Raw genomic sequence first — 288,358 nt, 5'->3', positions numbered from 1 at the left:
AGACTACTAAGGACACCCACGGACTAGTTGATAGTTGTATTCTTCTTCTTTTTGCTATGCCTATCCGTGACGAATATTCACGATTATCATGGCAATTTTTAGTCTGTCAGCAGGGTAGGTTTTGTTGAGTAAGGTTATAAGGTTCTTAAGACAGGATATTCGTCTTTTTCCTGGAGACTTCTTCGTTTTTTACCCGGGTGGTCTAGAGGATCTATAAAACCACATTTCAAATGCTTTTCATACTGAATCAGGCGTTGTAAATCTTCTATATTGTCAGCAAATACAATTGTGTCACAAGTGACAAGTGTAGTTGTCACATGCTCAATTATAGATATATTGTTATAAAATAACAATAAGTATATCTATACACAATAATTATAGATATAATTATTCTGTACAGACCTGCAGAAATGTCAAAATTGATTGAGGAAAATCACATTAATTCACGTGTATTCAGGTCAATTGGCATCTACTTTTGTCAGATCTTGTCGATCAACAATCTATTGAGTCCGATTGAGATCGATTGTCACTGATTGATTGATGTCTCCTGATTTCTATTAACGTCGAATCATATCAATTCATGTAAATTCAGCTGAATTGGCGTCTACTTTTGTCAGATCTTGTCGATTAACAGTCCACTGATTGACGTTTGGTGTCCATCGATGTCTTCTGAAGTCTATTGACGTCGACGTCATTTCTTAAACGACCTCACTGTACAAATAGATCCTTAAACGCAACCGGAGCAGGTGTTTGGTTTTTCGATAATCTTTCTAAAGAGAACGAAGCCAACTGATCAATCACATGCAACGTATTAGTTCAACGACATCATAACGAACCGTTTTTTGATCGATTGAGGTGAAAAATGGGTTCCGATATTTCAAAACTAAAAAGGCAGTGTCTTTTTCCAAAGGGATCATGCCTATTTTACATTCTAAAAAGGTTTTTGTATGTGTTGAACGAAGTATATGCGGAATTGTCAATGTGAAGTTCTGAAATTTAGACAAAATGTTTATGAAGATCTTTATTGTGGACGAATACATCGAATGAACCAAAATCATAAAGTATCTGAGGTTATTCTGAAGCCCAACAAATCAAAACTATTCTTGAAAAAAATTGCCCGATATCCCACTATTTATTTTGATTTGATATTTATTCATATGAATTTAATTTAAGGTGGCGATATTATTTCTCGGTCCCTCAGTTATTAGAAAAATTATTATTTGAATAAAAATTACACAAATTTACAAAGTTATTATGTAAAGTAAAATTCAAGAAAAAAAATGAAGGGGATAAAACATACTGTAGATATTTATTTTGGTAGATAAAAAAACATCTCGTTTACTATCGTCTCAAAAAACAGAAATTTTGGATAAATTTTGTTTCAAATAATTTTTATATTTTCATCCCTTTTCCAGATGAAAAACGAGGAACGCGATTTAATCCTGAATGATATTAAGGTCAACCATAAGTTCCGGAAAACAATACGCCATATAAATATAGATAATTGAAAATATATAATTATGAGTAATTTACATTGTAAATTAATTCATACTTCATATTATTTTGTATTATTTATCGAATATATATTAGATTCATAAACAGATATGACAAATCAATTCTTAGAACTGTTTTTTACACGTCCTAGTATATTTTCGCTAGTACAGTTTTTGAAAAAAATATTGTTTTTCAAAAAGATTATGAATTTTAAGAAATATTCCCTACTCAAGAATCACAAGTACGCGAACAAAAATTTTAACTTCAACTTTTAGTTTCTTGTCCAGTCTTCTAAAACGCTTCCTTTAATAATCCCTTAAAATATTAATTACCCCCTGTATCTTTTAGTGATTCACCTGGACCTCTTTATGAACCACTGATCTAAATGTATACCTGTTAAACCTCCCTTGGACCCATTGGAGATTCACCTGGACCACTTTGGAAACCACTGTTTCAGAAAAATTGATTGTTTTGATATTTTCCATATCATTTTGACAGAAAATATTTCTAAAACTTTTCTTTTTCTCATTCATTTATTGTTTTTACTTTTCCTCTTGTCGTTTGAAGCCAGACGTTCTCAAACTTTCAAAATATTACTAGTTTTGATGGAAATGTATATTTGTACCTGTTAAACCACCCTTGGACCCACTGGGAATTCACTTTGATCACTTTGGAAACCACTGTTTTAAGTTCTATCAAATAATTGACGTTTTTTTGATATTTTCATGCCATTTTGTCAAAAAATCTGAGGATATTTCAATTACTGACTTAGAAGTTCTGCAGGACTAAATTATTTCCTTCTTTCCTTATATTTTTTTGTTATTTCTTATCACTTTTTTTCTAATTTAATTGTTCTTTTCACTTTTCCCACCATTGAAAAATCCCTGTTAAACCTCTTCAGGCTCCTGGTGATTCATTTCGGGTATTTTGAGAATCACCGTTTCAAGTTTTATCGAAAAACATTGATCGTTATTTGATATTTTTATGCCATTTTCCCAAAAAAATCTAAAAAATACTTCAATTACTGTTTTAAAATAAAGAAAATACGAACTGATAAATGATAAATAAATTAGTAGTTTATAATGCAGCTAATCAATTTCAATTTTAGTTTGTTACAGTTTAGATGATTTGCGTCATTATTTAGTATCTACTACTTTGAAATGAATCAATAAACTTTCAGCAACTGCCTTTCTTTTTGTTTTTATTTTGATACACCTTGTAGATGAGACGCACCTATAAACTATGATGATGTAAATAATTTATTATCTCGGGAAAAACGTGGTTTATAAAAACAGTGAGAAATATCAAACCGTAACATTAGCAATTATCAAAAAAAAACCAACAACGATCATGGAAAAGAACCACATAAATAAAACACATTTTTTTTATTAAATTTATATTCAATACGAGGGTTGCAACTTAAGTTTTGAGATAGACAAAAACAAATATTTATAATTGGATATGACTTTATTGTTTTTCGAAATATTATCTATTAAGATCAATACACTTTTGTATGCATTTGAACCAATTATCGAAGCATGTTTACTATTCCGAAATTTCTGATTGAGTTACCTTCAAACCATGTGATTTGAACGCGTCAATCGCTTCTTCTTTATTACCAAAAATTGAAGCGAGGTAATCGGCACACTGCTGATGGTTTAATCCACGTTGAAAGTCATCGCACGAAAATGTTCGGAATCCATTTTTTAACCAAGAAGAATGTTTCAAGAATCTATAAACAATTTAAATAACACTCGTATACCAACACGTTCTGAATACGTTCACCATAAAAAATGTCAAACTTCATAATGACAATGTCAGTTTGACATATTCACATCAGTGTTATGTTTCAAAACTTAAACAGCAACCCTCGTAGAACGTACAGCTTCTACTTCGTATTGAGTAGCTATTAAGTAGACACAAATGTTTTCATATTTTATAAACCAAATTTGTTTCGTTTTCATTCTCGTTTAAAAAGAGAATTAGGAGAAACAAATAAATGTAGATCTACAAGAAATGAGGTTAATAACGTCAGTCAACATTTAACTCAAGTGTGTTCATTCGGTGCTTAAAATTTTCGAATTTTTAGGATTCCTACGTAGTTATGCATAGAAAAAAGGGGTTTTATAATATAGGTATTTATAGCTCATTCTTTTGTGATGAATTTAGTCAATAAAATATAAGTATAAATAGATTTAATTGTCAATAACACAACGATTACCTGGTGTTATGAATTCAAAATTTAATTACAAATTTTATATTGAATGAACTTAATAATATACATACAGAAGGTGAAATTTTTAATTTGTCATTGAAATTGTTATCCAAAAATACAATATTTATTTAGAATGTAGCACATTTAAGTAATTAATGTCAATATTACTGAGATACACAATTATATTTATGGTATATTTAAAACACCAGGACGTCATAATCTATGGGCGAGATGGGGTGAGTACTTTAACAGAATAACGTGTCAGGTGTAAAAGACTAGAGGGTATTTTGTACAATTAGAAAGTTACCGATTGATAATTAGCTATACAGTTATTAAAGTTCTGAGCTTTTCTGTTATCAATGTCATATTGGTTTTCAAATACCTAACGAACTATAGATAAATACCAGAGCAAAAGGAAGATTACATTGTTGATAAACTAGCAAAAAAAGGAACCAAAACTATTTGGTGGAGTCAGTAATAGAATATTAGTAGGAATAAGACATGATACTGGGAACTACAACTCTTTGATGGAATTGGTAAAAAAATTTAGACTCCTGCTACTGGAAACTAAGAGAATATTGGACTCTTGAGACAGCATTATAGAGCTAAGACAAGTTATTGATCTTTAGAATCCTTTGGTTGAATAACTGAAAAATTTTAGACTTTGAGAACTACACAGTAGGGCTGAGACATGCTACTGGGAACCAGATCTTTTTGGTGGAATCAGGAAAAGAATTTTGGACTCGTGAGACAACATTGTAGGGCTAAGACAAGTTATTGACCTCTAGAATCCTTTGGTGGAATAATTAAGAGAATTTTAGCCTCTTAAGTCAACATAGTAGGGCTTAGACTAGCTACTGGAAACTAGAATCCTTTGGTGGAATCGATAAGAAAAATTTGAGACTTTTGGGGTAACATTGTAGTGGTGAAACAAGATTCTAGAAGCCAGAACTCTTGATGAAATCGGTAAGAGAATATTGGACTCGCGAGACAGCATTGTAAGTCTAAGACTAGTTTTAGAATTCTTTGGTGGAATAAGTAAGAGAATTTTACACCTTTAAGACAACCCAGTAGGGCTAAGACAAGCAAATTGGAACATTCGATTAACTAAAGTAATTCTGTACTTAGAGTGCCAGCAGGTCCAATAGGACATTGTTACCTGAAGGAATCTCAGGACACTCATTTTCACATTGATTGTTAATTACTACAGAATCTAAGGGACCAACACTAGATGAATCAGACTCAAACCGGCTTATATTCTACAATTTTTAAATATTCAAATAGGTAAAGAGCGTGTTTTAGGTCTCTGAAACATCACCTCATCAAACATACACACATGTAGAGACTCGAAGTTAGAATTTTAGGTGGTTAGGTTATGTCGTTAAATTTTTTTATAGAATTTGTTTTTCTTAAAATCCAAAATCAGTATTTGTTTTATTAATACACTGATTATTATGAGCAATATGTTTATAAAAAGTTATTTTTGTTGTTAATACTTCGGCAGATTTATATTAGGTAGAATGGGACTCTATATAAAACGTGTCCGGCGAGTGAACATCTGTAAGGGTATAAATAGCTGCCAGTTTTGTGCGATGTAATCTAATGGAATGACCAATTTTTTGTGTATCAATTATAGAAATATTCACTTCAAATCGTCCTAAAGAACTAAAAATTTGATAATTTTGAAAAAATAGTGTTTTGTGTTTTATATCGACGGAGAGAAATTTTAATACCAAGTAGCATTACTTTTTGAGTTGCTGAATAATTTTCGTGCATAACAATAAGGGAGCAGAGTAGCTAACTTTAATCATCATTTAAAAACATTATTACTGCGAAAAATTTATTTATTTACAGATTTCTTGATAAAAATATTTAAAAAAGATAATAGCAATATTTAAAAAAAATGAATATACAATATTAATATATATCAGTACTTAAAAACTAGTAAAACTATTTTGTAATTAATATAAAAAAATGTGGGACCCAATATACTACACGAAATGGCTACCTACAACTTTATATTAATGTAATACAAAAAAAATTGAAAGAACTTGTTGATATTCATACCAGTACACCAACAATCAAATTTTTTTTTCTAATAAGAACTGAAAAATTTCATACTGACAGTTGAAAATATTTAAATATTTAAACAGTTAGTAGGCGATGACGGACCTGTAAATTTAATAAAACCACAATTTCAACTATTTTTTGTGTAAATTAAGAAAATATTTGATTTTTCAAGATAAAATTTCTAAATGTTTACAAAATTAAAAAATAAATTTACGATGGGGGGTAAATTAGTTGTAGGGGGCCATTTAAATATCACAATAAAGAATATTAAAATGCTAGGCACGTTTTATAAAACAAAAAATTCAAACTTGGAATGATTTTATTCGATTATATATTTACATAAATACTAATTTTATCACAGCATGATTAGAGTTAATAAGAACAATTAGAAGAGAGCTAATTTATACAGCGCAATGTAATTTATTTTTATAAACACGCTGTACTGTTTTTAAAACTTTTTAAACAAATAATTAAATTACCAACCAAATAAAATTTTAGAAAAACAATATAAATAAAATGATTTTGTTATATCACTGTTAATATATATATTAAATGATTAAAAAGACTCCAGAAACAATATTTTTAGATAGATAAAAGTATCGACTGCTTTTCGTAAAAACACGAAATTAGCGCAGTCAATAGGATAAACTCCTTATAAAAACATACATAAAAGAGTCTTGTTTTTATTTAAAAACTAAAGAACCATTACAATCATCATAACCATCATTATAATACGAAGTGTCTCCAAAAGTATAAAAAAAATTATCAGGTTTTCGCAAAGAACCATTAAAATATCAAAACCATCATTATAATACTCCAAAACTATAAGAAAATTATCTTCTATTTTTGTAAAAAATACGAAATTGGCGCAGTTAATAGGATGATTTCCTTAAAAAGTACAATGCGGGATTATAAAACACAAATGAAGATTCCAATTCGTATTTATATGCAAAGGAACACAAAAATTTATTATAATACAGAATGTTCCCAATATGAGCAATGAATTTCATCTGATTGCAGAGTTTTTATGTCATTGAACTGTAACAATACAGGAATATGTTTTTCGGTAGCTTCTTTTAAAAGGATAAGAAGATTCAATCGATAATGCGAGAAAATTCAATTTACCAAGAAAAATATACGAAAATTATCTTCAGTTTTCGCAAAAATCTAAAATTGGCGCAGTTAATAGGATAAACTCTTGATAAAAACATACATTTATGTAAGACATACCATCTTTATATTACAGAATGTCTCCGAAACTACAAAAATTATCAGGTTATCGCAAAAATTCAAAATTGGCGCAATCAATAGGATAAAATCCTTAGAAAAAAGACAATGGAGGATTATAGAGCACAAATGAACAGTCTGGTAAATATTTAAGAAAAAAGGAGGATTACTTATCATAATACAGAATGTTCCCAATATGAGTTTATTGGCGCAGTTAATACGATAAAATGTAAAAACACAAATTTATGTAAAACAAACGAAGATTTCGTTATTATTTGAGAACAAAAGAACCATTGTAATCATCATTTTCATATCATAGCAATGCAAAGGAAGATTCTGCTTCTTATCAAAGAACGAAGAAAACAGGATTTTTGTGTAGGTTGTGTCAAAAAGATGAGGAAATTCGGTCGAAATTCATATACGTTATATACGGGAAAACTGTAAAACAGTAACAAAAACTGGCGCAGTAAATAGGATAACACAATTGATGATTATGGTTCGTATTAAAGAATATAAGAAACAGGTTTATTATAATACAGGGTGTCTTCAAAGAGATCAATGAGTTTGGTAGAAGTACGTCTTATTACAGAATTTTTATCATTAAATCGAATCAATATAGTTTTCATGTTTATATATAAATTTTACCAAAAGTTGATCAAACTAACAATGTAATAAAATGTACAGGGAGCAATCGAAAAGATTTTTTCTTCGAAATATTTCAAGTTATATAGTTTTTCTTAAATAAATAGCCCGGAACGTATCCAGTGGGATATAATGGAAATAAGGAGAATAGATGAGTAAAAGCAACTGCTGAAAAGAACCAATAAAGACACTGTAAGTATATGTAAATTAGATCAATAAATATAAATAAATTCACGGGGACAAACTAAATAATTTTTCCTTTGGAATATTTCAGATTTTAGATATTTGGAGGTTATGTAACGAATTATAGTTATTCTAACTGCGTGTATCATCCTATTTCTGTAGTGTTAATTAAAATGCCCCGTATTATTGATACAATCGTGGTGAATTGACTTATGAAATGGATATTTTCGACTTATTTTCATCACAAAACTGTGTATTCGTCCGGACTGGGACTTCTACCGACTTTTTTAAGATTAACTTTATTGGAACCTGTCAAATTCAAAGAACATCTACCGAAGCTGCTCCTGTTTCCGAAACTCAACGGACTTTTTTTATTCAAACTATCCACCATGTTCCTTACGATACTTCCGGAGGCGGCTGCTACTAAAAACGGTTTTTTGTTAACGTTACCCGACGTATCTTCGATATTTAAAAAACCCGTTCGCCTCTGTAGATTAGGAGTTAATTTAGACAGCAGAGAAGGTTTTTCCATCAACTTTTCCTTAGAATCCGAATCAGGAGATTGTTTTTCTAAAATTTCTTCCGGATTTTCGGTTTTAGTAGGCGATCTTCTCTTCAAAATAGGGGTTCGTTTTAAAAATCTCACGTTATCCGAATCCTTGGTGTATCTTCTCCTAGTTAAAATGGATTTTCTTTCGGAATTTTCGTTGGTTTCGCTCATCGATCGATGGTATTTTGGATTTCCATTTAGATTAACATTTTTCAAATTGCTCACGAATTTTTCCGTCACTTGTGACGGTTGTGAGGTACTCACGCCGATACTGTTCAAATTTAAATTGGACACTTTAGCAACGTGATCCGCATCGAAGCTTTTTAACTTAATTTTCTCTTCTCGCGCTTGGTTTTCTTTCATTTCCTTCACCAAACGGTTCCTCGTGAAATTTTTCGGAATCTTTCTTAAATGGGGTGAAATATTTTCTCTGAGGTTGTTGTCGGTGTGCGGGGTAGTAGTCGATTCGGTTCTAGGGGGGTCGCATTCTAATTTTTCGATGGCGATAGGTTTTTCTTGATGTCCTATATATACCATATCGTTTTTCAGGAAATCTATATTTTCGTAGTTCGGGAAACCTTTTTCTACATCGGACATTATGAGACTGTTTGGAGATTTGGGGACGTATGTAGTTTCTCCTAAAAAATAAACGTATCTTATTAATTAAAATCCGATTTAAATCATTATTTTGGGGTAAATTGTACAGTTTGGTGGCTCAACTATCCTCGTAGAAGTTATTATCACTCCGTGTGCTTTTATCATAGTAATTAACTTAGTCAGCACTGAATATACAAAATTAGCCTCTTTCTACTTCTTTTTTTTATCATTATAACCTCACATTTATCATACGTTTCTTGAAATTTCAACTTGGAACCCTCTAAACTATAAGTAGATCTCTTAAAACTTTTCCCACGTCAGAAAAATTCGTTTTTCCATCCACTTACCTTGTTTATCATTTCCATCTCCGAAATCACAAATCGTAATAACAGGTTTATCAACATTTTCCGCAGACGAGACTTTCATAATTGATCTGATATTCTCGTTGCTTTTACTTTTCCCGTTTTCATCGTCGGAATAAATTTTTTCGTTGCTCCGATTCCTGCTACCGTCGTAGATCCTATCGGAACTTCTACTCTTATTACAATCCGAGAATATCTTCTCGGAGCTCCTCTTCGTATCGGCCATTTTGCCTTCGCGGATCGGTTCCAAAGCCGGACTGCGATGCCCTGAAGGTATCCCATCGGGAGTGGTACTCCCCGAAGAACTGGGACTCAGTCCGCGAAAATGTTGGATGTCGAAAAGGAGATCTGGAGGTAGAGGCATACCGACGCTGAGATGCATTGAAAGCGATTCCAACCACACTTCCATCACTTCGAACGGAGGGCTAAAATATAAATAAACGTGTCGATATAATTTAATTTAACATAAATAATTTCCTTACCGTTTATCGGGGTTGAGATCTGTACAAAGAAAAGCGATTTTATAGAAGGGTTCCGGACAAGAACAGCAAAATTTTTCTTTGAAAGCCATTTGGTTCAATCCGAAATCGTTGGATCTCGGCATAAAATCCGGATCTGCTTGGATTCTACCTATTATCTATGAAGTAAAAAAATCTTAGTTCGATGATTTTTTGTTGGCGTGAACATAAAATTTTGATTATTAATCAATTTTAAAAATGTATGATCCAGATCTAATAACAAGTAACTTTTCCTCTCGTCGTGGTCATAATTTACAAATTTCACTAGAATTTATCTGACTTGTGTCCCTCAGACTGGGCAGCGAGTGACTTGTTTCATCATCTGCTAGTTACAACCACAGCTATAATTCATGAAATGTACTTTGAATTGCTTCTTCAAGTACCAAATCATAAAGTTTGAACACTAAATGACTTTTTTTACACATTGTCAACTATGTCTGTAGTTAAAATTCAACAATTGTGACTTGATTTGGTTGACCATGCACCGTATTCTCAAGATCTGGGCCCCAGTTACTTTTTCCTGCTTTCTAATTCAAAAATGTTTTAAAACAACTTAGAATTGAATTGAATTACCGGGTTCATTGGAAAATGTCACTTACCTCACACAATATTATACCGAAACTGAAAATATCAACTTTTTCATCGTATTTATTTCCTTTCATCATTTCCGGAGCCATCCAATAAGGATTACCGACTACAGTGTATCGTTTTTTTCTTTCTTGACGTTTGGTATTAGTCTGGTTTTTGGGCGATACTTTTCTTGTACTGTTAGTAGCGTGAGAAATGATTCTGGCAAGACCGAAATCGGCTACTATCACAGTTTTATCGTCTCTAACGAGACAATTATGAGAATTGAGATCTGGAAAAGATAAAAAAAAGTTGATTTTTATGAAAATCAGAAAAAAAAATTAATACCTCTATGGATAATATTCATCGAATGTAGATACGCCATTCCGGCAGCTATATCTTTAGCAAAGGACACCCTTTGTTCCCATGGTAGGGGTTGACAGGAATCGTGTAATAAATCAGTTAAAGTACCACCGGAAATATATTCCGTCACTAAATGGAGTCGCCTTTCCTTATACAAAACTCCAATGAACCGTAGAACGTTATTATGATTTAAACTTCGTAAAACTGCAACCTAAAATATTAAAAAAAATGTATATATATCCAGAAAATTCTATATAAATATTTACCTCTTTTAAAAAATTCTTCTGAGCTTCTTCGTCTACTCTATACAGTTCTTTCAATACCATAACTTCTTCCGTATCTCTAGTAGTTACTTTGTAAACTTGCCCGAAGAATCCTTGTCCCAATAACTCTCCTTTTACTAAATCGGAAGCCCTGAAAACCCTCTGTTGTGGTCTAGGTTCCAGAAACGAATAAGCTCGCGATAATTCCAAGCATCTCTTTGAATTCGGAGACCTTAAAAATATTACAAAACCATTATTAAATTTTCCTATTGACTGCGCCATTTAGTATTACTCGGACAACGTTGCCAGTTGTCGACAGCATATCGTACCGCTTATAAATTCTAATTTTACAGGTATTCTCAATAGTGATGTAAAATCAACTGACAGCTTTAAAATTATTATTGTTTTAGTGATATGGTACTGCTGTTGATGTTAATTTTATTTAGATTTATTGAGTTAGGACTTAGGGCTAGTATAAATCAGTGCCATATGACCATATAACATATAACAAGACATAATAATTTCCTATTTAAAATTAGGCAACAATGCACGAATGTCACTCGGACACAGATACAAACTCTTTTGTTGGGAACCATCAGGATCTGCTAATCATCTAGTTGAATGATACGAAGTGTCCCTTATTTTACCCTTTTATATTAATGTGACAGTGATGAATCATACATTTACCTACCTACCTTCAATTTATTATTGTATTCGTTGAGATTTATTGTACACTGACCGCTCCTAATGGGAACCAACGTCATAGTTAAGCGATCCAAGTATCCCTTAGACACTTGAAGTTCCATTAATCTTTATTTTATATTGATGTGACTCTAACGACCATAAATATAATTATTTGAAGTTTTTATGTACGATAGGATTTTGGTATTTAAAACTGTTTGTGAACAAATACGACGTTCTTAATAGTTTGGTATTCGTCGAGTACGGTAGTCGGATTATTCAAGCAAAGTTTATATAATTATTTTTTTGTATAATAAATAGTTTTACATGGGAACCAACGTCATAATTAAGCAATTTCAAGTGTCCCTTAAACACGGAAAGTTCCATTAACTTATCAAATTACTCTTATTTATTTTGATGTAATTCTAACTACCATAAATATATTTATTTATAGCTTTTGAGTTTGATAGGATTTTGATATTAAAAACGGTTTGTAAACAAATACGACGTTCTTAATAGTTTGGTATTCGTCGAGTACGGTAGTCGGGTTATTGAAAGAAAATTAAAATAATTATTTTTTTGCATATTAGTTTTTTACATGGGAACCAACGTCATAATTAAGCGATTCCAAGTGACCTTTGAACATTATTATTTTTACGGTTTTGAGTTGACTGACCAATGTTTTGTTTTAACACCATCAATTCTATTAGATTCACTCATTTTATCCACAACTCTTTAATCATTCTTGGAGTGATTTTATCTATGCCTGGAGCTTTTTTGTGGATTCAATGAATTTATGTCTCTACATTTTTTATTGTGCTACATTTGTCCTGGTTCTTTTCGTATAGATAGTTCTTTATTGCATTTTTGATCAGTTTCTATATTGTGTTTCTTTTGCTTCTTTGATCTTTGATTTTCACTTGTTGGTTATTAAAAAATCTGCAGTAGGCTGTTGTTCTAGTACACCTTTTCAATCATACAGGGCGTTGAACTTGTTGCAGTCTCTATCTACAATACTGCTTACAACTAAAACACCATGTATAACAAAAAACTTTACATTGTTACAATGATAAAGTAGAAGAGATTCCATATTTGAAATGAAAAAAAAGGTATAGATCAAGAGTAAGACAATTTAGAACGTTTATAAGAAAAAACTCACTCATCTAATAGTCTGCTCATAGAAGAACTTCTCTCTTTATCCAAACATTGATTATCAGACAGATTATTCTTTCTTCTCAATTGTCTCGATCTAGTTCCGCTCATATAACCCTCGTCTTTTCTCTTGAATAATCTTTCTTTGTTTATCGCAGTGATATTAGGTTTTTCCGGACTATCAGGAGGTTTAAAAACATCTCTAGGATATCCTGTGAGAGAATCTGAAGAGCCGCAACATTTAATATTATCTTGTAATGTTTTTATATTTGGAATGTTGGTATCGCTAGCAGTGGTAGTTAAAGGTACATTCGAATGTCTTAAAGCTGTAAATTTGGCAAGATTATGAGATATCGTTTGTGGATCGTGTTCAATAGTCAACTGAAAAAAAAAAAAAAAAGAAAAACGTTTAAAAAATGTAAAATTTTCAATTGAATTAGTTTGTATGATTTGTAAGGAAATTTTAACATACCTGTAACACCGTATCGGAATACCTTAATAGATTTTCTACGTTTTCCAAAGAGGTATCTTTGACGGGCATACCATTTATTTCTAAAATTTTGTCGCCAATATGCAACGACATAAGATCGTTATTCACATCTAACCTGAAATATTAAAAAAAAATAGGAATAAAAATTAAGTTTTAATATTTTTTTTTTTACTTATTAATACGATATTAATAGGACATACCTATAGGGGGGTAAAAAATAGCAGCAAATGTTAAAAGCAGATGTTAGAAACGCAAAAGCCACTCGTAGTAATTTCCCTTGTATTTTCCATAAAAACCTGGATCAACAAAGAAAAAATTTCTAAATTTCTGGATACGTCTATGATAATCAACACTAAAACAACGTTCTACTACCACTATACCAACAATTACGGTCTAGAACTAAGTGGTAGCAAGCTGATTAGATTGTAGCCCAAGGTGACATATTTTGATGAAAACTTTTTTATTTCATTAAGGGGGTAGTCTGGTCTGGAAATTAGAAAAAATCGATTGTTTTAGTGCATATTTTCAAAGCTTAGACCCTTAAGAATATGTCCTTAAATGGATTTTTAAAAATTCCCATTATTCCTGGAGATACAGTAGATTTTGTGACATAGTGTCTAAGCCAAGTGTTTGAAATGATATCTCAATATCTACCTGATCGATTCCTTTGAAATTTGGTGGAAATCTTTTCTTATACATCTCTCTATCGCGTCTGCCTTGGGTTTTAAAAAATTTTAATTTGGAGAATTTTTTAAAAATTCGAAAAGGTCAAAAAACGTAAGTGTTAGTGTTAGTACAGTACAAGTACAAAGGATTCAAATAACCAATAACCAAAATAAATAACCGAAACACGAAAACATATATTAGTTAGAAATTTGAAAACAAATTAGTAAAGCAGCAAATTTCAAATATATATATATATATATATATATATATATATATTAATTAGAAATCTACAACTAAACAAGCAATTATATATTTAAACAATACTTACTCTGATATAGTGAAACATTGTGTATTACAACCAGGCTGTAGAGCATTTTTAGACAATTTAATGCCTTTTTGTCCCCCCGGTATCTCCACCAAACGTATAGAATGTGGTTTACGAGCAAAAGGAAACCCCGCAGTTTTCTGCAAAGGTTGCATTTGCCTTTTATAGCATTGTCCACTAAAAAAAGTTTTTTTATCATATAGTTTTATTAGAAAATATTTTACTTACCAGTATAGTTTGGAACGTTCCACAAGGGCGTAAGAATCACCATCTCCTATAAATGCGCTACAAGATCCACAACAAAAACATTCAGGGTGAAATTTATGTTCTCCGGCTACCATTACAGGTCCTGTTATTATCTGAAATAATACATTTTATTAGTGTCATAATTTATGGTTAATAAAGTTATTTACCTGGCTACATTGTTGACAAGATTCTCCATAACGTGCCCAATAATCGTCTTTACAAAAAAGAAGACCGTCTTTTTCGAAATACCAGTTGGATAAAGAAGCATCACATGCGGAACATCTATATAAAGCGATTAAAAACAGTTTTACATACAAATTTAGCATTTATCATATAATAAACTTGAAAATTAATATTATCAAACCTGAAGCATTCCATATGCCATTCTTGTCCAAGCGCAGATACAAACTCTTCATCATCAATTGCATTGAGACACCCCGCGCATATTATTTCAGAATGAGGGGCACTGCTATCTTCTCCCTCTAAACAAATATATTAATCACAAGCGATAAACCCAAAATATTCTATTTAAATTAAAAAAATTTTATACAAAAATATGTACGATTCACTAAAGTAGACTTAAAATACGTAAATGTAGTAAATAGTTTTATTATTATGGAAATAAAATTGTACAAAGCCTTTGTCATTTAACAAATAATATGGAAAATTAGAGGACACGAAACCAAAATATTTTGATAAAACAATAAATTGACAGGAAAGAAAGAAGGACAACAAAAAATTTATTATTGTTAAAATCCAATCGAGTTATTTGAAATGGGGTAGGTTGTACATGTAGGGTTTGTTTTGAAATATTAGAAACATATTTTAATGTTTTCTTTGACGTTTCTATTGTCACCCACGCATTTTAGAACATTATCAAATATTGGATAATGGATATAGAAAAAAAAAATGGAAAATATGTAGATTTTTAACAAAATATTAATTGAATGATCTAATATTTAAATTATAAAATTTAGCCTGCATATACTTACCATTTTCACAATGGTCTTGCATATTTTCATGCAAGTTTTTATCAAATTTAATACAAAAACAACATGTTTGCAATGCACCAAACACTGGTACTTTTCCTTTTTTAACACTAGATTTCATTTAGCACACATATTATACCAACCAAAAAAGGTTAAAAGATATGTAAATCCCCATAAATAATTTGAAATATGAAGATACATTTATACATAATTTTTTAGCAAATGTATTCATTTTAATAAATTTACAAATGAAATATTTCCTATTATTATTAATCTTAAAATGGTCTTCTATAATTTAATTGGCTCATATTTTCGTGAGTGGCAGTTATATTAATACTCGAAAAAGCTTGTCAATTCAACTGTCAAACGTCAAGTCAAAGGGCTCAAAAGATAAACACACTTGAAGAATTTTAATTTTTAATGTTTTTATTTGTGAAAGAGGGTTTTTTTCAAACTTCATAAACCATTTTTTTTATTTAATTTATGATAATGTCGTATCAACTGTATAGAAATACCACTTTGGGGCATACTTTACAAGAAAGTTTAGACGAATTAATTCAGGTAGATGTTGTAATTTTCATATAATAAAATATGCGCGTTTGTAATCTTTCATGTGGAACTGTGATATTTTTGCAACAAATAAATACTTGTACGTTTTATAGAAACAACTACAAAGTCTTATATTTTTGATTATTCCAGTATGGACAAATAACACCCCAATTAGCTTGCAAAGTATTATTACAATTCGACAAATCGATAAATCAAACTTTGGCCACAAGAGTAAAAGCTAGATTAACTTTTAAAGCTGGTAAACTCAATACTTACAGATTTTGTGATAATGTATGGACATTTATGTTGAACGATGTGGAATTTAGGGAAGTACAAGAAATTACTAAAATCGACAAGGTTAAAATAGTAGCTTGTGATGGAAAGAGTAAGTACTAAACAGTAAATTTATTAATTACAAATATAAAGTTCCAATCTGAGTATGTTGATGATGACTTATTGTTTCAATCACTTGATTGAATTTCACAAAAATATATGAAAGAACTCAAAAAGTTACCATTTCAAACATATCTTTTAGTTTATTTTCTAACTACTTGAATTAATTTTTTTATTAATACTTTTTGCACAATATAAACCAACCCCAGACTATAATCAAGCCACCACAATGCTTGATTGTTGCGACTATACAGTCTGGCATCATCTTTTCTTAGACACTAGTCCAATCTCAATGGGCATGGGCCCACTAATTTTGTGGTAATTTCAATGCAAGTGATTTGATTGTGTCTTTTTAGACAGTTTCTTTTATCAATTGATATAAGATAGGAAGGTCATGTGTATATTTTTACATTGCTTTGGTTAATACAGTATAACATCATAAATCCGGAATCACTGGGAAAGGATTCTGCACTGCAAAAAATACAAACCACAGATCACTTAAAGTTATAGAATGAAGCTACAGATACTGAGAAAGGGGTTGGTGAAATTTGGTAGGATAAGGAGGATTTTTATAAGGAGTGTTTGTTGGAGTGGGCCCTGATATAGGAATTGATCCTCTGCAGGGCTGGGGTTGTGGTGGTTGCATGGGGTAGTGTTTGCTAACTTTTCAGGAGTGGAAAAGGAGAGATTTTGGCTAGAAGAAAGCGAAAGAGAGCTTGCAAGCAAAACGTTTCTTCTCGCATTGGGTTTTTGAAAAAATTTTGTGTTTCTGTGAACTCGTTGAACCAAGTCATATGAAATGACAGATTTGCGTCTTTGGCCCCCTTCATCATGCACATAATTACGGCCATCTTTAAACTTTCGACAATAATCACTCACAACACCATCGCGTTTGGAAGTCCGGATTTATGATGTTCAACTGTATAAGTAAAGGGGAGATTTAAAAAAATGGATGTTCTCATAAAAAATTGTCAATTTTTTTTGTACGAAATGTTAATTTTCTTTTACAGACGTTAATGAAGAAGGAAGTTCTAAAAAGTAAGGTATATAGTAGATTTCAATTAATTATTTTGTACATAGACTGCTATCTGTATAATTTAGTTTATTTTGTATACAACATCTTTTTAGAATTGGAATAAGCAATTATTTTATATATATATACAAAAATACAGCTTAGTTAGTTGCGTTGAAATTATTCTTATTCATGAATTTTATTTATGATTAAAAGTTTTATACAATTTTTTTTCCTTAGATCGTTGCTGATTTCAATTTCTATCATGACCTTTATGTATGAATTTTTATTAAGAAATAGAATTATCAATTTTCAACTTTATATTTATAGAAATTAATAAAAAAATTAGTTGAAAAAATCTGATACATGATTGTGGACAATGTTTTTTTCTACATTTTTAATTATGAAATTCAGCATGATGCTACTCAAAATTTAAATATATATAGTTCAGGAAATAAAGCTCAAAAAAGGCAAAACAACGCAATTTTTTCGTCCAGCATCGATTTGTACAAAACTAATTTCACCCTCTAGTTCATTTTTTATATTAAATCGTTCTACGTTTTTTGTTTTTTAAAGATGAAAACTTCCCCTAATTGTAAAAAATTATGAAATAACATTTTAAACCTTAACATGGGTAAAATTTGGCTTGGATTAATTAAAGTTGAAAAATTATTCCCCTCTACCGATCAATTAAGTCCTCAAACATCGTCAAAACATCACTGAACACGTTAAAGATGTTATTGACGTATCCCCTCCACGCTCAATATTATTGACAATATCCCCTCCACTTTTGGTTGTCAATACCACACCATATTGTTAATATTATTGACCGTGTAAGGTCCGTTTTAGTTTTTTTATGGCGTATCGTACATTTTCATTGTGAATTCTTTGTTGTTTCTAAATACAGTAGGACAAGTCACTGGCAGTACTTTTAAGTGTTGATTTGAATTTTATATTTCCTTTTTATTTTTTTTTTAAATTGTGTGTTAATTTCGTATTATCCTGTACAAGACAGTTTTCGAAATAAAAATAAAAAAACCATAATTGGGTATTAATTTCGTATTTTCCTGTACACGACAGATTTGGAAATAAAGATAAAAAACTATAATTGTGTGTTAATTTCATATTACCCTGTACATTTCTCGAAATAAAGATTAGAGAAAACTTTAATTGTGTGTTAATTTCGTAGCACCCTGTACATGACATTTCTCGAAATAAAAATAAAAAAAAACTTGAATTGTGTGTTCATTTCGTATTACTATGTACTTGACATTTCTTGAAATAAAGATAAAAAGAAACTATAATTGTGTATTACCCTGTACATAACAGTTTTCGAAATAAAAAGAAAAAAAACTATAATTGGGTAGTAATTTTGTATTACCCTGTACATGACAGATTTCCAAATAAAGATAAAAAACTATAATTGTGTATTACTCTGTACATGAAAATTTTCGAAATAATCTATCGGAAAGTATGCGAGCGTTTCGGTAAGCGGCTAGACTTTATTTCAGACCTCGCCAGATCAACGAAAAGTTGAGCATACGCTCCAGTTTAAATTTAGACGTCTGGTAAGCTTAAAAAAAACTTCCGCACAGAATTCACTTCTTGACAGTTACGAGGTGTGGACCAATCATATAGTGTTCGATAGTCCAGGAAACTAAAGAAGGTAAAAGTGGAAATATATAATAAAATATTAATATACAAAATAAGGTTATTACGTTGAAAATAATTTTATTAGAATTATCAGTGAAGTTTTACGTAATACTTTCTAAACTAACATTATCAGGTTAAACATTTTATTATGCAACCAGTAATACACCTTGGTCACGTTCAGTGATTATTACGATGACTTTTTAATGTAGTTGTTTGTTATAAAAACAGCTTCTTTATTCGTGAATGAAAAAAATAATTGGATATATGTTTACATAGAAAGTTTTATGGAATTACATTGAATAATTGTTTTAAATAAATCTTCGTACGAGGGTTGCTACTTAAGTTTTGAGATAGACAAGTAAAAACAAATATTTATAATTGGATATAGATTTAATGTTTTTTGACGTTGACCTCGTAATTTATTTTTAATCTACGGGAATAAGAAGAAATCATTGGGTGCCAAAGTACGGTTTTTGCTTGAACTGACGTATGAGAGTCTTGCATTGTCGTGGTGGAAAATGATTAGTCTTCTGTTATTGGTTTCCCTGATTTTTTCGAACACTTCTGGCAAAAAAACACTCGGACTTGACCGTCCAAGTTGCTCTAACGTAACGTCCAGTTATTTCGGAAAAACAGGTGATCATTTGATTCGAAGGGCTTGACATTGAAATCATTGTTGGTATATGACAAAATTTAAGTAGCAACCCTCGTATTAATAAAGGTGTCCAAACATTCAAACATGATATTTTCAATAGAATTATCCCTGGACTATAAAGATAAGTTACAATTTGTTTGGTCCACTTTTTTATACCGTTTTTCTTTACGTTAAAAGTGGTAAATACTTTTAAAATCTAGTAGTCCGTGGTCAGCCATTCCGAAAATGCATCAACGCTCCAGATTTCAACATTTTTAAAATTTCAGCATCTAATCGAGTAGATTCAACGAAGGAAAATTTTAGTACGTAAAAAAATGGATCCCGAAGCGTTTTTAGATATCGCCAATCAAGTGGTGAAACTGAAAATGTTTCCCTATTTTGATATAGCGCACTGCACGTTGTGTGCTTTGGGTGTACGAGAGGATCTTGGCAGTGGTAATAACTTTTATATATCTATATGTTTTTAAAACTATAATAATATATATGTATCGAATTACTTAATTCCTCTAACAAAATTTATGGTATTATCAGTTTATTTCAGATAAGAAATACAAAAATTATGAAACAATAACACTGAGATAACCTTAAATCGTTTTATAAGTTATACAGGGTGAATCAACTAACGTTTATTTCATTTTATTACGTTCAATATTTTAAATATCAATTTTTTTTGTATTAAAAAGACTTAACATAAGTAATAAATAAATATATTAGTTTTTTAATTATTGGTATGAATAATTATGAGGTAATAGGTTTCTTAGATTCACTTTTCTAAATATCTAGGAGCTCAAGCGTTTTCTCGAAAGCATCCTCTTGCATGTTGGTTATCGTACATGCTGGTGGTGTTTGCTGGTGGTATGGTTGCCAACGGACTCCTCGCTGAACCGATTTTAGCTCCACTGAAAAACACTCCACAACTTTTAGTAGCTACAGCAGTATGGTAAGAATTATTTATTTTTAATCTTGAAGAAATAATGGTCGAGAATGATTATTCTCAATATGATTCGTTCAAAATTTATCAGCTGGTATACGAATACAATAAAATACAAGGACAAGACATTTAGTTAAAAAAATTACAAAGGCCCAAATTGTGGAGGAGTATAAAAAATTGTATAAAAATTCGTACGGACTAAAATACCGGGGGTATTGAGCTCATATTGTGAAGAAGTACTTCAAAAGGATGAATCTATCAGAAAAAAAATCAGAATCGTACTATGAAGAGTTGTAACACAAATACAGGGTGACATAAAATTAAAAACTTTTAAAAAATATTCGGTTCAGTTATAAAATCGTACAGACCGAAATAGTTTAGATATTGTACTAATATTCTGAATAAGAAATCTCAAAGGGTGTATAAATATAGAAAAAAATCAGGAGTTTTGTTGGTGAAGTAATAACCCAGATACAGGGCGGCAAAAAAATTGTGTAAATATTTTCGAAAAAAAAAACATTGGTTTAGTTATGAAAATCATACAGGCTAAAATAATTTAGATATCGAGGTGAAATTCTTAGAAAGCATTCTCAGAAGATGTTTCCATCGATAAAAAAATCGAGAGCGATAATAGAAACATGGTAACCTCTATACCGGGCGGCAAAAAAATTGTGTAAAAATTTTCGAAAAAAACGTTGGTTTAGTTATGAAAATCATACAGACTAAAATAATTTAGATATCCAGCTGAAATTCTCAGAAGATGTTTCCATGGATAAAAAAATCGAGAGCGATAATGGTAACCTCGATACCGGGCGACAAAAAAATTGTAATAAATGTTTAGTAAAAACATTAGTTCAGTTTTAAAATAATACAGACTAAAAAAATACAAATATTAAGTTCAAATTTTGGTAAAGTTTTCTCCAGGGTTGTATCCAGAAAGAAATAAATTAAGAATGAGATTGGAAATGTAAGGACCGAGATAGCGGGCATCAAAAAAATTTAGTAGAATTTTCGAATTTAAATTCAAATCATTGGTTGAGTTATAAAATTGTACAGATCAAAATAATTTATATATTGAGCTCATATTTCAAGTAAATATTCTCAAAAGATTTATCTCTTATATCATAAATCGAGAATGAGATCGGAAAAGTAGTAAGCGAGATACAGAGTATCAAAAAATCGTAGTCAAAATTTCGTAAAAAAAATTAATTCACTTATTAAATTATATAAATTATTACAAAATTATTCGGATATCAGAATGAAATTATAAAAAAATATTATGAAAACATATTTCCATGATTAAAAAAAATAAGAAATGTAGTAAATATACCGGGCGACACAAAATATAGAATTTTCGAAAAATCAATCAATTTTTCATAAAATTATTCAAATCAAAAGAATTGAGCTCATGTTTAAGGAAAGTATTTTAAAAAAAATATATCCATAAAGACAAAAATCAAGAATAAAGTCGGAGATATAGTAACCGAAATAACGGGTGCCAAAAAATTGTAGTGGATATTTCAAAAAAACATTGGTTTAGTTATACAATCATACAGACGAAAGCACGAGAGATTTTGAGCTTATATTCCAGGAGACTATCATCAAAGAATGTATTTCTAATAAAAAAAATCAAAATTGAAATCGCCGTAGTATTAACCGAGATACCGGGTGCTAAAGAAATGTAATAGAATTTATGATAAAACATTAGTTTAATCAGAGAGTCATACAGGTCAATACACGTGAGATATTGAGCTCATATTATAGAAGAATATTAATAAAGAATGTATCCATAACGAAAAAAATCAGCAACTATATCGGAGGATTGGTAACCGAAATACCGGGTGCCAAAAAATTGTAGTGGATATTTCAAAAAACATTGGTTCAGTTATAAAATCGTACAGACCAAAGCACGAGAGATTTTGAGCTTATATTCCAGGAGACTATCATCAAAGAATGTATTTCTAATAAAAAAAATCAAAATTGAAATCGCCGTAGTATTAACCGAGATACCGGGTGCTAAAGAAATGTAATAGAATTTATGATAAAACATTAGTTTAATCAGAAAGTCATACAGGTCAATACACGTGAGATATTGAGCTCATATTATAGAAGAGTATTAATAAAGAATGTATCCATAACGAAAAAAATTAGCAACTATATCGGAGGATTGGTAACCAAGATACCGGGTGTCAAAAAATGTAGTAGAATTATACATAAAAAAAAGTTGGTAAAGCATTCCGCAACAACCGTATTTGGGTTTAGATTTTCTTTCAGCTTGTGAAAAACATTATTAATTTCATATTTTATAAATTTTCAAACCCGGACTATAAATGAAGTATTTCCGGATGTCCTCTAAACTAGAACAAATTCGGGGAAACCCGGACGGTTGGCCATCCTTTTAACACGAATTTTCAGTAAAAGTATATAATAATTGTTTCGATGCTTTGCAGGTATGTGGTATTTTACACACCTCTTGACTTGGGATATAAATTAGCCAAATTTTTACCTGTGAAAATAATATTTTCAGCCATGAAAGAAATCTATAGATGTAAAAAAGTGTACGACGGTGTCACCCACGCCGCTAAATTATATCCCAACGCCTATTTGGTGATGATAATAATCGGAACTATCAAAGGAAACGGTGCCGGATTCACTAGATTATTGGAAAGGTTGATCAGAGGTGTTTGGACGCCTACCGCGATGGAATTCATGCAACCCAGTTTGTAAGTTCCATTTACCGACAAACGATTCACTTTTAAATCGATTTTTCTTCTCCAGTTACACCAAAGCTTGTATGGTGGGCTCTATAATATTCATCTTGGACAAAAAGACAGAATTGATTTCAGCGCCACACGCTTTGGTTTATTTCGGCATCGTAATTTTCTTCGTTTACTTCAAATTGTCCTCCATCATCTTGGGTATCCACGATCCTTTCGTTCCCTTCGAAAATCTCATGTGCGCCTTGTTCTTCGGAGGAGTCTTCGATACTTTGGCTAAAATCTTCGGCAGAGGGCAACTCAAAGAAGGCGAAAGTAAAGATATAAAGAAGACCAATTGATTCAAAGTATGTAAAGCGTTGCGTTTTTACCCATTTTTGATTATTTATTTTGAAAAAAAAAACATCTAGAAACATTGAAATCTAAAAAAATCAAATTACCACTCGAGATATTTGAAATCAACGATTAACTTTCTTTTCGGATAAGACATAGACAAAGTGCATAAAGTTTAGATGATTCCTCCCTTTTTATCTGTTGAATTTTTGTCCTCCAAGGGTTTATTTCAGTGATCCAAACGTGTGGTGATAAATTCGGACTGTATTGGGGGATGTTCTACTATCTTCCGCCCAGTTCTGATATTATTTCAAACGTGAGACGTTGGATATGAAAACGCGCGTTATCCTCGAGAAGAATCGCCCTCAATGAAATGCTTTCCAGTTTCGAGCGATAATCGGTTTTTTAGTGTGGTTTCAAAAGGTTAGAGTAGAATGCAGCATTTATGGAACATCTAACCTAACCCGCGGACCTGGTTGTCTTCGCTTAGTCTGACGCCTCTTCCTCAAGTATTTACAGACGACATTTTGTTTTCTATCCCTCTCCTCAGCAAGCAAACTTCTAACTGCATGAATTTTTGCTCGAGTACAATAGTTGCGATATTGAAGGCGACGAATGTTGTGATCCTAGTTCGGCTCATTTTCGACGATTTCGCGGCCATATGTACCATTTCCCATCTTCTTTTCATGGAGCTATACGCAGCAAATGTATGTCAAATGTAACACATTAATGATCCTCTGATATACGTATCAAATTTGGATTGTCTAAGCACAAGATCCTACACATCGAGAAAGAAAACGGATATGAAGGGTCCAGGCATATTAACGTACTCTTTTGGACTTCTGAAATTTACGAAAACAGAGCTAGAAGTTATTCTAAGGATAACACGATCAATGCTGAACAAGAACAAACCAACCACTCGAAGTTATCCAATGTTTAAGGTGGAAGAGGCTGGATTAACCCCGTTAACCTACAACGCCATCCAAAGTCTTAGACATCGAGAAACTGGATCAATGGTCACATCATCACGACCTCAAACAGCTGCATATTGACAAAGAAGCTTTAAAAATCTGGCCTACTAGGTTTTTATCCAGAGATCGAAGGTTTCGTGATGGCTATTCGGGATCAAATGATCAACACTCAATCAGACGAATTCAGTGTCAACAAACAGCCGCAGAAGGTGCTCGAAAATGACAAGACAGGTGCCTAGACCCTGGACGATAACATCGGCAAACATCTTCGACGACATTCAGAAGGTTGTGGTATTGAATACTTGGTATTGAATACATAGTAACACCAAATCATAGCCAAAAACCAAGTATTTGTTGAAGATGTTTAGTTGTTTGAAATCTTTTATTGGACGACTAATTTCCTACGCATAGTGATTTAGACATAATTCCGGATCGAATGAGACTTTTAGATTATACTACCAGTCCCGAAGAATACGCTTCCATAGACTTGTAGAGTAAACATCGAGCCAGCGATGTCGTGGTGGATAATGATTCTGCGCTGATGTACCATTCGAAATTGATCGTTCTGGAGACAGATTCGCCAGAAACGATAGTTGCTACTCAAGTTTTGATAGACAAGAACAAATATTTGTAGTTGGATTTGCACGAGCATCGACCGCTTCTTCAGATGTAGGAAAACGTTGAATTCGCTATTCATTTTTGATCTGCGCGAATAAGAAGAAATCTTTGGGTGTCAAATGAAGATTGTACGCCGAATGACCTATCGATTCGATGGTTTGACTGTTCCAAAACGTTTTTGTTCGAACTGATGTACCAGAGCTCGCATTGTCGTGGTGGATAGTGATGCGTCTTTTGCGATTAGTTTTTCCTGATCTTTTCGAAAACTTGCTGATGTATCATGCAAAATTGATCGTTGTACGTTGGTTCGAAGTGTTTAGATCTACAATTCGTTGCCTGTCACAATCTTTGGAAGCACCGCGTTGGAATTTTTTCTGCATTTCTTCGTATAAATCGACACGAGCTTTGTTTCCAACAGCTAAATATCATGCAATATTAAAAGTCTGCTCTGCTGGGACTAATGCTCGAGTATGACTCAATCTTACGCAGTTTACGCATAGAATCGATGCTTTTTAGCACAACAGCCGATTTTGGAAGACATTTATCCTGTAGCGAAGTGATTGATTTAGGAAAGGCAGCGGTGCTTCATCACCTAAATTCGAAGCGAGTTGATCGGATGCTGTTGATTTAATCCACGTCGAAATTGAATGTTTCAAGTAGTAAACATCTCAAATAGCGCTAATTCTGAGTAGATCCATTATTAAAAATGTCATATTTGACATATTTACCTTTATGTTCAGCGATATGTTACATGCGTTACAAGGAAGAAGTTATAAAATTAACCTTGATTTTCATAATTTTTTATCACGTTTAAATTACGCTAAATAATATTGATTACTTATATTTCAACGTATTGACGTGTTTTTTTTTTCAAAACTTGTCGTAAAAATAATTACGTACGTTAAATTACATCAACAAATAACCAATTTTGCTATAAATGTCTATCTTCTAAACTCACTCGAATAAATTAATTCCGCATGCCCTAAAAAAAACACGAGCGCATTTTATTTATTTTATTTTTTTTTCTTTCAGCATTTCAACGAACATGGAAGAGATAAATTTGTCAAAAGTGCGGATCGTCAAATTTATCTCTCAAATATATATCACCATGTTTTTATGATTCTCAAAACAATTGTACCGAATTATTTATATAAATAAAAAAAATGTTATGGAACACGAAATTTTTATTTCAAATCAAAACATTTACCCGCAATTTGAAGTCAAAATGAACGTGTTAAGCCGGTTATACCCTTGTTTGCACCACGCTCAATAATACAACATAATATTATTTTATACGTGTGAACCCATCTTAATAATCGATGAAAATGTATCTAACTTAAAGTCTAGTTTCCTATACTTTGTTCCTAGTAACCTAGTTATCGTCTTCAGAGACTAATCAACACTCACGATTACACTGTCTGACGCGCGCTTCGATAACAAAGTTATCTTCAGAGACTGAGGGTAAACAGTTTAGTCTCTGAAGATGAAACGCTCATACCAGACAATGTAATCGTGAGTGTTGGTGTAGTGCTAGAAATAAATAGTGTGTTCAGTATGAATATCAGCAATGGTTCCAGAAACTCCAACTTAATTACAAGTTGGAAAATGTAAATTCTATGTTGGTATTGCATTGGATTTCCTAGGTCGGAGTTGTCTGTTTTTCCTGGGTTTTTTTTTGTGTTTTTCGGCTATTGAGAGTTGACCTAACTATTATTATTGTACTTTCTATTATGAGATCATAAAGCCGCAAAAACAATAATCGAAATACCAAAGAAACAGGTTTTGGTTTCCAAAAAAAAAACGATTTGGCGAAGCAGTTTATAGGACCCTGGGGTCGAGAGTCAAAATATCGTAATTGAATGTCGTAAATCACAAAAAAACACACACACTTCTTATTTTTTCCAATAATTATACTTATTTTTTGTTGTTGAAAATTCACTTGTAGAATTTATTAACAAAAACGGTTTTAGTCTGGTTGACAATATTTAGATACGATACCTTTTCTTATGCGCTATTTATTTTAGAGCTTGTTTGCTTCATTCATTTCGATAGTTCCATATAATGCAACGTGACTAGGTTTAAAACATTGTTTATTTACAACCATATATGCAATGCTGTCATTACTAACTAAATTGAAGGTTAGAAGGTGTTCTGAGTACGTTCACCATTAAAAATGTCAAACTTTATGATAGAAAACACGTTTTGAATACGTTAACTGTTAAAATATCAAACTTTATGACAGACAACACGTTTTGAGTACGTTAATTGTTAAAAATGTCAAACTTTATGACAGACAACACGTTTTTAGTACGTTAACTGTTAAAAATGTCTAACTTTATGATAGAAAACACGTTTTGAATACGTTAACTGTTAAAATATCAAACTTTATGATAGATAACACGTTTTAAGGACGTTAACTGTTAAAAATGTTAAACTTTATGACAGACAACACGTTTTGAGTACGTTCACTGTTAAAAATGTCAAACTTTATGATGTACAACACGTTTTGAGTACGTTCACTGTTAAAAATGTCAAACTTTGTGATAGACAACACGTTTTGACTACGTTAACTGTTAAAAATATCAAATTTTATGATAGAAAACACGTTTTGTGTACGTTCACTGTTAAAATGTCAAAATTTATGATAAACAACACGTTTTAAGGACGTTAACTGTTAAAAATGTTAAACTTTATGACAGACAACACGTTTTGAGTACGTTCACTGTTAAAAATGTCAAACTTTGTGATAGACAACACGTTTTGACTACGTTAACTGTTAAAAATATCAAATTTTATGATAGAAAACACGTTTTTAGTACGTTAACTGTTAAAAATGTCAAACTTTATGATAAATAACACGTTTTGACTAAGTTAACTGTTAAAAATGTCAAATTTTGTGATAGCTTTGTCAGATTTGACATATTCACATCAGTGTTGCCATATCTCAAAACTTAACTAGCAACTCTCGTTCTGAGTCATTCAGGGCACAACACAGAGATTATGAATTAGTAACTAGATCATAGTAGACTAACGAAACATAATTATCTGTGTACTAAAAATTATTTATATTTGCCAACCGTATGTTAGCGGTCTCAAATAGGGCTTAAAACGGATTATAAAACTTTAACCTCGAGTCATCTACGTGATCCGTCTATAAAATGGATGCTTCGTGGGATACACAGTTGATCAAATAGGTTATCATCTCATCTTCTCGATATAGCTGATATAAACAATAAATATTTATATTTTTTTTATACACAACAAACAATGTAATTATATAATACACTGGTGCCCATGAAATATGATCTATCGGGCCTGATCTATATAATTGTATATCTTAACAATACCCTAATTAAAAAAAACATTGTTTTCAATGATTTTATGAATATTTTTGTGCTGATTCTTTTTTTTTTCAAAATATTCGTTAATTTAATGAAAATATTACGTTTTTAGACTGTAATATTTGGTTCAAGTTGGGTAACGTTTACTTTAATATGGCATGACGTTGGTTGAGTTTTTTTAAAGTAGAAAATGTTTGTTCACAAATATGTTGACATGCAAACGTGTCGTCGTCATTTTCATTCCAAATTTCCTCAAATTAAGATAAGAATCTAGCGCTGCATAATAATCTGGTGCCAGGGCCGGATTAAGATTTATAAGGCCCGGGGCTAAAATAATGACGGGGCCCCCTTAAGGAATTCAACACATCAAAAAATACAGAATGATTTCCAAATGATGGGGCCCTCTTGGACCTGGGGCCCGGGGCTATAGCCCCCCCAAGCCCCTAGCTCAATCCGGCCCTGTCTGGTGCTGATTTCTCCCGGAAAAGATCTTGTAATGGCGTTTGACATTTGTAATTTGATTAATTCAAGTTGTAAATTTTCTGGTGTCGTAGACACGTCCACTGACGAAGGATTTTCAAATGTGAAATTCCGCAAATCTACAAATTGCAGAGTCTTAGACATTTTTTTTTGGAAAATGATCATTTTTCCTTTGTTTTATTATGAATTTATTTCACAAAAAAACATATTTAGTGTCAACATGCTCGCGGGCACCGCTGGTATAGTACAATCTGGAATAAATTGAAGTGAACTCTCTAATTTTTTAATTTTTATCGTTTTTATCTTTAGTTATAAGTACAACTTGATTTCTATCTTTATTTTATGTTTATTATAGTTATATTTGTGCGACTATGGAAAGTTATAAATAATCTGAACGTGTCTGTATTATCATTATCCTAGACTAGGCACGTAGTTTATTTACTGCAATCTGTATCCACGTTGAGGTCATTTTAATAAATATAATTTAGTTGTCTCAAAATGAACGATTGCTTTACAAAACTTTTATTTCTATTAGTACCTTTATTTTGTGTTAACGAAGTGATAGGTTATAAATATTTAGGGATATTCCCTTTTCAAGCTAAAAGCCATTATTTTTTGGGAAATGAGCTGATGAAAGGATTGGCCAGGGCTGGCCACGAAGCCACCATTTTAACTAGCCACGAAGAAAAAAATCCACCTAACGATAATTATAAACAGATTATTTTGGAGGGGTTTTTAGAACAACAGAAAGGTATGTGGAATTATTATAAACTGAAAAATATTAGAGTAGGTTGTATTCTCTTGGAGTTGATACCGGTGGCCGCAGAAATCGGTTTAACTAAGGCCCAAATAAATAAATAAGACTGAATTATATATTTCGTTTTATCTTTGTTATCGCTTTAGTAGTAAAAGATAATTTATCTTCACATGAATTTTCAATTAGATCTTTCGGAATCAATCTACCGGGTGGACCAGAAAAACCGTCGACCATATCTCAGGAACGGATTATATTATTAAATTATTTCCAGATTGTTAAGGGCGTATTTGGAAATATAAAATTTTCAAAATTGATATTTTTTAAAACGGTTTTTGTCTGATAATACAAAATATATATATTCTAAGCCATTTAATCAGTATCTCATACACTTGTCTCGCTCCCTTTCCATTTTTAACGATCTTTTGTGACAAAATTAGATTTAAAATTATCATTTTGGTTTGTTGAAAGTTCAAATTAGACTTGGAAAAGGCCTTTCTAACAAAATTGGAGTTGGAAAAGCCTTTTTGCCCAAATAAGGCCTGAAAAATCCATTTTTGAAAAATGTACCCTTGAACAAAGCTAGGAAATTCGACACAGAAAAATAGTTTTTCGCTAAAAATATATTTGGGTTCGCTATTTTTTGAAAATTTTAGATTTGGAAAGGCTATTTGGGTTTCAAATTAGACTTGAAAAGCCGTTTTTAACGGTCTTTTGTGACAAAATTAGACCTAAAATCATCATTTTGGGTTGTTCAAAGTACAAATTATACTTTGAAAATGCCTTTCTAACAAAATTGGACTTGGAACAGCCTTTTTGCCCAAATAAGGCCTGAAAAATCCATTTTTGAAAAATATACCCTTGATCGAAGCTAGGAAATTCGACACAGAAAAATAGTTTTTCGCTAAAAATATATTTGGGTTCGCTATTTTTTGAAAATTTTAGATTTGGAAAGGCTATTTGGGTTTCAAATTAGACTTGAAAAGCCGTTTTTAACGGTCTTTTGTGACAAAATAAGACCTAAAATCATCATTTTGGGTTGTTCAAAGTACAAATTATACTTTGAAAATGCCTTTCTAACAAAATTGGACTTGGAACAGCCTTTTTGCCCAAATAAGGCCTGAAAAATCCATTTTTGAAAAATGTACCCTTGAACAAAGCTAGGAAATTCGACACAGAAAAATAGTTTTTCGCTAAAAATATATTTGGGTTCGCTATTTTTTGAAAATTTTAGATTTGGAAAGGCTATTTGGGTTTCAAATTAGACTTGAAAAGCCGTTTTTAACGGTCTTTTGTGACAAAATTAGACCTAAAATCATCATTTTGGGTTGTTCAAAGTACAAATTATACTTTGAAAATGCCTTTCTAACAAAATTGGACTTGGAACAGCCTTTTTGCCCAAATAAGGCCTGAAAAATCCATTTTTGAAAAATATACCCTTGATCGAAGCTAGGAAATTCGACATAGAAAAATTGTTTTTCGAGAAAAATATATTTGGAAGAAGCCATTTTTTCAAAATAATATTTGGAAAAGCCAACCGATCCACAAGAAACTATTTTTTCATATTTATATTATTTTATATTGATTTCGACGTTTAGCACACTGGAATATCAAACTTTTAATAACACAGGGTGGTCTGTTGAGTTTGATAGAAACCCTTTATTACCGAGTACACGATTTTGGGGGTGTTTTTTCCTTTCTGTCACAATGACATCCCTATGACTTGTGACACCCGTGCAAAGATTAGCCTCTATAATCAATTTATTGAAGTAACTTCGAATGTTCTCACTTTTTTTTTAATTCTTGGTATTACTCTTGATATTACGCAACAATATTAAATTGTTTATATTTGATTTTATAATCTGTTTTATAGTAATACTGTGTAAAGTATTATAAAATTAAATTATGTCTGTAGAACGAGCTACTGAGAAATAATTTCTTTTCTTTTAGTACTTCTAGACAAATTAAAACACCTCCACACCAACAGCAGTATTTTCACGAATCCCGCTAAAGGCTTCTTCACTTTCATGGAAACCCTCGACTTGATCACCGAAATGACATTGAATCATTCGACTACTCAAAAAATGATCAAAGAAAAACCCAAATACGATGTCGTCATTATCACGCATTTTAATTTCGAAGCATTAAAAGCACTAGCTCCACATTTTGGTGCACATCAGGTGGTTTTCTTCAATCTCGGTGCTAGCAATTGGATAAATCATTTAGTTGGTACTCCTAGTCTTCCTTCTATAGATCCGACGTTGATGTTACAATATACAGGACAAATGGATTTCAAACAAAGATTGTTCAACACGATTTTTTGTACAGTTCAATATTTATATAATAACTTTGTTATATATCCTCGTCATAAAGAGCTGGTGCATAAATATATATCTGAAGATCTAGATTTGGACAAAATATTGTACAATGTTTCTTTGGCTTTATACAATTCGCATGTCAGTTTGGATAGACCGACCGCCGAAGTACCTTGCACTAAGAATATAGGAGGTTTTCATATCAGACCCCCGAAGAAACTACCGGAAGATCTACGGAAGTATTTAGACGATGCTAAAGATGGAGTAATTTATTTCAGTATGGGTTCAACTGTACAAAGTGCAGATTTTCCTCCGAAGACTAAGGAAGCCATACTGAAGGCTTTTTCTAAAAGAAAAGAGAAAGTTTTGTGGAAATTCGAGGAAGATCTACCAGGGAAGCCTCCAAACGTTAAAATCGACAAATGGTTACCTCAAATGGATATATTAGGTAAATTTTTTTCTAAGTGATTCATCTGGAATTTTTTTATACGACGTGTGATCAAATAGTAGGTCGAATTAATTTATTTAGAATTTGAGTCAAATTCGTTACCATTGGGTATGGTATTCGCAGATATTTTTCAGTTTTTGGGGGAATCAAATGTCACAATGTAATAAATCTGACGAGGAAAGTTTATTTGAACAAACTTGAAAACTTTTAGTGACTTAAAACTGGGATGGAGCGTTGTTATGATGGATAATTGCCTTTGGATCCTTTTTCGATTCAATCAATTTTATTATTCAAGACGTCACTATAAAATAGAAAGATTTCATTGATTGAAAATTTTAATTAAAGTCCTTCAAAGTACTACCCTTAATTAGCATTACACTTCTTATAACCTTTTGTGACAAAATTAGACCAAAAAAATTTTTTTGATTCAAATTAAACTTGGAAAAATAATTTTGCCCTGAAAAGGCTTGGAAAATCCATTTTTAAATAGTGGAGATCTATTTTCAGAGGAAGTTGGACCCAGAAAAAAAATTTTTTCATTGAAATTAACTTTGGGAAAGCGATTTTTTCATAATAGGATTGGGAAAAGTCAATTTTTGGATAAATAAAAGATTTTTTTGGAAAAGGTAGACTTGTAAAGGCTATTTTTATTCGAAATTATACTTGAAAAACTTTTTAAATTCAAAATTATACTTTTGAAAATCTTTTGTAAGAAAAATAGATTGAAAAAATAATTTTTTGGGTCATATTCGACTTTTATTACAAGATTGGGACAATTAAATACTTAAAAAGCCGTTTTCAACGATCTTTTGTGACAAAATAAGACTTAAAATTATCATTTTGGATTGTTCAAAGTTTAAATTAGACTTAGAAAATGCCTTTTCAACAAAGTTAGACTTGGGAAAGCCTTTTTGCTCGTATAAGGCCTAAAAAATCAATATTTGGGAAATGTGGACTTGAAAAATATATTCGACACAGAAAAATAGTTTTTCGGTTGAATTATATTTGGGTTCGCTACTTTTTGAAAATTGTAGATTTGGAAAAGCTATTTTGGTTCAAATTAGACTTGGAAAAGGCCTTATTAACAAAATTGGACCTGGAAAAGCCTATTTACCCGAATAAGGCCTAAAACAACCATTTTTGAAAAATGTAGACTTGAACAAAACTATAATCAGAGAAAATTCGACACAGAAAAATAGTTTTTCCGTTAAATCATATTTGGGTTCGCTATTTTTTGAAAATTTGAGATTTGGAAAAGGTATTTTGGTTCAAATTAGACTTGAAAAAGACCTTTCTAACAATATTGGACCTGGAAAAGTCTTTTTGCCCAAATAAAGACTAAAACAACCATTTTTTCAAAATGTATACTTGAACAAAACTATATTCAGGGAAAATTCGACACAGAAAAATTGTTTTTTGCTTAAAATTATTTGGGTTGGTTATTTTTTGAAAATTGTAGATTTGGAAAAGCTATTTTGATTTCAAATTATACTTAAAAAGCCGTTTTCAACGATCTTTTGTGACAAAATAAGACTTAAAATTATTATTTTGGATTGTTCAAAGTTTAAATTAGACTTAGAAAATGCCTTTCCAACAAAATTAGACCTGGAAAAGCCTTTTTGCTCGTATAAGGCTTAAAAAAACAATATTTGGGAAATGTGGACTTGAAAAATATATTCGACACAGAAAAATAGTTTTTCGATTGAATTATATTTGGGTTCGCTACTTTTTGAAAATTGTAGATTTGGAAAAGCTATTTTGGTTCAAATTAGACTAGAAAAAGACCTTTCTAACAATATTGGACCTGGAAAAGTCTTTTTGCCCAAATAAAGCCTAAAACAACCATTTTTTCAAAATGTAGACTTGAACAAAACTATATTCAGGGAAAATTCGACACAGAAAAATTGTTTTTTGCTTAAAATTTTTTGGATTGGTTTTTTTTTGAAAATTGTAGATTTGGAAAAGCTATTTTGGTTTCAAATTATACTTAAAAAGCCGTTTTCAACGATCTTTTGTGGCAAAATAAGACTTAAAATTATTATTTTGGATTGTTCAAAGTTTAAATTAGACTTAGAAAATGCCTTTCCAACAAAGTTAGACTTGGAAAAGCTATTTTGGTTTCAAATTACACTCAAAAAGTCGTTTTCAACGATCTTTTGTGACAAAATTAGACTTAAAATTATCATTTTGGTTTGTTCAAAGCTCAAATTAGACTTGGAAAAGGCCTTTCTAACAAAATTGGAGCTGGAAAAGCCTTTTTGCCCAAATAAGACCTGAAAAATCCAGTATTGAAAAAGTTTAGACTTGAACAAAGCTATTTTTATAGGAAATTCGACATAGAAAAATAGTTTTTCGCTAAAAATAGATTTGGAAAAAGACATTTTTTCAAAATAATATTTGGAAAAGCCAACTGTTCCACAAGTAACTATTTTTTCATATTTATATTATTTTATATTGATTTTGACGTTTAGCACACCCGAATATCAAACTTTTCATAACACAGGGTGGTCTGTTGAGTTTGATAGAAACCCTTTATAACGGAGTACCGACGATATCGATACCAGTACTCGGAGATCAATTGAAAAACGCCAAAGTGGCTGAAAGTAACGGATACTCGAAAGTTATTCAATTGGGCACGCTGACTGAAGAAGATTTTAGCGCTGCTATCGAAGAAGTTATTTCCAACGATAAGTAAGTTCACATCGGTCAGACTATACATAGGGGAGATGAATTGGATTATATTGTGTTCGTAGATATCGAAAAAACGCTCAAGCGCAGTCTAAACTTTTCTTCGACAGACCTGTGAAACCCATGGAAGAAGCAGTTTATTGGTTGGAATACGTCGTGAGACATAACGGAGCTCTGCACCTAAGAATGAAACATTTAGATTTAGCTTGGTATCAATACTATATGCTAGACATAATCGGTGCTATAATTTTTATTATATTTTTAATAATTTTCATTTTTATAAAGTTATTAAGCTGTATTTTAGGAACATGTATTAAACCTAAAAATAAATCAAAGAAGGTTAAAAAACAATAAAGAATATTTTGAGAATATTGAGTTTATTTTTAAAACCGTTATTTTCTAGCTGACAGTAAATATTCCCACCTCTAACTATTTTACAGTTTTCTATAATGATACAAAATAATTCACGTATTAGGTTTACAATTCTATTAGTAGATGGCGTCGGTGATATTTCTATTATTAAATTAACCTTGAAATAGAATAAATTAAATATTTCTATTAGTATTTAGGTATTTAGATGATTATTTCATATAATGTCGGCGTCTTTAGGTATTCAAGGTTAAATTTCGCAGTAAATACGTTTCCTTGGCCTTAGATCTTATTTACATTTGTTATATAAGATATGAATGATAAAATTTCGTCCTAAGCCCTTGTACAAATAAACTTGTCTGATGATATTTTTAGAGAATATTGTCCTGTATCACTTTTTCTCAGAATGGTAACCCTTTTTATGACCTCTACCCTTGATTATCTAAAGATGCTTACGATAAAAGTTTTTTGAAATATGTAGACCTTTAATAGTCCTTCTAGAACAAAATTGTACATTTAAAGATCTTTCCTGACGTAAACAAACAAAGAAAAGTCAATTTTCTGACCAGTAAAAGCATTTTATTTTGAAAACTGTAGACTTGTAAAAACTGTTTCCCACAAATTACACCTGGAAAAGCACTTTTACATTTATGGATCTTTCCTGACGAAAATAAACAAAGAAAAGTCAATTTTTTTACCAGTAAAAGCATTTTTTCAAAAAAAGTAGACTTATAAAAACTATTTTCCCACAAATTACACCTGGAAAAGCACTTTTATAGTTATAGATCTTTCCTGATGAAAATAAATAAAGAAAAGTCAATTTTCTGACCAGTAAAAGCATTTTATTTTGAAAAATGTAGACTTGTAAAAACTGTTTCCCACAAATTACACTTGGAAAAGCACTTTTACATTTAAAGATCTTTTCTGACGAAAATAAATAAAGAAAAGTCAATTTTCTGACCAGTAAAAGAATTGAAAAATGTAGACTTGTAAAAACTATTTTTCCACAAATTACACCTGGAAAAGCACTTTTATAGTTATAGATCTTTCCTGATGAAAATAAATAAAGAAAAGTCAATTTTCTGACCAGTAAAAGCATTTTATTTTGAAAAATGTAGACTTGTAAAAACTGTTTCCCACAAATTACACTTGGAAAAGCACTTTTACATTTAAAGATCTTTTCTGACGAAAATAAACAAAGAAAAGTCAATTTTTTTACCAGTAAAAGCATTTTTTCAAAAAATGTAGACTTATAAAAACTATTTTCCCACAAATTACACCTGGAAAAGCACTTTTATAGTTATAGATCTTTCCTGATGAAAATAAATAAAGAAAAGTCAATTTTCTGACCAGTAAAAGCATTTTATTTTGAAAAATGTAGACTTGTAAAAACTATTTTTCCACAAATTACACCTGGAAAAGCAATTTTACATTAAAAGAGCTTTTCTGACAAAATTAGATCGATGAAATTATATTTTCTGACAAGAAGGAGTTTTTGTGGAAAATGTTGATTTGTAAAAACTACTTTTAACCAAATAACATTATATTTTGATTGAGACCAGACGTGGAAAAGTTATTTTTATGAAAAAATTGAGAAAATCATAATTTTTAATTTAACTAAACTTGGAAAAGCCGTTTTTGCCAAAATTGGACTTGGAAAAGTTATTTGTGTATGAATTTAGATACAGAAATTTTTTTTTGTTTAAAATACGATACTTTTCTACAAATTAGATTTCAAAAAATACTTTTATAACAAAATTAGAGCAAGAAAATCATTTCTTGCCTCAAACTAGACTTCGAAAAGTAATTTTTATGAAAAAATTGAGAAAATCATAATTTTTAACTTAACCAAACTTGGAAAAGCCGTTTTTACTAAACTTTTCAAACTAACAATTAGAAATTCCCAACTGTATTTATATTTAAAGTTCAAAATGTAGATGGCGCGGCCTACAGTAATTAAGAATATTCATAGAAAATTGTTACTTTGTCAAAACTCTTCCATGAGAGATTAGGCAACACAAATCACAATTTGTTGTTTTCATACAAAGACGTCAATCCAGTTTCGCCTTGGCAATGAAAAGATTAATTTTTTAGAAACAATGACTTTAAGAAAAAACATAGAAAAAGTTATAAGAATACGAAATTACTCAAATAATCATTTATAATCGGTTTTCTGCTTTTTAAAGTGGCCCAATTAACATTGTGTGAAACTGATGAAAATATTCAAATAAGTGTAGAAAACTTGGTATATAACGGAATAATTATATTTTTATTGGCAAAAAATAAAATTTAACATTGTAACATTGTTAATTATGATATTATACTCATTAATCAAATCTCTAATTTTATTTTGTTGTAATGATAAGGCAACAGGAATTATTTAATCAGGCGATTAACCAAAATATATAGCACAGGAATCTTAGTATGATATTCTGTCGAATACTGTTAAGCACCTTTTGGCCTCACTAGGCAAATTATGAGGGGGATGCCCACAAGGGGGAGTCACGTCCCCACTTATGTGGAGTTTAGTAGTAGATGAAATCTTATGCGAGTTGACGGAGCTCGGAATACCCTGTCAAGGATATGGAGACGCAAAAGGATGCTTCAAGAATATTCTCTGTTACATAGTTCAAAGAGGATTGAACTATACAAAAAGGTGGTGTCGATCTGGACAATTCCTACCTAATTTTCTTTACTAGGAAGAAAAAACCTAACCTCAAGACCATCAAGCTAGACGAGAAAATATCTAGGACTCACACTAGACAATAAACTTCTCTGGAACAAACATGAAAAAGAGATAATCACCGAAGCCACAAAAACCCTGATGTTATGCAGAAACTTTGCAGGAAGTAATTGGGGTTGTAACCCAAAGATGTTACGGTGGAAATACACGGAAAATTGTGAGACCAATCATCACATAGGGTACAGTGGTTTGGGGTACTAGAACTAGTCTGAATACCACGAGGAACAATATCTCAAAGGTACAAAGACAGGCTTGCTTATGTGCAACTTTGTCCATGAAATCTTGCCCAACAGTTGCACTAGAAGTGATTCTAAATCTACCATCTCTCTACACAGCTCTGGAAAGCGTGGCAGAGAAAACATAAACAAAGAAAACCCGTTCCTAGATAATGACCAACCCTGGGACATGCCCCAGGACGTAACAGCGAAAAAATTTAGCTTTGAAGAAACTTCACCTCAATAGGAAACTGTAAAAGCAAATGGAACATTGAACCAGTAGATGGAACTGGAATAGTAGTGTACGGGCCCAGAACCAAACACTTTGAAAGCCTGGGCAGCATTTTTAAAGCAAAAATGTATGCAATTGGAAAGTGTTTTCGATTCAATCTAGAAAAGAACCATCGCAAACTAGAAATCATCATTTTGTCCGATAGTCAAGCAGCCATTACAGCTCTAAGCTCCAATAACATAAAATCCAAACTCGTTTGGGATTGCCTAGAGAAATTAACCGAGCTAGGCAAGAAAAATAAAATTACCCTTGATTCCAGGACACATCGAAGCGAAGGGAAATAGCTGATAAGCTCGCTAAAGCGGAGGTATGGGGCCTGAACCCTTCTGTAGTATCAGCTACAGATAAATGGAAAAAGCACTGGAAAAGTTGGTAGATAGGAGCAAAATTAATTATTGGGACAAGCTACAAGAACTGAAATAGGCAAAGACTTTTCTGGGAAACTATAACCAGAGTAGTATCTGCAGGACAAAACCCCTTTCCACATTCTCTCGAAATGTGAAACATTAAGGAATTCCAGAGCACTACGAGCGTATGAAGTAGAAGACGAAAATCTCTGGTAATTAAAGCCATCTCACATTCTAGACTTTTTAAAAGTGGGATTGATGGGTCAGTTGTAAACACTGGGTTCTCCAGTATCGCATCAAGAAAGGGGGACACAATAAGTACTTTGGATCGTGTATAAGTGTTCAAACCGGTCATTGATCAATCACAGATGAAGTCTTAGATGACCGTCATCTATCACGGAAGAGTCTACCTTGTAAGTAAAGTTAAGAGACTCTATAGCAATAATTTTGGCTACATTGATGGATTTGCTTCTTTCTTACACTCCAACTCAAACCTAGAGTACACCGTTTCAGCTGTTATGGCTTGTATGGTATCTGAGATTACGCATATCTTCAATATTCAACTCTATATTGGGAACTACTGCCTTGCCATAATTCTAGAGCATTGTAGAACCTCAAGTTTCTTACAATGTCCAACTTCTGTCCAGTTACAGTTAATGTTTTATAGAAATATCTAGAAAAATAGTTCAAGAATCGTTTACACGATAATACATAAACCCACTTATCATCTTGCACTGTATCAAACTATGAACAACGCCATTTAATGGTGTTAAGCTGTGTACCCGTCCGAATATAGTTTCCAGTACATCCTGTTATGGACGGGCCGTAAGATGGCGTGCGTATTTATGCAAATAATTCTATTTATATTCAAAATTCATATTAATAAGATTTTACAAAAGGCATTACCAGTTCTGCTAGCTCTTATTTCGTTTTTTTTAGAATACCAAATTCAACTGCTTTCGAATTTTTAATAATTTAATACAAATTTTAAACAATTTGCCAAATTTTTTTCTATATTTACCGGACTACGTACAAATTTATCGGTTTTATCGAAATCGAATGTCGAAGAAAACAAAATTCTCAATCGACAGTAATTTACAATGTGTTAATATCATGGTGAAAATTAAAAACATATTTTTTTTGTTTTCATTCATCTTGTATTGTGATAATGTAGTGGCTTACAAATATTTAGGGGTATTTCCCTTTTTCGCTAAGAGTCACTACTTCCTCGGCAACGAACTTATGAAAGGATTGGCAAAAGCAGGTCATGAAGTTACCATTTTGACAGTGTACGAAGAAAAAGATCCACCGAACGAAAATTATAAACAAATAGTTTTGAAAGAACTATTAAGAGATCAAATAGGTGAGTTACTTTAATTAGAGACAGAGTGTGAAATGCTTTATTGTGAAAAAATTACAATTTGTAGACAAAAGCTTGTAAAAACTGAAAAACAAACATAAAAATAACTAAATAAAGTTACAAATAAAACAAAATTTCAATATTCAGAAGAAAACCATTAGAATAAAAGATGATATCGATTTGAATTCACTTGGCAAGTGATTGTGCATTTTTTTGCATTGTAACATATTGAGCCCTTAACTAATTCTGAACGTGGAGTAGGTAGATCGTGCAACGATCTTTCTGAAATAGGAGAAGCGTGCTTACGAATTAGGCAAACGAATTCAAAGATGAAAAAGGAAGGAAGAGTCAGAGTTTTTAATATTTTAGTCTCTGCTGTTTAGTCCGACTAAATTTCTAACAGTTCTCTTTTGTAGCTTGAAGATTCGCTCAAATTGAGTCGCACCACACGCATCCCAGAAATCTTTTCGAGTTTTTTTTTGGCTAGTATCTTGTTTGTGTATCCATTCAATCAAGAAAGGCTTCTTCAGGGGACAAGATTTCCAATGAAATGCTCAAATTGAATGTTGATTACACCCAGATCCTTTTATATCGGCCTTGAATTGGTAATTTGGGTCTTCTTCAATGCTTTCCTGTACAGCTTCTTCATAGCTCAATTCACCAGGTCTCAAGGAATGCTTATTATCAGTAAGAGGAAACACGTACCCCAGAAAGATTTTGAGATTTTGTTTTGGCTAGTACTTTTTTTATGTATTCATTCAATCAAAAAAGGCTTCTTCGGGGGATAAAAAATCGAATGAAATGCTCAAATTGAATGTTGATTACACCCAGATCCTTTTATATCGGCCTTGAATTGGTAATTTGGGTCTTCTTCAATGCTTTCCTGTACAGCTTCTTCATAGCTCAATTCACCAGGTCTCAAGGAATGCTTATTATCAGTAAGAGGAAACACGTACCCCAGAAAGATTTTGAGATTTTGTTTTGGCTAGTACTTTTTTTATGTATTCATTCAATCAAAAAAGGCTTCTTCGGGGGATAAAAAATCGAATGAAATGCTCAAATTGAATGTTGATTACACCCAGATCCTTTTATATCGGCCTTGAATTGGTAATTTGGGTCTTCTTCAATGCTTTCCTGTACAGCTTCTTCATAGCTCAATTCACCAGGTCTCAAGGAATGCTTATTATCAGTAAGAGGGAACACGTACCCCAGAAAGATTTTGAGATTTTGTTTTGGCTAGTACTTTTTTTATGTATTCATTCAATCAAAAAAGGCTTCTTCGGGGGATAAAAAATCGAATGAAATGCTCAAATTGATTGTTGATTACACCCAGATCCTTTTATATCGGCCTTGAATTGGTAATTTGTGTCTTCTTCAATGCTTTCCTGAACAGCTTCTTCATAGCTCAATTCACCAGGTCTCAAGGAATGCTTATTATCAGTAAGAGGAAACGTGGTCCATTGTTATTCGATAAGCTGATCTGAACGACGATATTTACATCGATAAGTTTGAAGAACACATTATTTTGATATCAATATCAATAATAGCTGGCAATAAGCAACTGACAGATGTTAAACGAGTTGTCAAATAAATCAGTATTGCCAACTCAAAGTTGTGAATCTCGGCTTCTGCGAGGTTACTTTCTAAGTGAAACAGAAAATCTTTTTGAAGTCTTGAAAATCGTCGTTCGTGCATCTTTTGTTTGACAGTGGGGAAGACTTTACGGGAGCTGGTATTCAGAATCCATCTGGAACATATCTTTGTCACACCTTAATGTTTACGCAACATCGGTCGTATTTCTTCATATTTTTAGAAACGACAACCGGCCAACTTTCTCGACATTCGTTACCATTGCACGAAGCGATCCTATGAAATGCTGTTGAATAAGGAATTGTCAATGTCAATGTCCATGCTCGCAAATACAAAATGGTGCTTCAACTCATTAACCCCGCCTATTGTTCGATTGTGAAAACTTGAAAGGCAAGCCTCGAATCACGTAACTTACATATACAAGGGTCGTTTAAAAGTGTTTCATATCTGGAGAAATGAATCGTTGGCATAGTCCAATATATGTACGGTTTTTGGGCTGATCGTCAGTGATCAGTCATGTCATTCTTTTGAAGTTTTGCCAATATGAGAGGCTAGCATCTTTAGAAGCTGTGATCGGTTCAACTGCTAGCGAACTACTAGATTTTAACGTCAAAGGGTTATTTTGGATGGGTTGAGGAAATTATTCTTGTTGGGGAAGGGATTCATTGGATTTGGCTCTGATGTAGGAAAAACTCCACAAGAGACAAAAGCAAGAAACAACTTAGAATGCGGGTAGATAGGTGGGCAGGTGCAGCTGAAGCTATCATCTATCAGGTTACATGAAAACCTCAGAAAACTTGAGAAATCAATTTAATTTCGATGTTGACGGATGACTCGGGTAGGCGGAATCAACTGTTCGATCGTGAGTTTCTTTCTTCGGTGGTGACGATCTTCGACCAGAGTTTATCTTTGTTGGAATCCATATTTTATGTACCTCTGTTTTGTTGAAGTTTGATGCATTTTTATGAATTTCTATAACTTTCTAGTAGAGTTTGACCTGATACGACGAGTCAATACGCAACGACGGATTTTTCGGTGTGTTTCAAGCGTCAGATGCTAGTTGATTCTTGTGTTTATAGACCTATTTGTTGTTCCTATGTATACGATTTCAAATTTGCATCATATGCGATATATTTTTTTCGAACTAATAAGCCAGTTTCTCTTGTCTTTAGCAGATCTTAGACTTTCTTTTATTTTCTTTATTAGTTTATATATTGTTTTTATGTATGAACTTTGAAGTAAATTGTAAATTCAGTCTGTTACTTTGGGAATATATGGTAGAATTGTTTTGACTGTTGGTCGACTTTATTTATATATTTCGTCTAAATAAATCTTCTTGAACATGTTTTATTTCTGGAAAATATTGATTATATCATGCCTCAAACTCTGGGGGTATGAAATTTAACTGTTGTCCTTCCAAAAAGATGTTTTGAATAATCTGGATAATTAATTTCAAATGTTGTTGATGTAGGAATGTTTCTTTAAGTGAGTTTCGCAATCCTACTGACTGCGCCAATTATGTTTGATTTATAAAATCGATTAAACATTGTATATGCATGAAGTTACATAGGAAACTATTTATTTTTAGCTCTAATAACAAGAAATACAAAAGCTAATGCGGACACATTCAAAGATTACTTCTCGTATCCAACGAAACATTATTTAAATTTAATAGAAATATTAGATGCGATAACAGAAATGGTACTGAATCAAACAGAAGTACAAAAAATGATTAAAGAAAAACCAAAATTCGACGCAGTTATCATAACTCATTTCAACTTGGAAGCTTTAAAAGCTCTAGCTCCGCATTTCGGAGCTCATCAAGTGATTTTTTACAATCACGGCGCGAGTAATTGGATAAATCATTTAGTCGGTACTCCGAATAATCCTTCATTCGATCCCGTGTTAATTCTGGGTTATACTGGACATATGAACTTTAAAGAAAGATTGATTAATACTTGGTTTACCCTGATGCAATATCTAGTTAATAAAATCATTCATTATCCACACCAAAATGGATTAGTTCGTAAATATATTTCCGAAAATTTAGATTTGAATGAAATATTGTACAACGTCTCTTTAGCTTTATACAATTCCCATGTCAGTTTCGATCGACCGGTTGCGGCCGTACCCTGCGTCAAGGACATCGCCGGGTTTCATATAAAACCTCCCAAAACTTTACCGGGTGATTTACAAAAGTATTTAGACGAAGTGAATGAAGGCGTAATATATTTCAGTTTAGGTTCGCAAGTCAAAAGTATTGATTTACCTTTACCAATAAGGGATGGTATAATGGAAGCTTTTTCTAAACGTAAAGAACGAATTATATGGAAATTTGAAGATGACAGTTTACCTGGTAAACCGGAAAACGTCAAAATAGAAAAATGGGTACCTCAAATGGAATTATTAGGTAAGTTAAACTGTTTATAAAATTTTATTGTTCAGTAAGAGCTGTTAAGTTGGGCGTTTTAGTTAGGTGAAGTTTCCTATGATCTTTGTATAGTTGGTTAAGATCCTGTTTATGATTTCATGACCTAACATCCGAAATTCGAAAAAAAAAACTGAACTATTTTCACAATTTATCACAAATTTAGATGAAAAACTTTTTGATTCAAATGAGAAGTAAAATGAGCATGTCCTCAATCAGCCATATTTATTTCCAAGTGACAAACCAAAAGAGATCATGCTCACGTACAATTATAAACGTTTCAACAACAAATCGAATTTGTTTTCATTACAGATTGGAACATATTGATAAACACTTTTTAGATAGTGTATCGTCGTTTATCACATTGTTCTGTTTTAGATCTAAAAAAACATCATTATTCCGTTCTATATCGTACAAAAACTTATTAATTTGTTCTAGAACTTAAACAAACTCATTATTCTGTTCTATATAGTACAAAAACTTATTAATTTGTTCTAGAACTTAAACAAACTCATTATTCTGTTCTATATCGTACAAAAACATATTAATCTGTTCTATATCGTACAAAAATTTATTAATTTGTTCTAGAACTTAAACAAACTCATTATTCTGTTCTATATCGTACAAAAACTTATTAATTTGTTCTAGATCTTAAACAAACTCATTATTCTGTTCTATATCGTACAAAAACATATTAATCTGTTCTATATCGTACAAAAATTTATTAATTTGTTCTAGAACTTAAACAAACTCATTATTCTGTTCTATATCGTACAAAAACTTATTAATTTGTTCTAGAACTTAAACAAACTCATTATTCTGTTCTATATCGTACAAAAACATATTAATCTGTTCTATATCGTACAAAAATTTATTAATTTGTTCTAGAACTTAAACAAACTCATTATTCTGTTCTATATAGTACAAAAACTTATTAATTTGTTCTAGAACTTAAACAAACTCATTATTCTGTTCTATATAGTACAAAAACTTATTAATTTGTTCTAGAACTTAAACAAACTCATTATTCTGTTCTATATCGTACAAAAAATTATTATTCAAAAACGTGTCAACTTGTTCTATATTGTCAAAAAAGACATTGATTTGGTCTAGATCGTCAAAAACTCATTAATTTATTCTATATGGTTGAAAAACTTATTAATTTGTTCTAGATCTTAAAAACACATTATTCTGTTCTATAAATTCAAAAAACGTATTAATACATTCTGTCTATATAGTCAAAAAAGTCATTGATTTGGTCTACATCGTCAAAAAACTCATTAATTTGTTCTATATGATCAAAAAACTTATTAACTTGTTCTATATAGTTAAAAAACTTATTAATTTGTTTTAGATCTTAAAAAACTCATTATTCTGTTATATATCGTTAAAAAACGTATTAATACGTTCTGTCTATGTAGTCAAAAAAGTGATTGATTTGGTCTAGATCGTTAATAAACTCATTAATTTGTTCTATATGGTCAAAAAACTTATTAATTTGTTCTATATTGTCAAAAAACTTATTAGTTTGTTCTAGATCTTAAAAAACTCATTATTCTGTTCTATATCGTCAAAAAACGTATTAATACGTTTAGTCTATATAGTCAAAAAAGTCATTGATTTGGTCTAGATCTTAAAAAACTAATTTTTCTGTTCTAGATCTTAAAAAACTCATTATTCTGTTTTAGATCTAAAAAAAACATCATTATTCTGTTCTATATCGTACAAAAACTTATTAATTTGTTCTAGATCTTGAAAAAACTCATTATTCTGTTCTAGATCTTAAAAAACTCATTATTCTGTTTTAGATCTAAAAAAACATCATTATTCTGTTCTATATCGTACAAAAACTTATTAATTTGTTCTAGATCTTAAAAAAACTCATTATTCTGTTATAGATCTTAAAAAAAACTCATTATTCTGTTTTAGATCTAAAAAAACATCATTATTCTGTTCTATATCGTACAAAAACTTATTAATTTGTTCTAGATCTTGAAAAAACTCATTATTCTGTTCTAGATCTTAAAAAAACTCATTATTCTGTTTTAGATCTAAAAAAACATCATTATTCTGTTCTATATCGTACAAAAACTTATTAATTTGTTCTAGATCTTAAAAAAAACTCATTATTCTGTTATAGATCTTAAAAAAAACTCATTATTCTGTTTTAGATCTAAAAAAACATCATTATTCTGTTCTATATCGTACAAAAACTTATTAATTTGTTCTAGATCTTGAAAAAACTCATTATTCTGTTCTAGATCTTAAAAAAACTCATTATTCTGTTTTAGATCTAAAAAAACATCATTATTCTGTTCTATATCGTACAAAAACTTATTAATTTGTTCTAGATCTTAAAAAAACTCATTATTCTGTTATAGATCTTAAAAAAAACTCATTATTCTGTTTTAGATCTAAAAAAACATCATTATTCTGTTCTATATCGTACAAAAACTTATTAATTTGTTCTAGATCTTGAAAAAACTCATTATTCTGTTCTAGATCTTAAAAAAACTCATTATTCTGTTTTAGATCTAAAAAAACATCATTATTCTGTTCTATATCGTACAAAAACTTATTAATTTGTTCTAGATCTTAAAAAAACTCATTATTCTGTTCTAGATCTTAAAAAAAACTCATTATTCTGTTTTAGATCTAAAAAAACATCATTATTCTGTTATAGATCTTAAAAAAACTTATTATTCTGTTTTAGATCTAAAAAAACATCATTATTCTGTTCTATATCGTACAAAAACTTATTAATTTGTTCTAGATCTTAAACAAACTCATTATTCTGTTCTATATCGTACAAAAAGTTATTAAACAAAAATGTGTCAACTTATTCTATATAGTCAAAAAAATCATTGATTCGTTCTAGATCGTCAAAAAACTTACTGTGGCTCAATAATAGCTAATAATTTACGTTCGCTCTAGAATATACTAATTTTAATATTAATTTAGCGCATCCAAATGTAAAACTGTTCATAACCCATGGGGGAATATTAAGCAGCATAGAAGCCGTATACCATGGAATACCTCTTATAACTATACCTATTTTGGGAGATCAATTGAAAAATGCCATTCTAGCTGAGAGCTTAGGGTATTCTAAAACCATTTATATGAATGATTTGAACGATAAGCATCTATCGGCAGCCATCGAAGAAGTCCTATCTGATAAAAAGTAAGAAATTTTGTTCCTGGAATGAAAAAACTTCGGGAGCTAGTAGATAACGCGAAAATAATAAAATGATATGAAAGAAATTCTGTTATACGACCCCTCGTTTCTGAGTTATAGGCCGAAGAAACCGTTCGCCATAAAAAGACATTCTTAAAAAAATCATCATAAATTATTTTTTGAAAATACTCATTGAAACACAATCAAAGACTTCTAATTGAACTTTATACTGTCAAATATCGTGTTCTTATATAAAAAAAATATTCGACGTGAGTACCTTGCACTTCTACACATTTTCGGAGTCTACAGAGGCGATTTATTTGAACTTGGAAGAGCTTTCCAAGTTCAAAGCGTCCCAATGGAAGTTTATTCTATCGATCATTCCGTTCCTTGTGTTTATAGGTGTTGCATATACCAAACTTTTAAGATATTCCCAAAAAATAAATCCATTGTATTTAATTCAGGGGAACGTAGTGGCCGTGCAAATGGACCTCGTTGACCAATATTGGGAAAAATGTTATTAAGATGATTTTTTACATCATTTAGGTAGTTCATGAACCACATATCTCTGAGAATGTTTAGAGACATTCTTAGTTACGCTGACCAGGACTTTAATCTGCCCAAAAATGTAAATGTAAAACCAGTTGTTTATCTAGAAACCAACGAATAAGTCTTGCTGGATAATCCCTACATCTAATGCATTTTGATTAACAAATCCTCCCCCAATTCTCAACTTCCATGGTGTGCACAGTCTGGATGTGAAAGGGATGAAGAATCCCATGGGTAGTTGTCGTTGGTGTTTAAAATGTAGTGACATTTTGGGTACGCTAGTTGTGGGATTAGCATCAACTATATTTAACGCATTTTGCTCTAACTAAATAGTTCGTTCTTGACCTTCGACACTTTTTTTTGGTAGTACACTTTTATGAAAAATAATGGAAACTAGTTCACGTAATTTATGTAAAAAAACCTGTTTTCCGTAAACTGCGATCAACCCTAATCAAAGTTGTACAGTCTGGTATAATTCTGCACGGAAAGCGTACAATTTACAACCTACTGGTTTTTACCAGAAGCCAAATCATACATTAAATGCATGTCGGCATATTCATAGAAGGTAAATTTTACCTTAATGAAACTTTAAATACGATATGATCATTATTGATGATAGGTTTTGAAAAAATTGACAAACAATTGTGTATAACCTATCCAATGAAAAATAATTATTAATCTCTTTCAAGTTTTTCCTTATACAAGTAATATGATCTTAGATATTATGTAATACAAATGTTTGTTTATTTATTTATTAGTTCTTCAAGATGTTTTGGATTTTTTTTCCAATTCCTGAAGAAAACTTTAAAAAAATCAAGACAGATATAATTCTTTATATCTGGAATTTAAGTAGTTTTCCAAACTCTATAAATTTCTATCAATCTTGAGAAAACTTTAGAAATTTTTGAAAATCTTGACATTCATCTTGGAAGTTTGGATTTTCCCTCCAAAATTAAGTGATTTTCCAAGAAAATTTTGGAAATTTCGAACGATTCTTATACATTTTACGAAAATTTTGCATTTTTTCAGGAAAATTATGAAAAAATTATGTTTTGATACCCCAAATGAATAATTAAAATTTATAATAATTTTCTTGGCATGTACGACGATCTAAAAATCCAAATACTTCCTAAACCACAAATTTTATCGAGTTGAATAAATAGTAACTTTTTGTTAAAAAATCAATTGAAAAATTGATTTTTGCTATTTTTTGTTTGTCCAGGCTGGCCCCCCTAGCCTAATCATCCATTAAAAATTCATAATGTTTGAATGTAGAAAATATACTTAAATATAAATTCTGATTTTGCAACTTTAAACGCATATACTTCAGAAACAAAAAGTCATATGAGAAATTTTTTAGTGTCACAGCATTATTTTTATGCCATCTACTCACTCCCGAACTTTTTGCATCAACCCTGTAAGTTATAGTCAAATGAAACGATTAGTGAAAATCTTATAGATGTATTGACGGTTCCTTTGGTTAAATAAAATTTTTAGGTTTGCAGAAAAGGCGAAGGCTCGTTCAAAGGCTTACCACGATCGACCTATGGATCCAATGAACGAAACTATTTATTGGTTAGAGTACATTGTGAGGCATAACGGGGCCCCACATCTTAGAGTACCACAACTAGATTTAGCTTGGTATCAATATTATTTATTAGACGTTTTCGCTTTTATATTTTTAATCACATTTTTAATGATTTATTTGATTAGAATGGTTGCGAAAACTATTTATCGTGTTTTGTGTTTTTGTTGTCGTTTAAAAAAAGTTAAAAAACAATAAAAATATACAACGAATTCTATAATTATCATTATTGTTTTATTTACTGAACTTTATAAGTGAAAGTGTGGAAAAAATTCATCCAGTAAACAGTGATAATTTAAAGGGCGGCAAATTTTTTGAAATACCAGTCAAACGCATACAAAAGCGTATTGATCTTAATGGAGAATATTTTGAAAAACCATCAATCCATATCCAATTAAAAAAATTAAGTAGGTGCCTTCGTATTAGTTATAAATGAATTGCTGTACGGCAGGACAGATTTGGCTAATTTTGGTCTTGAATTATTTGTGGAAGCCCAGAGAAGGTTTGACAGGTGAATAAATATGAAAATGCTCGGAATTAAATAAAAAAAAACTTGTTTTTCCTTGATGTTTTGTCACGAATTAAATTTCTGAACGCAACCATAATATTTGACATTTGACAACCAACTATTTGTAGATTGACGTATCTTAAGTTTAGTCACAAATTAAAGTTCTGAACGTAACCATAATATTTGACATTTGACAACCAACTACCTCAGAATTTGCAGTTATCATTATGCTGCGTCACATTAATCATCCTCGACTGTGCAATGAAACAAGACTGGGTGTGAAAAAGATTATGAAACAATTATAAAGGGAAAATACAAAGGAGATGATGTCTTGATCCTGCGTATACCGAATTCACCATTAAACGTTTACAATTTCCGGTACGTCTGGATATTGCGATGACTGTAAATAAATCGCAAAGCATGTCGTTGGAAGTTTGCGGAATGGACTTGGAGTTTCCCTGTATCGCGCATGGAAAGTTTTAAATTTATTAACAGACTGTATCATAACTGTATGTGAATCCTTATAAATATTAAGTATATATAGAAAAACTATGTTTTGTGTAAATAAGCAACATAATTAATCGTAAATAATAATTAAAACTTGAGGTAGTACGAAGTATACAGAGAAAGCTAGTTTTGCAATAAAAAAATTAAATGATTAAATTTATTTTATTAAAAAGGGCGACGGATCGAACGGGGCCTAGGGTGGCAGCGATGTGAGTTGATTGATCGCTTGGAAGTGATACTTTTTTCATCCCTTAACCTCAACTCTACTCCTCTTTATTGATACGTCGGGTCTAGTGTCTTTTACAAGTTTATTAGGAAGGAATCTAGCTCTATTATTTTTTTTATTATTGTGATTTTTGAGACAAGCTTTTAAAACAGATTGCAAATCGATGGTTAAATTGCAAAATCTCGTAAGTCAATTTTTATCATTCATGGGTTTTTGATGTGAAAGTTTTTTAAATAAATTATTCCTTTAAACTGCAAAATCTCGTGAATTCATGAACAGAAACCTCTTTGGTAGATTCAAGAGGTTTTGACATTTAAGTATATTTTTAATGAAAAATTAAAGTGAGGTTATGTCTTGAGACGCGCCAAAAATCATTTCGCGGTAAGCCAACTTAAGGTTTGTTTTTGTGCCTTAAACGTTCATAAAATCAAATAGTCAGATAACCGGTAAAGTCGTGGTATATATATATTGTAAGTTTAACATTCAACAAAAATATTTTTGGCCCGCGGGACGTATCTTTGACACTACTTCGAATGTGACAAATAACATATTTCGGTTCTCCTAAGACAAATAATCCTTAATGTTGACGTTTTTATTGTTTTTTCGATTTGGTGGAATAACCAATTTTGAAAATATATTCGATTAAACGATACATAAGATTTTTTATAACCAAAATTAAAACGAAAATGATACAACCGAAGAATCCGTATACGTCCAGCAAATAAAACTGGAACCAATTCAGTTCTAAATAATTTACTCTCAGATGTTTCGCTCCATTGTGTCTTGCCACATATTCTATCCAATAAATCGCTGTATCCAATGGCTTCATAGGTCTGTCGTGGAATATTTTCGATCTCATTTTGGCATTCTCCGCGTATCTACAAAATAATACAATTCTGTTTGTCGTAGAACGTGATTCGACCATAATTATCTCAATTTTATTTTGTTATGATCGAAAGTTCTAAAACAATTATGTATGAAACAAAATATTACAGTAGTAGTCCGAAGTCTTAAAGATCCGTACTGATCTAAGCATTCGCGCAAACGAATGCTGCTTGGAGTGGCTTGTCGCTTTTTCTCGAAACATCTAATGGCTTTCGCGCTCAGTCTGAACATGTTTGTTGAAGCATACACTCTACGAGAAAAGCCGATAAACCACGAAGTGCGTTAGTGGAAACGCATACCCACAGGAAAATTTGTCATCGGCCCTCAAATTGTTAAAAAATACAGTAATACATTTTTATACGATAAAACTTTGTTTTTAGAAACGTCGAGAAATCGAAAATTAGAATCGCATCATGATTTAAGGATGATTAGGTTACTAGTTATGGAGTGCCGTGAATTCAGGGTCTAGTACTGAATCTTGGGGCACTCAACGTTCTATTGGATTGCAAGAAGACATCGTTGTATGTGTTCCCGAAAAACTGTAGTTATGCAAAATTATATATTAGAGGTTAGGTGATGAATGACACGTAAAACAAATGCGCACGCGCCGTATACAATGAACGTATTCAGAATACGTTCGGAATTAGTTCACGAACACATAATTTTAAATGAATCTGATGACGGAACACTTTTTAGCATCTCTAGCGCGTACAAAGATATTGTGCTCAGTTTGAGCAAGTTAACGATATCAACGTTCCTACAAGTACAAGTGCTCAGATCAGTACGCAGCTTCACAACGCAAAAGATACTAAATATTCGAAACCACTCAAGTTGTTAAACTGAAATGGAAAATCCAATGTAATTAAAAAATTGCTGTCAAATCGTAAATATGTGAATCAATGAATTTAGTAAATACAAAACATCGTATTAAAATCAACCATTACCAAAATTGATTTCAGTACTTTTGGAAATTGGACATGCGTCATTCCATATCTTTTGGTGCTTTTTGGTATGGTCGTACTTACGTTTGGTTTCCAAGTACCTCTTCTAGCGCTTCCGTAATTTTATCTTCAGTGATTGTTGGAAATTCGATAATTTTTGTGAATCCCATATCTGCAGTAAATCTAGTATTCAAAATTTGATCTCCAGATATTGGTATGGCTACAGTTGGTAATCCGTAATGAATTGTTTCAATAGTACTCAAAAATCCACCGTGAGTTATGAATAATTTTGTATTTGGATGGGCTGAAAATAAGTATATAGATTGTTTTTTATAATAATCCGGTCATCAAGCTGAAAATCAGTAAAATTGTTTAAAATACAATTGAACATAAAATTTGAATGTTCTCATCATTTCCGTGTACGGAAAAAATTTTATTCAAGGAAAAAGGTCAAAAAAATGAGTTTTTCGCGATTATCAGCACAACGGTGAGTTTTATCATAAAAATACTTCAGACAAAAATTGTAGATCATTAAATTATCTACAAAAAATGTATTGATACTTTTTTGCCTACGAGCCACCGTTTCTGAGATATAATGATTCAAAAAGTTGTAAAAGTTGACGTATTTAATAGTTTCACCATTTTCAGCAGTAAATTTTTCTTACAAAATTGAAATGAGCCGAGACTTGTTATGGGTATTTGTAAGAAATTATCAATTGACGAAGATGCTGCTAAATTTTGACGGTGTTGTTCTGCAGCTTTGGTATTTCTCGTACAATCATTATAGCCATTAAATACGACACTAAATCTGAAATAAAATTTTTACAACTTTTTGAATCGTTATATCTCAGAAACGGTGGCTCGTAGAAAAAAAGTATTACAACGTTTTTTGTAGATAATTTAATGATCTACAATTTTTGTCTGAGGTATTTTTATGATAAAATCTGCCGTTTCGCTGATAATAGCGAAAAACTCATTTTTTTACCTTTGACCTTGAATAAAATTTTTTCCATACACGGAAATGATGGGAAACATTCAAATTTTATTTTCAATTGTATTCTAAACAATTTTACTGATTTTCAGCTGGATGGGAATTAATGTAATTTCGAATGTCTAAATTGACCGGATTATAACTTTTACAACTTTTTGGAACGTTATATCTCAGAAACGGTGGCTCGTAGAAAAAAAAGTATTGATACATTTTTTGTAGATAATTTAATGATCTACAATTTTTGTCTAAGGTATTTTTATGATAAAACTCACCATTTTGCTGAAAATTGCGAAAAACTCATTTGTTTGACCTTTGATCTTGAATAAAATTTTTTCCATACGCGGGAAAGATTCAAATTTTATTTTCAATTTTATTTTAAACGATTTTACTGATTTTCAGCTTGATGGGAGCTTTATATAGGTTCACTCTTATTTTTTGGTCTAATTTGACCGGACTATAATACAAATTCCCATGATAAGAGTACAGAATATTATTAGTTAGTAAGCCCCGGAAGAATTCTAAAGGTAGCCAATGAATAAAGAAAAAAATATCATTTCTAAATGAATCACTGTATTTTGAAATATATATTTTTTTTAATTCTTACCTAAAATATCCGTCTGCGGGAACCATTTCGCGACTTTGACATTATCAGATAAACCAGATAAATTCGTAGCGTGAAATTTCCATAATACTAGCTCTTTCCTCTTGGAAAATGTTTTAACAAAATATTTTACTACATCCCAATCAGAAATATGTACATTGGAACCTAAACTAAAATAAATAACACCGTATTGAGCTTCGTCCATAAACTTTTGCAAATCCTCCGGTAATTTTTTCGAAGGTTTCACGTGATATCCGGCGATATCTATCATGCAAGGCACCGAACTAGACGCTGAATTAACAGAAGGATGAGCGTTTATCAACACCAGGGAAACGTTGTAAGAAATTTTTTCCAAATCTATATCTCTCGATATATATTTATGAACCAATTCAGCTTGAGAAGGATACAAATATAATTTTCTGGTTAGATATATTCCCAAAGTGAGAGCAGTATTCAGGCACCTTTGGAAAAAATCCATTTGTTTTGTGTATCCTAAAAACATCTCCGGATTTATCGAAGGTAGAGTCGGATTTCCGACAAAATGATTCATCCAAAAAATCGGCGGACCTATGTTTAGAAGTACCAGATGGGCGTCGAAATACGGAGCGAACGCTTTCAAAGCTTCGAAAATAAAATGAGGTACTACAACAACGTCGAACGTTTCGTTGGATCTTAATAAATTCTGAACTTCGCTATCGCTAAGGGTTGCTTCCATCACAGTATCGGCAAACAAGATAAAATTCCAAAATGACGTAATTGGGGTTTTCTTATCGGCCTTACGCACTTTGATAATCGCTTGGTATGTATCTAAAAACACGTTTAATCATGTATATTGAATCATTGAAGCTCTAATTTAGCTAGTTTATAAACCAGCTGGATGGTATACAAACTATCCAATAGTCTAAAACAACTGCTATTATTGGATGGTCTGTAGACTGTCTAAGAAGTTTATAACTCTGCATATAACATTCGAGCAGTACTCCAGATTCTCCAAGCAAGAAATTACCTCCCTTGGAACTAACTAATGCTTATGGTGAAGAGGTTCTGTCCATTTAATGATTCATGGCTTTTGGTATTAGTCACACGGAAATTTAAGATGAAGTACGAAGTGGAAAATCGCCGATTTCGTTTTCGATTATCCAGAAGATCCAAAATGAGATGCGTAAGAACCGGAAGATCACTACATACTCCTGAAACCCCTCATGGTACAATTGGACCAAATAGGTTGTGTTGTAGCAAGGTTTGTACTCGCTGTATCCCCTTGATGTTGATAGTCGGACACAAATAGCAACACCTCGACTGTGCTTGCAAGTTTTATTTAAAATTTGAAGGGGTAGTAAGCAACAAGAAGATGAAACGAAAGAATATTCTTGTCAGTAGCGAAACTCTGGTTTACCACGATAAATTGTGAAACATTGACCAAAATCCGGTGGGCTATCCAGACTCGATGAAGTACGAAGTGGAAAATCGCCGATTTCGTTTTTGAATATTCGAAATGAGCTGCGTAGAAATCGGAAGGTCACTGACCAAGTCTCTAGTCGCCCTTCCACCAAAACATCGAAGTTTACTACTTAAATTTCGTACCTAATTGGTTTTCAACAGCGTCTTTCATCAAGATTTGTTTACAATTCTTATAGTTAGATGGAAACGTATCTTCCTTAACTGTTAATACTGTTACATCGTGTCCAGCTTGGCACAAACCTTTCATCAGTTCATTACTCAGGAACGTCAAACTAGGTGAAACAAACGGAATGATACTCAGTATCTGTAATGAATAAACATCAGTATTTCTATAAAAATTGCGATAATTATTCAAGGAAATCACTCAAATTTCATTATAATTTGAATACACACACATTTGAAAGTGTAGATTAATCCCACCAACACTCAATGACTGCTCCTGGGATTTGTATATAGTCTCAGCGAAGACAAACCGAAAATCCAAACAAAAAAAACGATATTCCCAAATTGAGAAGAGATTTTCTCTTCTGGACAATGGTCGTTCGCTTTTCCTTCTATCAGCTCCAGCACAATCTCACGCAACCTGAGTAACCCCAGCCCTGCAATGGAGCAGCTCCTCTATCAGTGCCAACACCAACAAACACTTTTTTAATTTATAGAAACGTGTAATATCTTTAATAATTCATATCCTAACCGAAATCTCATAAAACGAGAACTACTGTCAGTAAATTAGTGGAAAAGTTTAACAAAACTGCATCAACTGTAAACAAATCTTTAGATGTTAAAAGACGATCCTTACCTGAGACTAGACGAATATCCATGGAACTCGATAATTAATTCTATCCATACAAGGTAACGTTGGTACAGGAGTTGTCAGATGAAGATTTTGATAAAAGTGAAGAATTTGTAATAATGGAAAAATGTTACAATCGAAACGATCCAACGATCGAAACGTTTTAAAGTAATGTTGTGTTTTGCAACGAGCGAAGTTTTGTATTAATGGAAAGGTAAATCAGCATAATTGTAGATACTGATCACGTAACGATCCTCGTTAGATACGTTAATCCCACACTCAATATTTCGCAAAACTGAATGTATGGGCTGGAATAACGACAAAATAATTGCCTCAAAAGGCCCGGCGTATTTACATTTATTGGAAAATAGTATTTTACCTGAGTTGGTTTGGATATTTCCAAATCCAGTAAATATTTTCAAAAAAAAAACTTCAATATTAGAATTTTTCAGACAATAACAAAATCTCAAACGACAATATTTGGCTACAATAAGGTGGTGACGCAATACCTAAATAATATGTTTCCCAGAAGATGGATTGGAAGACGTGGTTTTATCGAATAGCCCCCGCGATCACCCGACGTGAATCCTTTAAACTATTTCCTGTAGGGTCACTTAAAAAACATCGTTTATAAATCAAAACCTTCCGATATCCAGGAATTAAAAGATAAGAAAAATGGATCAGTCAGAAATGTCACAAAACGTATTGCAAAGTTTTAAAAATCCCATGAATTGTTGTATTCAAAGTAAATGGACAACATTTTGAGCCTTTACTGCAAATTCATAATTTTTCTATTTCGTTTTCGTTAAACTTTTTACTACTTTACTGACACTAAACCTTGTTACGAAATTTGTATCAGCACACAAATTATTAAAAAATATTCAAATTAAACGAGTTTATTCAATCGTAGCCGTCTAAATATGAAATATTTGTTGTAACTTTATGTAACTCCGACGACATTTAGGTATAGAGAATATATAGGGTGAACCATTTGAAATAACAAAGCTCATTATATTTCCGGAAAAACGAAAGATCTGACAACAATGTAGATACCACCATAATATCGGCCGTATTACAAGATGGTTGTACACAAAAATTTAGAAAAATCGTACAAGCCGTTTCCGAGATAATTGAGCATAAAACTCACTCTGTATTATAGAAGATAGAAAATTGTTGTTTTCAGACTTTTCCAGGAAATTTTTTCAATTTTTTTCTCCGTGAGAACCATCGTCGCACTTCAAATAATATTATAAAAAAAAATTAGCGAAATCAGTTAGCAAATTCTAATAAATATTTTCAAATAAAACGATTCAGTTTCAAATACAGGGTGATTTAGAATTATCCTTTTAAATAGGTGACGATTTGAAACTTGTCTATGTTAGTTATAAACTTTGAAAGAAAAATTATCATACACAAAAAACTATTCAATGGAAATCGGTTTCTACATTTTATGAATTTTTTGTTATTGTTTAGGTATGAACTTGCCTTGTAGGTAGATACTTGATCAAAGCACACAATCAAGAGAAAAATAAGAAAAATTAATATTCCGCTACGGAACATTGTGAAAATATGACTAATCAATTTCCTCGACAACCCATTTTATTAAGTCTTATTGATAATAATTGTTGATTTAGACAGTTGTTTCTTATCGCTTCAATCAAGGTTAACGATATTTAAAAAAATAAATAAAAAGCGCACTTTGATTGCAGTTCGAACTAGAAATTAGGAAATAATATACCCCAAATAAGGGTAAAGTGATTGATAAAATATACATTTTTAATATAAAAAAACGTGAGGTTTTTTCTAAGATAATTTGATGACTATACTTTAAAAGCAACTATTAACATAAAATATTGAAACACCCCACGTTTCTTTACATTAAAATGATATGTTCCATTAATCATTCAACCCTTATTTTAAATATAATTACACTTGTGAGCTAAAAACTCGACTTTAATCGCATCCTCGCAATCAAAAGTCTCAAATCTGTAGCTTCAATTTTTTTTTCTGATTCTGAATCCATTGGTGGATTTACCTCGAGCGATGTCTTCTTAGTCGTTGCCAGAGTGATCAATATCCAAACGAACCGGATCTTGAAGTCATCAACCACAAGTATTTGTATGACTATCTCCACCACAAGCCTTAAGCACACCGTTATGGCTTGTAAGGCAGCACGGCTTTGTAGATAGATGTTTCTATGGCATGTCCATATTCCATTACAGCGAATATCTTGTCTTAGAAGACGGTAGAATGTTCCCCAAGCGAAAAAATTTCGTTTATTTCGTGTATTTTTCCGTAGAAGCCTTTTCCTCTCCATCTTGAAGGAATTTGTGTACTACAAGTCAGTAGTTTACTAATAATTATCTATCCAAACCCTTATTATCATGGATTCTCACCCCATTGGTGGATTTACCTCGAGTGAATCCGCTTAGTCGTTGCTCCAGTGACCAATATCCAAACGAACCGGATCTTGAAGTCATCAATCACCAGTATTTGTATGACTATCTCCACCACAAGCCTTCAGCACACCGTTATGGCTTATATGACAGCACGGCTTTGTAGATAGATGTTTCTATGGCATGTCCATATTCCGTTACAGAGAATATCTTGTCTAAGAAGACGGTAGAATGTTCCCCAGGCGAAAAAACTTGGTTTATTTCGTGTATTTCTCCGCAGAAGCCTTCTCCTCCTCATCTTGGAGGAATATGTGTACAAAGGCGCTCGTTCAGTAGTATGGGGAGCTAAGATTCAGCAGTCCACTATCCCTCCAAGCCCAGTTTGATCAATGCTCATCAAAATGATTGAACATTCACCAGCGACCTGCGTTTCTACATGGACAGTTGGTCCAGCCGATAGTTCTTCGGGATTATTTATCTCATAAACTATACTAGTGGCTTCAATTGTTGGATCTAGAGGTGGAAGACCTAATAGGATTTCAAGGTCTGAACGCATGGACCCTGTGATACTACGAAGCGCTGAACTCTTTCTAGTCGCGGGAAGAAGAGGTTATTTCATTGAGGTGTCGACGTGTTTTTACCAGATTAATTTTGTATCCAGAGTTACTACGTGGAGAAAAGAAGGGATTTGGTTTTTCTTTGATTAATCTTAAGCCTTTCGGACTGACGGCAAATTTCCTCTCAGGGACTTTGTTATAGACCTCGAGAGGCGGCGGCTCTCTGTCTCGGGATGTTTTGTATAAATGTTTATTATAAATAACTTATCTCAATAACTTTGTGTCTTATTCGCAATATAAAGGACAATTATTCTAAACAATTAAGATTATATAAGAGTCGTTTCAGCTATCAAAATTTCTAACGGCTTTGGACGATCTTTCAGATTTCATAGCCTAAGCTCGAGGTTTCTAGGTCAAACTATTTATCAATTTAGAGTTTATTGTCTCAAAAATCAGCAATTTCAATACTGTAAATAATAATAACAATAATCTATAAATATTTTTTTATCTAAGAGTCAATGAATTTCCCAATCTCTTATTGTTAAAAATACAATTGATAACTGAGGACAAGAAACGATTACAAACACGACAATGAAATACTTTAAGGTCAAAGTAAAAGACAGATAACATTGCAATTAATAATTATTTTAGTAGCCAGATCAAAAATTGATACAAGAGAAATGTGTTTTTCTGTCAAATTTCCATGGAATTTATTAGGTGAAAGAATGGATTGTTGAACGGTCACCGGACAAGAAAAGTATGAATCATAAAGCACGATTTTATCTCTTTCTTGTGATTGATGATGATCCTGTCCATCTTTTGAGAATTACTCGCATATTTGGAGCTCGGTTCCCAAGCATACCCTGAGGATGTTCGACTCAATACAGAAGAGAGCCATTCGACTATAGGCGATCAAGAGTTGACCGGAAACTTGAATAACTTTGAGCATAGAAAACCAACCAAATCTCAGCCATATTTGCAAAACTTAGGAGTTCACCTGTAGATGCCCCAAATGTCAATTTCTCCTTTCTTTTGAAAAGGACAAACTTGTATAATCAGCTACCAAGTATTACAAACTACAGAAGTTCAAAATCCATATCCACACCACTCGAACTACTTGAGTGTAATAGGGTTTACCTTCTGGTACTTGCTTTTCACATTTCTGAGAGTGCAAACTCAAAAATTTGAAATTATTTACTTTCCATTTCCATAAAAAAAATATTTATGCACTTATAAGCTTCACTATACCTTAACTATATTTAGTATATCGTTCTTATTGACACTCGGTTGTCACATGACTAAGTGTGACGTAGAAAGTAAGTAAACAGACTTAAGTTAGGTTAGAAGTAAATACAGTTTAAACAGAGTGGTTGGGATCCTTTTAAAAACATATGACGTACCAGAATGTACGAACGCTAGTATAAAAACACCAAATAAAGTTTTCGTTCAAGTTCCTCGAGAGAAAAAACGACGAAAACAAGTTATAAGAAGGGTTTATGCTAGCGTCAAACCTGGCAGTCTAGTATATGTTTGTGAATGTAAGTTTTATCTATTTGGAAAATTATATAATGTGGTAACTAACACAATGTAAAAAAAACTCACAGATTGCCAGAAAGATCGGGAAAAGGGCATTTCGTGAAACACCTCGTCCGTTGGCATTAAAATGACATTATCGAAGAACTTCTTAGTGCTTCAACTTCAGCTGGCTGTTCAAAAGATGTAGAAACATCAATGGATATCAATATTACGGTTGTATGTTGCAAAAAGTGATTCCCCATCAAACATTTTAGAAGTTTCTTAATAAGAAATCCATCCTGAGAAATTACAGTTACGGTAAAACCACATTTTCGGAGTAAATATCGACCAAAATGATTTGTAAAAGTTGTTCACCGTATAAGTTGAGTCAGCTACATCTAAAGAAGGATCAAAACATAACCTCAAAGCTATCATCTTTATGATTTTACTCCACGTATTTTAGTTGAAGTAAATAATTGATTATTAGCAACTAACCATAAATGAATCTGTCTTATGTAGATTGTCCAATCTTACTTCGATAAATCCTATTTCGGTCATAATTTCAATTAGACTAGTCTTTGAAAACCTTTGAAACACAAATCGCACTAAACAACTAATTACCTTCTTTCACAACAACAGAAAGGCGACACGTTCCAGAATTTACTTACTTTCTACGTCACAACCGCAGTAACCAATAGAAACAGATTTTTTGACACGTGTTTATATTCAAATTATCATCAATTTATATTTGCGATTTATAATAATAATTTTTTAATGACATTAATTGTTTTTCACTCAAATATATCGAACTTTGTTTCTGAAAAATTGTTTTTGCGGGAAGTTCTTCTTCATTACTTTAATATGAAGAAAAATGCTGCCGAAAGTCATTGCATTTCGGTGGAAGTTTATGGTGAACATACACTAGCTGAGCGAACGTGCCAAAAGTGGTTTGCACGATTTAAAAGTGGTGATTTCGGCTTGGAAGTCGATGAACGTCCTGGGAAGCCACAAAAAGTTTGTAGATGAACAACCGGAAGCATTACTCGATGAAGATTGTTGCCAAACGCAAGAAGAGCTCGTAGAATCTTTGGGTGTCACTCAAGCAGCCATTTCAAAACGTTTAAAAGCAGCTGGATTTATTCAAAAGCAAGGAAATTGGGTTCAACATGAACTCAAGCCGAGAGACGTCGAAAGGCGGTTTTGCATGTCCGAAATGCTGCTGGAACGTCATTTTTGCATCGGATTGTTACTGGTGATGAAAAATGGATACATTACGACAACCACGAGCGCAAAAAATATGTGAAATCCGGCCAATTCAACGGCAAAACTGAATATCCAAGGCGCCAAGATAATGCTCCCTATTTGGTGGGATCAGAAGAGTGTGCAGAATTATGAGCTGCTAAATCCTGGTGAAATCATCAATGGAGACGCTACCGAACACAATTAATCCGTTTGAAGAGAGCAATAGCCGAAAAACGCCCGGTATATGCGACCAGACACGAAGCAATAATTTTCCATCATGTCAACGCTCGGCCCCACGCTGCTATTCCGGAAAACAGTGTATAGAAGCTTTACCTCATCCGCCTTATAGCCCAGACCTTGCACCTTCTGACTACCATTTATTCCGGTCGATGCAGAACGGTTCACATCAGAGCAAGATATCAAAAATTGGCTTGATTCATTCTTGGCTGCCAAGCCGGCGCATTTCTTTTGACATGGGATCCACAAATTGCCATAAAAATGGGAAAAGGTCGTAGCTTCAGACGGGCAATACTTTGAATAATATTATTGTACGTGGTTTTCTTAAATAGACGTTCAAATTTTGAAAAAAAAAACGCTAAATATGGACCCTATTGTCGTCTTCGTAGAGTTACGACATGTTCAAATTGAGGCGTAGGACTTTTCACAAAATGGAAACCGACGTTACTTATAAGACACACTCTGTATAAAATTCTGTCTATTTAGAATAGGAAAAATAAAAAGGAAAGACATTAAAATAAATCAAATCGACCTTTAAGCAAAGCAATTACATGACGAAGATATCTGATTGATATTTTTGAATGTATCAATTTATAATGGCATAATAATCATTGGCAATATATAAACAAGTAACACTTGACCTTGATGTAATACGATATTACGTAATAGTATCGAAAAATTGAGGAAATATTTTTAATAACCACATTAAAAAGTAAACAGTACTGCACCTATTTATTTTTTATTTATTATTCCTACTATTTCCGCTACGTTTCTTTCCCTGTTATTTTCCTACGAGTTTTGATCAAAAATGGAATTGATCCATACTTAATTATCCGACAGATTTGCAATTACACCATCAGCGTATCCAAAAAAGTTTACACAGGGATGTTCAAAGCGTTTTTCCACGGGCGTAGCCAAGGAGAGGGTTTTAGAAGTTCAAACCCAAACGAAATAAGCAAAATATTACCTAATATACCGATAATATAAGAATTAAATTTGAATATATATATCGTAACGCCTAGCGCCATCTTTTCACGAGAGGTAGACGCAGTTACTGTCGAACTAGTGGACGTTGTAACGCCATCTCTTGCCGAGTAGCCGAACTATTGTGTATTGTATGAAAACTGCGTTGTTTCTCGATTATTTGCCAGGCCTCGGTAGAAATGGTTTGGAAGTTTCTGGACGGCTGCTGGGCCCCTAATTTTTCCGATGAATTTTAATTTCCATGTAAGTTGTTGTTTAATTTACTTCAAACACACCCCCCCCCCAAACTAATTCCTGGCTGCGCCCGTGCGCTCTCGTATTAAACTTATTTCTTTCCAATATCAATAAAAAAATGTTATAAATTTAAAAAAAAGTCGAAAATAAGAGATATCCAAACAATATTATGAGATTTGTTATGACTTAAGATTTCTTTTTAATTAATGAATTGAACCATAAAATCGGATTTATAATATCTCCAGTCAAAATTTCAATAATCATATATTTATATTGTCCATGACGACCTCAAGAATATCTCGATAATCAATTTAATTTAATTTTCGTGTAAAAGTTGAAACAGAAGAAAAGTTAAGGAAATATTAACTAAAAAGTGCTGTATCCCTGAAACGATTAATGGTTCTGTGATCACGGATGATGTTTATTATTTATTGTTACTGCAAAATAATTTTTTTCATCATACAGGGTCTATTCTAAAAGTAACAGCGAACGTGCGGACTTGATACGTTCTGCGTGCGCACGTTTGGAGGAGAGGGATATTAAGAACGCCGGAAAAATCGGCAATCAACGATACGTTTTCAAATTTAGCTTTCCGAGAAGGTAGGAAAAAAGTGGAAGACGATGACCCCTCGGGGACGCTTTTCGACCATTCAAACCAACGAAATTGTGTCGTGGGCGGTGTTGCTTTAAAGAATTCTAATTATTTGTACTATTTTCATCAATAAATATTTTTAATAGCACTGTATATACGACGTTAAACGATAAGTACAGACTTATTCGATTTTTATTTAAGATCAATTATGTCAAAATTGTTCAATTAATTCTATAATTAATCTCTGGTCGAAATGTACTATTCAAACATCTATTTTATCTATGTATCTAAAAAGTAGAATAAATTGAAAAATCCGGCTAGTGCGCTGATGTTTTCGCGTTATTAAAAATGGCGAAAGAGCCGTAGACGAGAAACGGTCGTGCATGGACGTAACCATCCATCAGATCCGATACAGCTTTTGTTAGCAGATGAATACCTTTCAGGTGTAGCAAATATCATTTTATTTTTAAAACTGTTATAATTAACATTTGTGTGCTATGTTTATGAGAAGTTTCATTGTTTTAAACGTACTTTTAATTGGATTTTGTGTCAAAGATGTCGGAAGTTACAAGGTGAGTCTTTCAGTATTATATAAAAGGTCATTTGTAATAAAACTTTTCTACTTGTGAAAATCAGTTTAAAATTATATACAAACTGACTAGAAATATTAGAATTTGTATAGATCGTAGAAATTATCGACATTTTAATGTTTTAATGAAATATCAGTTAATATAGTTTTGAGAGAGCTTCTCTTATTACATACGACATGTCCCATGGATGGAGGACGTTCTTTAAAGAAAAATTAGATGAAAAATCAGATAAATTTAAAGTTTTTCTTGTTTAGTCAATAATAAAGTAAGCATAGTTGTATCTTTTTACATTAATTTACATGCTTTGAACCTATAAATCATACAATTTTTTGTTTTTCTATGTTTTTATTAAACTTTTCCCATTATTTTATTTGTTAGATCATTCTAATCGTTCAAGAAAAAATTTTTCGTTGATATTCATTAAAAAACTCAGTTTCATTGCTAAAATATCTTTTTTTGTCCTTAAAATTCGATCTACTAATTTTTCAGTAACTTATATTCACTTATTCAGGCGATGTGAATATAGTTATGTTCAATATAGCCATGGATTTATTTCAGTTTTGATCAATTTAGAATTTTTGAAAGACTTCTCATCAATAATTCCAAAAATCGCTAGAAAATTCCAATTATATCATTAATATTCATTCAAAAACAGACATTCTTTGTTGCCCAATATTCGATCTAGTGATTTATCGGTGCTTTAAATCGATTGTAGAATTAATCGATTATATTCACTGTTGCGAATAAGGTTAGTTTTAGTATCAGAATTGATTAATTTCACTATTAAATAGTTTAGATCAATATAGAATATTAATAACATTTCTGTAACGTCAATAATTCCAAAAATCGCTAGAAAATTCCAAGACTTCTCTCACGTCAACATTCCAATTAAATTTCTTTTACTCAAATTTTGAACTACTAATTTATCGATTATATTTCGAGAAAACAGTGCTACTTTTAATCGAGCAGTGGCTGTAATGATACGCATAATTGATTTAAACTAGTAACTTTTTGTAAAAATTTAATTTCTTCTATTTTTGTATAAAGTTACGAGGTACGATAAAAAAGTAGATTGAAGTAATTTCAATAGCCAATTCAGTCTGTTGAGCACTACTACTACTATTCGATGAGCCCTATTGTGTCGATGTTGAATGGCACTGATATAGGATTTGTTTCCTCTGCAGAGCATTGGAACGGGATGTTTTTGAATGCCGTTTTTTGACCAGTTAAGGACAAGGAAGGTCATGGATTCATCGTTGGTTAATTACATCAAGTTTTTAAGTTCATTTTTAATAAAATGATTAATTCCTTTTTCTAAAACCCTCCAATTGTTAATTTTAAGCAGGTTTAAGGGAATTTATTAATAAAAATAAATAATTATTACTGGAAAAATTTTTGAAGATTTCTTTCATATCAATAAAGATAAAAACAAAAAAAATAAAGTAATAAAGATGAAAAACATTTAAAATTATTGGGAGTTTTCCGTTGATCCAGTTATTGAAATTGCGTTTTAATGATCGATTTTTGAAATTTAAAATTTGTAACGTCCGTCATCTAAAAAAAATTCTTTCATTCAGTAAGTTTTCAAAAACAATTTTGTCAAACATACTGATTTTCTATTGTCAATATTTTTTGCGTCTCTCTAAAGAATTAGATATATACTATATACGTGCGTTGTTTTATTTACAATGGGTTGTAAAGAAAAGACGGGTGAATGTACAAAAAAGAGTTTATTATCAAAAGTAAGGTACAATATTTTTTCTCTACATAATCACCTTGACGATTAAGGCATGCAATACAAAATGTCGCCAATGATTGGAAGTGAGTTTGTCAGTTTGGCAACGCCGTCTTGTTTATGGGACTGCAACTAAACGGAAAATGAAGTCCTTCCTCTTCCCTGACTTCTATGGTAGATTCGGATTTCTTCGTGGTCGATTTTTATGTTCCGCTTGGGTCGGTATTGAAATCGCTAGTTACTGAGTTTTAGGGCGAGAAATTACAAATGAAAATATTAATAACAAAACACTTAGTATTTGAACTACTAATTTTTTTTTAAATTACTGACTCTCCCTGTAATATAAAAGAGTTGTTTTCGTTAATTATGATTCAAAGTAGGTGATTATATCTATAAATAACTACATAATGCAATACATATATAATTAACGCGCTTATTGGGTTCTTAATGTTCTAAACTGGCACAAACAACAAAAGATAAATAAACCGGCATTAATTTGAGTGTCAATAAGGTCATTTAGATTAGGAACGGTAGTGAGAATTGTTATTTGAAATGTGATACTGTATGTTGTTCAGCAAAGTATCATAAATATCTTGAATAAATAATAATCTTATGAAAAACGAAGATAAAAATACGAGGTTATGTAACGCGTCCTTCGAATTAATTTTACAAAACTCAAATTATAACATGGAAACTTCCATTATTACTATAAAAAAACATCCAAACATTGATCTGATAACATATTAGTATACGAGGAAAGTGAAAAATGTTGTAAAACTTTCGAAAGTATTTAAAAGTGAGGTTAAAGTCAATTATAAACAATAGAGGAATAAATTACGAAATTAAAATCAATAATACAATTAAAATGATGGATGATATTAAGCATCAAACTTATGCTTTATATTGTATAAATAAGAAAGTATCTAAATATTCCAATCGTTAAGTTATATACCAGGTTAAGTTTTAAAGAACCACATATACCTATTCCCATGGAAATTTCCATTATTACTACAGAAAATAATCCGAACATTGACCTGAATAACATATTAGTATACGAGGAAAGTGAAAAGTGTTGTAAAACTTTCGTTTTTAATGATTATCGAACGTATTTAAAAGTGAGGTTAAAATTAATTATAAACAATGGACGAATAAATTAAGAAATTAAAATCAATAATACAACGATGGATGATATTAAGCATCAAACTTATGCTTTATATTGTATAAATAAGAAAGTATCTAAATATTCTGATTGTTTAAATGATATACCAGGGCGAGTTTTAAAGAACCTCATATAATACCTATTCTCATGGAAATTTCCGTTATTACTACAAAAAATAATCCAAACATTGATCTGATAACATTTTAGTATACGAGGAAAGTGAAAAATGTTGTAAAACTTTCGTTTTTAATGATTATCGAAAGTATTTAAAAGTGAGGTTAAAATTAATTATTAACAATGGACGAATAAATTAAGAAATTAAAATCAATAATACAACGATGGATGATATTAAGCATCAAACTTATGCTTTATATTGTATAAATAAGAAAGTATCTAAATATTCTGATTGTTTAAATGATATACCAGGGCGAGTTTTAAAGAACCTCATATAATACCTATTCTCATGGAAATTTCCGTTATTACTACAAAAAATAATCCAAACATTGATCTGATAACATTTTAGTATACGAGGAAAGTGAAAAATGTTGTATAATTCTTGTTTTAACGATTATCAAAAGCGTTTAAAAGTGAGGTTAAAGTTTATTATAAACAAAAGAAAAATAATTTACGATCGTTAAAGTGATATACCAGGGCGAATTGTAAAGAAGCCCATATAAGACCCATTCCAATGACAAAAATAGAGAATATTAGACAATAATACGCGCGTTCAGAAAAATCCAGCTAATTATTGACATTAGATCAAATATTTAGTTTGATTTCGACTATTGCCAGTGACAATTCGCAATGTTTTTTTTTCAAATTTGCAATTTTGAAAATCAATAAATTTATCATTATTCCATTTCAACCTGAACATTATTGTCTATTATAATACTATAGATGGTGATTAACCTCCATGGGGCAAACTTAAACTAGCACAAAATATCTGAAAACGTCGTACTGTAATGGTCAACAAATCCCCCCAGTCGAATATATCTATAGAGGGTGTCTCATTAATGACGTCGATTAATAGTAGTCTTAGAATCGACTACTTAAACTTACTATGTATAAATACCAAACAAAACTAAATATTGTCGCGCGTGCGAGCTAGATAGCTCCGCGGAGATCTGGTCGCTTCGTTGTCCCGAGACAAAATCAACTTCTCTTGAATACAAATCGTCTCGCTTGGGCTCGTTTAAGTGTATTGGTTTTTCTAAAACGTGTCCCAAGAATATCGGACTGAATTAACTGTTAGGAGATTATAAAAGAAAGGTGACTAGGATTTCTCCAAAAAAAAGGTAATTTGCAAATCAGAAGTGGAAGGATTTATGTTTTATTGAGAAAGAAGTTCGGGAAAATGCGTAACTATATTATGTATAGTCTCAGTATTAACTCAACTTTGAGCAAGGGCTTTGAAATCTCGATAAAACAATTCTTTGGACTCAGATGCAAAAAAGCAACAATTTCGCCATGGATCTGAATAATTAATAATCTGACGGTACGAGGTCTAGTCTAAGTGCTTTTATTCAGCGTAATTTTCGCAGTATGTGGTTTAGCATTGTCCTGTTACAACTGGTTAACTAAACATGAATATTTATCTGATAAAACCTCATACATATCCACTATATAACTCGGCATTGATAGGTCGACCGTATGGGATAATTTCGAAGTACACTAAACCTTCATAATATCACATTTTAGTTCAAAACGACTTCTGATAATTGTCCTTTGTCCAACAACTGATTTTCTATATACAAATTGTTCAGATAAAATCTTCTACTGGTTTCCTTATAACCTCAATATCCCATCCAGGTGGACGACCATCTTCAAGCGTCATCATTAAATTTAGGTGAGGAATTTTCTAGTTTTTATCACATTCGCAGTAAAAATTTGTTTCGTAACTTCTCAAGAAAAAGTATGTCGGTGCTTTGGCATCTTTCCCAAAAAAAAAATGTATGCCTACTCAAAGATATTGCTATTTATAAGAAATTTTGGCACAACGTTTCATCAGATATATAATCATCCACGATGCGAAACGTTCATTGTTAATACAGGGTGATTGATTAAGATAAAGTTCAGTGCTTTTGACATTCCCACTACGATAATATAGGGTCGTGATATGATTTACGGGGTATTTTAAAAGTTGTAACCAATTTTTCCATAAAAATCGTAACAAGTTCAAAACCCAGTAGCCTAACCTAACCTAACCTACAATGTGAAAGAAATTCAAGTATGAGGATCCGACGAGGCGAAAAAGTTGATTCAGAAGTGTATTTCAAAAGTAAAAAAAATCAACTGGAAAGTTTTGGTATCGTTATTCAGCATACATTTGTCCTTTTGGAAATTCTGTAACCGCCAAAAGAGTGTGTTAGTGTAGTTCTAGAGGAAAAAATATCCTGAAGGAAATTATGTGTTTTGGCCAGATATGCCAGGAACGTAGTGTAAAGTGCAAGGAATTTAATTGAATCTTTTTCTTATTTACTGTTACAGGTTTTGGGAATATTTCCGTTCATTTCTCCGAGCCATTTTTATATGGGAACGGAGTTGATGAAAGGTATAGCTGAACACGGTCATGACGTTACCATGTTGACTGTATTTGAAGATAAAAACTTACCAAAAAACGGTTCTTATAGACAAATTATCCTCGATAAAGCTTTAGCAGATCAACAAAGTAAGTCATGATACTATTTTGAGATTTATACAAAGATTTTTAAACATACAGTTTATGGCCGACAATTCCTTCCTTGTTTTTTTTCTCGAACTTTTTAATGTTGCGGAATCGGTGCCCTTTTACGCCTTTTTTCGTGAATAGAAGTCCCCAGTCAAGCCATGCCATCTTTACCCAAACAATTTTTAACCTAGATGGCTGCTTATCGTGTTGGAAAAACCTGTTTTCTGTCTGCCACATAAACCTTTCTTGATGTTAACTGTTCCACAATTTGTTTTAATACTTCCAAATCAAAGGTTTGATTGACGTTGTCTTCAATTCTGGGTTATAACCATAGCACCATGACTTATCACCAGTAATGACATTTGACAGAAAATCTGAATCAGTTTGAGTACTTTTGAAACTCAATCTTCTTTCGGATTGTCATTCGCACCACGAATAACAAGCTTCGCAGCAACCATTTGCATTTCCAAATATTCTAAACAGAGCTTCAAGATAACTAGGCGTCAACAAGGTCATTCGTTCATTCTAGTTTTTCCCATGGCATCATTTTTGATGGCTGTTTTCAAAATTTTAAAACAGTTTCAGCAGCATCTTAACCAAGTAGAAAACAAAATTCAACAGCTGTATGTTACAGCGCTGGCAAATAAAAACATACAGAAGAGACCACGGCGTTATCCCAGACAGTACTGATCTGCTGAGCCGGGAAAAGAACGGAAAGAAATTTCTAGACAGACAGCTTTTCCTGCACTTATTCAACCCCTGCTTGACTTTCTCACTTTCCTCGATGTTGGAAATCAGCCAACACCATCACGTTCTCATTCCCAAACTCGGCAAAGACTCTACAAGACTGAAACTTACCTCCCCGTCCTGGATAAAGTCTTTGAACGCTTGATCAAAAACAGAATATGGGAATTTCGTACTGATCACAATAAAACTACAAAATTTCCAATTCCGATTCAGACTCAAACACTTAAAACACAACCCCATCACCAATTTTCTCGTCGTAACCAAAAACATTTCTCAGCCGCCATTTTTATGTCCGGTAACTTTTCTATCGAGTCTAACACGCTATGTTAGGAAGCTTCTGAATATCCAACTGCCATTTCTGATGATAAAATTGATATATTCATATCCCACTGCTATCAAAATTGATTCTCAAACATCCACTTCTCTGACGGTCCATTTATGAAGGGACGACATCGCATTAATTGCATCAACGTTCAATTCTAAAAGCTCTTGACCCAATTCTCAGATTGGTGCTGAAAATGAAGACTGACTTTAAATTCTCAGAAAACATAAGCTATCGTCTTAAACATACCAATAACTATGAGCTAAAGACTTTTACCACGAAATCGTGATTATCCTCTGCTTCAGCTTCTAGCAAAAGCCTACGAAGTACTCTCAGAAAATAACATCGGTAATTCCCGTCATCAGTTGCTAACCGTTCCCAAACCCCACGTCTCCAATCGTCGGTATTGCAGATTTTCTGCTGTTTTTTTGTAACCTGGTGAACCAGATCATCAGCCAAATGGCCGACGTACGTCTAATAAGCTCACCCAAAACTTTTTTTGCTACCATTATATCAGTTTTTTTTCTTTTTACCTCTCGCCTCTATCTCTTTTAATTGTTTCAGCGATGCTCCAAGAAGTAACACAAATTGACGACAAAAAGATGAAGACTCCTCTAACCGCTTTGAAGATGTTCAATCGCTTCGGTTCAGTTGTATCCGAAGCGGCATTCAACGATCCAAAACTACAAAAAATTCTCAAATCGAAAGATAAATTCGATTGTGTCATCGTTCCTCAATTTACTTTCGAAGCGATCAAAGCTATAGCCGCGCATTTTAACACGCACCTCGTCGTATTTTCAATTTTTCCGGCGAATACTTTCCTTAATCATTTCATCGGGAATCCGAGTTTACCTTCCATTAACACGGAGATGGTGTTGGGTTACGTGCACGAAATGAGCTTTTTACAAAGGTGTCTCAATACTTTATTCAGCGTGGCTTTTTATTTGAACCGACAATTCATTCTTTATCCCGAACAAGCGGAGCTGGTCCGCAAATACATCTCCAAAGATTTGGATTTATACAAGATACAGTACAACACGTCTTTGTTTTTGATGAACGCCCATCCTACGATTAACACCGCGACCAGCTCAGTACCTAGTATGGTGGATATAGGTGGTTTCCACATCAGACCTCCGAAGGAATTGCCGGACGATTTAAAAGAAATCTTCGATAAATCTAAACACGGCGTTATACTTTTCAGTATGGGAACAAATATGAAAAGCGCTAATTTCCCCAAACAATTGAAAGATGATTTGTTCAAGGCATTTTCTAAAAGAAAAGAGACGATCTTGTGGAAATTAGAGGAAGATATAACAGTTGGAAAACCTCCAAATGTGATTATTCGGAAACGTTTTCCTCAATCTGATATATTAGGTAAAAACGACACAAATCGATAAAATAATAGCTTTGTTCACACTCCCCCCTCTATTTCAACGATGATAATTAGACAGATGAAATTTGGAGCGTGAAAATCGGTGACGTCCCCAAGTAATTTAAGCGCTAACTCGTGATTTTCATATCCATAACTAACTGTTACAATGTACCAGCTCGTGATCGTGGTTGTCATGAATTTTAGACTACTCCTCGGTAACTTGGAAAAAACGTTCCAACAAGATGGTGATCCCCGTAGATGGATTGGACTACACGGTCTAATAGAATGGCCAGTTCGGTCACTATCTAACACCTTGAGATTTTTTTCTGTAGGGTTACCTTAAATCTAAAGTTAATCTATAACTCCTGACAGTATGGACGTTTTAAAACAGAGAATTGTTGAAGAATTTTGGTTATTTTTCCTAACAAATTTTATCGAGACAAGATTTTAAGAATTGGTTGTTTTTTTACCAGAAAGTAACATCGTAAATCCAAAAAAAATGTATGATCTATGATCAAGGTCCCATACAATATTATTGGTTTCATTTACATGGGAAAGTCACCGATGCCTTGAGTGCTTTTTACGCTCCAAATTTCTCTCCCTAGATTTTCATGGAGAATGGAGAGATAAAAAGTAGAATTAGGTAGTTGAGGTTGGAGAGGTCAACCGGAAAGGTAAACCAAGACCAAGATGGTATGATCAAGTGGGTGAAGATGTAAGGATACTTGTTGGAGAAGTAGACATGGCTGAGGATTGAAAATTATGGTGGCAACTTGGATTTGAGTGGCCACAGTAGTAGGTGTTCATACAAGAGAACACCCCGCACTTCCTAAGCAAGTGCCGAGTTATACAACAGGGAACAGCTATGAAGAAGGCGAAGGAACACTCGAATTAGAAGACGAGAGTGTATAGCCATCAGCCTAACTCTTAACAGAAAGATAAGACCTCCCAGAATCTCCCAAAAAACTCAGGAGAGAAAACGCGAAACTGTGGCGTGAACGAGGATGATGATCTGTCTAAATGACAGGGGATGGTGTGTCCAAATTTCATCAGTTTAATTATCACCGTTGAAATGAAAATTGAGGAAAAAGGGGCTTTCTTCGATTCAGATAAGGGACAGATGATTTCTGTTTTAGCACATCCGAAAACTAAGCTTTTCATTACGCACGGAGGTTTTTTAAGTACCATCGAAACTATTTATCATGGAGTACCGGCCGTAGCTATACCAGTCGTCGGTGATCAGATTTTGAATAGTAGATTAATAGAATCCATGGGCATGTCGACTACTGTAAATTTCGCTAAACTTGACGAAGAAAGTATAAGTGCTGCTATCGAGGAAGTATTGAGTAATAAAAAGTGAGTACTTGTACGTACTATGCCGTTAACTCGTGGACTCGCGGGTGCTAAAATCTTGCTTTATATATTAAAAACACTTTCTGGATATTTCGGAATCTCGAAATTTCTAGAATGCCGTGAACAAACCAAAATTTTCTCTATATAAAAAAAAAGATATACAGATCTTTAAAAAGACGTACTTAGCGCGTACGCCAAGTTTTAGCTTAGATAACATATTAGAACAGGACCGGCTTCACGAGTATTTTCTCGTTCTCATCGATAAACGCGGTTTTTATTTTAATAATTGTTCCGCCACATTAATTTTAAGGAATTTTCTTTGTAAAAAATTGGTATTTTTACCATATTATTTCTAAATAATAGCTAAATGTCAAATTTTCTATACTAAAATTAATCACGAGTATTCTAACCTTAATGCTTCAAATTGTCATTTGTCATTTTAAACAAGTTGATTTTAGCATAAATTCAAAATATTTATGGTTAACAAATGTCGAATTTCATTTTGGGGTGGAGGAAATACAATAATAACACTTTATAATGTACAGGGTATAGTCGAGAAGACATGTCAAAAAATTGATAATCACTTGACGACACCATACCAATAAAATATTGTAAAAAACGGTACGGAGCTTAAGTCACGTGACGAATCGATGGCAAATAGACATAATCGTTAATTATACTGTGACAATAACTGAAACATCTAAAACCTAATTCATTGGTTAGTTAATAGATGTAGCCACCCGCTATAAATGGCGTTTGCCTGTGTACCCGTCTAATTACCAGAGATTCAAGTATTTCATGTACATTTTTTTGTTAATCCATTCATCCAATCGGCGCTACTGTCCTTGAAGAATCTTGACCTTCCAGATAACTGTCTTCCATTCTTCTCGATTATTCTAAACACGCATTCTGGTGACCAGTGATAAATGATAAAATTTGACACTGTTTATAACAACTAAAATTCGCGGATAATAATGAAAACACGTTATTTCAACGTTTTCAAAATTATAGCATCCATTTATCGATGTTCCGGATAGCGAAAATTATTACTTCCGGTTTTATTCGATTGATTTTTGAACTGGATATTTGAAATAAATGAAAGATTCCAATCCGTGAACGCATATTTTTAGGAGATGGAGGTTTGGTTGAATGAAGAGTCCACGTTTTTATTTATTTAACTTTTATTTACATTCGAATTTGGAGCTGTCGTTTCGGATCCATTTTCTGTGTTTCGGTTCACTCTAGCTTCGATTAGGTTAGGTTTACTTTGATTTGGTTAGGTTTATTTTAGCTTCAATTATGTTAGGTTTACATTAGTTTCGAATTGGTTGGGTTTACTTTAGCTTGGTTTTAGGACGGTTTACTTTAGCTTAGTTTAGGTTCGGTTTAATTTGAAATCGATTAGGTTAGGTATACTTTAACTTCGATTGTTAGATTTACTTTAGCTTCGAATTGGTTGGGTTTACTTTAGCTTGGTTTAGGACAGTTTACTTTAGCTTAGTTTAGATTTAATTTGAAATCGATTAGGTTACGTTTACTTTGGATTCGATTAGGTTAGGTTTACTTTAGCTTCGATTAGGTTATGTTTTCTTTGGCTTCGATGAGTAAAGTTATTTGTTTATTTACAAATCTAATTATTGGTAAAATCGGAAGAACTAATTTTCGACAAATGGATTCGGCGACTCCAAAAATTCCAAATTATAGTTGTGTTTTTTTTATGATTTTGCACCGGGAAGCTACGAAGTTTATTTAAGTATAATTTATATTTTTCACTTTTCACATAGTTGAATTTCATATGTCAAAAATATTCAACTTTACCCTCGGTAATCAAAACGTATAACCTCCCATTAGTTCTACTTCTTCCGTATCTTTTTTACGTTTAATTAGGGAAAGAGGCTAAATTGGAATTTTTGGAAACGTTGTTAATATTCATACTAAACACACTGTTTACTTTTACACCACATCAATATTCATAATTACTCTATTACAAAATAAAGCGTTTATTCAGTCTCTGAAGATGATAATTTGGTTATCGAAACGTGCGTCAGACAGTGTAATATGAGTAGTGGTGTAGACAGTGTGTTCATTAAGGTAACAGGTTAATATCGTTCCATTTTTTATTTATTTTTGTAACAGATATGCAGAAAACGCGAAGTTTCGTCGAGAATTGTACCACGATAGACCGAGGACACCTTTAGAAGAAGCTGTTTATTGGATAGAATACGTTATTCGACACAAAGGAGCCCATCATCTTAGAGTTAATTATTTGAATCTCTATTGGTTCCAGTTTTATATGTTGGATGTATATGCTTTCTATTTTACCGTTATTTTCTCTATTTATTATATTATAAAGTTGTTGATAAAAAAATTGTTTTCGAAAAAAAAGACGGTCGGTAGCAAAAAGGAGGATTAAGACTGTATTCGATTTATGTGAATAATTACAGTTATTTTTTTTTACCAATTCGTTTTATTTACCTAAATAAAGCTATGGATGTCAAAATATTGCTAACTCACCGAGAGGTTGTTGATATGTTCTTCTTTTTGATATTACCGATATCAAAATGTTGTCAGTTGTTCACGGTAGAAATCCTGAACGTGTTCTGTCATCAAATTCACGCGCAGTTTGAAATTGGGCGTTCGCGGTGTAAAATTGCTAATCGCACACGCATCCGCCTTCGCTTTTCCCCACCACTTAGCAGCCGTTTGTCTCTTGGGAGTTTCTAGGGAATACCCACAGAGTTTAACGCTTTTGGTATCGTTGTTTTCGGTTTCTGGTTGAATTATTTATGTTAATGTGTCTTGACGTATAGTTTTTAATAAAGAAAATAATATTCACTGATACCATAACTTCGACGAAAGGACGTTACAAGGTATAATAAACAATTTTGCGTATAATCCTCGTAACATAGGTCCAGGATAATGATAAGATATTGTAGTCTTTAACCATATATTATTATTACATTGAGAAATACATTTTTTTTAAACAACAACTGTTCGAAGTGAAATTTTCGTGGATTTGTTACATTCACAAAATTTTTTAGGAAGATAGATTTCGTTCGAACGGTATAAAGTAAAAAAAATAATTTCTAAAATTTAGAAAATAAAAATAAAAAAAAAATTCCAAACTAAATAAAATCTACATACATGCCACTATTTGTAAGAATCCGAGTAGTTAAGAATAAAAAATAATAAGTATAGTTCGATACTCATTGGGATAAATATTTTTTTTTAATACTTTTTATGGACGTTGTATACTGTCAACGAAAATTATATAAATAGCTGTCTCAATTATTAATAAGCGTAAAATGTTTGAACGTTGAAACAATCGAGTTCATAGTAGTAGCGAATTGATTTAGGATAAAATAAAGTTTTGGATTTTTTTTTTCAATATAGTCAAGGTGATCGTATAGGAGAATCTAATAAGAAAATATGTTGAAAAATTGAAAATGATTCCATAGAGAACCAAAACTAGTTATTCAATAAAAAAATTTCAACGTGGATTGAACTGTTTGATCGGTTTTTTTCTATTTTCGTAGTTTTTCAAAAATTCAAAATAAAAATTGGACTTTTCATAGCACTTTATGATCTACACATTTTATTTGATAACTTTTCTCAGTGTAATCTGTATTTCATGATGAAAATTTGCTTTTTCTCGGCTCCTTATAGTTTTGCACATTCTGTTGTGCCCATAATTAAAACCAAACATAATATACACACTAAAAAAACAAACCTAAAAATAAATCCTCAATTCAAATTTCAAGCCCTTTTATAATAAAAAAAAGAATAATTTGACGAAAAAATCCCATTTGAACGAAATGTTTTACGTTTTTCGTAGATTTACAAAATTTCAAAATAAAAATTGGACTTTTCATAGCACCTTATCATTTTGCACATTTTTTATTGGATAACTTTTCTAAGTGTATCTTTTTTTACCAACTAATTAAAGGAAAACGCAGCATACACACTGAGAAAACAAACCTAATTTATTTTAATTTCAATTGCAAAGCCTTTTATTATAAAAAAATCTCATTTAGTCCAAATTTTTTCTTACATTTTCAAAATTTCATAATAAAAATTAAACTTTTCACACCACCTTAAAATTTTGTACATTTTATTGGATAACTTTTTTCAGTGTAATCTGTATTTAAAATTTAAAATTGGATATTTCATAGATCCTTATAATTTTGAACAATTCATTGAAAAAGTTACTCAGTGTATTCTGTTGTACTAATAATTAAAACTAAACGTAACATATACACTGAAAAAACAAACCTAAAAATTGATTTATTCAAATTTACAGTCCTTTGATTATAAAAAAATTATAGATGAAAAAATCTCATTTGATCCAAATGTTTTCGTAGATTTTCAAAATTTCAAAATAAAATTTGGATATTTTAAGCTCCTTATAATTTTGTACATTTTATTGGATAACTTTTCTCAGTATAATCTGAAGTTCAAAATTAACATTGGATTTTTCATAGATTCTTATAATTTTGAACAGTTTATTGAAAAACGTTTCTCAGTATATTCTGTTGTACTAATAATTAAAACCAAACTAACATACATACTGAGAGAACAAACCTAAGAATTTCAAATCCAAAGTCTTTCTAAAAAAAAATAATTTGATATAAAAATGTTTTTTATCAAAGTATTTTCGTCAATTTATCAAAATTTCAAGATAAAAATTAGATTTCTTAGGTTCTTACACATCTCATTCGAAACAGTTTCTCAGTGAATTTTGTACTTCAAACTGAAAATTTGATATTTCATAGCTCCTTATAATTGCATCATATTTTATTATTGGAAAACGTTTCTCAGTGTATCTCTACCAACTAATTAAAGGAAAACGCCACATACACACTGAGAAAACAAACCTAAGTCCTATTTTTAAAAAAAAAATTGATTCGATCAAAGGGTTTTTGTAGATTTTCAAAATGAAAATTGAATATTTAACAAGTGTCTTATAATTTTGTACACAATTTTTCTCAGTGTATTCTATTGTGTACAGCTCAATTAAAAATTATGCGTCTCAGTTAATTTTCGGGCCTATTTTTCCATTCAAAGTTAATTTTATTTTTGTTGATAGTTCGGATTTAAATTTTGTAAAGCACAGGGGTGAATTTAAACAAAGAAATGTAATTTAAGCCAAAAATTTTGATCAGATTGAATATCTTTAAAATAAAATATTCATCTAGAAAAAAAATGGTCCCTTGTCGGCTTGATAACTGAGGTTAAATAAAATAAAAACGTTGCTTGTCATTCTACAAACTGTAATATTATCAAGTTGGTAGTAATAGTCATGTTAGGTTATGTTTTTAAATGTTTGAGGTTATAAAAACATCGCTAATTGCCTGTTCAAAAAATATTGAAGTTTTTACTAATCAATTTTCATTTTTCATGTTAGAGATTAGATAAACTTCAGTGTTAATTTAAACAACTTGTCCAACATATGAAAATTAAAATTTATAACCAACTTACTGAGATATCAAGTTGGTAATGATAGTTCAATTAAGTTATATTTGAGGTTATGAAAACGTCTATCAAAAGAAATCATTTCAGTTAATTGTAATGGTTGATAAATTAAGTTGTTTCTATAATTTTGAGATTAACAAGAGTTTTTTCTTAAAAAGTGTATCAAATACAAAAAAATCAAAATTATGATCAAACCATAGGTAAAAATTTGAAAATCAAGTCAATTCTAATAAAATCTTTTTGACAAAAATATTAAAGTTTTTAATAATAAATTTGCGTTTTTTTACATTAGAGGTTAGATAAACGTCAATGTCAATAGTCAATTGAAAAAACGTGACAACATAAAAAATCTAAAAGTTATTACTAACTTACAGCTATATCATTGAGTTGGTAGATAGGTTATAAAGACCAAGTCACCTGTCAACTTAGAGAATGTGCCAAATTTAAACACAAAAATTGACCATTTGATGTACCAAACTTTTAGAAATAATTTAATTTTAACCAAATCTACCAAAATCACCAAATTTATCGTTATAAATATTTTGAAAAACTGTTTCATACGTTCAAACATTATATTTCATTGAAAAATTTTCATCGAAGCTACTGCCAACATAGTTTTAAAGTAAAAAAAACAACGTTCATAATCTCGGTCTAATTTCGGTAACGTATACTTACCAAAAGACAAATAAGACCGAATAACAACATTTAGATGTTAATCTTTTTTTGTTAAATATACTTTTCTTTTAAATAACAACTTAAGACATAGTTTAGCTAACTATATATGTACAGGTCGAATTATTTCGGAACCAATTTTTTTTTCATTTCTAAAACATTTTCCTAAGCAAAATTCAAAAACTAAGTACATCTACCCGGCGTTCTTCAACTTGCGATAAAATATTTAGTGTGTGCAAATTTTCAAGTAAATTACATACACATTTCCCCCCTTTTTTATTCATTTATAGTTGAATCCAACAAGGAATGTTTACATTAAGATATGAGATTGATTCGCAAACACTAAATGTCACAGCCAGATTATAATTCGATTCAAAAATAATTCGAGCTCAAACAAACACAAATTTTCGATCGTGCGTGCACCAAAATTATAAATTTCCAAAAGAAAATTTGTGCGTAGCAAATATCCCTCGATTCCAAATTGAAAAATGTCATTATCAACAAAATAATTTTATTCCAGAAATATATAAAACCATCATTAAAAAATAATAGAAACTCGAAAATTTTTTATCAGAGCGCAAAATTTCCACGTTTAAGAAGAAAAATATGCGCCAAAATGTCCAAAAATAATCAATATTTGAACAAAAAAAAGTAAGTCTAAAATTGGAATACTGAAACTGGAGGGGGATTTGTGATTTTTTTTTATTAGAAGGGGGGCAAAGATCTGGTATGTGAGAGAAAGAGGGTCGAGGGGGTTTAACCACTCTTAAACAACAGTATCGCCACCTGGCCTAGATAAAAGTAGATAAAGTGGCGGGTCTCGTGGGTCACGTATGATCCGAAATTTCTACCGACGATACAATGCCATGTTGGATTGTACTTTTTGTCGAATTCCTTCTTAATGTATGCCGCAATATCCTGAAATAAAAAATATATATTATAAATATATATTTATGTTACAAAAATAGTTGTTTTTTTTATAATTTTTAAAAGACATATAAAAATTATAAAAAAACTAATTTTAAAACAAAACAGACCTAAAATCAAAACGATTCAGAAACATAAACATATATAAAAAGTTTAAGATATCAAAGAAATTTACTTAAAACTGTACTCTATAAAAGAACTACAATGATAAACAATTTTGTGTAGTTTCAAGATATTTTTTTGTAAAAAAGCTCATTTAAATTAATAAATTAATCATCATCTAAATTCGACAACCCTTTAAGCCACCTCATTCACAAGCTCTTCCCTTACTGGCATTTATGAAGCTGAAACTAACGGCCACAGGAATCAGTGAAACAGAACCTGGTGCCAAAACAAGGCACTAGTCAACATTTTCGATGTTTCATGTAAAACAATATCAATTGATAAAACTCAAAGACAGATCTTCGGCTCTATTTTTGTGATTACTTTAGCACTTAAAGAAACTTTTTTCAATGTAAAAACTGAAAGGTATGCTCAAAGCTAATTGACTCTTCCTCCGAAACATCCTCAGATGTCAACCTATTAGTAAAAAAATCAAAATCAATCTGTATATTTTACAATTACTATCACCTCAAGACATTCACAAACACCTTTTTGAAAAAAAAAATAGAAAACATTCTCTAAGCTAATTAATTCTTCTCCTGAATCACCCCAAACGTTTATTTACAGATCTGCAAACTGTAAGGGGTTGTTTCAGGATAACTATTACTTCAAGACATTCTCAAACACCTTTTTAAATAAAAAAAAATAGAAAACATTCTCTAAGCTAATTAATTCTTCTCCTGAATCACCCCCAGACCTTTATTTACAGAAAAAAAGAAAATGTAAGCATCACACTGTAAGGGGTTGTTTCAGGATAACTATTACCTCAAGACATTCACAAACACCTTGTTGAATAAAAAAAAATAGAAAACATTTTCTGAGCTAATTAATGCTTCTCCTGATTCACCCCCAGACCTTTATTTACAGAAAAAAAATGGATCTGTATCAACCTGTAAGGGGTTGTTTTAAAATAACTTATTGCTTTGAGCATTTAGTAGTACTTAATCCCATTGAAAAATATAAGATATATGGGAAGCTCATTCGATTTTTTTCACTGAATCATTCTCGAAAAAAATAAATTAAAATTATCAGAATCAACGTGTACAGAGGTTGCCCAGAATAATCATAAACTGCCAGGTATAGAACAGAATATGATATCTATTAAATAACCCCATTGAAGGCAGATAATAACACCTTATTTGAATAAATTGAGATATTTTCTACAAAACAGGTCTGGTTAAAGTAGATGAAAAAATATCAAAATTGATTATGCACTTGATTTTTTATTTAATAAAATAAGTAGGAATCCATAACTACTGATAGCTGTTGCACAACTTTTGCTGTAAATAAATGTCTAAAGATGATTAAGGGAAACTATCAATAAGCTTCGAGCATGCCTTCTAATTTTTTATGGAAAAAAGTATTTCCCGAATGCCCTCAATAAATAATACTTATCCCAAAACAGCCCCTGTTCATGTTGATTCTTCTAAGTTTTTAGATAAATAAATGTCCAAAGATAATTCGGTGAAAAAAATCAATGAGCATCCAGCATGCCTTCTAATTTTTTTAGGGAATACCGTGTTCCTGAATGCCTTAAGCATGTAAAACTGATTTTAAAACAACCCCTGTATAATTTTCTTCTCAGAAAGGTATTTTTTCATGAATAAATGTATAAAGATGATTCAGTGTAAGTATAAATAAGTTTCGAGCATGCCTTCTAATTTTTTTATGGAATAAAGTGTTCCTGAATGCCTTAAGCAAGATATCCTGAAACAGCCCCTGTATATATTACTTCAGGGTTCCTCGAATTTCTTGGGAGCGTCTGAAGCAACAAAATCAAATATCAAGCAACAAATTATGAGCCAGGTCCGAAACGTTTACTCCAAAATGTCCCCCACAGCTTAATATAAATATTGCACCACTACTACCAAAGACAATCGTAATAATTCAAGTTGTTCCAAATCCTAGAATTGATGAGATAGTCATAATTTTCCCACACCTTCAAATGTTATTTAGACTACATTGTCTTTCCACAATAATTAAACGAATCAGAGAACTATTTGCACTAGATTTCTTTGAAGGCACCGAAAAAAAATTACTAATTGATGAATAAGATAGTTTCATTATTTCTAAGGTTATTTCAAATAACTGATGTATCCTCAAATAACAGCAAGAGAAACAAGACCAATATTTCATGTTACATGAAGAAAATTCTCCAAACATCAAATGAATTGTTCAATTAAAGACATTTACACCCAATCTAGCTGTCATGATAAAATTATTTATAACACCATAAATGACAAACAAAACATTTTAATTTCAAGTTATAATTGTTGAAAGTTTAGCTGTAGAAATGCATGTTTACAATTACGAGTATCTTATCATATAAGCCAGTTACAAATAATTTAAATTTATAATGAATCAATGCCGAATATCAAGGATATTACATCTACCTACATAAAAATATAACCAATTGAATAATCAAGATGTTAAATGAATATTAAACGAAAAAAATTCACATACCTTTTCAATATTGTATTTCTCAATCGCCTGAGTTGCACAGTCTACAGCATCCTGCTGCATATCTTCACTCATGTCGGCATTTTTAATCACTGCTTTACGGTCAGTCATTTTCGATTCCCTTTCGTTTGGAGTGCTTGACCTGCAATAATAAAAAAAAATTATAAATTATTGACATTAAGGTATTTATAACCTTTTTGTGTAAGATCGAATATTTCTTATTCTTACTATAGCATGGGCTCTAAGCTCGCCCATAACTGGTACAACTAAGAACCATGCTGTTTTATCAATAGATCATGACATATTTTCGAAATCTATCGTGCGATATTATAGGCAAAAATTGATTTTAACGTCCCACAATCCCCGATAAATCACATGCATTCGGTTATCGTTTTTATCATTAAAATTGAATTTATACTTACGTGAATTTTACGTTAGTTCACAAACTGAGAATTAAAAAAATGTGTGAATTGTCACTTGTAACGCTCTCAATTTTTTATTTTGTTGAATAATGCGATATTCAATTTTTTTGATATCTATCTACCCAGCTCGTGTGACCAACTGCCAAAAAATATACAAAATAACACAGCCCATTGGCTCGCGCTAGAGGGATCTGGCAGAGGTTTCTGCCAGAGGTCTCTGACAAAACGATTTTCATTGGATCACGATAAATACGATGCCAGTGCGGTAGATGGGGAAATAATTATTTGTTATAATATCTACAGCAGCGCCACATTTTGAATAAATATTAAATTATCAATTAAATATGAAAATTACGTATTTTTCCAAATATTATTAGCCTAGTAGTTAGTAAGAAGAATTCATTAAATATGTGTCTCCTAAAAAAATGTTTTAAAACATTTTTGTGACACTATTTGTTAGTATATTCGGACAAGAGGTGTCGGAATATCAAACAGAAATAATAAATTTCTTCAATTTCTTATTTCTTAGATCTTTTTATATGTTTCTGCTTCTAAATGTTCTTGATTTTAGATCTCTTCTGTTTTAAAATTAGTTTTATAAAGTCTCAAAAAGTCGAAATGTCAATTTATATCTGTCTTTCAAAAATTATTGAAAAAAACTAATAATAAAATAGAAGAGACCTAAAATCAAGAACATTTAGAAGCATAAACAGAAATAATATCAACCTTTTAGTACATTAAAGGTATATGAATAGTTTTCAAATAACATGTTTCATTTCAATGTTATTAATTTTTTTTATGTTTCTCAGTTTATTTTTGAGATTTGAACTGAAAGTATAAAAGTACAATATGGCAGTATCAACAAAAATATATTTTCCCCGACCACAAAGGAATACATGATAAATAATATGGATTAACATAAATTTTGTAATAAACTCTATAGAAAAGAATACGTAAATATATTTTGTTAATGATAGATGGCGCAGCTAGCGAAAATAGTGTAGAAGGTATGGTATCCACAATACAACCGGTCAAGGAATAGAAAGGTCTACTACATTTTCTGCACAAAATCCAATTTTGTGACGTCACAACTACGTCAAAAGAGTAGTGATATTATAAAAGCTTTCTTCTTAGTGACATTGATCAGAGTAATGGTCATTTTAATTTTGAGTTAATTTAATTTTTTGGGCCTGTTTTTCACTTTCATGTTTATTCACCTAACGAAGTTATTCTTATAGTATTTGTTTAAATTTAAATTTGTGACTTCAGAAGACAATGTGACAGATTTGGTTAGATAGACCGTCCTTGACAATCGATCACCAAATTTGATAAATCAAATTAAAACGTCAAAGATTATTTGAATATTAGTAAAAAGTATAAAGTTCTTAACGAAAATGAAGATGTTATTAGTTTAAACTATAAAATTTTAAAGGTTTATTATTAACAAATTAATTTATAGTTTTGTAATTGTGCAACAATTTATTCTGCCATATAAAGGTGCAATTCCATGTTGACGCTCGACGCTGACTTACAGTGTCAAATAAGGTGACGTGACTTAATTTTTATTGGAGCGCTACCTTAAATTATTGCGGTGTCAAAAATGAAAATCATAAGCTTCAAAACGCAGAAAAAACACTAAAATATAAATTCTGTTATTAAAAAATAAGTGATTGTGTTTTATTGAATATTCTATTTTAACGGTTAAACGATTTTTAGTTTTGACGCTGCATTAATTTAAGATGTCGCTCCAGTCAAAATTTGACGCCTTGTCCCAGCGTTGAGCGTCAACACGAAATTATACCTTAATAAATAAAAATAGGTTTTTAATTTATAACTTCTTTTTGTTCGTTTTACTCGTTTGGATACGCAGTTGATGCGAATTTTATAATTTTTTTTAATAAATTTATTTGTCGCTGAAACTTCTTTTATTCACCTCTTCAAAGTTCCAGTTATTTATATACTTTTACATCAATTTTGAAGAATCGCGTCTAATTTTCGAAATCAAATGTTAAAAATTATTCGAATATGAATGAATAGTAAAGAATTATAAACGAAAATGAAGATGTTATTAGTTTACTTCATAAAATTTCAACGGTTTATTTAATTTTAATATTGTAACTGCGCTGACATATAATAAATGAAAATAGGTTATCTTCCACCTCTATTCTACGCAAAAGGTATTGAAATATCGATTCTTTATATTTCTATTTTAATACCACTACCACCTCAACAAACGTTTGCTTTATATAATTTTTTTCTTAAAAACAATCATACACATGCATATAGTATATATATATATATATATATATATATATATATATATATATATATATATATATATATATATGGAAAAAAGCCACAACTAACATGCATCATAATTTGATAATTATCGTACCAAGTTATATTCAACTTTATGTCCTCAGAAAAGGATGCTTTTAAAACAGTACTCATTAACCATTTATATTCAAGGTATTGAGAGTTTTTGTGTATCTAAAAAGCAATAAAAACATTCACATTGTATTTGGTACATTTTAAATAGAATCTACAACGGGTAATGTGAAAAAACTGAATCTACTTAACTAAAAAAACTTCATGTAATAAAACACGTGACAAAATCATGCATATTATTGGTTTCGTTTTAAAAAGAAAGTGAAAGCGTGGAAATAATATAAAATGTACCTATAAACTAATAAACTCTGTCTTCTGCGCTATAAAATTCGTATTCAAAAAATGACACGCATGTGAGAGTGCCGAAAACGACGAGTTTTCACTTTTTATGCGGCTAGAGAGGAAAAATCGATGTTGGCAAGACACGGCGCAGTCGTCGAATTTGTTGTTTATTCTTCCACATGCAATAACACAACTTTTTATCACAATAAAGATAATTAATGAGTAAAATGTCTTTATTTCGTGTCTATGCAACGTTAAGATAGTTAGTAGCGTTTTCTTTATAGATTTTTACCCAATGATATATTTTGTGAAGCAGACAAAATAGGTAACAATGAATAATTTTGAAAGAAATGCATATTAGTGTTTAAATCTGGTAAATTATACATTAAAATGATAATTTCTGGAAAAAAAAATGTTAAAAATCGTCCTTAGTCTCTATTTGAAACAATCTCGTTATCAACAAAAATTTAATTATGAATAATTAGAGGTTATGTCGAGCTAGTTAGCAAAATGGTAGTGGACGTAGGGGGCTGAAAAGTAAAGAATTAAATACCCGTTAACAGGAGGCAAACCTCGCAAATTTTAAGTCGACTTATTATCATTTTATAGTTTTTGATAAAGCATAGCTTAGACTATATGGCTTCTTTGATCATATATTATAGGCACCTTACATACTCTTAGAAAGCTGAAATGCCTAGTCAAATCGCCGGCCTTCATGTTTTGTTCTTTGAATGCCTTTATTGCTTAGCTTTCAATAAAGGTCTTCAAAAGGGACAATAAAATAATAAGGCGTTTCTGCTTGAAAGACCTTATTATTCTGTTGCAAAAGTGTTAATTATATGTATTATAATTACTATTAGGGTCCATACATAAATAACGTCACACGAATTTTAGGACTTTAGCCCCTCCCTTCGTCCTTGTCACATTTTTATAATCCCCCTTCTCAAATGACGTCACACATTTTTTGAATTTATGCGTATATTTGAAAACAAACGAGAGAAAACAGCTATTTTCATTTTTTATATCAAATAATCTAATAAAATAATCATCAAATAATTAAACTAAGAAAATTATGTCACTGAGCAAAAGAAGTCACTGCGCCTGCGCATGCGATAGCACTTATCTAAGGTCTCGCTTACAGCCGACGCGCGAACAGTAAAAAAGCAAGCGAGGACTCGTAGACAATTATCTAAACCCTCCCCATTTAAAATTCTCGTGAATTTGAGTATCTCACACGCATCACAACGCCGCTCTAGAAGTTAAATTAGAGACATAATCTCATAGCGAGAATTATCAATAAATATAAATGAAGTTCGTAGATAAATTTCACGTCTTAGTATTTTGAATTTTAATATGTGACGTCACAAAACTTTTGATCCCCTGTCACTTGTCACACATTGTCATATTTCGGTGATACCCTCCCTCCCAATTAACATGTGACTTAACCCCTTATTAAGCCAAGTTGTCATTTTATGTTATCTCTGACTGACTGACTCTAGATCCAGTGCAAGCAGTACAGTGAAAACTAGATCTCTTGCACTGCTACTAATAACAGCAACACTAGTGCTGGTTCTGCTACAAAACGTTTTAATGTACACTTCCTGAATTAGTTCTCCCAATGCAGTTATTAAAAACAAACCTTTTTTACTGATGATGATAAAAAAGAAGTTAGAAGTTTTATAATGTGTGGCAGATGTAAATTTTTAATTAATGTAATGAAATGTTTTTCTTAATATTTAATAAAGAAACAGTAATGAGAGTTTAGGACATGTTATTTGTATTTAATTTGATTTTTTTTATGTTGAGATATTTTTGTATCTAATTTCAGTGCGTTGTTACACTATAAAAATTCTAAATAGTTTAATCTATGACCAAAGTGAGTTATGGCAAAAAATGATTTTTTTGCATAGAAATGTTCAAAAAACTTGATATTCTACATATAATTCCATTTCTATTATAACATTATTGTGTATTATAATAAAACTTAGTAGTTTGAATAATGGGATGCCACTGAGAGCGGCAGAATCGTTTGTTATTTCTTTCTTTCTTTCACTGTATATTTTGCTTTTTTGAATAAGAATAGTATTACAATATACAGTTTGTAATAAAATAAAAATTTATTGTTATTTACTGCTTAGATGTTAAATATTTCATTGTGATAATTCAAATGCTGTTTTGGTCTATTGGCTCACGGAGGGAATTTTAGGGAAACAGGATCTGAGGACAAGTTTTAAAATAAATATTAAAATTATTAGTAATTTTTAATTGGTAAATAAAATTATACTAAAAAAAAACAAATATTCATAAAAAGTTTTATTTTAATTTAATAAGGATGATACACAAAAAAGCTTTATAATTAATTATAAAAAACTGAAATTTGTATGTAAACAATTAAATTTACAACATTATATTTGTATGTATGTATATTTCGTCTATATATACAATACTGGATTTTATTGAAAAAATCATTTTACCAATTTTTTTTGATGATTTGAAATGAGTATAACTATAAAAATCTTATCAAAAAAATGATTTCAGAATTTAAAAGTTGTTTGTTGGAATTTACACTTTTATGGGGTTGATACAGTCCTGATGTATGTGAAATAGTAAAGTTACAATAATAGGAAGTTAACAAAAAATTTATACAAAAAAAGAAAATTTTGCAAGAAAATTATAAAACAAACATATAGAAACAAATAAATATACTCTCTTCAAAAAATTAACCTAATTTAAGAGTATCGCTAAAATCAATAAAATATTTTATTGTCATATTGATTTTCAACAATTATAACGATCAACCCAGTATGTGGATGTATTTGCTACCAAACCTTCACACTAGAAACAACCTACAAAGTATATAATTCAATGAAACACAACGGATTCAAACAAACTTTGATATTTATGTACTATTTCACAATGATAACATGCATAAGTTGAGGAAAATAAGACTGTAAACAAAATAACACTTTGTTCCTGAAATAGACTTGACCTTTGAAGACAAAATATACTCAATTATTACAATAGAATCAAATTATGTTTGTTTTTTATTAAAATATCAATATTTCGGAAAAATATAAACCAGTTTCAGAAAAATTACAAATTACCCTATGAACAGGTAAATATAAAACAAAAAGGGACTCAAACTTAGCAGAAAGTATTACAAAGAATAGAAAAATTATATGAAATGAAAAAAACCACAGAAATCTTCAATTTATACAAATTTAGCAATATCTATCACTTTGATACAATTAATTCCAAGTTTCAGATAAAAAGGAGAAATATTCAAATAAATAAATAAATAGAAGTAAATGAGGTGATGAAATTATGTAAAAAAAACTTTAAAAATGTTAAAGTTTAATATTTTGTACCATCAAAGTGCTAACCAAGGATGATGTTCCAATGATTCCTTTGATCTATCACCATAATCATATAAAAGTTCCTCACCAGGTCTTATATAAGTCTTAGCTGTTAGTATTAACCTCGGTATACTGTCGACCAAAATCGTTTTAGTTTGTAAGTTACCATTTCGAGAATGATTCACTAACCTACCTAATCTACCGGTTTCTTCTGTTGCATCAATACTAAAATTGAATAAACTGCAATCCTTTAACTCTATATATATATATATATATATATATATATATATATATATATATATATATATATATATATAAACTTACCAATAATGCTGTTCTTTAAATTTGAAATAATACATATAACATCCCATGTTTTCATCTTTTTCGTATCTTTGTTCACGTATGTAAGCTTCGTGTATATCAATCAATTCTCCACTATATTCTACTACAAACTCTCCCTTAACAAACTCTCTAGTCGCAAATACACCCCTACCTTTATTTTCGCTATATTTGACCTTAAATAATGTAATTTCAGAATAGATTAAAAAAATAATTATACTAGTTACCTCTAGTCCATCCTCAACACCTTTACGTAAAGCAAATTCTATAAGTCGTCTTTTTTCTTCTAAAACCTCTCGTTTAGTCCTCCTATCCGATTTTCTAATATTAAAATATTCCGTTAATTTGTGATTTTGCTCGGAAACTAGTTGTTTCTTTTTTATATATTTAGGTTTGATAATTGCTAAAAGAATTGCTTCATAACCTATACAAACTAAATATGTAATTTGTATTTACCTCTAACCATCCTTATTTTATGTAATAGTTTAAATCAAACAAATAAACATATTATTTCTTTAATACTTATATGTTAATATGCATTACCGAATATTAAATGCATAAATTTAAAGTATTTTCTCTTTAAATTCATAATATACGTAAGTATTTAAAAATATGGAAGACTCTATATTATTATTGTTTTTAGTTTCTCTTATCTTGTGTACACAATTGACAGTATAATGGCAGATAACGCGCCTTGTGATTTCGGAAATGCATATCCAATTTCCGTTTAATCTTGTCTTACTTCAATCTAATGTTTAAGAAAAGGATAAAGATAGAATATAAATAATGCAATATATAATTCAAGATTGGTTAGATGATTGATTTGTCATCAAAATTAACCAATCATAAACTATTCTTCGTAATTAAGCAATATTTAGATTTCAAATTTCATACAACTTTGTTGTTCAAATGAAATACATATTGAATATTATTATTAATTATTCATTCATAGTTAAAAATATATAATAACTGATCAGTGATCTGATCCCTACGTGTCGAAATACAGAAATATCTGGATAGGGGTTGTGACAATATATGTATGCGTCATAAGTTGAGGCTGGTCAAGAATTTGGATGCCAGCAATTCGTCGAGATTATTGTATTTGCAGAATAAATTGTGGCCTGTTGTATTATTAATACATAAGTGGAAAAAATATATATTTGGTATCTCAAATGTCAATCTCCAGAATATTTGAAATGAAAACTTCCACTAATGCTGTGTTTAATTAATACAGAAACATCTTACTTGTAACCAATCATTAACAAAATGGCGTCAGTTTCGTTTACGTTAAATGCGCCTATTTAATTGGAGAGAAAATATTATATAAATTGTTCCTTATTGAATTTTGGTTACCTTTAGAACTATTTCAATTTTGGGAACATATACGTTGTAAGAAAACCATAGATAAAGATAGAAAAAATGGAAATCTATTATTGGAAGAGAGAAAGAAAGTCCATCGGTTTACCACTTTCTATCGCTTTTAAAATAGGGACTTGCTATTTTCTTCCTTTCAACGTTATGGCAAATTGTATGTAGTAGAGAGATATATACAGTGGTTTTCCGATGCTCTTTTTTTCTCTACCAGTTTCCTTAAACAAGTTCTCTATCTTTTATATTAACTCTATGAATCAAACACGATCCTTAGTTTAAATTTGGCGCCGATATATACGTCAATGCACTGAAATAAGTTAACAAATGCTAATCGTGACGTCATTTTCATTGGCCAGGGTACTGATGAGTATATAAATCTTAGTACTGATGTGTATTTCGGAGTATATATCTGGAGTATGCTTTTCAACAGAATAAGGGCTCCGGGTCAGGGGTTTACTGTGATAACGGGAAATAAACAATAAACTATTTACTTTTTTATACATTTTGTTATGAATACTGTTTTTAGAAAGTGTCTAAATTATTAGAATGGATCAAGTAGTAGAAGAACTTGAAAATAAGGTGCTTTTCATGGTCCAACTCATACACAAATCGTTTAAATGTTATTCTTTTAGATGAAAAAGACTGATGAACGTATGGACACTTTAGTAGTTCAAGTAAGTAATATCGAGAACGAATTTTTCGTCGAAAATGTAGAACAACTCGAAGTAAATGATTTATTAAAATCGGTAGGAGAAGTGAAATCAAACTATCAAAATCTTCGTAAAGAAATATTGGAAGTTCAAGACCTCCAAAGGCAATTAAGTAGCTCTTTACACATACAACTTAAAGTTATGCAAGCACAATTCAACACTTTGAAGGAAAAAATCTCACAAACTCCTGCTAAATCAGGTCATTCTTCTAAGAGCGAAACTGGTAAAGGTCAATAAGGAAGAAAGGTATTTTCACAGCAGTTTAGCAAAATAAACCAATTGGGTACAAAACTGTAGAGGACCAGAATTCAAACAGCTTTTTGCTTATTTTTGTTCAAGTAGTTTCAAACTGAAAAAAAACCCATATATGATGGGTCTCGAAACGGATGTAGTTTATGCTTTTGACGTTCTTTTCCATTGTTAAAAATACTTTTTACATATGTAAATATTTCGTTCCTTAGTGAAAATATTCATTTAAATTCCACTTTTCTATTTAATAATGTCGTAATTTAATTGTTGGCTTTGGAAAATACATTAAATAAGATAAATTTCAGTTTTTATAAATATATTTTCTTCGGCGCATTTACATTTTAAATGTATTGAATTTATCTTGATACTTGATAAAAAATGGATTTTTTTGCACAATTCAAATTTAATGAATAAAAAACTAATTTAATAATATATGTGTTGCTAAACCTCAATTTGAAATATACTGGGTGGACCAAAATATTGATCTTTCTGCTATAGGTCTTTTTAATGACTTAAATAACTAAAATATAGTGATAATTAGAGCCTACCACAAATTGGTCTTAAAAAACGAAAAATTAATATTTTCAATATTTTTTCCCATTCTGTTAATTTTTCCGGCACATTTGAAATAATGGAATCCAAGTTCCTAACCTAACCTAAGATTTCAAAACTTTTTGTCGTTTAAAAAAAAATCCCGAAACCATTAATTCCCCGATTTGTCTTCAAAAACTGTACTTAAAAATTGTTTTCAAATAATATCTTTTTTTTTTCAGAAAGTAATACATACAAAAATGAGCAATTTGAAAAAAAATTTTTACAAATTAAAAAAATTATTTGATAAAAAATCGAAGAATTAATATTTTTTTACTGCCTCGAGAAAAAAATGAAATAAAAACCAAAATCTGATTGTTTTGTATCATCAATCAAATTGTAGGGATTTATATTTCTAGTTTCGATTCTTTCTTTCTTAGTTATTCGATAGAATTTGATAATAACAAGTCTACTGGAACCCAAGCGGTTTCGCTCATCATTTGCGATGATAAGATCAAAATTTAAGTGCACATTTGCATGCGATAATGTTAACATTCTTCATTTGAGCCCTTTCCATTAAAAGTCTATTACATGTAGAGATTTGTTCGGAAACACCAGCCATCTCACAAGTTTTTGAGTAATCATATTTTTACCAAAACAGAAAAAATCGAATGTCGAATTAGTACAACATATCGATCCTAGAAATCGATTATTCGATTTCAGATAATAAAACGTTATTATTTATAAATTAAAGATTGTTCATAGTGAGTGAAAATTTTTTTCAGCTCAATTACGTGTTATAATTACAAGTTTTCATATTGTCTGCAAACATTATTATCAGTTCAATAAACTAATTTCCACTCACTGTCACTATCTAGTTTTTTAATAAAAAATAAATATAAGGGGGTGTACTTCATCAATTCCTTTTTATTACATATTTATTTCCCCCCTAGACAGCACACAACCTCAAAAACTTTCATCCTGTAAACTTTAACGACATTAAGAATTATTTAAATAATCACAAAAGACATAAATCTTACTAAGAAATATTATGGAATAGTCAAAATGGTGAATTCAAATTATTGTTTTTCTTGTTCCAATTAGAGATTTATTCCTCACGATTTTTACGAATCTATCGTCTGTCGTTCCATTTTTCTTACGCTTACCTATTCACTGTTGTTATCTACGTCTGATGTTTGTAAATTTGTTTCCCCATACTACGTTCTGAAAACATCCATCGACCTTATTTGCTTTGACTACTTGTCATTTTACCTCGATTCTCCGTGTATATAACTGGTTATATCAATTCCAAGGTAACAAATATTTATCCTAACCTAACCAAGCAGGTTTCTTCTAATCACTAAGATATTTATTTCATATTCAATATATAGTTTCTCGAATCAAATATTCATTCAGGTTTGATACGGTACGAATAATTGTTAATTAAATTGTTATTAAATCATTACATATTGTTATCAACTTTCTTTTGTTGAAAAATGGTTTATAAGATCTGAAATTAGTACCACGACTTTTAGGTTAGATTCTAATCAATGCGAGTTAACAGCATCTAAATATCTCATTTAACTTCAAATATTTATTTACATTTGAAATAATTTTTTTATAAAATGAATTGAAAATATTTATTTTAATATTATCATTTAATTAAATGTTTTGGCTTTACCGCATGTTTTATTTTCTATCGTTTGATATTGTTGTATGTAGTGTTTGCATGTTGTATAGTGTGTTTTCAAAAATATCTGGCACAAATATCATCAAAAACATTCCCGTTAAAATTTTTTTGTTTCATTTTATACAAAACAGAAAAAAAAACAATTTCAAGTAATATTTAATATCTATGTTAAATGTTGAAAGTTTGTCAAGTATAAAAGTCAATTGAAGCCCTAGTTTACGTTCAGCATTATTTAACCCCTAGCCAACGTAAAGTTGAATCTAAAGTCAATGAAATCGTCAGCGCGGGCGCAAACATAGGGATTAATAGTTTTGTTCCAACCCATCAAAACACCGTACTTGGTACAGTAACGATTCTGCGCAATAGAGATTACGTGTTCCAACCCTTATACGAACGATTCTGTTTTGCGTTCCAAGCGACTTAGGTCTGTTGTGAACCGTTTCCATACTTGGTTGATACAAAAACCATGCATAGCCGGAGATTGCGCAGAAAATATCTATAAACGCTTCCAAGAACGGTCCAGACTAGCAGGTTGGAATAAACCTAATAAATAAAACTCATTCTGCTATATATTTTATTCCAATGTGTCATAAATTGACATTTGTCGTTTAGTATGCATGAAATGACTTTCACCATAGAGCATCGAACTCTATAAAGATTTATCAATTCGATGCCATAGAGTTAATTTTAACTCCGTGTTTTTACGTAGAATAAATATGATTGGTTGTGATCGGTTTTTTTCGTTCGTCTGTCATATTCATTTGGTCGTCGGCTTAGTACGTATAATGTGTTACATAATATTAACTGTATACTTTTACGTGAGTAAATACGATTGGTCGTGATGGGTACTTTTCGTTCGTGCGTCAAATTCTCTCCTCAGACTTTCGCAGAAACGACATCAACTCACTAAATCGCGGACAATGTTCGATTTGCTTCGTAGTTACATTAGGTTGACAATTTTTTTAAGCTGTTGTTATTTGTGGATATTCTAATAAACAAACTGTATAATTTGTTTACAAGAAACAAGAAAAAATTGTTATTAAACTTGAGAAAGGACGTAGTTAATAATTTCAAGGCTGAATGTGCCCAAAGTATGTATGTATTTTTATCGTTTTGTCAATACATTAATATTTTTGAATAGTTGGACGACGATGTATTATATTTGCATATAGATAATTCTATTTTTCTAAATGTTGTTTGATTAAGAGACGTAAATCGCTGTATCTTACAACTTACAAACTAATCATACAAGAAAAAATTGTACAAGTTGTGTAAGAGAATCTGATCAATTTCAACATCAACAAACAAAACTATACAGTATCTTTGTTATAAAGAAATTGTCTCCCAATTTGTACAATCAATGGTTTCCAAAATACAACAGGTTACCTCTTTCTGGGAGCAAGGTATCCACGCCAAGTCGAGAAAAAAAGCGACAGGGCCGTACCACACTTTTCTCGATTCTTTTTGGCCCCTTATAACTTTGTTGTTGATTAAACTAGAAGCCTGCATTTGTAGCAACTAAGTAAGCATTGTATCAACACGGTATATTTCAAATTTCATTCAATTGGAACCAGTACCTTAAGAATTATAACTAGTCAAAGTTCCTCACTGACCGATCGATCATTAAAACTTCTAGTAAAGATAGAAGCTTCAAATTTTGATTACAATTAGTTTTTAGTGTATTAATTACGGAAAAACTGAAATATTTAGCAATTTCAATCTAGTTTTCTAGATACATCAACTGTATAAATTACTTTGTAATCACATATGATCCACACGTTGGTTATTGATCACGAACATTGCTTGTGATAAACAAAGTCCTAAACACCAACCACAATCGCCCATCCATAGAATTTTTGGAACCGTTGGCGATATTCATATTGAATACACTGTTCACACCACCACTACACCGACACTCACAATTACACTGTTTAACGAGCGCTTCGATAAACTTCAGTCTCTGCAGACGATATCTGGTTATCTAAACGCGTGTAATTGTGAGTGTTGATGTAGTGGTGGTGTAAACAGTGTATTTAGAATCCACGTACTTGGCGAACGTTCCGGATCGGCAAACATGGCGGATGACGAGCTTGTGGTAGCTTTGGGTTGATTTATTTTTATTACAAATTCATGAAATAAAAATTACTGATCGTTGCTAAACGTGTGGATATATCGCAAATTGTTTACCGAATATTCTTTGATCTGACAAGAAAAACCGACACCGATGCCGAACACAAGCTTGTGGATGGGGCTTAAGGTTGAAATAAATAACCGTAGAGCGCACAGAGGTGAATGCGAGTGGGGCGCGCGCACCTGTGAATGCCGCCAAGCAAGCAGCAACCTCGCTCATACGCGCGACAGTCTTCGTGATGTTGAGATGTATCTAGAAATATTATTTTCGTTTAATATTTCGATTGCTATATTAATTTGACGACTTATCGATTTACTGATATTATTTGTTAACGGTTTGGACGCATTTTAAAATATATTGATAAGTATCAAGTACTTTGAAGTCCCGTTTATCTATTAATCGTATTCCTACACAGAAAAACTCAACCTCAACCACAATGGGTTGTTCCTAGATATACCTGGTGATGATTCGTATTTACTACTTTGATACCTGATGGATAAATTGTATTGTTTCGAATGAAAAATTATTTATTTAAGTACTTTTAACAAATTGGCAACCGCGTAAAGAGGTTTCTAAACGTTTGAAAGTTTCAATTTTTTGTTCCATCAATAGTCCAAATAATAAAAATGAGATCATATCAATTTTTTAAAAAACTATATCTATTTGTATTCTTTAACATAAATATTTATATTTTTTTATTATTATATACCATAAATTGCGGTTATAACTTGTGTAGATACAATAAAAATATACTAGATATTAAAAAAAATTAAGTTTGCAATCTAATATTTTGTTAAATACGTATTGGAATGAACTATTTAATAACTGATTGGATATTCCATTACCAGAAATAAATTTCCTTTCTCTAATTATTGTTTTTATAATTTTAAAAAATATTTTCTTCATGTGTCAATTACAAAATGGATATTTTTGTAGATAACACAATAGTTAAATATGAATTTAGATGGAACATCTATTTGCTCAATCTTAGGCACAATATACACCTTTCATATATATATATATGTAACTTCCTATACAATTTTTAGCACAATAATTAAATATAATAACTACCTATCTGCATAATGTAATTAAAACCACCCTATTGTTTTTATAAATATACTTTTGTTGAAAATTAAACACGATTTAAAATTTTAGTGTTTTTTAATCCACCCTATATACATCTAGTAGAAATTGATCCAAAAATCATCTATATTTTAATAATAATATATAATATGCTATTTATTAATAAAAAAAAATTTTTATTTCTAAATAATACTGCATGCTAACATGTTTTATAATTATTGCATAACGAATATTAAAAATTTTACTTTAATAATGTGGAAATGTATTACATTATATTACATTATTAAACTCGTAATAAAATATAATATTTATTATCACAATTTCGCTAAACTAATCATCAATTAGTAGAATAATAACGCAATGCATAACTTTTATAAGTAAAATAACTTGACATCTATTAAATTTTTCGTAAAGTCCCTGTATATGAAAGTGTGGACACGAGCTATAACACCCCTGAGTAAGAAAGAGAACTCTGTATCCTTTTCTATTTCCTCCGCGCAGCGTCGATCTCCCCTGCCAAATTGTCTCGCGAATGTAAACATCTTCACACATGAATTCGAAATACAACAATATATTGAATAAATACTTAATCCTTTAATTCGTTTCTTTTTGTAATTTCATTATTTTGAATTGGCCACTGTTTCGAGCGATTCTCTTATTGGAGCTGTCATTAATTTCTTATCTGGAGGCCAACCAATCACGTGAACGATCACTTGTGTCCAGACTTCTTTACTTTTTCATTATTTTACCTGCCACCTAGGGGTCTAAACTAAAAATTTAACCTTATGTCATCTGTCATAAAACAGGTTAAATTTTTGAACTGATCATAGTAGGCTAAATCTACTAATTATATGTTCGAAACATTTGACGGTCGTGATTGTTGACATTTCTATTGCTAAATAGAATTGCGGTTACTGGTTTACGTGTTTGAAAAGTGATTGCTAGCAATGGAAAATAATTTTGAAAAAGAATTACAACTTATCGAATTACAAAAAAATTGCACCGATACGATTTACGCAGATATGATACAAAAAATACAAACTTACAGTCAGAAAATAATGGAAATGCACAATAACATAGTATTTATGAGATTCGAAGTACATAAAACGAAATTACAGTTTTTGAAAGTTCAAGAAATGTTAGAGAAATTGAGTGAATCTACAACAGAAAAAAATTTGAATTATCAGAATATTTCTGAAGACGTAACATTCTAAAACATCGAGATGACTTAAAAGTTTATTATTATTAAGTGTTGTGAAAATTTGTTCTTGTATACTATAGAATCTTAAATAAAGTAAGTAGTTATTATTTGACTATTAGTTATTTTTATCGGAATTAATATATTTTGAAATTAAAAAATGCGATATTTAATTGAACTCAAATTAAAAAAAAAACATTTCTTAATATGTAATTTGCTTATTCTACTGAATTTCATATATAACAGCTAATATCTAAGAAAATCTGGCAACACCGCTTTTCAGTATAATCGAAATATGCTGATTAGTTGAAATAGTATGTTTGTTCTTTGTAGCTGCACTGGCAGACTTAGTCGAGGAAGTGTACACTAAAACGTTCTTTATAGCAGAATCAGAGCTAGTGTGCTGTTCTTAGTAGCAGTGCAAGAGAACTAGTTCTCACTGTACTGCTTGCACTTGTTCGGCCAGCCAATTTTTTTGTCAAAAATTCGCCAAATAAAAAAATTTTACTAAAATCGTTTTTCTGAAAACAAAAAATCGAAATGACAATAAAAAATTACCCTTTTAATTAATACGCAGGTGAATTAGTAAATAGGATTAATAAATCAATATTAAGTAATAAATATTTATTATTAAATTTTAAATGTTTAAAAAAAATATTTCTTTAGATTAAGTGATGAAATTTACGATTGCAACATGTGTAAAAGTCGTTTGCAACAATTTTCTTCTTCCTAAAAAAATGCAATTCTCATTTCATCCTAACGATTCAACAAATTTCGCACTTACATAATATTCTTCCTTATTATTAACTGTGGCCAGATACCTCTGTAAAAATTCTTTAATGTTCGGTGAATAATTCTTGAATTGGACCACAGCTTCTGGTTTATCTTCAAGAATTGTGACCAATAATAAGATAACATGTTCATGACTAGGAGAATGATCCATTAAAATTAAGGAAATCAGTTGTGGTATACAACCTAATGCAATCAAATCATCTGAAAATTGTAATTTTTTTCAATTACTTTAGCAGAAATGATTTCAATAAATCGTATGATTTTCATTAATATTTGAACCAAGTTTGAAGCCCCATATTTCCAAATCCATAACTCTAAGCAACATCACAATTTTTTTCATTATACAAAGATCCTTCACAAATATCCTTTCAAAATTTGAGCTCAATATTTTAATCATTACAGTCCCAATGATTTTTTAAACCTGCTTATGTTTTTCATTTAATGATTGAGCAACTTCGAAGCCTCATATTTCCAATACTGTGGAATCTAGCAATTTCATAATTTTTTTTTAAACATACAAAGATTCTTTAAGAACAAAAAAAAGATTAAAATCTACCTTTTAATTTAGGGGATGATCTACACAAAGCTCCCATGAGGAAAGCAGATTTTATAATGACGTTTTCATGATTACTCTTCAAACATTGTATCAATATGGACAAACCATTGTAATTAATTAGTTGAGAAACACCTTCTGGATTATCTCTAATGATACCTAAAATAATATTATGATAAACACATTTTAATATTAGATATAAAGTTCTTGTTTTACCACTTAGTGCATATACTGCTTTTGTTACTACTTGCCCGTCGTCGTCAGTGTTGATCATGGTTAATAGTTTTGGTACGAACTCATTATCTAGTACTACTTGTTGACAATATGGGTTGTTTTGACATAAAACTGCTAATAATTCACATCCTCCCGCCCTAATTTTCCAATCGGAAGATTTGAGACATGGATAGAGTATTGTAAAACCACCGATTTTGTGAAAATCTTTAAAATGAAAATTAAATTATTTAGTAAATATTTTGTATAGAATACTTACCGTTTGCAATATCTATGTTATCAACATATTCTAAAATAGTTTCTATAGCTTCTAAATATTTCGTATTATCCTCATGTGCTTCCAAAGATTCTACACCCCTCAGTAACTGTATTTGTCTTTGAAGAACTTCCACTATATCCACTGTCATCGATTTCAAGGCATTTTCGAGAAACTGTTTTCTCTAGAAATTAATATATTTCATTTAAAATCAACAGTTGAATTAAATTTCTTACTTCTTCGTCCATTGGTAATAATTCTCCATTAAATGGGGCATCCTCTGCTCTTGTTGCTTCCATAGAAAAACGTAAAAGACCTTGCAGACTTAAAGGTTGTCTTGGTTGAGATCGAGTAGATTCTTGATTTTGTACATTCGAAGACTCATCTGTTGGTAATAAGGCCATACTTGTATTAACACCAGGCATTACAATCAATTTAAAATTTTGTCTCTACGTGTCACGATAATTTGCCCTTTTTACACAAATTTCACAAACTATTGCGGATTTAAAAATTCTAGATTATTCCAGGTTATGATAATTAACAATCGAATGTATAGAAATGTCAAATCAATTTGATCTGGTTAACTAGAGATGAGACTTCACAATTGAAAGATTGGTTAATAACCGCACTAAAAATACCTAGGCGTGTGCACTTCAAAGTAAAATAAAAGTGAATAAATAATTTTCTATTTACTAAACGCTATAATACAAATTTAATAATACAATAAAACATATGGGGTTTTCAGGTATTTTGATTGGGTTAGCCCGATCATGATCTTAATGTTCGGAAAGTAATCCGGATCCCGTACACTTATTTATTTTTTTTAACTTTAAACGTTATTAATTCCACGTATACGGGTTTTTTAAATAATTTTTATTAATTTAAACGAGTTACTGAGACTTGCCACTTTTGTACTTTTTGTGCTCTTCAATATAAAAATGAGTTTTCTGGTATAGAAATTTGTTGCAAAATAGGTTTGATGGTAAATCGCTGATAACTACAAAACAATAATTATTTAAGCTTTCAAAATCTATCACACAACTGAATTAAAGTCTAGAAAAAAAATTAAATTAACGTATGAAATTACTGTAAAACAAATAAAATTGAATTTAAATTTTCTCAATGTTTGAACTCTAATAAAACAAATCTCGTTCTGAATTAGGATCCGCAATCAGCTGATAGGTGATAGGCTTGATCTAAAATCACCATCGACTGTAGATTTATTTTAAATTTGGTTTAATTAATGAGCTCCAGAAATGTTTTACAATCAAATAACTTTTAAATTTAATTGGTTTCTTATGAATAATTCTCATTTATTCAATAAAAAATAATCTATCAAGAAATTATTTCCTCAAATATCTTTTTTCAGTAGTTCAAATGAACTATACCAGTTTTGCTTTTCGCGGTAGTTCATTTGAATCATATATTCGCCAAATAAACAAAACATCACGTGTTAGGTGAATTTGAAGTCATTTTCAAATTTTATACAAATTAATTAATTACGTAATTTATTTAATTAATAAAATGTCAAAAATACCAAAAGTTCTGAAACTTAATAACGGATTTTCTATACCTACTATAGGACTGGGAACTTATAAGGTAACTATTATAATAAATTCAATTAAAAACATCATTTTAAGTCATTTTCGTAAAGTCCTCTCCAAATGAAGTTAAAGATGCCGTTGAATATGCAATTAGTATAGGATATAGACATATAGATACTGCTAAACTGTACGGAAACGAAAAAGAAATAGGAGATGCTCTAGTGAATATACTAAAAAGTGGTAAAGTAAAACGAGACGATTTGTTTATTACCACTAAAGTAAGTATATAATAAAAATATTTTCGAATATACGCACTTTTATTAATTTTTTTAGTTGTGGAATAATTTTCATCAAAAAAATCTTGTGGTACCTCAAATTAAAGAGTCGCTAAAGTTATTAAAATTAGATTATGTCGATTTGTATCTTATACATTGGCCCTTTGCATTTAAAGTGAGTTTTCAGTATATCCTAGCATATTTTTAATATTTTATATAAATGTTTTTGAAGGAAGATGCTGAGCTGCTACCAACTGATAGTTCAGCTTATAGTGATGTTGATTATTTAGAAACTTGGGAGGGAATGGAAGAATGTGTCACTCAAGGTTTAGCAAAAAGTATTGGACTTTCAAACTTTAACAAACAACAAATTGACAGAGTTTTGCAGAATTGTAAAATAAAACCTGTAACTTGTGACTCTAAAATGAAGTAACCTATAAATAATTAGAATTATATTTTAGGTTGTAAACCAAATTGAAGTTAATCCTAATTTAAGTCAACCTGAACTTATTAAATTTTGTCAAGATAAATGTATAGTAGTGACAGGGTTTTGTCCATTGGAAAGATTTGGGAATAGCCGGGATCCTAATTATCCTGGACCTACTGCTCAAGATCCTAAGGTTATTGAAATTGCCAAAAAGTATAATAAAACCGCACCGCAAATCATATTAAGATATTTGGTAAGAAAATAACACCATTATATTTCAATTTAAGACAATAATTGTTATTTTTAGCTTGAATTAGGAATTAGTGTTATACCAAAGTCTGTGAATCCCACAAGAATAAAAGAAAATTTCGAGATTACTGATTTCGATCTTGATTGTGAGGAAATAGAGTATTTAAAGTCTCGTAATAAGGGTGCTAGAGTTTCTGCCATGCTGCAGTATAAAGACCACAAATATTATCCTTTTTAATAATCTTCTGATTTATTTTGTGTGATAAATTATTTTAGATTGGAAACAGGTTGTTTTTTTGTATTAATATCTTGACAGGATATTTCAAACTTCTTTGGCTTTGACACATTTTTGATCATAATATATCTAAACATCAATGTTTTTTCGGTATCTCACCTCTTTCTGTTTATGAATCTTCTTGATTTTAGTTTTTTTTTTAATTACAAGAGTTTTTTTAATAGAAATTACTCCCTGATTTTTCCATATAAATTCATTTTTCATTAAAATATAATGAATGAAATTGAAAACTTGCATCATCATTCAGCAAAGCATTTTAATTTTGATGAAGATCATATTCAAGTTGAAGCGTCGAGATTTTTGTTAAAATACCAGTTTCAATTAAATTGAAACCTAAAATCAAAACGTTTTATCAACAAAATAGTTAATAAAGAAAGTTAATAGATTTTCTTTCGTTATGAATTTGTTATCAACTATTAGAAGAAATGTCTTAATTACAAATTTATAATTTTTCGGTGGGAGATAATTTTGTAAACTATAGCTACTGTAACTTTTTGAAAATCAGTAACCTGAAAAATGTTAGTGTAACAATTATGTGAAAAATTAAAAGATATACAATTTTTATTTGAAGATTTTCTTTCTAACTTTTACCATTTTTACGAAATTTATTTCTAATCTCAACGCCCTAGCTCTGTAAATATCAGTTAGAGCAAAAAACTTCAAATTACCATTTTTGTGTGGAACTGAAAGATCTACAATTTTTATTTAAACTTTTTCTTCCTTGTTTATATCGATTTTCCAAAATTTTGGAAAAAGACCTATTGCTACTACCCTAACCACCCTAACTTTGTAAATATCAGTAATAGAAAAAAACTTAGGGGACCAAAACATCTTTGTTTGAAATTGAAAGATCTATAACTTTTATTTGAGGTTTTTTTTCTAATCTTCACCGTTTTTCCAAAATTCTGAAAAAACTTTAATTTTTTCCAATCTTACCATAACGCCCGCCCTAACTCTGTAACTATCAGTAAAAGCGAAAAACTTCAAAATTTCTAAAATCAAGATTTTGGTCAGTTAAAAACCAATTTTAATGAAAGAGACCCAAAATCAAGACGATTCAGCCCAAAATCAAGGTTTCAAATTTGAAATTTTGACTTTTTAAATTACAACTATTTCAATAAAAATTTTTTAGCCACTGCAATTTTTTTGGATAATTTTGAACAAAGTAAGAATACGTCTATCTTATAACCATATACTTAAATATCCAAAGAAAAAGTTACAGGAGGAAATAGAATTATCTTAGATTTTCAAGTTTTGATAAGTCTTCATGAAGCAAAGTGATTTTTGGGTTGAAGAAAGCAATTTTAAACAAAAAACAAAACCTATTGCCGTTTATTTAAAATAAATAATCCAACAAATTGACACAAATATATATATATATATAGAACTTTTTTTAAAATATCTTACAATATATTCACCCACACTTCATCCTCAACAAAATACACAAAATAAACAAACAAAACACAATTTTTGTTAAACGTTGTCGAAAAATTTTTAATTCATCGCATATTTATCATTAATTATTGTACATCAATTTTTTCTTCTTCTCCTATGCCGCTTGTGAGGTCTGACTTCCGCTTTTTCTTTCTCTTCTTTTTCCGTATCCTCCGAAAGGTTATCTACATAATTATTTGGCATCTGAGATACAAAAAAGGAATTAACTAAATCAAAAATTATTATAAAAATGTCAAATAAATAGATAGAAACATCAAATACAAGGTGAGTCAAAATAAACAAAGAAAATCATAAAATTCATTCATTCATAAAAAATAAAATTCATATTTCTTATGCTCAAAATGACATACGATAAAGTCTAAACAGGCTTCAAGTCATTTTTAGATTGATAGATTCAACCAATAATATTTTGAGGTTAACGTAATAGGAACGTTTTAATATAGCCCCCAGACGAAAAATATTCTTTATTTCAGTCGTTAACTGGCCAATTAATTGTTATTTCTCACTGGTCTGTTAGGAAACTGGTCGTTGGATTCATTCTGGATAGGAAATTGGTTGTTGGATTCATTACGAATAGAAAATTGATCGTGGTTCCCTATGGGTAGTAAATTGGTCATCGGGTTCACTATGGATAGGAAATAAGTCGTTGGGTTCACTACGTTGCTGAGAAAAAAATTTTATCAATAGTTTTAATGCTTTGAAAAGATTCTAAATATTACATCAAACAAAAAAAAATTTACTTCTTAAATTTTTCCATACAATTTGAAATATCGTCAAAACTTCCTAGTTTGATTAAAAAAAATATTAAATACAGGGTTGTCCAATTTAAAATATTCATAAAAAAACTGAATTTGCATTTTGACTCGCCCTTTATTAAATATAACGAACATTAGCAAAATTAATTGTTTTATCGAATTTTGATGATCACTGTAAAACTATGGATCAAATGCATCGTTGCTTTTGTAAATATTTGCCTTTATACAGGGCGTTTAACTTGTAATATGTTTTGCCGACAATATTGGTTACAACTTTTTAAATACCCTGTATAACATATAATTTTACATTGTTAAAAGAATATTTTTAATTCGAATTAAACTATAGGGTGCTTATAATAAGAAAACTAACATATTTGTTATTGTACAGGGACTTGTTACGATTTATATCGACATTTTAGCTTTCAACTTTGTTTTGAATACCCTGTATACAACTTTTAATGGTATTTTAAATGAACTACAGGGTGTTTTATTAAAAAACATAATTATAACGTACTAGCAAATACACAAATATCTTATTAGGGAAAAATTCAGGGGATTTTTAATTTAAATTAAAATACAGGGCGATTCATAAAAAATACCAACATATTTGTTATTATAAAGGGACTTCTAATGATTTATGTCTACGTTATCACCTTTTAATATTTATAACACCCTGTATATAACTTATAATAATATTTAGAATAAACTACAGGGTGTTTCATTTAAAAAAAGTAATTATAACGTAGTATCAAATATTTAGATATTTTTTTGAGGGGAAATGCACCCTCTATACAACTTGTAATGATATTTTATATAAACTACAGGGTGTTTCAATAAAAAACGTAATTAAAATGTAGTAACAAATATTTCTGTATCTTATTAAGGAGAAATGAAGGGGATTTTCAATTTAAAATAACATACAGGGTGTTTTAGAAAAAAATATTGGTATATTTGTTATTATACAGGGGATTCTAATTATTTATATCTACATTATGACTTTTAATTTTTTACATTATCCTGTATATAAGTTGTAATAATATTTTAAATAATACAGGGTGATTCATAAAAAATTCTGACATATTTGACTGACCATTTGTTTAGGTTAGGTTAGGTTAGGTATTATTAGAAAAAAACAAAAATTTAAAACTGAAAAAAAATGAAATTTTTCTTACTTACTTTAACAGAATCGCTGCTGACTACTCCGTCATCTTCTACACTCATTTCAACGTTATTTTCTACATTATTACCCAATTCTTTTGCATCTTCATTTATACTGTCTTCGTGTTTGGCATCATCTCTGATTTCTATCGGTTCGCCTTGTCCGTAAACGCTTTTATCTTCCTTTATCCAATTCTCCCGTCCTTTCACCGCGTACGATCGTTTATCGACCACATCCGGTATACTTTCTTCGCTATCCACATTTTCAGGATACTTCGTTCGAAAGTTAGGACTTTCAGTTAGATCCGTCGGCGTTATTCTAATTTCAGGTCCGCCACCATAGATGTTATGGAAGAATTTCCATAAACTTTCCGGTACTTCCGCAGCTTCTTCGAGATCCAGTTGTTCCGGATCGATTTTCGAATTGTCGATCGGTCCTGGAGGTTCTCGAGTTCGTTTTTGCACAAAATTGTGCCACTGGGTGTACCAAGAAGTTGACATATAATGCGTTTGAGGGGTGGTTAACGCTTGAGCCTCTCGGCTAACTTGTAAAAACGTTTCCATTTCGTATAATAGTCGATTTTGCATCGCCAAACAGGCGGGACATACTGTTAAGTCGGTAAAGGGAGGACATCCGCCGAATCTACTGTGTAAATATTGGTAAACGTCGTAAGGCACCACCATGGCGATTTTGTGGATATCGATGTCGTGTTCGGGGTCGACTGCACCGTGTTGGCACAAAAAATCCGAGTTGTCTATTGCTCCCGGTTCGGCGCAGTAATAAAACCTAAAAATATTCGAATAGACTAAAGATTTATTGACGAAATAATCAAGTTTTTTCACCGATTCGTCCATTGTCTTGATATATAAGTCCTTTTAACGCTCTCTCCAATTCTAGTTTCCGGTGTAGACTCTAATATCCTTTCGGCTGCGTCTCTAACTACATCAGCGGTGGTACTGACTTTTTGATAAAAAAGTACGTAAGCTTCGCAGCTTTGTACTTTATCCGGTGAAACTTTGGTAACGTATTGATCATCGAACTCGTACCATTGACCGGAATTTAAAGCGAAACAAGTATAATGGCCACCGCCGGCTGTACCATGGTGACATATAACGGAAAATAATTCGTAAGATGATACCTGAAATTTATTTTTAAAACTGTAATTAATTTGAAAAAGACGAAATTGTTGTTTTGGTAAAAGTATTTACCTTAGATACACAATCGGTGTGTAAGTAGGGCCTCATTTCCAAACCTTTCAATGGGAAGCTGACTACGGATGAAATTTTGCTGCTGAACATCAATTCGTGCCTAAATCGTTTCAAATGTATACAAAGCACTTCAGGCAATTGTAAAACCTGCGATAACGATACATTTAAAGGTAGTTCTAGACAATGGAGCTCCAACTGCAAATTCTGGGTAAGTTTTCTTCATTTTCAAAATAAGTGCAGGGAAAATAATTTGTGAAAAGATTTTTTTTCTAAATTTTAAAGGTTAGAGTAAAAGGGAAAAGAATCAATAAAGTGTTTTTTTAAAATTGTGCAAAATCGGTGGAAACTAGAAGAAAAAAACTTGAAATAAAAGTTGTAGATCTTTCAATTTTACACAAAAATGGTCCTCTGAAGTTTTTTGCTATTATTGATATTTACAAAGTTAAGGAGGTTAGCGCTAAGGTATGATAATCATAGCTTTAAAATATCATAACTTGCTGAAAATTGCAATTGAATATGTTCAAGTAGTTATGAATTTTAATTAAAAAATATTTTTTTATTATTCACATCAAAGTTATAACCGTTTAATGGGATTTTTTTTTGGTTTTTGACTTATGCAACAAAATACTTGAAAATAAAAATTTGATATTTCCATTTGATATAGATTTGTTATAAACAATTGAAGATAATTATCTGAATTAAAAATTTATAATTGTTCAAAAGTGTACGAATATTTTTTTTGTCAAAATCGCACTTCTCTAGCGAATTACAAATTTTAAATGTAATTATCAATCCTTAACTCCAATCACCCTAACTCTGTTAATATTACTGGTAGAAAAAAATTAAAACGACCATTTTTGTGGAAAATTAAAAGATCTAAAACTTTAATTTGAAGTTTTCCTTTCTACATTCCATCGTTTTTGCATAATTTTGGAAAACACTTTATTAATTTTTTTCCGTTTTACCCTAACCACCCCAACTTTTTAAATATCAGTAATAGCAAAAAAATTCAAAGGACCATTTTTGTGGAAAATTAAAAGATCTAAAACTTTAATTTGAAGTTTTCCTTTCTACATTCCATCGTTTTTGCATAATTTTGGAAAACACTTTATTAATTTTTTTCCGTTTTACCCTAACCACCCCAACTTTTTAAATATCAGTAATAGCAAAAAAATTCAAAGGACCATTTTTGTGGAAAATTAAAAGATCTACAACTTTAATTTGAACTTTTTTTTCCAACTTTAATAGTTTTTCCAAAATTTTGGGTAAACACTTTTCATTAGTCATTTCCAACCACTTTGTCATTTTTATTACTTTAAAGTAATTTATGTTGAAACCTCCAGAATTCGCATTAGATGACCCATTTTCTTGGACAAATTTATTAAGGTGATTTAGTTAAAAAAAAAGACTCACTTTACTGAATTTAATTCCGTTTCGTAATTTATTACACTTTTCGCAACTGTACATATTATCCCCTTTTAATTCATCTGTGCTAAAAAATGCGGCTAAACAGTCGTGTAAGGTTACCGTTGGTCCATAGAACCAACTCCTGAACCACGACCATATCCAAGACACCCAACCGTCTTGTACGGGCATTAAAGCTTCTGAACATGTAGCACCTATGAGAAAATAAATCAAAAAACATACAAATATTTGATGTACTTTCAGTATTATGTAGGCATGTATAATAAGAAGAGACAATAATTGAAATTTAGATAATTATTAAAAAATTATTAGTATTTCCAAATTGGTTGAATATACAAATTTTTTTAATGCTGTATCTACTGAAAAAAAATTGCTTCTTAAACTGTAAAATTCTAAAATCTTGATAAAAGAAATGACATGGTCCTATATTTTTGCTAATATATCTGAAACCCTCAAATATGTAGATTCATTCGAATGTTCAGTCTTTTTAGGAACTTTTGCTTCATAAACTGTCAAATTTTCGAATTCTTACGACCATTAGTTTTCGAGGTACAAGACCTTAAAGTTGACATCTATTTTTATTAACTCATTAGAAATTTAACCAAATAACATGGTCCTATAAATTTTCTAATATCTCTGAAACCCTCAAATATGTAGATTCATTCGAATGTTCAGTCTATTTAGGAACTTTTGCTTCATAAACTGTCAAATTTTCGAATCCTTACGAGCATTAGTTTTCGAGATACAAGACCTTAAAGTTGGTATGTATTTTTATTAACTCATTAGAAATTTAACCAAATAACATGGTCCTATAAATTTTCTAATATCTCTGAAACCCTCAAATATGTAGATTCATTCGAATGCTCAGTCTATTTAGGAACTTTTGCTTCATAAACTGTCAAATTTTCGAATTCTTTCTACTACTAGTTTTCGAGATACAAGACCTTAAAGATACCTCTATTTTTTTTTTCTTCGTCTGAAACTAAAGTTGAGAAATATATCAAATACTTCATATTTGCTCCATTTTCTCCACCTAGGTAGTACTTTATAAATCTCTACTTAGTTTCTAACTGTTCTACTGTAACTGTGTTATATATTTATTAGAAAATAATCAATTTCTATACTTACCTACACCTGTAGATTGCACTGAAGTCCGCCCATGTAAAACTACCAGATGATCCTTAGAAGGAATGGGAAGCGAAAGATCCTGGAACGTTTCTATCCTACTAGATATCCTGTCGCAAGTCAAACATTGCACAGATGACAACAACTTCCCATCGAATATATCAGATATTATTGAACGATACTTTGGTTGTTTCTTATTATTTGATACTTTTGAAGTTGTCGGTTGACTATCGATGACAGAATTACTATGCAACCTCTGCCTTTGTCTCCTGTTCGGACTTCCGCATCTACTCAATCTTCGTTTCGCATTATTCGGCGGTCTTTCGGTGTCGTCGCTCAAACTAGAACGTTCGCTCACTCCAGAATCGCACGTTTCATATTCCCCTTCGCTGGAATCGTAACCCGAACTGACAAATGGTGCAGAAATCGGTTCTTCCATAGCTAAACTGAAAGTATCTGCATCGGGGTTACCGGAATTCCAATTCGGCGATGATAACATCGGTGGTTCGAACGGAGCGACTTGTTTAAGCTCTTCGTGCAATTGATCCATGAAATTCCTCAAAAATTCCTGCGTATCGTGTTGTTGATACCCTCTAAACATCGCGTGTACGTTTCTTATACCATACAATATCCCAGATGGTGAAACGTAACCTTGAGTAATATTTTTTATCCAAATATCTCTCATCAAAGCTTGATAGGTGCGACTCAATCCAGGTTTCTTTCCATCGCTCAATAAATGTACCATGTAACTGCATTCCAGGAAAAATTTCGTTAGAGGTTTGGTGTTGCTTAAAGCTTGCAAGGCGGCATTCATATAACAAGTGTTGCCTATGTTTTGAAGTCCTACCAGACCGCAAGGACGTTCTTGTGCATAGTCTGGGTAATCCTCTTCAACGTCTCCTTCACTAGAATCTGAACCGTCACCACTCATGCCTACTGTTAAGCTTGCCGCCCTATCCAGCACAGGACCCGAAACTAGATAAGAATAGATCACAATAATCAGTAATTGAAACACATTTTATAAGAAATTTAGAAGAAACTTGCAGTTCATTTAATTTATTTGAAACTGTACCTCTTTCTGGTGTGTTGGTACGTAAAGTACTGTAACTACCGTGTCCTGAATCTTTGGATCTTGCTGTGTATGTTTCAACTTCTTGATCACTGTCATAACTTTGGGTATACATGAAAACCTCTCTTTTACATTCATAACACCATATTCTATTCGTCGATAAGTTCATATGAACACAATGTGAGGGGTTATTCTAAAATTAACCATTATGATTTTATTTCTGTTTAAAAAAAATGAATTTTGTTCTAAATTTCATGCCAATAGATTCAGAAAAACGACCTGAGTCGAACTGCACTAATTTCAGATTGATAAACTATATTTAATTAAATTAAGATTTATGATTTACACTCATAGACTAGCTTAATAGCTACACAAAAGTTCCAAGTCATCACTGATGTTCCCCAGACATCTTGTCAACTATTCATTTCCTCCTACGCATCAATGATCCACTCATTAAAACTAAAAACTGATCTATCTACTTTATCTACAATAGCAAACTGGTATTGTTGTTTAAATCTGCCCCAATAAGCTCAGCTAACACCAAATCCCTTTGACAACAACAGATCACTACCACCGATACCAATTTTGAGAATGAAGCAAAGGCATTATGTTCTTTCATTGGGAGCAATATGTCCTGGCATAGCCATGTGGCTGAAATAGCTAAGGCAGCTTCACAAAAACTTGTACCCTTTTCAAAAACCCTCTGAAACAGCATCTAATCCTCAATGACCTAATTCGTTCAACTTTGAGTATTGCTTGCACCACTGCAGATGCTAATCTAAGATGTCCAGCATATTCCTTTTAGAGCAGTATTTACAATATCAATTTGATGGGCAGACGTAGCTCAAGAACAATAAGTTCACCTAGAAATGTCAATTTTATTGAGTCCACTTCTTTTGAAGAAGTGCAAGCCTGTGGATCTACTAAAACAAGTCTTTTCAGAGCGCCACAACTTACAAAAATTCAAGACCAGTATCAACATGCATCTCCACACTGCAGGTTCCACTGGAGCTATTCAAATTCAAAAACAAGAGTTTGATCTCTTGTGCTTGCTTTTTAAAAACAAAAAGTTCTACACTATACAATAGCTTCTAATCCTCTACCAGTTCCAGATTAGTCCATTTTTTTGAGAATTTCTCACAAATCTGGAATCTGCTTTCCAAGCATACCCCGAGGATGATTAGCTCAATACAGTAAAGAGCAATTCCACTTATAGATGAAGAAAGGTCACTGAGCTGGCTCTGTTTTACTTATTTTACCAATGCAAATGCTCTTTTGAGCTGTCCAATTCTGCAAGATCTACTTGACAGGCATTCATGACTCAAGAACACCAAGTTCACCTAGAAACGTCTATTTCTTGGGATTACTTCTTTTGGAGGAATGAAAGCCTGTGGAATCAGCTTCCAAAGCATATATTTCCCGACCATCCGACTGCAGACTCCACTGGAGATACTCATGTGTGATGGGGTTCAATTTCTTGTGCTTTTTTCAAATAACAAAAAGAATTGTTGCCAAAAGCAGTAGACCTTCAGTTAGGTCAGCAGATCCAACTGTGTTGATTTAAATTGATAGAAGTCAAATATTAAGTCAAAAATGTTCATGTTCCTTCCATGAGACTGTGTGCGTTACATATACAAAATATTAACTTACCACATTGTGTAAAGTACTATGATCATTGGATTTTTCAGCACACCCTATCCTTAGACAATTTTTATGTAAACAAATCCACAAATTTGGGCCACGACAATCACAATCTGAACAAATCAACTGGAATGAAAGATACTGTTTAAATTTAAAAATAACATGACATCTGTGATTTTTACCTCCTTAATATTTAATAATGTAGAAATTGGAATGTTTTCTGCAACAGCCACATGACTACAAGTCATAGTCATTTTCCTAGAAATAACAGTCATTATAAGATACCTTTGAACTACTTAGAAAATAGCGACTAATTACCTTACTTATAATATAATTATACTGAAATTTCATCAAGTTATGTCCACCATAATTTAAAATAAATTTATATATTTTTGATATGTCATATTAACATGACAAGATTTATAACATATTAAGGTTAGGAATTATGTCAGCATTATAAATCACGCAAATATAACTAACTGTTAAATATACATAAATAAATATATTGTAAGACTTTTAAATAATAAGAATTTATTACTAAGTAAAACATTTTTATTTTTATATATTTATCTACTTACTTTGGTATGAGGAACTTACATTAGAATTAATTACTAATACAATTCAACAGACATAAATTGTTATAGATTATTTTATTATAATTTCAAGTTGTTTTAATTATTAATTTGACGTTCCATGTTAAAAGTGACATGTCACTTGCATTATTGTTTTTTTTTAAGAGTTGTGTGACCTACGGAATTTTGTAAATAATCACACATTAACATACAACGTTCTTTAAATTCTTTTTTTGTCCAGCTAATCACGTCTTACGATTCGGTGAAGTGTCATCTAATGAATAAAATATCAAACGAAGCTTTAAATAACAATGTCAATTTAATGTCATCAGTCATCAGTTTACAACGAACGCATACATCGTAATATAACAAACACTTTTGTTAACCATTATTAATTTCATCAACGGAGAATGAAATGTATAAAACCTGTAGTACGTTTTCCATATAAAATGATCAATTTCTGTCTTCTTTACAGATATCTAAATGGTTACTGTGTAATAATCATACAAATTTGAATCTGAAAAACAACTAAAAAATTTCATACAGTGTTCGAATTAGTAAAGTGACAGTGTACATTACTAACAGTTCTAGTCTTTGAGATATATATGAAAATTGAGCATTTTGATTCATATTTCTGGTTTTACGCAAGTGAAATAATAGTCTTATTCACAGAACTGATTTCGAATCACTTTATTAGAGACCTGTAGTATGCACACTGTCAAAATTGGCACTCGCGATTGGCTCAGTTCTGAATTTTCAGTAATAAAAACTGAGCTAACCGAATTACTCGGAATTAAGCCCGTGAACAAAGCGTATTAAACATTTTTATTTTTTATATATTCATTAGGTTATTTGTCGTGCGCCATCTATTAACTTATTTGATACTTAGAATCTTCGTATAATTCACAATAGATAGCAGTAACATAAATATTTTAAAGGTTTGATTTGATTAAATAAAAAACAGTTCTGAATAAAATAAAGATCTATTAATAGATTTAGTGAAGATAATGATTATAATTCAAGTAGTTTTAAAAAATAAAACCCATACTTCTGTTTAATGCTTTTGAGGTTCTTTTTTATCAATAGAAACAGTTCCTTTTACCACATGCTCTTCATGAGGGCTGAAAATAATTAAAAAGATGATTATATTGTAGGTTATATATAGATTTCACTTACTTAAAACCAGTAGGATGCGGTTTAGATAGTTTCAAGGTAGGTGCTTCTCTAACTGGTCTTTCAGCCTTTGGTTTCGGATTTAAACCAGTGGCGTACTGTTGTTGTTCTCTATTGGGGCTAAATATATACACATAAAAAATTGGAATATATATTTTTTTAAATTTAACTCACTTTAATCCAGTGGCATGTCTTTGTGCTTCTCGTGGAGGAATGAGTCCAGTAGCATGTTGGCCAGAGCTAACTTCAAGACAGAAGTAGATGGTTAAACTGGCTAACTAAAATCGTAATAATTTTTCATAAAATTGTGAAAATTTTTTAATGAAGTTTGTTTTTTAATGTCGTTAAATATCTTAACCATAGATAAACACTTAAGCATAGAGGGTTAATCATAAAGCATGGATATAATTGGTAGACGACCTTATTTATGAAAGAAGAAATTATTGTTTATAAAATATTTAATGCAAAAATACTTCATATTAAAGTTGATTGCATGATGATCTGTTATAATTTTGGAATTTTATTAACTGTTTATTATAAGAATTTAGAAACTGTTACAAAAATTTATTTTTTTCTGGAGATTGATCATCGTAAACTAAGAGAAATATAATTTTCTACAAGATATGCGGCAACATCTTAAGATTCTTATAGATGCCGAAATAATTTCGATTTTAGTGAAAACACACGATTCTACTTCCAGCGAAAATATAATAAAGATATGGAGGGGGAAATAAGCGTTATTATGCGCGAACGTACTAATACTGCTAGCTGCCATTTTGATCTTACCTTCGGCGGAAAATTTGAAAATACCGTAATCTATAGGTTTTAGAAACTTCGAAAACACAAGCCCCAGAAAATAATCAGCTCAATTAGATGTAATAACAAACACAACAGCGCTGCCAGCTGGTGCACAATCATCATTAATATAAAATTATAAATTTTAAATATTGGTATTATTTATTTTAGCACTGTTTATGACAATGGGACGAAATACCTATTTTAACATAATTTTTGTGAAAATTATGCCTGCGCTATGATTATAACGGACACTTGGTAACGCTGTAACTCATGCGAAGATCAAAATGGAGACTTATTCTTCTCTTGCATAGAGCAATCCAACAAATTTTCAAAATCAGCTGATGCCCATTTAAAAATGGCCGCCGTGGGGTGAACAAATGCAATTTGGAAAAAGATGGAAAATAAGCAGAATTTTAACTAAAGCTCTTTTTTGATTTAATGAAAAGTAGTTAGCGTCACCTTTTTATCACTTTGCAACCTACTCATGTTGATAAACTTGAACAGTGAATATTAATTTCCAAAAAAAAATTTAAAGTATTCTAAATTGTGTGTAAAATTTGGTGTTTTTGCTGTATAAAATTCGCTGAAAAAGATTTAAAAAGTATATATGGAGTCCTCTTAACACCACAAAATACTGAACAGTACAAAACAATCAAATTACCGGAAAAAAACAAGAAAAGCTAGCGTATGAGAGAAAGTCGACCCCACGGCCGTCATTTTGACGTAGATCAGCTGTTTTCTTAAATTGCCTAATATCTCTGGAATAGAATGACAGTAATACGAGGCATTTTTTGGTGATAATCGTTCAACCATAGTATTCACAGTAGACACACGTATATAGATGTCAAATTTGATTGGATTTTAATTTTAACGATGAGATACTGTTAAAACGGATAGAAAAGTTTCCAGAATTATGTTCTTTGTGCTGTTTGTTGTGATGTAAATTCTGTAATTTTGCATTTACAAACAAAACTCGAAAAATAAAAACACAGTTCAACAAATTGAAATTTAGGCAACCAATACTACACGTATTTTAAAAGTAATAGTTCAATTACGAGATCAGACAAAACATGAAATTTTGGAAATGATATTAATTGGAGGCTAATGTTAACTTTACGAATAATTTAAATAGGGAAATAAATACATTTTCTACTTAGTTTTGCAAATTTTCATGAAAATTTAATTTGAAATGAAATATTCCAGTAAATTTTGATAAAATTTTATTTAGTAATACATAGAATGATACAAAAAGGTACAAAAGTGACTATAAGAAGATATTTTTTATTTTCCGTATCCTCCTCCTCCTCCAAAACCAAATCCGAAGCCTCCTCCATATCCGCCACCACCTCCGCCACCTCCACCACCACCACCTCCGCCGCCACCACCACCACCTCCGTATCCTCCTCCATATCCTCCTCCGTAACCTCCCCCATACCCTAAACTATGGCCACCTCCATAACTTTGATGACCATATCCTCCTGAATATCCCACTTTTTTTATTATTATAATTTTCGACACCCCTCCACCACCACCATATCTTTTCCAATGAGGATCGGGTGCAGGAGCAGTTGAACCATCATGAATTACCAGCAATAGAATGAACAAGGAAAAAACCTGCAAATTGAAAAAAGTTTTATTTGTAGAACACAACTTCATAGTGAATATTGCAAATAGAGAGAGACTGAGAGAGCGGCATGTGGAATTTTACTACTGAAAGAGAGAGACCACTCTGTATCTCTCTCTCTACTCGCTTCTGATTCCTTTGCCGTTTCCACCACTGGAAACTTCAACATCATGGCGATCCAATCAGAATAGAGTAGAGAAAGAAAGAGAGAGAGAGAGTGGTATAACGATGTTCTTTCTGATGTACGTATCTCTTAGACCTTGTAGTTAATGGACTGTTATTCCTTTTATTTTCGCCAGCAAAACTAAAATGACAAAACATCTATTAGGACTAGAAATATTTCCATTATTTAGGTGTCATTAACAGCAGCAAAGGCACTAATAGAATATTCCGAATATTTTCTCAAAGTAACAGTAGATGTAACTGGTCTGTTCAAGCATCCGTATGTTTGAATTAACGTTAATACCTTTAATATTTAATTGATTTAATTTATTTAAATAGTTATTACGTCAAAATTCACTATTTCAATATTTTTGGTTAATAATGAGTAAACTAAATGTTTAAGCACGCGGTTTTACCAAATTTTTTCCGTTTCTACCTAATTATATAACTAGTTAGAAGAGTGATTAATTGCATTGATAATTCTATTTTCTAAATATTATTAATTGCCTCCATTGAGATTACTTAAATATTATAATTAAATACAAGAATTTGTTGAGTGAAAATATTGAAATTGTATAACCTCAAAAATCGTTGAAAGTTTGACTCACCAGCATCATCAATTTAAATCCTATCTTCATAATTATGAAATTAAAAACAACTCCAACACTATAATTGATCTTCTCATCTACTTAACAGTGCGTATCGAAGATTAAGTTTTAATTCAAGATATTAATCTTTATATAGTGTTGTGTGAGATGCTTCTGAATATATCAAGGATATTTTTTATTTGAATCCGGGATTTTACGCTAGAAGGCGATGAACACATTTGAAAAGCTTATAATTAACAATAAGTGTAAACTAGAGTTAATTTTTGATATACGACTTTATGGTATAATAAAATTTAATTTTTTGAACGAGTTCAATGGTATAGGCAACTTTTTATACAATCCTACAAATCCCATATTACATATGATTATATTTATATATTATGATTTTTATGGAATCTTCCTATATTACTAATAAATGCAAAATAATTGATACTGTATTTTGAATTGAGTATTAAACGTTAAATAAATATGTAATTTAAAGAAATCTAACATAAAATACATCAGCTAATAATTTGGCAGCAAGCTAGAGACTTTTATTTATACAGGCAAATCATATTTTTTACACGTTTGCCTGCCGCGTCTTTCTCTATCACTGAGATCACTACTTCATTTGGGAAATTTAAGAAAAAATGCTTTTTCCAAATACCCCCTCTAGTGGTGGACTCAAAGTTCTCGTGGTCACTGTTTTCATAATTTTTTTTTCTGAAGAATATAATTCGTTCCTGAAATATGGCCGAGGCCATTCTTAGTTGCCTTCCGGAATATAGATGGTAGTAACCTTCCTTCACTTTAAGTTCAATGAGTCACACGCGTCTTCGATTTATTAAATGTAAAATAATGTCAATAAATTTGTACGTATCTTTTTATTTATGCTCTCACAACCACCAAAAATTTTTTAGTAACAAACTGACTAGGTGATGGTTTAATATACGTACTTCTTTTAAGTTAAAAACTGGGAAATATTTTGTAGCTTCCAGCGCCACGACGGTTATATTTAGAACTTCAACAAGTTCAAAAGTTGTCTAAAGGACTTATAGAAGTCATGTTTTTATTAATGAGATGTGAAATATTTGGAAAAATGTTGATGGAAAATAGAAACTTGGAATTAGGGCTTCATTAAGAACCAGTATATCTGTACTTTATTCTCGTAGCTAACCCTTTTGGTTGCCTAACTTTAGGAGACATGTTTTCTTTTCACTCAAGAATTTTTATAAATATCCGCGAGATGGCAGTAGGAAAATCAATCGACATCATTTATAACTATGTTTAAAAATTGATAAATTTGTTCTATAAACGAATAAACATCGAATTGTTACAATCACCATACCGTATTTTACACAGTGCAAGTCTTAAATCGAACTAACAATGATTAATATAGAATATCCATTCAAAAAAGTGAAAAACAAAATGTATCACCATTTGTTTCTTGGTTTTCCATACTATACCGATTGTCCCAATAGTTCTTGGCCAAACATCAGATATCATTTGTATTGCAACTTGAGGGATAACGATTATGATAAAAGTGGCTTCGAAAAATACTTGTAAATAGTTTTTATATTTGTATATCTAGCTAGAATGCGTATTTGAATAAAAAAATTACTAAAACATTTTAATTATGGGGTCGAGATCTATTGTTATTGGGACAGTCGGTATATATAAAATAAATTATCATTAACCATGTTTTTGGGTGATTACGACCAAATTATTTACAACAAACAAATTAAAAGTAATCTAAAAAATACTGGAGAATTTCACAAAAAAAATCGCAGGTATCCATTAAGGATTCTATTTATTTTATTTATTGAATATAATTTGTCATAATTAATAGTTATATCACTGAACATTATGGAAACAAACTAATAAGAATGTTTTTGTACGTGTTGACCTTGACTTTTAATATTTTCAACCAGCTTAAGACATAATATGAAATGTATTGGGTGATTATGAAAGATGTATTAGAGAATAAAACATTTTATAACTAAGTAACCAAAAGAGAATTCCACATTTTCAAGATGGTTTTCAAAACAGATGAATTGATACATTTACTTCTCCCTTATCGTTTGACGAGTGAATTTTAGATTAGAAAATTAGTTGAAAAAATGATTAGTTCAAGAAAAAAATATAGTAATCTTGTTATTAATTTTTCATGTTCCAACCCACAAACTAAGCAACACGCTACACTGCCATTACATCAAAATGTGTTTCACCTCTAACATTTAATAACAACATGTACATAATGAGATCTTATAGACTTGAATTTCCTTATTTATTCAAATAGTAAACAAATTTTCATCTTCCTATGATTTTTTTTGAACTATTTAAATTAATCTAGTTATTTAAAAAACATAAAAACTTCCACTATTAAGTACTTATTGGATTAAAACAGTGACACCTCTCATATCGGCAACACATTATACAATATCTCATAAAATACTCCACGTTTTTTAGGATGTTGAATATCATGTCATTACGTTGGCAATTTTTGTAGCAATATATTATTTTATTCAAGTATTATCTGTACTTTATCTATGTAATTGTAAGTCCATTACATAATGTATTAGGAGATTGTGTGTAAGGTCTGCTATTCTAATGAAATATGGCCGACAGGCGGAAACAGAAACAGTTGCTTATCAAAAATATGATGTCATATTATATATATCCGCCGTTTAAGCGGTGATGTCACATTCCAAAGAGAACAAACTTCGTTCATTCTTATTTCCCAGAGAATATTGGAAATTACATTTAAAAGAGTATTTGAGTTCAAAAAAATTGTGTTAATTAGATTATAACTTGCCGATAAGATCATAAATGTAAATAGAACCAAAATAATTATTTCTAACAATATCTTCATCTTAATAAATTTATATGAAGTAATATAATTAGTGTATAATTCAAATTGAAAAGATATCAATCTTAATTAGTAAAATTTATTTGTTTAGAATTGGAACCCAGATACTGACCTAAACTAACGTTAAAGCCACAATAACACCCCGTATTTTTATTTGTAATAAACATAATTAGTATATGCAGTCACTTGAATTTATGATGAATATCAACAACAAATACTAAATTTGTAATTATAGAGACGTGTAATTTGTGTTCAAAAATTTACAGAAATACCGAAAGGAGTAGAGGAACTGTCTCCTTTCTAAAAAATACGATATAATTTGATAAAAAAATACTTGAATTAATTTCTTAAAAACAAGGCTAGGGTGTTAAGTTTTTTTTTCGACCAAAGGCTTTTGGATAACAATACTTTTGTCTCATTACTGGAAAGCTTTTCCAAAAATTACTGCTTTCAGCTTCGCATGGTCATTTTAAAGTCAGTAATGTTGGATATTTTAAGTTTCAAGACATCTCTTGGCGGTTATTCACCTCATTAATTAATTTTCAGTACGAAATTATATACACCTCAATGTATTATTAAATATTGTGGAAAAACCTTTTTTATATACAGACACATACTTCAAAAAAATTAGTAAAAAGCTTCTCATAAAAACTACAAACTATATAAGATTTATCTCTCTATTTTTTTTCTCTCATATGTTAAACTAGGAAGATGATATTTAACACTCACTTGAAGACTGAAAAAGAGAGAGATAGATAGATAGAACAGAGAAATATATTTGATTTAGAAACGTATTGTTGACAAACTATGTTGTCGGATCAGAAAATGTAACACTTAAACAATAACTGATAAAGTTTAGTTTACTTTGATTTTAAATAGTTATTGATTAAAACCTTTATCTAATATATATTTTTTTAATCAGATTAGAGATTTTAATGTTTCTTATATTTTTAACTGTTTACTTGACAACATCTTTACGTCATACTTTCTCGAAACATTGAGTTTATTATGTTTCAATTTTCGATTGTGTTATTTATTTGCGAGTATTTAATATTTGGTTGTTAATTACTAATTTGTGTAGAATGAAAAGGAATTAATGCCGTTTTATACGTACCCAGCTGTAAGGACTTAAAAACTACTGATATGTTTCACCGGTAAGTTAATTCTATTTATAAATGGTCTCTTGGTTAATCCCATAATATAATATGGTTTTTCTGTCATCGATTAAAAATATATAATTTGAAATTTGAGGTAACTACACACGATTTATAACATGATTATTTTGAACTATTTCTAGTAATATCAGATTGAACAAATAACTATAGGCAACTAAGCATACACTTGTGTATGGATAATAGAATAATGTTTTATTCGGGCAATATTGTCAAGTTTTGCATTGCCAAATAGTAGACGCTAAAATAAATAGTAGTGAAATATATTTAAATTATATAAATACTACATTTTCTTTCCTCCATTATTCAGGCTACGATTTAACTGTCAATCGTATATTTTATAGAAAAATACCATCTAACGGCAAGAATAAAAATCACTATTCCATAGTTGTTACTATTTTTAAAGAACTTTTTTAAGAAATAAAATTTTTAAATAACAAATAATTTTCAACACACAGAACTTTTTTTATTCAACCACCCTGTATTTATATGAATAAGAGATGATGTCATATTATTTTAAACGATGGATTCCAGTAAATATAAAATATAATTCTAAGTGAAATACCTATTACGTATTTATATAATTTCTTATTGTAATTAAGTAAAATTCTAATTAACGATATAAATTGATTAAAACTTTAATTTTATTGTTTTTATCTACTGTGTATGTTTTCTAATGTATGGAAATGTTATTGGAATAAATCAACAGTAACAAAAAAAACTTTTATTTTTCCATGAAAGGAAGCAAAAATAACAAACTTTCAATACATATCACGTAGGTGTTTCCTAACATCGCGATCGCAAAACAGATGGCGCAATCCAGAACACACTGTTAGAGGATTTGCACACATCTGCATAAAAGGGTTTGAGTACGAGTATTTCCACAATGACCAAGAAACCTGCACTGGAAACATATTCTAAAAAAAAGTTGATCGTTGCACCCAAGCCAGAGACCTTCAATTAAGGGGGGTCCAGGGCTCATCACCCGGAAACTTTTTGCAGGTTTTCTATGGGAAATGTTCCAAGTCTCAAGATAAAGTTGAACTTTTTTTTCTTTTTTCTTTTTATCCTTAACTTGTTAAAGCAGAATTTGTGCTAAGTTTAGAGCTGAAGTATAGTCACCGATTCTACTTGGCAAGTACTCAGAAGTAGAGGTAGGGACCAAAAATAAATCTCTTAATACAAAAGACAATTAACAATTTTCAAATTTGGACTATGGATCTATCACGTTTCTATCTGTGAATCGAGATTTGCTGTCAAAACTTCCATTAGAGGTTTCTATAAACACAGCAAAACAATTTAAGACTGTCTTTTGTGATTAAGATTTCTTCGGGGAACTTCGTCAGTCCGGCACTGGTAGATATAATTAAATTATTTTGAAATTCATTATTGACGCTATGGTAATATAAGGTGTTGAAATAACGATTTATCGAAAAATTTACAGCAATTACATTCAAACAATTATGACCTCTTGATGGAATCTGTAATTAGATAAGATGTTATTTATTGAGATGTTCTGTTTTTATTCTTTTATATTTGTACGTATTCATGTAACATATCATGAAACAGTTTTCTTTTATTGACATTAGGTGTATTGTAATAATTTACAGTTGATTCGACAAGAACTTTCATACTAAAAAGAAATATATACTATTGTTTTTTTGCTACTGTAAAATAGATGGCGTTTTGGTACGGTGGTAGCATATAATCAGTTTCATTCTATAATTATTATTATTTTATAGATGGCATTACTTGATATATAAATAAAACTTTGAGTTCGTGAAATTGTTCATTATCGATCAAACTACATACTAAATAACAATTATTTTAGTTAACATCCTATTCTCGCTACCGTAAAATAGATGGCGTTAATGTTTTCGGTATGGTAGCATAAAATTAGATGTATTCTAAAACGTGATATTATTTAAAATATGACGTCATGTAAGTAAAACTTTGGGTTGATTCAGTTTATGTGATTGTTTATTATCGATCAAACTAGATACTAAACAATTATTTTAGTTAACATTCTATTGTCGTTACCGTAAAATAGATGGCGTTAATGGTTTTTGTATGGTAGCATATAATTAGATGCATTCTAAAAAGTGATATTATTTAATAGATGGCGTTACGTGATATTTAAATGAAACTTAGGTTAATTTCGGTTTATGTGATTGTTTATTATCGATCAAACTAGATCTAAGCAATTATTTTAGTTAACATTCTATTGTCGTTACCGTAAAATAGATGGCGTTAATGGTTTTTGTATGGTAGCATATAATTAGATGCATTCTAAAAAGTGATATTATTTTATAGATGGCGTTACGTGATATTTAAATGAAACTTAAGGTTAATTTCGGTTTATGTGATTGTTTATTATCGATCAAACACGATACTAAGCGAAAGTTATTGTATGATTGTGTAATGAGAAAATAGTAGAATGATTATTTGCTTGGGTCCGGTGGGTTCAGGTAAAACTCTACTTTTAAAAAGTTTAAAAAACAGCTCTAATGTCGATAGTACAACAACAGCAGTTCCTACTAACGGAACCGATATTATAAATATAAAAATAGAAGATACGTCGTACCAAATACGAGAATTGGGTGGTTCCATGGCACCGATTTGGCCTAAATATTTTACAAACGTAAATAAAATCATTTATTTAGTTGATGCTTCTAATTTGTGTCAGATTTCAGCTGCTGGAGTCCTTCTATATACAGTTCTAGTGCATCCTTTATTAAAGAATACACCGGTAAGTAGAACTGGTGCAAAAAAATTGTACTAGTTCAAGTACGTGTATTGAATGATATTTTTTGATAAATCGTATCGATTTAAGGTCTCTTTTCAAAAAAAAAAAAAATTGAATAACATGTAAAAATATTCATTCAAAAATGATCCGTTGTTTCCCAATAATAAAACAAGGTTGAATTATTTGAGTGTTAAAGGCCAATTCATAAATTTGACATTTCGTTTGTCGTTGCCGTTCTCGTGTGACATTTGCCGTTGCCATTCGCGAGTGACGTTTACCATTGACGTTCGAGAGTGACGTTTGACGTCTTTTAACTCTTCATAAACTTTACGTTGCTGCGGATAACCTAAAAATTTTTTTATTCTTTTTGATGTGTGTACTGCATTTTTTCACTTTGCTTTTGTGTTTTTGTTTGTAATTCGATACTTATGGACAATATTATAGAAAATAACGAAGAGCTTTTTTTGGGAGTATTAGACAAGATCACGTTACAAACGCAAACGAATGTCTTCTATTGCTACGAAAGGCCGAGGGGAAAAGGTAAAATTAGTTTATTTTGTCGAAAGTTACAAATGGCAGACGGCGACTTCAAACGGCAACTATGAATGGACTTATGCATATCGATGTTTTCAATTTTGAAACAGCAAGCGGAAAGTCAAGTTTATGAATAAGGTTAATGGACGGCAAACGTAATCCGCGAACGGCAACGACAAACGTCACTTGCGAATGACAACGGCAAATGTAATCAGCGAACATCACTAGCGAACGGCAAACGGAAAGTCAAGTTTTTGAATCGGCCTTTGTTTGTAGATTTTGTTGGTATTGAGTAAAATGGATGCCAGTTATAGACAGATGAGGAACGAGGCCTTGCTGATGTTACAAATGAGAAGATTACAAAAAGAAGCAACGCAAAAAATCACTATTACCGAATATAGTGCTATTACAGGAGAAGGAAAAAAGGATATAATCAATTGGATAACTCAAAAAATTTAAACATTATGCTGTAGAGTGGTTTTTATTAGCACTTATAGAAATCTACGTTCTTTTCTATATAATCTATGATATTCAATAAATTTATAGAATTATTCAGTTGAAAAACTTTATTTTGAAGTTATGTCACGGCCCAAAAGACTATAATGAACGTTGTACACAGCTCGCCGGGGCGGGATCTGGGAGAAAGGGAGTCAATTTGTACGTTAGTTCCACCAAATCCCGCATAACGGCGTTCCTAGTGTCCTGTTTTGATGGACAACCCTCATTGTGTACCGTATGTTTCTTCAATGGTATATAGAACGCCGAAATATAGGACAATAGTGTACAGAAACCAGGTTGTTGTAGATTATCTATCATCTGATTGCGTATTTTAACCAGAACAAGATCAAGGTCACAGTTACCAAACGTCGCAAAGTTCAAAAATCTATAGAGAAAGGGAACAACCCATCAGCTGATCGCATTTACCAGCTCTATCAAGATAGCAGCGCCATATTAGCAAAAATCAATGAATAAATATGCAAATTTTGTAGCTATTTAGTTGCTGATCCTGCGATTTTGTTGCTTAAGCTGTAATGAATGCTAAATTCATACGAAGCTAGCATAAAATTTCGATAAATCAATAAATATCGAGTCAACTACTGAACCAAAATTTGTTGCTGAAGTAAGTACCATCGAAAATTAGGAAAAAAAAGACCGGACCAATTTTTTGCACTAGCAGTAATTTTCTTGACACACGTTACCTTGAACTTGACTTGTTGAACAACAAATGCTAAAGAAATGTATTCGCTACATTGAACAATGTTCAAATGAGCCTAAAGAATAAGCAACAAAATGGAAACTAAAAGTCGGCCAAACCTTCGATCATCAACAATTTTTCTAGTACAAGCTAGCTTGAACTGGACTTGTTGAGCAAAAAATGCTGAAGAAATTTATTTGCTACATTGAACAATATTCAGATGAGCCTAAAGATTAAGCAACAAAATGAAAACTGAAAGTCGGCCGATCCTTTCGACCAGCAAAACACGTTTTTCGGTTTTTTTCGACAACTCACAAACAAATCAACTAATTTCGACCAGACTGGCGGCAATCGACGTGGTTTTTTGATGTTAAGAGCTGATTAGTTTTTGAAATCGATCGATAAAGCCGTTGAGAAGTTATTTCAAAAAAACCACATTTGAGAAAAAAACTTCGTAGTTTTTTTTAGATTTCTTAAAATCTATTGGCCCGAATCGGTTCAAGTTGTACTCAAACCTTTTCGAATGACTCTAACCTGGATGGAATCGGTCGAGCCATTCAAAATTTATACGAGGGTCACATACATACATACGTCATATGTCTGTATGTATGTGTGTGTATGTATGTATGTGACCCTCGTATAAATTTTGATAGACATATGGACATTATCGCGGAAATATTAAGGGAAGCTTCCTAGGGCACCAAAACGTAGAGATCTGAGGTAAATTCGATTTTCGAAAAAGGGGGTAAAATCAATAACTTCCCGATTTTTGAAAATTTCCAATTTTCTTAGCGGAAAAAAACCTTATTTTCTGTTTTCTTTCTCTAACGATAACTCACAAACAAATCAACTAATTTCGACCAGACTGGCGGCAATCGACGTGGTTTTTTGAGGTTAAGAGCTGACAAGTTTTTGAAATCGATCAGTAGAGCCGTTTAAAAATTATTTCAAAAGAACCACATTTAAAAATCGATTTTGTTGCTTATTCTTTTGGCTCATTTGAACATTGTTCAATGTAGCAACTAAATCTTCTCTCCATTTTTCGTGTAACAAGTCGAGTTTCAAGCTAGCGTGTGTCAAGAAAATTACTGCTAGAATAAAAAATTCGTTCGGTCTTTATTTTTTCTAATTTTGGTAGTACTTACTTGCAGCAACAAATTTTGGTTGATTATTGACTTGATATTTATTGATTTATCCAAATTTATGCTAGCTTTATATGAATTTAGCAAATGTCATATGTCTAACAATGACCGTTATCTAGGTTAGTTTCCGAACATTCAGATCATGATCAAGTGAACCCGATCATAGTTTCCGAAAAGTTTTTATATTATTCTACGGTTGGCGACCCTAGATTGTTAATACTTTCAATTTTGAAACGTTGCCATATACACAAAAGAGATTTTGGTTAGTGGTAGTCATGATGCAATGTATAATGTCAAACGGCGTGCAATATTGTGTACTTATTGACATACTTTCGTATGCTTTTTGTACCACATTACAAACAAACTTAATCTCGACTTAGTATTTAGTTTTTGTTGATTTAATTGATGAAACTACATTTATTCGAAAGTTTTGTGTAAATAATTAAAAATTATCGATAGAAAACGTAATGACGTGAGGTTATATTTGAATATTTATTAAAAATTATTACCTCGACTCAGTAATTTGAGTCGAAATATAAAAGAAAACGTTTAAATCACGAACTTTATAATAAATGAGCTATTAACTCGATGATATACTGACTGATAACCTAATACTGCGAAGGTTTTATGAAAAATGGAGCACGTTATTTTTATTTTATCGAAATGACAATACAAATGTCGAGAATATTCGTTTTGGAAATCTTAAATGTTGATTAATTACCAAGGAGCTTATCGGTAGAAGTCGAAGTGCAAATCTTTTAGAAAGGCGAACGGATTTATTTGTATCAACTCAAATAATATCATAATTGGATAATTTTTTATTTCAATACATAACCGTAGACAATAATTGTGTAACGAAATGTTTTTTTTATTTATTTAAACAGGTTTTAATCACAAAATGTTGGGGTCAATTCATACAATTCATTTTATTTAAATTATTCGAAAAATAATACTAAATCCGCTCAATCATTCACTATTCCCTAAACTATACACCAAGAATTATCACTAAACACTTATCTAATTCTTAATATACTAATTTATTTAAATATTATATAGTTTACTTTATATCGAATTATTCATTATTTACTAGGACTGTTCGAAATTCGTTTCTATACACAAGGATCACATCCAGAACGTTTATACACAAATAAAAATACCTTCTTAGAAATTATTTATTGTTTATTTAACCACAAAACGGTGGGGTGAATTTATACATACGGTGTATCATCCTTATTTTATTTAAATTATTCGAACGCTAACACTAAATACTATCAATTATTCACTAAACTATACACCAAGACTTATTACTAAACACTTATCTAATTTTTAATATACTAATTTATTTCAATATATAGTTTACTCTATATCGAATTATTTATTATTTACTAGGACTGTTCGAAATTCGTTTCTATACACTATAATCATATCCAGAATGTTCATAAACAAATAAAAATGACTTCTTGGAAATTATCTCTATAAAAAGTCACAACACGTTTAGGAATTATATCCGGCGCGTCCAACAAACTCTGTATTCTTTAATACAATCGAACAGGACCGATTTCACGGTCTATGTCAATGTTCAGGAGTTCGTTTGAGGTTTATTGAATTATATAAACTCAAAAACTTTTTTCAAGCAAATTGATCATTCGAGATTATTACATTGGCACTGAGGGGGACAATTTTTATTATAAAAGTGCGTAATCGTAAATTGTTTTGCTTCCATTATAGTTTTTTGGTGTTGCTTTTCGTTATTTACATGGAAATATGAATTATAGCGAATATTATTAGTCATGGTAAGATTGCGTGATATGGAATGGCTCTAAAAAAAGCAAATACCATCTCTGTGAATTTTACTGCAACCATTAATGTCAAATAAATCGCATTCATACGATGAAAAACTTGCTCGGAATCTCTGAAGGCAATACAATCATTCCAACTCTTCTCTAACTTCGTTGCCGTGCTTAGAGAAAGATTTATCTTTTGTTTTAAAATAAGCTCAAATTTCAGCTACTGCTTCTTCATTTGAGCTGAATTTCTTATTGACGAATATATTTTTTGATATCAGCTAATAACCAGTCACTGGGGGGCAAATCTGGTTTATACGGTGGCCAAATACTGCTTTGAATCATCAACACGTTGTTGTATTTTGATCGACTTTGAGTAAACGCTGGTTCTACTCCCAAAAAGCTTCGTCATGGTTAAATGTTCATGCATTATTGTTTATGGCCTCAGCATTTGTTGACTTTTTTAATGTTTTTTGAAGTAACTACCTCAAATGAACGACCAGAACGTTCTGTGTCTGTACGACAACGTTTAAGTTCAGCAAATTGTTCTTGATCTCGCGTATACCGGATTCACTATTGAATTGTTACAATTTCCGGTGCGTCTGGTCTTTGCGTTGCCCATAAATAAATGGCAAGGCCAATCGTTGGAAGTTTGCGGAATCGACTTGGAGTTTCATCAAATATAAGAATCTATGGTTTCGTGTTGTGGTCCACTCTGTATATATAATTACAAATCGATAGATTAACAAATGAAATTCTCAAAAGAGCAAAGTATCAAAAAAAACACTAGATTTCTTAACATAGTAATATGAATTGATTGACTGTTACTATTTAAATATATTTTAATGACTCGCAGTTATGCAATTCGAAGCACGAATTATTTCCAGATGAGTTATAGAATCTTAAAAATCAAGACAAATCTAATACGTTGCGCAAAATACGGTGAATAATTATTATAAACGAAGCGTTCACTTCTGTGTACCGCTACACACTTTTCTAAAAATTGAAATGATTATGTGTAATAAACCAAGTGGACGGGTCTAATTTAGCAAGTTTCAAAATATCGTATCGAATAATCCATTTGGAACGCAGATTCCAATCTCATTAATGGAGTTTTAATTCATTCCCTAATCGAATTAGAATTCTATAATATGAATAGGTAATATGGAAATTGACTCATTGTACTGTTTTGTTGAAACTTGCAGAAAAATCTACGAGAATCGTAAGGTCTGTCAAAAACAAAAGTGATCATGTGGGAAAGTATATGTGGGCACTACAAAACGATCCTTAAATACCAGTATTAAAGAACACAAAAGCCAATTGCGTCTGGAGGTAAAAGTTGATAAGTCAGCAGTAGCAGAGCGTGTATTAAATCAAATTTAAGGGAGTAGTAAATTCTACAGAGCATTCGATTTGTATCTGTGTCAGCAGGGTACAATTAACATTGTCTTCACAATGGATCTTGTTTCCATTCCTTGCTTTGAGATTTGAGCTCCACATCGAATTCGTAAAACCAGGAAGTTTCCTGTTTTTTCTGCTACCAACAACCATCTGCTTTCTGTTGTGGTGTCTAGAGTTTCTCACACAATTGTTTTGGGGATTGACAGTTCGTCGACTATCATTCTGATTGTCAATCTACATCCAAGCCCAAATTTGTTTAATAAACTCGATGTCGATGGGCGTCCTAGGCTTTTCACTTCTTCTCGCTCTTCCAGGAACTTTTTTTAACCACTTTTTCACGAGCTACCACCTCGTACTTGATCAATCACAAGACAACAATTGACTTAAAAGTTTGAATATTTATTATTATTAATAGTTTTTTCGATATTTGACGTTTATTATATGTATGATTAGTCGTTTTTAAATTGAATTTAACCAAAGAGGTTATCGACTGAAGCAGTTAACCCGCTGCTGGAATGAAAGGTTTGTACAGTTTATGGTATATCAAAAGATAGTGTCTTTTCTTCGAAATCAAATGATCCTGACGTGATCGTGATCACACAGCCACTCACGAGTTCACAAAACAAACTTGATTAAGGCACTTCTACAGTTGGGATAAATCTGGGCCCCAACCTTCTTCGAACAATCAATAATCTCACGACCATTCTAGCCTAGTTTTGCAAGAAATTTGATGTCGATGCTCACTCAGAGAAAGAGCTACATGTCGACGGTAGATCAAAAACTCTTAACAGTCAGGTATTAACACTTGAAGCGCTATTAATCGAAATGAGCGCTGATGGGATTGACTACATTCAAATTTTAAACGTATTTACCGGACAAATCTCGTATACGAGGAAGTACCCAAAGTAACCGGAATAGCATTGCCATGGGTGGAGTTTTTGTAGTACTGATTTCCGCCGCTAGGGCCTGCCTAGCACAACTCGTCACAATTTCAGTGCCGCGCGGGCCGTCGTTGACCTGCCACGTTCTGTTCATCAGTTTTTGCTAGTGCTGTTTCACTGCTGCTGTGAAATTTTGTTTTCTACTCGGTAAAAACGCTACAGAAACTGTTTTAATGTTGAAAACTGCTTACAAAGATGATGCTATGGGAAAAACTCAAGTGTATGAGTGGTTTTCACGATTTAAAAATGGCGAAATGTCGATTGATGACAAACCTCGCTCTGGACGTTCATCAGACCGTCGACAGACAATTGATCAACTGTCTGAAATCAGTGGGATATCTTGGGGCTCGGTTCAGCAAACAGGTAACTGGTTCTTCCACCCGCACACTCAGTGTTAGACACTTTTTGGTTAAAAATAACTGCCCCACGCACCTTACTCGCCTGACCTGTCTCCGTGTGACTTTTTCTTGTTTCCGCGCATGAAAAGGGGCATGAAAGGACGGCGATTTGAAAACATTAAAGCCATCAAGAAAAGAACGAGACAGGAGCTTACAGGTATCTCTAAATATGAGTTCAAACAATGTTTCGAACAGTGGACAAATGTATTACTTGTAATGGAGAGTTTTTTGAAATGGAAAATGTCGTTTTGTAAATATATAGCATTTTAAAAATAATTCCGGTTATTTTTGGGTACCCCCTCGTATGATTTGAATCGATTCAACTTTGCTTTTTAGGCGACTATTGGTTTCGTAGCCACTACCGATAGTAAAAATTTAATATCTCTCATTAATATTTAATTCATCTCCATCCGAGTGTCTAAGTGTTCGATGCAGTTTTTATAATACAATAGAGATTGGATTTTATTATAAAATATGACGCTCCCGTCTATCTCGAAACGAACTTGTTCGTAATACTTACAGGGTGTTCTTTTATTATATCGATAGATAAAATTTATTTACAAACAGAACGTAACTGTCAATGACAATCGTTCGAATGGAAAATTATAAAATATTAATTACCGTAATCTCCGAGTAATCATAGTCAACGAACAGAAATTGAATCAACAATAGACGTTGAATTTGGCCTTGCTCTACATAAATATGAAAGAAACGTGGGTGTGTTGATTGTCTGGATTTGTTGCAAATATTCTAATACGACTATTACTAAACGTGGTACTTAGTCATACGTACTTCCGGTTCGAATTATTTCGTTACGGTAATTAATCGATTGAAAGTAATAGGAATCAACTGATACAACTGATTGCTGTCGTCAAATCCGACATTTCAATCAAAATGTTTCAGGTTTATGGTGAACGTACTCAAAACGAGTTTTCTATGATCTTCAACTTCGAGTTTTGGTGATGAAGCACCACCTAGACCCACCGTGTTTGGATGGTTCTACGAATTAAATCATAGTCGAACTTCGCTACAGGATGAGTTTTGGAAAAGTCGTTCAAAATCGATTGTTGTTGTGCCAGAAACATCGATGTTGTGCGTTAACAAAGATCGTGACAGGCGACGAATCATAGATCTATGCACAAAAACCCGAAACTAATCAACAATCGACTTTCTTGGTCTTTCAAAACGAGGTAATTTCAACGAAATTTTCATTAGAGTAACGTCAATTCTGGATGGTACACCAGCATTTGTATGCAAGAAGTTTTCGTAAAAATTTTCGCAGATGACATGCTCAGTTGAAATAAAAACGTTTTTGAATCTCGATCTTAATGGAGAATATTATGGAGAACAGTTATTAAACTCCATCCACCAACCATCCATTCGGTTCACTGTCGATTGGACTCTATTTTTACATATCTGCGTGAAATTTATAGTTTATTACGATTGAAAAGCCTCAAAAGCTGCTTGCCAGGCACCCATTTGGAATAGAGCTTCTGCATACTCAAATATTCATTCATCACCATCTTAGATATCTCAATTAATTTCACTTTTGAGGAAGTTTTTGGGGCATTTACTGCATGAGTCGCTCGGTGTTCAATTCGCCTAGTATTTAGTCTATTTTTGTGTACGATATGTAATGCAAAACGACAATTTTCATAAATGTACCTGAGCTACCAAGTTTTCTTGCACTTATTGGTTTTTTATAACGATAACTTGTCCAGAAAAACGGTTTGGACAGACCGAAAGCCCTATGTATTAAATAATACATAGCCACATCATTGCCAATTAAGTTTTTTTTCCAAAAATCCTCAATAATGGAACATTTCCGAATGAGCTTCCATCTCCGATGGAGTTGTAAGTCTTCTTTGCTGCTCGCTTTCCATCTCGCTTCCTTAGGTTTGTGATAGTGTCCTTCTATTCTTTTCTTCAGGATAATGATTCGCATTACTAAAAATGTACTCGACGACAACGATGACGGATTCGACCCTATTTTTTCATTGTTATTTTTCTCTATCTACAGCTGGTTATTGTCAGTTTCCTCGGCATCTTAAACCTGTCGTAATCAGATTTTACAATTTTCTTCTAGCAGTTTTCTCCTCAAATCTTTCCAAATCCTGATGAACCATTGCTGAAAGCTACTTCAGATGATTCGTCTTTCCCTAATCTGTAGATAATTATAACATGCTGGGGATACGGTTGACCTTGATGAGGTGAAGCGAGGTTTTCTTTTCTTTTTCGTCCTCTTATCGATTAGGTAAACCTTTAACGTCAATTCCTGGTCTAGTTCTTAACCTAACAATGTCCACGTTGACTTCTAACATCTCTCTTTTTTATGGTTACCAGTTTAATCTGCTCCACGTTGTACATCTGATTGGATTCATGGCTTACTGAATATCTTTGCTTATGGTACTTCATTGGAATGTCCAACTCGTTTTATAGATATCAGACGCTGTCGAAAGTCTTGTTGAAATATAAGAATGCCGCTAATGTAGTTTTATTCGGTTTGAATCCTTGGATGACGTATTCCACTATCTTTTCAGCTTGTTCTTCGACGTTTTCTAAGTTTTTTGGTAGGATAATTTCTATCTCTTCTAGGACTGTCTTTTTGACTTGTTTTACTCATCATAGTGAGAAGGTTTGAAAGGTTTTGAAAAAATTTCTGGTATTTTTTCTCAAAATGATCGTCTCCAATTCTTACCATTGGTCTGGATAGAGTTCCATCCTCAGTATTTTTTCGCTGACGAGTGTTTTTATTCCTGCGATTTCTACTGGGAATATTAGAAGATAAAACTTCATAAATATATGTTAATAATAATGAAAATTGTTTTTGTATTGAATAGAAATCTTAAAAATCCGATAGAAATCGACCGTGTGTATTGTCTAGTTTCGTTACAGCATGTTTATAACCTTTCAAATAAGAACCGAATGTCATTTCACCGACTCTCACTTTCAAGATTACTCACATAGTAATAATTCCGTTTATTATTACGCTGATTTTTTCAGTTTGCTACCGAAATTATTAGGTTTTTAAGTCTACTTTTAGTCACATGTGTTAGATTAATAAATAAAAAAAATGTTTTCTAATAAAAATAATATTCACCGTTCGAATTAGACTTAAATTACACAAATTATCTATATAACCTTGATAATATAATGAAGAAAAACGAAAATAAACGAGATAGATTCTTGGATGTATCTCTAATATAAGTGGCAATTATGTAAAATGTTAAAACCGTTAGATTCGTCCAAAGTACCGTTTTAAATTGAATAAATACGAGTGGAAATCGATATTATTTATAGTATCAGCTACTTGACTCAATACAACTTTCAACAGTCTTTTAAATTATTTTTTGTGAGCAAAAAAATCGATTCAGGCGACACCTCTACAATCGCTAGCGAAAAAATTGAACACGAAATTGTCTTTTTCAAGAATTCTACCTAAAAATTGCTTAAGTAGTCAACTTATTGCAACAAGTCCAGATCAGCGAGAAGTGGCCAGTGCGCTGAAAATGATTCAGTCTGTTATTTCCAGAGTCTACCGTCTTTACCAAGAGATGATAATCAATCGAAGACGCGGTTCCGAAAGAAAAAGCTACACATCCGAGAAAGGTGGTGTTCAAGTCTAATAAGACCTCAGAGAAACGCGAGAAGTGGCTAGAAAGAACACTCAGGTCCCAAATTAACCCCAGCCCACGATTTCCCAGAGAATATATTAATTGTACTGGGGTTCCGTTCTTTCTCAGACGAAAGCAGAGTTTACCTATCTATAGAGTCTTTAGAAGAATCTTCTCCTCCTCCAAAAACGTGGCTCCAGAACGGTTAGGTTAGCGGCAAAAAGTCTTGGTCCTCATTGTGGTCAACTTTCAAAAACCAGAAGAGAAATGCCGACTGGATAGCAGCCGAAAAGATGCTATTAAATATTGTTCCAATGCAGTTTGATGATTTGTCATTAAAAGAAACGAAAAATCATCTGACATAATCCGAAATACTAACAACCAGGAAGCAACGGGTATTGATAATATCCAAAACATTTGGAATAAGAAATTCCCGAAGAACAAGATATTCCAACGTTTTAAGCACTCGGTTCCACTTATTTGCTTTCAAAGAGCTCCCAGACTGATGACTCCACTCAGTACAGATCAATCACGTGCTTTTTCATTCAATATAAGATATTTACAGCTTGTATCACTAACAGGTTTTATAGGCACGTCAAGGAAAATAACAAAGGGTTGCAGAAGAGATCACCAAGGGTGCAAAGAACAACTTGTGGAGGTCTTGCAGATTTATAAAGTCCACCCAATTATTGTAAGCTTCATTTCAATAACGATGAAAGCGGAAAAACTGACATTAGCAAACCAGTCCAAGCTCTGTACTAACGAAAACTCATTCGTGCGACATCTTGAGTCATTTGTGGTTCTACCTTGCAATGAATCCTCTATTAGGGATTCAACATTGAAGCTAATAGAGACACCAACTGTATCATCTTTCATCTTCATACATTTTAATAAGCTAAGTTATTGGAGCACAAGCAGGCAAAAGCTAGAATCCAGGATCAATATACCAAAAGAGTGAAATTACTTATGTCCAAGTCCTAATTAAATTTGGACATCTCAGTCCAGATAATCACAACCAATGGCACGACAGTTTGGGCGAAAACAGAGCTAGAGGAGGTTAACACGAACAATGATTACCAAGAACAACAACCACTATCCGAAGTCATCCACTATTAAAACAAAATTACCCCGAAAAGAGGGTGGAAGAGGCTTGATCGACCTTCTCAACCTGCAGTACGTAAATTCTTTCATAGGAAATCAAAAACCTCAACCCTACATCGGATTATATCCAAGGCGGGTAATGATTATTCACCCCTCAACCTTGCTTCGTCAGAATCTGATTTGAAGATTTTAAAAAACTGGAATAATGGCCACGAAAGGTACTACACGGTACACCTCAACCAGCCGCATGTTGACAAAGAAGCTTACTAGCGGAAATCTCTTTCCAGAGACCGAAGTTATTAACTCGAATAACTACGAAAAAAATGTCATTAATGATCCGAAACTCAATTCGACCAACGCAAGAGTCAACAAACACCATCTTCGTCAACATATATCTGCTTGTAGTGTACATCTTTCGCATGCGAGTAAGGAAGATAAAGTTAGTGGGCGGACTACGTAAGCGTGCACTTCCAGACTCACAAAATCCACATGCAACTATCAACACATACACATATTAATATAATACGTATCAAAGACGCGATTAATTATTGCTGTATCTCGATTTTGTAAGTATGGTACTGCGCGCTTACGTAGTCCGCCCACTAACTCTTTCTTACTATGATGTTTTTCTTATTTATTTATACTATTTCTATTCGTGGGGTGAATTTATGAACAATACCTCTTATTTACTTAATTTATTAAAATTCGTTTTAATGGCTATGACTATTTATTATAAACTGACTAATTCCGTTGAACATGCTCGATATATATAGCAGAAACGATATTTCTAGAAATCTAGAAAGTAAACAATCAAAAACAGAGAAATAACAAGACCTTCCTAGAAATTAGTTAAAAAGAAATAATATAAACAAACCGCCTGCTATGATAAAAACATATATAGAAACAAACCTCAAACGAATTCCACTGTTTATAAAAAGTATATCAACGTGCCGCGACTTCGCTAAATTTTATAATTCCATTATAACTGGACAGGACCGGCTTCATGTCGGTAAAGAATTCGTAACATTACTCTCATGCGAAGGATACAAAAAGGAATTTATGAACATTCAGGTGAAATTAATAAGCGTGTTGAAGAAGATGTGTAGCTAATCGTATTTTAAATATGAAAGTGAACGATATGTCACTGTTTCCTTATTATTTTTGAATGAACAAATAACAAGACCTTCCTAGAAATTAGTTAAAAAGAAACAATGTAAACAAACCGCCTGCTATGATAAAAACATATATAGAAACAAACCTCAAACAAATTCCGCTGTTTATAAAAAGTATATCAACGTGCCGCGACTTCGCTAAATTTTATAATTCCATTATAACTGGACAGGACCGGCTTCATGTCGGTGACGAATTCGTAACATTACTCTCATGCGAAGGATACAAAAAGGAATTTATGAACATTCAGGTGAAATTAATAAAGGCGTGTTGAAAAGGATGTATAGCTAATCGTATTTTAACTATGAAAGTGAACGATTTGATACTGTTTCCTTATTATTTTTGAATGAACAAATAACAAGACCTTCCTAGAAATTAGTTAAAAAGAAACAATGCTAAATTTTATAATTCCATTATAACCGGACAGGACAGGCTTCATGTCGTAGACGAGTTCGTAATATTCCTTTCATAAAAATGAAAGTGAAAGATATGACACTGTTTCCTTATTATTATTTTTTCAATCTTCGGTTTATAATCGGGAAATGAACTTTGACATAAAAGCAGAAAGCGGCGGCGTGACAAATCGAACATATAAATCTCGGAGACCCGAGACAAAGATGATACTAGTCGCGAAGACGTGATTATACGGTGCTACTTTCTAAAATAACTCCGAGAAAAATACAAAGAGATTAGGTAACGAATATCTCGTTTAATTTTTATAAAAACAACGACTTGAGATGGCGAAAATTTTTACAGGGCTTTGATTACGGGTAAATGTCTACTGGATGAATGAAATAGTTGAAAATTACACAAAAAACAATCGGGGCGTATAGGTGGGATGATTCCGAGGGTACTGCTCATTCGATTGAACATGTCTCAGGCCTTAGTGTCGCGGTTTGAGCAAAATGGGTTTGATTTTTGGCGTCGTTACATAATTGTAAATAAAACATAGAAACAATGCTGTAAACAAGACAGTGGATTGCAAAAGGCAAACTTGGAAAAACGACGATGACCATTTTTTGGGATAGTCATGATATTATATTCATCAACTACAACAACAAATTGGTAGAACAATAAAAAGAAAGAGATTTCTATAAAGCGACCGCATTTGAACATAGAGTAGAGAAAATCTACCGAAAATTGTATCAGAAGAAGATTCAAGATTCGAAAAACTTAGAAGAATATCCAGATATTGTAAAACCAGCTGGACTACTACCAGCAGTGAAGATATCAAGAAGAATATAAAGAAACATGTTCCATTAATGTGGAGAGGCTTAGCAAGATTTCTGGAATAGCTTTTTAGCAATAAGTGAAGCGTGGTATGAGTTAGCTAGTGTTCTATGAGCTGCCATAATCAAACGGAACGTCAAAATAGAAAAAAGAGTGAAGGAAAAAGAAGATACTTCTATCAAACCCATGAAAAATGAAATTTGCGAAATGTGGGAGTAGAATCAGCTTGTTGAAACCAGAACATAAACTTGCTTGTTAATAGTCAAAAGTTTTGTCTAAAAATATTAATCCTTCAACTTGATTTCCTACAGTTTCTGCCCAAATATCCAATTAAGGATTGAAGTTACACATTGGATTAGGAAATGAAAGAAAAAAATAGATCGATATTTTAATAAAACTAGTTTAAAAATTTTAACTCATATCAGATAAATCCACCAATTCTCCTTCTTCGGCTACTGTTTCAATCAAATGTCTTCGCGTTTGTTCTTCAAACACCTGCGGTTCCGTTAAATCATTAGGTTTCTTCAATAAACCAGTTTCTTTTGTTAAATCCTGCAAATTTTATTAATTAGACATTGGAAGAGCTTCAATACACTCATTACTACCACTACACCAACACTCATACTATAGAAGCGCGTTTCTGTAACCAAGTTATCGCCTTCAGAGATCAAAGCAAAGAGGCTTGTAAAAATCGCATGGAGTCAGGATGATCTGCAGTATCAACATTCCATTTTGTGGTCGGATGAAGCTAAACATTATCAATCGACTGTACTGGAACGACCAGAATCTTAACGTCTTCATTGAAGAAGAATTAAACCTGCATGGGGTGTGTGTGTATGTGCTGGAGGTCTCGTGGGTCTATGAGGATCACGTGACTGGACAAAGTTATCGAAGATTTACGCGGGAAAATGGACAAGGATGCAACACTACGCGTTATTTTGGAGAAAGGATAGTCAGCCGAGGATTCTTTGAGTGGGCCTTACGGAAATGTGTCCTGACAACCTGTGATTTATTCCTGTGGGTCTTTCTCAAGGAACTCGTTTTTGCAACCTCCGAATTACAATTGAAGAAGAATTGGGCAGAAAGCTTGACGTGATTCTCCGTTGAGAAACGTTGCCCGAAGGTGGGCTTCGATTTGATCACTTACAGTAACCCTTTTTCGATTCAATCAATTTCTTTCCTTTTCATGGTGGATGAACTAATAGACAAACCATCCGAAATGGTTGAGTTTACCTCATGCGACGTTATTTGAATAATTTTGTTATTAATTAAAGTAATTGGTGCTTACTTCAGCTGAACTGGCATTAGAACTCGATGTGGAAGACGATTTTTTTGTAAATTCCGAAAAACTAGGATTTTCGAACGTTTTCGGTATATTTGGCATTGAACTACCAACCAAATGTCCTTCTCCTATCAATCCAGTACCTTCACTGATACTACTGTTTCTCGAAAAGAATACTGATTTATAAGTAAGAGGCCTGGAACCGAGACCAACACTAAAATTGAAAAAAAAAAAGATATAATAGCTGAAAATATATAACAGCAGGGCCTTACCGTTCTCGAAACCGTTTAGTTTTATCGTTGTCTCCGAATAAATACAGAACCATTGCAAATATAACGCATGCACTAAATAGCGAACCGAAAATTATTGATATAGCGTTTGTTGCATTTTTTCCATTCTGGTTCGGGTACGAAGACGTCAAAAATTCCGATTTTTCATATTCGATCGTTTTATCTAAAAGAAATACAAATAGGGAAACACAGAAATACGACAAATAGAGGGAAAAATAGATATAGAAATCGAGACTAAGATAGGAACAAACACAGACACTGAAATAAGTAAAGACAGAGATAATAATAGAGATAAAAACAAACCCAGTGACAGAAACAGAAGAAAATATAGAAAAAAAAGACAAATACAAAGACAGGAGTTGACCAAAGTGAAATCAGAGACGATAATAGAGATAAAAACAGCGAGGAAGACAGAAACAGTAACAAAAAACAAAGACGAAAGCAAAAAAGAGAGAGACAGTGACAGAAACAAAGATAAACACTTGGACAGAAATTGAAGCTAAAACAAGAAGAAAGATAGAGTTATAGACAGAGACAAACCTAGGGGATGACAAAATCGTAGAGACAATAATAAGTTTAGAGACAAAGACGAAACAGAGAAAGAGAGAGAGAGAGTGACGGAAACAGAGACAAACGCAGGGACAGAGATTGAGATTGATACAAGAAAAAATATAGTTATAGACAGAGACAAACAGTGGTGTTGTCTAAAGCAAAAATAAAGACAATAATAGATATAAATACAAAAGCAAAAACGGAGACGGAGACAAACACAGTGACAGATACAAAGATAGAGGCTGATGAAAACAGAAACAAAGATGGAAATAAAGATAAAAACAAAGAAAATGACAGAAATAGTGATAAAACAAAGAAAAACACAGAGACAAATAGAAATAGGATCAAAGATAAAGACCGAGACAAACACGTAGGCGGACAAAAGCAAAAAAAGAGACAATAATAGATATAAATACAAAGGCAAAAACAGAGACGAAGACAAACACAGTGACAGAAACAATGTTAGAGGCTGATGAAAACAGTAACAAAGATAGAAATAAAGACCAAGACAAAGAAAATGGCAGAAATAGTGACAAAACAAAGACAAACACGGCGACAAATAGAAATAAGATCAAAGATAAAGACCGAGACAAACACGTAAGCGGACAAAAGCAAAAAATGACAGTGATAAAATTAGAGGGCTGACGAAAACTGCAGTAACAAACAATGACAACAGCAAAGATAGACGCTGACAAAAATAGCAACGTAACAGAGATAAATATGACAAGGATTAATACAAAAGCAGGTGCAGAGTCAAAGATATGAATGGAAACAAAAACAGTAAGAGAAATGATGATATAAAAAACAAGAGAGATGGCTTGGGATGGGCTGAAGAAATATTAGTGTGAGTGTGTGGTCTAACGTCAATGAAAATTTAAAATTGATTGAAAAATGACTCACCGGAACAAAGCATATTCAATTGAAAAAACAAAACAATGATGCAGAATCAAAGATGTAGATAGAGGTAGAGACCAAGACAAAGGTGGATTATTATGGAATGAAAACCTTACCATCTTTAAGTATTTGATGGAAACGTTGAGCTTCTTCGATACTATTTCCGGTGAATTGTTTCTCGGTGAAAATAATTTGTATGACTTCGTCGCCGTTTTCGTTTTTCACTTTACTGATATGCGTATCCGACGTGTAACTTTTCAATCTGGTTTCCATCCGAGCTATTTCGAAATCTTGCTTTGGTTCGAAAATAATAGTTGACCCTTGAATATATGAAAAATAATGAAGATAATGTGACGAGAAGTCTTAGAAAAAAAATGTTCGGATTAGAAAATATACCAGATAATGTGGGAGCTTAATTTGGAATTAAAATATTAAAAAGTTGTTATCAGGAAAAGTAAGAAAATGATCGAGAAGGACTAGGAGTTTCTAGAAAATGGATGAGGTTTGAAAATTTGATGGAAATTTGGAAAAGAAGATAAAGAAAGTGATATATTGCATGTTATAGAAATAAATGTGTGAGGAAAATCAAAAGACGATTGATTTTGGAAATTTGAGAAAAAAATTAATGTAATTGGAAAATTTTTTGGAAAAATTAAGTAAACTCGGAGAGAGAGAGACTAGATAAAGAAATGATGAATGAAAAATGATTAACATAATTCAAGGGTTCCTATAAAAGTGATTGGTATAGCAAATAAATTCGAAAAAGGACGCAATGAATGATCAAAATTGGAATTGGAAAAAGAAAATTATATAAAAAAAAACGAAAAAATGAATATGATTTGGGATTAGTCTAAAAAATTTCGGGGCATGCATAAAGATGTGTCGAAGAACCTTGCTGGGAAAGGGATAAAATAAATGATGAAAGGATTAAGGACTTTCTAAAAATGTGAATAGACTAGAGAATTCAAGTAAACTGGAACGCATAGGAGAAAGTTATCACAAAAAAAAAAACAAAAAAAAATGATGAATAGGGTCACGAAAATCCTAAAATATTGATTGGTTTACGAAATTCAGGACTAATTGACAAAAGTATTGTCCATATATAAAAATAAATCGAGGAAAATGATCAGGTAATTATAGGGGAGTATGAAGAGAATAATTGAAAGGTTCAAGTAGCTTCTAGAAAGGTGAATAGACTAGAAAATTCAAGTAGATGAAGAAGAAGATGAAGAAAGCAACATTTTGACCAGATGAAGAAATAAATCAGATGTAAGTAAAGAAAATGAAGAAAAGGATCAAGGAATTTCTAGAAAAATTAATGATTTAGCAGATTTCGGAATAATATGAGAAAGTTATCACAAAAAATGAAGAAAATGATAAATAAGATCAAGGAAATCCTAAAAAATTGATTGGATTACGAAAATACGGAATAATCAAAAAAGTATTGGTCATATCTAAACATAAATTAACGAAAATTTTCAACCGATGAAAGAAAAGTTTTGGACAAATTTTAAAAGAGGTCAAGGACCTTCTAGAAAAGTGATAAAATTAGAAAATTTAAGTAAACTCGTAGAAGATTATGAAGTCAATAGACAAGAAAATTCAAGTAGATGAAGAACAAGATGAAGAAAGCAACATTTTGATCAGATAAAGAAATAAAACAGATACAAGTGAAGAAAATGGTAAAGAGAATCAAGGAATTTCTAGAAAAGTTAATAATTTAGCAAAATTAATGAAAAATTTGAGGAAAATGAACAAGACAGCAATGAATGATCAAATTTGGGAATAGATAAGAGAAAGTTATCACAAAATATGATGAAAATGATAAATAAGATCAAGGAAATTCTGAACAATTGATTGGATTACGAAAATGAGGACAAATTAACAGTTGTATTGACTATATTTAGAAATAAATTAAAGGAAATTGTCAAGCAATGAAAAAAAGTCTTGGACAAATTATAAAAGAGGTCAAGGACCTTCTAGAAAAGTGATAAAATTTAAGTAAACTCGTAGAAGAAGATTATGAAGTCAATAATTTGACCAGATATACAAATGTGAGAAAAATAGAGAAAATTATCAACAAGATCCAAGACGTATCTTAAAAGGGTTTTTTATAAAAAAAATACGAGATTAAGGAAAATAGCCAAGAATTCCTGGTAATGTGATCGGTTCATTTAAGTACTGAGTGATTTTTTTGGTGGTAGTGGTTTTTTGACAGATCACGCGTAAATCGTGTCTTGTGTCATTGTCAAACTTGTTCAGTTTGGTATAAAATTTAATCATGAATTGACTTACGAACGAACAAATTATTGAATTTCATCAAAATTCATCGGTTCATCGCGCATTTCTTCAGATTTATGGGCAGTTTGATCGGCCACAACGTATAACATTAGGTGAATGGGCGCCGGCAAAAGTTGGAGGGAGATCCGCTCCAACAAGCAAAATTACCGCATCTGGAGTGAAGACTGACCAGAAGCATTGCAAGAACGATCAATGCATCCCGAAAAAGTCACTATTTGGTGTGGATTATGGGCATCATCTTCAAAAGTGACGATGGCCAAACGTTACTGTGAATGGCGATTGGCGAGCGTTACCGTGTGATAATTGACGATTTGTTTGTCCAAAATGGAAGAATTGGACATGACGACATGTGATTTCATCTAGACGGTGCCACATGCCAATGGTACTCGAAACAATCACCAAATTGAGAGCCGCCGTCGGTTAACAGTTCATGTCACGTTTGGGGTCCTAGATCGTGTGATTTAACGCCTTTGGATTGTTTCTTGTGGAGACATGTTAAGAATAATGTCTACAGGGATAAACCAGCAACGATTGAAGCATTTATTAGGCCGATATGTTAAAGAGATTGTGCCAAAATTGGACCTTGTACATGGGCTATCTAAAGCGAAGCCTTGTCCAACATTTGCAAGAAATTCACCAACTTTTTAATTTTTTTGTGGTTTTTTCCAAAATCAAATCCTATAACTCTTAAAAAATTTGGAAAAAGAAAGGCATGTTTCATCTAGATATAAAAATACTGTCAGGAAAATATATAAATGAAGTTGTTGTTTTGTTTCCTTTCTGTATTGACCCTTTTTTCAAGAAAAAAAATGCTCACCGCATATTTTGTAACAAAACCCAATTGGTAAGATGGGTTGATTACATTCGATGGTATCTGGTACGTCAAAAACATCACACGCTTCGCCGTAATACAATTCGTTTCCGCATACGCAACCGGAATCATCATCGCATTGACGATTATTGACGTTGATTTCGCCATCTCTAACGAAAACTATAATATCTGGAAAAAACGTGTGGGCACATAACGATTACTAACAGTTTAATACTAAATGAAAGCGTAATATTTTGGGGGAATAAGCTAGTTGATAAAATATAGTTTAAAACTATAGCTTAGCATCTATTTCACCCCAAAAATATATTACTTTGAGATAAATAGGTTTTTTACGTTAGTATTTTGAGTTTTTAGAAATGAATTTGAAATTTACCGCGAATAAGGCCAAGACTGTCATGGCGTCTTGAATGACGTCACACCTCGAAAAACAGCCATGTTTGTTTCTGACAGTCAATTGTTTTTCAATAAATAATGAGCACCTCGTATTATAAATACTATATAGTACCCCAATGAAAAAGTACAACGATAAAAACGCCAGAAAAATTATTCATACAAGTTCCAAACAATGAAGAAATAAGAAGAAAGTATTTAAAAATGATAAGGAGACAAGATGCTTTTATTTTATCAACTAATTCCACAAATTATTTCTGTGATGATCATTTTGATGTAAGTATCAAACAAAACTTGATGTATCTATGTATGAATGTATAAAATCTACCATAATACACCACACATAACATATAAAATGTTATGACTTAATTAAGTTGAAAGTTATTGAAACTTTGTATTCGCTAACCTCAAAATCAGTTAAGAATTTTCATTCTGCAGTGGATAAATGCAACTTTCTGACTGGTAACTGCTAATCAAATAAGACTTTGTTTGTTCTTTGTTTTTAACACTGCGGACTTTCGATGAACTAAAGTAGGTGTTGCACTAAATTCAGTCAAGCATAACTGCGTCAATTTTGGGCTAATTACTGCAGTTTGCTTTGTTAAATCCTGCTTCCATCGCAAATTATACCTGTCTTCCAAGATTAAACTAAAAACGAATTTTATTAATTTAAAAATAATAGAAAACTCGAAATAACCTTGTTACTTTATACGACAATGACAGCTACAACATGGCGTTTCGCGCGGTGTGACGTCACGCTTTTTAATCGGTATTTAATGTCACGTGATTAAACGCCTCATTTCGTCGATTTTATTTTCTATTATTTTTGTAGAAAAGTTGTTTTTTTATTTATTAATTATCATGGTTAATCATTAGAAACTCAAAGCGATCCGATTTATTCTTAGTGGAAACATGCCTATTGACTTACTGCTGAGTGTAGAATCGCTATCAAGTTCCACAAATTCCGATTCCTCGTAATATTCGTCGCCGAATTTGAAACTCTTTATAGAAACTTGACTCGAAATAACAACAGCCCCACTTAAGTATCCCTTCGGGAAAATTACATCGTCGTATACGCAAGGAAGTTTTTCCAAATGTGGAATCGCCATATTATCGTTGTTTACACCCGATTTTAACCAATTATCAAAATTTGTCCATTGGTGAAGTTCTACTTCCGAGCCATTTATCGCCACGCCTACAGAGAACAAAACAACTATTAATGTATATCACCCTGTATATCAAAATGATATATAGGATTTTCCACGACGAGTTCTACCGGAAATCGGCCATATTTATTTCACGAAATGCGATATTTCGACATTTTTCTCTAAATTGTATGGAAATAATTACTTACAATTCATTTCCGATTTTGTATTATCGTCAAATATAATCTCCGTATCGTCATTTAGTATAATATCGTTCAATTTTCCAAATACCATCTGTTCTATTTCCAAAGTCTTGAAAGTCGTAGTACCGTAAAATTGCTCCAAGAATAATCCCTGACATTTTTTTTGAGGTACGTGACCCAACCAATTTCTCTTATCATAAAAATCGTTATTGCGTTGAAATATAATTTCATAACATTCAGATGATTTAACTAAAACAATAATTTCATGGAAAATCAAATAAAATACTAAAGGTGTTCCAGTGCGGTATGGCTTCTGGTACCAGACGGTGCGTTCAATGCTACTAACGTTGGACGCTGATATGATTGGACGCGTCGTGTCATTCGACGAATATTTTGCTTCCAATATTGGCTGAATCTGTTTTTTTTTGGCCTGCGTGAAAGGAGTATCCAACATTGGAATGAATTTGGAACCAACACGTGTAAAACTTCTTTTCTTCTTGCGTATTCTATATGAAAAACCATTTATTTAGGTAATGCGTCCAATGTTAAGCCAACGTTGGACGCATCGTGTAGTACCGGCTTAAGAAACGACGTCAAATTTTAACCCTGCATTTAACACAATAGATTACAGAATTATAAATATTAAAAATAAACTATAAAAGGGAAAAAGATAGAAGAGTAGTTGAGGACCTCAAGACTCCGAGTTAATCACTACCAAATATAAATCGAGTTTGTCCGAACTGACCTAATCTAATCTAATCTAAAGATCTGACAAAAGTAGACGCCAATTCCGCTGAATTTACATGAATTGATATGATTCGACGTTAATAGAAATCAGGAGACATCCATCAACATGAAGTGATAATCGATCTCAATCGGTTTTAATAGATTGTTAATATGCAAAATCTGACAAAAGTAGACGCCAATTCAGTTGAATTTACATGAATTGATATGATTCGACGTTAATAGAAATCAGGAGACATCCATCAACATGAAGTGATAATCGATCTCAATCGGTTTTAATAAATTGTTAATATGCAAAATCTGACAAAAGTAGACGCCAATTCAGTTGAATTTACATGAATTGATATGATTCGACGTTAATAGAAATCAGGAGACATCCATCAACATGAAGTGATAATCGATCTCAATCGGTTTTAATAGATTGTTAATATGCAAAATCTGACAAAAGTAGACGCCAATTCAGTTGAATTTACATGAATTGATATGATTCGACGTTAATAGAAATCAGGAGACATCCATCAACATGAAGTGATAATCGATCTCAATCGGTTTTAATAGATTGTTAATATGCAAAATCTGACAAAAGTAGACGCCAATTCAGTTGAATTTACATGAATTGATATGATTCGACGTTAATAGAAATCAGGAGACATCCATCAACATGAAGTGATAATCGATCTCAATCGGTTTTAATAGATTGTTAATATGCAAAATCTGACAAAAGTAGACGCCAATTCAGTTGAATTTACATGAATTGATATGATTCGACGTTAATAGAAATCAGGAGACATCCATCAACATGAAGTGATAATCGATCTCAATCGGTTTTAATAGATTGTTAATATGCAAAATCTGACAAAAGTAGACGCCAATTCAGTTGAATTTACATGAATTGATATGATTCGACGTTAATAGAAATCAGGAGACATCCATCAACATGAAGTGATAATCGATCTCAATCGGTTTTAATAGATTGTTAATATGCAAAATCTGACAAAAGTAGACGCCAATTCAGTTGAATTTACATGAATTGATATGATTCGACGTTAATAGAAATCAGGAGACATCCATCAACATGAAGTGATAATCGATCTCAATCGGTTTTAATAGATTGTTAATATGCAAAATCTGACAAAAGTAGACGCCAATTCAGTTGAATTTACATGAATTGATATGATTCGACGTTAATAGAAATCAGGAGACATCCATCAACATGAAGTGATAATCGATCTCAATCGGTTTTAATAGATTGTTAATATGCAAAATCTGACAAAAGTAGACGCCAATTCTGCTGAATTTACATGAATTGATATGATTCGACGTTACTAGAAATCAGGAGACATCCATCAACATGAAGTGATAATCGATCTCAATCGGTTTTAATAGATTGTTAATATGCAAAATCTGACAAAAGTAGACGCCAATTCAGTTGAATTTACATGAATTGATATGATTCGACGTTAATAGAAATCAGGAGACATCCATCAACATGAAGTGATAATCGATCTCAATCGGTTTGAATAGATTGTTAATATGCAAAATCTGACAAAAGTAGACGCCAATTCAGCTGAATTTACATGAATTGATGTGATTCGACTTCAATCAACATGAATCCAAAAACCAGAACCACGGGCCTAAAGATAGCATCTCAGAACTGTGAGTAATTCTACAATGGAATAGAGATTAAGTGAAGCTGGTCTTTTTAGCAGGGTGAAAGTGAAGAAGCCTCCTTTAAGATGTCAAAATAAAATCAAAGGGTTGCAGTGGGCTAAAAATTTGACGCATGAATAGTGAGTGAGAGTTTTGTTGCGCAATGAGTCAAAATTTGAGGTTTTTGGGTTCTAAAAGAAGACTGTGTGCGCGGGTCAAAGGAAGAACGGATGTTATATCCTTGTGTAGTTACGACTTGAAGACCCGGCGAAAGCTGGGTGATAATTCGAGGATGTTTGGAATGAAGAGCGACTGGAAAGCTGTGTGATAATTTTAAAGAAGACTATAAAAAATATTAAAGGAAAATCTAGGACGTTTTGGTCAGCGGAAAATATATCTTCCAGCATGATAACGGTCCCAAGCATTCCTCGAAGTTGAACAAACAGTATTTGAAAGAAGTGGAAAGGAAGAATGTATCATGACCACCACAGTCGCCCGATTTGAACTGGATTAAATGGTGGGATAAATTGGAAAGGAAGCAGTCCTGTTCCCATTCCAAATCTTTAAAATATCTTTAAGAACGAATGGAACCAATTAGACAACGATTATTTGTTTGAATTTTTACAAAAAAAAACCAAAATGAATAGTATTGCTTTTGTTTTGTATCACTCAATGTATAGGGTGTGCAAAATTTTTTAAAGGGTAGTGTACGTCATCAACGACGGACAGGTGTCACTGTGAAACTTTCAGTAGCCAATAATAATGCTTTAAGTACAGCCAACCTGCAAGGCGAAATATTTGGTAAAAGAAGACTTTAAGTAGACAACGAATATTCTGGTTTAAAAACTTTAGAACCTGGTTTTGTAAAACTCTTTTCGCATTGCTGTGACATAGTGAATTTGCTTTAGATCATATTCTAGTTATAAATTTCCACTACTACCAAACTAGATTATAATGTCTATTGATATGAATGAAAACTTAAAAAGAAATATCTCGAGCGTTTTCGTACAATGCTGAAACACAACTAAACATGGTTACAATGTCGTTTTTTTTTAATTAGTTAAATGAAATTTCCATGGACTTACTTAGATATAAAATGCATAATGTTCCTATTGAAAATAAAACATTATTCACCCACATATTTCACAAAAAAATGAAAAAATTATGTCACAAATGATGAGTGTTTCGTAACAACAAGCTAATATAAATTAGTGAATTTGAAACATCCATTATTTCATATAAATTGTGAAACTTGATACCGATTTCTGTGGGTGTCAATATAATTTATATTTTATTTAAACGACAACAGTATTTTAACCCACAAAGCCGCTTCGTGTTTCCCCAACCTCGTTAAAATAAAAATTTTACCAATTTTTTCTAAAAATATTGATTTTAGATAAAAATGTTTCCAAAAAAAATGGAGTTCTATAAAAAATTCATACATATTCATACAAAATATCTCGACCGGAGTCTTCTCTTCTTCTTTCTCTTTTCATAAGACTTGTTTGAGCTATAAGCGGGGGCAGACAACAAGCCCTTCACGGGACCCGAACCCTTTTGTGGTATCAGCTACGGTTTCAAGATCTGACAAAAGTAGACGCCAATTCAGCCGAATTTACATGATTTGATGTGATTCGACATTAATAGAAATCAGGAGACATCAATCAACATGAAGTGACAATCGATCTCAATCGGTTTCCATGGATTGTTAATGTGCAAAATCTGACAAAAGTAGACGCCAGTTCAGCTGAATTTACATGAATTTTTTCTAAAAAATCTTCTCTTCTTTTTTCTCTTTACTTAAGACTTGTTGAAGCTATAAGCGGAGGCAGACAACAATCCTTTCACGGAAACCGAACCCTCCTGTGTTATCAGCTACAGAACAATGAAAAAAACACTGGAAAAGAAGGTAGATACAAGGAAAACCAAAGACGGGCAAAGACTCTTCTGGGAAACTATAACCAGAGTAGATCTGCTGAATGTATCGACCAAAGTAAGAACTGTCGTTTCAAGAAATACCTGAAGACGCTAGACCTAGCAGTTAATGCGGCGTACAGGTTTGGACACTGAGGAACTCCAGAGCACTACACCTGGGTGCATATGAAATCGAAGACGAAGATCTCTGGCAACTGAAGCCGTTCTAGAAAAGTATCATCCCACACTCTAGATTTTTTTAAAAGCAGTAGGATTGATGGATTAGCTGTAAACACTGGGTTCTCCAGTATCCCAGCAAGGAAAAGGGATACAATAAATCTTTTGGGTCGTGGTATATACGAGACCCCAAATCGTTCTATTATTCAGCTTCTCGAGAAGTTAACGTCTAGCTTTCGTGTCATCTGTTGGAAGATCGACTGAGAGGTCTTCTTGAAGTTGGTATTTCATCCTTTGCCCATTTAGCCTATCGATCTTCCATCAATCTGTCGACGTGGTCTCGTGGATCGTATCATATCCTGAGTCACCTTAAAGTTTTACTTCTGATTTGATTTCTTAAGTTCAATCCTTTAATACTTCTCAATATTTTCATTCTTACTGCCCTCATCGTGTTCTTCGTTATTTTTTTGTGTCCGCTCGAGTTTCTCCTACATACGAAGCTTGTCCTGTTCGATTATACGAAGGCCGTTTATTTTTCAATCTCCGATCGCTCCGTGCAGACGCTACGCAGCCAGAAGAAAGTGAAGTTCTCGCAATACACACTCCACCATTGTTGACATTGTTGAGTCAGTCGGCGTTGTGCTACAGTTACGTAAACATGTCCGCAATTGTTGATGCTGATGTGGATTGCGAAGTGTGATTCGTTTTTTACAGGTTGATGGTCATAGTGCTGAAGAAATCAATCGAAGTATGAGTCGTGTGTATGGGGAAAACATCATGAGTGATGGTGTTGTTGGAAATTTAAAGATGGCCGTATGATGAAGGGGGCCAAAGACGCAAATCTGTCGTTCCAGATGACGTGGTTCAACGAGTTGACAGATTCGCCATTACAGCTTTGTCTACGGAATTTCCAGAAGGTTCAAAGTCTGTTTATTGGCGGAAACTTCCTTTGAAGAGGGTATTATCCACAGATATGACAAATATCGCTTTTATATGAACTAGTCTTTTATTTATAGTTTATCGGAGGTTAAAAAAAACTGCCTTCGTATTAATCGATATTAAAGTTTGGTGAATACGCCGGTTACCTAAATGGTAGAAATTTTTTTGTATTGTTTTTGTATATGTTTACATTATATCATGGGCGTTTTCCGGAAGTGAGATACCATTTGTATAAATTCACGCCAGCTTTATAAAACTGTTCTTAATGAATTATACTGTATATTTTAAATAAAAGAATCTTGATTAAACATTTTTTGATCGTTAGATATATTTATTATACACGCAAGTGTTAAAATCCTTCACTTTTTTCAAGGAATCACGGTAAAATTAGTAATCAATAAAAACGAACGACCTTCCTTATTTAGTCATCTTTTTTTTTAATTCGACGTAAGCTAAATCAAACTCACAAACTATCATCGAGGTATAATTATTGTTCGAGGACATTTTAAAACAAAAATAAATCATTCAATTATTGATTTATGCGGAGATGTTCAATTTTTCTTAAATATATTAGGTTGTATTCACTGACAATCGATCTCAATCGGTTTTAATAGATTGTTTATAGGCAATATCTGACAAAAGTAAATCTCGCACTACACACTTCGCCATTGTTGACATTCAGGCGTCAGTCGGCGTTGTACTATTCAATTATTTATTATATATATTAGGTTATATTCACTGACAATTCTAAAAGTTTCTGCTGTTAGATGAATTTCTTGCAGCAAAAATTCACTAATGATCCATTATCCGAATCTCTAGTTCCTGTAAGAAAATAAGAAATCCAAATAATACGCCTGTCAACATCCTAAAACATCCCTACATAATTGTAGTAATAATATATCGAATTTAAACCTAGAGTTTGTTGCAATGAAAAGAGTAAAGAACATCCCTAAGTACAATATTTTATTCGTGAGTAATTACAACGTCAAAGTCGGCGTTCCACTATACGTGTGACCCCTCAGTGAAGGTCTAACTCTCAATTGACAAAAAACTGAAGCCATCGTCTTCAAATATCCGAATTCCGTGCGCGAAATCAACCCCAAAACTTTCACCTGAGACTTTGGGGAGAAATCCGTCTCATCAAAGCACTCGGAGTAAATTTTGGACGGAATCCACTTCATACGTACCAAACATTTAGCACCTTACCATACTATCTGCTCAAAAAACTCCTGACTTGCTAGCAGTTACTGCCAATACAAGAGTAGATTCAGTCCCAGTATCACCGTTTATGTTAATACAGACATAACCCCCAATCCCAAACCGTTTAATTTATCTCCAAGCCCGCTATGTGATTGGTACCATCGAATCAAACAACTCCTCTACCAAAAAAACCATTTTCATCTCCTGGGTCAACTGTATACGGTCCCTCGGTTCAAAGCAGCTCCTCCGGTTTCTAGCAGCAGACGTCCTTACCTCAACTTTCTTGACCACTCTCCCAAATTCATCTGTTACCTGAGGAATGCGGCCGCAGCTGTACCCACCCGCTCCCCATTTAAAATTATTCAAAAAAAATCCCCAAACTGTTTATACTCACTAGAGCTCTCTCTACAGATTTTTTCTTGTGATTTTTTTGTGAGTGAAAGTTTTTAATTGTATAGTCGTTGTTCTGTATTGATTTATGCCATAAATCATTCAACACGTGCTCCCTGTTGCTTGTTTTAGTGTAGTAAAGTCCTTCAGACACCCCAAAGTATCGCAACGATAATAATTAAAGCATTAAAATGTAAATTGTAACAGCCGCGTTAAAAATTTAATTGTTAGTAGACCTTGGAGATTCTAATGCATATTTAGTAATCAAAGAGACGTGAGAGTCGACTTCTTTTTAATCTATGGGCAACACCAACACATTTATTTGTGTAACAAAAAAAATTTTGTTTTTTGTTGTGAAATAAACTTCTGATAATAATTTTTGTTTTCATTATTTCTTGACGATTCTCATAATTGTTTTATTAAATGAAAAATGACTTCAATTGACATGAATTGACGTCCATTGAAGCCAATTGATTCTATTGTCATTTGATGTTGATCAATGATATTTATTGACGTCGATTCACTCCGAATGTCATTTGAGGTCATTTAACCAATGGGATCACGTTTTGGTTATTTCAATTTTTTTCCTAATAATGCCCAAAATTTCTTTCGTTTCGGCACATCTACAGCTCTACATTATTCAAAAAGTATTTGTTTATTTTATAAATTGTATATATTTAATTGAAAATCGCGAAAATTTCAATATTTTAACCACGTAAGAAAACTATTCTCATTGGTTTTCAGTTGTGACGTCATAGGTTTAATATAAACATCGAGCAGCTGTCAGCTTGATTATCACGAGGTTATCGTTGCCGGCAACAAAGCGTGTGCTGTTATAATACAGTTTTATTTATTAGTTACGTATAAATAAAAAAATTTTCTGAATATAAGAATAAATTTCTTATTTCTTAGACTTTTTGATATGTTTGTGTTTCTAAATGTTTTTGATTTTAGGTCTCTTCTGTTTCAGAAACAGTTTTTTTAATAATTTTTAAAAAAAAATTGACTGATTTTGAAACAGAAGAGACCTAAAATCAAAAACATTTAGAAACATAAATATGTGAATAATCAAGTTAAAAATTTAAAGCATAATAATCTTAATTACTATAAAATATTAAAATAAGATAAATTTGAATCTTACTTACAAATAAAATAACCGATTAACTGTCGTATTTACTTTGTATTATATGTTCAGTGTTTATTTTATACCTATGATGTCACGCAATATGGCGGCATTACTAAAATGTTTAAACTACCTACTAAATTTTTGAATTTTAATAAACAACAAAAGTTGTATATACATAAACTATTCAAAACTATTTTTTGTAGGTACAAAACAAGTTTTTGTCATATACAGGGTGTTTCAAAAAAAGGTATTTAGGATAGGTAGAAAACTGAAGAATATTTCAAATCTACAAAGTTGTTATATTGAAAATTACTTCACAATTAGGTTTTTTGTCTATAAAAATGTCACAGAAAGACAGAATAATATATTATTTAAAGTTGAATCCCACGTACTAAATATACAAACTAAAGGAATGAACAAAGTATGGCACGTCATTTGCACCAAGGGAGTTTTTTTTATTGATTTTTCGGCCCCCATACTTCCCTGCTTGTTGTCCAATGCACAATGAAACTACGCTCATTGAATTTCAACAACTTCTAATGAGGAATATATGTATATAGGGTGAAACGAAAAAGTTATTCATCAAAATATGTTTTGTGTGGAATTAGATGTTTTCAATTACTGAATTATTATCTGTTACAATGATAAATAAATAAATAAATAAATCGATAGAATTTCTAAACGATATAACGCAGCAGATTATTAAACTCCAGGTATTACATTTTTTTATTATTTAATGAAAATTGTAAAAACGATGACAATTTTTCAAACTCTATTCACATTTTTTACGATTTTGCCGCAACTACTGGCAACATTGTACTGAAATTTTATACTAATATGTTTCAGAAGCTAATGCATCCAATAAATTTGTTTTTATGTCCGACTCTTGTACAGGGCGTTAGTTACATAATTAAAAATCATTTAATTTCACACCAAATAGTTAATCTTGATAAAACTCGATTCTGTGTACCGTTTTCGGAATATTTTGATTTGAAAATTATAAAGTAATAACCAATGCTGGTATAAAGTATTGATAAAGTTATTAAGCATTATTAATTAGTAAGCATTTTGTGAATTGGAAATTTTTTGTCGAGTAAACCCCAACGGATTCATTTGAAAAAATTGGGACTGAGGGTTTATGATGTTTCACAAACAGGGTATATTCTAAGAAATTTGACTCGACCTTTACCAGAAAACTAAAAAAAAGGAAATATTATTAAAGGGTTTGCAGGGATTGCAGCTACTAAGCCTCACAGTGCCGATGTTTAGCGATTTGCTGCGATAATTTTTTCAAAATCTAGCGATCGTTCAAAAATATTGCTTGAAACTGAAAATTTATTTCATTTTAATATTCCTGCTCTATGTTCATGGGACCCTACACCAGCAATCGGGGAATGGTTAGGTTAAGTTAGCTTAGGTTAGGCTAGGATGAATAAAAAGGTGCGTCCTAAGGCCAAGGATTGAATTCTTGGGATCTTTGATGCTTCTACGGAGTCCTCAGAACAAAAGAATGTGAAAAAACAGCGTCCTAAGGCCAAGGATTGATTTCATGGGATCTTTGATGCTTCTACGTAGTACTCAGAACAAAAGAATATAAAAAATACAGCGTTCTAAGGCCAACGATTGATTTCATGGGATCTTTGATGCTTTTACGGAGTTCTCAAAACAAAATAATGTAAAAAAACAGCGTCCGAAGGCCAAGGTTTGATTTCATGGGATCTTGGATGCTTCTACGGAGTCCTCTAAACAAAAGAATGTAAAAAAACAGCGTTCTAAGGCCAAGGATTGATTTCATGGGATCTTGGATGCTTCTACGGAGTCCTCAAAACAAAAGAATATAAAAAAACAGCGTTCTAAGGCCAAGGATTGATTTCATGGGATCTTGGATGCTTCTACGGAGTCCTCTAAACAAAAGAATGTAAAAAAACAGCGTTCTAAGGCCAAGGATTGATTTCATGGGATCTTGGATGCTTCTACGGAGTCCTCTAAACAAAAGAATGTAAAAAAACAGCGTTCTAAGGCCAATGATTGATTTCATGGGATCTTTGAGGCTTCTATAGAGTTCTCAAAACAAAATAATGTAAAAAAACAGCGTCCGAAGGCCAAGGTTTGATTTCATGGGATCTTGGATGCTTCTACGGAGTCCTCTAAACAAAATAATGTAAAAAAACAGCGTCCGAAGGCCAAGGTTTGATTTCATAGGATCTTTGAGGCTTCTATAGAGTTCTCAGAACAAAAAAATGTAAAAAAACAGCGTTCTAAGGCCAAGGATTGATTTCATAGGATCTTTGATGTTTCTATGGAGTCCTCAGAACAAAAGAATGTAAAAAACAGCGTCCTAAGGCCAACGATTGATTTCATGGGATCTTTGATGCTATTACGGAGTCCTCTAAACAGAAGTTTCAGAGGAGAAGTACTCAGAACATAAGAATGTAAAAAAACCAGCGTTGAAGATTGGTAGTTTCTAATTTTTTATTATTGTGTTGATTTCGTGCCTGTTAATTACTATATAATACTGTAAGTCAATATTTATTAAAAATGAAATTCTATTCAAATATGTCAATAATATATTATAGTTTTTAAGTACTGCGATGTAATAAAGATTGTAGTGTACAGAATATATAAGTTCTAGTATCATTTTTCTTTCGAATATTAAATGAGCTCAATTTCAGAGCAACTCGTTTTGGTTAGTACTACCCGTTAGAATACATCCTGTAAAAAAACTATCATTCAATCAAAAATACATTTCTGAAACCTTGTACTCAATGTACTCAAATTTCAAATAAACTGACACGTCATTAACTTTAGTCGAGTGCTTAGGACACTCACCAAGTAAAAATACATTTAAAACCATTGAAAGAGGTCGTCGAGAAACTGCAAATGTTAGATCTAAAAAAATTAATTCTGGTTGTTCAAAATCCAATAGTTAGTGTATGGAATGTGGCAAAACAAACAAAGACGTCTTTTTCAAGTACTTGGAGGATATTTCAAAGAGAAACAGCTTCATCCTTATCGTTACAGACAAGTCCAAAAGCTCTACTGGGTAGAGTGGATTTTTTGTCAATGACAGCAGCTTTAGGTAACAAATTAATAAGTTATCGCATTCTACTTGGAAATTTAAATGGTAATATTAGCACCAACGAGCTAAGATCTCTATTTTTTATGCACCCTGGAGATCTACATCGCATCGATGGATTGGTAGAGGTGCAGAAGCTCCGATTCATTGGACGCGATTTAAATCCTTTGGATTAAAATCGCGGAATTCACCTCGAGAATTCAAAGATATTATTCAACGTTACTACAATGACCCCATAGTCGACCCCAACCGTTTAGAAGGTGCAGCAAAATCGTGAAATATGTTTTAATGAGCAAACCCCAAATATTTTTCAGTTTTCTATTTATCCTAGAGACGGGATGGCATTTAAAAACCCTGTATAAAAAACAAGCACCTGTTTGTCTATTGACACAATTAAAAAGTATACCTGCAAGATGTCGACCGACTCATTATTACATTCTTTCCTTAGTTTCCGAATAATAAAATGACTATCATCATTTTGTCATCGCCATATGTTAAGCAGATGTGTAAACCAATTCAGTTTTGTTAAACTCATTCCTTGATCAGTTACAGAATATTTTAAATTGCATTGAATCTTGAATCCTTTGTTGATACATTTTGATTTTCCTTCATCTCTTCTATTCCTAATTCTCCCAAATCATTTTTGAAAATCTTTGGAGACAACCTGTATTTTTGTATCACATTCGAACGAAAATTATTTCTACTTGAAGGAGCGAAAATAATGATCAAAGCGCATTATTTAAAAACATAAAAAACGTACGGGAACAGGTCCCCTGAACGTAAATCCAAATGGGCGTCATGAGGAGGGGCTTCACTTCAGCCGCCATCTTGAAAAACACGTTTTATTAAATATCTCGCGAACCGCGCATCGTTCGACAAAAATTATGAAGATCATTATTGTAGATAATAATATTTGCCATCTTTTTTATTTGGAACTTTTTTTTGTATAACGCATAGGTTTGTAATTATAGCACTCCAAACTTTTTTCAATATGGATTTTGCTAAATATTTAGTTAATGGTCAATGATAAATTAAAAATGGTGATAACTGAATTGTAGGGCATAAAATTTTCTATAAATTTCATTAGAAACTTTTTCCCGTTGCAATTTTTGTAGTACGATGCGCGGTTCGCGAGATATTTAATAAAACGTGTTTTTCAAGATGGCGGCTGTGGGAAGCCTTCGCCCCTCATGACGCCCACTTAGATTTACGTTCAAGAGACACCCCTGAATATATTAAAAAAAAAAAACACCTGTTCCCCAACGTTTTTTACAAAAAAATCCTGGCTCTTGGCCTAATAATCGAAACCAAACTAAATATTTTGTTTATTTTTATCTTAACATCGGTTGCACGTGCTCTTTGGCGGCACGTAAAGAGGAGGAGAAAGAAAATTTAGGAAAGAGGAGATAAGGGAATAGAAAACGATGAAAACGTGAAGGAATTCAACGCCTTTTAATAAATAATAATGAGGGGTGATAAGATTTGAAATAAATCACATTCTCGAATAAAAAATATATAAAAGCTTTTAGTTTTACGATTACGATTAAAGACATAAAGTTCTTCTTCTTCTCTAGAACTCCTTACGAATTTTCTAGCGTCAACATATTGGAATTTTAGTTTAGCTTCTTCTTCTTTCCTCTGCTACTTGTTGAAACCAAGTTTTCCTGGGTCTTTCTTGGTCTCTTTCTTTGTAGTGTTCCAGTTTAAACATCTTTCGACTATTTGCTTTTCTTTTGGTTCCAGTTTGAGCTTCTTTATAATCACCACCTTTCTTATAGAATCGATCTTCGTTTTCTCTGTTATTTTCCTTAATTGTTCAATCTTCACTGCAAATATTTTACTCTATGTGTTTTTATTCGTTGCTTGGGTTTCATCTAAATGGGTTTACCACCATTCTGTCTGTATTCCTTTTAAATATGGAAAAACTGAGTTTTTCATAAAGTTTTTAAATCTCTTGTTGAATCTTTAACACTTGTAAAGAAAATGTGAACGTTTTGCCATGAAAGAATCATTTACGTCGCTAAATTTGTTTAAAGTTCACATGAAGATTTTAATGGGTTCATTTATGTTTCAAAATGCCCTCAGAAACAAATTTACATACCAGTAGAAGTGGATAGTTCGAGAGCCTTCTCCAAAGTGTGAAATTAATGGAGGAAATGTATATGAGTTGGTGGAACCATCACGAGATGGCGGATAAAAGCTAAAAAACTATAGAGAAAATCTTCTGGTTAAGAAACGTTGAATATATGAAGTTTTTAACTGTTTTTTAACCTTTTGTCTGTGCTGGTTTCAAATTAATTTTTTCTTGAAATGCATTTCAGGGTTATCTGTAAAGTACGTCACATAAAGTTCATGTTATTTTAAAAAATATTGATATCAACTATGTATTACAATCACGCAATTGGATAAATAAATAAAAACTATTCCATAAACATAAACAAATATTGAAATACAAATAAATCATAAACATATAATCGGTTTTTAGTTTGTCTATTCCTTAACGTTCCAAGAAGGAATCAAGGTTTTTGAACTTCCACGTAAAACCGTCATCGTTTGTTTATTTTTCTTCTTAATGCTCATTTTCGTTTTTTTTTTTTGTTTTAAAATTCATATTCCTCAAGATGTTCTACAACTAATTGTCACTGTAGGCGTTGTGTTTTTTATTTTGTGAAGCTGCTACCTCACGCGAAGCAATTGTCAACACATGAAACATTCTCATTTGTTAAATATACAATTAATTTCGTTGTTGTTTTTTGGGTACCTCAATGTAGATCTTTACGACATAGACGTACGGGATTATAAATTTTAATACAAAAAAAATGTTATGACGGTCAACAAATAGCGAAAAAATCAATGTTGTTGTTTATCTATAGTTTTAAATTATCCACTGATTCCGAAAATTGAATTTTGTAATCCGGACCTGGACAATTTGTTTACTATGATTCACACCCCCGCTAAACAACTTGATTCGAGTTTTAATTGTTGAAAATAACCGACAAAAGCCCCCGTAAACAGCCTCCATTCCGTTTTTGATTTATGTTGGTGTTAATCCTTCTTTAGTGAAAATTTTTATGACCTAATTTTAGACACAAACAACTTGTCCAGGTCTGTATTACAGTATTCAATTTTCATAACCAATGGATCATTTCAAAGTATAGATAAACAACAAAGTTGATTCACAAAGGGATCTATTCATTTGACGCTGAGCCTACCGCTGTAAAGGGTCATTAAAGCGTCAGGATTAGCGTCAAATTTTATGGCGCATCCCTCACAAATGAATAGAATCCTTTGCTAATCAACTTTGTTGTTTATCTATACTTTTAAATGATCCACTGGTTCTGAAAATTGAATATTGTAATCCGGACCTGGACAATTTGTTCACTATGATTCACACCCCGGCTAAACAACTTGATTCAAGTTTTAATTGTTGAAAATAATGAACAAAAGCCCCCGTAAACAGTCTCCATTTCGTTTTTGATTTATGTCAGTATTTATCCTTCTTTAGTCAAAATTTTTATGACCTAATTTTAGATACAAACAACTAAGTGGTAATTTGTTTCGCGAGGGTGTGAATCATAGTAAATAACTTGTCCAGGTCCGCATTACAATGTTTAATTATCAGAATCAGTGGATCATTTAAAAGTATAGATAAATAACAAACAAAAACAAACTTTCTCCTTAGCGTCCAGTTTATGAACGCCCTAATCTTAACGTAAATACTAACCTAACCTCCATCAAGAAACTGGACGTTACGCATATGTCGTAAACGTTTAATTTATCTTATTTATCTTTTAGTGGATTTACGGACACAACTTCTGTCTATTATATTTATCTAAATGGATTTTCTTGAATATTTTACCTGGGTATCAAAACGTCACAAAAGACCAATGAAACCGGCCAACCTACAAAATGTATTCAGCGCATTATTAGTTTTCATACGAGAGGTTAACAGGCAATTCTTTGATCTAGAGTTAAAGGAAGTATATAGTGCGGGAGATTGTTCGATAATAAATAAAATATATAATATCTAGTTATTTTATATAAAATTATAGTAGCTCAATACAAGGGCTTTTGTTTAGTTTTGAGATATGGCAACAGTGATATGAATATGTTAAATCTGATATAACCATAATAAAGTTCGATATTTTTTATAGCAAACGTACTCAGAACGAGTGTTATTTGAATACTTGAAACATTTATCTTGTTTAAAAATGGAATTGTATCACATTTTCTATGACTTTCAACTTGTGTTTTGCTGTGTTTCCTAATTCAACTTCTCTACAGGATGAATTTCGTAAAGGTCGTTCAAAATCGATTGCTCTGATTTGATATTTATGAAGTTAAACTTTGAACACTTTTTATACACACCCTGTATAAAATGAAAAAATTTTCAACATGATTCGAATACGTCTGACTTCGCTAAAAGCAACCGAACAGAAACCATTTTCATATCTTCAAGCTTATCTTCGTAAAAAAATAATTTATAAGGGTTCATTTTTTTACAAAAAAATTAATAACTCAAAAAGTATGCATTTTTCATACATACAGGGTATTTTGTTAAAAATAACAAAGTTACAATCGACTTCTGGTAGAACCGGAAGTCGGCCATCTTTGAAAATATTTTAGTTAAAAAGATCGTATCCGAAAACTCACATATAGAAATTTTCATGATTTTACTATAAGTATTTTACCATATACAGATAGCTTTGATCTTTGTGGAACAACCGGTATATATATGCAAATATTTCAAAAATTCTTATAATATTATGTGAAATAAGCGCTTTGCATATTTGGGTTTCACTAATAATTTTTTTTATTAACGATTAGATTTCTTAGCGTTGGCGCTCGTACTATATCTCCAAGCAAAGCAAGCTGCAGTCAGCTGTTTCTTGGAACGAAAAACCCAAAACTCTATACACCATTCGTTGTTTGTAGTTGGCTACCAGTCGCTAGTCGACTGTTGGGTGCGTTAGGTTATACGAGACCGTTATCGAGTTGATTCTTCGCGTACGAACCGGTCACACAAGAAAACGAAAAGAAACAAGGAAAACCGTATGTCCGTTTGTACGTATTTACATGTTTTGTGAATTGTGTCTTATATACAATAACGCATAGGTTATTTTGAATTGTGTTGTGATATGTTTATTGATAAGTAGATTTATTTAAACGTGGTTTTATTCAAGTAAAAAATGATGTGATATTACATCTACCTAATTTAAGTAGGAACTAACACGAATAGGTGAGATTATTTTTCTTAATTTCTTTATTAAATTTTAATCTCTTGGTATCGATATATTTGTTTATAACATCAGAAGACATTATTGATAAGTATTATTAAGAAAATTTATCATAATTGTTGTTATAAATATCAATTAAACTCGAATCTTTGGTTATAGGCCGTTCGAACATAAAAAATAAAGTGACTTAACCCTCTTGGAAGGTTTTTTAATTAAAATTTTTACTTGAAATTGCAATTAAATTATTACGTCTTGTATTGCATTATTTTGATTTCATATCAAGCAGATTCTTCTTGTAGTAAAGGAGTTTGAGGAGAGGTTTGATTGAACCAGATTTCGAAATTCTTAAGCTAGGATGTTCCATTTTTTCCTGGATTTCTTTCTTCAAATATTTTGCATGACAAAATTGGCTTGGAGCTATGCTTACCTGGAATCATTTCGCCGAAGTACTGTAGTTTGCGATTTTTTATGGTTTACATCATTTTTCTTTCTTTTTTCATTTTTCTAACGACTTTCTTCGTTATCCGGGTGATCCAGGGGATCTTCGTCCAAGGTCCAGGACTCAACTACATAAAACAGGACACAAGTCTGACATTTGACTTTTGGATTCCTGTCCTTTTTTTTTGGTTGTTGATCTAATGCTATTTTGTTTGTGAAAAAAAACTAATCCCAGATATGTAATCAGCGACCTGAGAAAAACCCAGATACCAAATTTCGTTACAATCGGAGTTCATTTCACTACTTTCTGTCTCCATTTTGAAGCGGCCATTTTGTTTATGAAAAAACTAACCCCAGATATGTAATCAACGACCGGAAAAAACCCAGATACCAAATTCCGTTGTAATCGGAGTTCATTTCACTACTTTCTGTCTCCATTTTGAAGCGGCCATTTTGTTTATGAAAAAAATTAACCCCAGATATGTAATCAACGACCAAAAAAAATCCAGATACCAAATTGCGTTGTAATCTGAGTTCATTTCACTACTTTCTGACTTTCTGTCTCCATTTTGAAGCCGCCATTTTGTTTATGAAAAAACCAACAGCAAATTCGTAATCAACGATACGAAAAACCCTCGCATACCAAATTTCAACTCAATGGGTTCGTTTTAAAAACTTTTGGCCAGCTTTTTGGCCTTTAGCTCCACATGCAAAGTAGTAGTGGAAAAATTTTTGTCAATGTTCGGGAAATCAAGATCTCAGCTATTCCAAGTTGCAGTAAATGCATTTCCTTGCTTAAATCGATTAAAAAGAATTAAATGGACGAGATTTTATGTAGTTTACCAAATGGAGTTTTACCGCCATCTCTTGTTTATGGATAAAGGTGACACCTGGGGATTGAAGGGTTGCTACCTGTAGTACTACGAAAAAGTTTCAAGAAATATTCAGTTTAGAGTAAAACGTCTTGTGTTTTAACAATTTTTAACCTACACTTTGTTTGTTTATTGTTACCTATAAGATACGTCACTTTTCATATTAGTTGTAGAAAAAATATATTTTCTACTACCCTGCGTAAAATACGTATTTTAGACACACTTTCGAATGCGTAAAATTCGTGCCAAAAGAAACAGTAGTAGTGTATAAAAAAACATATTAAGGTCTTCATAGTGTAGTGGCTAGAGTACGAAGCTCACATGCGGAAGGTCCCGGGCTCAACTCCCGCTGATGCCAATTTTTATATTTTTCTACTTATATAGTGATAATTATTTTTACGTGAAATTTTTACATGCAGAATAGAAAAGTTGAAACATTTAATAAAAAAAATCGTTTGTTGTTTTTTAAATGTGTTCTAATGATGTTGTTTTCACTGGTAGAAAAACTATTATATGCAATTCGTTTGTAATGGTCTTTTTTTTTACATTCGTCGAAAAATCTACTTTACACACTTGTTATATAAATAACTATTTCGTTCAATCCGACATAACCTCAAAAATACACAATTTCAATACATGTAAACTGAAATTTCTTGTAATGTTATCACTTTGGGCTAATTCTGACCTGGCTGTACATGGCGATTTTCTTGGTATTTTCTATGTGATTTATTAATGGTTTATTCGCGTGATTGTTTCAAAAATACCATAATTAATTTTACTACGTCAATATGTAAGATGTAAAAACAATTACCTCGTATGATAGGTATTTATAAATAAGTAAAACTAATATTCGGTTATCGTAATTCTTTGACGCATTCCTATTTCATGGTATATTCGATTCCGATACGGCTTCGATACACACGCGTACGGAAACTTCAACTTGATGTTAACGAACTTTTAGTTCGAAAAAAAAACAAATTCGATTCTGAATAATCGCCCGAATTTATACCGTTATAGGCCAACTAATAAATCATTTTTGTTATACAGGGTGTTTCTATATTCGGTTGACAACGCTCTACCACAGAGAGATCTCAATGAATGATTCATTTTCATATAGGAATACGAACCAGCCTAGTTGCTGAGATATAGGGTGTTCAAAATAAAAAATTTACCGTAAATAAAGATATGCTTCTTAATAAAGTAATATTTTGACATTAGCAAATTATGCCAATGTCAAACGTGTCTTTGAGAATAAATCTGGATGGAATGAAATGATTTCGACCGCAGTTTGAATTCTATTAGATCTTGTTCAGATTCGATTATTGTTTCGTACACTGAGGACTTTCAAACTACCAGTTTGAAAATTCCATACGCACCTAAAAATATTTACATACACTTTTAAAACTTTCCATACAGTCTAATCTTAAAGTGCAATATCCGGTCATGTTTGTTGATACGTATTTTCAATACTGGTTAAACTAGGGACATCCTGAATTTTTTCCAGTCACATCTTACCATATTTAAGAATTCCCCATAATTTCAACTCAATACTCAAATTATTTTGGTAGATATGATTTTTTGAATATGTGATGTTTTACATCGATATCCGGTCGTGTTTGTTGATACGTATTTTCAAAACTGGGGGAACTAGCGATATCCTAATTTTTTTCCAGTTACATGTTACCATATTTAAGAATTCCCCATAATTTCAACTCAATATTCAAATTATTTTGGTAGATATGATTTTTTGAATATGCGATGTTTTACATCGATATCCGGTCGTGTTTGTTGATACGTATTTTCGATACTGGTGGAACTAGCGACATCCTAATTTTTTTCCAGTTACATCTTACCATATTTAAGAATTCCCCATAATTTCAACTCAATACTCAACTTATTTTGGTAGATATGATTTTTTGAATATGCGATGTTTTACATCGATATCCGGTCGTGTTTGTTGATACGTATTTTCGATACTGGTGGAACTAGCGACATCCTAATTTTTTTCCAGTTACATCTTACCATATTTAAGAATTCCCCATAATTTCAACTCAATACTCAACTTATTTTGGTAGATATGATTTTTTGAATATGCGATGTTTTACATCGATATCCGGTCGTGTTTGTTGATACGTATTTTCGATACTGGTGGAACTAGCGACATCCTAATTTTTTTCCAGTTACATTTTACCATATTTAAGAATTCCATGTAATTTCAACTCAATACTCCAATTATTTTGGTAGATATGATTTTTTGAATATGTCTATGTTTTACATCGATATCCGGTCGTGTTTGTTGATACGTATTTTCGATACTGGTGGAACTAGCGACATCCTAATTTTTTTCCAGTTACATCTTACCATATTTAAGAATTCCCCATAATTTCAACTCAATACTCAACTTATTTTGGTAGATATGATTTTTTGAATATGCGATGTTTTACATCGATATCCGGTCGTGTTTGTTGATACGTATTTTCGATACTGGTGGAACTAGCGATATCCTAATTTTTTTCCAGTTAAATTTTACCGTATTTAAAAATTCCATGTAATTTCAACTCAATACTCCAATTATTTTGGTAGATATGATTTTTTGAATATGTCTATGTTTTACATCGATATCCGGTCGTGTTTGTTGATACGTATTTTCAGAACTGGTGGAACTAGCGATATCCTAATTTTTTTCCAGTTACATCTTACCATATTTAAGAATTCCCTATAATTTCAACTCAATCCTCCAATTATTTTGGTAGATATAATTTTTTGAATATGCGTATGTTTTACATCTATATCCGGTCGTGTTTGTTGATACGTATTTTTAAAACTGGTGGAACTAGCGATATCCTAATTTTTTTCCACTTACATCTTACCATATTTAACAATTCCCCATAATTTCAACTCAATACTCAAAGTATTTTGGTAGATATGATTTTTTGAATATGCGATGTTTTACATCGATATCCGGTCGTGTTTGTTGATACGTATTTTCGATACTGGTGGAACTAGCGACATCCTAATTTTTTTACAGTTACATTTTACCATATTTAAGAATTCCATGTAATTTCAACTCAATACTCCAATTATTTTGGTAGATATGATTTTTTGAATATGTCTATGTTTTACATCGATATCCGGTCGTGTTTGTTGATACGTATTTTCAAAACTGGTGGAACTAGCGATATCCTAATTTTTTTCCAGTTACATCTTACCATATTTAAGAATTCCCCATAATTTCAACTCAATACTCAACTTATTTTGGTAGATATGATTTTTTGAATATGCGATGTTTTACATCGATATCCGGTCGTGTTTGTTGATACGTATTTTCGATACTGGTGGAACTAGCGATATCCTAATTTTTTTCCAGTTAAATTTTACCGTATTTAAAAATTCCATGTAATTTCAACTCAATACTCCAATTATTTTGGTAGATATGATTTTTTGAATATGTCTATGTTTTACATCGATATCCGGTCGTGTTTGTTGATACGTATTTTCAGAACTGGTGGAACTAGCGATATCCTAATTTTTTTCCAGTTACATCTTACCATATTTAAGAATTCCCTATAATTTCAACTCAATCCTCCAATTATTTTGGTAGATATAATTTTTTGAATATGCGTATGTTTTACATCTATATCCGGTCGTGTTTGTTGATACGTATTTTCAAAACTGGTGGAACTAGCGATATCCTAATTTTTTTCCACTTACATCTTACCATATTTAACAATTCCCCATAATTTCAACTCAATACTCAAAGTATTTTGGTAGATATGATTTTTTGAATATGCGATGTTTTACATCGATATCCGGTCGTGTTTGTTGATACGTATTTTCGATACTGGTGGAACTAGCGACATCCTAATTTTTTTCCAGTTACATTTTACCATATTTAAGAATTCCATGTAATTTCAACTCAATACTCCAATTATTTTGGTAGATATGATTTTTTGAATATGTCTATGTTTTACATCGATATCCGGTCGTGTTTGTTGATACGTATTTTCGATACTGGTGGAACTAGCGACATCCTAATTTTTTTCCAGTTACATCTTACCATATTTAAGAATTCCCCATAATTTCAACTCAATATTCAAATTATTTTGGTAGATATGATTTTTTGAATATGCGATGTTTTACATCGATATCCGGTCGTGTTTGTTGATACGTATTTTCGATACTGGTAGAACTAGCGACATCCTAATTTTTTTCCAGTTAAATTTTACCGTATTTAAAAATTCCATGTAATTTCAACTCAATACTCCAATTATTTTGGTAGATATGATTTTTTGAATATGTCTATGTTTTACATCGATATCCGGTCGTGTTTGTTGATACGTATTTTCAGAACTGGTGGAACTAGCGATATCCTAATTTTTTTCCAGTTACATCTTACCATATTTAAGAATTCCCTATAATTTCAACTCAATCCTCCAATTATTTTGGTAGATATAATTTTTTGAATATGCGTATGTTTTACATCTATATCCGGTCGTGTTTGTTGATACGTATTTTCAAAACTGGTGGAACTAGCGATATCCTAATTTTTTTCCACTTACATCTTACCATATTTAACAATTCCCCATAATTTCAACTCAATACTCAAAGTATTTTGGTAGATATGATTTTTTGAATATGCGATGTTTTACATCGATATCCGGTCGTGTTTGTTGATACGTATTTTCGATACTGGTGGAACTAGCGATATCCTAATTTTTTTCCAGTTACATCTTACCATATTTAAGAATTCCCCATAATTTCAACTCAATACTCAAATTATTTTGGTAGATATGATTTTTGGAACATGCGTATGTTTTACGTCGATATTTATTACACTCTGTCATCTGTCATTATAGTGATCACGACAAACAAATATTCGTTCGTTTGTATAAGTTTTTCAATCGGAACTTGGTTAGGTTAGGTTAGCTCGGAACTTGGGTTAAAGAAGCAATCACTTGTTTATGTGGAGCAAGTGATTGGTGGAGCAACTAAATGGCTCTACTACACGTGATTTTGTCATTTCCGCAAATTTTTCAGCCCTGTTTTAGCTAGACATCCGTATACGATGTTAGGTTAGGAATGTATTTGTATTTGTGTTTCCAAAAACAAAAAAACAACCAGTTGAAGATAAAAATTAAACCCTCATTCAATTGACTATATATTATTTATTGATGTTATTAAACTCATAAATAAAAAATGCGACGTTTCGGCTTAAAATTTATTAGTTCTAATTTTCTGAAGTTTCTGAATCGATGATTTATGATATTATAAATCCCCAGTTGTTTGATATAAATATTTACATACACTTTTAATTGTTCTAATTCAGTTATCTCTGAATAATTAGATATAAATGTTTATAATTGTGGTATCTTTTATTGTTAATAAGATAGGTTTATAAAATTAGATATTTAGAAGTAAAACAGGATGAATTTCGATTCCTTATCTACTAACATCTATCTTAAAGCCCAAATAATAGAGAAAGGGGGGTTCATTGGGGTGTTTCAGGGAGGTTTTCGTAGGCCTGTACCGTCATGAGTTGTCTAATCTTCACGACAACCAAGATTACGAGCTGGTACTTTGTAACTGAATTTGATGTGAGTCATATTCATTATGGTGAAAATTCATGTTTTTTACGTAAAATATCAAGTTGTTGTTTACCATTTGTGTATCCAAAACGTTATCTGATGTAATTAAAAATAAAGTATTATAATTATAATTTTCAAATACCAACCTCGTTGTAGAAAATTCTAAAAATGTTAGTCCTTGTTATTATTCATAAGGCTTTACCTCGATACACATATTATATTTTATCCTAATTATTGGCATACCTTCCCACCTTTTTTAGTAGAAAAGTTTTAAAACAAATAGTTATTGGAGGTGATACGTTCATAGATTCAAATTGGTTCTAGAAATTTTCTAAGTGTAGCTAAAGGTAAAAAGCAAGATCCGATATCTGGTAAGTATTATCTAGATGATGATATCTATGATTTGCTTCTATTAAAACGACATTTTAAGTATAATTATTATAAATAAATTTCTAATATACATCATGCGGCAACCAGTACAGCTCATGCTAAAACATTTTGCAATTTTTCCAAAAAAATACTTGTATAGAAGTTTGATCGTCCTTGTTAATTGTCATAAAAAAATATTCATTATCAAGTACTACGAGATATTCGAATGCTCCCCTTCAATATACTCCCCTTCCTCCGCCATACACCTTTCCATACGTTTTTTCCATTGATCGAAGCAGTCTTCTTTGGTGATGGTCTTCAGGAGCTCTGCCGTTTTTTGCTTTACAGCTTCCATTGGATCAAATCGGGTCCCTTTCAAAGCAGATCTTTTCCTAACTTTTCAAGAAAATCTGACCAAACCATTTAAAGCAAGAGCTTTTGGTCAGGAGTCAGATTTTTAGGCACCAACTTTTGTCATTTGTAATTCCTTGCGTAAAATTTTTCTTACCGTTTCTTTATCGGCGTTTACAGCCTCGACAATCATCCGGATGCTAATTCGACCGACGATCTGTACGCATAATTTGCTTGATTTTGTACAGTGTTTCCGGAGTTAAAACAGTCACTGGGCGATCTAGGTCTTGGTTATCTTCAGTGCTCTATCTAAAACGCTTACACTACTCAAAAACACGCGCACGAGATAGAGAATTCTCCCCACAAGCCTTTTACAACAATTTATAGCACTCAGTCGGAGTTTTTTCCTATTTAACCAGAAATTTGAGGTTGGAACGTTGCTCCACGAGAAAAAAAACACGTTCGTTACTGCACAACTACGGTAATAGTGACGGAAACGTGTTTTGGAACGTGCATAAACAAGATATATGGATACCCCACTCGACTAGGGCGCCCTCTAGGCGAGCAGTCTCGTTATTTAACAGCCAGACCTCGTACATTCCACAAAAAGATAAATGAATACTGTCATTTTAAGTTTAAAGAGTAAAACATAACCTCAATCAGCCAGCAAAGGTTATATTGCTTTGGAATTGGTTTATCACTGTCGATTCGGGTGTGTTTTTTCGTCTTTTCAAATCTTTACAGTTTCAACAGTCTCAGTCAGCTTGACTTTGAGGGTTATCCAAAATTATTTTTAGTAATTTTTAATATTTATCAACGCAACCCTTAATCTCAATAGTAATTTTTTCCAAAAAGCAGCGTTTCATCAATACACGAAATTCCTTTTTTCTATATTTTCAAAACGTAAATAGATAAGTAAAATGTATCTGCCTGTAAAGGCGTTTGGTTTAAACAGGGTACCAGACGTGAACTGGGTCCTTTTTGTACCCCGTTCGTTTTTTTATCTGGAAAATGAAATTTCAAAGCAAAAACCATAAAGGAAAATATGATGATTTTTTTTGATAATCAGCTGAACAGTTTTTAATTTTTTTAACACATTAGGCACGAAACCGTCTTTGTTTTCACCGTGTACTATTATAAATCGTTTCTCTTTAAAACATGGCCCATTAAATCATCAATTTTTACTATTTACTACATAGTGATTGTCAAACCATTTATGAATTAAATGAATCGCACCAAGCGACGCCACTGCTTATCGCAGACTAACTGGCAGGAATATTTCGACGAAATTGCGTACAAACCCCTTCCGACAGCTTCGGCCAATAAAAATGCATTTATGTTTACGATTCGATGTTTTCATGTGGAGATGATGAGTCCACGTAGACTGACGGTTTGTTAGATGTTTACCGAATTATATACGAGGAGTAAACATTATTTTTCATGTGTTAATTTGGTATGTTAAGTTGCTTGACTCAAAACGTTATAACCCAAAAACTAACTATCACGTGTCTCTTGAAGGTTAGGGCTAACTGAAAATCACATAGATTTAACACGAGTAGCGCCATCTATTTGCCAGCCAACTAACTTTTAAACCCTAGTACTTGATTGCTTTTAATAACGATTGGAGTATACTTATAACGTATCGTTAATATGATTAATGATTCTTTTCTTGGGATTGTTTCATTTTGAAATATCTTGTAATAATTCAATAATTAATATATTGTGTAGGTACAAAAAGAAGACGAGAGAATGTCGCCTGACCGTTCAAGACTTTCAGTTCTCGTGTAACGAGTCAAGAATGTGTCCACACCTTTGAAATTTCATTAAAACCTGTCGTAATAATTAAAGATACAGGATATTTACTATAAAATTATTGTTACTGAAAATGTTTGTTTTGATTAATAATACGTAATTTCGTCCACTAAATTATGAATAAATTCGAAAATAATTCGTCTGTTATGGGTTATGGTTATCGAAATATTTTGCTAAATCAATAAATTGTCCCTGTTGTTATTTTATATGTGAGTTGAAAGTTTTGGAACCGTTGGTGATATTCACAAGCTACCGCTATACCAACACTCACAAATACACTATCTGACTGTTCAATTCTTCTTATCTCTGTGGTAATTCTATCTTTTAATTCTTGAATATTGGCAGGTTTTGTTTTATAAACGTTGTATTCATATCGGGTGATCGGATTTACTGACAGTAGATCTTGTTAAGGGATTTCGGTTAGGATATACATTATTAAAGATGCAAATGTAACTGTAACTCCGATATTATGCCATTTAGGTATGGGGATCATAAGATGAAAAATAATAAGTATTTTTAAGGATTCTAAAATTCATTATTTTTCCGGAAAAACGAAAGATCTAACACCGGTCGTAGTATCACAAAAATTTTGTACACAAAAATTTAGAAAAATCGTACAAGATAATTGAGACGTTCCATACATAAAACTCACTCTGTATACTAAATTTTCCCTTCAATGAAATTAGTCCTTAAAGAAAATTCCATCGGGAAAACCATTCTCTATCTGATAAACTATGAGTAGTTGAAAAAGTGTATTATGAGTAATAGGAGTATGTTGGGTTAGGTTACACTATCTAAAACTTTGCAATACATTTTGAAACATCCCTGACTGCTCAAATTTTACAGATTTGCAGATTTTGTTTTATAAACGATGTTTTTTGAAGAATCCATATCGGGTGATCGAATTTACTGACAATAGAACTTGTTATGGGATTTCGGTTAGGATATACATTATTAAAGATGAAAATGTAGCTATAACACCGATATTATGGCATTTAGGTATGGGGATCATTAGATGAAAAATAATAAGTGTTTTTTAAGGATTCTAAAGTTCCTATTTTTATTTTCAACTATTTCAATACTTTCAAGTGCATTTTTTCAACAATATACATTTTTCTGTTGGTCTATATTTGAAAAGGACAAGATGTTCTTTAAAACAATCATCAACAGACCTCCTAGTTTGTCCAACATATTTCCTATAACAATCATTACAGCGATTTTCTTAATTCGGTACATCTTAATAACCGTTTCAAAGTATTGTTGGTTTTATAAACTTCAAACGTCCTCTTTTAAATATATTTTCTAATCGTTTTGTATAAACATGATTCAAAAGTAACCAGTAATAAATTTTTTTCATATTACTGGGTATTTCTATGGTCCTTATTATGAAAAAAATACTGGGAGATTTCTAATAGCTCAACTTTTTGGAAAAAGCAGTGGAAATAAGTTTAAACGCAAATGAAGAAATTGCAGTTTGATCCTCATGTTGCATGCAGTCAATAATCTCCTCGACATGGTCGTCAGATTAATTTTTATCTAGGAAATCATTTCCAACCAAAGCAAATGAATCCCAAGCTTTCGATTCGACTTCAATTCTTTCATCCCGTCTTGCTTTAGGTCTTCTTTATCTATTGTTGCATTTCATACTCTTTGCACTGGTCTTGAATCTTCCATTTTTTGTAAATAACTACACCAACTCAACTGTCTTTGCTTGATGAGTTCCATAAATGGAATGGAGTTTTATCTAGTGATGAGTTTGAGGATTTTGAAAAAATATTAAAGGAAAATGTAGTAAGTTCTGGCTAGCACCTGATCAGAAATGACAAGTATGACAACGATCCCAAGCATATTTGAAAGAATTGGAAAGGAAGAATGTATCATGGCCACCACAGTCGCCCGATCTTAACACAATTGAGAAAATGTCTATTAATGAAAGTATATGTTTCATTGATAAATAAATTTTTAATGATCAAGCAGTTATTGTAGTTACAGTAATCTCTGTGTCTTCGTTCCCTCGTTTTTCTATTTCTATTCTAAGGTATTCGAATACTGTTTGTTATTTGAGTGCTGTAGGTGCTGTTCCTTTAGATATATTCACTGTTTTCAGCTTCTTAAATCCAACGTATCATTCCTTTGACTTGATCGAGGAGATATTTATTATTATAATATCTATAAATATCTCGAAAAGCAAAATACTTAAGCCACCATCTTGTCCTATATCTTTTGTAGCTAGAGAAGCATCTGATAGTTGGTTTCCATTGATTGCAAGGTTGGTATTTCGTTTTGTTATTCAACAATGTTGAAGGCGGCAGAATCCTTTGTTATTTTATACTACTAGCGAAGTTTTTGCTACTGCCAGTGAGAATAGAAATATAATATGGTATATTTTGAGGAAATAAGTCAACATTAATTATGTTTCCTGTTTTTGATTTATCCCTTTCAAAACGTACAATTTACATATATTTCCTCAGCATGTGGTATCTCCAATAGAATTATATAACAGTATAATTCACGAATTTCATTTGAACAGGAACAAAAACGCCTTCTTTATCCACAAGAAATCATCTGTGAGAATCTGTAATAACCGATTTCAATACACAATAGAATTCATACAAAGCGTCTCATTTCGTTGGTTTGCAATCTACAATTACCGGTATTATAAAGTTCGATCGTATGAAACAATATCTCGTTATATACTTGGGAGAAAGGGGCAATTAAATACAACCGATTTGAAATAGAGAATGTACGATTTTTTTATATATAAATACATCTTTGTGTACAAGAACAAACATTCAATAAGTTCCGTATTGAATTGTCTTTAATTCCATTATTATTGGTGTCATCATGCTCTTTGGAATCATCTGTAGCTAACTATCCTTCAGGAATTATCATTTTTTTATGATCTAAGTGCTAGTTATCTCGAGTTGATTGATTATTTTCATTTTCCGATTGCCCCCTTTAGAATTTTTTATTGACTACGCTTATGATACAAAAAATAGTACGTTATACACCCTAGATTATGATTGTTGCATTATCAAGCGAATTATAAATAAATTAAATGCATAAAAGGTTATCGTTGCTAAGTTCAAAGGTTAGTTTTGTTGTTTATATTATAATGTCTCTGTTTCATGTTACGTAAGTTTAACAAAAAGTAAAAAAATATCTAATTACTAGTTTGAGAATAAGTTTCGTAAATAGTCTTTTTCAACGTTGCCAGAATATGAAAATAACTTGAAAACCAACTCGCTTCAAACATCTGAACTTATTTATTTAGTGATTAATATAGTAACTTTTGGATTACCAATCAACCAAATCAGTCACTTGTCATTAATATAGTGACTTTTGGTTCACCAACCAACCAAATCAGTCACATCAGCTGATCGATTGAAGAAGAAATTTTCTTGAATTTCAAAATATCTAGTGACAACCTCGTAGGTATTTAGGCAATTGAAACTGTTAATTGAATATCTCTGTAAACAATTTCTATTTTCATATTCAGCCTTGAACGAAGAACTTAAATAAACGGCACCGAGAAGGTTATGTTGATTTATTTATAGTAAATTTATTTATACAATTAAGAATACAAGATTTTCTAAGCGAACTTTATTTTCGATTAATTTTATCGGAACCTTTAGTTTCTAATTACACACAAAATTGCTGATGACGTGATTTTAGACAGTTGTGCTCAGTTTTTATATATAGTACAGGCAAATTAGGCGATTTTGAGCTACAACATCAAATTAAATTGGGCGGTTTTGATTTTGTAGATTCTGGGAGGTTTTGGGATACCTAATAAGTTTAGAAACTCACACAAACAAAGATACGGGCACGGATTTTCGAAATTTTGGGACTTGAAACTCAGAAAAATTTTGAAACTACGAGGAATTCTAAAAAAGTGCTGGAGCAAAAAATGTCGAGTACAAAATTCTCTACTAAAAAGTATCCTAGGTATTTGTTCCTAACCTCAAAATTTTCACCTTAAAATGGGTTTATACACTCAAAAATATTTTGATTCGCGAATAACTCTAAAACTAGGTGGCATTCGAAAAAAGTGCTGGACAAAAAATTGTACAGCTCAAAATTCTCTACAGATTGCATTTTTTCTTAACCTCAAAATTTTCACAGTAAAATGGGACTCAAAAACATTTTGAATTGCGAATAACTAGAAAACTATGAGGATTTCGAAACAAACTTCCAGGACGAAAAATGTGGAGCACAACATTCTATACCAAAACGGTTTCAACTGTTTCCTAACCTCAAAATTTCCATTATAAATGGATTTGAACGTTCAAAAATATTGTTAATCGCGAATAACTCGAAAACTACGTAGAATTCGAAAAAAAGTGACGGAGCCAAAACTGTAGATAATAATTATCCTATTATTACGAGGGTTGTCCATAAAATGAAGTCACCAAGGAGCTGCACCCTGTATAAGTATCAAGTTTCTTTTTTATTTTTTAGACCCTTAGACAATTTAGCAACAAAATAATTTATTTTAATTCATATTGTAACGTTTTTCGTATTTATTTATACTCTTTCTATTCGTGGGGTGAATTAATAAGAATTTTACGTTCTTAATTTATTTACACACTATACACTACACTTAACTTACAATAATTTACTTATAAGTATCATTCAAATAATTTCTGCTGTTACTTTTATTAATTAGATATTTTCAGTATGACTATTAATTTAAAACTAAACGAACTGCGTTTTTACAAATAATTTATATACGTAAATAAAATTCTATAAAGTTCAAGACAAAAAGAAATAAACAAATAGACTTTTGTAGAAGTGATCTAGAAAAAATACTGTAATAAACCGCTTCCTATAATAAAAAGTCCGCCATTTATAAAAAAACAGTAAATTCGCCGAATTTTAAAATTCCATTGTAGCTGGACAGGACCGGCGTTATAGATCCAATTGTTCCTAAAAATTGCATCCAATTATTTATTTTAAAATGGCAAGGAAATTCATCAAAATAAATGGAAAAAATTAACATATTGCTAATTGTTTTAATGATTCCTCTCACTGGTTTATCACGTGTTTTATTTTTGATTGATTAGTTTTTGTTCATTGTAAACTAGATTACAAATTATACTAGGTGTGGTTAGCTTGATTCAAACTCTTGGTATACAATTAACAAAATATTAGTTAGGAATTTGGCGTTGAAAAAGTTATATGTCCACCTTGGAATTTTTCCATCGTTTCCTTAAAAAAACCCGTCTACTTTTTTTCACACAAAATATTTTATAGTCCAGTAAAATAATATAACAATATGACGATGTCTCGTTCAACCGATTTTTATTAATATTTGTTTAAATTTCCCGCACTTTTATTTTTGTAGACCTATAAAAAAATTAACAATAAATAAAAAATCCCAGTAATTATCTAAAAATCATCCCCTACTCCCTATCGACTTGGAATTGTGGGGGTGTTAGAGGGAGGCAATTACAACGGAAAGGGGGAATTAGCCGTCGGTCATTGTTTTAAAGTTAAGTTAGGTTAGGTTCTACTCCAGAACACTATTTATACAACATCTTTCCTTGCTCTTTCAATCCCAAGTCTATAAGGGGTGGGGTATGATAATTACCAATATCCCTTAGATTCTTATTTTCTCTCACCTCTAATATGAAGAAATATACTAAAACTTGTGAAATGCCACTCAAGTGGGTAATTTTAAAATTTGTTTTCTTTTTTCTGAAGCTGTAATATAATCTGGTCCTGAAAATTGACCGTACTAAGTTGCCTACCCGGTACAGTCCGTCATAGTTTTCCTCATTTAATTAACCTAACGTTTCGTCTCTCTCTTGTTGAAATTAAAATGATTGAATGTATTCTATTCGGTCGGGTTAACGCCTGCGGTAGTCTGTTACTGATACCTATTGTTTATACACATCCCAACTACGTTATATATGACTCACCGGTATACATTCAATCAATATTTAATTAAATTTTACCAAAAAGAGCTATCACGACAACAATGTTCGTAACCTTCGAATTACATACACTGTTGCTATTCAACAAACATTACGTCAAATCTCACAGAACATCCAATTAATTTTAGAATTAAATTTTGCATACTAATATATTTTTTTATTATAAATTCAAACTAATTATCTTTACTTATATTTTTAATTAACTATTGTGAGTAAAAGGTATAATTTGTTTAAATCCCACACGGATATGAAATATTTTTATATAAGTACGTGGAAATCTGACAACGTCGCAATTGTTGACGAAATTTAATGCTGGTTACTTGAAATCGAACCAGATCGATTTATCTCCAAAATAAATAAGAATTAGTATTTAAATATATTTCTTCCTATAATAATTTATTTAAATACTACCGAAAACGATATTCATTCAAAATTACTGGTTGATAGATGATTGAAGTTACAAGGTCGGCGTCGTTACAACTTTGTGTTATTGAAGTGCAAAGATCAAATTATTCGTTAAGGTTATAGATAGTTCGTATTTTACATATATGGACAGTTTATTGGAAACTGTTCCCACTGATGAAAACAGAATGGCAAAACGATTTCTCTATCTTCCGAGTTTCCAGCTCGGTTCTGCGTATTCTCAAGCATGCGCAGTATGGATGTGTCTCGAACGAGAGAGAAAATATATAGGGACTTTTTTCCTATACCAACTGTCCATATAGGAGTATTACATATATGGTATTTTAAGTAAAAAGTTAGGTTATAGATGTTATCTACTTATATGTATATACAAGGTTCTAACGTATTTTCGTTTCAGAATAAAACTATTCGGTAAATGCGTAAACAACATATTTATTTCGAGAGTAATTGTTCGTCATAATCCGTCTTTAAAAATAACTTTCGTTTAAACTGGACCTTTCACATAGAATTTCCAAATTTTAAAAGGAAATAAGTTCATTTACTTGTGAAATCATTAACTAACATCTTCGAAATAATTGTTGGTGATTCACTTTCTACTAAAAGAAACGATTTCTGAACATCTTCGAAGTGAATGTTTGTAGGAATAACATAAAAAATATAGCGTGCTACCAGTGTTGCCACAGTACTTGTACGTTTTTCTGTATATAATGAAGTAATAATTCTATGGTTGGAACAAATTGAGATAATTATACAGTTCAACCGTTTGTTTTCAAAAGTTGTCTGGAAAATGATTATTTAACTAGTTTTTTATCACCTCCCCCCCAACAACTCGCAACTTCATTCTGCATTTTTTGTATTGGAAAATTGAATAGACATTCGTGTTAATTTTGAGGTTATGATAGGTTAGGTTATTTACCTTCTAATATTAAATATAAATTATTTGATATATGCTAAACATATTCATCTTGGATCGTTTCACGTCAAATATTGTATGGGAAAAATGTTATAAAACTGCTGCTGTTAACAAAATTTTAAAGAAAAATATATTTCAATAACATTATTTTGAGAATAATGGGATATATTGGAATATAAAGTTTTATTCTTGAATGAAAAAGCAAAAAATTCGGCGAAAATGATAAGATTGTGACGTTCTCAGCGGCTTCCCATTGTTGAAATAACTAGATTGAAATTCTATGATAATTCTATGAAATAAAGATGGCGTTAGTAGCTTGAAAACTGCCACTGTGTTATAAAGTATATAATAAATTCTTCTGAGTAAATATCATTTCAAAATATTAATGTAGTTAATAATTACGACAAATTATTTTATTATATGGTAATTTTTTTCACCGATACTTGTCATTCGATTATATAATTCGATTTAACCTATTTTGAATCTACTTTTTATAATATATACGATACGATGAAGCAAGTTTTGCACAACATGACAACATCGCGTTTTTAAAAGAACATGCTGTAACCATACATACGATACACCCCTAAAAAACTTGAACTGCTCCGAAGTGAAGATAAGCGAACTGAAATAAAGGTTTATACGGCGTGTTATGGTTTTATATTTTTTGCTTTACATAAAATATGTTTTAAAATAGCTTGGTATAAAGGATAATATATCTATGTATATATTTCATTCAATATTATAAACAAAAAATATGAATTAGTTCAGTTTCTGAGAACGGTTATATAATCCAGTCAAAAAGACTATAAAATCGGGTTTTGGCAGATATGGCTGAAGTTATCATAAAATGTATACAAAACCGTATGAAAAGTAAAAAAGCTCCCAAATAACAAACAAAGTTTTAAAGAAAAGTTGTAGCCTTTTACTTTAGTTGCTGTTCCAGTTGAAACGAATTATTTTGAAATAATTTTTTTCAAATACAATTTTTAACTTGCGCATGCGTGATATGAAAGTGCGCATTCGATCGGTTCCTAAACTGATTCGGTATTAAACCCGCGAACAAAGCTAATAACACTGACTACTGTCATTCAAACAGGAAACAATTTGCTTAGGCGGAAATAATCAAAAATTTTTTTATATATATATCATCTATAACGTCCCCTTATTTATTTATTACAATTTTATTCTTTTCCGCTGTTTCACGCTGTATATTATCTATAGTAGCAAAAAGTGTATCGCCGATCTTGCCATTGCGTCTACTCAACATCGATGCCTTTCGAATCTTCGTCGAAGATTAGGATGAGACCGGTATTTGAAGTGCATTAGTTACTTGACATTTACATTCACTTACAACTCGTAACCAGATACAGCGTGAATAACACTCGGTATATGTCAATAATAATTTATTTATATAAATGAATCCACTCAAGGAAGAAATTTTTTTTCATAGTCCTGTCAACTTAGACATTAGAAGTTACGCAAATTACCACCAAGTTGAAAATCAGTAAAATTGTTTCAAACATAAATAAATATAAAATTTAATTATTTCCCATCATTCCCATGTATGAAAAAAAAAATGTTCAAGGTCAAAGGTCAAAAAAAGTTTTTCGCGATTTTTAACGAAACGATAAGTTTTATTATAAAAATAGCTCAGACGATAATTATAGATCATAAAATTATCTACAAAAAACGTATTAATACTTTTTTTCGTACGAGTCACCGTTTCTGAGATATAAGGATTCAAAAAGTTGTTTTCACGACACCTTTGAAGTTTTGTACTTTGTACGCGTCTGAAATGGTCCGAGTCGTAACTTTCAAATTCCTGTTCTTGTTGTTGTTGTTCTTCTTTATTTTTACTTATTTTAACATATATTACAACTCTAGAGATGTATATAGGGTGATTCTATATTCGACCGAAAAATAATCAGGCAATTTAAAACAAAATTTTCTCCAGTTTTGTAAAAAAATCCTGACCTCGAGCCACTGGTTAAAGTTTTTTTATGTTAAAATATCATTTTATTAAGGAGCATATTGGTCACCAAAATTGAAAAAAAAATTTCTGGATTTATGGTAAATTTTGATTTTGATTTAAAATTTGGAACACCCTATATCTCAGCAACTAGACCTCGTATGGGTTCGTATTCTTATCAAAATGAATCATTTATTGAGATCTCTCTTATTGACATATAGAAACACCCTGTATACGTGACGTACTCATGTATATTATGACGATTACAATTTTTTTGAATCGTTATATTTCAGAAACGGTGGCTCATAGGAAAAAAAATATTCATACGTCTTTTGTAGATAATTTTATGATCTACAATTTTTGTTTGAGGTGTTTCTATTATAAAACTCACCGTTTTTCTGAAAATCGCGAAAAACTTATTTTATTGACCTTTGACCTTGAATAAAATTTTTTCCATACCCGGAAATGATGGGGAACATTCAAATTTTATTTTTAATTATATTTCAAACAAATGCACTGATTTTCAGCTTGATGAGAATTTATGTAGCTCCACTCTTATTTTTTCGTCTAATTTGTCCGGACTATTATTATTTTCCTGGTAAATGAATTGAACTAGATGACTGCGCTGTTGCCAGACGTACCTATAATTCTATAGAACTTCGTCCAGGTTATAAATATGATTTTTACGTTGTTTCGAAGGTAACGACCGCAAAAAATAAGAAAATTGCACGTATAAACCACATTGTCATCTAAATTGCAAAATTAGCTTGGTCGGCCGGTTTCGGAATAAAAAGCAGAATCGCGTACGTATAAAAAACTAGAGCACCTTCGAAATACACAGAGCTGTTCATAAATACTTCATCTATTCTTACTTGATGAAATGTAAAAATAATTTCGAGCTATAAATACGGGGTGTGCCCGTAAAAATAATGCTGTAACATTAAAAAAATTTTCCATACGACTGAGATATTGGCGTTCAAAGTTGCAAAATCAGAACTTATATTTAAATATATTCTCTAAATTATACATTCGAACATTATATTTTTCTGTGTTAAATAGATTAAATATTTGACTTAATTTGAAGTATGTATATTGCAGAAAGTGTCTTTTTTTCATTCAGCCATTGAAACTGGGGCATCCAAATTGGATTTTATGCACTTTCTTCACGTTGCACACTAGAAAATAAGTTTCGATCTATCGAATCTTCAATTACTTTTGCTTATTATATATAATCATGCAGTTTTTTATCTTTCCGCAACGGACAATATTGTAATTATTACTTTTAATCACGAAATTTAATTTCATCTTATTAAGAACCAACCCGGGATTTTTTGTTTAGTAAATTTTTCAAATCTTGAATATGTAGGGTACAAAAACAGTCAATTGAGCTCATTTAATGTTTACACTTTTTAGTATCTCGCATAAACAACCGACCCAACTTCTATTTCAAACACAAATTCTTCAAGAAATGATTCGTAAATAAAGTCTGCTTGACATGCTGCAAGACAACGTGCAAGAAATCGCATGCAATTTCATGTGGGGTCAAAATATTGCATATGGATGCCACTAACAAAAACTCCGTTAGTAAAAGCAAACAAATTCCTAACCTCAATATTTTTAGGCTGGTTTCAAAACGACATCTTGCAAGAAATGTGGGGTTTATTGACACCAGTCAGAATGTGGGGTTTACTGAAACCCCACAGAATGTGGGGTTTACTGGGACCTCTTAGAATGTGGGGTTTATCGAGACCTGTCAAAATGTAGGGTTTATTGAGACTTCTCAGAATATGGGGTTTTTTGAGACCTCTCAAAATGTGGGGATTATTGAGACCTGTCAAAGTGTGGGGATTATTGAGACCTGTCAAAGTGAGGGGATTATTGAGACCTGTCAAAATGTGGGAATTATTGAGACCTGTCAAAGTGTGGGGTTTATTGAGACTTCTCAGAATGTGGGGATTATTGAGACCTGTCAAAGTGTGGGGATTATTGAGACCTGTCAAAGTGTGGGGATTATTGACACCAGTCAGAATGTGGGGTTTACTGAAACCCCACAGAATGTGGGGTTTACTGGGACCTCTTAGAATGTGGGGTTTATCGAGACCTGTCAAAAAGTAGGGTTTATTGAGACTTCTCAGAATATGGGGTTTTTTGAGACCTCTCAAAATATGGGGCTTATTTAGACCTCTCAGAATGTGGGGTTTATTGAGACCTCTCAGAATGTTGGGTTTATTGAGACATTTTAAAATATGGGGCTTATTTAGACCTCTCAGAATGTGGGGATTATTGAGACCTGTCAAAATGTGGGGATTATTGAGACATTTTAAAATATGGGGCTTATTTAGACCTCTCAGAATGTGGGGTTTATTGAGACCTCTCAGAATGTTGGGTTTATTGAGACATTTTAAAATATGGGGCTTATTAAGACCTCTCAGTATGTGGGGTTTATTGAGACTTCTCAGAATGTGGGGATTATTGAGACCTCTCAAAATGTGGGGATTATTGAGACCTCTCAAAATGTGGGGATTATTGAGACCTCTCAAAATGTGGGGATTATTGAGACCTCTCAAAATGTGGGGATTATTGAGACCTCTCAAAATGTGGGGATTATTGAGACCTGTCAAAATGTGGGAATTATTGAGACCTGTCAAAGTGTGCGGTTTATTGAGACTTCTCAGAATGTGGGGATTATTGAGACCTGTCAAAATGTGGGGATTATTGAGACCTCTCAAAATGTGGGGTTTATTGAGACTTCTCAGAATGTGGGGTTTTTTGAGACCTCTCAGAATGTTGGGTTTATTGAGACATTTTAAAATATGGGGCTTATTTAGACCTCTCAGAATGTGGGGTTTATTGAGACCTGTCAGTATATGGGGATTATTGAGACCTGTCATAATAGTAGTGAAGGAAGTTGCACAATAAGTCACAGTGTTAATTTTAAGCATCTAATATCGAATATTCCTTATTGAAAATTCAATATTTCGAACTACAAAATATAACAAATTAAATTCCTACATTTCTAAGACTCGGATTACACTTCCCCGATCCTGTTTTGATACTGAAAAATTTCTATTCCAATAAGTAGAGTACGTTAATTATGGAACAGACCATGTTTTATTGAAATACGAGGGTGGTTTCAGAAATATCTGGACTGATCTAGAGATGGCGGTAGTTGCTTGAAAAATACCACTGTATCAAAAAGTACACAATCTATACAGCATAAGTCCATCCAATATAAAAGCTGAACTAGATTCTACTCTGGGTAAGACTGTTCCTTTGTTATCATATTGGGTAGCATAGTTTCAACGAGACCGTACGACCTACGAAGACCAGTATGGAAGTAGTAGACCCAATGAAATGTCGAAGAAAATCAACGGATGATCGTCGACTCAAAGTGCGCCAGCTAGGAGACATAGTAGGCAATTCAAAAATTGCGTTATGTCACATATTAACTGATAATTTGGCAATGAGAAAGCTGTGCGCAAAATTGGTGCCGCGTTTTGTCATAATGGAACAGAAACAACGTTTCCATCGAGTATTTGGCAATATTTCACAGATTTTCATAACCATGGATGAAACGTGGGTCCATCATATTACACACTAAACAAATCCGTTATAGCAGTTAATGAATTAAAGTTTGAATTGCTACCTCATGCACCCTATTTGCCAGATTTAATCCAATCGGATTATTTTTTGTTCCCAAACTTAAAAAGTTAGCTCGATGGTCAAAAATTTGACAATTCTTATTATAAAAATGGTGTCGAACTTATTGAACACCGCCGAAAAAACATATGGAGGTTAAGTTGAAAAATAAATATATTTGTTTCCAAAATTTTGAGTTTTCTTTATTGGACAAGGTACTTCTGGAATCATCTTCATATTAGAATGGATGTACGTTGGTAATTTAATGCAATTAACAGTTTTTTCGTGTTTAATTTTCTGTCATGGCTGAAAGTACACATCGAATATAAATTTTATCATTCAACAATTATTCAAATCGGACAATAACGAAGGCATCTGACTATTGCAAATTAGATAAAATTATGCAATCACGATGTTATGCATGGTGGGATTCGAATTCAGTCAAGCTAATTCAAGTACATAATATGATTTATTTATAGAATTCTATACACTGAGAAAAATATCAATTCCGATAAAACCATCCATAAAAACAGATATATTTCCATAAAAAAGATAGTAGTGTATGTATCTATGGTGTAATTCGACAGTCTCCATCTCTTTATTATATTTAGAACGGTTACACAGGGCGATTATACAGGTTGCTGCAGCATAATCTGCTTTTTTTTTTTCATCCAAGTCAGTCGCCATGATGTTCAGGAACATTTTATTGTGATCGCAACCCCGTTGGCCTCTGCTCCGAAACGGAAATCAATTGACCACTAGAAGGATTCTTCATGAAAACCTCTTAAAACCACTCAAGATGGCGATTGTCTGAACGTGACTACAATTCTCAGATGACACAGATTCTTCTGATGACACTATTTTATTTAGTGATGAAACCCATTTCTATTTGTGAATAAACAAAACATGCACTACCAGAGTATAGGTTTTTCCTTCAGTAAGGGTTCTTCAATGGCTGCCAGAGGTCTCGATGTTGGAAACGGAAAGCGGAGGATCTTTTTTATTCTCTTCGCACTCAGCTGGCCTTTTGATCTTTCCCCCTCTTCATCTGTAACAATCCTATATCCTTGACCCCGTATATAATTTTCTAGGTCTGTAATACCGTCTTTCCAACAGGTTTTTCTGGCTTGCAGTATCAGTCTTTTGAGGATTTTGCATTTCTCTTTCCCATTTTTCATTATATTCTACATTTTCTATGTCCGCGTTCCACCAGTATAGTTTCGTCGAGATTTTACCATACTGGAGACTGATTTGTATTTTTCTTATGGTTCCTTGTATAGTAGAGTGTGACATCAATGTGTGAGTGTGAATTTCCTCTTTCAAATGTGTTCTGGCCTTTATTTTTTGCAATCCATCCTGTTTGTGCCAGCCATTTGTCCTTTTATATCAGATTTGGGAAACCCCCCATATCGCATTCTCCCGAATTCTCTAGAATTTTATGGAATTGACTTTGTATTCACTTATTATCAGAGTATGTTGTAAAATATCCTCAGATAGATCTGGTGTTGCAACTGCAATAACACCGATGACTGTTTCCAGGAAACACGTTCTTTAGGTGCGACTTGCAGTAGCCAATCCGATCAGGTTGTTTCGTATCTCTTGTTTATGTGAGGCTTCCAATGATCGTTTCGAGGCTCAAAGAATAAAATCCAATGAGAAATTGTCTATATAACGTTTGTTAGGCTTGAAATAGAGTTACTACTTGATCCACGTGCTCCCCGGACACGGATGCTTTAGAAAATACCTCCACGGATTCACACATGACTATCCAACGAGCACGTTCGCCGTTGAGTTGTTGCAGAAACTTCGCTCCGATGAGGACAAAAGGTGATGGCAAAATGTAAAGAGACTGATCTTCAACCGTGGGAGAATCAAAGGTTTTTTATACAGTATGGGAAATGTTCAGAATCAGACATACCAAACAGAACCTCAACCTTAAACTGAATGAAAAAGCTACACAATTGTTTAGTTTCTTGATAAAATGATTAATAATATTCACTATTTTATTATTTTCTTGAATATTAGTAAACAAATAAAACCAAATACTTCCTTTTGTTGACGCGTCAATAAATGATAAGCCATTTCATTAACCGCAACTAATTGAAATTTGTATAAATTCACAATACTAAGAAACGAAATGTTGTTAAACATCAATTTGAACGTACGTACGTCAATAATTACTTCGGGGGACGAATTCTGAGTTGGTTTTCAATTAAATTCCATCAACTCTTTAATGACGTTGTAATGTAAAGAGGGTAAAATCATGTCTTATTTTGAGGGTTGTGAGAAAGACAGCTGTCGATTTTTGAGTGGCTACTCGACTACAATTTTCTGCTTCCAAAATACGTAGACTTCTTCCAAAAGAGGCTATTTTCCTGAGATTTCGTGACCCACTCCCCAAGGTATCAGCATCACTCCTTCAAGGTGTCTAAGCAGGATATTCACAGAGTAGAAGCTCTGCGGACCCAATGTCTTGCTCGAAAATGACGAAGGAATGATCTGTCAGAAGACTAACCACAAGTTTATCATCGTTTTTGGACAGTTTCTCACACTTTTTAATCATTTAGCTAATCTTAGAGGTTGTCTATGTTTAGAAAGGCTTTCCGCTTCTTCATTGTCTGGTATATTCTGATAGTCACATTAGGATTAATTTATTTTTGTTAATTAGTACTTACAAAGTTTGTTTACATTTCCATGCTAGCTAGGACGTGCATTCAATAGCCTTAACGAGATTCAAAACCGATTGGCTATCGGGGAGAGGATTCTCTCCAGAGACTCCTGAACATTTATGTTCATTACTAGAAACTTTATCTGGGAAATAGTTTGTCCAGAGCTTGATTTCTGTCCAAAAACGTCCAAACCAGCTCCTTGGACTAGCTTCGAATCATCCGTATACCATAAAGATGAATTTCGGAATCTTTATAAGCATTAGATTGCAGGTTATACCATTTCGATTGGTATGCATTTGGTCAATTAGTTTGTTCTAGCTTAATAGGTTGCTTGATCAATATAAATTGCTGTCTATTTCTTTAACTAGGGTCACTGGTAATGACTTTTTGATAAGCAACGGATAGCAATTGAATGATCTCTTCTTTAAGGGCAGTTCAGTTTCCAAAACCCCAACTAGTATATTTCAAATAATACCTTGTGAATCAACTTATTCACAAAACTGTTTTTTCTAGTTTAGATTATGATAATCAGTCAATACCGAGCTCTCTTTTGCAATTAAAAAAATTAATATGTTTAATATGCTCTATTAATTTCGTCTGACAAACTTTTTAATATCGATGAAATGAATTAATAAAAATTAAGTTTCTACGTCCCTGGTTATATTTGAAACAGGAGCACTGACCTATTCCCATTCTCCCATTCTGTTTTTGGACGGTGATTAAAATTAGAATCGCAATTCGGGTGTAAAATAACGTCGAAAGAACCGATTGTTTCATATCATATCCTCGACAAAATTCGTATTAATTATAAACTTGAACTAAAAATCTTATTTTATTTCGTATTCCGTTAATTATTTCTCCGGTGTTTTTGATTGTAGTTTAGTCCCTGCGAGACTCAATAACGTACCTAGGATTATACCATGAAATAATCTGCATTCACCAGGAGCTGGGGGATAGAAATTGTTGAGGGCGGCCTCGAAAATTAACAACCACTGAAGATAATTGTACTGATTTTTTTGAGTCTAATAGAAGAATGTCCGTAGGTCTAAGGAAGAATGGATTCCGACTGAAAACACAGTGAAGGTTAGGGGATGTTTTGGAGAAAGGGCGAGTTGAGATCTGGTAAATCTGGTATTAAATATTGAAAAGACAGCGCCTGTTGGGCAGACAATTTATCTTCCAGCATGATAACGATCCCAAGCATACCTCGAAGTTGTGCAAAGGAAGAATGGTTTGGTAGTCATAGTCACAGTAACCCTTAACTTGATTAAGTTTTTTGTGGGACAAATGGGACAAGTCGGAAAACAATTTCCTACTTTCACTTACAAATCTTTGAAATAACGCTCCGAAATAATAAAAGCAAATGGAGATGATTTGCAAACGAATTTTTGACAGATGAACAAAATATAAATCGTGGAATTGAAGTGTAGGAATCTTTTTTTAGTATACTACCCACCACGGATTCTAACGAGTGAATTATTGATTGAATTTGATTCTGCGGAACCTGCAAAAAATGTAGTTTACCCACTTTGGATTCATTGCGAATCAGAATATGGAAATGTGGTCATGGAAAAGCTATTTTCACAAAAAATTGACGTTTGAAAGAGTTTTTTTCTACCAAATTAGACTATGTAAAGACCATTTTATGTTATTTTGACAAATTTTTATACATTTAAAAGCCATTTTTGGCAAAATTAGACTGAAAAAAGCCTTTTTTTGGAAATATGGACACGGAAAAGCTATTTTCTCACAAAAAATGGTCATTTGAAAGAGTTTCATCGACCAAATAAGACTCTGTAAAGACCATTTTATGCTGTTTTGACAAATTTTTATTCATTTAAAAACCATTTTCGCAAAATTAGATTGAAAAAAGCCATTTTTTGGAAATGTGGACACGGAAAAGCTATTTTCTCACAAAAAATGGACGTTTGAAAGAGTTTCATCGACCAAATTAGACTCTGTAAAGACCATTTTATGCTATTTTGACAAATTATTATACATTTAAAAGCCATTTTTGGCAAAATTAGATTGAAAAAAGCCATTTTTTGGAAATGTGGACACGGAAAAGCTATTTTCTCACAAAATATGGACGTTTGAAAGAGTTTCATCGACCAAATTAGACTCTGTAAAGACCATTTAATTCTATTTTGACAAATTTTTATACATTTAAAAACCATTTTCGCAAAATTAAATTGAAAAAAGCCATTTTTTGGAAATATGGACACGAAAAAGCAATTTTCTCACAAAAAAATGGACATTTGAAAGAGTTTTTCGACCAAATTAGACTCTGTAAAGACTATTTTATGTTATTTTGACAAATTTTTATACATTTAAAAGCCATTTTTGGCAAAATTAGATTGAAAAAAGCCTTTTTTTGGAAATGTGGACACGGAAAAGCTATTTTCTCACAAAATATGGACGTTTGAAAGAGTTTCATCGACCAAATTAGACTCTGTAAAGACCATTTAATTCTATTTTGACAAATTTTTATACATTTAAAAACCATTTTCGCAAAATTAAATTGAAAAAAGCCATTTTTTGGAAATATGGACACGAAAAAGCAATTTTCTCACAAAAAAATGGACATTTGAAAGAGTTTTTCGACCAAATTAGACTCTGTAAAGACCATTTTAAGTTATTTTGACAAATTTTTATACATTTAAAAGCCATTTTTGGCAAAATTAGATTGAAAAAAGCCTTTTTTTGGAAATGTGGACACGGAAAAGCAATTTTCTCACAAAATATGGACGTTTGAAAGAGTTTTTCGACCAAATTAGACTCTGTAAAGACCATTTTATGTTATTTTGACAAATTTTTATACATTTAAAAGCCATTTTTGGCAAAATTAGATTGAAAAAAGCCATTTTTTGGAAATGTGGACACGGAAAAGCTATTTTCTCACAAAATATGGACGTTTGAAAGAGTTTCATCGACCAAATTAGACTCTGTAAAGACCATTTAATTCTATTTTGACAAATTTTTATACATTTAAAAACCATTTTCGCAAAATTAAATTGAAAAAAGCCATTTTTTGGAAATATGGACACGAAAAAGCAATTTTCTCACAAAAAAATGGACATTTGAAAGAGTTTTTCGACCAAATTAGACTCTGTAAAGACCATTTTATGTTATTTTGACAAATTTTTATACATTTAAAAGCCATTTTTAGCAAAATTAGATTGAAAAAAGCCTTTTTTTGGAAATGTGGACACGGAAAAGCTATTTTCTCACAAAATATGGACGTTTGAAAGAGTTTCATTGACCAAATTAGACTCTGTAAAGACCATTTTATGCTATTTTGACAAATTATTATACATTTAAAAACCATTTTCGCAAAATTAGATTGAAAAAAGCCATTTTCTGGAAATATGGACACGGAAAAGCTATTTTCTCACAAAAAATGGACATTTGAAAGAGTTTCATCGACCAAATTAGACTCTGTAAAGACCATTTAATTCTATTTTGACAAATTTTTATACATTTAAAAACCATTTTCGCAAAATTAAATTGAAAAAAGCCATTTTTTGGAAATATGGACACGAAAAAGCAATTTTCTCACAAAAAAATGGACATTTGAAAGAGTTTTTCGACCAAATTAGACTCTGTAAAGACCATTTTATGTTATTTTGACAAATTTTTATACATTTAAAAGCCATTTTTAGCAAAATTAGATTGAAAAAAGCCTTTTTTTGGAAATGTGGACACGGAAAAGCTATTTTCTCACAAAATATGGACGTTTGAAAGAGTTTCATTGACCAAATTAGACTCTGTAAAGACCATTTTATGCTATTTTGACAAATTATTATACATTTAAAAACCATTTTCGCAAAATTAGATTGAAAAAAGCCATTTTCTGGAAATATGGACACGGAAAAGCTATTTTCTCACAAAAAATGGACATTTGAAAGAGTTTCATCGACCAAATTAGACTCTGTAAAGACCATTTTATGCTATTCTAACAAATTTTTATACATTTAAAAACCATTTTTGGCAAAATTAGACAGAAAAAAGCCAATTTTTTGAAATGTGAACACGGAAAAGCTATTTTCTCACAAAAAATGGAAAGGTTCTTCTAATAAAATTAGACTGTGTGATGAAGTTTCAAGAAGCTGTGGACATCCCTTAACAGATAGTATTTATCTGAAATATTGTCCAGTCGATTATTTTGGTTTCATTATATAAGGTTAGGTTAGGTTTGTACATTTAAATGTCCACCTCTTCTTATTTGTAGTCTCCTTTGGGAAACCTATCGTTCATCGGGCAGGTCGTATCGTTATTAGCCAAGAAAATCCCTTTTATACAATGAACCTTCTCGAAACCGGCGTCCATCATCCCCACGTGCATTATGTATAGAAAATTCCATCAGGATCATGGTTGGGTTTTGCCAAAAAGATAAATGAAACATCGTACATAAAAAGCACAGAAATTGTATCATCATTGATTGCATTTGATTCTGCGGAAACTGCAGATAGTGCAGATGTAGCTCACCAACTTTGGATTCATTCAAATTCATGATAGGTTGATGTGAAGTCTCAAGAAGCTGTTGACATCCCTTACAGATAGTATCTAGCTAAAAATCTATCTACTATATGGTCCAGTTGATTGTTGATTGTTTTACCGTTCAAACAATTTTGCAAACTTTGAAATAAATGGTAATCAGATGGTACCAGATCAGGGCTGTATGAGGAATGTGGTATCATTTCCCAAGTTCCAAAAGTTTTCCACAAGTTGCTAAAGATGTATGAGGCTTTGTATTATCATGGTGGAATATTGAACCTTTTCCATTAGATAATTACTGCCGTTTTTCTTTGATTCTTACATCTAGTTTGGTTTGATTACACTAGGTTAAGTTTAATATTCGGAAACCTATCGCTTATCGGTCGGGTGATATCGTTATTATTTAACTTACAGTTAGTCACATAAATTTTGATAAACTTATTTAGGTCAACGGTTAAATACTAGTAAATAATATCATCAAACACATGGTTAATGTATCTGTTAAATTACGAAAATAAATTAGTTTAATGCATCTCGAGAATGTATGCACGTATCGGATGCTTTAAAAATTTCGCATTAACAATATATAGGGTGATTCATTAAGAACTTTACATATGTCGCTAATTTCTAGTAAAAATTCAACAAATAAAGAAGAAGAATTGACTTTTTTAGTAGCCTCCTAGAGAGGATCTGCAGATATTATAAGTATGTGAGACTCCCCTTGACTAGGGCACTACAACTGCTGCTCAGAAGGGTGCAAGAATACCCAATATTTAATCAAATGTTATTATTAGAAGTTGTATACAAATTTTTCACTAAAACCCATCTAATTAATACTGAAACATTGACCTATTGGATGTTTTGTGAAATTATAAAATCATTATTACGAAATGAATTCGTATCTTCATGGCATAATAAAATAGATGGCGACATTCGATTGAGGAATTTAAAAGAATTAATTAGAATGCGCGCTGGCACGTTGCCCCATCTGTGATCGGTTGAATTGACCTCGAGATGTATCGACCTTCGGATGGCATCATTTTTATATAATATTTCGTAATTCAATAAATAAAATGTCAATAGAAAAATAATAGTCCAAATTATATTCTCAGTGGAATATTAAGTTTTTTGCGTCTTGTTTACAATCCGCAATTATATGATTGAAATTGAAACGTACAATGCTTGAGCTATGCAAAGCTCTAAAAAAAATCGTTGTGTATTCAGTCCAGCGCAAAATGTAATACGTTGGTTAGATGCCGAGTTTTTATACAACTGCACAAAGTACTTCATCAAAAAAAATTGATTTTTAAATGGGTCCATTCATAAATTGTTTTATGTGGAGCTTCATGATTCCGCGCACATAAGATTTCTGGTTCTTATCAGCAAAAAATTGAAAGTTCTACCGTTCAAACAATTCTGCAAACTTCGAAATAAATGGTAATCAGATGGTACCAGATCAGGGCTGTATGAGGGATGTGGTATCATTTCTCAAGTTCCAAAAGTATCCCACGAGTTGCCAAAGATGTATGAAGCCTTGTATTATCATTGTGGAATATTAAACCTTTTCCATTAGACAATTATTGCCGTTTTTCTTTGATTCTTACATCCAGTTTCATTAATTTTTGACAAATATAATAAAAATACAAAATCTTTGTAATCTCACCAAACTGACAACATGAGTTTTTTGTTGCTTTTAGCTTTCGATGTACTGATACATATCACAAATGTTGATTTTTCATGAATACTAATTTACATCGAGTTTACATAACGAGATAAAAAATTTTGAGCTCCTATTTTGAAACCTTAGAGCAAAGAAAGAAAAGGTATATAGACTAAGTTGAATAACATAAAAATGATTATGAAAACAGATGCTTCGTTTCTTTTCAGACGACCCTCGTATATTGACAATTCAGAATTCGTATATTCTTGGACTATTTTAGTGTTTGACTGTTTTCAAAATTTTAGCAATACCCTCGTAATGATTGTCTATATATTTCCATGATAGGAATATTATTATTTTTGAGTCAATTTATTTATTATCATCGAGACAATAGTAAATGATTTTACATCGAATAAAATACTAAAAATACATACCGAATGTCACCAAAAAAAATAATTTTTGACGAAAATCGAAATAACAATATTTTTATATAATTTCGTTTTTGTATTAGATTAATCGCCAAAAATTATTTTTTTGGGGACATCCGGTATGCATTTTTAATATTATAAATTAATTGATAAGTATAATAAATTGACTTAAAAATAAAAATATTCCAATTTTGCTTAAAATTGAAAACAGTCAAACACTAAAATAGTCCAAGAATATGCGAATTATGAATTGTCAATATACGAGAGTTGTCTGAAAAGAAACGAAGCATCTATTTTCATAATCATTTTTATGTTATTCAACTTAGTCTAAATATTTTTTTTATTGCTCTAAGGTTTCAAAATAGGAGTTTGCGGACGTGAAAACGTCTTTGTAGTAATCACTCACATGATATTCACCATATTATTATTAAGATATGTTACGAATTTAAATTTTGGTGAATGCGCCGCTTATTAGTTTCCTGAAAAGTTTTTCTATTTTTTGTAGCCTGTTTACATTATATTGTGACTGTTTTTATAGAGAGAATTTCTAAGTTTGTTTACGGTAAATTAGAGATTTCTAGGATATAGAAGATTCTGGAAAAAGTGAGACAGAAACCGAATCTCTAACAACCGGACGGGGGCAGTGAACAATTTTATAGAGACAATAAGACAACTCATGCTTTTATAATATTGGGGAGCTTTCTATGAATAGCGGAAAGAGACGTCGAAAGTTATTCGCTCGGTTCCCAGACTGGGAATCAGATTCACTCAGATCTACATTTAGATAGCGATCCACGCTTCTATAATTTTTTTCTTGTGCCAATAATTTTTTTTTTCTATATTTACATCTTTGAATAACTGTGAAGCTTGTTCCTTGAAGATGCAGTTTATAGTAGATTAATGGACCTTATGATAGACCCATCGTGTACTCCTGGAAAATATCAAAAACCGATGTCTTTTGGAAAGCCAATGGGGCGCTTTTGATTAAATATGATTCCTAACCAGCCGAAGAGGAAGAAACTATGATCGCTTGGTTCCTCTGCCGCATGAGGAACGCATGATGGCCCTAGTCATCACTTGAATGGAATCCAGCAGCTGTTCTTCCATGAAGCTCAAACCACGTCAGTTGTAAATTCGATCGTCCCTTCGATTTCACGTAGCTAGCACTAGGTGCAATTTCAGGGCTTTTTGAGTCAACTCTTTGTTCGCACCAGGGTTTCTTAGCCTCTGAACAGGTTTTAGTTAGACCTCCAGGTTGCAATCATGCAAATCCTGAGCCGTCTCGGCAGCTTCGACTTCCCTTCTGTTTTTACACCACGTTTTCGGCCAGACTTTGTTAAAAGTACCGGTCAAAGCTTGGAGTTGGTAGAAACCGACGCTTTTAAGTAGTAGCTTCGCTTATAGCCTTCGTTGGGGAAAAGATTTGACTCCTGCAATGGCTTGCCCTCGCTACGTTCACTAGATTATTGAATAGAAAGAAGAAGAGTTATTTGAGCACCGGGCCTTACTGTAGGTGCAGTTTCAAGGCTTCTCGTGCTAACTTTTTGTTCGAACCAGGGGTTCTTGGCCTCTTAACAGGTTTTAGTTAGACCTCCAGGTTGCAATCATGCAAATCCTGAGCCGTCTCGGCAGCTTCGACTTCCCTTCTGTTTTTACACCACGTTTTCGGCCAGACTTTGTTAAAAGTACCGGTCAAAGCTTGGAGTTGGTAGAAACCGACGCTTTTAAGTAGTAGCTTCGCTTATAGCCTTCGTTGGGGAAAAGATTTCACTCCTGCAATGGCTTGCCCTCGCTACGTTCACTAGATTATTGAATAGAAAGAAGAAGAGTTATTTGAGCACCGGGCCTTACTGTAGGTGCAGTTTCAAGGCTTCTCGTGCTAACTTTTTGTTCGAACCAGGGGTTCTTGGCCTCTTAACAGGTTTTAGTTAGACCTCCAGGTTGCAATCATGCAAATCCTGAGCCGTCTCGGCAGCTTCGACTTCCCTTCTGATTTTGCACCACGTTTTCGGTCAGGCTTTGTCAAAAGTAACGGTCAAAGCTTGGAGTTGGTAGAAACCGACGCTTTTAAGTAGTAGCTTCGCTTATAGCCTTCGTTGGGGAAAAGATTTGACTCCTGCAATGGCTTGCCCTCGCTACGTTCACTAGATTATTGAATAGAAAGAAGAAGAGTTATTTGAGCACCGGGCCTTACTGTAGGTGCAGTTTCAAGGCTTCTCGTGCTAACTTTTTGTTCGAACCAGGGGTTCTTGGCCTCTTAACAGGTTTTAGTTAGACCTCCAGGTTACAAGCATGCAAATCCTGAGCCGTCTCGGCAGCTTCGACTTGCCTTCTTTTTTTGCACCACGTTTTCAGTCAGGCTGAAACTGGAGTTGGTAGAAATCGATGCTTTTAAGTAGGTTTGCTTAGAGCCCTCGTGGGAGAAAAGATTTCATTCCTGCAATGGTTTGCCCTCGTTACTTTCGCTAGATTATTGAATAGAAAGAAGAAGACTTTTTTGAGGTTAATTGTCTATATGTATGATTTTTATTTGTTTACGTCATATATTTGTTTATACTAATGGTTACGTGACATTTATATACTGTGTGAAGCCCTAGATATTAAAACATTGATTAAAATATGAATAAAACTTTTAGATTTATTTAAAATGAAACTTTATGACTTTATAAAAAAATAATTAGCTACTAATTTGCGACATAAAAGTGCAAGGTTTCAACTTCCACTCCAACCAAATCATTTAAGAATGTTAGGAAACATTGACCCGTTCTCTGAGGTACCCGCTGGCGATTATCTGTGGTACCACGTCCTAGAAAACTATACAGACTCTACGTATACAGTCAAGGGCAGGGCGAATCGTCGTCGTCTATTAGCAGTTTTACTTGACTTAGCACGAACAACATTACTGATACTTGGAAAAGAAGAAGCGGTACTTAATTATATATTCAGAAACAGCATAAGACGCATTGGCGTACCGAAAATATTTTTTTATATACAAATATAAACTCACTCCACTTTTAAACTACTGTTGACTCCTGCAACTAATTAGTTTTTCTCTAATTAATTAATTTCCTTTTTCCTTTTAAATGTTATTGCTTGTCAATTTCTTACTTACGAAATTTATTTGTACACTAATTCATTTTTCATTAAATTTTGCACTTTACTAAACACTTAACTATTTCTTAACGAACTAATTTATTCAAATACACCGTTTACTTTTAGTATTCCAACTCTGCTAAATGCTAAACTGGCTCCTATTCATTAACAAAGGATTGTTTGATAATTCGGATTCTAGAATGTAAACAAACAACTATCACAACACGATGTAAATATCCTATAAAAAATATACAAAGATTATTGATTTATAACTTGTACAGTTTGAGAATTGTACCCGGCACGTCCTCGAAACTTCAACTTCTATTAACTTAATTGAACAGGACAAGCTTCACGGTTTTAGTTAGTGGACGAGTTCGTAACAACTTGGTTTTTATTGCTTGGATTTTACTATTGAATATGTTCGTTCCGAGATTTCTTTTATTTTTATTATTTGATCAATAAATTCTGCCTTTTGCTTTTTAGTATCTTGTAATTTTTTATTTTTTTATTAAAATTTTTTCACTTATACAGATTTTTCTATTATTTTGATTTTTGCGGTTATATTTTTCATATCTCTTTTATTTTTGCTCGTACAAAAAAATAATTGGCATCAAAATAGTCCAAAATTCAGGAAAAAAAATTTTTCCAACTCAAAAATTGTGAAAAATTTATTCATGCGGCGAGTATAGTGAAAATTACAAAATCAAATTGATATTGTGAGGAAATATAAATGAAATATATTTTAAAAAGTTGGTATTATCGAATTCAAAATGGCGTCTTCGTCAATTTATACAAAGTGTACTAATATTACGATTCAGTATATGGGTTATTTGAAGAGATATAAAAAAATGTAATGAATCCATATTCTAAAATTATCTCAAAAAATACAAAGTGTTGTATAATTCCATTACAAACCAAACATGTTTTTCTTTTCAAATGAAACCCCCTGTATATCATACGGAATTCAACTAATATTCTCAAGTCCGTTTATAAAAAGGTTTTGTTATGTAATACAGAGTGATTCAAGAGGTTTGTGCTATAAAATACAGGGTGATGCGAATAAAAGAATAAGAAAATTTCGTGTTTTCCTTCATCTCGAATACAAATAGAAAATAACGTGTCGATAGCTCATAAATGACCCTGTATAATATGACAAAACGCTTCGATGAAATTGTCAACCTAAATTCGGTATAATATACAGGGGAAGTCATTCAAAAAATCATTTGTTGGTAATTGAAACATCGAAGACCGAAGTTTTTCACAATATTGGCACACCTTGTGCAACAACATAATTTATTAGTTGATTTTTCTTTTTTGTCAAGACCAAATCATACGAAATTAACGATAATAATAACACCGATGTTTGTATATTCTCTAGTATGGTGAATATTTGATTTGTCCTTGATAAAATTTCTATTTCGATACCAAAATAAGGAGAAAAAAACTGTTGAGAAAACGTGTGTTGCTGGTTATATGTGTGGGTGTTATGTATAGACATCAAAGAAAGTTTATGCTGATGTTTCTTCTAAAAATAAATATCAAATACTCTCACGAAAATGTTTGAAATAAACAGACTAAATTAGTTGTTTATGAAGAGACTTCATATAGAAATGTTAATACTTAAAATCCCAGAATGCCTAGTCAGTTAATGGACACGTGGGGACTACGAGACGATGTACAGTCAACACAAAATTAATATTAATTCTAACCAATTGTCTTGTATTATAGATATTGTTAGTTTTTTGCTTCAAATTTGGAATGAAACAAATTTTTATGTACAGAATTAGGATCAAGGAAATCTATGCAAATGGAAAACTCTAAGTATACACAAATACGTTGAAAATATACAACAAAATCTTGTAAATTAGTTTATTAATTCACTTTTGAATAAACAAACATTTTTTGTTCAAATAGGTACGAAACTGAATATGCTTTTAATTAACAAAACAAATTGTCGTAAGTTAAACAGAAATCCACTAAATAATTCCTGGTTACACACATCAACTTATACAATGTAATTTATTTACATTTTGAATCTGTTTAAGCTTGTCTAGAATCAAAGCCTGAAAAATTCTACAAAAGCCGCTGGAGTAGTATAAAATTTGCTGAAGTTCTTCTATTTATTTTAAAGTTTTCATATATCCCCCAATTTAGATCTTGGGATGTCAATATCCGTGATTCGGTCCATCTCTTTAGAGATATGCCTGCTGATCTTCTGGTAGTTTGATTGTTTCTACAGCCGATCCTCCTCATTTTATCGACTTGTGCCTTCCACCATCGTCTTTTCCTCACTACCTATCTGTTACCTGGTGGTTTACTGTCCTAGAGGGTTACTCCTGCCATTAATCAAAGGGTTTCCATCTTTATTGTTTTGTTCTGTACTGGATTTTTGATTATTAGAGTTTATCTTGTAGATAGACATTTTCATATCAAATCTTTTTGCCATTTGGTTGAATCTGAAAAGCATTCGTTGTAGATTGTGTTCATCTTCTGTTATGAGGACACCATAATCTGTGTAGTATACAATTTTGAACTCGTTGCTTCCCATCGTGTATCCTCTTCCCGCAGTTTTGATCTAGAAGAAGGTTAAAAAGCACTGGCATCACCTAAAGATGATGGTAGTTGCTTGAAAAACACCACTGTATCAAAAAGTACACAATCTATACAACATATGTTTCAAGTTTGAAGACGCCAAGTTTTTTAGCTTGGTAGCCATTAATAGAGAATGTAAACATCGTTATGTTATACAATATTTTGATTTGAAAGACGTTAGCCCAACCAATAGAGAAGCTTAACTTGATTATATTCCTCTGGGTGAAACTACTCCTACATTATAAAATGTAAAATATTGGGTAGCAAAGTTTAGACGAGACTGGGCGACCTGCGAAGACCAGCAACGCAGTGGTCGACCAAATGAGGTGACGACTCCAGAAACGTCGAAGAAAACCCACAAAGTGGTACTGGATGATCGTCGACTGAAAGTGCTTGAGCTAGTAGACACAAAAAGTGCGGTACATCGCTTATTGAAGCAGTGTACAAGATGAGTGCCTACGATGGGACAACAACAGCATCTTGAAGATGTTTCCAGCGAATGTTTGGCAATGTTTCATAACATGGATGGAACGTGGGTCCATCACTTCACACCTGAACCAAAAGAACAATCGATACAAATGGACTGAAAAGGGAGAATCGGTTCCAAAGAACTCCAAAGATCCTTCCATCTGTAATTGATGAATTAAAGTTTGAATTGCTACCTCCTACACCCTATTCGCTAGATTCAGACCCCTCGGATTATTTTCTATTCCCAGGCTTGAAAAAATTGCTCGGTGGTCGAAGATATTCCAACAATGAAAAAAAAAAATGAACAAAATTTTCGTGTTTTATTTGATGGGCGAGGTCCTTCTGGGTTTATCCTCGTACAGGATGGGCAACTAAGAACGACCTTTGGTCAATTATCAGGACCGTATTATATTACAGGGGAAAAATAAAAACAAAAGTAGCCCCGAAAACCCGTGGAAATCATTTTTAAAAGTTTAGGTCCTCACTAGAAGACGAATTTGAAAATATAAAATTACATTTTCTTAAATTTAATCAATTAACTGGCACTTCATATACGATAATCGAATTTATCCACAAAATCTGCGCATTTTCCATTTCACAAGTTTTAGTTATTTCTTCAAATGATAGATGGGGGAGAGTGGGAAACCTTGTAATTAAAAAATGCCTTCAAGTCCGGTTCTGCTCATCCGATTTTCATAAACTTTATATTATTTGAAACAGCTTTTCTCCAGCAATACAAAATCTATAAATTCCAAACAATTTAATTAGCACGGTGAATGCTAGAGGGCGTTCTTTATGTCGATATCTTTTTTCTATTTCGAGATATGTGTATAAACCTCGTATACGATTGTTTATATGTTTCTATTGCTATCACAATAAACAATCAACAAATTTTATCATTATTTGTTAATATTATAATAACTAGACTTGATAGACATTGTTAGATCATGTACTATTATTTAAACAATGTTTGAGGTGGACATATTTTCGATATCTTCGTAATATCGAATTATTACACCCCTATAGTTGTTGAAATAAAATTTTTCCACTGAATTTTCATTAAATCGTAAGTGGATGTCACAATAATCAAACTCACATTGAACTAAATCTGGTTATGTTACTTCCCTGAATAAATAAATTTTTATTTTGTTACAGATATTCAATACGCAAAATGATTTGCTCAATGAGCGCTCGTAGCGGCAAAGGGCGCTTCATTACGAAAATACTAACGTTCGGTATACTTTGGGCACTAATAATTTATACGTTATATCAATTTCGATCGATAACAATCGATGTACCAGTACCGCATCTAAATAGCAGGTAAGATAAAAAATTTTTATAGTCCGTTCGCAAAGTACTTGACTCGATAAAACTATGTCAATAAGTCACGACAAAACTATTGAAATTGAATGTCATTTCTGATAAATTTTCGAACATTAGTGTATTTAAATATAGTCCATGTTTCCAAAGAATCAAACTTATTCAAAATGTCCGAAAAAAGTTTAGAGACAAGAAAATAACCTTGTCTAACTGAAGACAACAGACGAAGGGAAAACTGAAGTGAAAACAGTGAAATAAGAAGGTTTCAGTTAAACTTAAACCCATTTTTAATGATTATACCATATTGTGAAGCCCCTACATCGTTTCTTCCTCTCTAACCTTACCTTCCTCCTCGTATTGTTGAAAAAACTAACGAGAATAGTCACTGCGTTGCTATTTATGACCGCCAATCAACATCCAGGAGACCTAGCGAGCATACACCTAACCTAACATATCTTTTTTTATAATGGATAATCGCGTCTTCAACTTCGGTGCAACCCTCAGCAAAATCCTGCATCATTTGTTGGACTTACTGAACTGACATTCATTCTTCATCATAAACCTCAGTCAGTTATCGGTGAATCTCTACGTGCGGTAACTTCCTGGAGCGAAAGTGGCGCTCAACACTTCATTTTCTAACCACAGCCAAGCAAATATTCAGCGAACTCCGGCGGGCTCGAGAGTGGAGGAACCACTACGTATTGCACCGTTGCCGGAATTACTCTAGGACCTTATCTCGATGCCGTAGCTCAATGACAACCTTACTTTGGTACTACCCCCGTAGTTTCTAAAACAACGCGTCAGTAGTTGATGAGTTTCTTAGGAATACCTAAATTTGAGCCTCTATTTTTCGTCCAAGCTGGAATTTATGGAACCGTTGGTGATATTCATACTGAACACACTATTTATTTATAGCATTACACCAACACTCATAATTACACTGTTTGGTATGAACGTTTCGATTACCAAGTTATGGTCTTCAGAGATTGAAGGTAGTAGTTACTGTAAACGGTGTATTCAGTATCTATTTTTCGTTCTTTGATGATAAATGTGTTCGTTGTGAGCGTTATCTTAGTGGGATTGTGGCAAAACTAAACACCAAATTGTACTAACTCTGATATACTTCCGATCTTCCGAATACTTTCGATGTATTCATCGTCTGGGACTGAAATAATTCGAGTGCAAGATAAAAATATGTATAAAACATTTTGTACTTAACTATAATTTCAGTCGCATACGATGAATATATTGAAAGTATTCGAAAGCTCGGAAATATATTAGAATTAGTACATTTTAGTGTTTCATTTTGCCACAATACCACAACGAAAACGCTCATAATCTTGCTGGCAAAGACTTCGTTCCAATTAGCTCCTTTTTTTTTAATATGTTTGTCTCGGATTTCTCTGTTTTATAATATTGTCGTGAAAAGTGTTATGTTTTTCAGCAGTTAACTAAATTCAGTGAACTTACCTTATTTTTCAGGTTACTTTTACAAAAAAGGTTGGATCCTCTCACCAGACACGCTGACAGCACTACGGAAAGCAACGACTTGGAACCGTACGTAGATAAAAGCCCAAATTTATCAGAAGATATGCTGATAGACGATATTCAAAAAAGAATGCCAAATTTACCGATCATCTATTGGAATAAAAACAAAAATAAACCGATGGGATACAACAACACTTGTGCAAGGTAAGTATTACCAGTAATCGATGCCCTTAATCAAGTACTGTAATTATTATCTTTACAATGTTGGACAGATTTCCATCAATGTTCGATTTGGAATTCAACAACATATATTGGCAAACTCTCCGTACCAGCAACGGTACTTTCCAGTTATTCGGGGCTTATTTGGACGCGAGACCGAACAACAGACTCGGTCCTACTGTCAGAATCCTAGGAATGATCGATAGGATCGAAGCAAGCGTAATCACGTACTGCCAATTCTGGTTCGACGGCAAAAAAGACCCTGTAATATCCAAAAGCTTCGAATACAAATATATATGGTAAAACGTCCTGAATTGTTGTTAACGTTGTTTATAATTCGTATTTTTTTAGGTATAAGAAGTGGGGAAATTACAAACAAGGTATATACCAACCGTATCTCATAGCTTGTATCCTTCCGTCTAAATACAAAGATCAAGTACCCCAATCTGTGTCTTTAGTCGAGAAGCAATGTGAAAACGCCACCAACAATTTGAGAATCATTTACGAAAAACCGGCACAAAAAAAAGATTTCGCTGTCTGCGTTAAAGGTAACTCGTATATCTATAGATAACAACGTGATTATTGTGAGATTGTGGCGATCAAACACCAAATTGTACTATTTTCAATATGAATTCTATGATTTCGAATAATTACATTATTATCATCAGGAAATTACTTGATCGATAAATGTATTTTGTGTAAATTATCAAATTCGTGTCATTCAAAATGACAATCACCACAACAATCACGTTCACAAACTAGTTCCAATTCATATTTTTATATATTAAAAAAATTTTATTTATCAGGATTGGATTTTCTTCACGAAGATCTTTCCGTGCGCCTCGTAGAATGGATCGAACTTTTGAATCTACTCGGAGCCGATAAAGTTTTCTTTTACGAGCTACACGTCCACCCTAACATCAGCAAAGTATTAAAACATTATGAACAAGAAGGAAAAGTGAGTCTAATTTACTTGTACCCAATTTTTCATCCTAATAACGGAAATGAGTCCAATTTATCTGTACCTAATTTTTCGTTATTTTATTTTAGTCCAATTTATCTTTACCCTTTTATTATAAAAATACATAGTGAGTCTAATTTATCTCTATTTGATTTCTTAATATTTCGGTTCTAAGAAAGAAAAGTGAGTCCTCTACCCGATTTTTTCAAAATTTTGTATTTAAAATATGGCGAGTCTAATTTACCTCTGCCGGATTTTGTAAGAATTTTATTTCAAATCATGAAATCGGTTCATCTGGGCATAACTTTTTTAATACTTTCTTTTAAAATGTTGGTTGAGTACAATTTACCTGCAACCGTTTTATTCTAAAAATTTATATTGAGTCCAATTTATCTGTGCACGAGTTTTACAAAATTTGGTTTTTAAAAAATTAAGTGGGTAATTTATCTGTGATATGTTTTTTTCGAAATTTTGTTTTGAATGTGTATAATGAGTATAATTTATCTTTAGTCGATTTTTTCAAAAGCATCTAAGCTGAGAGAGTCCAAATTAACTGTGTCCAAATTTTACAGAATTTCAAAAAGTTACAGGTCAGTCCAATTTACCTGCTCTCAAGTTTTTGAAAGTTTGAATTAGTTCAATTGACTTGTATTCGTTTTTTTTTCGATTTTGCAATTTTGTTTTGAGTATGTTAGATGTCAGTCCAATTTACCTGCTCCCAATTTATTCAAATTTTCAATTAGTCCAATTGACTTGTATTCGTTTCTTTTTCAATTTTGTAATTTTATTTTGAATATGTATAATGAATCTAATTTATCTTTAGTCACTTTTTTCAAAATTTTTTTCCAAAATCTAAACTGAGAGAATCTAAATTGGCTGTGCCCAAATTTTACAGAATTTCAAAAAGTTACAAGTCAGTCCAAATTTACTAATTCCAATTTTTTCAACTTTTCAATTAGTCCAATTCACTTTTATTCGTTTTTTTCCAATTTTGTTTTGATTACGTATTTTGAGAGGAATTAACTTTTTTTTAAATGTTTAGAAATCGTAAAATGAGTTGAATTCATCTGTGCCCAACTTTTTAAGAAATACGAATTCTCAAAATTACATTTGAATAAACTAAAGTATTAATTATCTGTAGATACCATATTTTTTATAATTCTATTAAAAATATAAGTCTAATTTATAATTACCCATTTTTTTCAAAATTTCTAATTGAGTGAGTCTAATTTATATGAGCCTGAATTATTCAAAAATTTAAATTCTTAAAACGAGTCCAATTGAACTTTTTCAAAATTAAAGAACATTAAGTCTAATTTATCACAATTATTTTCTAAATATTGTAAAAACGCCAAGTTAGTCTAATTTACCTGTACCCTATACAATTAAAACTTTTGAGAGCAATCATGATTTGATATAAAGACAGTCCAATTTATGTTTACCCCTTTTTGTCAGAAATATTTTTAAATCATAAAGTGAGTATAATTTACCTCTACCCAAATACTTCTAAATTTTTATTTTAAAACCGTGTAGTGAGTCTAATTAATCTGATCCCGAATCATTAAAAAATTTATTTGAAATACTTTTTCAAAACTAAAAAAAGTTTTCACAATTCTTGTATAAATATAGTGAACAAGTTAGGCCAATTTACCTGTGCCCTATTTATTTAAAACTTGTGAGACCAGTTTACTATATTTTTTTTTTCAAATGCAATTTTTTATTTTAGGTACACGTAACGCCCATAAATCTCGCTGGTGGTCAACCGAATGCCCCATCATTCCAACATTTATACCTGACGAAAAAAACAAATCAGAAAAGGCAGAACGAACTAATACCTTACAATGACTGCTTCTACAAACATATGTATGAATACAAGTAAGTAATTACACTATAAGTACATATAATAATGCACGGTCTATTTCCTTCTAATTACAGGTAATTGAATTATTAATTAATTTCAATGAAACTTCGTTCTTAAAAGGAACCCATATTTGATTTATATTCAACAAAATGTCTCCTCTTGTAGGTACATCATTCTTTTGGATATTGACGAAGTAATAATGCCACTCGAAGGTACCACTTGGAAGGAACTCATGGATAAAGTTTTGGCGAAAACATTAAAAACATATAAAGAAGAAAGAGCCTCGTATAACGTCAGGAATGTATACTTTTTGGACGATTTAATACACGATCACGGATGGTTCAAAGATATACCAAAGTAATATATTCAAAAAATTATTTATTTCATATTTTTTACACCCCAACTATTCACTAACACTCAACACTAAATTATTCACTCAACATCTAATTTATTCAAATCCATTTGTCACTGTATTCAGAGACTATAACTCTCGCTTTATATATTAAAACCGCATTCTAGAACATTTCGACTTTAGAAATCTCTAGTTTACTGTAAACAAACAAAAACGACTTATTATAAATTGTTTCTATAAAGAAAAATTAAGGTAATCAGGTCATTCGCTAACTTTTAGCTTCGATAACATATTCCGGCTTCACGGTCTAGATCAGTGGACGAGTTCGTAACGATATTTTTCATTTATAGATACATGCACATGTTGCAACACGTCTACCGAACGAAGAATTTCACCAAACCCGGTCAATACGTCAAATGTTTCCACAACACAGACAAAGTATTGACTCTACACAACCATTTCCCTCTTAGTTGTATCGGAAGCGGTTGTACGAGTTATCCTATCGAAACCGAAGACGCTCAACTTCATCATTACAGAGCCGATTGCGTGAAAACTTTGAAGAAAACCTGCGAGGAGTTCAGAAAAACCAGCGTCATGGATACGACGATATGGAAATTTAAAGATACCCTTATTCCGAGGGTAACGAAGACTTTAAGAACTTTAGGATTTTTTGGTAACAGTGAGAGTAATACTAATAGTAATAATATTATAAGGAAAAGGTGATTCGTTTATCGATGAATGGTGGTTATTAAATTTACTGATACATATAATAATAGATTTCGTATAAAGCAATATCTCATTTAAATGACGAAATTTGGAAGCGTCATTTTTGCATAAACACATCTATAATAGAGAAATTATGACTATTTGTTCAAATTGAGTCACTCATAACACGCATACCCCTGATGATAAATATCTAATAACTTATATCCCAAAACCAATCGACATAAGAACAAGGCTACCAATAATAAAATTTCTATTTATAAGTGAGATCGTGGAAATCACGTCATACTGTCATGTGTCAACTTACCACCATTTCATTTAACCTCTAAATTTACGTCATACCTTATTCAACTTCTAAATATAAGTCAACTTGTCATGTGTTAACTTCCCACCAGGTTATTTAACCTCTAAATATACGTCAACATGTCATGTATCAACTCATTATTAGTTTATATAACCTCCAAATATGACAAACATTTAAATACGTTTGCATGTCAAAATCTACGTCATTCTATCATAAGTTAAGTTCATATAACGTCCAAAAAATGAGACTTTCCAGTCAAGTATTAATACTATTTCTCAGTATATCGTTTTTCTACCATCTAGCACTCGTTTTGATCACTATATCAACATCTTCAGTTGTCCAAGAAAGAAAATGAATATTGAACTTCGTTTTAACCAAGTGAACTGTTCTTATGACGACTCTTATTATACTCCAGATGGTTTTGGATAAGTTAATGGTATACTTGTGATAACCCCAAAAGAGAACACTAACATTTTTGAAATACTCAAATTATCAGTTATAAATAATAATCAAATTATATCAATTTTGATTTTTTTCATATTTGAAACTATTTTTTCAAATTCTTCTCACTCTTTCGTTTATTATATGTATCATAAGGGGATTAAAAAAGATAGTAAACTTAAATACGTAACTTTTTTTTAAACCTACATAAATTATGACAAAAAATTATACGAGGGCTATCGAAAATTTAAGGAAATAAATACAAGAAAAATAATTTATTATCTACAACTAGAAATCTACTAATCTACATACTCATCAAACAAATTTATGTAAATATATAAACAGGATGATTCCTGTAACTACTTCTTTAGTCTCGTCCCATTGCGGCAATCCAAAAATGAGAACTAATGAGAAGTTCAGTATATTGGTTTCGATGTCGTGGTTTTTCACGTAAATATTGCCCTGAATCCTTTTGACTGCGCCAGTTAAATGATCCTTTTCTTATAAACATCTATAATTAATTTTGGTTCTACAAAATTCGTGATTTACCACGAAAATACTGTCTTGAATCCTTTTGACTGCGCCACTTAAATGACAGCTTTAAGAAATAATGGAAATTTAACAAAAAGTTACGTTTTTTAAGTTTTATCTCGTTAATAATATTTTTGCGTTACCTAGTTCCTGATTTTTCATGACTGATGATATTAACGCAACATTGAATAATCCACATTTTTCCATTATTAACATATAAAAAAAACTAATACTGTTATCAACCCTAGATAAAGGGACTTATTTCGGAACACGTAATTCCGGGACTATCGTTAATTTTTCGACGGTGGTATAAACCTTCATTTTACAAAAAATCTTTCCAGAAAAAAAATTTAAATTCCTATTCATCAACGCTGCATTTTTTGCAAATGTCTCTGCAATACTTCCGCAGATGTTCACATTGTCCACAATAAGTTGTTGTTATCCGGCTTTTTTTGACTTGGGCAGTAGAAATATGTTTCGTGCTTCTTTTCCTGAGGGATTGTTCAAAATAAATTTTTCCACGATTTTTGAACGTTGGTTGTTTTTACCTCATCCCACACTGACGCGACCCAGTACGATAGATCTTTTAATGTGACATACTCACCAGTTATTACTTCGCCTAACCTCAAAATCGACATATGAAGTAGCCTTCGCCAGTAGATCCTCTTCACCGCTTAAATTAGGGGGTAGAAAAATTGGCTTAATACCACTTCTGCACAGTTCTTGGGCATCGGGGTGAGATGGCGCATAAAATACGGTCCTGAATCTTTCTGACTGCGCCAGTTAAATAATCCTTTACTCTTAAACATCTAGGATTCATTTCGATTTTACAAAATTCGGAAATTGTAGATTCCAACTCCAAAAAAATCCAACACCAACAGAGTTCAGCGCTAATTCAGAGCCAACTAGTCTAGTCTAGAATGGGAAGGTACTGAGAGTCTCGACCAATTGCGGTATCCGGAAACAAACGAAATATTACAACTATTTACCATCGTAAATTTTACAAATGTCCCGTTATCTAGGGTTAAATAACAGACCAAATTGTATGTAATCAAAATTGTGTATATGTTTACCAAAATATGCGTTTTCAATTTATTTTTCTTCATTAATTAGCATAGTAATAGATAGCTTTCCTTCCCCCCATTTTCATTTCATTGAGATTCATATTTTTTTGCTCAATTGTTCTTATTTTTGCCATTATAAACTCTATTTTAATTTTAAGCAATCAAATACTGTACATAGGAAAACATAATAATACAGGGTAATCGGTATATAGAGTGAAACAAAATTCAGGAAACTATTCAAAATTAAGAATAAGCTTATTTTGGAAAACTAGAATACAGATTTTCGTATTGTTATTTTAATTGAATCTTGAATTTTAATGCCACAAATCAATTATACAGTGAGCGTCAAAAGTTTTTTCATATTGGAATCAAATTCGTTAATGCAATTTAGACTGATACTTTTTCAATCATATATAACAAGAAAAATAACAACAAAATTTAATTATGATCTTATACTGACAATTTTATTTATTAAAAAATTTCTGTATTCGAAAAATTACTATAAATAATAATATAAATATTATGACATCTACTAATACCGAAATATATTTACATGGTTTGCTTTACAGAATTTTGTTCCACTTTTTGTTACTTTATTTGGATAATGAAATTTTTTACAGGGTTTTTGCGAATTATCCTGTATAAATAATTGGTTACAAAAGCTTTTTGCTCAAACCAAAATTTAGAATAATTTTAGATTATAAGACTTTTTGAATTCAAACATTGTATTCCGAATCTAAAAAGGAAAAAGTTTGAATATTCTGAGATGTTTTTATAAAAAATTTTTTTTTGTATATAAAATACATATCAATATGACACTGTCAATTTATATATCTTAAAGCGAATGGCTTGGTGCTGCTTTTATTATTTTTTCTTCAAACATTTCTTGGTATTTTTGGATTCTCCCGTTTAATATAATCCAAGGTTGATTGATATATTGATAAAACCTAAACATATGACATCCCTTCGTATATATTTAAAAGGTATTTTTGTACTAGTTAGATGTTTTAAAGTATTTTTAACCATCTTATCAATTATTGTGACTATTGCTTGGAAATACTTTTAACATCTTCAATAATGTTTATAACAATATTTAATAAAGTAAGTACCATAACTAATATATATTTGGGAAACCCTGTATATTAATTTAGCAACACCTTATCATAATTTCGTAATATTTATCAAATTTTACAGTATGGGTTTCTTGACAAAGGATCTCTACTTAGTATTCGATGAATATGTTTTTTTGTTATACAAGGTCCGGTGAACATCAGGAAGAAATTATTTCTTCTAAAATTATAAAAATACAAAAAGCGCATGTGCAGATTTTATTTTTGACTTTATATTTTAAAGTTTATAGGAATAAAAATAAAAAATGATATGAAATCAAAATTATTCACAAGTGAAAATGCTTTTTTATCAAATTTTAAACCTGGACTTACGTATATTGATAGAAATATTCATTATCAACCTCCCAAAATAGGTTATTTTGGAACCAATACAAGAAACCCAACGCTTAATCTAATTATATATACACTGTTTGAAAGCTTCGTTTGAAAAAATCAACATAACCTTAAATTTATTACTTTTTACGGCTTCATTGGACTCATAACGCGTCCTTTATAGCGAATTTTAAGTTTCAAATAAACTAAAAAATCACAGTTAATAAAATCTGGCGAATACGGTAGATTAACAATGACTTTCGTTACTTGTTTCGTTGGTTGTTTTGGTCTAAAATATTGGGCAGTAGAATACAAACCCACATTGGGATTTTATAGCGCCAAAAAAACAAAATACGAAACCGCAATTCCATCGAACGACCTGTATATACATTCGGAAAAATTCAATTATTAAATCGCATTATTCTTCAAGTTTTTTTTTTAATTTTGAAATGTTATTTTTTTTCATTACTACCACCACCCAGTCATCACGGTCCAACGCTCGACGTCTCCACCTTCTTACACCTAGCTCCTCTTCGATATCATCCGGTCATCGTTTGTGCCGTCGCACAGGCTTCTACCGGTACGCTTTGCGCACTCTCCGCTCCTCACGCAGACGCTCCAAGTGGTCTAACCATCTGAGTCTGGTCCTAATGACCTGTTACCAGGATGGGGTCTTCGTAGAACCGATGTTTTTATATTCGGCGTGAGATATTTCGCTCCAACGTATGTAGCAACCGCTCCTCGCGTAGAATTGTCCGATAGATCCCCTTTTTCGTTTTCCAATTCACTAAACGTGACTTTAATCATTGGAAACTGAAGTATGAAGTCTTATTTCCATCGAACTTTCATTAATTTCGATCACTAGTGATATTTACCAGGGGAAGTTTTTCTGTTGACATAACCACATATTTTGGTTTGGACTCGTTAATGATGAGCTCCGTTCTACAAGCTTTCTCCTCCTCCAGCTCAAAGCTTCCTTACAGTTCACGATTCCTTCGATTGAGTAGATCAATGTCATCAGTGTAGGCCAGGTAGTGCATAAGTCTGTAGAGTAGAGTTCCTCCTCTATTAACCCGAGGGTACCCGAGAGGGATTGAGATTTATCTTATCTTAACTTTTCTCTTGGTTATTATAAAGGGTGTAAACATAAAGATATCCCAAAAATGGTACTCGCTTTATAATTATACAAACATACAGTGTGTTCATTTATCAAGTAACACACTTTCTGTATACTTATTGTAAAACGTGCCTTTGAATAAAATGATCGTAATAGTAATAAGTACTATTTATTGTATTTATAAAATTTTATAAAATAAATAATAAATACGGATTATAAAAACGTCATTTTTCACCCTTAATATCCATTCCACAGCCACATTTTTTAATATATCAATTAAATCAGTGACTTTGTATTGATTCTAGTATCGCTTCTTCGGGCATAAGTGCTCCAGCTATACAAGCGGTCATAAAACAAACTAGAGCTCCGCCGAACCAAGCCCTAAATACCACCCTTGTGATCACGTCAGATTTATTAGGAATCAAAGTACTAAAAGCAGATGTCATTATACCTATCGAAGCGGGATTAGAAAATCCGCAGATGGCGTAAGTTGCTACGACTTTCGTCCTGTTCTAAAATAATTTCTAAAAATAAAGTTGAAAAAAAAATTATATTATCTCACCGATAACATCCCCGCGTTTATCATCGTATGCATACGTTCGAAAGCAACGAATTCATTCACCATGGTTTTAATACCTATCAATGTACCCACGCATTCGCACTCCGACCACGGTACACCCATTATATAACTCACTGGGATAAATATTTTCCCGGATATTAATTCCAATGATAACACCGACTCAGTGAAACCTAGAAAATATATTAACCAAAGGTTTTTCGTATTATTATCGGTTTAATCGAATTATATTACTCAAAATATTATTTTTCCTACATATCTAATTGTAAATACACCGAAATTTGGTGCTTAGATCGTAAGAAAGCCTATGACTGCGTTAACATTCTTCTAATTTTTATCGACTTTATAAGAAACCCAAGAATGTGTCTCAAACAACACTAATTGAATTTATTTCCAACTGAAAGACTTATTAGACCGTATGGAAGCCTATGACTTGGTTAACATTCTTCTACTTTGTATGTTGAAGAGTTTATCAGAAGCCCCAGAATGTACCATGAACGATACTGATTACATTAATTTCTAACTGGACAATGAGAATGTCTTATGAGATCGTATCAAAGCCTTTGACTGGGTTAACATTCTTCCACTTTGTACCTTAAGAGTTTATCAGAATGTGCCATGAACGATACTGATCAAATTCTTTTCCAACTGGGCAAGTCTTATGAGTTCGTATGAAAGCCTTTGACTGTATTAACATTCTTCTAAATTGTATCTTAAGAGTTTATCGGAAGCCTCAGATTGTGCCATCATTGATACTGATTAAATCAATTTTTACCTGGACAATAAGATCATATGAAAGCCTGTGACTCTGTTAACATTCTTCCATGTTGTATCTTTGGAGTTTATCAGTGGAAGCCCCAAAATGTGTCATAAACAATTTTGATTAAATCCATTTCCAAATGGACAATAAAAAGTGTTATTGAACAGTATGAAGGCCTCGGACCTGGTTAACGTTGTTTTCATTTGTACCTTAAGACCAACTGGACAGTTTTTTTGTAACTCCTAGTGGAAACTGCAATTTGCCTAGATGGCAATAAGCAGTAATAACCGAAATAAAGTGTCGCAACTGTAGGTGATCTTTTTGATGTTATATTTCTAAATGAACTAAGTCTATTATTATCTGAATCCTGTAAACAGGTTGAATGGTCAAAATCGTTTCAGTCGACGCGCTTCATTGTTAAAGCGTACATTTAATTGTTTGGCAAATACATTAGGGTGCACTACCATTGCGTCACTACATTTTGATTCAAATTTTTTTATGATCTAAGAAGGTGACTAACCTCCAGTTAATATATGAGATGTAATAGACTTACAGGGTCAGGTATAAATGTAAAGACGTCTTTATCTGTGTCAATTTATTTCGACATATGATATGTGTCATATGTCGAAATTATTATGTGTCATATGTCAAAATTATTATGTTATAATAGTGCGGTACTGCACATTGCCCTTCCAATAAATAGCCATAAATTTACGACTTTTAGATCTTATATTATATTATATTTAATTTAAACTTAGTGTATCTTCATAGAAATAAAAATAAAAAAATGAAATTTTGACACTATATAGATTATTTCTTTGGCTATCGATTAAGATAATTTAAAAATAATTTCGATTTTGTGGAAATAATGATAGAAAATGGAAATTTCTTCATTATACTTAGAATAAAAAACACTGATTTTTTCTTAAAATTAAAACTCGTACCTACTAATTCGCCTAACCACCCCAATACACCATTAATGAAGTAGACAGCAGCCAAAAATGCAATAAGCCCAGCTATTATACCGTGTACGAGATTTACCGCATTCGAAACCCCTTTAGAGGCAGCCTCTAATACTGAGGTATATTCCCTATAATGAAAAAAAAAAATATACACATAAAAACTCAGATATACGAGGTTTTTTTGTAAAGTTCCCGATCTAACAAGACATCTTTTTACATAATCATTTTTATATTTCAACTTTCAAGTCAATACACTCGTTGACGCTTCCCAAGAACAGTAGTCGCCTTTCTAATGAAATTAGGCGTTCATAAATCTATAATCTTGAGGTTGGGACACATGAAAAAGTCGCTAGAAGCCAGGTCTGTTGAATACAGTGGATGGTTAAACAGTTTTTAAATTTTAACCAAACTCTTTTTGTAATTTCTCCCTTCAACCTTCAATGATATTGCTGGTTGTCCTGAACGCTCGTCATGAGTCAAGTTGAAACGACCACGTTTCAATTCAGCTGCCCATAATTTTACGGTTATAAATGACAGTGCAGTGTCTATTCCCTTTTACATTTGCGTTTCATTTCTTTCAAAAATAAATGAGTGTATTACGACTTGATACTCAATTTTTTCTGTGCTTTCAAAATATATATTTAATAACTGCACGTTGTATTGCGCCACCCTGTAGTATTAACAAACACCGTTTCCAGATTACACTGTCTTGCACTACACTGGCTGAATTGATTCTAGACCCAGTGCAAGCGGTACAGTGAAAACTAGTTCTCTTGCACTGCTACTAAGAAAAGCGACACTAGCGCTGGTTCTGGAACTTGTTCTGCCAGTGGAGTTACCAAGAACAAATCTTATGACGTAAGAATATGTTTATTATATTATTTAATTCGTTACTTGTTATTGCTTTGCAGCCATCTTAAATATGATTATACTTACATTTTTGTTTCTCTTATATTTTCTTTGCGCATTTCAACCTCTTCCGTTTCCGGATACATTAATTTACTATAACATAAAGCAGCCGGTGCTGACATTATACTGGCAGTTATCAAATCTTGAGGTCTAGCGCCGTAATTGATATAAGCTGCCATTACCGATCCTATAAGACGGGGAAATTTAAAAAAATGGGATATTTAAAGAGAAAAGAAGGAAGATTTTTCAATGGTTGTTTAAAAGATGGTGTCGAAAACATATTTATGTTTGATGTTTAGCTCACCGGCGACTGTAGCAAAGCCTGATAACATAATAGAATGGATTTCGGAGTCTGTTAGATTTTTTAAATAAGGAGAAAGAAGAAGAGGAGCTTCTGTCTGTAAAAAAATTAAATTCCAACAAAATTCGGATGTATTATTTAATTATTTTTACATAAAAAACTTACCATGCCTAAAAATATATTAGCAGCACTATTTACACTTTCGCAAATCGACGTATCCATTAAAAATTGTAGTAAGTTTCCTAAAGACAATACGACTTTTTGCATTATACCATAATAATACAAAATATTTACCAAAAAACTAATAAAATATATAGTCGAAAGTGCCTAAAAATTTATTCAAGTAAAAACAAAAAAAAACAAATTAATAACGAAATTTCTCACTCTAAATGCAAAAACTTGTTGATTCCTAACAAGCTCCACGCCAAAAGGAAATTCAGATGCAGAGAAAGCATAATTAAGAAGAGTATTGACTTTATCTCCTATGCATTCCAAAATATTTCTTCCTAATTCCCACCTTATAGTTATTAAACCGAATGTAAATTGTAGTATTATTCCCCAGATAACAGTTTTCCAGTTTATCTACAAGATTATACTCGAAAGATTTGTACGCAGGTCCGATTCCATCGCATGCGCTCTTTCAAAATTAACGTTTGGGTGGGGGGGCGGTGAAGTCATCAACTCTATATATGTAATGTCTGTATAGACAATTGGTATAGGAAAAAACATTTTGTCTCTCGTTCGAGACACTTTATCAATACTGCGCATGCTTGAGAATGCTTAGAACCGAACTGGAACCACGGAGGATAGAGAAAGCGTTATCATTTTGTCTTCCTTAGTCAGAACAACTTCCACTTATAGAAACTGTCCATTTAGGAGTATTACATATATGATCAACTCGTGAACGACATTATTTTGAAACTGCGCATGCGATTGATCTCTAAAATGATTTAGAATTCGACCTGCGAACAAATCTATTCACGTTAAGATGCTAATAAATAAAAAATATTGAAATGAAAATTCGGTAAGATGATAAGCCACTCCTCGACGATCATCATGAAACTTCATAAATAGACAATTGATATTACGAGAAATTTACTTCCGGAGATACCGGAAGTTGCCATTATCTTAGGAGGGCTAACAGATATCGAACCATGGATAACTTTGTTCGATAGATCTTATCAAGATCTATCTGTATGTGAAAAGTCATGATGATTGACGCATGCGCAGAAGATTTTCTGTAAAAAGTATGCAAATGCAACATATTTATCAATAAACCTAACCTAACCTAACCAAAATTACTAAATATTCATTCTATCTATTGATTTTTCGTGAAAATAATGCATTTGCATACTTTTTACACAGAAAATCTTCTGCGCATGCGTCAATCATCATGACTTTTCAAACACAGATAGATCTTGATGAGATCTATCGAACAAATAGACTTACATTTTCGAATTTAAAATTAATACTAACAGACCTGCAAGTACCAATTCCTATATATACGTGGGTGGTTCAAATATATACCGAAATTTTTGAATAAACGCGCGAAAATTTAGTGTCATAGAAGTAGCTGCACTGCTAGACTGGGCTGGACAGCAACCGCGACAGCGTAACCTCACTTTGCAGTTTACTTATAGCCATGAGCGAGAAGGATATACGCAACGCATTATTATTCGTTTTTTAGTCAAAGTCAAATCATCCTTCTTATAGAACCGATTTATCGTTATGCGACTATTATTTATTTAGTCAGAGTTAGAATTCTTCGTACACGAATGGTTAGGTGACGAGCCGAGAGATTTTTACGAATAAGGCATTCGAAAGCTTCCGGAGAAATGTCAAAAATGTGTAGAGTATGACGAAGATTAAATAGAAAAACTGTAAAAATATTCAGCTCTGTAACTTAATTAAATTTTTTATAGCAAAATTGCGGTTTATATTTGAAACACCCCCGTATACAAAATTGATGACTAAATAAAGTTAAGAGCAATGTTGCCATATTATATTCTGTAGACTATAAAATGAAAAAATAGTTTTACCTTAGATCTGTTATTGGAAAATATATATCCGATAAATAAGAAAATAATTAGTCCGGATATTGAAATCAATCTATTTCTGTTGTCTTTAGTATCGATTGCTAAATATATAGCGATTGCCGAAAATGTAGATAAGTAAAATATCTTATCGGAAAACCTATAAGAAAAATAAATTTAAAATATAATTTAAATATAAATTTAAATCAGCTGTAATATGTAATTATTTAAATTGTTAACGTTTTACACGTTGATATGGAACGAGAAGTAGAAAAACATGTCACTTCAGTTGTAATTAAACAGAACTTTGACAACAGCGCAACTTTTATATGATTGAGTTGATATCGACTTCCTTCCTGTGATCAATTAATGGCTGACTACCTTCTTATTATTTGCAATCCAGTACTTTTATTAACGGCGTTATTCAATTTACATTTAAACAGATTTATGGAGTTTTTAAAAATTGGATAGAACAATGGTCTCACGAAATAAACGTTCAGGTAACCATAAATAAAAAAGCAATACAGTATTACGAGTAAACCATAACCAGTGCATGTTGTTGATATGAATTCGTTCCAACCGAAAACTGCAAATAAAATTTTGTACTCTCAATTTAATTTGATTCTCAAGCGTATAATACCTGTATAATTTAAGTAGTAATAAGTAGCCCAAGCAAAATATCCAGAAACTATCGATAATGTAGAGACAGATATTAAAAATTGTCTTTTATTATCTGAAAGATAACGAGCGTCATTTTTATTTTCCGTGGTAGAGGAATCATTTGGAAGTTCCTAAAAATATTCCAAATTAAAATGTAGTAAAAAACCAGTTAGAAATTGGATTTAACGATGTTATGAATCATAATAACCTAAAAAAAACTTACTGTTAAAATTATTTCTGTAGAATTATTCATTATCAATTGAAATAGTTTTCACTTCATGGTTGACGTTCGTTAAAGAAAATTAAATCTCAAGTTGATACCTAAAAATTTACTTCGTGAATATTCTTGTTGGAGACCAACAATAAATTCCAGTTCCATAATAATCATTCTGTTTTTTATGTTTAACATAACAATCCAAGAAAGTTATTAGCTTCCAGGATCACGTATGGCCCCAACGCCTTTGTCTGTGTCAGTTTATTTCGCGCCATGAAACAGTGTGTATTATAAAGTTCGATAGATCAAATGTTTACCCGTTGACGCCACGAAAAATAGAGATAGTTTTACCAAGCATCCGTGAAAGTACAATTTGAAAAATTATGAATGACTCGATAGTTTTTGAAAAAACACGAAAAAAAACCAAGTGCATCATTGAAATCGCATGATTTTTCGATTTTCTAGAGCCAAAAAAACGAGGGGACCGCGAAAGTATAGAATTACCTTGATTTTTAAGGTAGTAGCGATACCGAAATTAAACTAATTGATATACAGTAATAGATAAATAATATTTGTATTTATTTATTAATATATTGTGTATTATTTAGTAGATTAGAGGTTAAAATTAAAGAGTCCTATCAAATTAAAACATAAAGCAAATACACCCTGTTTTAAAATCAAATAATTTTTATAAAATTAGTGCGACCCTTTACTACTTTGGTGTCTTATCGAATTTTATATAGGCCTTCTCAGATTATGAATAAGTATTACACGATTCGTCGAAAAACACGATTGCATCTTCAAGTTTTATGAAGGTATGAACTAAAGCATTAAAAATAGTTCCTCGGCATTCACGAGTAATTTATAAATATTGAACTTATCTAAATTTACCTTAATTCTATGAAGATTTAATCCATTGGTTTACACATATTTCAAGTTATTTCTCTTAATACCTACTAAAACATCCGACTAACATACCTCAAACTAAATCGACATAAACTGGAAAACTTGTTTTAAGGGTCAATGGCCCTAGAAATTAAAAAATTTTATATATTTGTTTTAATTACATTTATTCTTTTTTATAATTAGTTTATATATTTATATATAGAACGTCAAAAATTATGTTGTGAATCAAGTATGAAAGGAATATTGAACCTACGTTCGTAAACACAATTTCAACATAGTATTTGGGTTTTTACACGACACGACGTGATGAAAAATTAAATCAAACTAAATAATCCCACAAAATGGAAATACACATCACAAAGTAATACATTTTTATTTAGTTATTAGTTATAGATAAAGAAGTTGAAGGTTTCCATTGGTAATATATGTACAGGGTAATAAAAAAATTTGCGTTTGGAATATTACTCATAAGGATTTTTTCTAACGAGTTGAAGAAATTTTGATTTGAGTGTTGCTGACATATTAGTCACGTGATGGAAGATCTCCGCCTATCTACTTCTTAACAAGATCATGTTAAAATCAATAGAAATACTTTATTTTTCAATCAAGACATTTATTTTCTCATATTTTTGTTACTTCTTATCAAATAAACTTTATTAAGCAATCCTGGGTTTTACCTATTATTCCACAAGCATGTTTACAAGAAACCAGTAATAAAGATAGTATTAGGTTCGGTCCAATAGTCATAAATAGTCCGAATGTGCTTTTAGATTAAGGGTGAAATTCACAGTCTACGGTTATACCGATCTCATCCTTATTGAATGCAATGCCAATTTATAGACAAAAAGTGATAGTAGGTTCGAGTGAAATTAAGTGAAATTTTATAATTTATAAACGCGTGTTTGCAAACTCGTGAAGATTCCAGTTTCTCGATGTACGCGCACTTGGCAACATGGACGTTCAACTAACAGCTGCTATGCAATGTCACTCTCGCTTATTACAAGGGTTGTCAGAAAAGTTTAGTATATACGCTTAGCCCAGTAATGTTCTTGATCTTGCGCTTTCGTGCAAATGAAACTTTGAGGTTATGAAACAGAAAAAAAGTAAATACGTATAGGGTGATTAACCAATTTGTGGATTTTAGCTATGGATATTACCTAAGTATGAAAAGGTCGTTATCTGGAAGTAAGAGCAATTCTTTCTTCTTCAAATGCCATTTACCTTATCAAGAAATGATGCGTAATACTCTACTGTTATTATTTACCTTTTTGAAGATAGTCGTTGAACTTAATCCCACGACTATCCCAAGCAAACGATCGCCATCACTTTTTAGCTATTAAAAACGTCTTCGCCTTTTCGGAACAGGTACGCCCTTTGAAATCCACTCTGTGTATTTAATTGGAAATAATTTATGTCTTTTGAAATATAATTTATTCAATTACAAATATCTCATATGAGAAGCACTCAGTTGTTTGTAATGTGTAATTTTAGATCTTTTGCAAAATAAGTTGTAATATTGATCTATAAACATTTAAAACACTCCCAAATTGTAAGATTTTCCACGTTTTCTATCGTTATTGAAGACCTAGCCGATCGATTATGATTTTTTTTTTTAATTTTTAACAGATTTTCTAATTATTGATGCAACATTTGAGTGAGGTATACCACGGATTATTTCAAAGTAGCTGCGTCAATATTTAAAAAAAAATGGGGCATACAGAGCGTCCTTCATATGCTTTAAGGCAATTAGGCTTAGAATTAATTGAGACACCTTGTATAGTAATTAAATTTTCAAATACTTACCGTTTTGGTTATGTAAATGTTGCTGTTAAATTGTGAACATTACTAATAACTTTAAATTCATATATCACGTTTTAAATGAAAAATTAACGATTAATTCTGTTTATAAAATAACAAAATTACCCATTGTCATGATTAGGTAAGGAAAATATTCTTAAATGACATCAAAATTCTTTCGAAACAGTACATAATAAAGATAAAAACGATTAAGGTATTTCAAATGTTTATTTATGTAATTTATAAAGCGGATAATTGTTTTAATTTTCTTTTTTTTTCGTTTTCAGGGTAGTCACACATAATTTAATTTATATCGTAAAAATTAAAACACTATGTACAATTATTTGTTATTCTTTGCTCCAAAAATTTGGTGTATAACATTCTTTAATATCAAATTTTGTATCCCCCCCAAACTTTTAACTCATTTGTTTTATGAGATATTCATCAAACTTTATTTCAGAGCTGTTTTAAAAACTTTTTCAACGTTTCATTTGGTTCAACCAGTATTATATGTATTTTCTATTAAATCGTTTCAATCTCGCATCTATTTTCACTATTTTTCATAAATTATTCTTGTTTTGCAGGATATTATGCAAGAGGTCTCAATTCAGTACATTTCGGCCATTTTTTTAAAACCTTTTGTGTTACACAACATGAGTCTTTAGGCCGGCTACAATGGAATTTTATAATTAATGGAATTCGCGCGGCGCCTTTCATCTGTTTTTAAATGACGGACGCGCCTTTGATATTTGGTTCTAGAACGTTTTATTATAGCAGGCGGCTTATTTACAGTAAATTTTAAACAATTTCTAGGAAAGTCTATTTATTTATTTCTTGCGCTGCTTTTTGTTCTAGAACTTTGTGGAATTCTATTTGTGGTATATAAATAAGTTTATGTAGCGCAGTAAGTTACTTTTGACTAGTCATAGTGAGAAGATTGAATTATTAAAAATAATTGTTTAAATGATGTTTATAAGTAAATTATTGTAAATTAAGTGTATTGTATAGTGTGTAAATAAATTAAGAACGAGTGTTTATACACTATAATTTTTTTAATTCCAGATTATTTCTAGCATTTCAATTGGTCTCCATATATAACACAAGACTCAATAAATGTTGTGACTAGAAAAACATATTCTTTAAGCCCAAAAATGATTTTATTTCTTCTCTGTTTAATCTCCTGTTTTTCAATATATTGTATTCGGCTCCCCCGAATTCAATAAAAAAATGACTCAAAATTGATTGTTGTATTTATTAAAACATAAAATAAAACGCGCACAAAATCAGTACAATCTTAAAAATCTAGGCAAGACGCTAATTTAGAGATCTTAGTTTAAAAAAAAAACAATTGAGGGTTATTCTTCCTCTATCTGTTTACATATTAAAAATATCTTATCAATAAATAAACAATATTTTTGTTATTTGGTCTTTTTTTAAGTTTGAAATATATTGACGATTTAATTAAATTGAAAAAACCCAAAAACTTGGCTATTTATGGTTACGAAGAAAATAATCTGGTTCGAAGGACTAAATAAGTTGTTAATTTTCAAAATAGTACTATAATTGATGATTTTTTTAAAAATAGATGGTTTTAATAAAGCTAAAATCAAATTTCTATTATTCATATAAACCAATATAGTATTTTTACGACTGAAACTGCAACTGCAACAAATATCAGCTTAATACAATAATAATTAATAAAAAGCCAAAAATTTTTCCAGAATTGGGTTCGTAGGACCAAATACTATGGAGTTTTTGTAAAAATAATGCAATTGATTGATTTTTTTAAAGATAAATACAATTACGAAAACCACAACCTATTTGGTCCTTCAAGCCCGCTAAAAGAAATTTCGAGTGAAATTTTCGATAACTTTAATTCATTAAATTCAAAAATCGGGCTCGAAGGACCAAATACGTTGCAATTTTCGTAAAAATATAAATAGCTCAAGTAAACTTTTAAGCATATTTATGTTATTATTAAAATAAAATAATTACAATTCTTTTGTGAAAACTGCAACATATTTGGTCCTTCGAGCGGGATTTTTGTATTATTTTTACGAAAACTTCATTATTTTTTTTAATAATACAAAAAGAGTTTTAAAAATAAACGAAGGATATTAATTTACAAACCGAGGTTAAAAACAATCTGGTAATTTATTCATCTATTGACATATTTAAAAAGAATTTTTCAATAAATAAACGATGTTTTAGTTGTTATTTTTTCATACGCCAGTTTAATAAAATAGAAAATAACCAAAAATCCAAACTTTTTGCAAAATAAATAGTTCAATTACTATCGAAATCATATTTTTATTATACTTGCATGAAAACTGCAACGTATTTGGTCCTTCGAGCCCGGTTCTAATTATAAAAAATTTTAAGTAAAGTTATCGATCATTTATTCCAAAAATCGGGCTAAATATCTCTCAAAATAATTACAGTATTTATACAAAAACTAAACGTATTCGGTCTTTCGAGTAAAATTTTAAAAACACCAAATAAATTCGAAGATTTCAATCATTTGATTGTTATCAAAAGTACTATAATGAATCAATTATTAAACAAAATAATCTAAATCTGCTAACTGAACTATTTATATTAAAAAAAATTAGTTATAGTACTACGTGTTTGGTCCTTCGAGCCGGATTATTTTCTCAACTCGGATGTTTTTACAAATCGGTTTGTGAGAACGTGACTCTTTTATGTCCGTCATCTAAACAATCGTTATCGCTCAAATTCCCATCAAGACTTTGTACAATTGAACTACTGAAAGTGAACCTATCCTCGGAATCATCATCTGATCGATCGACTACATCGGAACCGTCATTAATAATCGAACTATCGTCCAAAGGTAACAATTTACCCCCGTTCACGAATTTCACTTCGTTATTTAAACTCAAATAGACGCCGTTTTTGTTACAGCCCAAATATTTGAATTTTTCTAATTCTATTCTGACTGTATCGGGTTTTTTTTCGTTGTTGCATGTTTCATCAGTTATTTTTAAAATTTCTACTGCCGTAAATTGAGTTATATAAAGATAAGGTTTGTTGTAATTTACTGTTATCGGTAGGTGAACTGATTTCAATTCGTTCTGTCTACTCGATCGGCCGTATTCGTCGACGAATACCGAAAATTCGTTGAAACAAACCAAATATTCTTTGGGATTTTTGTTGATCCGCACCACGGATAAAGGAAACGAATTCATCTTATAACAACTGAAAAATAAATCAATAAAAAATGAATAACAAACAACATGAATAAAAATTAACTGAAAAACTAAACAAATAATTGATATACAAGCAAAATGAAAACGAATGAAAAGATGAACGAAGAAAATAAATAACAAAATTGATAATAAAGTGAATGAATCGAAGAGAAGAATATAAAAATTGATGAAGAAATAGAAAAACGAATGGAAAAGTAAAGGAAAATTGGTGAAACTTTGAATAAATAAACAAAGCAAAACGAATAAATAAGAAAATGAATCAATTAAAAAACAAGGTATGAGGAATAAGTAACAAACAGCAAACGAAGAGTAAATTTATTGAGAAAATAAAAGTTGCAAAACACAACAATTTAATAAAAAAGTGAATAAATCGAAAAATAACGGATATAGAAAATGTGAAGATTAGAAAAATGAATAAAAATTGTTGAGAAAATAAAAAAATAGATGAATAGATAACAAAAACTATGAATAATGAAACAAAATTAGAAGAATGAATAGAAGAGTTGACGAAAACTTGAATAAATAAACACGGTATGAATAAAAAAATAAATGAACGATTAATGAATAGATAAAATCAAACAAAGGCTAGAATTATTGAGAAAATAAATGAAGTAAATAATAAAAGTAAAAAACGAACAATTTGTAACACAATATATGAAAAATTAAAAAGAATGTTAAAATTACAAATAAATATGAAAAAATTCATGAAGATAGAAACAAAATGTATAAAAAAAAATGAAAAACATTAAAACCCGATGAAAAAGTAAATGAATCAAAAACTAATCGATAAATGAAGAAAATAAAGGAATGGTAGAACGAATACAAAAATTGATTTTCAAATTTTGACAAGGGAATAAAATTTAACAAATAAATAAAGAAACAAATGAAAAAATTAATAAATAAAAAATGAATGAGTAAATAAATAAAATAAAAAAGTAACAAACGAAGAGTGAAATTATTGAGAAAATAGTAAAAGTAAAGAAACATAACAATTGAATGAAAAAAAAAATAAATAGATGAAAATAAACAAAAAAAACGAATAAAAATGAAAAAAAAGAAACCAAAAACTGATAAAAAAGTAAATAAATCGGAAATTGACGTATATGGAAAATAGGAGATTAGAAAAACGAATCAAAATTGTTGAGAAAATATAACAACGATTAAAAAAAATTATTTTCAAATTGATAATGAAAGTTATGGATTAAAATTAAACAAATAAATAGAAAAACAAATGAAACAATTAATGAGTAAATAAACAAAATAAAAGAAATAAGTAACAGAGAGTGAAATTTTTGGGAAAATAGAAAGAAAAAATTAAGAAACATAATAATTGGATGAAAATAAATAATAAATGAAAATATATTTAAAATAATGAATAAACGTAAAAAAATACAAAAAACTCAAAAGTAAATAAATGAAATTAATGAATAGATTGATGAAAAACAATGAATAAAGGAACCAAATTTAACAAATAGATAGAAAAACATGAATAAATATAGAAAATTAACGAATAAATAAAGTAAAAAACATATATTTAGAAATTATTTGAAAAATAATAAAAAATCAATGGGTAAACATAACAAAACAAAAAGAATAAGTAATAAATAAAAAAAAAACAAATACAAAATTAATTGAAAATTGTGAAAACAAACAAAATAAAAAGAAAGAAAAATAATGAAAAAAATGAATAAATAGCAAATTAATAAAGGATTTATGGTTAAATAAAAAAAAAATAGAAAAATGGTGAGAAGAGAATATGTATAAAAAGTTTATGATTAAAATAAAAAAATGAATGAAATAAAAAGAAAATAAATAAATAAAATAATAACTATTTATTAAACAAAATAAAAGCGAAGAAAAATTGATGGAAAAAGTAAATGAAACAAAAATTGATGGGTAAATAAGGAAAATAGAGAAACGAATAAAACTTGTTATATTGATGATGTATAGAGACGTGGAAACGTTGAAAACAATAAAAAGGAAATAATGAAAAAATAAATAAATGAAATATTAATTATATAGTAAATAAAAAGTTTTTGATTAAAACAACAAAATCAGTAAATAAAAAGAAAATAATGCTGATATAAATAAATGGAATATTATGTATTTAATAAAATAAAAATAATAGAAAAATGATAAAAATATGAATAAATAGCAAATTAATGGTTAATTAAAAAATATTAAAATAGCAAATAGAAACAAATATAAGAAAGTTATTGAAAAAGAAACGAAACAACGAATAAAAAAAAGAAACGAAAAATACACGAAAAAACAAAACAAAAACAATGAAAAAAAAAAGATGGTTTTTGAAAATATATTTACCTTTCGGCTGATTTGAGTTTGACGTCGGAAGAGTCCAAAAACTCTTCGGCATGGAAAGTGGCGAGATCGATTTCGAAAAATTTGTCGGCTCCCACGATTAAACTGTGTTCGGTGAATAGGGCGCACCCCGTAGGTTCGGCGGTATCTAAAATTTTCACCGGTACAAATAGCGACGTTTCGAAATCGAATTCGAGTATAATGAGTTGTCGCGTGGTGGCTACACAAACCTTCTGTTGTTTTGGAAACGGAGAAACCTCAAAAAGAAATAATCCGAAAAGTAGCTTCGACATTAATTAATTAATCGATTCGACTTACTTGTAAAATGTGAAACTCTTTACAATTCGAAACATCCACTTGTTCGAACTTCAATTTTGGATTCGATGATTGAGTTAAACATTGGGTCACGTTTATTAAATGATTCAAATCGCATGATATCAACGATCTATCTCCTTGGACGATCATCAATACCTTATTGGTTGTGGGCATCGGACAAATGTTGTGGATCTTGGTTAACCCTTAAAAACATTTTTAATATTTCTATTTCTAGTATTAAAAATACCTGAATAATTGCATTTGAAAATATTTCAAATCTTTTAATAAGTTTAAAAGCTACCTGATTGTTTAACATCCAAATATACGAATTCAAATATTAAAATTGATAATTTCATCATATTATCATATAATATATTAATTTCGGTATTAAAACTATTCAAATTCGAACATTGAAATTCTAAATATTTGAATTTCAGTGTCAAAATTCCACAATATTTTCATAAAAAGTGTCAAATATTTCAATTTGGATATTAAAACTCCTATATTTTGAATTGGAATATTAAAGCTCTAATTAATCGGATTTTAATATTAAAACTCCCTGACATCATTAAAACTACCGAAATCATTACAAAAACTCAAATATTCAAATTCCAGCATTAAAATTTCAAACATTTGAATTTCAGTGTCAAAACCCTTCAATATTTTCATAAAGTGTGTCAAATATTTCAATTTGGATATTAAAACTCCCTAAATATTGATATTTAATAATTAAAACAAGTGAAATATGTTAATTTGGGTATTAAAACTTTAATTTCATTATTAAACTAACGATATCATTGAACTTGATTGAGAAATTGAATATTAAAACTCCTCGAATATTTGACTTTGAGCATAAAAAGTCGTAAATATTCACATTCAAGTATTAAAAGTATTACAACTCTCCAACTTTTTGAATTAGAGTATTAAAACGCTAATTATTAGAATTTTAATAATAAAACTCCCTAAATATTGATATTTAATAATGAAAATAAGTGAAATATATTAATTAATATATAATATTATAATACATACAATTTATTCATAAAATTTAATGACGAAAACTCTAATATTGAAATTTTTAATTTCAAAACTCCTCAACTATTCAAATTTAAACAATAAAATTATAAATATTTGAATTTCATTGCCAAAACTCTACAATATTCACATAAAGTGTCCCAAACATTTCAATTTAGATATTAAAAAACTCCAATATTTTGAATTAGAGTATTAAAACTCTATTAGAATATTAATATTAAAACTCCCTAGTTATTTATATTATTAATCAAAATAAGTGAAATATATTAATTTGGATATATTAGAACTCCCAGAATTTATCAATTTGATATCATTAAAACTACTAATATCATTGAATTTGATTACGAAAACTAAAATATTTATAGTTGAATATTAAAACTCCTCAAACATTTAAATTCGAACAATGAAGGTGGTAAATATTTGAATTTGAGTATTGAAAATTTCTTGAATACAAGTTTCTCACCTGATATAAACACCAAATTATTTTCATAAAACGAATAAAGACCTTTTTCAGTACCCAGCACTTTGATACTTTCACTCAAATCGATAATACAGTTCACTTCGATATTTTCCGGAAATATTAGAACCCTTTCACATTTCGGTCTATCTATGTCATCGTAATAGATTTTCTGTAACGCTATAAAACAATTATTTGAATAAAAAAGCAAAACGAAAAAACTGCTTTAGGAAATTATGTCGCCTAATAGAATATAATAGAATTATTTATTGGATTGTTTGTGAAATTTTCAGCAATGTAAGTATATAAATGGAAAATGTCATATTTATACTAAATTATTTTTAAGTTAAATTACATAAAAGTAAATGTAATTTCGAATTTTAAAACAGGGTACTATTTAACAAGATAAAACTAAATTTTGGTTATTGTTTTTTAAATATTAATCTTTATTTACCTAAGAACCATTTATCTTTATCTTGTGCGGATAAAGTGAGGAAAAGGAAGCACTTCGGAGGCCAACAAGTCGTATCTGGTGCTACTTCCACTTTCAATATAAAAGGAATATCGCTATTGGCCACCGGTATACTTATTTCTGAAGGTAAAGGTTCCGAAACAACTTTTCCATGACTGTTGATTGGTTTTAAGTCGAATGTTTCCATAAGTATTGCAGATCTTTCTTTTGGCGTAGAAGAATATACTTTAATCGATGTATCGGTTAGTACAGCATAACGTTTTTCCCAAGTATTAGTTTTCCTGATAAACAGATAAATTAAAAAATCATTTTTTGTTAAGGATAAACGTTTAAAACTTACCCTACGACTTTAATCCACCCTTCAACGTTAACGTTTTCCATTTCACCTTCGATTTTATCCACTTTTTCGTTGCTATTTCTCAAACTTTCTTTATAATGTTGCGCGAAAACTGCCGGTAAACCGCAAGTGTTGGGTAATTGCTTTTTGCAATCCATATGGACGTGCACGTTGCATTCCGAACATACTGCCACCATACGTCCTAGTGAAATCGGTTCAGAACAACCCGAACATTTCGTACTCGATCTACTCAGCTTTGAATCGAATCTAAATTTGATAAATTTCAATGTAAAGATGGATTTTCGAGCCGGATCAAATAAAGAAATTTATTAAAACTAAAAAAATTAACAAACCTATGTGGTATATTATGGTGCATTCTCTGAGTAGAATTCTGTCTATAAAATTGATTTTTTTGTTTGCTTGGGGAGTTTACGATTTGCTGCAAAGCGGCCTAAAAATGAAAATCCAGTAAAAATCAGAAGATTTTTCATCTAAGTCAATTAAAAATAATTTACAACGAAAATAAATGATACACATATTCTTATTTTAGAAAAATAAGAATAAAAAAATAAGTTTTTAGATATATGTATATATATATATATATATATATATATATATATATATATATATATATATATATATAGAGTGATCCTTTAAATAAAATATAGTGTTATAGTATCAAACAAAAAATATCACATTTTAAACAATTTTTGGCAAATTTCACAAACTACATATATTTTATTAAATCTACATTTTTCGGTAATATCTTTCAATTACATCCCATGTCCTTGTATCCTTCTATAACATTCTTTTCTTTCGTTAGCAACTTTCTCAGTTCCTCACCAATTCTCTTTATACTTATTCAGTTCTTTACACCATCTCTTAACCTATAATCTTTCATCATTTATTTTCTGCGAGTCTTTTAACTCTTTTAGATCTTTTCTCAAATTGTGGTTATTTATTTGGATCCCTTTTCAACATTCTTCATTCCTCACTAATTCTCTTTACATATACTTATCTAGTTACACCATCTCTTCACCTCTCCGTTTGTTTACATCCATCTTTCGATTTTTTTTCATGTTTCTCTATTCTGTTATGAGTCTTTTCATTCCCATACATCTCTTTTTGTATGCTTCTCCTTTCCTATTTCTACCCTCTACTTTTTTTTCAATCTGTCTGCATCTTTTATTATCTGTTTCAATTTTTATTTTAACTCCCCATTCATTTACATCCATCTCTTCAAATTATTTTCTTGTTTCTCTATTCTTTTATGGGTCTAACAAGGTTATTGATTATGGTTGTTATATAAATTTTCATTGGTTATGTTTGAATTATAGTCCCATACTATAAATATTAAAGTATTAAAGCTGTGAAATATATTAGAATTAGTACATTTTGGTGTTCTATTTTGCCACAATCCCACTACGAAAACTTTCATAATCTAGCAAAAATACTTCGTTCCAATTGATATGGAAACATTGAATGATTACCTTGCCCTTAGGTGTTAAAGCTTCTGATTTATGTCTTTCGATTTTCATTTTATCTGCGATTTTATTCGTTTCTTGTATCATGGTAGCGGCTTTCAATTTGTAAATTTCCTCGTTGAGTTGTTTGTTGTTTTTTCGTTCTTTCAACAATTGATTTTCCAAATCTTTGTAATTCATAGCGAGGGATATCGGTGGTTGGTTCTCTTTCTTCGAACTACCGAAAAGTACTTCGGTTAAAGTTTTTTTCTTCGATGTATATTCGTCAATCTGAAAAAAAAAGGAACAAGAATTATAATTTATTTTTATAAAAATAAATTGAAAATATTAACCTTTGTTTGTAAATAATCGATTAATTTGATTTGCTGTTTGATCGTGGCTTCGGATTTCATTTCTCTCTCTTTGTAATAACTAGTTTTTTCCGCTATAATCCGCTGTGTTTCCAGTAAAGTTTGTTTCACTGCCATATTTTCTTCTTTTTCTTCTCCCAATTGGCGTTTCAACTTGTAAGTCAACTCCTTAGATCTGTTGAGTTGCGTTAAATAATCGGAGGTTTCTAGTTTTAGGCGACGCAGCTCAGCCCTTAAAAAAATTAAAAAAAAATAATAACAGCAGCATAAACCACCAATAGGACATAAAGAAGAATGGATAAAGGGGTAGATAGATGAAGATAAATAGGAAGATTTGTAGAGAGGAGGAATAGAGAAAGACATAGAAAGATAAAGATGAGGGTATGGATTAAAAGGAAGACTTCTTGAGAAGAGCAAAGGAAGAAGATGTAGATAAAAAGGAAGACTTGTGGAGAGAAGGAATGGAAAAATATGTAGACAGATAAAGATATAAATAAAAAGGAAGACATGTAAGGAGGAGGAAAAGAGAAGATGTAGAATAATTGAAATAAATCAGATGGTGAAATATGTTAGGAATAAAAAAAAGGCGAACAGAAGGAAAATAAATATATGGGAGCATCTAAAAAAGAAGTAGAGAAATGGACAGATTGGTAGAGAAATAGATAAACTTGAGAAATAATTGAGAGAAAAAAAGTGGTCTAGAGAATCAGGAAACTTGTTGAAAATGGAGAAAAGAATTTAGAAACTATGAAGATAAAAATATAGAAAAATAGTATGGAGAGAATTGGTGATCAGTGGAGGAAGTTGACGAAATAATGAAAGAAATAGAGGTTAGGGAAACGAATGGAAACAAATAGAAAGGTAAGGAATGAATTAGTGAGAGATAGAATAAGTTACAAAGAGATCAAGATGTTGAAATATGGAGAAAGGTATAGAAATATTAGAAGATTTGGAAAAGAAGAAGAAAGAAATATAAAAGTGCAGAAATATGGAGTGAATTTGTGGAGAAAGATGGGAAGGGAATGGAAGTCTTGTAGAAAAATGAGAAAACATAGAATAAATTAGTAAAGAGTGGAGAAAGAGCTGGAAAAAGAAAGTATGGGAAGAGATATAAACAAATGGATAAGAATGGAATGAATTGGTAAGGGATTAAAAAAAGTTATAAACAGATCTAAAAGAATGATAAAGCTTGTAGAAAGATAATACAATGTATGTAAGAATTGAGAAATAGGGAGAATATGGGAAATAGAAAAATTGGTGGAAAAAGATTCCGAAAAACTGAAAGAAATACAAGATATGGAAAGGAATGTGAAGAAATGGGCAGTAGAGGGAAAATTCAAACAACTGGAAAGGGATATAGTGAGACACAGAGACAAATAGTGAGGAATCCAACAATATTTTGAATATTTGGAGGAAAAAATATGGAAAATTACGATAAAAAACGTCGTATGGAGTTATTGAATGGAAAAGTATATAGAAGTGAAGATAAGACGATAAAAACTTGCCTCATGTCGTCAAGTTGTCTTTCGTAAGTTTTCACCGAAACTTCTAGAATGTTAATTTTTTCTTCGGCTACTGATAATTCGTCTGATAATCCAGCTGAATATTGTTTGTAGTCAATACATTGTTGTTTGTAGGATGTACATTCGTTTTGAAGACATTCTATATCTTCTTCTAATCTGTTATAACGATTCGAAAAGAAAAATTAGTACATAAAGTAGATAATTTGATCATTAAATCTTCTTTTAACACACTAATCTTCGATTTTTTAACAGAAATTAGAAATATGTGTTGGTATTAACAAGACCACCAGGTTTATTGATTATTTTTGTTTGGTAATACACTTTTATCACACCCTGTATGAAAATAAAGTTCAATTGAATCATTACGAAGCAATTCCTTCATATTCTAAGAAGATATATCAATAACTGTTAAAATGATGGAGACTTTTGAATATCAATTCAAATTTATCATAAATCCCTCTTATAATGTTTAAATGAGGAAAGTCATTTTTTTAATGTATAAGAACATCGCAAATATGTAATAATTTTTACTATAAAAATGTCTGTTAAATGGTAATAAATTTTAGTTAATAAAAAAATGTTAAATCTAATCACCCTGTATATAAAAAACAACCTAATTACGAATCACTATTAAAAAAATTTATAATGAATAATATTCATATAGATATAAAACGATTATTTCCAATTAAGCACTATATGAATGATGATAAGTTGATTTCAGTGAACAACCCTGTATTTACTAAACAATTTGATCACCCTATATAATAATAAACGAGATTTTAGAAATAGTATAAAATAAATTGGAGGAACTCCAATCGTATATGTATCTCAAAATTAGAAAAAAAACTTGATTATTTTTAATTAATTATTCTACGAGGGAGTTAAGGTAAGTTTAAGCGAATTTTTATACATACCACTCTGTATTAAGACAGTTATAAATATATCTTTGTTAAGAGATTTCTATTTAATATCTGAGTGGTCAAAAAAATTATATTTTTGACTAGTTTATTTTTAAAAAACGTTCTAAATGGTGCTGTGATTACCTAAAAGATTTATAGATCACCTTGTATATTCATTAAAAGTTTTTTTTGTAAAAATAAAGCTCATATATTCAATAAATTCCTATTAACTACACAGGGAAAAAATGCATATACTACTTTACGAGGGAATTTGGATAAGTTTGTGAAACTAGTTTATTAACTTGAATACCCTGTATTAATTGAGAACCCTGAAACATTATATTAATAAAGAGTGTATTGAAGAAAATTACAATTATATGAACACGGTGTCAAAAAAATTATATATCTCATTATACGAGGGAGTTTGAATCAATTTGAAATCAATTTATCAACTTTCACACCCTGTATCAATGGGGCACACTGAATTAATACATTAATATCTTAAGAAACTTTTATTTATTACACTGAGTGTGGATAAAAATTGTATAGTACTATACGAGGGAATTTAGATAAGTTTTAAGTAAATTTATTTAACTTTACACACCCTGTATCAATTGAGGACATTAAATTATTAGATTAATATGAAAGATACCTAAAGAAACCTCCAAATATTCTACATAGTGTCGAATAATATTCGTATAGCATTATACGAGGGAATTTAGATAAGTTTTAGGTTAGTTTATTAAATTTTACACCCTCTATCAATTGAGGACATTAAATTATAAAATTAATAGGAAGTATACCTAAAGAAACCACCAAATATTCCACAGAGTGTCGAATAAAATTCATATAGCACTATACGAGGGAATTTAGATAAGTTTTAGGTCAGTTTATTGGAGGGAATTCAGATTAAATTTTAGGTATCTTTTTCTATTTCACACCCTGTATCAATTGAGTGAATTAGACCGACGAAAAATCTGTGAATCATATACTTTGCAAATTATCTTAAAAAACCTGTTTATTAAAAATTTCAAAAAATTTAAATGCAGACTTCATTGTTTCCCGTATTTACCCAATCTTCAATTTTTCATTCTTCTAAAATACTTTTAGAAAAAAGATTCATAAAAACCACGCAAAATACACCTAAAGATAATAAAATTGAAACTTTATTTTGTACATCATATGTTGAATCAATAAACGGAACGTGATATCTAAAACTACTTTAAAGAACCTTTTGATTTTCGTTTCGGCAAATATTCTCAAAGATTTCTCTTCGTTTGTCAACTTTTTAGCTTCCTGGATTTCCTTTTTGGCATCGCAAACGTCCCTGATTAATTTTTCGGTGTTACTGTTCAAAGCCGCTTGTTTAATTTCAAAGGAAGCGTTCAATTTCTCGTATTCCAATACTTGGTTCTCTAAGAGGGTGCAAGCTTCACGCAAAGCATTCAAATTCTGAAAATAAATAATAAATAAAATTAAATATTTATAAATAAAAAGAACATAATTTCCTACTAGATTCGTATTTTGTAGTTCTCTTTTTAATTTTTCAGTTTCCATCAGGGTTTCTCCTTTTTCTTTTTGTAGAGATTCGATCGATGATACAAATTTGGTTTTGTCGTTCCCCAGTTTCTTTATTTCGTTTTCGAGGTTGTTATTTTCTTTTTTTATCGTTTTCATCTCCATTGTTAACGATTGTATCTGATCATCTTTTGAACGAACTGTTTCTTTCAATTCTTTTATTATAGTTTTTTCATTTTCGAATTTTTCTTTTTCGTTTTCTAGTTTATCCTCCAAATTTCTTAAAATAAAATTTATTAAATATGTAATAATAAAATCGATTGTTAAATACTGACTTGTAACTGCTTTTAGTTTTCATCAATTCTAGTGATAGAGATTCGTTGATGTTACTGATTTCTAATAGTGCTGCTTCGTGTATACTTTTCATTTTTTTAGTTTCCTCTTCGTTTAATTCTACTTTTTCCGTTAATCTCTTAATTTCACTTTCCGCTTCCTTTAATTCCCTTTCCAATATTCTTTTATCTATTTTCGCGTTACCTAGCTCTTTTTCTACACGCCAAAATTTCGTTCTCAATTCTTTCAACTCCTGATTTTCCGTCAAAATGTTCTCAGATTCCTAAAAATTTAAATATAACAAAAAGCAAAAAATTAATTAATTTATTACCTGTAATTGTTTTTTTAAGGAAACATTTTTTTCCTTTTCTTCGGCTAACTGTATTTCTAGTTCAGAAACTTTTTTATCATTCTGCATTTTGCTTATTGTCTTTTTCATTTCATCCATTTCTTTTTTGTAACTTTCCATTGTTTCCATGTCCATTTGTAGTATCGTATTCCTATTTTCCAATTCTTTTAAAGCCTTATGTGAATTATCGACTTTCTGTTGAAGCCGATCTATTTCTAATTTGTACTCTTCACTTTTTTCCACTTCCGTAGCTGCATAAATGAAAATATAAAAATCTAAAGTTATACATTTTAATTGTTCACTTGGTATATAAATAAAAGAAAAAAAAATTATTAACGAGTTTCAATTGATCTAAAAGAAGTTTCTTCTTGAAAAATCATTATTGTATATAAATAACTATCATATAATACAGGGTGATAAATTACATTACAATAAATTACAACTTGACAGCATCTACGAATACTACTAATATCATTTTATACATAAAAATTTCCTAAACTCTTAGGTAAGTTTACTGAAGTTCATAATTACATTCCCAGGATTGAGGTCATAACTGTTGTTTAGTACTTGTAATATTAATAATAGTCAATTAATTATTTTTTTCTTGATTTATGCAGTAATGTTGTGTCATAGCTCGATTTTAATATAACTGAATTGTTATCATAACCACTGGAACGAAGACATGGTAATAATAGCACGCGATATTTAGGAGCATTTGTAGTCTTATTTGGTATACTGGGACTAAAATTAAATTTTGTAAGTTGTTTCCTCATTATTTTATTGTTTCTTTTGATATCGTAACAAAAAATCTTGTCAAAACTATGTACATAAGTTATTGATCGAATTTTTCAGAATGACCTTTTGTAGTCAAATAAAAATTTGACGTTCTAATGTTGAAAACTTGATTTTGATAACCGATTGAAAAAAAAATGTTGTAATGGTTCACACTATTTTTTCTTTTCGTAAATGAATTTTGCCCAATTTTCATGGTTAGATTCAACTTTTTTTGGTTAAAATTTGGGAATTTAATTCAATTTATATACTGAAAAGTGCATTTTAGATTGAAATACAATAAGCTGAATGAATGTATTAGTTTGTCATTCTATTTGACCCATTATTAGCTCGATTTGAAATAAATCAGATCATTTTCAAAAGCAAGAGCTCTTTCTATATCTATGAAGGCTATTACGGCAATATATTTGCATTCAAGAGCCTTTTATTTGTTCCCAACAAGGTGATGTTGTTGACTTGTGGTGGAAGTTCTGGTAGGAGATATAAAATTAGAAATATAAATTTTTTTGTACAAAAAAATATGAAAATAAACTAATAAAGAAACTTACCAAGCAAATTTACTTTTTCGTTTAAGCTTCTAATTTGATGTTCGGCATCATCTATCAATTTTTTCCAATATTCGTGTTCCTGTTGTGAATTCTTCAATTTTTCCTTCAGGTTCCTTTCCTTGTCTTTCATTTCTGTTAATTTATTTTCCAAAACGTGTTTATGATGAATTTCTTCCGTCAATTTTTTCTGTAAATCCGATATAACGCCTTGAGTTTCATTAGTTACTTTATCTAATCGCGATTCCAAACCGATTACACTTCTCCTACTCAAACATTCGACTTTTTCCAAAGATTCTTTATGTTTATTTTCCAATTTAAAAGCGTGCCGTAATTGTTCGTTCAACATTTTATTCGTATTCATCAATTGGGCGATTTTTACTTTCTGTTGTTCCAATTCGAGATTGTAAGCTTCGACTTTCTCTTTTTCCGAACTTTCCCATTTCAATTTGGCGGATTTAATTAGATCTAAAGCCTTTTTTTCCAATTCCACTCGGTCTTTTCGTTCCAATTCCAACGTTCGTTTCAAAGCCTTAAATTTTTTTAAACATTCATATTTTTATATAAAAATTATATATATATATATATATATATATATATATATTATATATATATATATATATATATATATATATATATATATATATATATATATATACTCACCGTGCATTCTGCTAAACTTCCTGCTAATTCTTTTTCTAATCGATCCCTCAGACACTCGATACTTTCTAATTTTCTCTCTTTTTCCTCTAATTTCATCTCTAAATGTTCTTTTTCCTTTTCGGAATTTTCTTTACTCAACAAAGTCTTCTGTAAAGTTTCTATTTCTAATTTTAGTTTCTCCATAATTTCGTCTTTGTTCATTATTTTCCTTTCGAAGGTACGTTCGTAACAATCAGGATCATGAGTGAAAGTAAAACCTATGAACGGCAAGTTCCTACCGGAAAATTGAGTTCTTTTTTTAAAAGAATCCATATTGGGGTTTTTCTTTTTAGATTGTATATCCGTAAAGTTACTAGTATCTTCAACGGAAGTTATTTTCGGTACAAACGGCGGTATTTGCTCTCTCAAATTATCAAACGACGTATTTCTAAATACATCATGTGATTTGATTTGTTCAAGATTCAATCTCGAATTTACATCGGTCACTAAATTTTTTATTAGAGCCGTATAAGCTTGGCTAACTAAAAGATCTGAAGGAAACTTCAAAGAATTGTTATGATTCATTATTTTCGAATAGATTGATGTGGAATTTTGACCCGAAAATGGAGTATTCCCTATAGTCAATTCATATGCTAAAATTCCGAGAGACCAAAAATCACACAATACCTATAAAAACATAAATTATACCACAAGTGATTAAAATTTAATTAAACCTACGCCGTATCCTATATTTTTATCACTTTTTCCATCTAAACATTGTAAAACTTCCGGTGCAATATAATCTGGAGTTCCGACCGGTGGTCCAACCGTCACCAAACCGTTTTCATTTAGTTTTGCAGACGATCCAAAATCAGCTAATTTGATATGACCACAACGATCCAAAAGAATATTATCCGGTTTGATGTCTCTATGAACATATCCCATAGAATGAAGATCTTCTAACGCTAAAACCTTTAAAGTAATGACAGTAAATTAGGTTATGGAATGTAAACAACTGCAATAAAGAAGATGAAATAATAGAAGAAATAAAAAGAACAAATATAAACGACCGAAGATCAACAGAAACAAAGAAGCAAAAGAAGTAATAAAATTAAGTAAAAGATACTGGATGATATGGAAGGAAATGACACAAGTAAACATAAGAGAAGAAAGAAAAAATGAATAACAATAAATAGTTGTCGTTTATGAAACAACTGAAGAAGGAAGACAAATTCTTTGAAGGGATAACAGATGGAAGTAACTGTGGTATGATACTGGATGTCCTGAATGGTAGAGCGGGAAAAATATAGAATGATGTTAAAAGAAAATAAGAAGATGAGACAAAAAATAATAACAGCCAAAAAAATAATAAACTTATTTAAAAAAAATGAACTTGTAATTACAAATACACATTTTCAACACAAAGAGATTCATAAAATAACAAGAGAAGTTAAAAGTAGCCAGTAATTTTCAAAAGTGTTTAAAAAAGTCAATTTTCATGGTTTAGAATTTTCTCTAGTTTAATTGCTAGTTATAAATGTTAATAAAGAGTATGCAAAAACAATGAGATTAATTATTTTAATCATTTGACTGTAAAAAATAATAAAACAACCGAAAAACTAATGGATACCATTAAACAAAGACGAATATAAAATATTTATGGAGAATTTGAATATTTTTTCATATCCTTTAGTTTGTATAGATTTAAGCTTTATTTTTAACAAAATTTTAAATTTTGTGCCTCCTAGTGGGATTAAAGAGGTACTACCCCAACAATTGTGTCATTATAGCCATAGGGACTAATCTAGGGTATTATGAACGTCTCCTTAATATTTAGGCACATCATATTTTAGTATAATCATTTTCTCTTCCCGTGATAACAAATTTTGACTTTGAATTTAGTTTATTTCTTAAAATAATGCGCATCATGTTTTAATTATTTAACGTTTTCTATAATTGCAATGTATACCAATATTTGTCAGTGACTCTTTTAAAACATTTCAATTACCACATTTTCATTATATTAGTAATAATCTCATTAAATAAAAAAATAATAATATAGTTTAAAATTTCCGTAATAAAATTTTTGCATTTTTGAATGTATAACAGTAAAATCAATATTTTTTTTTGTTGATTGTGCGACCAGTTCTTGGTGGAGCAAAAGCCATACTTACCACTTCAGCTAAATAAAAAATTGCAGCAGTTTCTGTTAAAGTTCCTCCTTGTCTATACAATAACCCCAAAAGGTCCCCGCCGGGATGATACTCCATGATATACACCAAATATGTACTATCTTGGAAAGCGTATTGTAATGAAGTCAACCAATGTGAATTACTAAACGCCATTATATTCCTTTCTTCTTCAAAACTCAATCTACTTATTTCACTATTAAATTTTTTCATAGTTTTCATAGCATACACGTCACCTGTTTGTTTTTCTTTAACGAGATGAACTTCACCGAAATGTCCTCTTCCTATAACATTTTTTATCTCAAAATCGGTTATATTAACTCTTAATCTTTTAATATCCTTGATGGTTTCCTTATATTTTTCAACGAATTGTGCTATATTCGCATCATATGTTTGTAAACTTTCTATACAACATTCTTCATATAAAGTTTGCAAAATATCTAAAAGCGTTTCTCTCGATAATAGATTAGGTTCTTTTAATTTAGTAGTTGTTCCTAAAATTTCAGAATTAATTCTAGCTATACGAACACTTATCGGATCTTTGTGATGCTCCATTATTCTTTTTATTGAAAAATTAATACACCAACATATTTCGATAATAACGACTGAAAATTAAAACCGTTAAGATAAGAAACTTCAAAAAAATCCAAACTGACACCTGACAATTATATCTGAACAATAATAATGCAGTAGCGTCTAATAAACTTTTACAATCTAATGTTAAATGGCTACAGACGAGTCTTAACAATGTTGATTAGAATGGTCTGTAATGCGCAATAAGATATCTATATTTGTTATCCTAGTTGTATAACTACTAGAAATAATATTATTTAGAAAATAATAATTATTACATTTCATAATTAAGTATACAGGGTTTTTCATAATAAATTAAGATTCATATCGATATTTCGGAATGAAATAAATTATTTCGATAATAATAAAAATGTTATTTTATGTAAATAAGTTACTATGGTTTCGTTATTTATCGATAAAACAATAATTTTAATGTAGTTATTTGTGATCATGTCAAAATTTTACGATGCTGAATATTTGTGTAAAGATGAAGAATTCAACAACTTTATGATAAAAGTTAACGAAGTAAACAGAATAGTAAAGAAATTAGCATCTAACGATAAAGCTATATCCGAAATGGGTGATTTAGAAGCGAAAAGATATTTGAATGAAGATAAAGAAACGGAAATACAAGAAGTAGAGGACGTGGTACTTAAAATAAAATGTAATAGAACGGTTGTAAACAAAAAAGGTTTAGAAAATGAACAAAAAGATCAAAGTACAATGTCAAAAGGTAAAAAATAATATTTTGATAAATTCAAATTTGTTCCAATTAAGTGATTGATTATCGAATGTTTTAGAAGCTTTTATGAGAGAAGTGGAAAAAGATGCCGATAAGAGGTATAAAGATAAATTAGTAAGAACAGAAAAAATGGAAACTTTTAAAAAGCGAGCTAATAACGCTTTTAGAAGAGGCGAATTTGAAAAGGCTTTAACGCTTTATACTAAAGTAATATATAATACTTGTATTACGACATTAGATTCAGTTATACTGATTGCATAACTAATAGAAGTTAATTAATTTCGTGTAAAGAGAAACCACTGGTTGCATAACTTTTGTGTGTTATTTAATTCGAGAATACAGGGTCGTTCGAAATGAATTATTGAAATCATAATAAAAGTTGAAATTTTCGTTTTTTTAGGCTATAGAACAAATCAAAGATAGTGTAATGTTGTATAACAATCGATCTTTGACATATATTAATTTAAAATTATATGATAAAGCTGAGAAAGATTTGGATTTGGCTTTGAGATTAAACGAGGACTGTCTAAAATCATGGTTATTGTTGGCAAAAGTTCATTTCTTGCAACAAAATAAAGAGAAATACGATAAAGATATTGAAGAGGCTATAGAGAGGAATCCGAAACAAGAATATTTTATTAAAGGTATTATTTTAAAAGTAATTTTTTTAAAGTAGTGGTTCGTCTTGAAAGATCCAAGATGAATGTTGTATCACAACTCAAATAGCACTCGTATGACAACACGTTCTGAGTACGTTGGCCATTAAGAATGTCAAACTTCAAGATGGCGATGTCAGATTTGACATATTCACATCAGTGTTGCCATATCTCAAAACTTAAGCAGCAACCCCTCGTAGAATACATATTTTAATTTATATATTTAATTTTTTAGATTATATAATGAGTTTGGAGAAGAATAAAGACAGTGAATGTTCATTATAATTATATTTAAATAGAAATGTAATTTACGTAAAGAGTTTGTTAATAATAATTTTCTCAAATTTTGTTGTATATCATTTAGATAATATAAAATTTATTTATAAGATTTAATACTGACGAGGAAACTTCATTTTCAATTAATAATAATATTATTTGAAATAAGATATTTCTAAAATTTGAATTAATCAAGCTAGATTGACCACTCTGTATGTATGTCTGGGTCTGGGACCAGGAATTTCCGTATCAGTTCACTTGATGTTATTTAATCATTTTATTCAAATGATGATGCACGAGCCGTCTGAATAAACCAGACATTGAACGAAATATTAAATTTTAATTTTGACACTTCTTCAATTCAATGCAAAAAAATTGAAATTCAAATATCAAGAAATTATTTTGAAATATCGAATATAGAATAACTTGAAAATGAAGTAATAAAATTGAGTCATTTGAAAATCAAATTTGTCGTACAACACGTACTTTTTCTTACCCTTTCTCTTTTTTAAATTTTTTACGTTATTTCATTAATTTTTTCTCTTCAATTTTACTATTCTGTAGTTTTTCTTCTTCTTTTATTTGTCACTACTTTTTCTTCGCTGCTCATTTTTGTTATTCTACCATTGTTCTTCTTCTTTTATATAATAAAAACACGTTGGTGTAGGGTTTTCTAGATAGGAAGATCCATCATTGAGTTTCCAATTTTCGAAAACTAGTACTTTCGCTTTTATTGATGTTTGAACTGGATTTATTAATTAATCGGAAGGTTTTATTTTGTGGAGCGTAATTTTTAGGAGATTGGAGCTTGGCTGAAGGGGAAAAAGATGTACAAAAGTCAAAAATAAGTGTTTTTCACGTTTTTATTTATTCAACTTTACATTAGAATTGGGAGCTGCCTCATCATGTTAAGCAGACCATGCAACAAATTCATTTTCTAGTTAGGTTAGTTTAGGTTATCTTAATTCGTCTATAACTCGAGAAAAATATATTATTCTACGGCATGCCATATGTTTTTATAATTAAAAGAATTGCCGTTACGTTTAACTCATAAATAAAGTTCAAAAAGACGAATCGAAAGTCAACCAATTTAATTATTGGTTAAATTGTACTAATTTTAGACATCTAGGACCTATATTTTCACTTTCTTATTTCAAGATTAGTTTTTATCCAAAATATCAACTACTATTTTTTTATTTCCTCTATTTCCGTTAATAACTGTACATATTTTAATTTTTCTTTATATATTAGTTTTATTCGATAAACCCTGTATACGTAACGTCAATATTATATCGTAAAACACATTTTCAAGTACCGTTTGACACAATTTCCATCCGCATTTATCAAATTAAGATTTCGTCCTTGCCTATTTTATAACCTCAATTCCAAACAATTTAAAATGATACATTGTTGCCTCTTGGAACGATTATATCTGTCTAGTATTGCTCTTTCTGTTACGTACTGGTATCCCTTCACAATTATCTGTCTAGATGTTACTTTTGTTGTTATGCAATTTCGTCTCGTACGAAATTGTCCTTAAATTACATAACAATGTAATATAATGATACGTGAAACTTGTAGGTATTTTAAGAAAATAATACAAAACGTTTTGTAAGATATATAAATCATATTCAAACTTAATTTTTTATACCAATTATTATAATTTATTCGAAGTGGTATTTTCTGGTGTTAATTAATAAAATAAAAATTAAAATCGGCAACGGTGCACCGTTCATAGACAAAAGATAAAGCATAAGGAAACTTCGAACACGTGTGGCTGTTGATCGAATCGATAAATATCGATAAATTCCAACGTCATATGTATGTAGGTTAGAATCGAGATGGTATACGTCAAAAAAATTTTGATAAATATTTACGCCCACGATATTTTAAATAATTCGTCTGAGTAAGCCATTGACACGAGTTAAAAATCGATTTAAACTTTAAAACAATCGTTAAAATAAACAGATTATTCATGCGATAGTAATTTGATGATTCTCATATTTCTTGCCCGTGTAGTCATTTGTTGACAAAGCAGAGGATGTAAATGGCGAATTTATATTGGAAATGACACCGTTCAAAAAGGGCATTCACTCCCAATTAAGTTTCATATTCAGGTATTCAAATGCTTCATCAAAATTCCAATTCATCTTTTTTAACTATTAACTATTTTATTATTATGAGGCGCCTACACAATAGCTGTATACGAGGGGAATTTGGAAAGTTTCAAAACTGAAATAATATAAAAAAGTGAAGAGTAATTTTTGTAGTAATTATTAAGCATTAAATATGATATATTGAAAGTGATAAAAAAATTCCACAGCACTTAAGTCATTTCAATAATATCTTTCGTTATGAAATTACTCAATTCGTATGCTGAAAGACTTTTATGGCACTTTAATTGTTCTTTTGTATTGTTTATACGTATAGAATTAGCTTTAACACGTTTTCAATATAAAAAATTTATTCAACAAACCATAAATTCTAAAAAATATGCAAAAAATTCTATGAAAGTGATTACATAATCCTATTGTACATTTCTATCGGTTCAATTGAAAAATGAATGATTGAAGATAGAAGAAGTCTTATGTTCACAGTAAAAAAAACGAATAATATAATGATACGAAAGCATAGAAATTGTACTGAAGAGGCCAAGTGAAGTTGTAACCGGTCATAAATAAAGCGAGGTTATTATAAGGATTAAAGACTTGTAAAGTTTATAATTTGTACTGAAGAGGCCAAGTAAAATACAAACCGGTCATAAATAAATCGATGTTATTAAAAAACATTACAAAAGAAACCTACGATTGCACAAATCATATAATTTGTATTGAAGAAGTCATATGAAGTCGTTATCGGTCATAAATAATCCGAGATTATTATAAACAATAGGAAAATAATAAAAAAATTTACAAATTATATAGCTTGTACTGAAGAGGCTAAGCGAATCGTAACCGGTCATAAATAAAGCGAAGTTATTATAAAGAATTAGAAAGGGATTAAACACTTGCAAAGTTATATAAGTTGTACTGAAGAGGCCAAGTAAAATAATAAGCGGTCATAAATAAATCGATATTATTAGAAAAAAATTAGAAAAGAAACCTACGATTGCACAAATCATATAATTTGTACTGAAGAAGTCATATAAAGTCGTTATCGGTCATAAATAATCCGAGATTATTATAAACAATTAGAAAATAATAAAAAAAATGTAGAAATTATATAGCTTGTACTGAAGAGGCCAAGTGAATCGTAACCGGTCATAAATAAAGCGAAGTTATAAAGAACTAGAAAAGGATTAAACACTTGCAAAGTTATATAAGTTGTACTAAAGAAGCGAAGTAAAATCGTAACATGTCACATAGTATATGTTAAAACAAAAATTCGTAATTTTTGAACAATAAAAATGCCAAAAAAGAAGAGAAAAGCTTTGGTTAAAGCGGCACAAGGAAAACTGGGAATCAGTTTACAAAAATTTGGGCAGTAAAATCAAAATCGATTAGAAATATGTAAGCAGCATTCTAAAGGAACAAAATTTAGTTCAAAAATCAAGAAAACAGACACCAAAATATTCTGGGAAGCACCAAATTGAACAAAAATCAAAATTTAGAAGTCTCATCGACAAAATGGTCGTTATTCAGCACACATTTGTCCTCCTGGAATTTCTGTAACCGCCAAAATATACGAAAAAGAATGTGTTATATATAGATTATTGCAGTTCATCTAGAAAAAGCATCCTGAAGGGGAAAGCTTTGTTAATATTACACATATGAAAAACGTCAAGGGAAGCAGTAACTTAGAACCAGCACTTGCCGATTATTGGACTCCAAAGGATCTTCTAAAGATACCATACATAGTTTTATTAGACGCGTTGTAACTTGTGATGAAGAATGGGTTTGTCTTAATAACCCAAACATGGAAATTCAAAGGTTAGACAAAATATAAGTACCAGAATCCATCGCAAAGAGTGGTCGACGAATCGAGTGGAAAGAATTTGTTAAGTGGAGGTTTAGTGTACTTCGAAATCGGTCCAGATGGTCGAGTTATGCGAATGTGGAAGAAATATTTACAACATCATTTAGCTCTGGTCAGATTACCATTTATTTAGATCCATGAGAAAAAATTTGAACCCAATGAAGATGTTAAAAATGCAGTGCTACAATTTTTTGCATTTATGGTTCTAACAAGATCTCAAAGAGCTTGCTAAGCATTGAGTTGAATAGAATAGAAATACAATGAGCTAGTGAACCTTCAGTATTTCTGATACGTCCACATTTCCTTCAGGAGATCTAAATTTATGAGCTTAAATCTTATTATAATCTTGCCTCAAAGAAAGTGAATCGAAAGCCCTTTTTATTTATAGGTGAATTCATGTATTTTTCTATTCAAGTTGCGAAGATTGAAATGAGTAAAACGGAAGTGGATTCACCTCTACAACTTTCAGAAAAAAATCTCATTGGATAAGTAAGATAATGCGGAGATTAGATACGTTTAAATATTTATAGAAAGGTGTCTAGACAATCTGATGATGCCTTAACGCAGAAACCCTTTTTTCAATTTACGACGACGACGACACCAAATTTATTCATATATTTGTAAATTTACTGCGAACAACGTATCGTAAAGTGGTACACAGTGAAAAATTTATTGCGCAACAAAAAATAAAACAACCAACAATAACGAGAGAAATAAAACATCTAAATTGGTATGGACATATCATCAGAAAGAAAAAATACAGACAGAAACGAGAGAAGAAAAAAAAAACAAGAAAAGAAGACGTAGACCAAGATGATTGAATAATAATAGAGGAATTAATCAAATTGAAATGAGAGGACACACCTGGAAAGGTAGGTACGTGATGAATAACAAGAGTCAATTGCATTAGCTCCATATTTTCCAAACCACTGACACGGAAAATAATGATGAAATCGATGATGGCGATGGCGAAAATATTGGTAAAGAAAAAAAAAGTTTCATACGCCGCAACTGTTTCTAATTCTCTACAAGGCCTAAATTGTTCCAACTTTGGAATATTCCTCGCACATTTGGAGCTCGACTCCAAAGTAGATCAGAAACTTAGATAGCTTAGGATATAGAAGAAAGTTTCTCGATCGATCGGCAGATACTCTTCCAAGCTGACCAACATAATCCCGTCTAGAGCAGTTGCAAGACCTATTCGACAGACAGATTTAGCTCATGAATACCTTCAGGGGTCCATGGGAGACTCGACGAGGTTATTTCGCAACAGGCACTTCAAAATGGATCATACACATCGTATAATAAAAATAACAACAATAACAAGAAACAATTCTCGAAGAAAATTACTGTCAGCTGTTCTTTTAGACCCGTGATTCCCAAAGTGATCCAGGGGGACCATCAGGGTTCCATGGGAGGTCCGTAATCGTAAGCGGGTGTCTATGAAAAAGTTTTCAAAATTATCATAGGTAGAATGCCTTGATGAAGATATTCAGAGTTACGTTCAACATTTGATTGTCCTGCTTGAACATTTTAAAATCAGATTTGAAGATTTCTGATACCACACGGATCATAAATCCATTCGATGAAACGGAAGTAGTTAGGAGCTGAAAGTGACTTTTAAAAGAGGGTAAAATAAATTTCGACTGCAGGCAGTAATACCACAATAAATATCCTGGATTGCGGGGAATTGTGCGAAAGTTTTTGACCGTATTTTCTTCGTCGTATCTTGTCGAAAAAATTTGCTCAAACTTATATGCTTATATGCTCTTGAATATTTGAAACAATGGCCTCTAGCATTCAAATTGCTTAGATTTTAGATTTTGTGTATTGTTGAACAAAATCTCTTTCAAACAACATCAGGTTTATTAAAATCGGCTGAAAACATTCAAAATTTTTTGTGCTGCTATACTTTGTTTTAGGAGCGTATTTTAACAGTGTAATATCTAGAAATGAAAATACAGTGACCATCAAATAAAGTTTGGGTCTTATGCTAATACATGTAATCAACACTATAAAAAGTGTAGTCGAATCTGGATGGAATCAAATATAAATTGAACATATCAGTGATTATTGTGTTTTTTTTGAGTGAAATATCTCAATTCAAAGGTAAGCTTTTGTTGATTTTAAAGCCTTGTAACTCGTAAATTTAGAAATATATAATAAATAAATCACTATGGGTAACATAGGTTTAAACTATTTAGTCCGATACAATCTTTCTTGTTGCGGAACAAGCTCGAATATATATCAGAAATGACTTTTCTAGAATTCTAGAAAGTACTACGGTTTCCGTAGTGAATTTGGGACACTGAAAGCATTGATCAGTCTCATTATACTACTACAAAAATGCCGAAACCAGCAAAAAGACCTCTTCTTATGTTTTATCGATTACGAAAAGGTTTTTGATAAAGTAAGACACGATGGACTGCTGGTCTTTACATCCCGAGCACTTGACCTTAAAATCCGGTACCGGATGGTGTATACAGCACCTTATTATATGGAACGGAAGCTTGGACTTTTAAGGTGACTTGCTGAGAATTCCCTGGACCGGTCATATCAGTAACGCAAAGAACAGGCACCGACAGGGAACTTATAGAATTAATAAAAACTCGAAAAACCTCGTATCTCGGACACATATATAGAAATGACAAATACAGACTTTTGCAACTTTTGATCTGAAGGGAAAATAGATGGAAAACGTGGTCCTGGCAGACGACAGGCTTCATGTGTGAAGAATATTCGGGAGTTTAGACTCTCAGACGCTGATAAGAAGGGCCAGAGACAGAAATAACTTTGCTGGGGTTATCGTTAGAAGAGGACACCCAAAGAAGTAGAAGAAATAAAAAAAATTTTCTTAGAAATTGGTTATTAAAAAAAACTCGCCGCTGTTTATAAAAAAACGTATGAACGTCGCGAACCCTCGAAACCGCCAAATTTTAGACTTCCATGAAAACCGAACAGGACCGGCTTAAGCTTAATATGAAAACGCTGTACCACGTGAGGTTTTTATATTAAATTTAAGAAACGACATATAGGACATACGTATATTCACGGTAAACGATTTACTTTTCTTTTATCATCATTATTTCATCATACATTGAACTTAACTAACTTATATAATAATAAATATCCACTTCTTATGTAATTAACTATTCCATACTTTTAATTATAAAATCTCGCTTCCAAACAAGTTGGTATATATATTAGAAAAGAATTTCTGGAATTCTAGAAAGTAAACGAACAAACAAGCGAATAAAAACCAAACGAGAACCACTCTGGAGGTGCTTTCCTGGACTGAATCACTCCAATAAGCTCATTTGGTATGTTAAAACTATTAGATCTGAACAAAAGCAAGTTACACCTCAAAATGAGCTCCTTACAAATCACTAGAGCATCAGGAAGTGCTAATAAGACTAATATAGCAAAAAAGCAGATTCTGAGTTTATCAGAACTATCGAGCTGTGGAAGACAAAAATATATATAGGAATCAAAAGTATCTAAGAGACCAATACATTCCCTAGGAAAGAAAAAGAAATACCTTTGGCAAGTAGTAGAAGGCAACTGGAAAAGAACCATTCTGGAAATGCTTTCCTAAGCTCGATAACTCCAATAAGCTCCTTCGGAATGTTGATACTGCTAGATCTAAACTGCAGCGTCAGGAAGGACTAATAATAGATTATGAGAGAAGGTTAAGGGAGAAATCCCTTCTTGTATGCCTAGTTACTGCAAACAAATGTAAATGACATCGAACGAATTCCGATTTTGCCGAATTTAAGACCATTTTAATCGAACAAGACCGGCTTCACGGTTCATACGGACGAGTTCGTAACACTACTTTTGTAGGCTTCTATGTATTTTGTTATTGGTGGTTATTTATACAGCTTGAGTTCTTGGATATTTGTTTTTATCCATAGTCCTCCATTTGTTTTTTATTTGTTTATGTCCTTTCCCGATTTAATATCAGGTTACGAGGATGGTCCCATAAATACCTGGCCTGACCTACAGATTGCGATAGTTGCTTTGAAAATACACAATTTCTATCATTAATCAACATATCGATTACTTCTCGTTCGCTCCTCGTAATATTAATATTTCAAAGTCGAGTTTTATCTCTTCAATTCCTATTGCACCTGTTGGTCGTAGTTTGCTGTGCTATTACGGCGTTTTGCAATTTTTTCTTCTTCGTTTCGTTCATCTTAGATCCAGCCACTACACATTTTATACGTATGTGTGTGTGAGTATGTAAGTACATACACACGTTGGTCGCCACTACGTCTAGCCGGGTATTTTCAAATAAAAATACCAGACACACATCGTCAGGAAACAGAGGCGTAGCACATGGGGAATTTTAACGTGAATAATTGTGTCGATTGTTTTTACTATTTCAAAATAGTAAATTATCTTCTTCACAAATTGTTTGTTACGTAATATGAATTTTCTAATTGTTTAATACAATATTTTCGTAAAAATACTTCATTTTAATAATAAGAATGTTTATTTCAAAATTTTAGTAGTTTTTTATTACTAGAAGAAGCAAAAAATACAACAAACACAACTTGAAAATAACAAAGGACTCCGCCGTATGCCGATCATTTTGAGATGATACCATTTCTACAGAGTGAAATATTTCAAGTTTTTGGAAGCAACAATGAACGAGGTAAATAATAGAAAAGTGTCAGAATTAGATCGGAAAATAAAATGTTCTGAAATGTTTCTGAGGAGTAGAGCTGAGCACGAACACGATGTAGAGAATATACAGAATAGGAACTAAACAATTAAAGTCGATTTCATGTGCTTGTCATGGTTTTCTACTACTTCTGTTGTAACCTCAATATCCCATGCGAGAGGATGACCTAAGTGTCAAATATCTACAATCGAAGGAGCCCTAATAAAAATTTCTAGCTAAAATTTAATTATGTTTCTATTAAATATTATTTTTAGACGACGCCATTTGACAGTTGTACGTTCTGTACTCATTTACATTCCGAAAGTTGCGTTTTGAGTGTTCCATGTTCTGAAAGTAACAGTTTCGTACTGCAAAACACTTTCGGAACGTTCTGGAGTGACTCTAGCCACTTCAATGTTGACAGTTGACGGTTTCACTTCGATGATTTTGCATAACCTTAAATTTTTAATTTTCTAAAATTATTTGTTGTATCCCAAATTATTTGTTCAACAAAGTAGCACTTTCAGTCCTTGGCATACAAATAACTATTTCGAATTACAATGATATAGATTAAAGAATATCATTGATAAAACTTAATCACAGATATCTTCTGAATATCTGCGATCGCTTTAGCACTTTATTTAATAAAAAAATAAAATGTATGCTCAAAACTCATTGATACTTTCCCTGAATCATCCTCAGATATTTATATATCGAAAAAATTAAAAATCGCAAGATTATAATGTACAAGGGTTGTTTTAGAGTAATTATTATTTACTTAGGGGCAATCAGAGCCCGAAAATAGTTAACGGCAAATTTTGGGAATTTCACGGTAAAAAAACTACAGTTTTTGAGCTTGTCAGAATTTATTTTTTATACGTTGGGCTGCTAACTTGGCAGATCTTTCGATTTTGGACCTTTTTTGATAGAAAAAAACTGATACAACCCTTACACCTGCTTGTTAATTAGTTATTTGTATGCCAAGGCCTGAAAGTGCTATTTTATTGGACGAGTCTGAAAATTGAGCGAAGTGAGGAAAGAAAATAAATAATAGAGAATTATAAACTTTTTATTTATTGAACAATATAATGTACTTAATGATATTTGTAATGTCAATATTAATTTATTAATTATTTGCATAAAGTAATGTTGATTGTAATCATCGAAGTGAAACTGTCAACATTGAAGTGGCTAGAGTGACATTTAAGGAAGTACGTTAAAGTTGTGTACTCCACAGTGCCTCGAAAGTGTTTTGCAGTACGGAACTGTCACTTTCACTACATGGGACACTCAAAACGCAACATTTGATTCATAGTACATTATCACAAGATGAAATTGAATTAGAGACTTGTCCATCAATAAATGTGTCAGCTACCGTGTATTGGAACGATTAAATCAACGTTATGCCGTTCGATCATCAACTGTATCTTCCCCTTCAGTTTCACGTATTTTCTGATACGATTGCTTTGAATTTTTGTTTTCAAAATCACGTGTATTATAAAAACATACTGCGTAGCCAATAAACCAAGGGATAAAGATTAAAGGAAATTAAAGAAGTTGTAGTTTTCATTTCCAAGGATGTTGCTGGAGATCAGGAATATAAACGAATCAATGGGTGCCAAACAAGGACTGTACGGTGGATGATCCATCAAATCGATGTTTTTACTGATTTTTTCAAAACCTTCTGGCAAAATAAAACAAGCGTATGTCACAGGACGATCTTGCAATATCAATTTAGGCATAGCATCGATGTTTTCTGGCCCAACAGCTAATTTTAGACGACATTTACGAAATTTATCCTGTAGCGAATTACGACTACGATTGAATTCAGAAAACCAACGAAACATAGTCATAGATTACCGTTAAAAATGTCAAACTTTATTATTGCAATGTCAAATTTGATAGATTCATATCAGTGATGCCATATCTTGAGAATTTAGTAGCAATAGATCGATTAATGGATTTAGTACCACTCCGATCTATTTGTTTGTTTTGTGTAACAGATATTTCTTGAAGAGTCGATTCCCCAATTTCATAAGATATTCCAATTTTTTCAGAAGAAGACGGACAATTCAATATTTTGTTATTCAAACTATCTTCAGATATAGAAAACCGTTAAATTTTTGATTTGCGGAAATAAGAACGAATCAATAGGTGCCAAACAAGGACTGTACGGTGGATGGTCTATAAATTTTTTTTGTTTGGATCGATTTAATAGATTTAGTACATCTCTGATCTCTATTTTTTAACATCAGATGTATTATCAAAAGGATCACTTAATTGATATGGGTATTTTTTATTTTACTTATCGCTTTTTTCATTTTGCTACGATACATGCCACAAATACTTTTTTGAAATCTGTAACTAGAATATCTAGATCAATATCATTAAATAAACATGTCGCTGTAGTTCATATTTCGTACATTCAATTATTTTCTTATTCCATACGTCCATGTTAATCTTGGTCTTCCTATTTTTCCTTCTGCGGGATCCACTTCAACATTTGTTTTCGGAAATCTCTGCTCCCCTTCCTATAATTGTTTCTTTCAGGTTCATTTGCTTTAATATTGTGACGTTTTTGATTCGATCTAACCTTAATGATCTATTTTATCTTTTTAGGGCGTCCATTTCCGTGGTTTCTATTTTTTTCTTCAGTTGTTCTGGTTTTTTTACTCGTTTCCCAACGAAATACCAACGTAAATTCTAATCATTTTATTGTAGATCTTCAATTGTCGTTCCTTTTTCAATACTCCATTTTAGTGATTTAGCTCTGTTTTTTTACATTTCTCTTTTAGTTTACGTGCCACGTATTCTGAATCATCTCTGTCGTTTCCACGTATTACCAGATTCTATGAAAATTTGAGGGTGTATAAATAGGTGTTATCGTCGATTTGGATCCCCAGTCCTTTGAGTTTACTCTTTCAAGTTGTTAGAACTCTCGCAACATATATTTGGAAAAGGGTTGGTGAATTGCAGCACCTTTATAACAGACCTTTGTTGATTGTAAAATGTCTTAGACAGCTAGAACCAATCAAACGGTAACTTCCATGAAACGTTTATTAATTCCTGTCGAATGAGCAAGGTGTTTGAGAAATTCAGAAACTCAGCTCTACCAACAAGCCCTACGCGTACTCGAAGATTTAATTTTTGGACTATTTGAATTTGAAATGAATTTGAAACTTGGTGCACAACGAATGTACGTTAGGTTATAAACGAGAGAAGATGAAGAGCGAGTTTCCAGGGCTCTATAATTGGAAGACGTCATCTAAGGGTAGAAGGACCCGACAGAAATCTTCCTGGTACTCCAGGCTCTTTGATTCCTGTCGAACGAGCTAGATATTTTAGAAATGAAGCTCATTCTACTGTCAAGTCTTCGAAGATCCAATTTTTGGACCGTTTGATTCCTAAAAACTTGGTGTACAACGAATGTACGTTAGGTTATAAACGAGAGAAGGTGAAGTGCGAGTTTCCAGGGCTCTATAATTGGAAGACGTCATCTAAGGGTAGAAGGACCCGACAGAAATCTTCCTGGTACTCCAGGCTCTTTGATTCCTGTCCAACGAGCTAGATATTTGAGAAATGAAGCTCATTCTACTGTCAAGTCTTCGAAGATCCAACTTTTGGACCGTTTGATTCCTGAAAACTTGGTGTACAACTAATGTACGTTAGGTTATAAACGAGAGAAGGTGAAGAGCGAGTTTCCAGGGCTCTATAATTGGAAGACGTCATCTAAGGGTAGAAGGACCCGACAGAAATCTTCCTGGTACTCCAGGCTCTTTGATTCCTGTCCAACGAGCTAGATATTTGAGAAATGAAGCTCATTCTACTGTCAAGTCTTCGAAGATCCAACTTTTGGACCGTTTGATTCCTGAAAACTTGGTGTACAACTAATGTACGTTAGGTTATAAACGAGAGAAGGTGAAGAGCGAGTTTCCAGGGCTCTATAATTGGAAGACGTCATCTAAGGGTAGAAGGACCCGACAGAAATCTTCCTGGTACTCCAGGCTCTTTGATTCCTGTCCAACGAGCTAGATATTTGAGAAATGAAGCTCATTCTATTGTCAAGTCTTCGAAGATCCAACTTTTGGACCGTTTGATTCCTGAAAACTTGGTGTACAACTAATGTACGTTAGGTTATAAACGAGAGAAGGTGAAGAGCGAGTTTCCAGGGCTCTATAATTGGAAGACGTCATCTAAGGGTAGAAGGACCCGACAGAAATCTTCCTGGTACTCCAGGCTCTTTGATTCCTGTCGAACGAGCTAGATATTTGAGAAATGAAGCTCATTCTACTGTCAAGTCTTCGAAGATCCAACTTTTGGACCGTTTGATTCCTGAAAACTTGGTGTACAACTAATGTACGTTAGGTTATAAACGAGAGAAGGTGAAGAGCGAGTTTCCAGGGCTCTATAATTGGAAGACGTCATCTAAGGGTAGAAGGACCCGACAGAAATCTTCCTGGTACTCCAGGCTCTTTGATTCCTGTCCAACGAGCTAGATATTTGAGAAATGAAGCTCATTCTATTGTCAAGTCTTCGAAGATCCAACTTTTGGACCGTTTGATTCCTGAAAACTTGGTGTACAACGAATGTACTTTAAGTTACAAACTAGAGAAGGCTCTATAACTGGAAGACGTCAACTAAGGGTAGAAGGACCCGACAGAAATCTTCCTGGTTCTCCAGGCTCAATGAAAGGGCGAATTAGCTAAGGGTAGAGGGCTACGATCTAAATTTTCGTGGTCTTTCAGGTTGGGGGCTGTGTTATTGGTGGTGTTGGAATTGAATGAACACAAATTTTGCGATTTAGTTAATAAATATAATCAATGTATCATTTTATAAAGCTAAATGCGGATTTAAAATAATTTTTTTGATGATCGAATGAATTGATTAATAAATATATTTATTGTACAAAAACCTTTATAAAATGAAAGCGTACGCCGCTTCTAAAACCTTCTCTTGCTTAAGCATTCCGTCTCTGTCTATCTCACTCTATATCTGCACCTAATAATAATACACTCTTTAGTTTTCAAGTTACGCTAAGACCTATCGGAGAGTTCGAGACTAACTAGTCACTTTTTCAAAAAAAAAATCCGAAAAAAATTTTCGCGAATTTTCCAAAATTTTCATTTTTTTTGGAAATAATTTTCAGATATGTGCGTCTGGTTTTTGTTGTTGAATTTAATCGCGTTGGTTTCGGCAGCGCCTGGAAATCAGCGGAGTATCAGTGCAGATGCCGAAACGTCGTTGAATAAATTTTTGAACGTTTATTTGGATCAAATAGAATCGAACGGAGTGCCCGAAGGGGATTTGTACGATACCATGCAGGGAGATCAACCCCAAGAGGAAAATAACATACAACAAATTGGACCCACTACATCGGGAGACAACAGAAATTTGTCAATAGAATATTCAAGGGCAATGAGAAATAGGTTAGTATTTATGTATTTTTTTTTATTTTTTTTAAACAATTTTTAGTAGATTTTTTCTTATTATTTTTTTTACTAAACGTAATGTTTTAATATATATTCAAAATTAAATTAATTTAGCATTTTTTTTTGTTTTCACGGCGTTTATTTTTATTTTGAATTTATTTGTTAAAATAATTACCAAAAAACGAATTTGTATACGGATATGTACTTAAAAAATATGATTAAAATAAGTACAAAAATTTTGTGCATTTTATATATTTTTCATTTATATTTATTTCGGAAACTAACAAAACTCAAAAAATAAATTATGATTTATGACAGGATGTTTTTCAAAGTTACCTTTTATCTAACGATTTTATTGTACAAAAGGCTCCCTTTTTATCGAGCTGGAGTATATTTAAAGTGACTTAAATGTGGAAATTCTATATCTACATCAATTTCAAAGTTTTCATTAAAAATTTCGTAAATTTTCTAAAGGGTTTTGAAGTTAAACATTTTTTTATTTTTATTGAATCACTAAATCTAAACTTTTGTGATATTTTCTCTAAATTTGGTTTCAAAAATTATCGACCCTGGTCTAAAATGGAAATAAAAAGGTTGGGATGCGTTTTACCTACAGTACAAAGAATAATTGTGACATTTCGTTAGTCAAAGAAAGTAAATTTTCGGAAAACTAAAAAAAACTGTTCAAAATAAAAATATTTCCCTTAAAATATTTTGAAAAACATTTCGACACGTAAAGAAATTCAATTTACAACAGGATGCAAAATTTTACACTCTATCTAGCTCTAAAAATGTGAAATTAACGCCCTTTGAAAAAAAATTCAAATTGCAAAAAGATTAAAAATCATTAAATTTCAAGTAAAAACTCTTATTTTTATTGCAGTGTTCACAATTCAATAAAATGATACTAAAATTACTCAAATGAGTTTAAAAAAGGAAAAAAAATCAAAGATGTAGATTTGAGGCCATATTTTTGATTTATGGATCATCGTTGGTTTCTTCGACCTCGAAATCTGTCATCAATTTCTTTGAAAAATTCCCGATGTTCGTTTAGAATTTAGGCCCTCATTTTTTCAATATCTTCCATCTCCGCAGCTTTTATTGGCACTCGACCTTTGTAAGCCTTAACCAAAGGTGGGGAGAGAGTATCTGCTTTTGTATTTTCCTTTTGTTTCTTGTGATACACACGATTTTTTGTAAAACCCATTTTGACATATCTTGAAATCTATATCAGATGATGTAACCTCATGAATAGTGAACATTAACATCAAAAAACGGTCATGATTCTTTAAACTGTGGGAAATACTGAGTGACCTTCTGGAAACGATATGAATTTGCAGGGTATAAGCAAAACCTTGACATCGCTTGGTTTTTGTTTTGGCCTGAACAGTTATCACTAAACAGACGAAGCTCAGCTTGGTACTGGACTGTACAGGTATTGTTTAGTACCATTCACTACAATATTTTTGAGGTTATGATAATAATGGATAAAAATGAGCGGTAACATCTGACAGGCGATAGCTCAGAAATCAAACAACAGAATCCATAGAGAAAGTGGCCTTTTTAAAAATCTCTTTTGGACTCGCGCCCTTTTAAAATAAACCAAACAATTAAAATTCTGATTTGACCCTCTCCCACTCGTGATAAAACCACCAAAACTTGAAAATCGAAAAAATGGACGCTCGTTTAAAAAAAATCGATTCAAGTGACCAATTTAAAAACTGTGAACATTCTTCATATTCAACAAAATGGTTGCACTAGGTTCTGATGTTTTATATGTCTTTGGGGGAGTAGAGCGTTGGATAAAAAGAAACTCCTATACAAGATTTTACGATGGGCCCAGTATAGACCCAGACTTGGATCAAGTTTGTACAACTCTGGTCCTAGCTTGGAAGCTGTTATTGGCACAGACTTGGCGAGACTCTGGTATGATAACAACTTCCTTCGTTTGGTTTGCAAGCCTGGACCAGGCCTGGTTGTTTAGATAAACCCAAGACTGGTTTGCAGCCCTGGATCAGGCTGGTTACTTGTAAAAACATATTGCCGAGGTCGGGTTGGCCAGACTTCAACCAGGCTTGGTTTGCCATGGCCGAGTGTCTCGGCGTTGGCTGTCCCAAGCTAAGCCCCGTCGTTCAAGTCTGGGAGGCTCCTACACGGGCTAACTCTTGAGAAAAAAGAAGAAGCTTGGAAAGAAAGATATAGTCATCAAAAATCAGTTTATTGAATCATGGTTTAAATGTCTGAGGAAAAGATGAAAGCCGAGATTTTGATGGCCTCCAAAATCAGAGAACGTACGAAAGATACTAAATTTAGAAATTCTATAGACAGTTTTAATTTATGAGATACAGAAATAATAAATCTAGCAATTCAATATCAAACACCAAATTTATCTTCTGGAAAATTTAGGAGATACAAAAGTTGCTACTTAAATCCAGAGATAGATAAATGAAAACAAATATTTATAATTGAGTTTGGTTTTATTGTAGAAGCATTTTTTCCATATCGATTAAAGTACCTCCAAAACAAGCATAGAAAAACGTCGAAATTGGAATTTATCTTTGATTTGTGGAAATGAGAACCTAACCATCATCAATTGGATGTTTTGACTGTTCAAAAACGTTTTTGTTTCTTTTAACGTGATGATTCGTCTTCTGCGATTGGTTTCGCTGATTTTTGTAGAAACATTTTTTCCATATCGATAAATGTACCTCCAAAACAAGCGAAGAAAGCAGGCAAGCCTTGCAGAGGAGCTATTCCTATATCAGGACCTACTCCAACAAACCCACTAAACTTCAACCAACGAATCTCCCTTTCACTTTTGGCGAACAAATGCTGGTTGACCATTCAGAATTGACCGTTCTACGTTGCTCTAATCGAACAGTGACGATATGTCCAGCTATTTCGAAAAAACAAGCGACTATTTGCTTCAAAGTACAACAGCTTTTGCTGGATTTGACTCATATTACTTAGTTTTCGTTTCATATGCATAGAACTACAGGTTTTAGACTGTTACGATCTTATAAATATCTTTAGAAGCACCGCGATTTATTTTTTTTTTAAATTATGCTGTATCCTAATCTTTTTCTTAGCAAAATTTTCATGTAATATTGAATATATGCGAATGGAACTGTCCAGGTGTGCCTCAATCTCATGGTATGTCAAATGATCTTGCAACAGCCGATTTTGGATAACGAAATTGAAAGAATTGATTTTAGATGGTGTTTTATCACCAAAAGTTGAACCGAATTGATCGCTGTATTGCTGTTGGTTTAAACCACGTCGAAACTCATAGTCTTTTGACCAAGATGAATGTTTAAAGTATCTTTAAACAACTCAGATACCAATCGTGTGACAACACGTTCTGTCAGATTTGACATATTCATATCAGTGTTGCCATATCTTAAAACTTAAGTAGTAACCCCCGAAGAAGATGTATCAGGACTTAAACATCATGAAAAAGCTCTAAAAAGGTTTCTAGGATATGAACATGATTTTGGACTATAGCTAATCTCTGATAAATTATTTTTCAAAGTTAATACATATATCAGAAAATAGCATTAAGATGAAGTTTTTTATTATATTACACGTTTTTTTCTGTTTTATAGATACAATTTAGGTTCTTAATATAAGCCCAACCTGTTTGTACAAAGGCAAAAATCTCATAATTTCCGAATACTATTTTTAAGATCTAATTTTTCGAAATAAACACACTCGACCGTTGGCATGTCGGATTAAATATTGGATCTATTTTTGTCAACTTTCTTTCGTTGAAAAAGTATTCGGCTTCAGCCAAAATATTTCCAAGATTATTTTGATATTATCGGAAAGAGTTTTTGTCGATTTCAAAATATTTTCGACGATATATAATATACTACTTAATCTCCATATATATACATCCACTTTTATTTAAAAAATTGTATTTAAAATAAGGTAAATCGAAAAATTCGTAAGCAAACATAGAAAAAAATAATTTTTTCATATATTTAATTTATTAAATAACGTTCCCAACGAATTTCCACGATGAAAAACAAATTTATTGTTATTTAATAATACATATTTGTAAAGCTTCCGTTTTTTTCCACGAATATAACTTAAAACTTCTTCTTTAACCTCTTCGTCGGTTGTGCGTTCCCCCAAGTGTTTATTTAATTCAACTAAATTATGTTAATCACCGAGGATTAAGTCTGGGTTGTAAAAGGGATGTGAGACAGTATTCCATCAAAATCTGTTGATGAGATCAGTTGTGACACGGGTCGTTATCCTTGTCGAGACGCATTCCAATTATGAGAACGCTTTTCCTCTTTTGAATCACGCGCCGAAGCTATCCTCAATAATTGTTATAATGTTAGTCAAGAAATCTCACAACAACCTTTAAAGTTTAGTTAAAAATTTAAGTAAATATTATTTAGTAAATCAACGCGTTCTTTTTTTATCCTGAATTTAGGAAATTGCCAAATTAGAATTGTTTAGAAATCAATTACGTAGAATATTGTATATATTCTGTGGTGTAAATTTAAATTAACCGCCAAAATATTTTGGTTCTACTACGTATTATCGAGGGAACTGTCATCGAAAATCCGCCATGTTGTTTCCACTGAATGACAACTAAGTTTGCATTTCTTCTTAGGTTATGTTCTGTGGCTGTTACTTTGACAGCTAGAGCACGCACCATTTTGTTAATGCAGATATCAGGTTTACATTATATTAATGCATCTAAATGTTTTTGATTAGCTAACTTCTGTTTTAAAATTAGTTATTTTTGTTAATTTTTAAATGAAAGATAAATGTTGACATTTCTTTAAGTCTATCAAAATATTTTGTAAGAAGAGAAAGAAAAAAGGGGGAAGGAGACTTTTTAGAAGCACTTTATAACTGATTTTCTGATACCGCGTTTCAAGCAAACCAGCTAGCTGGATGCGTTGATGCCAGATTTTTATGAAAATATCCTATTAAATGAAATACTAATTTTATTTTATGATGATTTTCGAAACTAACAATTTTTTTTTGATTTTTCAACAGCCAAAACGATCCGGATGAAAGGTAAACGAATTGATGTGTTGATTTTTTGTTGTATGTGTTCTAGATATATTTTTTTTATTTTGTTTATATTAAGTGCATGGGATCAAAAAACCTACAGTATTATTGCATGCTGTTCATTTTATCGTTTTTGCTGAAGAATACTTTTTATTCGTACACTAACTTGTGTTTTAGTATTCTGCATTCTTTTTATAACTAATATATATACAGTATGGTGCAAATAAAAACAAATACATTTGTTATTTCGTAAAGTGGCGACTTTAAGGAAAAATCCTGTGGATTTTTATGTTTAAACAGGTTTTTTGTGAGGATACTGTTTTATCTATGTGGGCGTGATGAGGCCATCGATAAAACTTTTAAAAAGATCTAGAATGTTACCATCAAAGTTATTGAGAAAGTCATTGAAAATGCTTGAATTTTCCAGAAAGATCCAGAATATCACAAAACTTTCTAGAAAATCAAGATTTTGCATGATTTTTGATGATTATCCTAAATGTGGTTGACCTTTTGAAAGTTTTTTATTGAATTTTTCAAAAAATTGCTTCAGAAAACTTTCAAAGTTCTCCAAAAATTATTGAGGAATTTTTGAATTTTTCAGGAAGGTCCAGAATGTCTCAAGATTTTAGAGAAAGTTCTACCTGTTGGGAAATTAATTGGAAAATTTTTGAGATTTTGTTAAATTTCTCTAGAAATTGACGTGGTTTTCCAGAAATATCAAGAACATAATAGATTTTCATGAAATTTTTCAAAAGCTACCAAAAAATTAGTCGTTTTTTTAAAGATCCAGAACGTGATCAAACTTTTGAGAATTTTTCATTAAATTGTCCATAAAATATCTTGAATTTTCCAGAAAGATCCAGAACATCACAAAACTTTCTAGAAAATCAAGATTTTGCTTGATTTTTGATGTTATCCAAATTCTGATTGACCTTCTGGGAGTTTTTTATTGAATTTTTCAAGAAACTGCTTCAGAAAACTTTAAAAGTTCTCCAGAAATTATTGAGGAGTTTTCTTAATTTTCCAGGAAAGTCCAGAATGTCTCAAGGCTTTTGTGAAAATTCTACCTGCTGGAAAATTGCTTGTCATACTTTTGAGAGTTTTGTTAAATTTTTCTAGAAATTGGCGTAATTTTCCAAAACTATCAAAGAATTATTAGTTTTTTATAATGATCCAAAACTTGCTCAAACTTTTGAGTTTTTCATTAAATTTTTCAAAAAATTGATTGAATTTATTAAACAGGTACAAAACGCAACTAAACATTCTAAAAATTTTTGGAATCGATTGAATTTTCTAGAAATATCGAAGAGATCAATCTTTTGCGAATTTTCTTGATCAATTGTTTATATTCAACAGAAATATCTCAATTGTTACCAATGTTATAAAAAACTACTCGCATTTTCCAAGACTATTAAGAATTGCTTGCATTTTCTAAAAAAAAATACAGGACGATATCAATACCAAACTACTAGTAATTTCCAAAAATTTTCGAAAAATATCGAAAAACAATCTAGAATGTCATCCGATTTCGATGAATTTTTTTTCAAAATTTTTTCTTCATTTTTACGACGGATTTACGCAAAAAATTATGGGAATAAAAAAAACTATTGGTTTCGGGGTTTTAAATTTTTATGAAAACGCACTTATTCACGTATAATTGTTTATAACTTTTTTATTAATAATCAAATGAAGTTGCTATATAATATCTGCACAAAAAAACGAACATATTGAAAAAAAATTATACAAAAATGTTGATTTATCATGTTTTTACAATTAAAAATAATAATTTCTCTTAAAATTGACCTTTTTTCACATATAATCGTTTTTTTTATTAAGTGATTATCAAAGTTATATGAACAAAAACATTCTTAAAATCACTTATTATAATCAAGTGTACAATATTAAAAGTTAAATTTGAAAAATTGAAAATTTTCATCATTCAAAAAATGGTATCTTGAATGTTAAAGAGAATTTAAAATCATAAAACTATATATAATCTTTAATTAAGATATTTCCTATATTTTTTCACATAAATATTAAAAAAAAATCATCGAAATCTGATGATTCTTCGATGTTCTAGATCGTTTATGATAACATTTAAAATCAGTAAACCAAATGAAATCCTGAAGTGAGATAAAAAATGAATAAACAAACATTTTTAATTTTTTTTTATTTCCAAAATGTTCGTATTTTTGTGTAGATCAACAAAAAAAATATATGAACTGTCAGTATTACTTTGATATCCCAGGACATTCCCCAAACATTGAATGAGCTTTCTTCTTGAAAGGTCAGCAATGGACGAAAGAACGCAGCAGATTACATGTTGCCAAAATGTTGGTAATAAAATTTAATTTATAACATTTGACATGTAAGAATTTTTACAAATACATTTTGAAAGAAACTGATCTCTTTAAGCAGCTGAAAATATTAAGACTGAGACAAAATACTCAATAATGTTAGGCTATTAGATTTGTCGAACTGGCAACCCTGTATTGCTTTAAATTTTTTATTATTATTTTAATCTGTAACATGAATCGAGACAGGATAAAAATGATATTTCCTTGTGAATTATTTCACTCGAAATAATTTAGACCGTTGACTAATAATAGACGTACGAAAATAAATGACGTCGACAAGTTGAAAAATAACAGCATCGTTCGTGAAAAAAAATTATATATCACATACTACGACTTGTTTTTTTGACAAATTTTTTAGTGCGTAGATTTTAAATCAATTATCTTACAGATCCGACTCTAAATTCTGTTAATGTTAAATATGAAAAATCTAAAAAAAAAAACGAACGAGGTAAAATAATTGTTTTATAAACAAAATCCATGGGAATAGTCAGGATCAGACAGAAAAGCAAAAGAAATGTCATAAAACAAGAGGGAAACTTTGGTTAAAGCGGCTAACGGAAAACTGCGAATGGAATAAAAATTAAAACATGGTTAGTTTGAGTCGATTGGTGCCGAAAAAATTCAACCGATTGTCCGGGTCTTTTATGAGATGATCCAAATCCAACAAAAGTTGTACGCGCACGAAGAACTTCGAGACTGAAGTAGACTAGAAGAAAAAAATAATCTCAATATATCTACAGTTTCCCAAAAAGTAAACATAAACATAAATATTACCAAAATTCGTCCACTTATATAAACCAGGAAGCTGGTCCTGTTCTAATATGCTATAGGAGCTAAGTTAGTTTTTGAACTGTTAGTTTTCTGCAAACAATAGACTTCCAAAAGTCGAAAAATCAGAATGTGCAATACATCGAAATAGTAATAAGTAGATGCAAAACTAAATATTTGAATAAATTAGTGTTAGTGAATAGTGTGTAGATAAAAGTTAATGAATAGTTGTTCATTAATAAATCACATAAGCAAAGTGTATGTTATCTACGTAATTTGAATAAATTAGTGTTAGTGAATAGTTTGGTGGAAAAATGAGTTAGAAAGGAGATCTGCTTGCGGTTCGTGATGCAAACTTCATCTGCGTGAGTTATGAACCACATTATTAGTTAAATTAAACACAATTTGATAACAAAAGTTGTATATAAAAAAATATGTAACTAAAGTATGTAATTTAATTAAATTAGTGAATAGTTTAGTAGGAAAAGTTAGTGAATAGTTGTTTCAAAATAAACTACATAAGAAAAGTGTATGTTATCTACGTAATTTGAATACATTAGTGTTAGTGAACAGTTTAGTGGAAAAAAATAAGTAAGAAAGGAGATCTGCTTATGGTTCGTAATACAGACTTCATCTGCGTGAGTTATAAACTATATTATTCGTTAAATTAAACACAATTTGAAAAGAAATGTTGTATATAAAAAAATTTGTAAGTAAAATATCTTACTTACGTAATTTACATAAATTAGTGAATAGTTTAGTGGAAAAAGTTAGTGAATAGTTGTTTCTGAATAAACTACATAAGCAAAGTGTATATTATCTACGTAATTTGAATAAATTAGTGTTAGTGAATAGTTTAGTGGAAAAAAATAAGTAAGAAAGGAGATCTGCTTGCGGTTCGTGATGCAAACTTCATCTGCGTGAGTTATAAACTACATTATTCGTTAAATTAAACAAAATTTGATAAGTGCACAAATATTTGGACTTAGGAAATGGCATCAAATAATGTTGATATTCGTAATAATCAGTTTAAAATGTTTCTGTGTGATCAGATACCGTCCTGATTTCGATAGCACGCAATGAAAAAAAAAAAAACAAGAAGTAAACAGTTTCATTCATATCGTTCAGATTACAATCAAAATTCATTAACATGATTTCATGACCTGAATTGATTTGGTAGATGAATTTGAAGAATGTATGATTAATCATTTTAGAGGGAACATTAGGAATCTCCCAGATAAAATAATTTATCCTTTATTACATTATTTGCTTTGTTGTTTGTTTGTGACTGAATCCGCAATCTTAAAAAATAAAATTGATAAGAAATAGACATTAACTACTGACATTACCCCTCAATTATTGGAAAATCTTTGAACATCGAGCAATTTTTTTTTAAGTTTGGGAAGAGATAATAATTAGAGGGGGCTAAAACTGGCAAATAGGGTGTATGATGTATCAATTGAAACTTTAATTCAATTAATTTTTGTTTATTGCAATAACGGATGTGTGAGCTGGTGGAACACTCTCCTTGCTACCATTATTCATTTGATCCATTGTACCATGTACCTCCAGGAGTCCATGGAAGGTCTACAGCCAAAATTTGAACTAACCTCAGTTTTTATTTCTCGCGATTTCTGCTCAGATTGATTTTGGTCTCTAGCGACTGGACTATAAAGCATTACATGCCGTATAGAAGAGAAAGTTGAAAATTACCAATAAAACAATATCCTTAGGACAAGTCTAAAGGTCTCAGACTAGACAATCAGACAGTAGAGAACAGGTGTCAGGTGTTATTGGTAATAGTAATAGATCTGACATTGGGCTTGTTTCCTAACTACATTTTAGGTCTCTCTCTTTTTTTGTACGCGAAGCATTCGATTCGCTTATTTGAAATAATTATATTTTACTAGTATTACTCAATTGTACAGGATGTCCCATATCTGGATTGCATATACGAGTTTTTTGAACTTTTATTACAAAATGGAAACCCTCAGAAATGGACCGGTTCAAACCCTCGAATACAATGTGTCTCAAAATAAAGAAAAGTTTATTGAAATAAATCCATTGCCTGGGAAGTTATTTTTTAAAAATAACATCGTCCAAACGGCCATTTCGTGACGGATACTTTCTTTTAATTGTGCCAGGAAAGTCGATTTCTTATTGTAAACTTCAGATTTCACATATTTATAGGTGTTAAATCAGGAGTGCGCGGTGGACACCTTAAGTTGCCTCTCCTGGATATAAATTTGGTATGTAAAATATCACGTAGAGGCTTCACTTTAGGCGAATTTATTTGTATGATGGATTTGTTGCATTCCTTGCTTGTTGACGTGTCCATTAAGATGAAAATGCGTTCCATTCGAAACCAAAATGCTGGTAAAAGATGGAAAACACTCAATCGTTTGATTTACGAAATCAAGCCTCTTACCAGCATCCAGAGGCTTCAATTCTTGCACCTAGTCGAGTTTGTAAAAGAGCAGCCCCAAATTTTTGTAGAATTCGAAACATCGATGATATATACACGCTCGTAACGAACAGATCAAATAGTGTCTACGTTTTCGACCGTTCTAAAAGACCTTGAACGCCGGGATTTTGATTTATCCGGTCACTTCAAACTCTAGACTCATTTTCCAATCAGTAGAACGCCTGGCATATCATCAAATGACGAATATTGTAGAATTTCTTGTGCTTAAAAGTCGCCGAATTATCGTTTTCGTACGTTATACCAGAAATTCTTAAAAACGGGCTCTGTTGACGACGCGCCGCGCTTTAGACGACCGGTATTCGTAACAACGAACTGCGTGTAATGGAACGACTAGAATTTATATTAAAAAAAGAAAATAATGTAAAGATACGGTAGAAAACGATGAAATATAATAGTTAGAAATAGTAATATTGAAAGGTCGTAAAGGATAAAGGAAATATGCAGGAGTAACAGTGAATTTAAAAAGCTATAATCAATTTTCACATTTACAAAGTTCGTTATAAATCAACGAAAAATCGGCATAAGTAACAGTGTGGAAGACGTACCAGAAATTCTTAAAAACGGGCTCTGTTGCCGACGCGTCGACGACTTCATCTTCTACTTCCGTGTCAGACATGTTTAAGAAAACTACGCAACAGATAAATATAAACAATGCAATACAAAAATACGATGCCGATATTCACGTGCTGATCATTATTTTAGTTTACTATTCTTATTGCCCCCATTCGCAATCATGTGTGAGCCCCGCGTTGGAAAACAGCCCTAATTGAAGAGAATAGAAAATATTGAGTACGAAAATTATTCGCACATAATTTTAAATTTTACTAAAGGATGATAGAAAAGGAGACGTTCCGATATAACGTTTTATACATTTATGTGCACTTTCCATCTCGAATAATGTTGATTGTGTCCTTATAATGTTACAATGAACGTCTGGCCGGTGTCTAGAACATCGTCGCTTTTTTTGCTATTTGTATCACGTTTCTTTTTGCCAATCCCCCCGACGGTATCAACTACATTCTCACATGCCTAGACAGAACATTACACGTAATTTTTTTGCTATCAAAGTTGCCAGTCAATTTTTTATACAGGATGATCATTTTAATAGTATTTACAATCTACAATTTACATACTAAACACCCTATATTTTATTGCATCTTAAGAATCAGCTTGACTTCCCCATTACGTGATTTATTCTACGGGGTATTTAAAAATTTTTCACAGTTACAGAGGTTATCATGAGTCAGACAACGCTTTCGAAAAATCGGCATAAGTAACAGTGTAGAAGGCGTGCCGGAATTTTTAAAAAAGGGCTCTGTTGCCGACGCGTCGTGCCTAGTCGACCGGTATTTGTAACAATGCGTGTCACGTTTTCATTGAACAATAATTAAACCTGTGTAAGGTGTGTGTGTCTGGAGAAATATGATATCAAATCAAATCGATTATTTATCTATATTATTTTCTTAAAAAATAAAACTGGAAAAGACTTTTTCAGTTCAAATTACGTATAAAATCCATTTTTGAAGCAGTTTTTTCGAAAAAATTCAATTTGAAATTCGTTTTTCATTAAAATGCAAATTGTATTTGTCATTTTTTGACCAAATATTAATTGCACAAGCTGCTTTTTTCTCCAAAAAGAAATTGGAAAAGCTAATTTTGTCCAAATTAAATATGCAAAACTAATTTTTCCGAATGAGAATTGGAAAAACCTTTATTTTCTTAAAAAAATAAAACTGGAAAAGACTTTTTTAGTTCAAATTACGTATAAAATCCATTTTTGAAGCAGTTTTTTTGAAAAAATTCAATTTGCAAGCCGTTTTTCACTCAAATTCAATTTGATTAACCATTTTTGACTAAATATTAATTGCACAAGCTGTTTTTTTCTCAAAAATGAAATTGGAAAGCTAATTTTGTCCAAATTAAATATGCAAAACCAATTTTTCCGAATAAAAACTGGAAAAACCTTAGTCTAAATAACAACTTTAGGAATAAATAAAATAGTTTAATTACAGATAGACCCATTTAGATTTATAAGAGAATTCAGCGGTCACTTGGAAATTGTATATTATTATAATTTTCCCGTGGGAATGTGAAAAATTTCAATTCAATTCGGAATGAAGTTTTTTTTTATTTTAATATGGAATATACAACAACCGCTAGACTAATAACACGTCCTTCCATGCACGTCTACCCGTCTAACCATCATAATGTCTAGGTCTGTTGCAGACTTAACTCAACGAATAAAGCAGACCATACACTACTCGAAGTTTTAACGTCAAGTGTTCAAGAAAAGACATTGAATTCTTGCTAATTCTCAAAAATAGATGATTTTTCAAATATTTAATATTAAAATTGAAAAATTCTCAACGATCAAGCAAATCTTTCGATTTAATGTATTTCTATCAATATAAACTTACTTAAACTTAATAGGCCCACTGTAAATATTCACGATGTTTTTTTTTTAAATTATTCATTAGATCAAAAAAAGAAATATGCAGATGAGACCAGAATATACCTCCATGGTAGCCACCGAAGAAAGAAAATGTACCGAAGACCAAGAAAACGATTGCTGCTTTGTAGAGCAGAGTGCAATCCCAAACTAGTTTGGATTTTATGATATTGGAGCTTAGAGCTTCTATTGGTTGCTCTAAGTTGCTCTCAATTGCATATGTCTGCTTCAAAAATGGTTGGTGCGCTGCCCAGGCGCGGTTTGAACCAAATGTTTAGGTGTAGGTGTTTTGAATCGATTTATATTTAGATAAAATTTGGATCCTTCATTTAAAATGAAAAAACAGACAGGGCAGTGGATTGCATTGGGCGAACCTGTTCCGAAAAAGCCAAAGATGTTTTTATCTATTGGAAACGTGATGGCGACCGTTTTAGGGAATGTGTTTGGCCCCAAGTGGCTTTTTTCTGTTTCGTAATTTTGCATACCACCCTCGTATACGTTCCTATTTAATTCGATAAAAAACTAATATAATTTACATGAAATATCTCATATTAAACATTGGGTAATTTTTTTGCGGTCTCTTCGTTTTATGGCTCTAGAAGTTTATGATGAACTTTAAGGAAAAATCCTGAAAGCTGTCGATTTTTGTATTTAAACAGGATATTCGTAAGGATATCGTTTTATCTATGTGAGCGTGATGAGGTCATCGATAAAATTGTTAAAAAGATCTAGAACGTTACCATCAAAGTTATTGAGAAAGTCATTGAAATTGCTTGAATTTTCCAAAAAGATCCAGAACTTCACAAAACTTTCTAGAAAATCAAGATTTTGCTTGATTTTTTATGATTATCCAAAATGTTATTGACCTTTTGAAAGTTTTTTATTGAATTTAAAAAAAAAATGCTTCAGAAAACTTTGAAAGTTCTCCAGAAATTATTGAGGAGTTTTTTGAATTTTCCAGAAAGGTCCAGAATGTCTCAAGGTTTTTGAGAAAATTCTACCTGCTGGAAAATTAATTGGAAAACTTTCGAGATTTTATTAAATTTTTCTAGAAATTGGCGTAGTTTTCCAGAAATATCAAGAACATCATAGATTTTCATGAAATTGTTATAATTTTCCAACAGCTACCAAAAAATTAGTCGTTTCTTTAAAATCCAAAACGTGATCAAACTTCTGAGAATTTTTTATTGAATTTTTCAAAAAATTTCTTGAATTTTCTAGATAGATCCAAAACATCACAAAACTTTCTCCAGAAAATCAAGATTTTGCTTGATTTTTGATGTTATCCAAATTCTGATAGACCTTCTGGAAGTTTTTTATTGAATTTTTCAAGAAACTGCTTCAGAATACTTCAAAAGTTCTCCAGAAATTATTGAGCAGTTTTTTGAATTTTCCAGGAAAGTTCAGAATTTCTCAGTTTTTGGGAAAATTCTACCTGCTGGAAAATTGCTTGGCAAACTTTTGAGAGTTTTTCATTAAATTTTTCAAAAAATTTATTAAATTTATTTGACAGGTACAAAACGCAACTAAACATTCTAAAAACTTTTGGAATCGATTGAATTTTCTTGAAATATCGAAGGGATCAATCTTTTGAGAATTTATACAAAAATGTTGATTTATCAAGTTTTTACAATAAAAAAAATAAAAACTTCTCTTAAAATTGACCTTTTCTCACATATAATCGTTTGTACCTTTTTTATTAATCAATCATTAAAGGTATATGAACAAAAACATTCTTAAAATCACTTATTGTAATCAAGTGTACAATATTAAAAGTGAACTTTGAAAAATTGAAAATTTTCACCATTCAAAAAATGGTATCTTGAATGTTGAAGAGAATCTAAAATCATAAAACTATATATAATCTTCAAGTGAGATAAAAAATAAATAAACAAACATTTTTCATTTTTTTCTCCCAAAAAACTCGTCTTTTGTGTAGATTAACAAAAAATATATATATAAACTGTTTTTGATGCTTTGTAAAAAAGTTATGAACGATTATATGCGAATAAGTGCGTTTATGATAACATTTAAACTCATAAAACTATATGAAATCACCAGGTGAGATATTTCCCATATTTTTTTTATAAATCCGCCGTAAACACGAAGATTTTAAAAAAGAATTCCTCAAAATCGCATAATTTTTCGATTTTCTAGATTACCAAACATTGTATCTTAATTAGAATATTGTTCTATGAAATAACTCGATATAAAAATATTGAGTGTGTGGTTAGCTTTAGCTGTCTACATAACTTCCGCGTTTATGATTATAGTTCCAGTGTTTTGACTTACTATAAATTTGTTATTTGTAATTAAGCAACTGCATATGATGTGTTTTTTTTTAAATAATGTTGGATGTCTAGACTTCAGCCAGGTGTAATGACCTTAGAATCGTTCCCTTTTAATGTCATAGGTGCAATAGCATCAGCAATCGTACCCGCTGCCTACCATTGGACGATTCTTTTGATATCGAAACATAATATATTAAAACAGAATCGGCTTAAGTGGAATATTTGACGAAATAATATTTTTCGCAGCTAAATCAAATCGGGTCATTATTCTAAATATTTCATTTTTGTAAGGAAATTTCGTATTTTCAAATTTTTAATAGTTGTTAGCCGCAACTATATTTATACAGGGTGTAGCGTAAAGTTTCAAAAAATATGAGCAGCTCGAGTTCCGTATATAGGGGCATGTAAAAAATCATTTGTTTGATTCATAACGGATTATAGTTTAAGAAAATTTCTTCGTCTTAAAGATATATACGAGGTGTATGAAGAAAGTTGGTTATTTAATTGAGTATAGATAAAAAAAAATATTTATTGTACTTGGTGAGCAACTAAGAACTGCTTAAAGCTTCAGGGAAAAAATATTATAACGAAAATAGCCTTTAGAAAAACGTGGAAATTATTTTCAGTAAGCGTATTTGACAATATGAAATTGGGAAAAGGAGATTTAACCAATTTAGTGGCATAATCGATTTTCTCATTAATTTTTTCACATTTTTATTTTAGAAGTTTTCTATCTTTCCAAATAAGAGATGGGGGAGAGTGGGAACCTTGTTATGAAAAAATGCCTGTAAGTCCGGTCCTGCTTAGCCGATTTTTATAAACAGTTGTTTGAAAGGGCTTTCCGGCAACACCTACAGAATATAATTACTAACAATGAGAACAAATCATTAAATGAATGTTCAAAATGTCGTCCATCATTTTCTATACGTGAAATCAAGCGGTTGGATAGATCAGCAGTTTCAATTTTCCCACCCGGTACAACAATCTACAACTGTTACATTAATTTCCCGAAATTTTGTAGACACTTGTCATAGCGTGGTAAAAGTATACAGGGTGTCCCACGACGAGTTAAAACTATCTGTATATATATGGCAAAATTCTTATGATAAACTGATTTTTACGTTTGGGTTTCCTGATACGATCTTTTTAACTAAAATATTTTCAAAGATGGCCGACTTCCGGTTCTACCGGAAGTCGACGATAACTTTGTTATTTTAAATAGAATACCCTTTAGATTAATACATTTTTGAAATCTACGTAGAATTTTGGTATGCTTTTGTCTAGAAACTTTTTTTGAAAAATGCATAAAATAAATTCAGACGTATTTGAATCTATGTTGGAAAATTTTTCATTTTATACATGATGTGTATAAAAAATGCTCAATATTTCACTTCATAAATATCAATTTTTTTTTAATTTTTTTAATTAGAACCTCTATTTTAATACATTCAGTACAAAATGATAAATTTCTCAACATAGATTCAAATACATCTAACCTTGTTAAAAACAACCGAATAGAAACTATTTTCATATATTTAAGGGTATTCTCTTAAAAAAACAATTTATAAGGGTCTGCAACTGGCCAAATTTTTTTCAAAAAAAAATTAATAATTCAAAAAGTATGCATTTTGCGAAAGAAGTTTCTAGACAAAAGTATACTAAAATTTTACGTAGATTTCAAAAATGTATTAATATACAAGGTTAAAATAACAAAGTTACATATTTGAAAATATTTTAGTTAAAAAGATAGTATCCGAAAACCTAAACGTAGAAATTTTCATCATTTTACTGTAAGTATTTTGCCATATATACAGATAGTTTTAACTCGTCGTGGGACACCCTGTATACTCAGACTAAACAGCAGGGCTGATTGCGGATGCTTCTTCAAAATATTCGAAAGATTAAATCTTCCTAAAATCGTTGCGAAGCACGACCTTTACCTACCTACTCGACGTTCAAATTTAGTTAAGGGCTTAATACTTTACAATGCGAAAAAATGCACAATCATTTGCCAATTGAAATTAAATCTATCTACGCATTTCGAAATAATTTGAATAGGTATTGATTTTGAAATCAAATTATTACCTATTTCAGGATTACCGTATAGTTAATTTTCACAGGTAATTTTTTTATTCATTGTAGTTTTCTTTTGTATACTCTATAGTTAGATTGGGTTTTATTTGTGTTTATTTCTTACAAGCTTTTTTCTATAAATTGTAAAAAATGTTTTCACTATAACGCATTTTTCTCTCTCTATCACACACTTTTTAAAAAAATTATATTAATTTATAAAAAAATTATATTATTTAATAAAATTTTAAAAAATTTCCGATTAAAAACTAGATATTAAATCAAAATAAAGTTTAAAACACGAATATTTCAAAAAAAAAATTAGATTTCAAAGTATTTGGGACATAAAAAGGTGAATTGTCACCGAATTTCGTAAAAAAAACCTTTTTTGTTTAATTTCTAGCATGTGAAAAAAAATGTTGATACTTCTTGTTGTGGATCTTCAACTTTGCTGTTTGACTTTTTTGCCAGACATCGAGATAAACCGTTTTTTACTCTTAAAAACTCACCTCAGATCGCTCGTAAATTATTTTTCCTTTCGTTTTTATCATAATTTCCTCCTTTTCCATCTCCCTATTATTTTAGTTTTTTTTTGGTTTCCAAAATGATCGACCCTGGTCTAATCGGTATGGGGGACTTTATAGAGTTTTTTTCGTTATTAGAACGATTTAAGCCGACCCTGTATAAAACTATTCCGGATACAAACAGCAAAATTAATAAATGAAATAAAAAACTGTCCAGACGTATATTCATTAAAATTGATTAGACAAAAATTATGCAATAGCTTGTTAATATTTCTTAACTGACATTATTAAACTTAAATATAAACGAAATAGTTTTTTTTATTACCAGACATAACACTGACCTCATGTTAAGTACGAGAAGTTACGAAATTTATTCAAGAAATAATCGATTATATTCATCATTATCATAGCTACAATCGTTAGCAAAAAAATTTACTCAAGTCGCACGCTCGTGGTCAAAAAGTCCCTAGCAAAAAATCCTTAGCTTCAATTCTTTTTTTGATTATAGCATCTCAAAGTTACTAGTTTCAGCTTTATAATGAATAGTCTGTGTTGTTTTTGAGTTTTTTTTGTGATAAAGAAAAAATATCTAACGAAAAGGAATCTTAAATAATGAAAAAAGGACATCGTCCATTTAGCCTCCCAATAAGTCATGTGACTGACACACAGATGGCGCTGCCATTGTTAAATCCATATGACGTTTATGAAGTACCAACTTTCAAAAGACAATGTGTCAAATTTCATGACATTTCGATAGTCAGGAAAAAATGACAGCCATTTAAGTGAAGCTTTTTTCGTTATTTTCAAAATAATTTCGTTTGTTAATTTATCATTGCTTTTTGATGAGACAAATACTGTAGAAGCTCAGCAATGTCTTCAAAAGTGTTATCCAGAATCTCATCCATCGAAGAGAACCGTTTGTTATTGGTTTGCTAAATTTAAACGTGGTCGTACAGACATCGAAGATGGTGAACGTTCTGGTCGTCCAATTGAAGTAATTACTCCAAAAAACATCAAAAAGTCTACAAATTGGTTATTTCTAATTGTAAATTGAAATTGCGTGAGATAACTGAGGCCATATGGATACCAGGAGGCAGTTAGTTCACAATTAAGCATGAACGTTTGACCATGAGGAAGCTTTTTTCGATCAAAACCAACGAGTTGATGATTCTGAGCAGTTTTGTGGCCATGTTTTTTGAGTTGATATATGACAAAGGATGAAAAATGAATCTATACTTTCACTCCGGAATCAAAACAATCATCTACTGAGTACACTGCGCTTAGTGAACCACGTTCGAAGCGTCCAAAGGCACAACAGTCAGCTGAGAAGGTTATGACTTCAGTATTTTGGGATGCACATGTAATATTGTTCATCGACTATTTCCAAAAGGGAGAGACAAGCTATAGAGAATACTACATAGAGTTGTTGGATCGTTTGAAAACAAAATTAATGGAAAAACGGCCTCATATGTCGAAGAAAAAACCACTGTTTCCCCAATCCAACGCACCGATCCACAAATCGATGACAACGATGGTTAAATTGAAAGAATTGCTTCCTTATCCACCGCATAGTCCAGATCTGGCCCCCAGTAACTACTAGCTAGAAATTCAGGCCAAATGAAGAAGCAACTACTGTAATTGATGCCTTCTACAAGCACGGCATCGAGAAGTTAGAGAAGCGTTGGAATGATTGTGTTGCTCTTGAAAGAGATTACAGTACGATCCAAAGGAATAATTATATCCCCCTTTCTTTCTGCGATACTGGGGCATCCAGAATTGACAGCTGATCTGTTTAGAAAGTCCAGAACGTGGGGTGACTGCAGCTGCTTCTATCTCATACTCTTCCAGGTTCTTCCAATTTCTTTATTGTCAGCAGTTCTCTGGTTACCTCTGAAGACTTTGCTCTGTTGAAGATGTACCGTTTTTCAACCAGGAAATATCGCTAACATTTTTGGTTTTCTTTATGGGACAACTCATACGCATCAAGTATAATATCATTTACTTCTTTTAAACCTTGCTAAAAATTCATTTGGTGCATATTGTCAGTATCGAATTGGGTAGGTCAAGGGTATATATTTCACACCTAGGGGACGTTCAGGAAGACTAACTCACATCCAAGGTAGAACACATTACAGATAGGAATAGGTGTCTTAAGTTGAGTGACAAATTTACTGAAAACGACGGGGAATCTTCAAATTTGAAACATTTGCTGTATAGGGTCAGGCAAAATACTTCTTGGACCTTCCTCGAATGTATTTAATCCCGATTTCATGGCTGGTGCAGGATTTGTTATGTTCATGATCGATAGAACTCAAATCCGGGCTATGCACCGTCCAATTAATAACGGAATTTCGATATCCTGTCAGTATTGCCATACGAACCTGCATCCGGCGTTGGAATGGGGTCACAGTTTTATTAATGACAGTATAATAATTGTCTAGTATTTGATACTTTGTATAAAACTAAGTTGTTTTTATTTCAGATCTAGAGAAAATAGAATCCAGGAATTAAAGGATACGATTTTAAAATATATAGGAAGGAAACCGGAAGACGATGTACCTACTAATTCGATGAATATATCGCAAATTATACCGAGAGTTCTGAATATAACGAGTTTTTCGACCGACGATCCGGTTACCGAGAAAATTCGAAGCTTCTATCCCTCATGTAAGTACGATCTAAATAATTCCAACTTTGTGATTTAATAGATACACCCCGTAGATAATTTTGGTTTTACTGCAAAATTTTTTTAATACATATATTTCCAAAAACCCGACAATTATTCTATCCGTGTTCATCGCAGATTGGTAATTAGTTCAAACCAGTTTTTCTATCTGTAGATCTACCAACATCATACAGTTTTTTTTCCTCAATACATTGTTTCTTGTGTTAAAAATTCCATTCCTCAACTTACTGCATTAGTTCGAAGGCTAAAGAATTTAGAAATATTTCGGAGCTTTGAGATAAAACCATTTATTCTAGCGTGATCAGGCATGCCATATAATACCACTTTCTGATGGATCGCGCTGTATGGTCGAAAGATCTATTGGGCCCCCTTTGATTGCTGTGACACTTAGGATGCTGAGTGTCTTCGGTATCCATTCCTTTAGGAAATTGAAGAAATTGGGATGGTTGCATCTACCAAAGATCTTCATCTTCTATTTCATACGCCTCCAGGTGTAAAAATCTGGAATTTCGCAGTTTCTCACACTTCCATATGGACAAAATCTGAATACTCTGCTAAAACTTACGTTTCCAGATGTTGAACGCTTCAACAAGTCACTTGTCAATATACGTAAATTGTTGATACATTCAATAGATCTTCTTTGTATAAAGATTCTTAGAAGTAACTCAATTCCTGTAGATTATTCTAGTATCAGATATTTTCCTTATCTGCTATTCTTCTTTACTGTTTTCGTCTACTTCACCTATCTCTCTTCCCTCTATTCCAGTGAGTCTCGGAACTTATTGAAAAGTATCTTTATTCTTTTTGTCCATTCCCTGATCAACAACTTGGATATTTGATTCTTTTTACTTATTCCCTAATCAACAACTTGGATATTTGATTGTTTTTACTTATTCCCTAATCAACGACTTGGAGCTTTGATTATTTTTACTTATTCCCTAATCAACAACTTGGAGCTTTGATTATTTTTGCCTATTCCCTAATAAACTTAGATCTTTGACGTATAACTTAACTTGATATTTATAGGTGACATACCAGTTAATACGGATCAAGATCTTTGGAAAGATGACGACGTCATGAATCTCTATTTCAACTTCGATCTTTTTTCGGAATCCCGAAACGCGAACATAGCGACGGCTACTTTGAGGTTATACCGACTACCTGATAACAATACGAAAACAAATAACGACAAACCAGATTGTGACGTTTTAGGTACATCCGAAGAAGAAAAATTGTTGAGGATCAGCATCTATTGGTATACCAAGTCGTTGAAAAAACGTAGAGGTGAGCAAAAAGTTTCCATATTCTTTTAACACTTATAAATAGATGATCTACCATAACAAAGTACTCGATCCTATTCCTACAAGTAGACTCGCGAACCTCATTCCCGGTTTGTGAAGGTCTTGCAGTTCCGATCTCTAAAAACGCGCCCAAACAGTTCGTGTTGTCGTGGTGTATTATCGCCAACGGTTCCAGAATGTCTTACTAGCAGAATACTCTTTCCATAGACGGATAGCTATCCAACTACAATAAAATAGTGAAGAATAACATGCCTGGCGTCATGGTGGTTGATAGACGAGTCGTTCAGTCCTTCTCGTCGAAACAGCATTATCGAAGACAATCTTCTCAACAAACATCAAGAGAAACTGGCCAAATACGTGGATTTTGCAATTGAGATTAAACAGATGTGGCACTGCGAAAAATTTGGAAACAATCCCAATTTTTATCCTTTATAGGAGACGGCTGCAGGCTCAGATTAATGCGGAATTGAATCACGATCACAACATCTGAAACATGTCAGTTCCGCTATCAGATTGCACCCAATCATCCACCATAGAAACCCATAGAAACAATCAACAGATTCGACTTTGAGATCCTGGAACAGCCGCACTAGAACCCAGACTTCGTTTCCTTGGATTTTTATATATTTGTACGGCTCAAGGAAGCGCCGATATGCTTCAGATATAAACTTTGTACGTGCGATGTGAAAGTGGATTCAGTACCAAACGAAAACCTTTTGCTGGAAAGACATTACGTTGCGCTGGACCAAACTATCTGACATCGTCATACCTAGACTCAACATGCCAGATCCTTGACGTTGGGGGTCTTCCCTTTACTTGACATAGTTATGGGCAATCAAGAAGGATAACACCATAAGATTACCAGATTATGGTTGCCACAACTTTCCCACAACAGGTGTAGCTTAAAATTTCTTTGTCATTGACAATCAAGGGTGCTTTCACATGGTCTTGCTTCTGGATACGAAATGGGGAAGTTAGATTTTGTCTAATATAATAAAAAGTGTCGATTTTAAATGTTGTATCAGAAACGATATGCCGCACGCTGTTATAACCCAGTTCCTAACCTTAAAATCGTTAAAATACTGTTTTTGAGCTGTTTGTCGGTTGTCTCTAACTCGTGAGATTGTCATTTTCAGAAATTGCGATTAGAGCATCTATTGGAATAGTGAGAAACAACCGACGATCAGCTCAAAAACCGTATCCGACGATAGCCTCGGAATCCTTGGGAAATAATTAAAATTTCTTATATCCTGATTTGGTTTCAGTTAAGAAACGCCTGTCCGATAGCAGAGTCATTTCGGAAACAGCCAAATGGGTGGAATTAAGCATAAAACCGGCGACCAAAGCTTGGACTAGAGGAAGAAATTTAGGATTGGGAGTGTTGGTAGAAGATCAAGAAGGCAACGTTTTACGAGCAGATAGAGTTTTCAAAGGAACATCATGCACGGTTGGATTTTGTGAGTGTGAATTAACATTATTAACATAAATGTCAATCTATAACTCCGTACAAAGATATTCCAATCAAATGAATCTCCTTTTATCTCTAAAAACTATCAATTCCCTAAACCGGTTTCGATCTTTAAGTATCTCTTCAGAACAATGTAACGTCATCAGCAGAAGCTCTTATTTTGTTTGGGCGACTATATACGTATCAGAAGATGCGCACTGTTGCATCCAATTGCAAATCATCATTTAGGCAATTCGTTCTCTTTCACATTCGGTATTAAGTTTTCTGTTTAATACCTTTTGAATTATTGAATTGGAAACACTATTTGAAGTGATAGTAGAAACTGTATCAGCTGTTTAACCTAATCTTTCAAATGCGATTCTTGTCGTTTCTGTAGACAAACCAGTGTAGCCGTCGCCTCAAATAAGTGTACGACAATGAATGTCGTCGTGTCCATGAGTTATATATTATTCAAGCGTTTTAAAGATAATCGAGAAGATCTTGAAAATGATTCACGTTCGGCTCGTACTTCCACGTCAAGATTATTCGCGCTATCTCGCCTACCTCTTTTTTAAAATCAAATCTGTATAAAAATGTTCCATTATAAACACGAGCTTATCTTTAGAACGTTTGAAGTCAGGTAAAGCTATCCAAAAATAAGACAGTTGTGTCTACAAGTTTACGCTTCAAGAAAGAGATTCTTAAAAACGGGCTCTGTTGCCGACGCGCCACGTTCTGTACGACAGGTATATGTAACAACTAACGAGAAAATGGCGCCGACGAATTATAAAACTTATGTACCATCGAGTTTATCGTCCGCGTCTCCTTCACGCACTTCACGAGGATGATGTCAATGATGATCCGCCGTTGCAGCATTCCATTTTGTGGTGGTTTGAAGCTGAACATAACTACGCGTACCGGAACGACCAGAATCCCCACGTCTTCATTCAAAACCTGTCGAGGGTGTGTGTGTAGGCGGGTCTCGTGGTGGTCCGTACTTTTTATGGGTCACGTGACGGGCCAAATTATTCTGGAAATGCTCGAGGACTGACTCAAATGGACAAAAATCAAACACTCACGAACATTCGTCATTTCAGGAATGAATAGACCACGCGCCCTTCCCGGCCTCCGAACTGCAATTCTAGAAGATTTCGACACTCCGCTGAGACCCTTTTTTCGAATCCATTTTGTCGAATTTTTTGTTCACAACTCGTATATAAAATTGTTTATATATATATATATATATATATATATATATATATATATATATATATATATATATATATATATATATATATAAATAAACGAGGGGTTATAGGTTGACGATTTGATCGTAGTTTCGATAACTGAATAATAGAAAAAAACGCATGAATTGATTACGTAAAAATAGTTTTTTTTTCATAATTAATATTAGAATGCATGCGCTTTGAAAATAAACAATTCGAATAGCCCCCGTATGTTATATCTTAGTACTAATCCATAGGACTATTGGTGTAAGGTCCAATTTTGCATATTTTTATGCTCTGAATGTTTTTTTTTCATTTAAAGTCGAATCTCACACTTGTATAAAGTGATAATTTTATAGTCCAGTCAAATTGGACTTTTACCTTGTACTAAGATTCTTAAATTTTTGAATATCGATAATAACAATGTTTAATCTTAACTGAAACCGTTTGTCTGACTATTTATATATCCTTTTCCAACAGAGCCTCACTGATTTAAAGCTTCAAAAAAATGTGGCATTTTGTAAAGGTTGAGTGTGTGGAGCTTTCCTCTCAATATGATCTTGGAAAATCGGTAATTACTGATAGATAAGACCCTAGCTCAACTTACGCAAGAAACTGATAGTTTTGGAATGACGATTTCGCTGCTTTAAATGTCAAAAAATTCTTCTTTCACGAGTTATATCAGAATTTATTTCGAGTGGTCTGTTGAAAAAAAACCTGACTTAAAAAAATAGATGATGCTGTGTAATTTGTGCAAAGTCTTTTCTTGTTGAATATATGGAATCAATCTCAGCAAACTAGGTGATAAGTCAACAGTTTTTAGCAAAAATCTGTAGCTCCCATTTTAGCATCTCAAAACCACTCGTCTCAGTTTTATAATGAGTGATCTATGTTGTTATCAAATTTTGGTTGGTGTTCCCTTTCCTGATTCATTCCATAAATGCTCGATAGGTTTTAAATCCGGGCTACGCGCTGGCCAATACACAGAGGCAGCTGCGGTGAATGATCCCCTAAAATGTCTTCTATGTCCAGGAACCTCCTCCAAAAGCCACGTTTTCTTGCAGCGTTGCGCGAATCATTCTCCAGGTCTTCCGTAGACTCGTCCTCTTCTATGAAAGCACTTCGGAAAAGAGACACTAGCCCCATTGATCGTCAGTCCATTTAACGTGTTTTCTGGCAAACTGTAGATGGGCTGGGGTTAATTTGAGGCCAGTAGATGGTTTTTATCGCTCAAGGTTAGTTGTCTTAATTTTTATGCTGACTCTCCAGATAGTTACAGCCACTAAACTTAACACTCAGCGATGTACTGACAATTAATCGATGGTAAACTGGAAATAACAGACTTACTGATGTTTAGAACTGACCACTTCTCGCTGATTCTGGCCTTGTCGCAATAGGATGACCAGTTAAGCAATTTTTAGTTCGAATTCTCGTAAATGTGTATTGGTTGACGTTTGATGGCTAGGGTCAGGTACAGAGGGTCCTAATAGTGATTGTTTTTTGATAATTGGGATAATCAAGACTGTACTATATATGTAAATATGGTCTACATGGTAATTTTTTTTGTTACAGCCACACCAAAACCCATCCCCACCATTATCGTTGATGCAGTCCGTCAAACAAACGAATTGGACCGAGTTCGTAACGTACTTGGACGCAATTCAACATCAGCCCTACATAGTGACATATATATGCTACCAACAATAGACATATGCACGTTGGAATTTCCGGAGAACTACACGTTACAGTCGAAATCGCGAATAAACGCTTGTAACCTTAAAAAAATGCACGAACAAAATCAATATCTCGTGGAAAAAGATCGATTAGAACGATTGGCGACGTTGCCGGATTTGGTGGCGCGTCCGCATCAAAGGCATATCAGACATCAAAGACAACACATGACGTACGACGAACCGACGACTTACGATATTAGATCGAGAATAATCGGATCGAAAGTTATACTCAAACATGAGGATTTGCAGAATTTAACGAACAATAAATTAAATTTATCTATGATTAATCGGTAAATTTATTTTTTAGTGTATATATTAATTTTCTTGCTGAAAATTCGGAGATTTATCCGGAAAGATACGACAAATTTTCATGTTTACCAATTTCTTTTTTTTTTGGATAAAACTCCCTAAATATAAGACTGTGTTTTAGGTTACTAGGTTATGTATTTCGTTTTTAATTTTAAGCAATCTACGAGGGTTGTGTGGAAACATTTATTAGTACACTTCAATCAGTCCAATTTAAGACATTTGAATTCAAACGTGCTTATACCAATTCCAATAAAATTAACCAAAAAATATCATGAACCAATACTTGATGTCCTTTAACTTGGAATTAAAAAGACAGTTGATACCTAGTAGATCGTATACTTTTCACACGACCCTTGTATCTAACGTATTCGGGTCACTTTTTGTATTCCCCGATCCAAACTTTCCAAATGTATACAGCGCGCTGTGTCGGTTTTTCGGATGCTGTTCAAAGTACGAAAATAAAGTGGAAGACGCGAAGAAAAGTCCATGCTTGTCCAGACTTGTTCGAGAGCCTCTAGGAGGCGAATGCTCGTCAATAGTCGTTCTATAACCTCTAGGAAGCGAATGCTTGTCAAGGCTCGTTCAAAGACATTTAGAAGACAAATGCTCGTCAAGATTAGTTCGAGAACATCTAGGAGACGAATGCTCGTCAAGACTCGTTCGAGAGCCTCTTGGAGACGAATGCTCGTCATGACTCGTTCGAGGACTATAATACAAATGCTTATCAAAACTCGTTCGAGAACCTCTAGGAGGCGAATATCCGTCAAGATTCGTTCGAGAACTTCTAAGAAGCGAGTCGCGAGTGCCTATGGTGTGGAGATGCCTATAGATATTGATCTTCAACTTCATTAGGTCGTAGTGTACGGGAAAGTCCTGCTTTGGTAGCTGATTCTACACGCTTGCACGCATGCTCGTCAAGACTTGTTCGAGAACCTCTAGGAGGCGAATGTCCGTCAAGACCCGTTCGAGAACCTCTAGGAGACGATTGTGGTCGCTCGTTAGATCTTGGAATGCATTTCATCGCGATTTAGAAAATCACGTTACAAATCTTTTACCGTATTGTTTTAGAAGTTTTACAACCACAAATAAATCGATCTGTAGAAAAAGTTGACCCTGTACGTTCGTTTTAAATTAATGTCGTCAGATCTACAGCAACAAGTTGTTCTAACCTACAATTTTTAAATTGAAATTAGAGAGATTTCTGTGTCAAAGTTTAATGCAAATTTGTTTGTTATGTGAAAAGCAATGACAAGAGTAGTTCGAGTGGTGCCTGTCGTTTGGAGATGCCTATAGATATTGATCTTCAACTTCTCTATGTTGTAGTGTACGGGAAAGACGTGCCTTGATAGCTGATTCTCCACGCTTCTCTAAAGGAAAGAGTCGAATTCTCGTCAAGACTCGTTCTAGAACCTCTAGGAGGCGACTCGTTTGCACACGTTTGCACTTCTCCAAAGAAAAGAGTCCCGATAAATTAAAGTTCTGGGCGTCTGCAGACGAACTAGGAGTTAATGAACCACGTGACCCTGTCGAGTAGGTCTTGCTAATACTACTCTAGGTGGGTTTATGCTGGACAGCTCAGATGAGCCGTGGTGGTATCGGTAAAAGAGTCAACTCAGCGAACTTTCTTCTATGCTCTAAATTGTCTAAACTTCTAGTTGCTCTGGATCGAATGTTTCTCTTTCGTATTGAGTAGAACATCTTCAAGGTATGCTTGGAGGCCGAGCTCCAAATGTGAGAGCAATATCCCAAAGATAAACGATCGCTTGATTGTAAGAAATATTATTTTTCTTCCACGATGATTAGAAAAGATTAATCTATGAAGATTCATTCATTAGGACATTTTTGGTGTTCCAATGTTCAAGGTAATCTTTGTTGTATATGCACAGGTGTCAATGGTATTCTTCCTAGAAGCCATCTGGATCTTAAATTAGCTCTACAGATTCTTCTGCTTATGTTAAAATAGCCGGACTGTTTAGTACTACTTTGCAAAAAGAACTACCTGTCTGGTAGCTATGCGACTTTCTTTTTCTAGCTTTGAGAATTTTGAATGTAACCATAGTGGTCTTTGTCTATGGATGGCTTCGTATTCGACTGTTTCTATACATAAACAATAAAAATAAGTTTTACTTATGTTTCCATGTTTCTGATTTCTCCTCGTTTCCCTACCTTTTTCGCTACATCTTTGATCCAGGTGTTGAATGGAGGGCATCTCTGCTATCTGATAGACTCTACTTGTCGTTTCGAACCATTAATATGGAATACCATTGAGCCTCAAACTTTTCATTTGCCCATCGCTGTCGAATTGTACCTCTAGCATTAAAAATCCTTGTTGACAGGATTCTGTAGGTACGAGGAATTCTAAGAACCGTAAGTTCCATTCTTACCGTGGGTCTTCCAGTTCTTCGTCTTACGGTATCCTGGAACCGATTAGGCATCCTCGAGCCACGTTTAAAGGATTGGCAGCACTTGTTTATGTTCGAACGATCCAATGACTTTTATAGTTCATTTTTTATATCAAATTCTTCGGAAATTCCCAAAAAAACATCAAACCGAGAGATAATTCGTTCATTTTTTTTCTAATTTCAATTATATTGAAATAGTTCCGAATACAGGGTGATTTAGAAATATTGTTAACTCTCAAATATGTGTATATAATGGATTCTGACGATATTGTATATTGCGTGTTGGTCTGTTTGGGGGGGGGGGGGGCATTATTAGAGATTTTAAGC

At 31.6% G+C, this 288,358-nt stretch overlaps 20 protein-coding genes and 2 long non-coding RNA genes across 37 annotated transcripts; 11 read left to right on the top strand and 11 right to left on the bottom strand.

The window, feature by feature from the left end:
• Positions 1 to 5,535: 5,535 nt before the first annotated feature.
• LOC130900645 (LIM domain kinase 1) lies at positions 5,536 to 15,881 on the bottom strand. 2 transcript variants are annotated; one of them, XM_057811388.1, is made up of 14 exons: positions 15,604 to 15,881; positions 14,976 to 15,093; positions 14,779 to 14,893; positions 14,594 to 14,724; positions 14,369 to 14,542; positions 13,575 to 13,670; positions 13,357 to 13,489; positions 12,892 to 13,265; positions 11,055 to 11,283; positions 10,774 to 10,999; positions 10,458 to 10,717; positions 9,823 to 9,977; positions 9,326 to 9,765; positions 5,536 to 9,019 (listed from the first exon to the last, which is right to left on the bottom strand). In XM_057811388.1, the coding sequence occupies exons 1-14, from the start codon at positions 15,719 to 15,721 to the stop codon at positions 8,073 to 8,075; spliced, it is 3,516 nt and encodes a 1,171-aa protein (XP_057667371.1). In that variant the 5' UTR covers positions 15,722 to 15,881; the 3' UTR covers positions 5,536 to 8,072. The 2 variants fall into 2 exon arrangements, with proteins under 2 accessions (XP_057667371.1, XP_057667372.1); XM_057811389.1 differs by lacking the exon at positions 13,575 to 13,670.
• A 71-nt stretch (positions 15,882 to 15,952) lies between these two features.
• On the top strand, positions 15,953 to 18,858 carry LOC130900644 (transcription initiation factor IIA subunit 2). Of its 2 annotated transcripts, XM_057811385.1 has the most exons (3): positions 15,953 to 16,161; positions 16,300 to 16,534; positions 17,553 to 18,858. In XM_057811385.1, the coding sequence occupies exons 1-3, from the start codon at positions 16,084 to 16,086 to the stop codon at positions 17,582 to 17,584; spliced, it is 345 nt and encodes a 114-aa protein (XP_057667368.1). In that variant the 5' UTR covers positions 15,953 to 16,083; the 3' UTR covers positions 17,585 to 18,858. The 2 variants fall into 2 exon arrangements, with proteins under 2 accessions (XP_057667368.1, XP_057667370.1); XM_057811387.1 differs by lacking the exon at positions 17,553 to 18,858 and having other exon boundaries at positions 15,980 to 16,161; positions 16,300 to 16,545.
• Positions 18,859 to 18,999: 141 nt separating this feature from the next.
• LOC130900643 (trimeric intracellular cation channel type 1B.1) lies at positions 19,000 to 26,613 on the top strand. The gene is made up of 6 exons (XM_057811384.1): positions 19,000 to 19,220; positions 20,129 to 20,297; positions 20,646 to 20,802; positions 23,244 to 23,516; positions 23,572 to 23,857; positions 26,465 to 26,613. Exons 2-5 carry the CDS (start codon positions 20,177 to 20,179, stop codon positions 23,849 to 23,851), a joined length of 831 nt encoding a protein of 276 aa, XP_057667367.1. The 5' UTR covers positions 19,000 to 19,220; positions 20,129 to 20,176; the 3' UTR covers positions 23,852 to 23,857; positions 26,465 to 26,613.
• Positions 26,614 to 29,595: 2,982 nt separating this feature from the next.
• On the top strand, positions 29,596 to 35,837 carry LOC130900642 (UDP-glycosyltransferase UGT5-like). Its single transcript, XM_057811383.1, has 4 exons — positions 29,596 to 30,004; positions 31,958 to 32,770; positions 35,242 to 35,461; positions 35,524 to 35,837. The coding sequence occupies exons 1-4, from the start codon at positions 29,752 to 29,754 to the stop codon at positions 35,810 to 35,812; spliced, it is 1,575 nt and encodes a 524-aa protein (XP_057667366.1). The 5' UTR covers positions 29,596 to 29,751; the 3' UTR covers positions 35,813 to 35,837.
• Positions 35,838 to 37,890: 2,053 nt separating this feature from the next.
• Positions 37,891 to 77,184, top strand: LOC130902304 (uncharacterized). Its single transcript, XM_057814330.1, has 8 exons — positions 37,891 to 40,787; positions 43,963 to 44,784; positions 47,764 to 47,983; positions 50,024 to 50,306; positions 70,753 to 70,933; positions 72,567 to 73,376; positions 74,511 to 74,730; positions 76,864 to 77,184. Exons 1-8 carry the CDS (start codon positions 40,484 to 40,486, stop codon positions 77,138 to 77,140), a joined length of 3,117 nt encoding a protein of 1,038 aa, XP_057670313.1. The 5' UTR covers positions 37,891 to 40,483; the 3' UTR covers positions 77,141 to 77,184.
• Positions 51,930 to 58,593, bottom strand: LOC130900639 (UDP-glycosyltransferase UGT5-like). The gene is made up of 5 exons (XM_057811381.1): positions 58,510 to 58,593; positions 56,355 to 56,535; positions 54,774 to 55,577; positions 53,263 to 53,482; positions 51,930 to 52,230 (listed from the first exon to the last, which is right to left on the bottom strand). The coding sequence occupies exons 1-5, from the start codon at positions 58,582 to 58,584 to the stop codon at positions 51,945 to 51,947; spliced, it is 1,566 nt and encodes a 521-aa protein (XP_057667364.1). The 5' UTR covers positions 58,585 to 58,593; the 3' UTR covers positions 51,930 to 51,944.
• A 4,181-nt stretch (positions 77,185 to 81,365) lies between the features above and the next one.
• On the bottom strand, positions 81,366 to 85,019 carry LOC130900640 (dynein light chain 1, cytoplasmic). Its single transcript, XM_057811382.1, has 3 exons — positions 84,843 to 85,019; positions 84,424 to 84,562; positions 81,366 to 81,789 (listed from the first exon to the last, which is right to left on the bottom strand). The coding sequence occupies exons 2-3, from the start codon at positions 84,529 to 84,531 to the stop codon at positions 81,628 to 81,630; spliced, it is 270 nt and encodes an 89-aa protein (XP_057667365.1). The 5' UTR covers positions 84,532 to 84,562; positions 84,843 to 85,019; the 3' UTR covers positions 81,366 to 81,627.
• A 4,793-nt stretch (positions 85,020 to 89,812) lies between these two features.
• LOC130900638 (N-lysine methyltransferase KMT5A-like) lies at positions 89,813 to 91,921 on the bottom strand. 2 transcript variants are annotated; one of them, XM_057811380.1, is made up of 5 exons: positions 91,664 to 91,892; positions 91,435 to 91,610; positions 91,193 to 91,383; positions 90,957 to 91,093; positions 89,813 to 90,358 (listed from the first exon to the last, which is right to left on the bottom strand). In XM_057811380.1, the coding sequence occupies exons 1-5, from the start codon at positions 91,671 to 91,673 to the stop codon at positions 90,348 to 90,350; spliced, it is 525 nt and encodes a 174-aa protein (XP_057667363.1). In that variant the 5' UTR covers positions 91,674 to 91,892; the 3' UTR covers positions 89,813 to 90,347. The 2 variants fall into 2 exon arrangements, with proteins under 2 accessions (XP_057667363.1, XP_057667362.1); XM_057811379.1 differs by having other exon boundaries at positions 89,813 to 91,093; positions 91,664 to 91,921.
• Positions 91,922 to 92,907: 986 nt separating this feature from the next.
• On the top strand, positions 92,908 to 94,938 carry LOC130901650 (uncharacterized). The gene is made up of 2 exons (XM_057813168.1): positions 92,908 to 93,157; positions 93,211 to 94,938. Exons 1-2 carry the CDS (start codon positions 93,125 to 93,127, stop codon positions 93,523 to 93,525), a joined length of 348 nt encoding a protein of 115 aa, XP_057669151.1. The 5' UTR covers positions 92,908 to 93,124; the 3' UTR covers positions 93,526 to 94,938.
• A 5,844-nt stretch (positions 94,939 to 100,782) lies between these two features.
• LOC130901648 (hsp70-binding protein 1) lies at positions 100,783 to 102,603 on the bottom strand. Its single transcript, XM_057813167.1, has 6 exons — positions 102,239 to 102,603; positions 102,006 to 102,186; positions 101,732 to 101,953; positions 101,519 to 101,674; positions 100,955 to 101,163; positions 100,783 to 100,899 (listed from the first exon to the last, which is right to left on the bottom strand). Exons 1-6 carry the CDS (start codon positions 102,425 to 102,427, stop codon positions 100,852 to 100,854), a joined length of 1,005 nt encoding a protein of 334 aa, XP_057669150.1. The 5' UTR covers positions 102,428 to 102,603; the 3' UTR covers positions 100,783 to 100,851.
• Positions 102,604 to 103,418: 815 nt separating this feature from the next.
• On the top strand, positions 103,419 to 105,356 carry LOC130900822 (aldo-keto reductase family 1 member B1-like). Its single transcript, XM_057811715.1, has 6 exons — positions 103,419 to 103,601; positions 103,657 to 103,824; positions 103,880 to 103,996; positions 104,054 to 104,227; positions 104,283 to 104,501; positions 104,556 to 105,356. The coding sequence occupies exons 1-6, from the start codon at positions 103,527 to 103,529 to the stop codon at positions 104,733 to 104,735; spliced, it is 933 nt and encodes a 310-aa protein (XP_057667698.1). The 5' UTR covers positions 103,419 to 103,526; the 3' UTR covers positions 104,736 to 105,356.
• Positions 105,357 to 106,259: 903 nt separating this feature from the next.
• LOC130900821 (ubiquitin carboxyl-terminal hydrolase 20) lies at positions 106,260 to 115,496 on the bottom strand. Of its 3 annotated transcripts, none has more exons than XM_057811714.1 (10): positions 115,208 to 115,496; positions 114,812 to 114,887; positions 114,639 to 114,755; positions 112,992 to 113,181; positions 111,923 to 112,894; positions 110,783 to 110,988; positions 109,370 to 109,516; positions 109,004 to 109,299; positions 108,179 to 108,947; positions 106,260 to 106,430 (listed from the first exon to the last, which is right to left on the bottom strand). In XM_057811714.1, the coding sequence occupies exons 2-10, from the start codon at positions 114,881 to 114,883 to the stop codon at positions 106,323 to 106,325; spliced, it is 2,877 nt and encodes a 958-aa protein (XP_057667697.1). In that variant the 5' UTR covers positions 114,884 to 114,887; positions 115,208 to 115,496; the 3' UTR covers positions 106,260 to 106,322. The 3 variants fall into 3 exon arrangements, with proteins under 3 accessions (XP_057667697.1, XP_057667696.1, XP_057667695.1); XM_057811713.1 differs by having other exon boundaries at positions 115,227 to 115,484; XM_057811712.1 differs by having other exon boundaries at positions 114,948 to 115,408.
• A 669-nt stretch (positions 115,497 to 116,165) lies between these two features.
• Positions 116,166 to 116,653, bottom strand: LOC130900820 (uncharacterized). Its single transcript, XR_009060220.1, has 3 exons — positions 116,549 to 116,653; positions 116,378 to 116,494; positions 116,166 to 116,322 (listed from the first exon to the last, which is right to left on the bottom strand). It is a non-coding gene; the product is annotated as an uncharacterized LOC130900820 (long non-coding RNA).
• A 1,800-nt stretch (positions 116,654 to 118,453) lies between these two features.
• On the bottom strand, positions 118,454 to 119,782 carry LOC130902296 (uncharacterized). The gene is made up of 2 exons (XM_057814289.1): positions 119,567 to 119,782; positions 118,454 to 118,786 (listed from the first exon to the last, which is right to left on the bottom strand). The coding sequence occupies exons 1-2, from the start codon at positions 119,594 to 119,596 to the stop codon at positions 118,454 to 118,456; spliced, it is 363 nt and encodes a 120-aa protein (XP_057670272.1). The 5' UTR covers positions 119,597 to 119,782.
• A 3,609-nt stretch (positions 119,783 to 123,391) lies between these two features.
• On the top strand, positions 123,392 to 210,078 carry LOC130902555 (uncharacterized). 4 transcript variants are annotated; one of them, XM_057814778.1, is made up of 9 exons: positions 123,392 to 123,568; positions 204,060 to 204,224; positions 205,707 to 205,916; positions 205,985 to 206,230; positions 206,283 to 206,479; positions 206,738 to 206,889; positions 208,619 to 208,767; positions 208,919 to 209,110; positions 209,456 to 210,078. In XM_057814778.1, exons 1-9 carry the CDS (start codon positions 123,558 to 123,560, stop codon positions 209,826 to 209,828), a joined length of 1,695 nt encoding a protein of 564 aa, XP_057670761.1. In that variant the 5' UTR covers positions 123,392 to 123,557; the 3' UTR covers positions 209,829 to 210,078. The 4 variants fall into 4 exon arrangements, with proteins under 4 accessions (XP_057670761.1, XP_057670764.1, XP_057670763.1 ...); XM_057814781.1 differs by lacking the exon at positions 123,392 to 123,568 and adding an exon at positions 164,851 to 164,999; XM_057814780.1 differs by lacking the exon at positions 123,392 to 123,568 and adding an exon at positions 164,853 to 165,011.
• On the top strand, positions 125,995 to 127,414 carry LOC130902557 (ADP-ribosylation factor-like protein 16). 2 transcript variants are annotated; one of them, XM_057814784.1, is made up of 3 exons: positions 125,995 to 126,227; positions 126,273 to 126,335; positions 127,143 to 127,414. In XM_057814784.1, the coding sequence occupies exons 1-3, from the start codon at positions 126,024 to 126,026 to the stop codon at positions 127,323 to 127,325; spliced, it is 450 nt and encodes a 149-aa protein (XP_057670767.1). In that variant the 5' UTR covers positions 125,995 to 126,023; the 3' UTR covers positions 127,326 to 127,414. The 2 variants fall into 2 exon arrangements, with proteins under 2 accessions (XP_057670767.1, XP_057670766.1); XM_057814783.1 differs by having other exon boundaries at positions 126,007 to 126,335.
• LOC130902556 (uncharacterized) lies at positions 141,218 to 152,352 on the bottom strand. The gene is made up of 8 exons (XM_057814782.1): positions 152,211 to 152,352; positions 148,738 to 148,980; positions 148,312 to 148,578; positions 146,979 to 147,161; positions 143,977 to 144,180; positions 142,397 to 142,577; positions 142,131 to 142,338; positions 141,218 to 141,394 (listed from the first exon to the last, which is right to left on the bottom strand). The coding sequence occupies exons 1-8, from the start codon at positions 152,263 to 152,265 to the stop codon at positions 141,254 to 141,256; spliced, it is 1,482 nt and encodes a 493-aa protein (XP_057670765.1). The 5' UTR covers positions 152,266 to 152,352; the 3' UTR covers positions 141,218 to 141,253.
• Positions 210,079 to 214,880: 4,802 nt separating the features above from the next.
• Positions 214,881 to 224,009, bottom strand: LOC130902553 (sodium/nucleoside cotransporter 2-like). Of its 4 annotated transcripts, none has more exons than XM_057814775.1 (13): positions 223,853 to 223,902; positions 222,035 to 222,172; positions 221,153 to 221,250; positions 220,910 to 221,060; positions 220,651 to 220,855; positions 220,276 to 220,429; positions 218,621 to 218,818; positions 218,402 to 218,563; positions 218,240 to 218,333; positions 217,963 to 218,122; positions 217,009 to 217,154; positions 215,290 to 215,477; positions 214,881 to 215,239 (listed from the first exon to the last, which is right to left on the bottom strand). In XM_057814775.1, exons 3-13 carry the CDS (start codon positions 221,180 to 221,182, stop codon positions 215,009 to 215,011), a joined length of 1,719 nt encoding a protein of 572 aa, XP_057670758.1. In that variant the 5' UTR covers positions 221,183 to 221,250; positions 222,035 to 222,172; positions 223,853 to 223,902; the 3' UTR covers positions 214,881 to 215,008. The 4 variants fall into 4 exon arrangements, with proteins under 4 accessions (XP_057670758.1, XP_057670757.1, XP_057670759.1 ...); XM_057814774.1 differs by lacking the exon at positions 223,853 to 223,902 and adding an exon at positions 222,303 to 222,386; XM_057814776.1 differs by lacking the exon at positions 223,853 to 223,902 and adding an exon at positions 222,303 to 222,370 and having other exon boundaries at positions 222,122 to 222,172.
• On the top strand, positions 220,237 to 224,898 carry LOC130902558 (uncharacterized). Its single transcript, XR_009060418.1, has 3 exons — positions 220,237 to 220,769; positions 223,194 to 223,414; positions 224,431 to 224,898. It is a non-coding gene; the product is annotated as an uncharacterized LOC130902558 (long non-coding RNA).
• A 180-nt stretch (positions 224,899 to 225,078) lies between these two features.
• On the bottom strand, positions 225,079 to 243,294 carry LOC130902552 (citron Rho-interacting kinase-like). The gene is made up of 18 exons (XM_057814773.1): positions 242,618 to 243,294; positions 241,182 to 241,415; positions 240,465 to 241,130; positions 239,805 to 240,333; positions 238,447 to 238,715; positions 238,118 to 238,398; positions 237,777 to 238,062; positions 237,496 to 237,716; positions 235,348 to 235,521; positions 233,825 to 234,074; positions 233,499 to 233,762; positions 232,362 to 232,459; positions 232,012 to 232,275; positions 231,654 to 231,952; positions 231,206 to 231,379; positions 229,711 to 229,910; positions 229,396 to 229,649; positions 225,079 to 227,062 (listed from the first exon to the last, which is right to left on the bottom strand). Exons 1-18 carry the CDS (start codon positions 243,185 to 243,187, stop codon positions 226,516 to 226,518), a joined length of 5,580 nt encoding a protein of 1,859 aa, XP_057670756.1. The 5' UTR covers positions 243,188 to 243,294; the 3' UTR covers positions 225,079 to 226,515.
• A 354-nt stretch (positions 243,295 to 243,648) lies between these two features.
• LOC130901851 (tetratricopeptide repeat protein 12-like) lies at positions 243,649 to 244,941 on the top strand. 2 transcript variants are annotated; one of them, XM_057813482.1, is made up of 4 exons: positions 243,649 to 243,938; positions 244,009 to 244,154; positions 244,348 to 244,591; positions 244,839 to 244,941. In XM_057813482.1, the coding sequence occupies exons 1-4, from the start codon at positions 243,656 to 243,658 to the stop codon at positions 244,886 to 244,888; spliced, it is 723 nt and encodes a 240-aa protein (XP_057669465.1). In that variant the 5' UTR covers positions 243,649 to 243,655; the 3' UTR covers positions 244,889 to 244,941. The 2 variants fall into 2 exon arrangements, with proteins under 2 accessions (XP_057669465.1, XP_057669464.1); XM_057813481.1 differs by having other exon boundaries at positions 244,006 to 244,154.
• Positions 244,942 to 258,515: 13,574 nt separating this feature from the next.
• Positions 258,516 to 287,385, top strand: LOC130901849 (uncharacterized). Of its 3 annotated transcripts, none has more exons than XM_057813478.1 (6): positions 258,516 to 258,946; positions 263,969 to 263,989; positions 279,410 to 279,594; positions 280,640 to 280,897; positions 282,180 to 282,371; positions 285,160 to 287,385. In XM_057813478.1, exons 1-6 carry the CDS (start codon positions 258,669 to 258,671, stop codon positions 285,612 to 285,614), a joined length of 1,389 nt encoding a protein of 462 aa, XP_057669461.1. In that variant the 5' UTR covers positions 258,516 to 258,668; the 3' UTR covers positions 285,615 to 287,385. The 3 variants fall into 3 exon arrangements, with proteins under 3 accessions (XP_057669461.1, XP_057669463.1, XP_057669462.1); XM_057813480.1 differs by having other exon boundaries at positions 282,180 to 282,361; positions 285,160 to 285,372; XM_057813479.1 differs by lacking the exon at positions 263,969 to 263,989.
• The last annotated feature ends 973 nt before the right edge of the window (positions 287,386 to 288,358 follow it).

The sequence above is a fragment of the Diorhabda carinulata genome, chromosome X (genome assembly GCF_026250575.1).
Source record: "Diorhabda carinulata isolate Delta chromosome X, icDioCari1.1, whole genome shotgun sequence".
NCBI lineage: Eukaryota > Metazoa > Arthropoda > Insecta > Coleoptera > Chrysomelidae > Diorhabda > Diorhabda carinulata.
Note: the sequence above shows the minus strand (reverse complement) of the source record. Positions and strands in the feature narration are given on the sequence as shown.

Excerpts from the sequence above, each read along its gene's own strand:
- LOC130900643 (XM_057811384.1), top strand. The coding sequence starts at position 20,177 with ATGGATCCCGAAGCGTTTTTAGATATCGCCAATCAAGTGGTGAAACTG. Across the intron at positions 20,298-20,645 it reads ACGAGAGGATCTTGGCAGTG|GAGCTCAAGCGTTTTCTCGA; the intron begins GTAATAACTTTT and ends CTAAATATCTAG. Across the intron at positions 20,803-23,243 it reads TTAGTAGCTACAGCAGTATG|GTATGTGGTATTTTACACAC; the intron begins GTAAGAATTATT and ends GATGCTTTGCAG.
- LOC130902296 (XM_057814289.1), bottom strand. The coding sequence starts at position 119,596 with ATGAAGATAGGATTTAAATTGATGATGCTG. Across the intron at positions 118,787-119,566 it reads GATTTAAATTGATGATGCTG|GTTTTTTCCTTGTTCATTCT; the intron begins GTGAGTCAAACT and ends TTCAATTTGCAG.
- LOC130901851 (XM_057813481.1), top strand. The coding sequence starts at position 243,656 with ATGTCAAAATTTTACGATGCTGAATATTTGTGTAAAGATGAAGAATTC. Across the intron at positions 243,939-244,005 it reads TCAAAGTACAATGTCAAAAG|AAGCTTTTATGAGAGAAGTG; the intron begins GTAAAAAATAAT and ends CGAATGTTTTAG. Across the intron at positions 244,155-244,347 it reads CTTTAACGCTTTATACTAAA|GCTATAGAACAAATCAAAGA; the intron begins GTAATATATAAT and ends TCGTTTTTTTAG.
- LOC130901650 (XM_057813168.1), top strand. The coding sequence starts at position 93,125 with ATGGATCAAGTAGTAGAAGAACTTGAAAATAAG. Across the intron at positions 93,158-93,210 it reads TAGAAGAACTTGAAAATAAG|ATGAAAAAGACTGATGAACG; the intron begins GTGCTTTTCATG and ends TTATTCTTTTAG.
- LOC130900822 (XM_057811715.1), top strand. The coding sequence starts at position 103,527 with ATGTCAAAAATACCAAAAGTTCTGAAACTTAATAACGGATTTTCTATA. Across the intron at positions 103,602-103,656 it reads TAGGACTGGGAACTTATAAG|TCCTCTCCAAATGAAGTTAA; the intron begins GTAACTATTATA and ends ATTTTCGTAAAG. Across the intron at positions 103,825-103,879 it reads ATTTGTTTATTACCACTAAA|TTGTGGAATAATTTTCATCA; the intron begins GTAAGTATATAA and ends TAATTTTTTTAG.
- LOC130902552 (XM_057814773.1), bottom strand. The coding sequence starts at position 243,187 with ATGGAGCATCACAAAGATCCGATAAGTGTTCGTATAGCTAGAATTAAT. Across the intron at positions 238,716-239,804 it reads CGAAAAAGTAAATTTGCTTG|CTACGGAAGTGGAAAAAAGT; the intron begins GTAAGTTTCTTT and ends TCATTTATGCAG. Across the intron at positions 237,717-237,776 it reads AACTACAAAATACGAATCTA|AATTTGAATGCTTTGCGTGA; the intron begins GTAGGAAATTAT and ends ATTTATTTTCAG.
- LOC130902557 (XM_057814783.1), top strand. The coding sequence starts at position 126,024 with ATGATTATTTGCTTGGGTCCGGTGGGTTCAGGTAAAACTCTACTTTTA. Across the intron at positions 126,336-127,142 it reads CTTTATTAAAGAATACACCG|ATTTTGTTGGTATTGAGTAA; the intron begins GTAAGTAGAACT and ends CTTTGTTTGTAG.
- LOC130900638 (XM_057811379.1), bottom strand. Across the intron at positions 91,384-91,434 it reads GTGTTGAGGATGGACTAGAG|GTCAAATATAGCGAAAATAA; the intron begins GTAACTAGTATA and ends ACATTATTTAAG. Across the intron at positions 91,094-91,192 it reads TTTAAAGAACAGCATTATTG|TATTGATGCAACAGAAGAAA; the intron begins GTAAGTTTATAT and ends ATTCAATTTTAG.
- LOC130900644 (XM_057811385.1), top strand. The coding sequence starts at position 16,084 with ATGATAATGTCGTATCAACTGTATAGAAATACCACTTTGGGGCATACT. Across the intron at positions 16,162-16,299 it reads GTTTAGACGAATTAATTCAG|TATGGACAAATAACACCCCA; the intron begins GTAGATGTTGTA and ends TGATTATTCCAG. Across the intron at positions 16,535-17,552 it reads AGTAGCTTGTGATGGAAAGA|ACGTTAATGAAGAAGGAAGT; the intron begins GTAAGTACTAAA and ends TTTCTTTTACAG.
- LOC130900642 (XM_057811383.1), top strand. The coding sequence starts at position 29,752 with ATGAACGATTGCTTTACAAAACTTTTATTTCTATTAGTACCTTTATTT. Across the intron at positions 30,005-31,957 it reads GTTTTTAGAACAACAGAAAG|TACTTCTAGACAAATTAAAA; the intron begins GTATGTGGAATT and ends CTTTTCTTTTAG. Across the intron at positions 35,462-35,523 it reads GAAGTTATTTCCAACGATAA|ATATCGAAAAAACGCTCAAG; the intron begins GTAAGTTCACAT and ends TTGTGTTCGTAG.
- LOC130900821 (XM_057811713.1), bottom strand. Across the intron at positions 110,989-111,922 it reads AGTGCAATCTACAGGTGTAG|GTGCTACATGTTCAGAAGCT; the intron begins GTAAGTATAGAA and ends ATTTTCTCATAG. Across the intron at positions 109,517-110,782 it reads ACGGAATTAAATTCAGTAAA|GTTTTACAATTGCCTGAAGT; the intron begins GTGAGTCTTTTT and ends TCGTTATCGCAG.
- LOC130900639 (XM_057811381.1), bottom strand. The coding sequence starts at position 58,584 with ATGTTCCGTAGCGGAATATTAATTTTTCTTATTTTTCTCTTGATTGTG. Across the intron at positions 55,578-56,354 it reads CGCTGTTGAAAACCAATTAG|ATACATACCAAGCGATTATC; the intron begins GTACGAAATTTA and ends ACGTGTTTTTAG. Across the intron at positions 53,483-54,773 it reads CCCGCAGACGGATATTTTAG|CCCATCCAAATACAAAATTA; the intron begins GTAAGAATTAAA and ends ACTTATTTTCAG.
- LOC130902304 (XM_057814330.1), top strand. The coding sequence starts at position 40,484 with ATGTCGAAGAAAACAAAATTCTCAATCGACAGTAATTTACAATGTGTT. Across the intron at positions 50,307-70,752 it reads TAAAAAAAGTTAAAAAACAA|GTTTTGGGAATATTTCCGTT; the intron begins TAAAAATATACA and ends TTACTGTTACAG. Across the intron at positions 70,934-72,566 it reads AGCTTTAGCAGATCAACAAA|CGATGCTCCAAGAAGTAACA; the intron begins GTAAGTCATGAT and ends TAATTGTTTCAG.
- LOC130902555 (XM_057814778.1), top strand. Across the intron at positions 206,480-206,737 it reads TTTCGCTGTCTGCGTTAAAG|GATTGGATTTTCTTCACGAA; the intron begins GTAACTCGTATA and ends TTTATTTATCAG. Across the intron at positions 208,768-208,918 it reads AAACATATGTATGAATACAA|GTACATCATTCTTTTGGATA; the intron begins GTAAGTAATTAC and ends CTCCTCTTGTAG.
- LOC130902553 (XM_057814777.1), bottom strand. The coding sequence starts at position 221,182 with ATGAATAATTCTACAGAAATAATTTTAACA. Across the intron at positions 221,061-221,152 it reads CTACAGAAATAATTTTAACA|GAACTTCCAAATGATTCCTC; the intron begins GTAAGTTTTTTT and ends GAATATTTTTAG. Across the intron at positions 215,478-217,008 it reads GTGGTTAGGCGAATTAGTAG|GTTTCACTGAGTCGGTGTTA; the intron begins GTACGAGTTTTA and ends TATATTTTCTAG.
- LOC130902556 (XM_057814782.1), bottom strand. The coding sequence starts at position 152,265 with ATGTGGGTGAATAATGTTTTATTTTCAATAGGAACATTATGCATTTTA. Across the intron at positions 144,181-146,978 it reads GTTTTGTTACAAAATATGCG|GGTCAACTATTATTTTCGAA; the intron begins GTGAGCATTTTT and ends CATATATTCAAG. Across the intron at positions 142,339-142,396 it reads ACTAAACGGTTTCGAGAACG|TGTTGGTCTCGGTTCCAGGC; the intron begins GTAAGGCCCTGC and ends TTTCAATTTTAG.
- LOC130900645 (XM_057811388.1), bottom strand. The coding sequence starts at position 15,721 with ATGAAATCTAGTGTTAAAAAAGGAAAAGTACCAGTGTTTGGTGCATTG. Across the intron at positions 11,284-12,891 it reads ATGAGCAGACTATTAGATGA|GTCTCCGAATTCAAAGAGAT; the intron begins GTGAGTTTTTTC and ends AATATTTTTAAG. Across the intron at positions 11,000-11,054 it reads AGAAGAATTTTTTAAAAGAG|GTTGCAGTTTTACGAAGTTT; the intron begins GTAAATATTTAT and ends TTAATATTTTAG.
- LOC130901648 (XM_057813167.1), bottom strand. The coding sequence starts at position 102,427 with ATGCCTGGTGTTAATACAAGTATGGCCTTATTACCAACAGATGAGTCT. Across the intron at positions 101,954-102,005 it reads TAACATAGATATTGCAAACG|ATTTTCACAAAATCGGTGGT; the intron begins GTAAGTATTCTA and ends TTCATTTTAAAG. Across the intron at positions 101,164-101,518 it reads ATCATCCCCTAAATTAAAAG|ATGATTTGATTGCATTAGGT; the intron begins GTAGATTTTAAT and ends TACAATTTTCAG.
- LOC130901849 (XM_057813478.1), top strand. The coding sequence starts at position 258,669 with ATGTGCGTCTGGTTTTTGTTGTTGAATTTAATCGCGTTGGTTTCGGCA. Across the intron at positions 263,990-279,409 it reads CAAAACGATCCGGATGAAAG|ATCTAGAGAAAATAGAATCC; the intron begins GTAAACGAATTG and ends TTTTTATTTCAG. Across the intron at positions 279,595-280,639 it reads TCGAAGCTTCTATCCCTCAT|GTGACATACCAGTTAATACG; the intron begins GTAAGTACGATC and ends TGATATTTATAG.
- LOC130900640 (XM_057811382.1), bottom strand. The coding sequence starts at position 84,531 with ATGACTGACCGTAAAGCAGTGATTAAAAATGCCGACATGAGTGAAGAT. Across the intron at positions 81,790-84,423 it reads AGAAATACAATATTGAAAAG|GATATTGCGGCATACATTAA; the intron begins GTATGTGAATTT and ends TTTTTATTTCAG.